Source organism: Anser brachyrhynchus, assembly GCF_964034855.1.
Source record: "Anser brachyrhynchus genome assembly, chromosome: Z".
In the NCBI taxonomy this organism is placed as follows: domain Eukaryota; kingdom Metazoa; phylum Chordata; class Aves; order Anseriformes; family Anatidae; genus Anser; species Anser brachyrhynchus.
In genome coordinates, this window is record NC_137697.1 from 41,039,759 (window position 1) to 41,316,144 (window position 276,386).

General features: G+C 37.8%; 1 protein-coding gene across 2 annotated transcripts; it reads right to left on the reverse strand.

The window, feature by feature from the left end:
* Positions 1–47,278: 47,278 nt before the first annotated feature.
* CNTNAP4 (contactin associated protein family member 4) lies at positions 47,279–242,486 on the reverse strand. Of its 2 annotated transcripts, XM_080573552.1 has the most exons (24): positions 241,569–242,486; positions 240,805–240,915; positions 193,600–193,793; positions 140,207–140,354; positions 121,437–121,640; positions 121,064–121,248; positions 118,908–119,051; positions 116,138–116,399; positions 107,939–108,088; positions 102,344–102,515; positions 97,331–97,437; positions 94,878–94,997; positions 89,600–89,797; positions 84,312–84,468; positions 80,921–81,048; positions 76,183–76,353; positions 70,279–70,497; positions 67,806–68,045; positions 66,074–66,298; positions 64,637–64,770; positions 63,486–63,573; positions 55,618–55,836; positions 55,180–55,251; positions 47,279–51,790 (listed from the first exon to the last, which is right to left on the reverse strand). In XM_080573552.1, exons 1-24 carry the CDS (start codon positions 241,576–241,578, stop codon positions 51,597–51,599), a joined length of 3,852 nt encoding a protein of 1,283 aa, XP_080429678.1. In that variant the 5' UTR covers positions 241,579–242,486; the 3' UTR covers positions 47,279–51,596. The 2 variants fall into 2 exon arrangements, with proteins under 2 accessions (XP_080429678.1, XP_080429679.1); XM_080573553.1 differs by lacking the exons at positions 193,600–193,793; positions 240,805–240,915; positions 241,569–242,486 and having other exon boundaries at positions 121,437–121,507; positions 140,207–141,807.
* Positions 242,487–276,386: the final 33,900 nt, after the last annotated feature.

Genomic DNA, 276,386 nt, shown 5'->3' on the forward strand with positions numbered 1-276,386 from the left:
TTACCAGAACACCAGGAATCGTAGAGCATGGTTTTGTTTTGGTTTTTTTTTTTTTTTTTTTTTTTTTGTTGTTGTTGTTGTTCTCCGGTTAATTATTTGTTCAAGGGTGGTCAAGGTCTTGGGGGGAATACGTGTCTCGCCTTGCCACCAGATGCCTAAAAACTTTACGTTCTGGGATGGGAGCTGAATTTTCTTTGCTGGAGCCTGGAATCCAAGGTGCTGTAAGTGTTTAACTGTTTGGGTCTGGGAGTTTACCACAATATCAGAATTGGACCTTCCTACCAACATAACATCAATATATTTGTAAATTCTAAATTCCTCGTTGGTAGCTATATATACTAATTCCATTACTGCCATGTAGTGGGCTGGAGTTAGAGAGTGCTGATACCCTTGGGGAAGGCAGGTAAAAGTGTACTGTACCACTTCCCAGGTAAAAGCAAAGCAGTCCCGGTCCTCTTCAAGGATAGGAACCATAAAAAAAACCTGTCCTTTACCTCTATAGTGGCGATTTGATGAGCTTGTTCTTGTATAGTGACACTCGGTTTGACTATATTGCGTACAGCTGCCTTTAGTGGACTGGTTTTAGCATTTAGGCACTGCTAATGAACTGTCAGTTGTCACTTTCAATTTAGTTTAGCCATGGGCCAGATAGGCAAATTATATTGTGAATAACTGGGGACAATTGTCCCTTAGTTTATAAGCTCAGCAATAACTGGGGTGATCCCCTGTCGCAGTTCCAAAGGTAATGGGTAAGGTTGTACATTCACCACCTTTGAAGGTGGGAGTCTTGGAGCAGTTTGAAGTAGTCATATCAACCACATAGGGAGACCAATTTTCCATTCTCTTCCTTTAGAGTCATTCCATTACTTCCCTTTTCAGGTCATCTAGTCCTAGGATGTTTATGGGTAGGTCACCCCAAATCACAATGACCCATAAGGGGTTGTCATCTCCTGGCAACAAACATTTGACCCTAAATGTACATCGGGGTTTAGAATTCCCAAAAACATATCTATTGACCCATAGGTATGGGTCAATATGGGTCAATATGGCTCAACCATATTTACCCATATTGACCCATATCTATTTCTCGTCAGCAGCAATGCTGTTTTGAGTTGCAACATCGGCTTATAGGGTCAATGTCTGTGGCCCAGTGTTTACTAAAAAGGTAGCCAGGGCTTTGAGAGAGCCTACTGAAAAAGTGACTGTTGAATCCTGCTTTGATTTTCCATGAGCTTTTTCAAGTATATCCAACTGCTGTCCTCTGGCACACTTATAGAGCGTGGAGAGAGGCTTTCCTGACTGCAGGAGGTCTTCTGTGGGAGCTCTGAGAGTGCATAAGGTTTGAACTGAGGGATCTGAAGGAGTAGTTTCCTTTCAAACCCTCATTTTCTGCCTAGTTCTCCAACACCTCACTAGGAGCTGCAAACTTGGGAGTGGCAGTCATACAATCATGGAATCATAGAATCATTAATGTTGGAAAAGACCTTCAAGATCATCTGGTCCTACTATCACCCTACTAACAATGTCACCCACTAAACCATGTCCCTAAGCACTGTGTCCAACCTTTCCTTGAACAACCCCAGGTATGGTGATGCCACCACTTCCCTGGGCAACCCGTTCCAGTGCCTCACTACTCTTTCTGAGAAGAAATGTCTCCTAATTTCTAACCTAAAACTCCACTGGCACAACTTGAGGCCATTCCCTCTAGTCCTATCACTAGTTACCTGTGAGAAAAGGCCAATCCCCACCTCCCCACAACTTCCTTTCAGGTAGCTGTAGAGAGCAATAAGGTCTCCCCTGAGCCTCCTCTTCCCAAGACTAAATAACCCCAGTTCCCTCATCCGCTTCCCATAGGACTTGTGTTTCAGGCCCTTCACCAGCTTCATAGCCCTTCTCTGGTCACATTCCAGGGCCTTGATGTCCTTCTTGCAGTGAGGGGCCCAAAGCTGAACACAGTACTTGAGGCATGGCCTCAGCAGAGCTGAATAGAGGGGAATGGTCCTGCTTCCTGTTCCTGCTGGGTACACTGTTCCTGATACAAGCCAGGATGCCATTGGCCTTCTTGGCCACCTGGGCACACTGCCAGCTCATGTTCAGGCGAACACTGATTAGCACCCCCAGATCCTTTTCCTCTTCACAGCTTTTGAGCCACTCTGCCCCAAGCCTGTAGCTTTGCATGGGGTTTTTATGGTCAAAGTGCAGGACCCAGCACTTAGCCATGTCAAACCTCTTCTCTTTGGTCCCTGCCCATTGACCCATCCTGTCCAGGTCCATCTTCAGGGCCTTCCTACCATCCAGCAGATCAACACTTCCCTCGAACTTGGTGTCATCTGAAAACTTACTGAGCGTGCGCTCAATTTCCCCATCCAAGTTATCAATAAAGATATTAAAGAGGATAGGCCCCAACACCAACCCCTGGGGAACACTCCTGGTGACCGGTCACCAGCTGGATTTCACTCTTTTCACCACCTCTCTCTGGGACCAGATGTCCGGCCAGTTTTTAACCCAGCAGACTGTACCTGTCCAAGCCATGGGCTGCCAGCTTCTCCAAGAGGATACTATGGGGTACTCTGACCTCCACCAGGAGGGTCACCCGGTCATAGAAGGAGATGAGGTTGCTCAGGCAGGACTTGTCTTTCATGAACCCATGCTGACTGGGCCTCATCCCCTAGTTGTCCTGCATATGCTGCATGATTACATGCCAGATGACCTTTTCTATCACCTTTCCTGGCACTGAGGTCAGGCAGACAGGCTTGTAGTTCCCTAGGTCCTCCTTACAAACTTTCTTATAGATGGGCACCACATTAGTAAGTCTCCAGTCATCCAGGATCTCTCTGGATGACCATTACCGCTGATAGATGGTGGAAAGCAGACCAGCAACCACATCCACCAACTCACTCAGTACCCTTGGGTGGACCCCTTCTGAACCCATGGGTTTGTGACAGTCCAGGTGGAGCAGCAGGTCTCTAACTGTTTCCACCTGAACTGTGGGAGGGTTCTTCTGCTCCGCATCCCAGATTTCCAGGTTCGGGAGGCTGAGTACCCTGAGGATAAGTGGTCTGGCTAGTAAAGACAGATGTAAAGACAGCATTAAGAACTTCAGCCTTTTTCTTATCTTCAGTAGTCATGTTTCCCCCCTGCGTCCAGTAAAGCATGGATATTCTCTTTGGCCCTCTTCTTGCCAAATAATACATTTATAAAAACATTTTTTTGTTATCCTTGACCATAGTGGCCAGGTTGAGCTCGTGCTGGGCTTTGGCCTTCCTGATTTATTCTCTGCGTATGCTGGCAATTTCCTTGTACTCTCCCAGAGCTTCCTCCCCCTTCTTCCACCAGAAATAAGCTCTTTTTCTCTCGAACACACAGCAAAATTTCTCTGTTCAGCCATCCTGGTCTTCTTCCCTGCCAGCCCATCTGCCGGTGTATGGGGACAGCCTGCTCCTGTGCCTTTAAGACGTCCTCCTTGAGAAGCATCCAACCTTCCTGGACTCCTCTGCCACTCAGGACTGACTTCCAAGGGACCCTCCCTACCAGTGTCCTGAACAATTCAAAGTCTGCCCTCCGGAAGTCCAAGGTATCACTTTTACTGATGCCCCTCCTGATTTCAATAAGAATAGAGAACTCTACCATTTCATGGTCACTCTACCCTAGACAACTCCCTACCACCACATCTCCCACCAGTCCTTCTCTATTCATGAACTAGAGGTCTAGAGGTCTATCCCTTCTCGTAGGCTCAATAAACAGCTGAGTCAGGAAGCTGTCTTCCATGTGCTACAGGAACCTTCTAGACTGCTTCCTCAGGGCTGTATTGAATTTCCGGTATATGCCCGGGAAGTTAAAGCCCCCCATAAGGACAAGTGCTGGTGATTGAGTGACTTCCGCCAGCTGCTTATAGAATGCCTCATCCCTCTCTTCATCCTGGCTTGGTGGTCTATAACAGACCACCACCAGGATGTCCGCCCTATTGGCCAACCCCCTGATCATGCATAAGGACTCTAACTTTTCATTCCCAAACCCAATCTCAACAGCATTGAAATACTCTCTAATATAGAGAGCTACGCCACCACCCCTCCTCAGTTGCCTGTCCCTTCTTGTAGCCATCCATTGCAGCACTGCAGTCATGGGAGTGGTCCCACCACGTTACAGTGATGGCAACTAGGTCATAGTTTGCCTGCTGCACAATGGCTTCCAGTTCCTCCTGTTTGTTGAGCATGCTGCATGCATTGGTGTAGATGCACTTGAGTTGCACCATTGCCCTCACCCTCAACCCTGGGACTTCTCCCCCAGGCTCCTCTCTATCAAGCCTCATTTCCCCCCCAATCCCCCTTCACACCTTGTTTAAAGCCCTGTCAATGAACCCTGACATCTCCTGGGCTAGAGTCCGTTTCACCCTTTGGGACTGGTGGGACCCATTGGCAGCCATTAGGCCAGATGCCAAGTAAACCTCCCCATGATCAAAAAACAAAACAACAACAACAACAACAACAAAATCCTGCAATGGCACCAGCCTTTCAGCCATGTATTCATCATCTGGGCCTTTCAGGTCCGCTCAGAATCCCTCCCTACCACTGAAGGCATAGAGAAAAAACACCACCTGTGCACCCACTCCATCCACTAACCACCCCAATCCCCTGAAGTCCCTGTTGATAGCCTTCAGGCTTCTATCATCCATCAGTTCTTTTGGAATACCTTTATCAATCCCTTCTCAGCAAACTTTGTTCCTCAAGAATCCCCCCACATTCACTTTGTCTTTAAATCATCAGAGAGTCTCATCAACTTCTGCTCAGTGGACTTGAGCTTTGACTTCTCCTTTTCCTCTCATGCCTCCCATGCATCACCCATAATTGATTAACTCTTGAGCCAACTCCCCCCATGTAAGCTCTGGTCTTCCCCCAAAGATCAATTCACCCTACCTATTCTTAACCTGTCTTGCAATTGCTCAACAAAAATCTTCAGAGAGTCTGGCAGCCCTCTTGTCAGGGTAGTCACTCTACCTGGGTAAGCAAACAGAAGCACCAGTGAGGGTTGATTTGGGTCCAGCTCTCTAGTGTGCAGTAATGACAGGCAGGCTGCTTTCTGCAGACTCTCAGTTAATTGAGTTATGCCTGAAGTGGGAATGACTAGGGGTCTCCTCAGCTTCTAGGCCTCTGGCCCAACACGCTACCCTCTGGGTTAATGACCATAGTGTCCATTTATCTTCCACTGTTAAGAATACTGGGCCTCAATATCCTTGAGCTTCTTCTTCCGTTAACTTTACTGTGACCACCCTTCTCCCCACTTCCCCCCGCCCCCCCTCATCCCCTCGTTAGAGAAACTTGCCACACATACTACTCAGTTTCAGTTTCGTGTGCTTGGCAGGTATATTTTTTTCATGCAATTTAGCTAATTCTGTGGCAGTTTAAGATATTTGGTTAGTGGTTACTGCTGGTTCTACCTTTGGACCATCAAATGTTTCCTGTTTTAATGAGAGGTCTCATTTGGAGGTTAACATTCTTCCTGTTATCTGTACTCTTCAAATCTTCCCACGGATACAGTGGGACAGTCTTTTGATCAATCATTAACTTCCTTGGCTAGGCTAGAATATCATGGCTTACTTTCCTACCCACTCTCTAATTGTAGCGTCAGAGTTCTTTCCCTTCCAAAAGCCTCATAGAGGCTCTCTTGAAGCCATTTCTTGGTTGCCCTTTAGGCAGCTAAAAGCTTTTCTGTCCCGACCCATCTCTCCCTCTCAGAGGCTAGTTCTTTCTGCAAATCCTGTAATAATTCTTGGAGAGACTCGGCAGCCTATCATTATACTTGTTTCGCTATACTTTTATGCATTTGGGCCGCTATCAAGGCAGCTCCTAAAGCTCCACAAATAAAAGTTTTTCCTTTCCCACTCAACTCTGTTTTCTTTTGCCAAGTCTCTAATTCTGACAACAACAATGACGAGAGATTGCCAACTTCTTTCTGCCCAGTCACACCCTTTAGGGGTATATCAAGCCTTGTATTCTTTCAAGAGACCTATCAATGGGAAGCAATTGAAATCAGGCTTCTCCCAAGTAGCCACGATCCCTTGCTCGAGACATCAGGGTCAACAGAAATCCATTCTCCTCTCTATGCTCTGGATACTTCACAGAATCACAGAATCACTTAGGTTGTACGAGACCTTCAAGATCACCTAGTCCAACCTCTGACCTAACACTAACAAGTCCTCCACTAAACCATATCACTAAGCTCTACATCTAAACGTCTTTTAAAGACCTCCAGGGATGGTGACTCAACCATTTCCCTGGGCCAATTGCCCTATTCCAATGCCTAACAACCCTTTCAGTAAAGAAGTTTTTCCGAATATCCAACCTAAACCTCCCCTGGTGCAACTTTAGCCCATTCCCCCTCATGCTATCACCAGGCACATGGGAGAACAGACCAACCCCCACCTCTCTACAGCCTCCTTTAAGGTACCTATAGAGTGTGATAATGTCGCCCCTGAGCCTCCTCCAGGCTAAAAAACCCCAGCTCCCTCAGCCGCTCCTCGTAAGACTTGTTCTCCAGACCCCTCATCAGCTTCACTGCCCTTCTCTGGACTCGCTCGAGCACCTCCATGTCCTTCTTGTAGTGAGGGGCCCAAAAATGAACACAGTACTCGAGGTGCGGCCTCACCAGAGCCGAGTACAGGGGGACAATCACTTCCCTAGACCTGCTGGCCACACTGTTTCTGATACACACCAGGATGCTGTTAGCCTTCTTGGCCACCTGAGCACACTGCTGGCTCATATTCAGCCGACTATCAACCAATACTCCCAGGTCCTTCTCTGCCAGGCAGCTTTCCAACCACTCATCTCCCAGCTTGTAGCGCTGCTTGGGGTTGTTGTGCCCCAGGTGCAGGACCTGGTAACTCAGTACCAACTGAGATCCATTCTCCTTTCTAAGATCTCTGATTGATCACAGAATCACATAACTGAAGGGAATGACAGCACGGACTCCAAGACAGTCAAGAAATGGAGACCCTTTATTGTTCCAATGCCAGATCCTATATAGTTTTTCTGAGCCCGATACACGCACTGCACGCTGCTGGCAAACATAGTTACAGACTTCTGATTGGTCCATTCCTTTTGATCACACGTAGCCCTCTATAGGCCCGTCTGAGCCTAACAACTCCTTCTTATTGGTTCCCACTTTCTCTTATTCTAGCCTGGTTACCACTCTATGCCTCTGAGTAACCTTCTTCTTAACCCTTAGTGCACCGCCGTATCGATCAGCTCCAGTTTGTCACCGAACGAGTCACCCATACGTAACCACAGAATGGCCAAGGTTGGAAGAGACTTCTGAAGGTCCAACCCCCCTGCCAAGCAGGACCACCTAGAGCACATTCTTCCTATGTCCATCTGTTCTTGCTCCTTCCTTCATTGTTCCTTTATTTCTTTTCATTTTTTTTCCTTTTCTATTTTTCCTTTTCCTTTTCTTTTTCCATTTCCTTTTTTTTGTTTTGTTTTGTTTGTTTTTGTTGTTGTTGTAGTTGTTTTGCTTTTCTGTCCACAAGTCTTTGAGGAAATAACAACCACTTTTTATTAACAGTATAATCGCTTACTTAAACAAAACAAAAGTAAGCTAAAAAAAAAAAAAAAAACAACAGAGAGAGAGAGAGGGAGAAAATTAGATTTATTTGAACTTCACCTGAGCTGTCTCAATGAGAAAAGTTCAAAGTGATAATTTTGATACCTACTTAACTGATGTCCTCTCCCTTTGTTTTTCTCAAACGTGTTTTCTTTGCCTTTTATGTCTTCAGCTAGCCTCTAAAGTGTTCCCAGTTATGACACTTACAGGCCTCAACTTCTTTGCTGTTTTGTCCTTCAGTTATAACAGATGATAAGTGTTTTTGCAAAATTATCAGGTAACTGTTCAAAAAATGCTTTTATATCTTTCTTGGATGTTTGTAAATATGGGTAAATTTTTACACTGGAAGTATGTAGGGAGAATTGAATAATTAAAATCAAAACAAATAGCAACTCAAAGATAATTTTTGCATGTATTCACACAGTGGTTAAAAATGTTACAATTAACTAATTAATTTGCAATAATATTTAAAATACATGCAAAATAAATTACATTTTGTTATGCTATTAACAGAGTAAAGATAAAGACGTATTGGTATTGAAATTAATAGTCTTGAAGCAAAAATCTGTTTAAACTACAAAGACAAGAGAGGATCCTAATTATGTATAATGCTGGTTAGAAAGCAAAGCTATACTGCTTAGAAAGCAAGGTTTTCATTACTGAATTATTATTCTTTTTCTAATTGTACCATCCCAATTGAATTGGGAGACAGCCTGAAAATGAGACTAATTAGGAAACAGTTAATGAACTAATGCTGAGGATGTGTGTACTCCTGAAGAAATTGAAAAGGCTTATCTATAGCTGAATTATTAAACAATAGCAATATGTAGAGTAATGAATCATAGAATCAGAACAGCTTGGGTTGGAACGGACCTCATAGATCATCTAGTTTCAATCTCCCTGCCATAGACAGGGATGCCACCCACTAGATCAGGTTACCCACAGCCTCATCCAATATGCTCTTGAATACCTCCATGGATTGGGAATTCACAACTTCTCTGGGCAACCTGTTCTAGTGCCTCACCACCCTCTAAGTGAAGAATTTCCTCCTAATCTCTAATCTAAATCTCCCCTCTTTGAGTTTAAAACAATTTCCCCTTGTCCTGTCATCCGACAGAGCAAACAGTTCCTCTCCATCTTTTATAGAAGCCCCCTTTAAGTATCGAAAAGCTGCAATAAGGTCACCCCAGAGCCTCATCTTCTCCAGGATGAAGAGCCCCATCTCTCTCAGTCTTTCTTCACAGGAGAGGTGCTCCAGCCCTCTGACCAACTTCATGGCCCTCCACTGGACCCATCCTGACAGATCCACAGTATTCTTGTGCTGGTGGTCCCAGTCCTGGCTGCAGTACTCCAAGGGAGGCATAAGAAAGGCAGAATAGAGGGGGGACAATCACCTCCCTTGACCTGCTTGCCACTTCTTTTTTGATGCAGCCCAGGATGCAGTAGGCCTTCTGGGCTGCAAGTGCAGACTGCTGGCTCATGTCAAGCTTTTTGTGTACTAAAACTCAGAAGTCTCTCTCTGCGGTGATGCTCTTAATGAGTTATTTTCCCAGTCTGTACTCCTGTCTAGAATTGCCCTGATCCAGGTGCAGCACCTTGCACTTAGACTCATGGAACCTCATCAGGTTCACATGAGCCCACTTCTCAACCTTGTGCAGGTCCTTTTGGATGGCTTACCTTTCTTCTCTTGTATCAACTGCATCATTCAGCTTTATTGTCATCAGCAAACTTGCTGAGGGCATACTCAATCTCTTTGTCTATGTTGTAGATAAAGATGTTCAACAATACTGGCCTCAGGACAGACCCCCAAGGGCCACCACTCATCACCAGCTTGCACCTTGCCATAGAGCCATTGACCACCACATGCTGGGTGCAACCTTCAAGCCACTTCCTTATCCACAGAATTGTCAGTCCTCCAAACCCACATTACTCCAATATGGAGATCAGGATGTCATGTGCGGTGGTGTAAAAGGTCTTACAGAATTCCAGGCAGCCTGTAGTAGACCCCAACCACAAGGTGTCCTTGATTGGTCCTGTCCTTAAATTTTGCCCACAAGCTCTGAATCTGTTGTAGCCGTTTCTCAGAGGCATCTCTTAGCAATCAATCCCTTCCCCAACATAGAGAGCAACATCCCCACCCCTCCTTTCCTGCCTATCTCTTCTGAAAAAATGATAGCCCTCTATTCCAGTGTTCCACTTATGTGATCCATCCCAACATGTTTCCATGATAGCAATCAGGTCATGGTTTTTTGTTTTTTGTTTTTTTCCTAATTGCACTGTGGCTTCCAACTGCTCCTGGTTGTTTCCTGTGCTGCTTGTGCTTGTGTAGGGGCACTACAGCTGGGCCATCGGTCGATTAACTTATCCAGAAGAACCCTTCCTGATTGCTTTGGGACAGTTCACACGTATTTCCTGGTGGTTTCTTAAAGTGACAATGTTCTCAGGTTTTCTTCCTTCAGTCGGACGTACATCCCCTTCCTCCACCACATCTAGTTTAAAGCCCTGTTAATAAGCCCAGCCAGCTTACATCTGAGAACACGCTTGCCCCACCTGGTCAGGTGCACCCTGTCCGGTGTCAGCATACCCAGTCTCTCAAAAATGCATTGTAGAAACCAAAACCCTGAGCATGGCACCAGCCACACCGACAATCATTCACTTGGTCTGTTCATCTTCTTGAGCTCCAGTCTCCAACTGGGAGGATGGAGGAGAACACTACTTGCACTCCTGAACCCTTCAACATCTTTCCAAGGGACAAAAGACACAAAAGTCTCTTCTGATTTTCAGAGTCTCCTAGTTGCAGCCTCGTTTGATCCTATGTGAAAAAGTAGGAAGGGATGGTAGTCTTTGAGACCCACCAGGCTTGGCAGCCTTTTTGTAATATAGCGAACGCAGACACCAAGCAGGCTGCAAACCTCTCTGGAGAGATTGTCTTGGTGGCAAATGGGTGCCTCAGTGCCTCTCAGAGACAAGTCTCCAGTTATTAATACCTTTTCTGCCTTTTTTGTGGCACTGGTTCTGATGTAGGTAGTAGACTGAGCCAACTTTGTATGGTTGCCCTTTCTGAGGTCTTTACCATTACTCACACAGTATCCTTTTTCCAGCCCTAGAGCATCATATTGGTTATGTAGGGGCACTTCAGGGGCAAGGGGGAGACTCCTCCTCCTGCTCTGAGCAGAGACTCGGGTTCAGTCTCTCTTGTTCTGTGAGTCATTTAAGTTTGTTGGTTTAGGGCTTGCGGCTTGTTTAGCTTCCCCTTGTCAGGACTTAATCAGGGCTTTTGCTGGCCCATGTAAGTGCATAATACCCGTTTATCAATCTGAAACTTAGATGTTCTCCTTTTTTCCCCTGATGGAGACAATTATTTTTTCCGCTCATTTCTCTGTTAGTTTATTAAGTTCTCCAAAATGTTACTTAGCACTAAACCAACAGTAAAAAGAAGTTAAACTGACAACATTTAGAGCGCTATCATATGCACAAAACTAACACTAAAAGAGTGAAATGATCACCGACATTTTTGTAATTTGAGTAATTTTATGTGAAATATGTAAAATAAGTAGAATATTTGATAATCTTAATTGAAATCACTTGACAGCAGGCAAACAAATATATTAACAAAGTTTCTTTAATTTCAGAAAAAGGGAAATCACACTTTTCATGGAGTAATATATTTACTTTAGAGTACCTACAAATACAATCTTGTTACGTATTATCACAAATATTATCTAGGTATCTAGCTTATCACTGAGACAAGGTGCATTCTGGAGAAGAGCAAGGGATTGAAGTGTACAGGGTTGTTTCCTGCAACAGGGAAGCAACAAGGGAGTGCAGAGACCTGCCAGGAACTGGCATGTCCCATGGGAGCAGTTGACAGGGCTTGGGCCAGGCCAGGAGTCATGTCGATCAGCACTCAGACGTACAAAAGGCAGCCTTAGGAAGCATGTCAGCTAGGTTCTGGGGGGCAAATTGCTTGGGCAGGAGCAAGGGGAGGTCCCCAGTTTTTGAAGGCAAGTGGAAGACTCCATGTACCCAGCAACTGGGCACCATTCTGTGATCATATGCACTTGTCAAGGGCACTCATCCTACCTGACCTTCAAGGCAGAATGGTGGGCACTTTTCTGAGGGCAAAGGCTGCAGCTTCCTCTGGGGGCCTTGCACCATCTACACCAGCAGTGGCCAATGCCTCCACCCAGTTGGAGATGCTGAAGGGTGGGGCTGCAGTGCAGAATTCTGACTGATGGAAGTGCCTAGACCTTTCTCCTGTGGCAGGGACTGGTTGCAGACCTACCTGGAAAAGGTGTGCCCAGGTGAAGGACTTCCTGCGACAGCTGGCTGAGCTACAGAAAGCAGTGAGAAGGCTGTGTGGCATCAGGGAGGCTGAGGAGGAGTTAGATAGCTGGTTACAGGTGCAGTCTTCGATGCGACCACAACCCACAGCCAAAAACTCCACCAGCACACACAGAAGGGAGAAATGCCAATATCACGGAAGAATGGAAGCTTGCAATGGCAAGGAGCAGCAGGAGGAAGAATCTTCCAGCAAAGTCTGAGGTACCATTGCAGAACTGCTTCAGCCCTCTGCAGGCTGAAGAGGAGACACCCATAACATCAAGAGAGATGCTGGAGCTGACTAAGCCAGCACAATACGCACAACCAAGAAAAGGCAATGGGTGGTAGTAATAGGCAACTCTCTTCTAAGAGGTACAGAGGCACCCATCTGCTGACCTGACACGCTATCCAGAGAGGTGTGTTGCTTACCAATGGCTTGTATAAGGGATGTCACCAAGAGACCACCAAGCCCCTCACACAGACCACTAACTTTTATCCACTACAGTTGTTTCGTGTGGGCACCAGTGATGCAGCCAGGAGCAGTCTGAGGAGTATCAAGAAGGACTGCAGAGCCCTGGGAATAGTGGTTAAGGGATTCTGGAACACAGACAGCCTTTTCATCAGTCCTCTCAGTCAAAGAGAAGGGGATTGAAAGGGCCAGTCAAATCTGGCAAATCAAGAAACAGTTGACTCTACGGCTACCACAGCCAGGGGTTTGGCTACTCAGACCGTGGGACTTGCTTTGAGAAACCTGGTCTGCTGAGGCCTGATGGGGTCCATATGTCTGAGAAGGGGAATAGCATATTTGGTCATAGGCTGGCCAAGCTGATGAAGAGGACTTTAAGCTAAAGTTACTGGAGGAGGGGAACCTCAATCCATCCCCCTCCTCGCAGTTTGGTGCCAGTACCAGATGTCAAGACCCTGGAGAAGGATCACAGTTCAGTGGGAGAACACCTGAAGGGCAGCACCACTCTAGCCAGTAAGTCAGCATCATCAGGGCCCAACTTAACTGCATCTATGCAAATCCACATAACATGGAGAATAAACAAGAGGAGTTAGAGATGTGCACAGTCACAGCTGTAAGTCTGCTATCCTATTGGTAACACAGAAGTGTGGTTGAATGGCTCCCATGACTGGATTGTTGAAACTGAAGTATGTAGACTCTTTAGGAAAAACAAGGAATGGATACGAGGATGGGGTGTTGTCCTCTATGTTAGTGCCCATCTGGAGTGCATGGAGCTCTGCCTGGGGATGGATGAGGAGCTGACTGAGCATTTATGGGTTAAGATTAAAGGGAAGACAGGAACAGGTGAAATTATAGAGGGGGTCTGCTACAGGACACCTGATCAGGAAGACCAAGCAGAAGAGGGTCTCTAGACAGATAGGAGCAGCCTCATGTTCACAAGCCCTGGTCTTCTTTAAGCATCCCAATATTTTCAGGAGGGACAGTGCAGCAGGGCATAATCAATCTGGAAGGTTTCCTGGATTGTGGTGATGATAACTTATCTGAGTGATAGAGAAGCCAATGAGGAGAGTTGTTACACTGGACCTCATTTTCCACGAGGAGGGATTGCTGCGGAATGTGAAGCTCAAGGTCAGCCTTGGCAGCAGTGACCATGAAATGCTGAAATTCAAGATCCTTAGGGCAGTGAGGAGGTAGCACAGTAAGCTCACAACTGGACTTGTGACAGACTTTGTGGCAGACTTTGACATCTTCTGAGATCTGCTGGGTAGAGTGTTGTGGGATAAAGCCTTGGAGGGAAGAGGGGCCCAAGAAAGCTGGCTAATATTCAGGGATCACCTCCTTCTAATTCAGAAGAAATGCATCCCAACAAAGAGGAAGTCAGGAAAAAAATGGATGCTGAGAGAGCTCCTAGCTGTTGTGGTTTAACCCAGCAGGCAGCTAAGCAGCACACAGCTGTTCAGTCACTCCCCTACCCCTCCACAGTACGATGGGGGAGCAAATCAGAAAAAAAAAAAAAAAAAGGTAAATCTCATGGGTTGAGATAAAGACGGTGTTGTGTTTTAATCCAGCTGTCAGTTAATTGCCACGTTGCCATTCGCTCACCCTTCCTTCAAGGAAGACCATATGGCAGGTACACACTCCGTGCCACCTTGTGGTTTTACCTACGTGACCATGGAGAGGACTTGAGAAAATGGGATGGAAAATCTACCACGACCCTAGAGGCACGGGTACGTGAGTTGCAAAAGAAAACAGTCGGGAAAGAGGGGTTCTCTGAACAGTTTGCTGCTCCAACTTCCAGCAGGCAGTCCTTTAAACACAGAAACGAAGATTCTGACCAGGACTAGAGGGGCCTTGCCTCCAGCCAGGGGGAGGAAAGGGACAATCGAGTTTATTGGACTGTGTGGATTCGATGGCCTGGCACGTCAGACGCACAGAAGTATAAGGCTTTAGTAGACACCGGTGCACAATGTATTCTAATGCCATCGAGCTATAAAGGGCCAGAGCCCATCTGTATTTATGGTGTGACGGGGGGATCCCAGCAGTTAACTGTATTGAAGGCTGAAGTGAGTCTAACCAGGAATGAGTGGCTAAAGCACCGTATTGTGACTGACCCGGATGCTCCGTGCATCCTTGGCATAGGGAGCCAATGAACCTCATAGGGTGAGTGAACGGCTGTGTGGTGTTTAGCTGCCGGACGGGTTAAACCACAACAATATATACATATATATATATATATTTATTTATTTTCACTCTCTCTTTTTAAAACATACACACACACACATACTTGTACACATTTGGATATATTTACCATAATGATGTCAAAGAAATGGAACAGTTCACTAGATTGGTTGGTTGTTTTTCTTTGTGCGCTTATTAACACCAAATCCTGAAACCTGGTGGCTTCAAATTAGCACCAAATTACAATTTCAGATAAAAGCAAACCAACTTCAGGCATCTAATAGACAATTCAAGAAAGATGAATTATATATTTTTAAAACACATTACGTGCAGACCAGCAATTATTAAAATCTCCAGTATTTATACAGTGTAACCGGTCACATTTTCTGACAAGTTGAAAAAATTCTGTCATGTTCCTTTACATAAATACTCCAGAGCACTGAAATTTATTTCAGAATAACTTGGAAAGTATGAATAATGGATTACAGCAGACAAAATCTGATTTCGCAAATCAATATGTTAAAGTCAAGCCTTTCTTCAGCATTTATAATGGAAATTTTTCAGTTTCAAAATTTGTTGTTGAAATAGGAAAGGTCAGTGAAAATATGTCATGTTTGAAAGCTAGTACCCTAATTTGCATATCTATTCTATGTTCAGAACTGCAGTTTATTATAAAATCATTTAAAAGCAAACAACCAAACCGAACCAAATCAAAACCACTGTGGTTCTCCAAACTCAATATAATCAACCAAATCTCAAATCATGTACCCCATAATGATTGAAAGCATTGTGAGTGGTCTCAAAAAACAGTTCAGATATGAACTGCAGTCATTTATACCTGTTAATGTATTTGTATCTTGTATATTTTTTAGTGCATTGATCATTTTAGGAATATGAGGCTCAACATAAAAGACATTCTCTTATTAAAGCAATGACTCAAAGTTGCTTAACATTCAGACAAGTAAAATAGACAACTCCTCTCTAGTAAGTGTTTGTATACTTAAGAAAATGAAAAGAAAATGAAACAACCCTTATTGAGTTGAGATGTTAAACCAAGACTTTTCTTGGGAAGGAGAGAATTAGAATTGAAGTATGAAACAGTCAAGGAGTGCTTGGACTTATCCAAAGGCACACAATGTAACATGAGCTCTAGGGACAAAGTGACTGCTTGGACAGGGACTGATAGGCTCTTCCTTCCAGTAAGTGGCTCCCTCATGATCAAAGCTTGGTCTGGGAAGTTTTCCCGTTACCCGGGAGGGAAGTTTCTCCATGGAAAACAGAAAGCTCTACTGGAATTTTCTAAGTACATTGTTTATTTATCCCCCCCCCCCTTTTTTTTTTTTGGTAAACTTAACAATATCTTTGTAATTAATAAATCTATTTATAAAGATTAAAGAATACCTAAGTGGCAAAAAGAACTACTTTAAAAACAACAACAATCTAAACAACCAATAATAACATAATTTTATTTGTATTCAAATGTCTTGCCCTAATATCCCAACCTTAAACTTAAATTAGCATTTTAAGTCAATTAAAACACTAGTAAAAAAAAAAAAATCCAAAATTTGGTGTTCACCGGAAATCACTTGAATGCTCAAAAAAAAAAAAAAGTTAACAAAAACATTGGATAATTGCTGGTGTTAAGATGATTCTTACCTTCGCCAACCACAAACAAAGATTTCAGATCTTCCAGTTTAACTACGAGAACAAGTCTAAAGTTATTTTGCACGTGTATTTTTGGAATTAAAAGAGAACCATTTAATATTACTTCAGCTTGTAATGGCTGCACACCTAAGACTCTGTGTGCCTGATGATGTGTAGAATTCTTACTTGAAAATACAGAGACAAAGGTACATAAATTCATCCCTGAGCAAACAAAAGAGGATTCTCTCTCCTAGGCAGATGGACACTGGCAACCTACATATCAGCAAATAAATTAATTTCTCGTTAAATATAATTGTCTCTCTAACTGTTTATCCTTGTCAAAAGCAATGTAGAGAAAAGCAGACCACTGCAGTTGAAGACAGGGTTATAGTATTCCCAGGAGGCCATGGATAGGAAACACCATGCAAACATGGTGACCTATAGTCACCTATGGTATCTCCAAACCTGCCACCCAGTGGCATGAGCAGCAAATCCAGCTCTCAAAGTTTTTTGCTGTGATTTTCTGATAAAGCACCTCCCCTTCTTTATTTTCAAAAGCATAAGTAACCATGCCCTGGTCCTCTGCTAGGAGAGGATGATTTTCCCAGTTTTACTGACCAGCTCTGAGATGGCTATGGCAACTTTGTTTTTTCTACACAAAACATAAGACTTAATCACCTGTCTCCTAGCATGATGAACCCAACAGAACATCTGCCAATACAGAAAGAATTTACATAAGTTATTTCAGACAGTAGGCATTCTTCATTTATTTTTAAATTAATTTTGTATACTGCATATAGACACTAGACAGAAAGAGCTGTCTGTTTCTTCATCAATTTTTCCAATCCTTCCTCCATCTATGACATTTAGCTTTACTGGATTTCCAATATGTTGCTTCTTTCTACCATAAAAAATATAAGTACACACACCCAAATATACATATACACCCTCAAAATGTATACTGGGAGCTGGAATTTTTGAAAGTGTGGAAAAAAAAAATGTATTTTTTCTTTAACAACTGGAGAGACTCAGTACACTGATGTTCAAATATATCATATTATACAAAACAGGTATGGTGAAATTATTCATTAAGAAAATAGCACATGTTAAACTTCATGACAACTTTCTTTCATAGGTCTGAAATAGCAAATGATATGCTAATTGTCCTTGCAAGTTATTTCATTATGTTCTGTGCAGAACAGAAAAATTCTTTTTTCCAACATGCACAGAGGATCTTGATTCATATATTATATTCATTTTGCTGCAGTGTCACAGAGGATCTTGATTCCTATATTATACTCATTAGCTTCAAAGAAAATCTTGTTTAAACTTTGTAGGAAAATTGAAATGCAGTACACATTTCCTTCCAACCATGCCCATCCATTGATAGAAACTGCATCTGAAAGTTAATGGGCTCATCATCTTACCCAAAGTTTCATTTTTTATAAGAAAGATATCATATTGATACCAAATAGTTTTTACTCTTTTTCTAGGACTTAATTCCTTATTAGTAATAGAGCATTTCTTAGCCAGACCTAACCTAAGTACACTGGACAAATTATTACAGCCCTCTGTACAGCATTGACAAATGATTTGTCATTCATATATAAATTGAGAACATAAATAAATGCTTAAATGAAAATATAACATCTCAGATGGATGAAACTGCCACACACACAAAAAAAAAAAAAAAAAAAAAAAAAAAGGTCTTCTCAGAGCCCCATCAGCAGTTTTCTGTGCCACCCTACAGAGGATCTGTCACTGTTAGACTCACGCCATTGGGCCAGACAGGCATAGCATTGACCTGCTCTGGCAAGGCAATTTCTTCATTTCTGTTCCCTCTATTTAAATGTAATAAGGTCTCTGATCCTGTTTGGTAAAATCACTCTCTTGTTAAATTTAAGTAAGTGTTTTTTAAACTGTGCTACAATATCACTCTAATGTTGCCTAAATTTGCTTGTACCCAAATTTACATTTAGACCCTAGAGACACTCTGCTGATTACATATTCTGTTGAGATAAAACCTTTGTCCCCTTTTTTTCCAGCACAACAGTGTTTTAGCATTGCTGACACACCAAAAGCTCAAGACCTTCGATACTCCATTTACTGACAGAAATTACTTGACACCACTTCCAGCTCAGAGCAGGAGACACACTGGGTCATGCTGTTGGGCACCAACACCACTGGGGACAGCTGCACAGGCACCACACAGGCAGCGTCATCCCAGAGACTGTGAAGACCTGAGGGCTTTGTAACCCTGTGAGAGTGGTGCCAGCCCACTGCAGGAATAAGAAGAGGAACAGGGGCTTCAGAAATTATAATGAACCAAATTCTCTGGTACTGTAAATTGATATCTAACTGTATGGTTTAATGCAGATTGGGGGTTGGCTTTCATTCTTCTCTAACACATCTGAGTTTAAATTGTGCATAAACCAAGCTATTGTGCTTACTCTCAGAGAAAGTTCAATTCGTATTATCCAGCTACAGATGTAAACTTTTATTATTTTCTGTTTGTATTGCAATGAAACTTCAGAGCTTCAGTTAGGGATTAGGATTGTAATGTGTTATGTGCTTTGCATGCACACACATAACAAAGTTCTTAAGAATATATACCTCTTCAAATTGCAGAATCACAGAATCACAGAATCGTCTAGGTTGGAAGAGACCTCCAAGATCATCTAGTCCAACCTCTGTCCTAACTCTAACAAGACCTCCACTAAACCATATCACTAAGCACTACTTCTAAACCTCTTTTAAAGACCTCCAGGGATGATGACTCAACCACTTCTCTGGGCAGCCTATTCCAATGCCTAACAACCCTTTTGGTAAAGAAGTTTTTCCGAATATCCAACCTAAACCTCCCCTGGTGCAACTTTAGCCTATTCCCCCTCATCCTGTCACCAGGCACGTGGGAGAACAGACCAACCCCCACCTCTTTACAGCCTCCTTTAAGGTAACTGTAGAGAGCGATAAGGTTGCCCCTGAGCCTCCTCTTCTCCAGGCTGAACAATTCCAGTTCCCTCAGCTGCTCGTCGTAAGACTTGTTCTCCAGACCCCTCACCAGCTTCGTTGCCGTTCTCTGGACTCTCTCGAGCACCTCCATGTCCTTCTTGTAGTGAGTGGCCCAAATCTCACCAGAGCCGAGTACAGGGGGACAATCACTTCCCTAGCCCTGCTGGCCACACTGTTTCTTATGCAAGCCAGGATGCTGTTGGCCTTCTTGGCCACCTGAGCACACTGCTGGCTCACATTCAGCTGCCTATTAACCAGTATTCCCAGGTCCTTCTCAATTAGTACCACACACACACACACACAAGTTAAACTGAATACTCTTTTGTTATATACTTGCAAAAAAGTTATTTCAGGTATTTCTGAAAAATACATACAACCTGATGCAAACAAATATGTCACTACCAAATACTACACCTTAATGTCACATATATAGCCCCGTTTTCTATTTTGCTAACAAAAGTAGACAATGCAGAATGTCCTTTTCACTGGATAAAATCATTAAAAAAATAAAGTTAAATTAAAAAATCCTGCATTTCCTCACAATTTTTAGTACCTTTTAGTAGTCTTAAGGTACTTGAGCAAATATGTAAACATTTCCCTTCCTCCCCTGCAAATTAAAGTGATACTGCTTTATATTTTAATCATATACGTTAAATATTTATTGGGAAAATATTTAAATATTTCCATGCCAAGAAGAGCAACCTGGGAGCATGTTATTTTAATCAGTTATTTCAATCAACTAGAGCATTAAACCAACTTACAATTTTCCACATAAGAGATGACACTGATAGTCTCACATTAGATATTTAGTCTAACAAATTGCCAATGAAACCCTTATCAAAAACAGTTGTCTTAGCCTTCCTTGGCTATGAACTTATCTGCTAATTTTATCTGTCTTGCAAGTAGTGAAACAGTAGTATCAATCTATTTTTAAAATACTGTTCAGTGGGAAGCGGCAAAGAAGAAAACTTAGCTGAGTTAAAAAAAAAATAAAATGAAACAATGTAAGGAAATATTAAAATATATCAAACATAAAATAACTTTATTGGTTTTTATTGTTTAGACTGGGACAATGCTTTTCTTCTTAGAGGCTCACACAACACTGTGATTTGGATTTTTGATAAAAGTAGTGGTGATAACACACTGATGTTTTTAGTTGTTACAGAGAAATACTTGCACAGTGCCAGGACTTTTTCTGCTTCTTGTGCTGCCTTGTCAGCAAGGATGCTCTGGGTGCATGAGAAGTTGGGAGGGAGATATTCCATACTGCATGGCATCATGCTTAGCAATAAAAGCTGGAGCAAAGAAGGAGGAAAGGTTGATGACATTTGTCTTCCCACGAAACTATTACTTGTGATGAGCCTTACATTTCTGGAAGTGAGCAACTGTTTTTTGCACTGTTTGCATACACTTTTATATATATATATATATGTATGCTGGGAGAAATCAAGCTAGTTAGAGGAAGGTTTATTTAGGAATTTTAATTCATGAGCTGTTAATCCTTGACTTCTGACAGTACTGAAAACCATTCTGGCATACAGTCACTAGATTTGGGAGCTCTAGGTTTCAAGGAGTTCTGACTGGGACAGGGTAGAAGATGGGGAAGGCAATGATCCCAGTTCTCCTTTCCTTTTCCCTTCTAGGTGAGGAAGCAACAAGCATTTCTGTATTGTGTAACCAGACTGCTACTCTGGCTGTGGTGACAGTACTGATGGTTGGAGCAACTGCATGTCCATTACTGTTGGATCCTCCTCTGTTCTGGATGCTCCTTTCCCATTTATACTACATCATCATTTGGTCCTGTATTTATCAGTAGACAGGCAAATCAGTGGTTGAATAAATAGTGCAACCGAAAGGACATATAAATGGGAGAAATCCCACATATCTGTGTTTTTATAAAATCGCAAAGATGTGTTTTGAATTTTCTGGGGACATACTATGTAATTAAGGTCCAAGAGATGTGAGCAGATGAGAACTTTGCATTTTTTCTGAAGTTAGCCTTGGACTATAAGAAAAAAGCCATTTTCAAAGCTCAGATCCCTAGAATTAGAACAGTTCTGGATAAATAAATAAATAAATAAATAAATAAATAAATAAATAAATAAATAGTGTTTTCACTATATATGTATTTAGGTCTGTGCTTAAGGTTAGGAAGCTCTTCAAAAGCTCAGTCTCACCTTTATTTCCTGGATGGTAGATAGTAATAAAGGCTTACCAGATGTTTATTTGTAATTTTAGATAGCATCTAAGTAAATCATTGGATTATTATTATTATTATTATTATTATTATTATTATTATTATTATTATTATTATTATTATTACTATTCAAGGTTTAAGTACAGACATGACATTTCAGTCAGTGGAATATTTTCATATTGTATGTGCAGCATTTGAATATGCTATACTGCACAACGCACAAGTTACTTCTTTGAAAAGCTGTCAGTGTTACGGATATGGGTATAAACTATTAGAATTAGATGTCAGAATTATAAAGCAGGAGCAAACTGATAACCAGTAAATCGGCAGGAATGATGAAATAAAGAATTAAGTTCCTAAGGAAATAGAGTAAAAGAAACTGTATCCAAGTGTTTTTGTTTGTTTGTTTGTTTTGCTTGTTTGGTTTTGTTTATTTGTTTCTTTTTTTTTTTTTTTTTTTGGTTTTTAGTATACCTGTAGGGACAAAGTTTCATTATAAATTCAAATAACTTTCATATTTAGCATTGCATTTGCAATTTATGGAGAGTGAAATAGACAGAGATGAACAGTCAATACTTTTCAAAAATTAATTAGATTAACCTAAAATATAACCTCTTTTATAAACAGTTATTTTAGCAGAGCCTAGTCTTTTTTTTTTTTTTAATTTTTATTTATTATAAAGGTAGTGAGAAGATTATTAAATGTTAGAGCAGTATTCTTTTAAAAAAATTCAATATTTTTGTAAATACCTAAGACCATGTTCTATATTTTTCAAGAGAAATCTTAAGCCAGTTCTTGGTACAAAGGAAACATTAAGTATTCAAACACTTTTTTTTTTCTTTTTCTTTTTTTTCCCAGTACTTCTTAGCATTAGATGATTTTAAAACATCTCTGATTTAAGCAAATATTCTAGTGAATCCCAGGTGACATGGCCTTAAAGTATGGATGTCATTTACATACAGGGTTGCAGAAAGCCATTTGACTCCAAATATTTTTATTCAATATGAAATGTTACTTTTTCTTTTGATAATGGCAGTGGAAAAAAAAATGCTTAGTACTTTAAACAAAGTAGTGTAATAATATCTGCTATAATACATTCCTTCATTTATTGTATTTAAAATACTATATGTTATTATGATATAATACTATATTTTTCTATAAATACATAAAATTGTGTTGCATGCTGGAAACTACTGACAAGTATCTGAGGGAGCATAGGAAAGGAAGTGTGATTGTAATCATTCAGCAATGCTGATTACACCATTTTCCTTGGATTAATTTGCGTTGCTGAGTTGATTTATTTCTTTTGTATCTGAATTTATTTACAAGATAATTGAATGAAATAACCTTAGCTGCTAGTATTCTCTTCTTAGTCTATCACAGAGAAAATCTCATCTCAAGGAATGGAACAGGAATTTTCCCAATGAGAGGGGTTGGGGTGCCATGGTGCATTTCATTTTTATTAAGTTTTGTTTACCTCCTCAGACTCACCTTTTCTTCTCCATTTTGGTCCTTCTAAATCCATTCTCCCTGAGAGAGGTGGTTTTGTAAAGGTATAACAAATAATACAAAAAACAGTCTCTTTCCAGTTCACTTTTTAGTCAGTTAAATCCTCACCAGCAAGAAGAAAATCTTTTAGTTCGCATATCTTACTGTACCTCCTCTTCCAACTTAGAAGTCAAAAAGCATATCTATAGACAAATTACTTTTATTTACTTTCAGTTTATTGGCTGTAAAATAAATCTAGGAAATTTTAAATATATGTTCTAGGATGAATTTGAGTCCTTGTTGAAAGTGAATTCTTTCTTTCTTTCTTTCTTTCATTTGTTCATTCTTTTGTTCTTTCATTTGTTCATTCATTCGTTCGTTCTTTCATTCTTTCATTCTTTCATTTGTTCTTTCATTCTTTCGTTTGTTCTTTTGTTCTTTTTTTCTTTTGTTCATTCGTTTTTTTTTTTTTCCCCTTTTTTTCGTTTTTTTTTCCTTTTTTTTTTTTTTTTTCTTTTTTCTTTTTAACCAATGAATTGAAATTAGCCTGGTAGTGTCTCTGGAGCATAGAGTCAAGGAATACAGATATTCCTACTAGCAAGCTCCATTTATTTACTATTAATGTTAGCTGAGAAAAAGATTTTCTATATTTGTATCTCTCCTTAAGGAATAAAAGATCTTTTTTTTTTTCCTTTTTTTTTTTTTTTTTTCCCTTATGATCCATGGTAGCATAGAAGAGTATTTTCTTTTTCCCTTCTGCCTGAGAGCTTCTTACTATGAACTTCGACTCAGTCTTAATATATGATATTCCCACTGCTGGCATTCTTTTATTTATTTAATTATTTATTTTTATTTTATTTATTTTTTCCTAGTAGCTGTAGAAAATCCGAAGAGACACATTACTAAAAAATCTTCTCAGGTGTTTGCATTCTTTGCCTGTTCCCCATCTTTTATTTACTCTGAAGCCTGTAGCACGTAGTCCGTGTGTAGACTATTAGAGTATCACATGATGGACCCATTCTTACTTAGCTAAACCAAAACCTCAGACATTTTCTAAAAAAAAAAAAACAAAACATAGCAAGAATTAAGATTGTAAGTCCTGCTTTAAAAAACAAACAAACAAAACAAAACAAAACAAAAACAAAAAAACCCTAAACATTATCTTTCAAAATAACAGAGGGTGAAATTTCATAATACCCCAGATTTTGCAAGTAAAAAAGTATAAAATTAGTAGAAGAGGATTTTTTTTAGACAGCTATGCTACATGCAAGATTAAATGACAGACCTACACTAGGAAGCAGCAGTCTTTGATAGGCTAGCTTTATTTTTAGATTATTTTTTTCTCCCTGTGTACAGCGTCGTGACCTCTGTTCTTATTTCCAAGGTCTGCTCAGGGGTAGTGAACAATGCTTCTGATAACAGGAAAAGGGCTTGACTGCAAGCAAATGAAGCAGTCAGCTGAACTACTACCTTGATCATCTCCCTCTTTCTTTGTACAGTGACATGCTGCTCTGTCTTTTGCTCTTGTATATTTGAAAAGTGGGAAACAGTACTGAGAAAAACACATTTTTGGTACCTTTATTACAAGAACACCTCCAGCACATGCCTCACTGGTATAAGCAGAATCTCTGCAAGCTACGCTCTCATAGTTTACCACATGCTCTTTCTAGCTTATGCATGACAAGCTAATATTAAACGAAAAACAAATGTTATATTCATGCCACTACAATATTTTTCCTTATATGTTTATATGTTTATATGTTCATGTACTACAAATACATTTGTTGGTCCTACTTCACAAAATAATCAGTCTCTTTTTTTACAAGGAGGCTTTTTCTTACCTAACCTCATATGGTATTTTTCACACTTCCATTCTACATTAGAAATAGTGAATCCACGTGGTATCAAGAAACTTGAAATTCCATGGGAGCTCACATTGAGATTTGCATAGAAAAGAAGTCATTTTTCAAAATAAAACTCTCTTTATTTTAGGGGGTGAGGCAAGTATGGGTTTTTATTTTTATTTTTTTTAGCATAGAAAGTTACAAATTCATCTGCTCTAACCACTAAATACTTTTAAGTGAGGAAATAGAAAATATTTTGCCCTTGTAGTGAAAGTAAGGCAAATGAAAAACACATCAGGGGCAAGAAAATTAGACACCACAGAACTCTCGAACTCTTCTACATAATAAATGCATATACACATACATATATATCGGCATAAATATAAATATTGTATATTTGTAATATGTATGAAATTTATATGACTGTTTATTGCTGAGGTCTTGAAGAAACTTTGGCAATTAAATGCTAAAGAAACAACACGACTTCATGTGTTATGGTGTGTCATCAGCAAGTTTTTTCTAACTTTGTGAGCTTTTAACCCTCTTTATACAGACACAGGAGGCTATAAAATTTTTGTTCCACTCTGTGTGTCTGATGTTCGTACTGCTGTTTCTTACGGTCCTCTACACTAATTCATCCTTAAAAATCCTCAAAATCAATTATTTGTTTGTCCCTCTCCACTTTGCACTTTATCGGTTTTAATGCAAGAATTTAGAAACTTGCTTTAATAATTTCCGGTGGAGCATGGATTGTCCTGTGCATGTGTTTGGATGTCCACTACAATCCCTTTCACTTTTGATTAAATCTCCTTGATCATTGATCAGTCCAGTGCACATTTCATTCTTATTCTGGTGCACTTCCTTTTCTGTGAGTCATTATCATTTCTTAAATGGCTTAATTAGTAAATAAATTCACATTTTAAAATACTGACAAGTCTGCTTTATGAAATGTAATGGTTTAAATTTCATTAAAACATATGATGGTTTGGGTTGGAATGGACATTAAAGATCAGCTAGTTCCAGTCCTCCTACCATGGGAACCTTCTACTAGACCATGCTGCTCAAAGCCCCATCCAAACAGGTCCTGAACAGTTCTGGGGTGGGGCATCTACAATTTCTCTAGGCAACCTCTTCCAGTGCCTCACCACCCTCTGCGTAAAGAATCTCTTCTCGATGTCTAATCTAAATCTACCCTCTTTTAGTTTAAAAAGGATTAGTTTAGTTTTAATTTTAAAAGGACCTTTTGTCCTATCATTACATTCACTGACAAAGAATCCCTCTCCAGCATTCTTGTAGGTCTCCTTTAGGTACTAGGAGGTAGGTATAAGGTCTCTCCAGAGCCTTCTTTTCTCTAAAATGAACAACCTCAACTCCCTCAGCCTGTCTTCATAGAAGAGCTCCAGCCCTCCGATCATCCTCACATCCCTCCTCTGGACTCACTACAAAAGGTCCATGTCCGAATGTTGTGGGCCCCAAAGCTGAACATAATTCTCTAAACTGGGTCTCACAAGAGTGGACAAAAGAGGGACCTCTGTCAAACTGCTGGTCACGCTTCTTTTGATGCATCCTAGGATACAGTTGGCTTTCTGGGCTGCAAGAGCATGCTGCCAAGTCATGTTGAGTTTTTCTTGAATCAACACCCTCAAGTTCTTCTCAGCAGGGCTGCAGGAGAATGATCTCAACCTATTCTCTACCCAACTTATATTTGTGCTTTAGCCCCATAGCTGCCCCATAGCGGCCCCATAGCGCCCCACAGCCCCCCCCCGTTATGGGGCTGAGCCCCCCCCCCTGCCCCACAGCGCTCCATGGCTGCTCGGGGATAGGCTGGGCATCGGTCAGCGGGTGGTGAGCAATTGCATTGTGCGTCACTTGTTTTCTTACACATTATTATTATTAATACTATTATCATTATCAATATTATTATTATTATTGTTATTATTATATTCCTGTCTTAATAAACTGTCTTTATCTCAACTCACAGGCTTCACTTTCCCATTTCTCTCCCCCATCCCAGAGAGGGAGGGGGGAGGGTGAGCGAAAGGCTGTGTGGTGTTTAGCTGCCAGCCGGGTTAAACCACAACAGTCCTTTTGGCCAAAGTGCAGGACCAAGGTGCAGGACCTTGCATTTGGCCTTGTTGAACTTCATGAGGTTCGTACAGGCCCACCTCTCAAGTGTGTCAAAGTCTGTCTGGATAGCATCCCCTCCCTCCAGTGTGCTGACCTCACCATACAGCTTGTTGTCATCCACAGACTTGCGAAGGGCGTATTCAGTCCCCCTGTCCATGTCACCAAGAAATAGTGAAGGTTCTAATACCAGCTGCTGACCTACTTGTCACAGGTCTGCACCTAGACATCAAGCTATTGACTGCAACACTTACGATGAGACCATCCAGCCAATTCCTTATCCTCTGAACAGTCCATCCATCAAATCCACGTCTCTCCAATTTAGAGACAAGGATATCATGTGGGACAGCGTCATATACTCCTTTACCTTCCAATGTCCTTCACCTCCCCCTTCTCCACCAAGCTAGTTACAATAGCCATTAAGAACTTTGAATATCTTCGGGATGTTCAAAGCAGTGTATTATTATTGCTATGTCTCCTGAATATGTTTCTGGTTGGTTTAGGGTTAAATAATTATTTCAGAATACCACCCAGAGGTCTGCCCCAAGGCTGGATAGTTATGAGTGTCAGGGAGTATGGAAGGATATGGAAAAATACCTAAGACAGTAAGTACCTCCAAAGTTTTGGAACTTTACTCCTGAACAACTTCAGAATCCTGATAAACTAGCAAAATATCTGGAAAAAGCATGCTGGCAATTCAAGAGAGACAAAAAATCACTGCAGTGTGCAGAGGCCTGTCCCAGTTCAACCAAGGCACACTCAACACTACTCCTACTCCAATTCCTGTGAGAGGCACTGCTGCCACTCCAACCCGAGACAGGCTCTGCAGCTACTCCAACCCCCTCAACAAGCAATGCAGCTGAACAAGGGAACAAACCAATGCCAATATCTGTCACCTCTATACACAAGACAAAGCAATGGATACAAAAATCAGCTCAGTTAGTAAGGAAAGAAAATCCTACTAAGAAGAGGAAAGAGGAAAAAGAAAATGACGCAGACTACGTCAAAGCAGGGCCATGATGAGAACAGAAGGAGGAAAAGTCAGGACTCATGCAGCAGAAACCACATGGTCCCTATTCATGGGTGAACTACAAGATCATACAATCATAGAATTGTTAAGGTTGGAAAAAAAATCCAAGAACACCTGGTCCAACCATTCCCCTGCCACCAATATTATTCACTGAACAATGTTCCTAAGTACCATGTCCAACCTTCCCTTAAACACCCCCAGGGATGGTGACTCTACCACCTCCCTGGGCAACCCCTTCCAATGCCTAACTACTCCTTGTGAGAAGAAATTTCTCCTAATTTCCAAACTGAACCTCCCCTGGTGCAAATTGAGGGTATTCCCTCTTGTCCTATTGCTAGTTATCTGCGAGGGGAAGCTGATCCCCAGCTCCCCACAACTTCCTTTCAGGTAACTGTAGAGAGCAATAAGGTCTCCCCTGAGCCTCCTCTTCTCCAGACTAAACAATCCCAGTTCCCTCAGCTGGTCCTCCTGAGTCTGGTGTTCTAGACCCTTCAACAGATTCTTAGCCTTTCTCTGGACATTCTCTAGGGCCTAGGGACATGGTTTAGTAGGTGACATTAGTAGTAAGGTGATGGCTGAACCAGATGATCTCGAAGATCTTTGCCAGCTTTAATGATTCTATGATTCTAACTCCCTCAGCTGCCTCAAGGAGCCTCGATGTAGGGGAACACCCTGAATGCCGTGATCCCCTGCTCCACTGCAGAACACATCTGCTTTGGAACCGATCACCTTAGTGACATATAGAAAAATATCTCAGCTGTCATCCAGGTAAGCATATTGTCACCTGGCTGCTCTGATGCTGGGATAATGGCTCTAGCCACAGTTCTCTGTGCGCTGGTCTTCTCTGCTGGCTGGTCTTTCAGCACATGGGGATGGCCTGCTCCTGCACCTGTAAGATTTCTTTCTTGAGGAGTGTCCAGTCTTCCTGCACTCCTTTGCCCATCAGGACTGCCCCTCCAGGGATTCCGCCAACCAGTCTTCGAAACAGGTTAAAGTCTGCCTTCTGTAAGTCCAGGGTAGCAGTTCTGCCAGCTTTTCTGCTTACTTTTCCCCCCAGCTGCTTTTGAAGGTGTTGACATCCATCAGTGCTGTTCAGTCTTTAAGCACTGCCTCCTAATAGCACAGGATCAGGCATTTCCAAAATATTGGAAGTCAAGCAGGTGGGGCAGAAGGCCAGCCTGGCTGACCAGGAATCTTCTTCTGAAGCTTAGGCAGAAAAAGAAATTGTACGGATACTGGAAGAAAGGTCAGGCAACATGGAAGGAATACAGAAACGCTGTTTGCATTTGCAGGGAGAAAATTCGTGTGGCCAAAGCCCAATTAGAGTTGAAGCTGGCCAGGTCTGTGGAAGACAATAAAAAGTGTTTTTTTTTTTTTTTTTTTTTTTTTTTTTATGTGAACAGAAAAAGGAGGACCAAAGAAAACATAGGTCCGCTACTTGATGGGGAAGTTCTCCTCACAGACAAGGACATAGGCAAAGCAGACACGTTTAATGCCTTCTTTGCCTCCATCTTCAACGCTGAGGGTGGGCTTCGGGACCCAGGGTGCCCTGAGCTGGAGGACCATGACAGTGGGAATGATAAACTCTCAACCGACCCTGAACGTGTGCGGGATTTGCTTCTCCACCTAGATCCATACAAGTCCATGGGTCCAGATGAGATTCATCCCAGGGTGCTTAAAGAGCTGGCTGACGTCATTGCGGGACCTCTCTCAATTATTTTTCAGTGATCTTGGGAATCTGGAGAGGTCCCAGTAGACTGGAAGCTGGCAAATGTTGTGCCAGTTTTCAGAAGGACAGGAAAGAAGACCCTAGCAATTACAGGCCTGTCAGTCTCACATCAGTGCCTGGTAAAATTATGGAGAGGCTGATCCTTGAAGTTACTGAAGTGCACCTGGGGAACAATGCAGTCATTGGTCCCAGCCAACATGGGTTCACGAGGGGTAGGTCCTACCTAACAAATTTGATGTCCTTTTATGATAAGATCACCCATCTAGTCGATCAAGGGAAACCAGCTGATGTGATCTTTTTGGACTTGAAGTGATCTTTTTGGAAAAGTAAAGCTCTTGACAGTTTCCCAAAGGATTCGGCTGGACAAAATGTCCAGCATACAGCTAAACAAAAATATCAAAGGGCTCAAAGGGTTGTGGTAAATGGTAAACTAGTGGAATCCCCCAAGGCTCCATTTTAGGGCCAGTCCTCTTCAATGTTTTTATAAATGATTTGGATGTAGGACTGTGGTGTAACGACCACACGGACACCAGGGTTCTTTTAGGATCAGTAACTGCTACTTCTTTATTGATGACATAACTTCATTATATAGTGTTGCCTTCCATATTGAGGACAGGCTCCATTCTTATACCCTTCACCCCACTCAGTCCTTTTCCTCTAACTATTCATTGGCCAAAAACTTTGCCCGGCAACCCGCAAACACCCAGCAACTTCCATGCCTTAACGGCCAGAGAACAAGCAACCCGAGACGGCAAGGCGTCTCCTGAATCACCCCTCTTTTTTCCCTCTAAACTCTTTATATTCCTGGTGGCTTCATCTTTAAGAGTCTGATGTTATCACCAACCATGGGGCTTGTCGACCCCCATGGCCACGCTCCCACATTGGACTATCACAGAATCATCTAGCTTGGAAGACACCTCCCAGATTACCTAGTCCAACCTCTGACCTAACACTAACAAGTCCCCCACTAAACCATATCACTAAGCTCTACATCTAAAGCTGTGACAGGGGAGGTCCAGGCTGGACATCAGGAAGAGGTTCTTCACTGAGAGGATGGTCGCACACTGGAACAGGCTCCCCAGGGAAGTAGTCACTGCACCAAGACAGTTGGAATTTACGAAGCGTTTGGACTGTGCACTTAGTCATATGGTCTGAATTTCTGGGTAGATCTGTGTGGTGCCAGGAGTTGGACTCAATCCTTATGGGTCCCTTCCAACTTGGGATATTCTACAATTCTGTGAGTTTGTTGCCATCCATTGCAGCACTCCAGTTTTGCGAGCCATCCTATCATGTTTCTGCATTAGCAATTATGTCATAGTTTCCCTGCTGTACAATGGTTTCCACCTCCACCTGTTTGTTGCCCATACTGCACGTGTTGATGTAGATGCAATTCAGTTGGGCTAGCTATCCCATCACTTTTTTAGGGGAAGAAGACCTAATTCCTGCCTGACCATTCCCAGGCACTTTTGTGACTTCTGCCTGTCAAAGTCCCTTGTGCCTTTGGTACCACATGGCTCTCCATCACCTACCTCAACTGGGAAGGCAGACTGTAGGACCTTGATAGCACATCATCTCTTAAGCATTGTCATATCACCCCCAGACTTATCTCTGTCCAGCCTAGTTTTATCCGTTTCCCCCCTCAAAACTATTTTAAAGCCCTGTTGATGAGCCCTACTAAATCCTGAGTAAAAATCTTTTCTCCCCTTAGAGACAGGTGACCTCTGTCCATTGCCAGGAGGCCTAGTGTCTTTTAAAATGACCCATTAAAAAAAAAAAAAAAAAAGATGTTCTGCTGGTGACACCAGGCTCAGAGCCAGGTATTGATTTTCTGGCTCTTCCTATTCTTTGCTCCATCATTCCCTGCAAGTAGAGGGACAGAGAAGAACAACTCCCTTAACCAGTTGTACCAAGACTCTGAAGTCTCTTTTGATTGCTGTCAGACTTCTAGGATCTTCAACACTGCCTACTTGAGAAACCAGTAATGGGTAATAATCCAGCAGCTTAAACAAGGCAAGAAGCTTTCTCTTCATGGCCCTAACCTGGGGTTGAAGGAGGCAGCATGCTTCCCTACGAAGAGGATCTGGTCTGTATATTGTGGATATCAAGGGTTTCAAGCTTCTTTGGAAGGGGCATGTGAAGAGGTTTGAGGTGCTTCAAAAGTGGTTGGTACTGAAGCACAGCTCCACTTAGCATCCCAACTGCCAGTGCTGGGATGGCTGTTCAAAGGAATGGTCATAGAATCATAGAATATCCTGAGCAAGAAGGGACCTACAAGAATATAGTCCAATTCCTGGGTCTACACAGGACCACCCAAAAATCAGACAATATATCTGAGAGTATTGTCCAAATGCTTCTTGAACTCCATCAGGCTTGGTTCCATGACTGCTTCTTTGGGGTGCCTGTTCCACTGCCTAGCTACCTTCTCAGTGAAGAACCTTTTCCCGTTATCCAGCCAGAACTTCCACTGTCATAGCTTCATGCCATTCCCTTGAGTCCTTTTGCTAATCACCAGAGAGATCAGTGCCTGCCTCTCCATTCCCATCATGAGGAAGCTATAGGCCTCCATGAGGCCTCTCCTCAGTCTCCTCTTCTCTAGGCTGAACAAACCAAATGACTTCAGCTGCTCCTTATATGTCTTTCCCTCTAGACCCTTCACCATCTTTGTAGCCCTTCTTTGAACACGTAGTTTTATGTCCTTTTCATACTGTGGTACCCCAAACTGCACACGGTACTCAAGGTGATGTTACATCAGTGCATAGTAGAGAGAGACAATCACTTCCCTTGGCCAGCTGGTGATGCCGTGCTTGATGCACTCCAGGATATGGGTCCCCTCTACACATCATGCAACTGATTCTATGTAAAGAAAGTGGGTCACACTGATCACACAACATGCCTGAATGTGAAAGCCTAGTCAGGGATTCCAAGAATCATGGAAGTGAACATGAACTGTCCAGAAAGAGAAGTTTTCAGAATATCACCAGAGAAGGAAGTGACAAGTGCTGAGAGGCCTCAGCGTATAACAAAGTACCAGAAAATGAAAAGAAATATGCCCTGTTCACAATCAAAATGTATTTTCCCGCAATATGATCCTGTCGTATTGTGGGAAACCATCAGAGATGGAAGGCTGCTGTATAGAGTTCTATATTATGAGTTGCAGAAAGTGCTTAAGTAGAAGGTGAATGGAACAATTTGCAGAATTGAGATTATCCATCCAGCTTTATATATTGCTAAATGTCAAATGCCCTGTGGGGTGGTTACAGCAATGGAAGCAGAACAACTGGCAGGGCAGAGGAAAATCCATCAGAGCTCCCTGCTCTGCAGCAAGATATTGCTGCCCAGGTAGAGAACCTGGTTGTAAAAGTACATTCTGTAGATGTTCATGTACCCAAGATTAAGGCCACTGAAGAACATAAAAAAAACAACAAACAGACAAAAACAAACAAAAAAACACAGCAGCTGGATCAGGCTTCTGAGATTGAAGTATCTCAATACTTCAATCATTATTTCAATAATTATTATCATGTTCCCTCCCTTTTTTTATCCTATTAAAATGTCTGTCCTGGTTTCAGCTAGGATAGAGTTAATTTTCCTCCTAGTAGCTGATATGGTGATGTGTTTTAGATTTAGGATGAGAACAATGTTAATAACACATTGATGTTTTAATTGTTGCAGAGCAGTGCTTACACTAAGCCAAGGACTTTTCACCTTCTCACACTGTCCTGACAGTGAGCAGGCTGGGGGTGCACCAGGACCTGTGAGGAGACAGAACCAGGACAGCTGACCCAAAATGGCCAATAGGATATTCCATACCATCTGACGTCATGCTGAACAATTAATATGGGGGGGCTGGCTGGGGAGGAGGGGCCGCTTGCTCAGGGATAGGCTGAACATCAGTCAGTGGGTGGTGAGCAATTGCATTCTGCACCACTTGTTTCATACACATTATCATTAGTAGTACTGTTATCATTATTATTATTTTTCTTTCTTTTCTGTGTTATTAAATTGTCTTTACCTCAACCCACAAGCTTTCACTTTCTTTTCTGATTCTTTCCCCCATCGCACTGCAGGAAGGGTGAGCGAATGGCAACGTGGCAATTAACTGACAGCTGGATTAAAACACAACACCGTCTTTATCTCAACCCATGAGATTTACCTTTTTTTTTTTTTTTTTCTGATTTGCTCCCCCATCGTACTGTGGAGGGGTAGGGGAGTGACTGAACAGCTGTGTGCTGCTTAGCTGCCTGCTGGGTTAAACCACAACAGCTAGGAGCTCTCTCAGCATCCATTTTTTTCCTGACTTCCTCTTTGTTGGGATGCATTTCTTCTGAATTAGAAGGAGGTGATCCCTGAATATTAGCCAGCTTTCTTGGGCCCCTCTTCCCTCCAAGGCTTTATCCCACAACACTCTACCCAGCAGATCTCAGAAGATGTCAAAGTCTGCCACAAAGTCTGTCACAAGTCCAGTTGTGAGCTTACTGTGCTACCTCCTCACTGCCCTAAGGATCTTGAATTTCAGCATTTCATGGTCACTGCTGCCAAGGCTGACCTTGAGCTTCACATTCCGCAGCAATCCCTCCTCGTGGAAAATGAGGTCCAGTGTAACAACTCTCCTCATTGGCTTCTCTATCACTCAGATAAGTTATCATCACCACAATCCAGGAAACCTTCCAGATTGATTATGCCCTGCTGCACTGTCCCTCCTGAAAATATTGGGATGCTTAAAGAAGACCAGGGCTTGTGAACATGAGGCTGCTCCTATCTGTCTAGAGACCCTCATCTGCTTGGTCTTCCTGATCAGGTGTCCTGTAGCAGACCCCCTCTATAATTTCACCTGTTCCTGTCTTCCCTTTAATCTTAACCCATAAATGCTCAGTCAGCTCCTCATCCATCCCCAGGCAGAGCTCCATGCACTCCAGATGGGCACTAACATAGAGGACAACACCCCATCCTCGTATCCATTCCTTGTTTTTCCTAAAGAGTCTACATACTTCAGTTTCAACAATCCAGTCATGGGAGCCATTCAACCACACTTCTGTGTTACCAATAGGATAGCAGACTTACAGCTGTGACTGTGCACATCTCTAACTCCTCTTGTTTATTCTCCATGTTATGTGGATTTGCATAGATGCAGTTAAGTTGGGCCCTGATGATGCTGACTTACTGGCTAGAGTGGTGCTGCCCTTCAGGTGTTCTCCCACTGAACTGTGATCCTTCTCCAGGGTCTTGACATCTGGTACTGGCACCAAACTGCGAGGAGGGGGATGGATTGAGGTTCCCCTCCTCCAGTAACTTTAGCTTAAAGTCCTCTTCATCAGCTTGGCCAGCCTATGACCAAATATGCTATTCCCCTTCTCAGACATATGGACCCCATCAGGCCTCAGCAGACCAGGTTTCTCAAAGCAAGTCCCACGGTCTGAGTAGCCAAACCCCTGGCTGTGGTAGCCGTAGAGTCAACTGTTTCTTGATTTGCCAGATTTGACTGGCCCTTTCAATCCCCTTCTCTTTGACTGAGAGGACTGATGAAAAGGCTGTCTGTGTTCCAGAATCCCTTAACCACTATTCCCAGGGCTCTGCAGTCCTTCTTGATACTCCTCAGACTGCTCCTGGCTGCATCACTGGTGCCCACACGAAACAACTGTAGTGGATAAAAGTTAGTGGTCTGTGTGAGGGGCTTGGTGGTCTCTTGGTGACATCCCTTATACAAGCCATTGGTAAGCAACACACCTCTCTGAATAGCGTGTCAGGTCAGCAGATGGGTGCCTCTGTACCTCTTAGAAGAGAGTTGCCTATTACTACCACCCATTGCCTTTTCTTGGTTGTGCGTATTGTGCTGGCTTAGTCAGCTCCAGCATCTCTCTTGATGTTATGGGTGTCTCCTCTTCAGCCTGCAGAGGGCTGAAGCAGTTCTGCAATGGTACCTCAGACTTTGCTGGAAGATTCTTCCTCCTGCTGCTCCTTGCCATTGCAAGCTTCCATTCTTCTGTGATATTGGCATTTCTCCCTTCTGTGTGTGCTGGTGGAGTTTTTGGCTGTGGGTTGTGGTCGCATCGAAGACTGCACCTGTAACCAGCTATCTAACTCCTCCTCAGCCTCCCTGATGCCACACAGCCTTCTCACTGCTTTCTGTAGCTCAGCCAGCTGTCGCAGGAAGTCCTTCACCTGGGCACACCTTTTCCAGGTAGGTCTGCAACCAGTCCCTGCCACAGGAGAAAGGTCTAGGCACTTCCATCAGTCAGAATTCTGCACTGCAGCCCCACCCTTCAGCATCTCCAACTGGGTGGAGGCATTGGCCACTGCTGGTGTAGATGGTGCAAGGCCCCCAGAGGAAGCTGCAGCCTTTGCCCTCAGAAAAGTGCCCACCATTCTGCCTTGAAGGTCAGGTAGGATGAGTGCCCTTGACAAGTGCATATGATCACAGAATGGTGCCCAGTTGCTGGGTACATGGAGTCTTCCACTTGCCTTCAAAAACTGGGGACCTCCCCTTGCTCCTGCCCAAGCAATTTACCCCCCAGAACCTAGCTGACATGCTTCCTAAGGCTGCCTTTTGTACGTCTGAGTGCTGATCGACATGACTCCTGGCCTGGCCCAAGCCCTGTCAACTGCTCCCATGGGACATGCCAGTTCCTGGCAAGTCTCTGCACTCCCTTGTTGCTTCCCTGTTGCAGGAAACAACCCTGTACACTTCAATCCCTTGCTCTTCTCCAGAATGCACCTTGTCTCAGTGATAAGCTAGATACCTAGATAATATTTGTGATAATACGTAACAAGATTGTATTTGTAGGTACTCTAAAGTAAATATATTACTCCATGAAAAGTGTGATTTCCCTTTTTCTGAAATTAAAGAAACTTTGTTAATATATTTGTTTGCCTGCTGTCAAGTGATTTCAATTAAGATTATCAAATATTCTACTTATTTTACATATTTCACATAAAATTACTCAAATTACAAAAATGTCGGTGATCATTTCACTCTTTTAGTGTTAGTTTTGTGCATATGATAGCGCTCTAAATGTTGTCAGTTTAACTTCTTTTTACTGTTGGTTTAGTGCTAAGTAACATTTTGGAGAACTTAATAAACTAACAGAGAAATGAGCGGAAAAAATAATTGTCTCCATCAGGGGAAAAAAGGAGAACATCTAAGTTTCAGATTGATAAACGGGTATTATGCACTTACATGGGCCAGCAAAAGCCCTGATTAAGTCCTGACAAGGGGAAGCTAAACAAGCCGCAAGCCCTAAACCAACAAACTTAAATGACTCACAGAACAAGAGAGACTGAACCCGAGTCTCTGCTCAGAGCAGGAGGAGGAGTCTCCCCCTTGCCCCTGAAGTGCCCCTACATAACCAATATGATGCTCTAGGGCTGGAAAAAGGATACTGTTTGAGTAATGGTAAAGACCTCAGAAAGGGCAACCATACAAAGTTGGCTCAGTCTACTACCTACATCAGAACCAGTGCCACAAAAAAGGCAGAAAAGGTATTAATAACTGGAGACTTGTCTCTGAGAGGCACTGAGGCACCCATTTGCCACCAAGACAATCTCTCCAGAGAGGTTTGCAGCCTGCTTGGTGTCTGCGTTCGCTATATTACAAAAAGGCTGCCAAGCCTGGTGGGTCTCAAAGACTACCATCCCTTCCTACTTTTTCACATAGGATCAAACGAGGCTGCAACTAGGAGACTCTGAAAATCAGAAGAGACTTTTGTGTCTTTTGTCCCTTGGAAAGATGTTGAAGGGTTCAGGAGTGCAAGTAGTGTTCTCCTCCATCCTCCCAGTTGGAGACTGGAGCTCAAGAAGATGAACAGACCAAGTGAATGATTGTCGGTGTGGCTGGTGCCATGCTCAGGGTTTTGGTTTCTACAATGCATTTTTGAGAGACTGGGTATGCTGACACCGGACAGGGTGCACCTGACCAGGTGGGGCAAGCGTGTTCTCAGATGTAAGCTGGCTGGGCTTATTAACAGGGCTTTAAACTAGATGTGGTGGAGGAAGGGGATGTACGTCCGACTGAAGGAAGAAAACCTGAGAACATTGTCACTTTAAGAAACCACCAGGAAATACGTGTGAACTGTCCCAAAGCAATCAGGAAGGGTTCTTCTGGATAAGTTAATCGACCGATGGCCCAGCTGTAGTGCCCCTACACAAGCGCAAGCAGCACAGGAAACAACCAGGAGCAGTTGGAAGCCACAGTGCAATTAGGAAAAAAACAAAAAACAAAAAACCATGACCTGATTGCTATCATGGAAACATGTTGGGATGGATCACATAAGTGGAACACTGGAATAGAGGGCTATCATTTTTTCAGAAGAGATAGGCAGGAAAGGAGGGGTGGGGATGTTGCTCTCTATGTTGGGGAAGGGATTGATTGCTAAGAGATGCCTCTGAGAAACGGCTACAACAGATTCAGAGCTTGTGGGCAAAATTTAAGGACAGGACCAATCAAGGACACCTTGTGGTTGGGGTCTACTACAGGCTGCCTGGAATTCTGTAAGACCTTTTACACCACCGCACATGACATCCTGATCTCCATATTGGAGTAATGTGGGTTTGGAGGACTGACAATTCTGTGGATAAGGAAGTGGCTTGAAGGTTGCACCCAGCATGTGGTGGTCAATGGCTCTATGGCAAGGTGCAAGCTGGTGATGAGTGGTGGCCCTTGGGGGTCTGTCCTGAGGCCAGTACTATTGAACATCTTTACAACATAGACAAAGAGATTGAGTACGCCCTCAGCAAGTTTGCAGATGACAATAAAGGCAGGGAGGTTGAAAGTAGATGATTTTTAAAGTCACTTCCAATCTAAGCTGTTCTGTGATGATGATGACACTCATAGTGCTCTGTTGGCAAGGAGACTGGAGATACACAAGAGTCTATCAGGGGACAGAGCCAAGACTGTTGACCCAAATTTTGCAAAGCGATTTTCCAAAGCATATGACATCATGAGGGATAAAAATAAACTGGGAATGTTGGCTGGTATCAGGGACCACTGCTTGGGAACTGGTTGGGTGTTGGTTTGCTAGTGGTGAACAGTTGTAATGTACATCCCATATTTTGTGTGTATTTATATATATTTTCTTTCAGTCAACATTATTATCATCATCATTATTTTCCCATTGGTTTCTATTATATTATACACCCTTTATCTGAACCCACAAGTTTTTTTTTTTTTTCCTTTTTTTTTTTTTCCTTTTTTCCTTCTGATTCTATCCTGTATCATATTTGAGAAGGTTTGTGTGTGGGAGGAGTGAGTGAATTGCTGTGTTGTGCTTATTATCTGCCTACCATTTTAAACCACAACAAAGCCACTTTTCCTTTTATTGTAGCCCATATAATTTTCTATTGTGTTGAAACAATGTCATAAAATTTGATACATGCAATGTATTCACAAACTAACTCAATAAAGAATTTACAGCAAGTAGACCATTTTTACAAATTATACTGAAAAACAAATAAGCTAACAACCAAAAAAACAACCTAACCTAACCTAACCTAACCTAACCTAACCTAACCTAACCTAACCTAACCTAACCTAACCTAACCTAACCAAACCAAACCAAACCAAACCCAACCTAACAACAACAACAACAAATGGCCATAAGTCTATTACAATAACTGCTGCTGAAACAGAGTAAGACATCTAGAATTTACATAAAGGAAAAAGTCAGTGGCTATCTGACTAGTGCTCTTCCTTACATTGTTTGCAGTCACATGAATTCTAAAACAGAGAATCTTTCATTTCAAAAAAATAAAAATAAAAGTTAGGGAACTGATCACAGTCAAAGTTAAAAGCAGAACATTGCCTTTCATTCTGCCATTCATTCTTGCATAGATGTATGGCAAATCTAGTAGGAAACAATAACAAAAATATCTCTGAAAGCTAATAATTATTGTATGACTTTTGTTTGCTTTTACTGAAATACTAATTCTTTGTATAGTTCAATTAAATATTTATATAGGTTTTGATTATTTCCTAATAAACTTACTTGTTTCATTTTGAATAATGATAATTTCAAAAAGAGCACTTGATATTGTTTAAATAGCATTAAGGAGGAAAACTAGTGGCAGATGCATTGGTAAAGATTTCTAAATAAATTTGGCTTGTTAATGATCTTTATAACATTAATGGTGTCATCTTCAGAAAATCCACTCAATTTACATGACCAGTTTATGGATACAAGCTCTGCTCATGAGGAAGAACCTGCAGCAGTACATGCTGGAGGCTACCCAGCTGGAAATTTGGTTTTGCAGAAAAGGACCTGGGGCTCCTGGTAGACATCAAGTTGAACATGAGACAGCAATGTGCCCTTGCAGCAAAGAGTGGTGTCCAGGTCTTCATCAGATAAAACACTGGTCAGGGAAGGTGACCCTTCAATTCTCCTCTGCACTGTTGAAGCCAAACCTGGAGAACTGTGTCCTGTTCTGGGCTCCTCAGTACAAGAGAGACATTGACATACCAAAAAGAGTGCAATGAAGGGCCAGGAAATTGACAGAGACTGAAGCATTTCTCATACGAGGAAAAGCTGAGAGAGCTGGGACTGTTTAGCCTGAAGAAAAGAAGGCTCAGAATGGGTCTTATCAGGGTATTCACCTGAAGTGAGGGTGCAAAGATGGGACCAGGTTCTTTTCACAGATGTACAATGACAGGATAAGAGGCAGTGTGCTCAAAAGGAAACAGAGGAGGTTCTGTCTGAACATCAGGAACAAGTTCTTTACTGTGTGGGTGACTGAGCGCTGGCACAGGTTATCCAGAGAGTTTGCAGAGTCTCCAGAATCATTCAGATTGGAAGAGACCTCTAAGATCATATAGTCCAACCTTTAACCTTAAACCAAGTACTCACCAGTACTCCCTCTTTAGAGAACTTTAAAAGTCATCTGGACATGGTCCTGTACAATCTGCTCTAGATGAGCCTACTTGAGCATGGGAGGTAGATAAGCTGATCTCCAGTGGTCCCTATCAACCTCAACAATTCTGTGATTCTGTGATTGTATAAACTGAATATTTATTAATTTTATTCATAATACTGCACAGGTATCTGCTCCCTGGGTCAATGTAAGTACTTCTAACCTTTCTTATCCCGTCTGTCGGAGGATGGCTGTTTTGAAGAAGCACATTCTTAAGGACTATGAGATATTATGTTATTGTCTTATGTGGCTTGTAGTTTGTACTCCCGAGATTTATTTTCTCTGGAAATTCTTTAAAGAATAACCCAAAGGTCACACTGCTGTCTTTCTTCCCACTGCTAGGGACAGAAATCAACAGTTCTTCCTTTTCCATAGCAGGTCACCGTTGATCACAGCCTTGCACTGCAGCATTGCAGCCTCCCTGCTGACACCTTTTCCGGTGTGTTTTCCTTTCCTTCCTTCTGCTTCAGCAGAAGTTACCAGCTTTAGCTTTCATAATCATATATATATCTATATTATTTTTATATTTATTGACCTTGAAATGCAGCCTCCAGCCTCTTTCAGAAATATGTGGCAGCTCCTAGTGTTCCTTTTGGTACAGTGTCCTACAGGAGCGGCAGCATGCAAGCTTTTTTCCCAGCTTCCAGGGTTATAAGTGGATTAAAAGCAAGAGAGTTCTGAATCCTTCCCATGTCATGAAGTTTCGGGAGAACTGCTACATGACAGGTGACAGTTGGTCAGCTAGGACAGGTCATATTGTGCTTGGGAGCATTGTGCACCAAATAGAGATGATAGGATATTTTTGTTGTTATTATTATACTTTTTTCTCAGGAATTCATCTCAGTGACACTGAAATGCACACAGCTCAGCAGGATTGAAAGAGGACAGCCATGCTGTCCAGTGCAGGTGACAACTCACAAACCTGACTTATTGTTGGTTAACTGACTAGGTAATGGGAAAAACAAACAAAAAGCAGCCCCCCCTTTGCAGCAAGCTTACGTGTAATTACAATTACAGAATCTCAACTAGTTATACAGTTAAGAGCATATCCAGCGGTGCAAGCGATGAGAAAATTCCCAAGTGAAGTAAAAAAGGCTAGTGTGAAGCAATAAGATGTGTTTACTGCTAATGTATTTAGCTTTAAGGATATTAAGTATAGTACAGAACCCTAGGATAAATCTGGTAATGAAGAAATAACTGTTAAACAGTACTAAGTACCACACTGGGCAAGCAGGTTCTACGTGAGGGCAGCATTCTTAGCATAATATGCATTATTTAACTTATTTGATTTCTCAGATGTAGAACTTAACCATTCTAGAGTACTGAATAACAAGCATTTACTAATGCTTTCCTAATTTGATTCTAACTAAATAGGTTTATTTGTAATCATAAAAAAGACTGTCAACTATAAGAGCTTACTATTTACTGGTATTGTTAATTATTTCTATTACTTTGTAGAGATAAGATATGTAGTAGATACTTCGTGTTGTGCTTAATTTACAATTTGAAATAGTTTATTGAGGCAAATAGACAGCTAGATAGAAGCTTGAAACTAAAATTAATGTTTGCTTCACAAAAGTAATAATTGAAAAGAGATGTGCTTGACAACATGATCCCAAATAAACACTTCATATGAATTGAAAAATAGTACCATAAAAAGAAATGTTCAGGACTTTTATAAAAATAATGCTATCAACAAAGAAAACTCTTGTTTTATATTCTTTTCTTTTCTTATGAATTTTACACTTTCATTCCTGTTATCTGTTCTGGGAATATGTCATAAATACAGCATAGCATTGTATGTAAAACAAAGTGAACTTTATCAAGATGTGATGTACAGGAATATACTCTAATTTTTATTTTTATTTATTTATTTTTTTATTTTTTTAATCATGATTTGTACTTAACCACTATCAATACTACTTTAAAGTAGAGTTTATCTACTCTGTACAGTTTAGATACAGTTATCTAAAGTAGGTTATCTACATTTCAGACATCTGAAATGTAATACCATAATCTTTATGCTAATTACTGAAAAATCACTTTGATTCAGATGCACATATTATGAACCTGAGCATCAAAGAGACAAAAACATAGCAACAGAAAACCAATAATTTCCAGATCATGATGCTAAACAACTTATATATTAATTTCATGGTGAGCTTTTGTTGTGCGAGAGTAAGGCCTGCATGATTGCTAATTACTAAAGGACTTCCTTTAGTATTAACACCCTATCTGAAAATATCAAATCATTTCATAAATAAGTGTAATTTCCATGGTGAGGGAACCATGATAGAGTACCTATTCTGAGCTCACGTAAACCTCTATTTCTACTGCCACTGAATTTAATGGAAAAAAAATCATAAAATATTAAGAATATTTACTAATACTTTCAAATGGAAAATAAAGAGGCAGTACTGTGGGTCTGAATCTACTGCTAAATTCTCAGTGTTTTCTCTCTGGTGTCTATTTTTTTGTAGATTAAATATTAACGTTTTGTAGAATGCCTTTAAAATAATTTGTTCATAATCAACATTTGACAGAGGTAAAAGTAGTTCCCAAATCCATGCCATTCTATCCCAGCCTTTGCTTTTCTAAAAAAAAAAAAAAAAAAAAAGTAAAAAAAATAAAAGAAGAAAGGAAAAGGAAGGAAAAGGAAGGGAAAGGGAAAGGGAAAGGGAAAGGGAGAGGGAGAGGGAGAGGGAGAGGGAGAGGGAGAGGGAGAGGGAGAGGGAGAGGGAGAGGGAGAGGGAAGGGAAGGGAAGGGAAGGGAAGGGAAGGGAAGGGAAGGGAAGGGAAGGGAAGGGAAGGGAAGGGAAGGGAAGGGAAGGGAAGGGAAGGGAAGGGAAGGGAAGGGAAGGGAAGGGAAGGGAAGGGAAGGGAAGGGAAGGGAAGGGAAGGGAAGGGAAGGGAAGGGAAGGGAAGGGAAGGGAAGGGAAGGGAAGGGAAGGGAAGGGAAGGGAAGGGAAGGGAAGGGAAGGGAAGGGAAGGGAAGGGAAGGGAAGGGAAGGGAAGGGAAGGGAAGGGAAGGGAAGGGAAGGGAAGGGAAGGGAAGGGAAGGGAAGGGAAGGGAAGAAAAAGAAAAGAAAGAAAGGAAGAAGGAAGGAAGGAAGGAAAAGAAAAAGAAAGAAAGAAAAGAAAGACAGAAAGAAAGAAAATTAAAAAAAAAAAAAAGTATAACAAAACCTAAAACCCATATATATTTCTGTTTAGGTAGCAAATTTCCTACATTGCATAAAACATGCATGTGAATAAATAAACTTTTTTCTTTTTTTTTAATGTATATAAGAAGTGTTTACATATGCAATAGATTTAAAGGTTTTAGAATGTAGTATTTTATATTGTATTGTATTGTATTGTATTATATATTATATTATATTATATTATATTATATTATATTATATTATATAATATTATTTTATTTTATTTTATTTTATTTTATTTTATTTTATTTTATTTTATTTTATTTTATTTTTACCCTTCAGTGTAAAAGATAAGACATGGTATACCTAGCAGTTACCAGTGGTTACAAGATTAACACCCTGTTAAATAAATAATTTTTAAAATATGAAAATAATTTTTGAAAAGTTGCAAAAGTAATGAATCAGCCAAAGCTAGTAAGAAGGAGCTAGAAATTCCACTTAAAATGCATATGCATTATGTTAATATTGGGTTAATTCATTGGCAGGAAACATTTTTCAAGAATACAGACATGTTGTTATAATCCGCGTTTTGTATTGTCTATATAACACCTACCTTGTTTACTTCAACTATTACCCATCTAGTTCAATGAAAACGTTCTGGGTTCTAATTTGCTGATGAAAGACATGCAATCAAATCTGTACTACATCAAATAGTCCAGGGTCCTTTTTTCTCCTCTTTATTCATTTGACATTCTATCTTTATGTATAAAAGAACAGGAAAGTTTTATTATTTCTGACCGAAAGAAAAAGGACCATCTCTGGAAATAAATGTATTAAAGTAAATAGAGGTAATTAGTGTTAGTTACCATAACATTTTTTGCCCAATAAAAGATTGAATCTCATTTCTATTATGATGTTATCCATTTATATAAAGGTTTTCACCTTCAAAGGGCTTTACAAATATTAATAAATCAATATCAATATAGTAAAAGCTTCATTATTTTTCTCCTTTTTAAGAACCCGAAATGGAAATGTTAAAGGCTTTTTTTTTTTTTTTTTTTTTTTTAATGCCATACATATAGAGGGTGGGGTAGATATTCTTGGGCTTCTCAGAGATCACTCCACAAATATCTGTTACTGCACAAAGGAGCTGAAAATCTGTTAATTACTTAAATAATTTGTAAACAGTCATCCATCACTGAATTCATATTATGTAGTGATAGCTGGTTTTGCAACCTTTACTTTTTTAACTCAGAAAATTTTATGATGGGACCTTTAAACATTGACTTTATAAATTACTTGCAAGGCACTTCTGCTTTTCAAAACAACAACAACAAAAATTATCAGCTCATAGACTCCAAAAAGATTGCATTGGTTTTAAAATGATAAGTTCTTGCATATATCAGAATAACATAGAGGAACAAAGATCATGTTGTATCAAAATATGTAGCATACAAAGATTACCAAGTCCTATCTGTTAGTTTACTGAGTAATACATGTATTATTTTAATGATTCACTCAATGTTGTTATCACTAGGTTCCTGATGACAAATGAATATTTGTGAAGTCTGATGTAACACCTATTTACAATTCTACTGTAATTTTTCTTGGACTTCAGAACTATTTAAAGTAGCTGTTTTTCCTCCACAGACTTATGAGTCTTTCACCGTTGTCCATTCTCTCACCTGACCGAAAGCAGTGAGTCCGGATACATCCTAAATGCCAGTTAACAGCATGGGAAAAAAAAATATGCTTCTTGTGAATTAATATAAGTTGATTAAAAAGTGTGCTCTGGCAGCCAGGAGGGCCAACCGTATTCTGGGATGCATTAAGCACGGCATTGCTAGTCGGTCGAGGGAAGTGATTGTCCCACTTTACTCTGCGCTGGTGCGGCCTCACCTTGAGTACTGTGTGCAGTTCTGGGCATCACAGTATAAAAAGGACATTAAACTGTTGGAGAATTTCCAAAGAAGAGCTATGAAGATGGTGAAGGGCCTAGAGGGGAAGACATATGAGGAGTGGCTGAGGTCACTGGGCCTGTTCAGCCTGGAGAAGAGGCGGCTGAGGGGGGAACCCATTGCAGTCTACAGCTTCCTCGTGAGAGGGCGTGGAGAGGCAGGTGACCCATTCTCCATAATCACCAGTGACAGGACCCGTGGGAACGGTGTTAAACTGAGGCTGGGGAAGTTTAGGCTGGACATCAGGAAGAGGTTCTTCACCGAGAGGGTGGTTGCACACTGGAACAGGCTCCCCAGTAAAGTAGTCACTGCACCAAGCCTGTCTGAATTTAAGAAGCAATTGAACTGTGCACTTAGTCACATGTTCTAAACTTTTGGGTAGACCTGTGTGGTGCCAGGAGTTGGACTTGATCATCCTTATGGGTCCCTTCCAACTTGAGATATTCTGTGATTCTATGAAAACATTACTAATTGATTAGTATTTTCCCAAGGCACATATTGGACAGTACATGAAATATGCTGTTTAATGCAGGGAGGAATAATATGACTGTAGTTTGTGATCAGTCCAATCAGTCAAATCATTTCTCAAGTCCTAGATGCTGCAGTGGGGTGAATGGGCTAGGGGAGGTAGGGAGGGGAAGAGAGGGAGAGATATACAGTCAGTATTCATGAGAGATACTGTAACCTTTTCTTCTGTCATCAGAGACCACAGAACTCTGTAGTAGAGTTCTGTACCTCTTACTGTTCTGTAAGAAATTACTAGCTCCAGTGTTCTTATTCTGTTGAAAAACAGAACAAAACAAATCCACCGTGAAATGTTAAGTATTTTCTGAAAATGATTGGATATTTTTTCAGCATTGGTGAGGGTAGTGTTTTTCAGCTCTGGCCTACTTTTTAATATTTGACACAATATAAATAGTTAAATGAAGGAATCTTAGCTCTGACTACATAGTTGTTTTACGAGCATGTGTATGTGTGTTTGTCCCCATTTGTTCATGTGTAGAGACTTAGTTATTTATTTTTATTTTTTCCCCTGTGGACACACCACACTATTTAATAAGTACTTATTTATTTAGTGTTATTTATATCTTCTTAGCAATACTAAAATTTCATCAGAGCTGGAAATTAGAAAATTATATGAAATTAAACTTAACTTTATGTCGGTGTTTGTAGGAAAGGCATTCAACTCTCTGCAATGTAGGAATAATATTTCATTCCTTTCTATAACTTTGGTGAGATCAAGGATTAAGAGGTTTGAAGAGTGTATCCAAAGAACAGTGCCAGTCCTTGTCAAAAATTACTTTTCAGACAACCCTTTGAAAACAAGAAAGAAGTGTAGCTTCTTAAAAAATCGTGTTCCATAAGCATTTTTTTTTAATAATTTTTTTTTTTTTTTTTTTTTACTCTCTCTGTAAAGCTTCTGTAAGGGAAGCTTTAGCACTTTTGGTACAGAAAACCAGTACATCTTTCCTTCCTACTACCAACAAAAAGTCCCTAGAAAAGCATAAATTTAAAGGGGAGATCCTTTCATATCATTATTCTTTTAACAATGTTCTTGAGTATACTTAAAACAAAACAAAACAAACAAAAAACCACCACACTGAGATTACTGCGGTGCCTTTGCACCTGTACCTTTTTATTCAGTTCTAATTTCTGTTGTTTTTTTTTTTTTTAATTCTTGTTCTTTATAATAATGTACGATCTCATTAAGTGATCAGAAACACTATGGATTCAGTATACTTTCCAATATAACAATTCTTAAGCTGCAAGGGTCTAATTTGATGAAATATTAAAAGTGTCAATTGTGGCACATTTTCTTCATACTTATCAGAGAATATGCATTTTACTCCCAGAGAATTGGGCACTTTTTTTTCTTTTTTTTTTTTCTCTGACATTTTTTAAACATTTTTCTCTGACTTAAATACTTCTCTGTTGCAAAGATCAGTGTTCCTTTGTGGCATCACATGCCCTATAGAGCTATAACTCAATCTCCTGTGTAAACTTCTACAATTACTTCTCAAGGTAATTAATTTTATTTGAAAACTCTGTTTTCCTATTGGTCCTCTGCAGACCTTCAGTAGTTGAATTTTCTGATTTTATCTCACACTGGCATCTAAATCTAAATCTGCAACTTATTCTTCTCTAGATTTTTTTTTTCCTTCAAACTTTTTTCCTTGTATACCACTGTCATAAATAATGGTGTTGCAAGTTTATATTGACTATTAGTATGTTTCATGTTAAATCCTGCACTTAGTTTGTTACCTATTATTAATCTACAGTAGATATAGTGGAAGATGTTTTTTTACAAAATCTAACTAAATTATATTTATGTGCTAAATGTTAAATATATATTATGACCCCTTTCTAGTTAGTGCCCACAGACATTTTTTTTTAATACACCAACATTTGTGCTTTTTTTTTTTTTGTATGCTTAAGAAAAAATGTTTGCTACAGAAAGTGTGTCAATACATAGCAAGTTCATTACATTAGCACTTTGTTCTATTACATATAAATAACCAGACACCAATATATTATGTGGACTTCTACATATTTTTACTGTTAAAAAAATCAGTATACTGTTGTCAGTTTTAAACTTTTTAATACAAATTTTATAAAAAATATTTTCCTCACCTTATTTTAAAAAGTTTATTTTATTATCAGAGAGGTGAAAGGTCACACATTGGAAGTTTCAGAAAAGGGACAGCACAATGATGTATGATGTCTCAATGCACTTCAGTGCTACCATTTTGTTGTACCCATAGAAATGCAGCAAGTAGTTGCAAATTATATATATTTTCAGTTGAAACCTGTATATTTTGAATCCAGGTGACATATAAATGATCACTCTTTCTACAGATGAAAATGAGCATTTGCATTTTTAGAGAGATATAATTATTGTATGTTACAAACCTGCAGATAGATCTGCATTCAACAAAATTAATTTGTTTATCCCCTTAGAATCCTCCACAAAATAAAATGCTGTAAAAAGGTCTTTGAATGAAATAATGTTCCATTCACACAGGTATTTATACACATTTTTTTTTTTTAATTGTTTAGTGAAATATGGGCTTTACTCTGCTTTTGACTTCCTGTTCCCTTTAAAAATGCTAAAGAATAGTGAAAGAATAGTGAAAGAAAACAATTATCCATTTGGAGGAAAATGAAGTGACAGAAGAAATATTTCTCTCCATCAAGAAATACAATAAAAATAAGCAAGCAAATAGAAGTAAAACCAAATGACTGAAAAGTTAGATTTACATACTTCCAGCCTGTCCTCATGTGGATACATTTTCTTACTCTCTTTCTCTCTGTGTCATAATTCATTCAAAATGTCTATTTTGTTGATCAAATATATTATAATCACCACTGCCATAAAAGTTTTGTCCCCCATGGGTGTTACATCCCACCACATGGGTATTACATCCCACACGAATTAAAATTGTTAACTATGATTTTTATGTCTTTCAATAGTATTGTTGATACGAGTCACATGAAAATGTGTACCCTGGCATATCTTTTTTATGAAGGGAAAGCCCCTTGAGATTTTGAAGGTTGAATTTCAGAGGAGAATATGGAAGGACTCTTCTTCAATTCAGTGCAATTTAGGTCAGATCCTTGAAGAGAAGGGGTCATAATTCGCTCTTCAAAGTATCTAGCTAGACTGACAGGAACTAAAGTAGCAAATTAAGAGTGCATGATCTAAAAAATAAAAAATAAAAAAAATAAAAAATAAAGTATTCTCATCCATTCTCATCATTTGAGAAGTGTCCCGTATTCTTCCCTTACCTTCCTAGCCTATTGCCATGGAACACAGCAACACATACATGATGTATATATACACAGTTCTTGATCCTAGATCCTCAGACTCAGCCTTAGTCTTACACTAGAGATGCATTTAGAACTGCAAAATTGAGAAGAATATGAAACAGTGCATATCAAGCTGAAAAATTTCTGATTTCAGAGCCTTCAAGTACCAAAAAAGGGAAATACTTTTTTTTCCTAAAAATGAAGAAAAAATGAGCAGAATGAAGCAGAAAAGGGAGTGTAAAATTCTGAGAATCGAAAATAAAGATTGATAGAAGAAAACAAGCTTTAAAATATATTATCACACTTTCCTTCACATTTCTATATACAACAATTATATATGGAAATAAATGTAAAGATTAATATTTTCTTAACACCATATCAGGTTTACATGCTTTTATAATGTTTTTGGGCATCTATGAAAAACATTTCCTAAGCCTCAGAGCCTAGGTTTGACTCTGTTTCTTCCCACTGAAAGAGGAGCAAAGCAGTGACCATTATCATTGCTTTCAATGGGAATAGGTATAAATCAGTTTGAAAAAATTTAAATTTTAAACTTTCAGGTCTACAGGGACACAGAAGTCCTGATTCCTTCCTTAGATTCTAGCTCTAGGCACACAGTCTTCTATGGAAAAAAAAAAAAAAATATTACAACAACAACAACAAATCAACAAAGTCTTTTTTGTGAATTAGTTATATAAATATTGGTATATGGTGCTATTGTAGATTCCTTGAGGTATTCTACTTCATTCCCAGATGTCTTTTCCAAAGGACACATACCTTCAGTCAATCTCGTGACATTCTTACAAGGCCACATAGATATTTCAGAGACCCTATGGCGTCAATAGTAGCTTTACATTCTTCTGTTTAAACAACTTAAGCCTATATTTCATATCTAAAAATTTGTTTATACAACATCACAAGCAACTCATTTGTATTCTGTCAGGATAGTAAGCATCTGATTAGTTTTTGGTGCTAGAATCAGACCTTATCTCATCTAGTGTAGGTACTCTTATGGATGAAGAAACAAATATTAAAGTAGCAGCCACTGTGCTAGACTCTAAATTCCCTATTTCATTATCATAACAATCATAAGTAAATTCTATAAGTTTTAACAACTTAATCTTGAGGTCTGGAGTAGATCATACACACACACAATGTTTTCAGGAAATGCATGCCAGATGTACAGACCACTACAACTTCACAGAAGAAACAGTACTAATTCCTAGGGAGAATAATATCGATCATCATTATGTGTTTTCACTCATGGCAGTTTAACCATTGTTAATATTTTAATTGATATTTCCAAATAAAAGTTTTGTCTTTTTAGGTCCTAGTTTTATTAAAATTCTTAATTTTCCTTAATTCTTTTTTTTTAATAATTATATCTTAATTACTATCTTAATTATATTAAGAATTAAAATTCTTAGAATATGTATGAGTCTAACTTGATTCCATCACTTGACAGTGAGTGAACACCAAAAAGAGATTTTACAGCATTTCAACACACTGTACACCCTTTTGTTTTAAGTCCTGCCAGACTTGTCAAACAACAACAGCAAAAAAAGACAATGGTGGCACTAGTCACCTCCCAGGAGAAAGAAGTACAATTTGTTTTGGACAACTAAATCCATGGCTCACAAACAGATTCTGCCACAAGCCAACAGCAGTTCAAAAGGCATTCTCAGGTTGAGGAAGTATGAGGAATCACTATAATGCAACATAAAAAGAATTTCCTTAGTAACACAAACTATTAGAATCTACTTTTCACCTTGACCAAAATTCCAAAATGATATTTCAAACAGAAGGATTAGAACAGCTTTGTAGCAATTTTCTCATTTATAAATAATATTCAAGATGTACATTAAACTTCAGTTTCAGAAGGTCACATCAGAACAGTCGGAAACTACCAACAATGAAATTGGTTACAATATCTAATTCACTGTTACATAAAATGCATTTACAGTATAATAGCTAAGGACAGCATGTAATTTTAAGAAGCCCCTATACCAATCACTGAGACTGAACTTATGCAATATAACAGGTCTCAAATCCATTGTGTTTACTGTAGAGTGCAAGAGCTTTCTTGTCCATTGAGATCCCCTGGCTTATCAAGAAAGTCAGACAGTCACATTATTACATTAATTTAAATCATGAATGTCAGTCAGAAGAAGTATTCCTTTTGATTTTCACTGGCAGTGTTTTGTGTACTAAGCTCACTTTTCAGTGCAGATTCAGCACTGTCTTCATTTTCAGATCCTTTTGTCTCATTTTTTGAGTATATGCTTTTTTTTTTATAAATGTGTATAGCTATGGCAGTGATGCAAAGGATGATGAATATCACAACTGCTATCACACCTAGTGGGAAAAAAAAAAAAAGAAAGAAAAGTCAAGAAATAGCATAGGCAAGTAATAGCATAGGGATCAGGGAGAGACAGAGGAGAACAGGGTTAGGAAAAAAGGAGAAATCTGGAATTCTGAACCAGGTCCTCATATCAGCTCTGTTTATGTAGACCATAAAAGAAAAGCCAGAGACACTTCATGGTAAAAATGATAACACAGAATTAGCCCCATGCATATCCAATACTACACACAAATTAATTCAAACCATAGATGAGTGGTCCAGACTAAACAGTGTAGTTCATGAGAAGAATTTATAAAAGAAAAGTAGAACAGTTCATCACAGGGACTACAGTGGAAACTGATGAGTGTTTATAGCTGCCTATCTTCAGACTAAGTGGGACAGAAATTCTAATGCTTGTTTTGCCTTGTAGAAGAAAATCCCAACTCTCTTTGACTGCCTTTGGCTCATTATAATGGGATGAAGAGTCTTTCATGATCTGCATCAACTAGGGCTCTTATCTCTGTAACTGTTTTATGTAATAAATAGATACAAGTTAAAATAAGAAAATATAAAAAGCAAGGCCAACTTCATGTTTAAGATAAAATAGATTTGGTTCCTTCCTTTTAGGTTTGTGGGATTAGATCTGACATACTAGGTGTGTTTTTCAGTAGCTACGTGCACTGGGGTTCCTAAATAAATAGGGTCCCTGCCTAAACAGATAGCATTGTGTAAGCTTTCTTTTCCAACAACTTTAACAACTCCATCTAATAGGGCAAAATAATTATCAGTACAGCCACCTGCACTATGCTGTTCTAGCTGATGAGATAGAAAACAGATGGGCAGAAGCATAAGCTTTATATAAGAATTTGCCTGTATGTATCACATACCTAACATGACTCTGTGTGGAATAAGCACCAGGGTATGCTGTTCCTAGTCCAGCAGATTAGGAATAGTGAGGAAAGAGATACTTCCCACAGAGCCACGTGTGAGTTTATGTACTTCCAGCACTCTCCTCCCTTCCTCATCCATCCTCTCATAATGGGCTCAGGCCCTCAAGTTCATGTTATCAGAGGCTGAGGAGAGGAATTTGAGGAGAAAAGAAACAGAAGGGAAGTAGAAAGTGCTTGTAAAAGTAGCAGGAAGCAAGACTAGGCTGCAGGAAAAAAAACAAAAACAAAAACAAAAAAAACCACTAAGCATTCTGAGAAAGAGTTGTAATGCAGTGACTCAGATGTACTAGATGAAGTAACAATCCATTGCATAGCCTTGGTACTATTGCAAGAAAAATAAAAATACCTATTCCCTTAGCTCTGTAAATGAGAACAGACCATCCATTTTCAAGGAAAAAATATAGCACTTGTCAATTTTTTTTAATTCTCTCATATGAGCAGCCACCCTTAATGTTAGGAATACAGACTTATGTGTGTGTGTTATCTCTTTCTCTGGAACAGAATCTAAAATCTGAGTAAATATTTCTTGTTTCACAGTCATAGTACTTGTAAAGGCCTGTCTATAAACATGCTTTGACTGAGTTAGCTGAAGTCATACAATTCTGTTATATTGTTCTAAAGGTACTTACATTAGACTTATACTAAGTGTTAAATAGCTTGCTTTATTTTGACTTTTAAACAGTACAAAAACTGTGAGTGCATATTCCCAAATGTCTTTAATAAAAATACAATTGCAAGGTTATTATTATCTTAAAACAACAAAAACAAAAACAACAAAAGATGTAACTATTGTATCTTGAAGTTCAAAAACATCTTTGTTTTTAGTACAATTTAAAATCCTCACCCACACCAAATTGCCTAGTATATAAAGTAATCTTTATCTAAATACATTTATTTACTTATTTTTCCTTGCAACAGCAAAGTACTTTTTGACAGAATTAAGACTCAAAATAGAACTCAGAAACTGTATTTTAAGTTCTGACCTCAGTGAACTCAGTGGTAAAATTCTTAAAGTGTCTGTGTATAAAAATATACAGACATAAGCATCATTCTATGAGCATGGAATCTACAAGGTTTTATTACCTTTTATTTTAGTAGCTTTAGCACCAGTGTGGTCAGCTCTTGTCTGGCCATGCAACATACTGTTAGCAAGTAATGACTAGAACAGGTATAAGTATTTAAATGGCAGAAACACAGGTGAGTGCAGATTGTGATCTAACTTCACTTTCCATAGTCCTAAATACTTTTATACTCTGTGGGAAGCCTTGGCAGCTCTATTCTGCTGAACCCCGCTATGTCATTTGTCTGCTGAGGCTCTGAAAACCCATAAAATGAAACCCATTCAGAACTTAAAGGATCAAGGGGGATGACCTTTCTCTAAACAAACTTTCTTCCTATTGTAGTAACTGATGAAAATTGAACCAATGAATTATAGAGCAAAAATACCTTTTTCATGAGTGGAAAGTAGAGGTGAGGGTTTTCTTCCCTCACTTTCTCACAAAAAAATCAAATACAAACAGAAATACTCACAGGGGAAAAATTCTCACAAGAGACAATGCTATTCCTCAATGGAAAAATAAATAAATAAATAATTTAAAACTGTCAAAGCCATACACTTGCCCCAGGTGCATGTAATATAATATATACAATACAGGTGGCAGAAACTGAAATTCTCCTGAAGACCTGTGATCCCAAATTCTCTCTCTTAAGGTTCTCTCAAGAGCTCTTAGTTTCTTCTAAACAGACAGAACTGGTAGGGTTTTCCATTGTAACAGAGGTGGATCTCTGCTCAAAGATGGTCAGTCAGGAAAACACAGTAATGGAATATGCGTATCCTGATTATCAGTCTACTGAACAAATGCTACTCTTTACAAGAGTACATCCCTTTCCACATGCAGAACCAAAATGAAATGTCTTGAAGTGTCAAAGTATTCATTCAAGCAATGCAAAACCAATTTTCTCAAGAAGAAGCTGTACTGTTCAGATCCATTAAGGAAGATATTCTTCATTTTGAACTTGATTGTGTAGCAAAAACTAATGCTTTGGCATAACCAAGGAGCAATGATTTTTCTTTCTTAAACATAGGCTGTTTGTCACAAGATATCCAAATAATTTAAGTCATAGACACTAACATTAGGCAGTTTGGAAACCTGTTCTTAGTACCTTGCGTTTCAGGTATTTCAATAGAATATTCCAATGTATAGCAACACTTATGGCATAGTTTTATTTAATAACAAAATATGAGAGCCTCTGACTGCTTTTTAAAACACTGTTTGATTTTTGTCTTTCCAATGAAATGTAATAAAATTAAGCCTTTTTCCTAGTTTTCTTATGCACACAAAATTACCACTGACTTCAATTCAGCATTGAAAGACTCACTTTTTTTTTTCTTTTAAAAAAAAAAAAAAGAAGGAAGGAAAAGGTTTCAGTAGAGTTACTGTAGCCTCTATTACCTCCAATAATTGCAGAGTCATTTCTGCTTGCATTATTTAAGGGCTGTCTCTCATCTATTGGTCCAGAATGATCTGCAGCAGGGAAAAAAAAAAATACAGAAAAATAGAAGGTTTTTGAGAAATTCTGAACTGCTTACAGGTCACATACTGTACAATGGCAGTAGTATGCAACTATAAGTATGCAAAGAAGAACAGTGATATAGATAATACTTTATAAAGATAAAAAGAAAAATGTAAACATTCAGAAGAAAAGATAAAGTCTGGAAAGAAGAATGTAAGAATATATAAAAGTGAACTAGTTTTTAAACTGCTTCTAAGATGATAACCCATGGGGTGGGGGAGTAGCAGGTGAGGGCCAGAAAAGTAAAAGAAATTATTCAAGTCATGAATACTCTAGATTTTGCTTCATAGATCATAAAAACTGATAACATTTGCTACCTGCAAACGAATGTGTTGTTTCACTCAGTGTTGAGTCAGCTCCAGTTAAAGTACCACAGCTGGATTCTGTAAAGCGTCCCTTCACAATGATGGGGGCTGAGCTGCTGTGGTGCAATGCAGATTTCAAAGGAGCGATGTGATTGAACTGCACTGAAGAGAGGCATCCAATAAAACCCTGAGAGTTTGCTTTCATTGTCTCCTCGTCTACATCACTGTTTTCTGTTAATGAAATGGAACAGAACACAATCATAATGCAAATGCAGAAAATAAAATAACAGAAGTTATTTCACATAAGTTGACCTTTCTACTGTTATGATGCTGAAGATTTCAATTTTTTTTCAAGTTCTTCCAAACTCTTATTTTGTTTTATATCTCTCGTTGGGCTTTTTTCTTTCTTTTCTTTTTCTTTTTTTCTCCTAATCTGCCAGTTGTCTTTATTTCAATCGTAAGATTTTTAATTTTAATCTTCTTAGTAGAAAAAAACACAATACATGTTTGACTTTCATAGTTAAATTTTCACCTGGTGTTATTAACAATGTGCTTGGAACAGACTGATACAAAATCTTAAAATTATTCAATAGTTTTCTGCTGGTATGAACATTTTATCATGGCCAAAATTTTTGCATTAAAAGTACTTATTAGAGTTAAAAGTAATTATGCATGTATCCACAGATTTCTATTGAATCATACAAGTTTATCCTGTTTTGTTTTGTTTTCTGTGGTAAATGTGTGGTAATATAAATGCCACTATACTGTTACTGTTTTTGGAACATAAAGAAAAGCAAAATTATTTTACTATTGTTTACTTAGATTCAAACTGAAGTGAGCAGGAGGAGATAGTGTTTTGTCAAAGTAACACATATCCATACTGGGATCAAAAAGTTTGTATGTAATACATCATTGATGTTGGTTTTAACTGAGTGTAGTTGATCAGAGGAAAATTTACCCAAAAATATTTCACAAAATAATTATTTATTAAAAAAAAAAAAAAGAATATCCTTTGAAAGCACTTCAGAACACTTCAGAGGTCTTTCCTTTAATTTGCTCTTTATCTCAGCGGTTTACTGATGAAAACGAACAAACAAAAAAACAAACAAGTCAGTAAAGAAATCAAATTGACTAAGAGGGAGCAATAGATATTTCTCTCACTGAGACTTTTTGCTGCTTTTTCAACAGTACAAATCCAGAAATGAGGAGTCGCAAGTGGGAGTTATTTGTGGAACTGTCATTTGTCACACTGATAAGTAGAAATAGATAGAGAGATAGATAGATAGATAGATACATACATACATACATTCAAACCAATAAAAATGATAAAAACAGAAAAAATACACTATTAGAAGGCAAATATTTTGCCAGCCCAATTATTTCATCAAGTAAATTATCACCACTAAATCCCTGAATATTGATAAGATCATAAGACCATGGAATGGTCTTCCCAAATGATTATCCTGAAAAGCATCTTTATTGGAAGTAAGGCTTGACAAGTTTGGCTGGCTAAATTAAAAATTTGATGGGAAAACAAACACAAACAAACAACAACAACAACAACAACAGATTTTGAAATGTTTTGTATAAATTTTCTGGACTGCAATTATATGTACATTAAATTATGGGAGCCGTGTGAAGAATGCATATTTTACTCTAACAGGCATATATTAAAGGCTTTCTAAAACACCTTTAAAAGCTTTATTTGAAATACCAAATTGTAACAAAAGCTTCATACAGAGAAATAATAAGATTTTTTTAAAAGTAACTATTATTTAGCATTTCTGTCACTGCAGCACTGGAAAAAAATATATATATTTATTCCTGCAATAATTGTAAATATTACATGAATTGTCTTAAAAATCACACATTCTTTTAAACCGGTGAAACTTCGTGTATAAATCAGATCCAAGCAAAGCTTACTGGAAGCATACCTTTATTTTAGTTGTCATGGAAAGATTAACAACTGCTCTTGAAGAATATCACCCCCCACAGCAATACACACTCACTGTGGGGATACCTAGGAAACTCTCCTGGGTAACTGTGACTTTACTCAGTGGAAGTAAACAACTTCATCAGCAGGTTACTGTAAGAACTGACATTTCTACATCTTTCCTACAGTGTGGGGTGCTTCCAGATAGAGTATCATCTTAGAAAGTAAATAAACATTAAAAACAACAAAGCAAAACAAAACAAAACAAGAGAAACCCTTTGGCTTCTGTCCTATGAACTCCTCTTTTTTTCCCTCACTACTAAACCACCAGACACTCCATCTCTCTAACAATTTTGTAATAACGTTATGTAAGATATATTCAGAGGTCTTTAAATTGGAATTCTTGGATTCTGGTGAGAAAGATCACATATTATTTTATTTATTTTGTTTTGTTTTGTTTTATTATTTTACTTTATTTTATTTTATTTCATTTCATTTTTTCATTTTATATTTTCTTTCATTTTATGTGAATTAAAAATTAGTTCAGTGGCTAACTCTTAGATTTATTTTTAACAAAAACTCGAGCTATGTGTAACTGTAGAAGAGTTCAGAAAACTGTTTCTCCAACTGAAGATAGTCCTTGGAAAATTCATACCTTTCTGGTTTACATTAAGATTTGAGGGTTTTTCCTAAATGACATCTCAAAGTACAAGAAATACATGTTTGTTTTTTTTTTTTTTTTTTTTTTTGAGGGGGTGTGTGTGTGGGGGGGGGAGGGGAATGCACAAACACCCATTACATTGTTATTACATGCTTTTGCTCTCTTCCATTTATTTATTTTTTTTACATGCAGTTTCTTTGGAACAGACAACATTGGTCTTTACTTTGAAATACCCATCAAAAGAGATTGCTATTTTTCTAAGAATGTACATTCCATTATATTGAATTAAATGTTGAACAGCTAATCCTGGAAAGCATTTTGAAGGACATGAAGGCACACGAAGGACAAGAAAATCATCAGGAGTAGTCAGCATGGATTCACCAAGGGGAAGTCATGCTTGACCAACTTGATAAGCCTCTATGATAAAATGATGGATGAGGGGAGACCAGTGAGTATTGTCTATCTGGAGTCAGTGAGAGTTTTGACACTGTCTTGCACAAAATCCTCATAGACAAGCTGTTGATGTATGAGCTAGATAGGCAGACAGGAAGGTGATTAAAAACTGTCTGAATGGCCAGGCCCAGAGGACAGTGATCAGTGGTGCAAGATTGAGATGGAGGCCGGTAATTGTTGGCTTAACCAAGAGTCAGTACTGGGTCCAGTCCTTTTTAACATCTTCATAAATGATTTGGATGGTGGGGTACGGTATATCCTCAGCAAGTTTGCAGAAAACATAAAACAATTTAATGGACATATTAGAGCAAGTCTGGAAGAGGAAGGTGATCGAAGGACTGGAGCAACTCTCCTATGAATACAGGCTGAGGAAGCAGTGAAGAGAATGCTCTAGGGAGACTTCATTGCAGCCTTCTAGTACCTAAAGGCGGCCGACAGGAGAGCAGCCTTAAAGGAGGTGGAGGTGGAGATCAGGCTCTTCTCCCAAGCATTCAGTGATAAGACAAAAGAAAATGGCCTTAAAATGTGCCATGGGAGGTTTATTTTGCATATTAGGAAAAAAAAAAATCACTGAAAGGGTTGTGAAGTATTGGAACAAGCTGCCCAGGGAAGTAGTTGAGTCATCATCCCTCGAGGTCTTCAAAAACTGTGTAGATGTAGTGCTTAGTGACATCGTTTAATGGTGAACTTCACAGTGCTAGATTAAATGTTGGAGCGGATAAACTTAGAGGACTTTTCCAACCTAATGATTCTATTGATTCTATAATTTTTCAGAAAGTGTAGTGATAGGAGAAGGAGTAATAGTTTTAAATTAAAAATGGAAAGATTTAGATTAGATGTTAGGAGAAAATTCTTCATTCAGAGGGTGGTGAAGCAGTGGAACAGGTTGACCAGAGAAGTTATGGATGCCCCATCACCAGATGTGTTTAAGGTCAAGTTGGATGGGCCTTGGAGCAACCTGGTCTAGTGGAAGGTGTCCCTGCCCATGGTAGGGGATTTGGAATGATCTTTAAGGTTCACCTTCCAACCCAAATTATTCCACAATTCTATGATAAAAATGGGAGGAGTGGCTGATACACTGAAATTTCATTCTGCAATTGAGAGGGACCTTGACAGCCTGAAGAAAGATAGGGAGCATGGGTCTTATCAATGGCAATTGATAATCAAACAGGGAAGGCAAAAAGAGGATGGAACCAGGCTCTTTTCATTGGTGCCCAGTGTCAGGGCAAGAGGTAATTGGCACAAACAGAAACACAGAAGTTTCCTCGGAATATCAGGAACCAGTTCTTTACTGTGTGGGTGACAGCACTGACACAACTTGCCTAGTGAGTTTGTGGAGTCCTGGAGGTATTCAAAAGCCATCTGGACGTTGTCCTGGGCTACTGGCTCTAGGTGGCCTTGCTTGAGCAAGGGTAGTGGACAAGATGACCTAAACCTAAATCATTCCATGATTCTGTGAAATACATTTTAAAGTAAAATAATACAAACTTTTATATGGGTTTTCATAAAAAAGACAACAAATCCTTTACTTCTGTAATAGTCACTGTGGTGTTACTCATATCTGAGAGTGACCACAATAGAACACTACATCAAAATATTATCAGTTCCTTAGTTGGTTTTATCATCAATATGTGAGCTTTTGAAAGATTTTAAACATTTTTAATCTAGTAGTTTATTTTAGGTAATACAGCTTTAAATATATGCTTAAATGTATCATTCTCTTTTCCATTCTTTGTGCCTATCTACATACATTTCTTTTCAGGATTGTATGTTGTATAAAAAACATCTATTTTTCAAAAGTACTACATTTCTATTCATGTTAGAAGTCCTCTAATTATTTTTCTATACAGAAAACAGATCAATACACTGTGACTCTTTCAGGCAATCACAATCAATAATTTGATTTTTCTTTTTTAAGATCTATAAATGTGATCTTTAAATGTAATTATTTAATATGTTTTAAATTATCATTCAGTTACTGGAAATATGAAAACAATTATCACTGTATTCATTTTATTATACACTCAAAATATTTCTTCCAATTCTTCTTGAGTTTGAAACACAACCGTCTTTCTACATTAGCCTATTAAATTACTTACACTTGAGATTTCATGTTCAAATCTCCCTCAGTTAATCCCCATGTTGTACTGGGTCGGGCTGGGATTTTAACTTTCCCTGCAGCAGCCCATACAGTGCTATGCTCTGCACTCGGAGCTAAAACAGCAATGGTATCACACCAGTGTTGTGTCTGCTGCTGAGCAGTGCTGGCACAGCATCAGGACTCTCTCTAACCCCCCTAGGGGTGGGCAAAAATGTGAGAGAAGAAACATCACCAGGGCAGCTGACCTAAACCAACCAAAGGGATATTCCATACCATATGATGTCACACTCAGCAATAAAAGGTGGAAAAATGAGGAAGAGGGGAGGGGTGGGCTCTCGTTGTGAAAACATCTGTCCTCCTCCTGAACACCGGCTACGTGCGTTGAGGCCCTGCTTCAAGGACGTGGTTAAGCATCGCTCATTTGTGGGAAGCAGAGATTAATTTCTTTCCTCTGCACTTCCACATAGCCTTTCCTTGTTTTGTTTAGTTTTCCCTTTCCTCCTCCCTGTTCCCCTTTCTTTTTTTTCCCCTTTAGTTAAATTGTTAATTGTTTAGTTAAATTGTTTAGTTAAATTGTTTAATTAATAATAATCTTTCCTTAATAATAATAATTTTTTTTTCCTTTAATTAAATCATCCTTATCTCAACCCATGAGTTGTTCTTTCCTTTACTTCTTCCCCTCCTCATCTAAGGAGGGGGAGTGAGAGAGCAGTTGTGGTGTTCAGCTGCCTAGCACGGTAAAACCACCACACGTGCATCTAATTTTCTAAACAAGAATAGGTAAGAAATCATTTTAATTTTGCTCCAGAGTTTTGAAACTTAACTGAATGTTTTTTTTTATTATTATTATTTTTTCTTTTCTAGCCACGATTACATGTAGGGGAGGTTACATTTGAAATTGATATCTGTGTGTGCATGCATGTGTCTATGTGTGAGAGTTAATCTCTCATTACTACTCAGAATAAAGCAGAAAACTGTTTTTGTATATGTTTAGTTGTCGATTTACGTTGTTTGAATGTAGATAGAAATCAGAGACAGACAGACTTACTGCCTCCGACCAATAACATGATGGACACTTTTAGATAATGATTTATTTGTCAGTAGGAGACTCTTTGCAAATACATAGCAGTATTTCCTACCTTGGTAGTCAGGAAAATGTTTCTAGACCTGTTACAATGTCAGAAACACTGATTTACCAAACCAGTTATCTTATTCCCAACAGTACTGTACAAAAAAAGTGGTAAATATGTGGATCCTGGAGAGGCACCTGAGTTACAAAGTAATAAAATTCTTCTTCAAATTAAACTACATAAAAATGAATCTGCAGAAACACTTCTTAGAACTTCTTCTTCACAATAGCTTTTATATGAAACACGTAAATAGTTCCTGTAATCCTTGGGGAGCAAGATAAAGTAATATATCATTTATACTAATTTGAGATGAAAACTCAATTTCTTCTATGCCATATATCACAGTTTTCTGAATTTATTACTATTAAAAAAAAAAAAAAGAAGAAAAAAAAAAAGACTTTCTTAAAACTTTAACTTACTTAGTAGGATTTTAAAAGGATGAGAAACCACCGCTGTTTTTCAGGCAGTTTACTGTCTAGATGTTCAAGAGACACCAAGGGAGCCACTTAATTTCCAATTTATTTATTTTTTTCGAATAAAATTTCATAACTTCTTATCAAATGTGTTTTTATGAAAAAATAAAAGATTTGTAGATGATAATGATGACAACATAATGCCTTACAAAATTATAAATACTTAAGAGATATCTAAATTTATATCGTCTTTTCAAATAATCCTTATTTTGGCAAACCTATTTATTCAGCCCTTATTCCAGGGCAACCTGTAGAAGGAGGAGAATAATTAATATAACTGCAGAATAGTGAAAAGGTCATTGTAACCTTAGTACATTGTTGTATCTTGCAAACTATACCAACTCTGTTTACAGATTGCTGAAACAAAACCTGTTATTAGAGGAAGAATGTACGAATGGATCTTTACGTGATACTAGAATATAACAACACATATATACATATATAATAAAATTATTTTACAAGAAAGAAATATAGAATATTGCTTGACTTTTCTCTAATATCACATCTACTATTATTAAGTACTATTATTAAGGTTTACCAATGACAGTTATGAAAATAGTAAGATTTTAGGAATTCTAGTTCAAGCTATATTATTTAGCTATATTATTTTAACCAAATTTACAAGAAAGCAATTGCAGATAGGTAAGTTCCATTTTGATTATTACTACAGAGAAAAAAAATGTTTTTAATGAATCTGAACTGGACAAATGTCATAGATTATCTTTTTCTTAATAAGTAACTGCAATAAAGTTTTTGTATTATCCCTGTTTACATCAAAACTGAATCAGAAAATTTTCAGTGATTAATAGCATTCTATGGTTTTGTGTATGATTTGATGATAAATTATTTTTTCCTGAGAGAAAAAAAAAAAAAGTTGTGTTTCATAATGCTTGATTGCAAAATAGAAGAGATAAATGTGAAATTACTTTTAATGGAATGCACTTGCTCATTTTTCAGGAAGTACTTACACATGATTATATTTGCACTCCAACAGGACTGAAGTTCCTACCTTGATTGTAACTCAGCATCTAATTAATTCCAAGACAACAAATGTCTTTCAATGCTATTAAGGTTTGCAATGGTGACATTTTGATCTAAGTTTTAGAAAACCAGGTGGTGTTCCACTTACCTAAAATCTTGCCAAGTATGAGAGACTTGATTGCATTGAATTCTGTGCCTGAAGACAGAATAAATTTCATTCTTTCATTCTGGTTAACCTGCAAAATGGTGCATTGAAGAGCAAAGTAGGATAATGGAAATGACTTTAGTTAAAGTTTGAAAGAAAACAGATAAGATGTGAGTCAAAATTAAAAAGAAAAAAAAAAAGCTGAGGGAAACCTTTGTTAATTGTATCTTTTTTTTTTTTTTTGTTAAAGATGATTAGCTTTCTCAGCTCACTGATTATAGCTGTGATACTTCCTAAGCATCTCCCTTAATAAATCAATATTTATTTATTTGGATTATTCCTTCTTAGTTATTATTAGAATAAATAAAATTGGTAAACACCCAAAACAATGGAAAAGGTTCTTTTCACTATAAAAGTCACTCAACATTTATTTCATGTTTAAAGATCAAGTATTATACTGTAAATACTATGCCTGCCAGTATACCTCTAGAATAGCTTGACTTCAAGCTTTGTACCAATGCATAATTACAGAATCTTATCTCTAACCCTAAACTGTTAACTTGAAACATCCAGGATTTATAAAAAATAATTTAAAAATTGAGGTTTTATTAATGTTCTAACAATTCTAAAAAATCTAATGATTAATTAGTAAATTATTTCTATTTTATCATCCGCTATTCACAAAAATAAAAATATTTTTCTTAATAATAATATGCCATTGATGTAAAAAGGACTTGTGAGAAATAGAAAGTAGGCTTAAGTTATTTTCTAGATATAAAAATATGAATATGGGTATTGTTTTTTGATTAATTAAAAAAAAAAAAAAACAAGATCCCAAATTAATGACAGCAGTCATCCAATTATGTAAATTTAACCATAAAACAATTCATATAAAATGATGACAAGAAATTGTCTTTTTAAAATAGACAAGAAGAAATCCAAAGAGAATTCCTAAACTAGACTCTTACTGAGTCTGCTAAGCTTTGCTTTATTTACTTATTTACTTGAGATATTAAAACACAGTTCATTTTGGGTTAAGTGTTCTGTTTTAACTATTTATTTAATTTTGTTTTGGATGTTATATTCTTTGGTAATGGTAATACCACCACCACCGCCCCCGCCCCCCTTTTTTTTGTCTTTTTGAATTGAATTACCTCTACAAGGAGCATTTCCTCCTCTCTGTTAATCTTCACATGGTGTAGCTGTCCATCAGCCATGCTTCTGAAATTGATGGTGAAGACATCAGGATCTTGATGGCTATCTAGTTTGTACCTGATCTGTAAACTTCCTGCAGATATAGATAGAGTAAATGGTATAGTATAATGGGTACACAACAGGCACAATAGATCATATACAATACCTCCCGCTTCACATGTGCATTTGAAGAGCAAACCAAATGTTTAATTTATATAAGGAATTAGCTCAAATAAGAGAAACTGACCTAAGTGAGAAATGAAAGAAGACAATAGGAAAGGTAATAACAATTTTGAAAGTAGGATGATGTAGCAAAGATAGCTATAAACTGACAAATCTGTATAATCTGTGAACCTGTCATAATGAGTTAAAGGTTTTGCGGCTTTTTTTTTTTTTTTTTTTTTTACAGCTCAAAAATGCTTGGTCTGGTAGCTTATTTCAACGTGATTTAGCAAATAAAACTCTCTAACTTACCAGTACTATTCTTGAATAATATTTACACTGTCAGACTGTAAATCTCTGACCAATCAACAGTCAAGAAGGATACAATGAATCATTTCTATCTCACTTTCCATTTCTTGTTGTTAACTCTTAGTATAGTCTCTATGCATATCACACAAAGGCTTTTTAACACAAAGGCTCCATGGTTCTCTTGTCAGAGACAAGAGTGATATCAAATGTAGATATACTACAACTTTGTACTAGTCCTTTGAAAAGCAAATCCCTGTCCAGACCCAGGCCAGTCATAGAACATGTTCTACTTCACATGATCAGGACTCTATAGTTATTCTATATCTACTGGATCTGGAAAAGCCAGTCTCTTTGAGCACAGGGCCAGTATGACTGCAAACAGTCTTTGACACACCCAAATATTCAAGTAAGTCTTTTTTTTTCTTTTTTTTTCTTTTTTTTTCTTTTCCGTAGTTAAATTTCTTAATTGAAAAAAAATCTAGAAGTAAAACAAGGTAAATAAGTATTAAGAAGTTAGTAGACAAGATGAAAGAATGAAAAACAAAGCTACAACTAAGATTTCATGCTAAGTTTAAATAGAGAAAGGTAATTTCCTATCTTTTATATAATGTGGATTTTCACCAGATACATTTTGAGTTTCAAGTCAAAAAAAAAAAAAAAGAAAGAAAAAAAGAAAAAAATTACTACTAAAGTATTTCCAGAAATAATTTATTTTGCCAAAACTAATAAAAAGCAGTAAAAGTTGAAATTACAGTAAGAGGAATTATGTTGAGATGGAAAGTATTGCTTGTTACAGCTGAAAAATAAAGATACCATTTAAAGCAACAACAGGACAATGTTTAATTTGTGATTCAGCTCATGGGAATCAGGATGAATTTGAGTTGACAGTTCATTAGTATTTCCACACAGCCTATCTGAACACTCACCGTTTCTGGTTAGAATGACTGAGAGATATTCCTTGTAGAAGGAGCTGACATAAAGCAGTAGGCTTGGTGTCCGTGTTGTTCGGAAGGCAAATGTGATTGTTTCCCTGCTCAGTGTCATGTCAGCATAGAAAGAAGAAGCATGAGAAGTGGAATTTTTAGTGAAGGTGTAGTATTCTTGAAAATTGTATATCACAGAACTTCCAGTTCCAAAATAGGCAGAGATCTCTGAAATAAAGAACAATTCAGTTTTTAAATATGATGCAAAACAGCAGTAAAAACAGGAAAACAAAACAAAACAAAGCAACCAAGAAAAAAAAAAAGAACAAGTATTCTTAATTATTGTGATACAGTTGAAAGAAATATTAACTAATACCTAGAATTATAGAGAATAATAAGACTCATCCTGTGTTAGACCAAAACCACATGACGCATGTGTCTTAAATATCTGTTGCATGAAGATGTGCTTCTTTTTGTCTGGTTTTGAACATGCTTCTGGCTTTCTGGTTTGGTTTTGTTTTGTTTTCTATTTATTTATGTCCTGAAGTCCATATGTTTTCTCTCTTAAGTACATTGCACATACAGAGAAATTGGTGCAGGAGTTTAAATCCTAACACATTGACTAAACTTGTCTATGCCTTCTCCCAGAACATCTTACAGCAGCTTCCTACCAAAAATATCTCTTAGACTATCCCATTATCACGCACAGACTTCAGAAATTAAATAAATAAATGAATAAATAATAATAATTAATGATAATAATAATAATTAATAATAACAATAATAAATTTGTAAAGTACTGTAATATGGCTTGGTATTTTTGAAAGAGAGTGATTAAAATAATTAAAGATCATCCCACGCTTTCAGCAACAGGACCCACTAATCAATCACTTGAAGAATAATAAGCTTGGAGTGTGACCATTCTTTTTCTATTTGCTGGGGAGCAGGAAGACATCATGAGAATGAATGGAAGACATTCAGTAGCATTATTTCCACAAGGGATATGGATATGGAAGGACTTCACAAGAGTCTTTTATTTTTTTCGTGGCAGTAGTAGCTGGGTAGATGTAATGCTCATGAATTTAGAGGAACCTGGAGCGATGGCATCTAAGCCAGCAAGTAGTTTGCAGAATACATGGAGGAAGAAAGCAATTTTTAACAAATTAGAATAATTTGAAAATATTGAATTTCTAAATGAACTTCCATTCTTAAAATTCAAACTCAATGACTGTTTATCATCCACTAGTATAACACCATCAGTGACGAACTCCATGAAAAAGGATGAAAAGATGGGTTCGCTCCTTTTTCCCATAATCTCACTTTCCTCTTGCAGTTAAAAAAAAAAAAAAAAAAGCGTTACTTCTTGGTTTGTTTTCCAAATTTAGTCATAGCTTAGTCCTAGTTAATCCTTAAGACTTGACAGACAGATATCCAAATGTTTATATATACTATTCCTAGCTGTAGTATAATATTAAAATATGAAGGTTGCTACATAACATTAAAAAAAACATAATGACTCTCTCACATAAGGTGTTTTAAACAGTAGATGTTGAGTATATCTCTGGAAGACCATGTTTATAAAACTAGTTACACATACTGAGCAAATTAAAATGAATGTTTCTCTACACTGGGTGAAACAAATGATTTGTAACCATTCAGGCATATCCTTAAGGAACTTATACTGGACTGCATGCTCTTACTTTCAATAACTGAGGAAGCTAAAAGACACGCTTGCCTGTCTTACAGAATGGCCCGGCATAGGCAGAGAAACTGCAGTCACAAGAGAATCCACTGTATTTCTCTCTGCATTTTCCACCATTGTGACACAGGTTACCATAGCTACTACAATGTCCAGGACATCCTGGTTCAACTCCTGGTGTTATCTTCGCTCTCTCTTCCAGGTCAAGGGCCATTCCGTTTAACTGTAATGAACGAATGCATCCCAAAAATCCCTTCTGTCTAGATGCTGTCCCACCTGAAATAAATTCATATGAGCTTTTAAAAATAAAAAAAAGAACTAATGTGTAACAACATCTGTATATTTTACAGCCCCTGAATAGTCTATGATGAATTTCCAATATATATGCTTATGCATGTGGAAATATTTATAAATAGCTTTAAAAGTGTATCTAGTTTCTTTTTTTCTCAAGTAATTACAGTGAACTCCTGAATCTTTTGATCGGAAAAAAAGGATTTTGCACAGTAAGATACCAAGCAATGATGCATACTGTTATTAATTCACAAAGGAGTAACATCCAGAAATTAGGTTTTGTTGTTTGTTTGCTTGTTTTTAAGAGAAGAGAAGGGGAGAGAAAGGGAGAGAAGGGAAGAGAAGCGAAAGGAAAAATGAAGGAATACAGAAAAATGAATAATAATAAAAAAAAAAAGTAAAGGAGAAAAGGTTAAAGGAGGGTGATGAAGAGTAGTTTTACTTTTTCAAGATTCTGCTGACTGCTCAATTGTTCTGCATGTCTGTCTGTCTGTCTCATGGTATGGGTCATGATGTCCCAGAGCTCATGTCTCATATTTTGTCCTGTGGTGGAAGCTGTGTCCAATCTTGAATTTATTCCCTTCTCTACTGAGTGAGGAGGCTGGTCAATCCTGACTATGAAACATATGCCGTAAATGAATAGGACAATCCAGAAGGTAATTGTTGCTTCATTTATTATGACTATTCATTTTAAGACACTTCCTGACAGCCAACATTTTTTTCATTGTTATTGCTTAGCAAGGTGTGCAATATGCACAACATTTTTTCTCCTAACCTATGTTACAAAATTTACTATATCATCTCCTGTTTTGGTTGTTGTTGCTGTATTTTTTTTTCCTCTTTTACAAATTAAAACAGAAAACACTTCACAATATACAAGGTTGCCAACCATAATCCTCATGAACTTCCAGACAACTGTTGACTAAAAGCTTCCACCAAAAAAAATACCAGAAGCAGCAGAATAGAATCACTATTTCAATGCAAACTATTCATCTGAACACTATCTGAAGAAAACAAGCTAGACAAAATTTTAAATTGACACCTCCATATAAGAGATAAATATATATACTTTTATACTAGAAGTATAAACTATTTGACAAAGTCAGCCAATATATAAATATATTTTTAATTATTATTTATTTATTTATTTTTCATTTGTTAAAAAAGATCACCTTATTCAGTAGCCTATTATTTGATAAAATTTTCTGGGAAGTGCTACTCTTAAATCAGGTTAGTACAGTTTCAGAACATTTGGAAGAAGGATTAGATCAACTCACTGTCATTATCACTGGAAAACTGTTTAGACTTGATATTGACATAAACAACTGTGGAATTTCAGTTTTCCTTCACAGATTAGATTGCACAAATTCAAACTGATCTACTTTCAGCTTTTCCTAAAGATACACTTTATTTAGTAACACCAGGCCCCTTAATTTCCCTCCTCCCTAAAATGCAGCAAATGAAAACTAAGTTACTTTAATATAACGTGTCTTACAGCAGATCTAGACAAAAAGCTTTGTAAAGGTAGGACAGGCTTCACATGTTTGTAGAATGTACAGCATAAAAGTACACCAAAACCACAGAAATAATAAATAAAGATTTTTATAATATTATGTTTATAAAGATTAGAGGAAAAACACTACCTTGTACATAACACATAGGTCTAAATAATGCTATATAAGAGCTAAATGGACATGAATTAATTTTTGTTATCTTAATTCTGCTTTTCCTGTAGTTTATCTAAGTACATTAATGCCAAATTTGCTGAAGTATAAAGCCATAAATATTCAGGTAAAATTTCTTCTTTGAAGCTTTCACGGTTTAGACAGAACTGACCATAGATGTGGATTTGTCTTGGTTGTGTGAGGTCAAAGAATAATCCCTTTATCTCATTTACCATACTAAGTAAACACAGTCTGAATATTCCATTAAATGTATTAGAAAAAGGTGGAAGAGTAGATCCTTTAGTTTCTTCAAACAAACCTCAAAAAAAAAAAAAATAGTTGAAAGCTTATCCAATAATAACTATAGGATGAAGCACTGATTTTCTATCTTTAAAATAGAGCTAAATCTCCTTAGATTTTACACCAGGGCTCTTATTTTACCATACAAGCTGTTTTCAAAAGACCCAGTTCCTATCTTCTTTTTTTTTTTTTTTTTCCCCGTTTCTCATTTTCATGATGATAATTAGAAAAGATTCTGTTAAATGAGAGCCTACCTACAAAAAGTTGGCTGTTGAGTTGTAACCGAATATGCCCATCAGGTGGAGCAGCATGAAACTTTTGAGGAAGCTGATCTACTTGTAAGGATGCCTCTTTGATGTTTCGTTCAGCCTTGACATAATGCCATTGGTTGTCATTTAAGGAAGTGAGTGACTGCACTGTAACTTCACGAGGTCCATTTCCAACATCGAATGAAAAAATCACTTCATATGGGGCTAGAAAGAGGACATCAATATTTAAATAATTGCTTAAATCATTCCATAGTTATTTAGGTCATACAGTCACTGAACGGCAGAACAAGCTATTTTCAGGCCTAGTCTGCTATTTCCTCTGGCTGTGACAGGATAAGATAATTTTTTGGGGAGGAAAAGTAGACCTTAGAAGTCCTGTCTACAAAGCTCTTTCTTCACACTCAATGACACTGAGAACAATGGTTTGTCAACAAAGTGAAAGTCAAACTGTTTGCACCCCCCAGAGAGTATAGAAGTCAAGAAACAGTGAAATGTACTAACTTTGTTATTTTTCATTTTGGATAAAAAAGATATATCCTACTTATATGTTAATTGATTACCATTGTTAGCTAAATTTCAACCACCACAACTATAATTCAAACAGGTTCTATTTTTTTTTTCTTATTTATTCACATAACTCATACAATTATCAGAGTACAAATTTTGATCTAGAAAGCAGCACTGGCTAATAGGAAATATCTGTCCTAACAGATGCAAATAATTTTCAAAATCAGTAACACAGCTTTTAGAAAAGAACAAATTGATTCCGATGTATGTACCATGTTTTGATTTCTTGCAAGATTTTCAAACTTCTCTGTCTAAAATGTCCATAGAGGTTGTTATAACATTGCAACTAAAATAAATAAATAAAAGTCAAAACTGATGCCTGTCAAGAATTTTCACTATTCTGCAATACTGCAGAATGAGATATATGATGGCCTTATGTTTGGTTTGGAAGGGACCTTTAAAGACCATCTAGTCCACCCCCTCTGTCCTGGGTAAGGACATCTTTCATTAGGTGAAGGTGCTCAAAGCCCTGTCTTACACAACTTTGAAGTCTTCCATTGTTGAGACATCCACAACTTCTCTGGGGAACCTATTCTGTTGTCTCACTACCATCCTGAAAAAATTTCATCCTGATATCCAATCTAAATCTATCTTCTTCCAGTCTAAAGCCATTGCTCCTTGCCCTACCACTACAGGCTCTGCTAAAAGGCCTTTCTCCATTTTTATTATAAGGTTTTTTTATATATTGAGAGGTGTCAATAAAGTCTCGTGTATATATATATTTTTTTTTAATGTAAACATATTCACACAATATGCTTCAACTTATATGTTGAAGTCAACTGAGTCATTCTCTAAGCAACATTTGCATGATATTTTGCCTAGAAAAGCATAGCTGCATCTTTGTTGTTCGGATGGGGAATATGCCAGAAATCAAAAATCTGAAAGTTATAAACTGTTCAATTAACATACTCAAGGATAAACACATAAGAAGAGTAATTCCTAAACATGAGATTATCAGCATTTTAAATTATTACTTGAATAAAAGACTAGAGGACTGAGAAGTCTCCATGACTTGGAACCATTAAACGTTCCAATTTATGTCACTAAATTTTGAGAGAAAAGCAAAATGGTTAGAAGTGATCAGAGGACATGAAAGATCTTCAAACACGTTATCAAACACGAATTTACAGAATAATACATTTTTTAAAAATCACAGTGAAATAGTGAAATACTTGCATTTTCTTTTCACTTTTGAATGATACATTAGACATTTTAGAACATTTAGATCCACTTTGGCCAATCTTTAGACTGAGTAATGCCATATGCTTGTTATCCCTTAAGCCCCAAATCTGATTATTATAAAGTATTGTTATATAACATTTGAATCTGAGAGAGAAAATACACACAGCATTTGATTTTCGAAGTAAAATAAGACATAATATGCAGATGAGTTTTAAACAGAACTCCTTTTGTAGTGAGTGATCTCTTCTGCTTAAAAATCAACACTGTTCTATACAATAATAAGAAATAATGGTTACCTAAAATCTTGTCATCATTAAAATGAATATTTGGATAAATTTGTTTCATTTGGACAAAGTTGAGAGCTCAGTCTCCCTGTACTGAGGGGTAAAAGAATAAATAAATTAAAAAAAAAAAAAAGAGCAACAGAAAACTCCATGTGACCAGGTAAAGAGAATTTCTGCTGAATGTTACCTTCTGTAGGGAGGTCTTTGTAATCCTCCAGGTACTGTTGGAGTGAAGCCTGAAAACACAAATTCTGCTTTGAACTCACTGAATGTGCCTATTAAATAGCATATCAGAATGACAGATCTGATAAATAATGTGACTGATTAGATTTTAGAGGTAAGAAAACACATAGTATAGCTTTTGAAATAACCAATGAAATAATGAATTATGTTATTAACACTAAAGAGTAATGTAATCTTGAAAAACAGAACCAGTTCCAGAAGTTCCAAAGATGGAGTTTTAAAGAGCTATGATGACCCTACTAGCATCTAGTGGACTGTCTGAAGACTGACCAGAATATGTTAGAAAAAGAGATAAATATAATCAGTTTATATTTCATATTTAAAGCAACTCTGGTTAAAACAACAGTGCTGCAAGTTTGGAAGAAATCTGGCATTTATGAGCCCAGTGGTCAAACTACCTGTGGAAGGTGTGCCACAGGATGTGGAGAGATGCTGACTGAGTTCTGAAATTTGTCCTCTTGTGATGAAAGACCAGGGCAAAGAGCATTTTCATCATTTTCTTAGTAGCATGAGAAAGCTCTGTCCTGGAGCATAGCTCTTTTAATGAAAAAATACTCTGTGGTCCTTACCTACCTTGGTGTTAGACAAAAAAATTCCAGACATTGCAGGGACTCTTGAAGCTAATGAATTCAAACACAGGCAAAGCACAGGTACAGATTGGCAAAGTGGAGTGGAAGATGCAGTTGATAGTGATCATGGAGTGTGATCAGTGGCTAGCTGTAGCTAAAATCACTAACAGAAAGCACAGCCAACAAGAACCATTTAGAGTACCAAGACATATACATTATATGCAGTAACAGAAAGTGATTAACAAGTAATATGCTACAGAATACAATAATTGAGTACTTTCCCTAGAGGAAAAAAAAAAAAAATAGGAATCCACTCATCCTGGACAATAAGTAGTGAATTTGGTCAGAAGGGGGCCTATACAGCTTCATACTCAGAACTCTTCAGCACTATTTCCAATAGTTCCTTCCTCAGAAGACCCTCTAAATTGCTACATAATTGTGCTCCCAATCCTACTTTAAATTTCTGTTTATCGTTTTGTATTTAAATTGGAAATAATCCTTCAGTGAGCACTCAGTATAAAATAGTAACTTAGATTTCTGGCTAGGAGATATAATTTGATGTCATATAACTATTTAATACAGTGTACTATGAAAACTCACAGAGTTGAATTAGCCTTGTGGCTTTCAAACAGTCTGCAGAACATTACAGTAACTCAGACAAAAACTCAAAGCCTCGAGGTTTTATTTTATTTTTATATTTGCTTATAATAAATAAATAAATAATAAAAAATAATCATATCTTGTCTAAGATTATTTAGTTTTCTGTGTTTAAAATATGATTAGGATAAATAACTACATTTTTGCAATAGCTTTTTATGTTGTGTATGCACCACAGTGTTTATAGATGTTCATAAAAGCAAACAGCTCTAAACTTCACCTTTCCTTTAATAGGAAAGGCACACTTCGTCTGGCACTTTTGCTTTGGTAAAGTTAGGCTTAATTGTCTACAGACCATTATATCATAAATAAAAGCATTGGATGTAAAGTTTGAGAACAATCAAAAAATAAAATGCTAAGAAAAATCTTCATGTTAGCAACTATGGTATGCCAAATATTAATCACATAAATAATTGTAAATAATTTCAAACATCTTCATCTTAAACACAGAACCTGACATTTTCATTACTGTTATTTATTATTACATGAATCAAAGACATTGATTTATGTAGAAATATAAATAGCATATGAAGTGTAGGTTGTTGATTTACATTCAAATCTACTGCAAAGGAGTATAAAATGAAATTTAAATGATACTATACAATATGATATGTTCAAGGTGATTAATGTGTTTGTTTTTTTAAGGCAGTTGTGATAAGAGAATGTATTATGAATTACTGAACAATATTACTCTTAGTACAAATACACAATTCTGGCTCCAGAACAAACAATCCTACCTATCAAAAAATAATAGGTATACCTATTCAACAATTCATGACATTTTCTGGAAGTGAAGAAATATCTGAATTTGTCCACTGTAATAATGGTCAAATTCAGCCTTTCACTATCTCTTATGCCTTGTTAGTCACAAGTCATACAGGAAAAAATAAGTATACAAGTATACTTATATACAAATATATAAGATTGTGCAACTGAAGGATGCATATGAATGAATGGGACCAGTGACAGGAGCTTGTCTGCATATTACTATCATGGAGGAATAGTGATGGTCTTCTGCCAACTGCATGGATGAATTTAGTTCTCAGAAATATTCCTGTAATGTTTCTGTAATTTAGCTGTTTATTTTGAGGTAGGAAAACGTTTGCCATGCAAGAATATTATCATTGTTTTAGAGAAGTGGTGACTTAGTGGCTTCAGATTGCTTCACTGAAGTGGTGACCTAACACATTTTCTGTATTCCATGACACCAAGGTTATTATGCTACCGTGTTTTCACCTGTTCACAAAATTTTAACAGAAAGCAACCCACACTCCTGACAAACCTGGTAAAGACACTATTGAAAACAGAGTATCTTTTGAATACAGCCTGAGACAACAAAAAATAAATTGAGAAAGCATTATACACAATATTCCATAGTTTAAGTGTCAACAGAACAACACAGTAGGTGCTTTTCTGTTTGTTTCAATAATGTAAAACATTATAATTGGCAAAAGAAAAAAAACAACAAAATATTTTTTTTAATAAAGATGCAGTAATGTTTCTAAAATTATATTTTGTATGATATAAAATATCATGTATCTATTTGTATATCTGTATCTTCACCAGAAAATTATCAAGGGTGATAACACCTTGGATCTGTAAAAAATGAGGAAATGTCCAATGTCAAGATATAAACTTTTACAAAGAACTCTCAGAAGCACCTGTCAACTATAAAACTTTTAAAATGATTTGTCATTACAAATAAATCCAAAAGATTTTGAAACAATAATTATTCCTTTTAAATATTCTCCCTTTTAATAATGAACAATATAAGAAAACATCGAGCCAACTAAGATAAATTCTACATGAGTCATGTTACTGAATTCAATGATACAATTTAATTTTCTCTTGTAAAAAAAAAACATTTATGTGCTAAAATCTAAGATTTTAGATATGTATGAAGTAAATAATAACAATAAAAAGATTGGTGATATTGAATTTGGGAAAAGACATAACAAAGTTGGGGTACTATGCTATAGATGGTCTGACTCACACATTGTGGCTCTGAATGAATCTCACAACAGCCACACGTAGTGACTGGCCATGAGGGGTGTAGCAGGTGAGCGTAGGAGGAACTGATTGAGCAGTAAGAGGCTGATTGCTGAGATTAAGTATGCTCTGGGGCTGAAATTATCTTTGAATGTGTATTTGTATAATTAAATCTAATTCCAGTGCTGAGATTTTGGGGAGAATGATAAAGCTACCAAAGTAATAACTGTAATAAAAATGGAGAATATATTTTAAAATATTCCTCTTATTAGTTAACTCTAATATAGTCCCACTGAAAGCTAAAATAATAATAGTAATATTTAATTATATTAATGCTAATAATAATAGTAATTATAATAATAATAATAATAATAATACAATGCAGTAGTGCTACTTACAGTATAACTCTATCCTTATGAAGTCTTGAATTCCCAGATTTTCTAAAAACAGTCCTGAGGAAGCAGTAGTTTTAAAGAAAAATGATACATCTGCACTGAATTCTCCATGGAGTGTGGGGAAATGCAGGTAAGATGTCTCTGTGTTGAACGATGCTGAATTCCAAAATGCTCCTGTTTGTCAATACAAGTTTAAATGATAGACACAATGTTGTCTAATACTGCCAGTATAAATTTTGTAACAATTTAAGCAAAGGAAATTGCCTAAGTCTACAAAGGATTTTCAGTGGTAAGAGCACCTGAGTACCAGAGTTCCACAGAGGCTTCCTGTTTAGTTGGTAATAAAAAAAAAAAAAAAAAAGGGGGGGGGGGGTTCCCCACAAAAGACTTATTCAACATGAGAAGTTGTCCTGGTTTCAGTGGGTATATAGCTAATTTTCTTCCCAGTAGCTGGTATAGTGCTATGTTTTAGATTTAAGATGAGAATATGTTTTAGTTGTTGATGAGCAGTGTTATAAACTAAGTTAAGGGCTTTCTAGCTTCTCATACTGTCCTGCCAGCAAGCACACCGATGATACACAAGACGCTGGGACGTGACAGAACAAGGACAGCTGACCCAAACTAGCCAACAGGATATTCTGTACCATATGAATACATGTGGAACAATAAAACTGTATGGGTTGGCAGGGAAGGGAGCAGCTACTTCTTGGGAGTCTGACTGGGCATTGGTCAGATAGTGGTGAACAATGCATTGTACATCACTTGCTTTGTATATTCTTATTGTTCTTCCTCTTATTATTGTCATTCTTCTATATTACTACTAATAATACTATAATAATAATAGTAATAACAATAATTTCTCTTCCTTTTCCATCCTAATAAAATGTCTTTTTCTCAACTAACAAATTTCATGTTTTTTTTCTGATTCTCTCCCCAATCCCACTGGTGTGGGGAGTGAGTGAATGGCTGTGTGCTGCTTAGCTGCCTGCTGGTTTAAACCACAGCAGAGGTTAAAAGTGCTGTGCTTCTACAACCAAAACTCAGTTAATAGGAAATGAAATGCCTGGAATCTCAGCTAGATTGTCCAGATAGGGCCTGATGTATCCTTTTGGGAAACAGATATAGCAACTTTGAACAAAGTACTATACCTTTAATAGTTTGCATAAATTCCAGTACATGGAAAAGCTATGGAGAAGATTTCCCTGGGTACTACTGAAAGGAATTTAAAGAGCAAGGCTATAATAAGGCATAATCAACATGGGGTCATGAAGGGAAAGCCTTTGATCTCCTTCTACGATAAGGTCACCCATTTGGTTGATAGGGGGACAGTGGTGGATGTAATCTTTCTGAATTTTAGTAAGGTCTTTGAATCCATCCCTCACAGTATCTTTCTGGACAAATTATCCCACTGCGAGGTGAACAAGTACATGCTACACTGAGTGATAAAAGGACAAGTGGCTTTGCAGAGGAATCTAGATAGACTGCAGAATTGTGCAGTCACCAATGGCATGAAATTCAGCAAACATAAATGCTGCTGGCTGCACAAGGGACAGAGCAATGCCAGTCAGAAGTACACATTCAGAGAAGTTTGGCTAGGAAACCAGTAAGGGTTCTAGGGGTGCTGGTTGACAGTAAGATCAACATGAGCCAGCAGTGTGCCCTGGACAAATGGTGTTTTGGGACGCATTAGCCACAGCATAGCCATCTGGTCAAAAGAGATTATTCTCCCACTATATTTAAAATTAATGAGGCCTTACCTTAAATATTCTGTGCAGTTCTGGGCTCTAAAATATTAAAAGTATATTGGGGTATGTGAAAACACCAGAGGAAAGCAACAAAGCTGGTAACAGGGCTGGAATGCATGTCCTACAAGGAGAGGCTATGGCCACTTGGGTTACCTAATTTGGAGAAAAAGAGGTTAAGAGGTAACCTCACTGCTTTTTACAGCTTCCTGAGGCGGACAAATAGAGAGGGAGGTGCCATTCTCCTCTCCCTGGTAAATAATGATAGGATGTATAGGAATGGCACAGAGTTGTGTTGTGGGAGGTTCAGGCTGGGTATGAGGAAAAATTTCTTTACCATGAGGGTGGTCAAATGCTGGAACAGGTTTCCTAGCAAGGTTGTTGATGCACCATGCCTCTCAATGTTCAAGAGGCATTTGGATAATGCCCTCAATAATAAGATTTAATTTTTGGTTAGCCCTGGAGTGGTCAGACGATTGGAACAGATGATCTTCGGAGGTCCCTTCCACCTGAACAATTCCAATTCTAATTCTAATTCTAATTCTAATTCTAATAATTCTAATTCTAATTCTAATAATTCTAATTCTAATTCTAATTCTAATTCTAATTCTAATTCCAATTCCAATTCCAATTCTAATTCTAATTCTAATTCTAATTCTAAATTCTAATTCTAAATTCTAATTCTCATTCTAAATTATTACTGTGAGAGCCATTAAGTGTATTTCTCACATAAAGAGGAAAGGAGTTGTCCTATTGTTGCAGTCCAGTCAAGTTTTGCCAGATATCACAAAGAAGATACAGTTCCTAGTAATTCCCATGGCAGGAAATAAATATTTAAATTCTGTTGACATATCTTCTTTAATTGACTATAGTTTAGAAATTCATATTAATTCTTACATGATAAATCTCATATAAACTTTACTCAAAACGAAAGGTTACAAGATATTTACCTGGTTTTACATTTCCTTAAGTTAACATTTAATTATAATTTGTTACATTTTATCTTGATTAATAAAAAGCTTATGTAAAATCTCTAATAGCATTCTCTTATAATGGCAACATAATCTGCATTTATGCTGTTCAACTAGAAGTATCTTGTTATTACTGCTGAATTCTTACAGGTGTATCTGTATTTCTTTACTAAGCTATATCGATTTTTGAATAAAATGAGGTATTCAATGATTTCTTATGTAATTGAACAGGGACTGTACACATTCTCCTGATAATACTGTAATCTGACTCTAAATCTTATGCTAAACTATGTTTTTTGCTTCATGCACTCTCTGTTTTTGGAAAAAAAATAATAAAAATAAAAACAAAAACAAAAACAAAAATAAAAACAAAAAAAAATAAAATAAATAAAAATAAAAAGGGGGGGGGGGGGAGATTTATAAATTTCTCTCACCTGCAAAACCAAACAGAGACCTGAACCACATACCAGTGAAGTAAAATCAAAGTCCATTCCCTCATCCCTCGTGATCTGATAGAAGAATTTTAATCAGAATTCAGATCCCTCACCTAGAAAAGCATCATGGCAGGAGATTTATATATATTCTGGTAATTTCTTGCTTCAACACTTACTACTTGAGACTACTGCCAACCATCAAAAGTTAGCATCAGGACAACTTTTACATGGTAGGCCAGAGCTGTGAACAGATGGCTGAGGTTGGGAGAGAAAAACGTGTCTTTGCTCTCTTGTGCTCTTTGATGGGTTCCTTGGTGTTCCTGCAGAAGGAAGCCTATCATTGTGTGCAAAGTGTCATTAGCTGAAGGAAGCAACTTAACATCTTGGGATCAATTTTAAAACTGTTCTCAACTGTTCCAGGTCACAGCTCCCACAGAGCCAACTTCACCACAGTTATGACTCAAGTATATAACAATTATTTAGAAAACAATGAGCTGCCTGTTACCAGTAATTCAAACACAATAGGAAGTTTAATACTACTAATGTATACAAAACTGGTAAAACATTGCTAGTAATTAGAAGAGAGAGAAGAGCAGCAGAAACAGTGAAGTAATAAAACAATTAGCTTCAATGAAGCATTTGAAATATCTTAGTAAATCAGAAAATCAGAATGGAGTCCTTAGGGGAGTACAGTTTCGCTATCTCAAAAGCATTACAAGTATACAGCAAAGTAAAGAATAAATAGACTATTCGAGTGCTCTTTTTTTTTTTTTTTTTTTTTTTTTGTATAGGCAGAGAAACTCCTTAGGTCTCTTCCCATCAGAATTAGCCATGGTTCTGTATCATAATCCTGTGATTTCACAGTTCTGTGACAGACAAGAGATGTAAACAATTCATAGCTGAGTGACAAGAGACATGAAAATGAAGCACCCAACAGTTTTTTCTTGTTGTTTTTGTTTTGCCTTTTTTTTTTCCAAGTCTAACAAATTTTCATAAGAAAATTAGAAAGCACTGCTGTAGCACACACCTGTTAACAAATCTTCCTAATTACTCTGACAAGTCAGAGGAATGGAATCAAAGACATAAAAATAAATACTTGTTAACCTATTTATTTATTTATGTGGTCTCCTGACTGAGCCTAAAAGTGCAGATTTTTATTGGTGTTCATTTCCTTTTATTCATTTTTCTGGTGTTAGTTTCCTTTTATTAGTAGAAACTAAAAATAAATTAGAAACAAAAAAGATGAAATATGAATATCACACAATAAATAAAAAAATAACATAATAATGTGAAACAACATTGAAGAAGAAACTCACAGGATAACATTTGATGCCAAGAACTATAAAAACTATACTAATTATGCCAGTCTTCATTATTTGTTTTTATCCTCAAAAAAAAATTAAAAATTTCTTTACAATTCTACCCTAGTTTGAAATGGAACATCACACTTTGTCTTTTTCTTTTCTAGTTACTAAAAGATTTGGGTAGAATTTTTACAAAGTTATAGCCTAGGCTGTTTAGCAAATTATATTCAAAACTTTTTTTGTACTCAAAAGCCGTCATTACTTAGCAAAACTCTGTAGCTGTTACTTACGGTCACCATGGCAAAGCAAAGGCCCTAGTCTGTAAGCTGCTTCAGAATTTGGTCTGTCAGTATCTGTAATCACAATTTCTGTTACCGGTAGATGCTCCTTGTGGGAAAGGAACCCAGTATCATTAGTCCTGGAAAGATAACATGAAAGCAACATTTCTGTTATGTGTTTCTGATAAACATTTCATTATCATTGCTGGGGAAAAAGAAATAACTACATTCCGAAAATATCTTCATAAGTATGTAGGTAACAGAAGCAAGTGTGAATACAAACATATGTTTTGGCATTAATCTTGTGATTATTTGACAGGACTGAAAAAAAATTCACAAAAAGTGGGCAGGTTTATGGTTGTGCTTGTGAAAGAGAATGAGGACACTCTTTTTGACACAAATGGGTATGAATGAATCTGAGTGCATAAAACAATGTATTTGCCCATGTCATTAATTTTGTGCTACTTAGGACATACTGTATCTAAAATGGCCTGTCTCTTCATCGTTGAATGATGTAAATAAAGAAAAAGTCACATAGAAAAATACAAAATCATGCTGAGTGTACAGGAAAAGAAGCATCTACTTTAAATAAGTATTTTACAGAAAAGGAAAAATACAGCCTAGTGTTCTGAGCACACACCCAGTACTTCTAATCTTAGAATGTATTGTTTAAAATCTTTATTAATTTAGAGTAAGAACTGAACTACTAAATTTCAGAAAACACCAGTTCTGACCCTATAATTTCTTCATGTGAAATCGTGGAAATATTCAGTCACTTAGGACCATTCTGGAAAATTCATTCAATTCATGTCCATTCAATTAATGTCTAGCTGAATCATCCCTTAAAGCAAGACTAATTCAGAAACAACAGCATGAATTCAGAGAGGGGAGGCCATCTGGAAATCACTCTGCTCAGAGATTAAACACAAGACAAATACCTCAGCAAGCACTGGGTGCCAAGCAAACTTGCAAACATCTCTGGGAACATGGCTAGTCTTTGCAAAACACTCTCTCACAGCACTCTGTGCACTACAGCTGAGAGAATGGGAAGAAATTCCCTCCTCAAGCTGAATGAAATTAGTGTGTGTGTTTGTTTGTTTCCTCTCCCCTTCAATATCATTATCATTTTGCTCCATATACAATTTTTGTTCATCTGTTTTGCAAGACAGTGTACAGATAGCTGCAATTTTTCAAGAAGCATTTTTTATTTTTATTTTTTCTTAAGTGAGGAATGCTAAACATTTGAAAGTAATATTTATGTTAACTTTTGATGAAGTAAGATATTGCCAAAATACCCCAAAAGTTTGCTCCACTAAAACTAAGCTAAAGGAGAACTGAGTAGAAACTAGCCTGCCTGCATTTTTGTAGATTTGCAGAAACATATATGTATATAATATAATAATAATATATAATAATATAATAATAATATAATAATAATAAAATATAATATTATATATATATATACACATATACATATATATATATATAATTTTTGATTTGAGATTTTTTATTTTATTTTTATTTGATTACCCAGACAAGGACTTTCAGATCTAAACGTGTGTCCAATTTATGAAATCATTTAGATTTCACTGTGAGTGATATAAAAACAAAAAATTCAAAACCACAATATGTGTAACTCTGTTTCTGTGTGCTCAGAAAGCATCTCTAACAAACTTTTGCCTACTTTTTCTGATCTATCATCAGAATTGAAGCAACTGATTAAAATCAGTAGTAGTCCCTGGGGAGGCAAATGTAACATTAAGAACAACTACCAAAGTAAGTCTAAATACTGGCTCCATAACATTGGATTTACAGGGATAAGTTACCTCTTAAAGTGAAAATTAAAGTAACAAATGTGGATACATACAGAAAAATAAAACAGGACACATTCTATTTTCAATTTCTATTTTCAACTCACTTATCAACAACTTTTCAATTCACTTATCAACATACACTAATTACCTTGATTTGTACTTATGTTGTCCTTTATCTACTATATTCATAACTATGTTAACATTGTAAATAAATCTCTGTATATGAGTATTTAATAAATGAGTGAAAATAATGAGCAAGAATATATTGCACATGCTAATAAATATTCAAAAGCCTGTCTCAAATATGTATTAGTTTCTTAACACTTATTTTGTTGTTAGGAATCAAAAATCGCTTGTACTTCTGTGCAGCACAGTAATAGGAAAAATTCTAGTGTTCTGGGTTTTTGTTTAAGACCTTTATTAGAAAGGCATAGCAGATATGACTGTGAATTTTACTGTGGATGCTAATTCTTTTCCCATGCTAACCTACAGAAATTTCTGGAGCTTGTAAATTAATCGTTCTTTGACTAATTCTTCATTGTATTTTCATTTTTGTATCTGCTCATGATAAAAGGATCATTTTCCAAACAAATTCACTAGCTGTTCCTTTAAAAGGAAAGCTAGAGGAGAAAATGCACATTGTATACATGAAGATGTGTAAATAAACAGATGAATACATGAAGATGTACCTTCCTAACATTTTCTATCTGCAGATGTTGATACATTTATTAATGTGCACATATTAGCTTACTCATTGAATAGGACTTATAAATGTTAGATATGCTTTAAAAGTTTAAAGACATAAAAGTTTATTCAATGGAAAATATCTTATTTAAAAAGTATCAGCCTGCTTTATACTGTCCTAGAATTGCTATTAAGAAAGCTGGATCTGGTACTCTGATAATCTGAAGTTTAAAGCCAGGTTCAAGTCTGACATCATGATAGGGACTTATCTCTGATGTTACTTATTTTAATAGGATCACAAATAACATTAGATGAATTTTAAATACAAGTGGAAGATCTACATTTTAGAAAAACTTCCATTCACTTACAATAGGTAGTATAATGTATGTTATGCTGATAACAAGGGTGTCCAATTTTAATAATAATAATAAAAAAATTAAAAGCATAAACTTAAATGTAGAGTTAAAAATGATGCTTAAAATTTCCTAGAATTTGTAACACCCCACCCCACCCCGAAAAAAAAAAAAAAAAAAAAACTTTAAGGTGGTCTTTGATTATTTTTCATATTCTAAAATACGTAACTGAAGTTATACTAAAGACAAGAGCCAACATCTTAAAATATAACATTCAATATTTTCTAAAACTAGAAAATCTCTGTATAAAATGAACTCCGCCCCCTACTCCCTGAAATTCAGACTGAAAGAATTAACAATAACACTTAATATATGTAGCAATAATTTTTTAAGACAGTGTTCTGTATCTTAAAAAAAAAAAAAAAGGTTTCACTATACTAATTTAAACTTAGAGCATTTTTGGTGTTCAGAATCCGCTAAGGTTTGTATTTTTTATTTATATTCCAAGACAATATGTTGTGAATAAACAATAATAATAATAAAAATAATCACCATTCATTTCTGTCAGCATTGCAGTTGCAGTAATGCTGGGAGTCAATGCAGCTTCCCTCTATGCCACAAGCACATTTCTGAACAGTAGGCGAGGAACCTCCCCAGTATGTCTGTGTTTCATTGGTCCTTCCAATCCACCAGCTCAATGGCAACCCATCTAAAAGGTAGGTTTGGGAAAATCAGTGCCCAGTCCTGTCTTTGACTCTTCCTATTTTTTTTTTTTAATCCAAACAAGTTTCTAAAATATTAACCATAGATAAATCATCCCTCAAATATAAAAACTTTAAACAAAATTAAAAAAAAAAAGTTATCACCTTAATTAGATAAGTAATTATTCATTCTAATACTTCATTATCAGGTATTAAATGACTGTCACAGGTATTTGCTTACAGTACTGGAAAAAGGAACTAATGGTCCCTAGCTCAGCCAGCCATGATATTAGAATCATTTATCTTAAGCAGTCCATTTATAAAATTCATTTTTAAATGGTACACGAAAAAGGAGATATCATCACCCTAGAAATCAAAGTAGTTTATAATCCCAAGTAAAGATCAATTCCAGATTATGGAAGTACCAGAAATAGAATCAGAAGAGTTACAGAAAAGCTTTGCAGAGATGCATTCATTCCACTGCCAAGAATACTGCATAGTACTACTCGTATCTGTGATGCACATTAAACAGGTGAATAGTACTATGTGTTAATCAGAAATGCCCAAAGACAGACGTTAGTCACATACAGCAGATTCAGAATTTACATATTCAGAGACAGTAGAAATCATGTTAGTGACTAAGCCTCATAAGCAAATTGATGTATCTGGTGAAGATTAGAGAGGTTCCCCAGGTTCCCCATGTGAGTTACATCAAGCAAACACAGTGACAAAAAAAAAAAAAAATATATATATATATATAAAACAGGCAATGCCTAAAAGATATGAAGCAGAAAGACAAAAATATCTCAGATGATAAAGAAGAAGGCTGAAAGATGCCATGTCTTAAAATCAGAGCATGAGAAGAAGTCAAGTACAGTCAAATTGTAGAGTTTCCTACAGAAACTTCCTTTTGCTGTTGTTGCAAACTCCAATAAGCAGTCCCCACAAGCACAAGCAAGCTGGAATTTATCTTACTTTCAACTTTACTTACAACAACCACTGCTTATTAAACTTTACTGTTAGATAAGACCTCTGTTATTTTGACAACCTCTCAACTCGTAAACATATTCACTACATTCATTACCATATAACTCTCAGTCCAGCAGGCCAAAAAAAGAATGCAAACAGTTTCTGGAAAAGTCAAATTTGCATAATGACATCAATGTCCAATATCAGTGTTTGTGTTTGCAAGCGATCAAAAGAGGAAGAAAACCTAGTGACAGGTTATAAATAATTTATCAGACAACAAAATTTCCAATTAGACTTGTAAAAAACAGTACATTTCTGTTGTTTCAACAGGATGCTTTAGCTTTACAATGTAGTTTTGAATTAATATTCCCAGTCTTTGGCTAGGGACATTGAGGTATATTTAAAAGCTGGTCTCAGTTGTTTGCTCTTATGGAAGGGTGAGAAGAGAGTATTTACTGAAATACTGCAAATTCATACAGATTAGTCCAGACTGTGATTCTTGTTCTACCTCTAAACATTGCTTAATCAAAATAAAGCTATTAGTAAAAAGGGTTAGAACTTTCTTCATAACAACCATATAAATGTAATAACATGTAACTTTTGTCATGACATTGTTTACAAATGCTATCTAGGCTGATTTAATATAATTTATTCGTAAAAAACAGTCAGTTAAGAATTACTATCTGAACTGCATGTCCCCGGAATATTTCATGTGATAATCAAAATTTGTATTTGACAGGCACAGATAGCAAAGTTTATAGATCACATAAGTGGAAGGGATTAAACTCAGCAGAAAATTTGTTAATGTATATATTTGCATTTCAAATCCTGATATTTCATTGTGGTCATAATCAATGAGACAGAAGAAACTTATTTGCAGTAAAACGTTATTTAATTTTGTTTCAATATCAGGTTTGCTTCAGTTGTTAGCTATTTGTGATTACTTTTTGTTTTTCTGTTTTTCAATACCGACTTAAAATAATTCAAAGATTTGTGTACAAAAAAGCAACAAATAAATTCAGAAAGGTGATCCTCAGCAGGAAGATTGCCTTGGTTTTGGCTGGGACAGAGTGAATTCTCTTCACAGGCGGAATGCTGTGCTTTGGATTTTCCATTAAAATAGACATGATGAAACAGCAATCTTTTCAGCTGTTGCAGATAATTTCTTGCACAGAACCAAGGGCTTTTCTGCTTCTTGTGCTGCCCTGCCAGTGAGGAGGTTTTGGGTGTACAAGAAGCTGGGAGGACACAGCCAGGCAAACTGGCCCAGACTGGCCAAAGGAATATTCCACACCATATGATATCATACTCAGTAAAAGCTGGGTTAAAAAGGGGGGAGGGGAGGGGCAAGGGGGGGAGGGAAGGGGGGATGAGGTGAAGAACATAAGGCATTTGGAATGATGGCATTTATCTTTCCAAGAAACCATTAATTGTGATGAGCCCTGCTTACTTGGAAGTCACTGAACATCTGCCTGCTGATGGGAAGTAGTGAATGAGTTCTTTGTTTTGTTTTTCTTGCACACATAGCTTTTTGCAATACTTTTTAAACCATTTTTACCTTAACCTATGAATTTTTGCACTTTTTTTTGTTTTGTTTTGTTTTTTTTTGAAGTGCAACATCATTATAAAAATTTCTAATGAAACTTCTAAATGTACGAGTTTATGGTACTGTGTCACACCGAGACCTTAAATGTTTGTTAGAATTCATAACTACTGAAACAAGCTAAAAATGGCATATTTCACATAAAAGTACATGACAAATATATTTCAAAGTTCTCAGAAGTCCAGAACTACATTTTCCAGTAACAGTTTTAAAAAATAAATCACTACAGCAAGAACAAATAATATTTTCTCTCTTCTCTCTCTTTTCAACTGAAATGTAGATTTTGAAGAATAAAATGAAGACAAGGATCCCTAATTACTTTCCCCTCCAAACCCCACAGCTCTCTGAGATTCAGGAGATAAATGAGAGAATTCTTTCTTGTGATGACATGACCATAAAATTTTCAAAAGGTGTTAGAGTTCCAAGTTTCTCTCCTTCCATGAAAGCAAGCTGAAAACTTATATTGCCAGGAAGAAAAGGATGTCAAATTTGAGGATTTGGGAAATTCTTACTCTCACAGCATCTGAGACAAAGTCCAGGGTTTATATTTTGTGGTGTTCAGAGATGAAAAACATTTTTCAGTCTAAAAATAATTTAGGATATATTTACAACACAGTACTTCTAGTTAATCAGGATGCATACAGGTTTTGACTGGTGTTATGTAGACACTGCCCATTTTGCTTAACAACAGATAGCTTAGCTGTTTCTGAGAGCTTACTGAAATCTCTGAGAAAGATAACTCAGCAGTATTCATGCACTTAATTTTGCAGATAGCTCTGCATGACAGTTCTGTGCTAAGCTAGGTATCTAGTCTATGCAGTTTAAAGGTGATTCATCAACCTGAACAGCCACTAATGCTACAACCACTAACATCTGAATTTTATTTTAAAGAAGTGATTTAATTAAGCTTGCCTAAAAAGATGTGCAAAGCTAATACATCCTCAAAAAAGTTATAAAAATGCACCTGTCTGCTTTCAAATAGAAAACATAAACACGAATTCACTCTATCACTCTATCAAAAACACAGTGTTGCCTTTTTTAAACAACCTCAATACCAAATCCAAGACTGACAATCTAGCTTTCTTTTACCACAACACTCTCTTCAGATCTCTCTTTTTTTTTTTCTTCTTTCAGAACAGACTAAAGTCTACTCTTCAGAGGACTAGAAAGTTGCATTTGGCACAATCTGTATTAATGTTTAAAAAAGGTAAAAAAGAATGATTTCAGAAAATCTGCAGAACGTTCAAATAACTTTCTCATGGTTATTTATACCTACCATTCAAACCTCCAAATGTTAGATGGCTTAGCAACTGATTGTGCTCCTTTAACTTTCTAGCAAAAGCTGTATAGCTGTGCAGTCTCAGTGTATCTCTGCTTGTTTTAGTTTTTCCCTGCTTCCTTCTCTGACCTGTTATTTTTTTTTTTCATGATTTACAGCTTGAACACTCCAAGGAAGATGGTGAGTTGAAAAAGATTTATTTTTTTTTTCAAACTTACACTGTGCAACACTTAGTAGCTATAAAATAAATAAATAAATAAATAAAACAAAATACCTAGACCACACAATCTTGAAACCCTCTGCTTGATGTAAGCCAGCCTTTCAAATACCTAACCAAAACTTGAATTTGGAGTCCACAAGTAAAAGGGAAGTTCAATGGAACATATTATTTAGTAGGCTCATCTTTTATGCTGCAGGGTCATTTTGGAATATATATTCTGCTGAGAGTAAATGCTAGTATAAGAAAAAATCCATTGATGTCCATGACAGAGATAAGGATGAAGCATATGTAAAGAACGGGTTTAAGTAAAACAAACAAACAAACAGAGAAAAACCAAAACAAAGACTTTTGAACTCTAAGCCCTACTTTCCGCTTACTAGGAAACAATTCTAATAAATTAACTTGAAATGCTTCAGAGTTTCTAGTAGACAGTTCTGGCTTAGTTTTTCAAAAATCAGCAAACAATGCATTTTTATGTCCATGTTATATGCAGTACTTAAAAAGGATTTTTATAGTACAGTCTATTAATCTCAGCTGTGAGTCAATGAGTGTTAAGACTTAAGAAGACTACATAACTTATTTTTTTTTCTTGAAGTACATCAGAGGATCTCCACTCATATTTCTGTTTTTTGTTTGTATATTTGTTTTTGGCATTCATCCACAATTTATCTATTGTTTCTTTTCCTATGATCGATTATATTGGACTGTGGAAATTTAACGTTGTGTTTTACATAAAGCACCTACTATACAGACAATGACTGTTCAAAAACATTCAGCAATAAACTGCTGATATCTATGCTTTAGTTTGTGTCCTTTGAAGGAGATATATCCTCAGTAATTACCTCAGTAATATTTAAAACCCTTGGAAATCAGACTACCAGAGTAGTAGTGTTTTCCTTGTTCAAATACCTCTTGGTAATTTACAGGATTCTGAGTACTAGCTTTATGAAGTTGTTCATACCCCTGTGTAGCAAAATGCCATAAGCTTGATAGAAATAAATACCTTTACTAGAGACAGTGAAATAAAACATAGTATGCACCATAATAAGATTTGTCTGCTTTACTTACCTGTCTTATCTAAAAGCCTTGATTTTTTGCAGTGGTAAGCAAGCTCCTGTTCACAGTGTTCTGCATGGTTAATTGCAGCTTGAAGCTGGTCTAGGCTGGCAGAGTACTTGAAAAACACAGTGTGTGGGTTCTCTCGATTAGCACTTTTGACTCTGGTTAAGTTGGTGTTGTTGTGCTGTATAATTGTCCATGTTGCATCTTTCAAAACACATGTGAAAAATAATAAAGAATCTGAAGTAGTTGCATAAGTTTGTAATGGAAAGAGAAGTATCATCAAATACACCAAACTTGAAAGAGATTTCTCTGATTACAAAAAAAAAATTAATAAATAAAATGCTTTTGAGCATATGAAACAGAGACATAAGTCATGCAGCAAAAATGAAACCAATTAATCATTGTTTCTATTTATAAGTAGATTACCACACCATGACTGTAACTGGCATTCAGCTTGTTATGTTTATTGAGGAAGAAAACAATAAATGAAGACACACAAAATTTTTTCTCTTTTCTAAGGAAGGAAGGAAGGAAGGAAGGAAGAACAGTTACTATTGCTATTTTTTTTTTCTAGGCTTAAATTGTTTATGAAATAACACTAAATTCCATCCTATATTATACCAATATTAAATTTGACATTAAAATTGAAATTAATTTATTCCACTTGAAATAAATGACATGCTGTCTTGCTGTTACACAGGGAAGCAGAAGGAGCTTGCAGATACTGTGTTTACTATAAAACTCGGGTCATATGAAAGTGTTTATAACCATCTAAAATCAAATGTTAATCTTTATTTGCAATATTATTCAAAATCTGTATTTAGTCAAGAATTAAGAAACCCATCTGAAAGCTTTCATAGTTAATAGAGAGACGCTTCAAAATACCCAAGGTAATATTGATTTTTGGCACCCTTCAAGTTATGCCTGCTTGACTCAGCACTGTAACATCATGAAGTAGTAGTTCGGAACTGAGAGCTGCGTTTTCCTGAAAAACACATAGCTCAGCTGGGTAAGGCAGCTCTCTACTTCATGGCATTGTGTAGAAAGGTTTTAAGATTCATTTAAAGTGGGGACATACAAAATATTAAATATATATATATTTATTCTAGAAGCAATTGAACTGTTTCTATGAGTTTTTGTTTGTTTGTTTTTCACGAACTAGTAGCAAATATTCAATACTCCAGATATTACTTAATATATATGTATATCTTCTAGTGTGATGCTCTTGTAATAAAAGAGCAGAAAATACTTGCATATAAATATAATTCAAATGTTTGAATGATAAACAATACATTGTACACTTATAAAAGATATGTTACGATATGCAGTCTGCTGTGACATCAACTTTCTCTAACTTGCAGCTATCCTACTTCACTGAACAACCAAGCAGTTTAATAGCTTTTCAATTACATTGATACATCACTGATAGTCTTGCATTAGAAGTCTTCTTTTAACTTTCTACAATAATTGTTGAAAGAATTTTAATTGTAAAAACTTACCACTATGCAAAACCAAACAACAAGAACTAAAAATAACATCGCAATTATATGAAGGTTTTACCTTAAAAGCTACTGGAGGCCATATGCTAACTACTATAACCATCAACAAATGGTTATGGGACTGGTGCCATGTCAAAGGATTTGGCTACTTAGACCATGGGATTTGCTTTGAGAAACCTGGTCTACTGAGGTCAGATGGGGTCCATCTATTGGATGAGGGAAAGAACAACTTCAGTTCCAGGCTTTCCAAGCTTATGAAGAAAACTTTAAATTAAATCCACCAGGAGAAAGGAATATCAATCCACCCATTTCTTACCAATTTTAAGCCAATGTCAGCAATGGCTGTCCATAGATAGGAAAAAAGTTTCATCAGGAGCTCAACTTAAATGCCTCTGCAGAAATACTCATAGCATGGTAATAAGCAGGGGTAACTGGAATTTTAAGCCTACTCTCAGGGCCATGAGAGTAAGTTCCAGCACTTGGAGGTTAGTAAGGAAATGCCTAGAAGGAACCATTATGGAGAAATCCCCCAAACACTTTCTAGGAACACTGTTTCCTAGGTGAAGTGCCCCTGCTGAGGTGCCTGCTGCTTCTTAGGTGAGGTGCCCCTGCTGAGGTGCCCCTCTTAAGTACTTGTACACAAATAGACACAGTATGGGGAATAAACAAGAGTACTTATGCCTGCAGGCCTCTGAACTTGTTGGCCTTATGGAGACATAGTGGGATGACTGGAGTGTTGGAACGGAAGGATACAGTTTTTTTTTTGGAAAGATGTTCAGGGGAGACAAGGAGGGGTTTTTGCTCTCTATGTCAGTGGCCAGCTGGAGTCCACGGAACTCTGCCTGGGAATGCTTTGACTTCAGAAGAGCAGACTTTGACCTCTTCAAGGATCTGCTTGGTGGAGTACCATAGGATACAGCCCTGGACTGAGGGGCCCAGAGACACTGTCTGAGCAGCCAAGGATAAAGTTAGTAAACCTAACACCCACGTAGAATTGCATCTGTCCAAGGACATCGAGAACAACAAGAAGGGATTCACAATAGCACAGGAATTCATTGGTCACTCAGCCTCACTTATAGTGTGCATACAAGGAATATCAGACACTCTCCTTGTTTGTACAGGGAAAAAATATCAGACACTTTTCTTGTGTGTACAGAGATTGCTCCCTCAATTTGTTTGCAATATAAGATAACTCAAATATGGGTGGCTGTTAAAGACTAACATGTTACTGCTGTTTTGTACTTTGCACAAATCTGCTTCTCTATGAAAAGAGAAATATTGAGCTTATGCTGTATGAAAAGACACACCGAGTTTGTGCCTGTGAGCATCTAACCCCCATGACTGAAATTCATGTCAAGGTAGGGGTTTGCAAACTCTCAGGTAAAGTCAGGTTGGGGCAGTCAAATCAAATTTAGACTCCTCTTTGTGATAATTTTGTAACTTAATGACCAATGTATTTTAAGAAGGCATGAGAAATATATATATATATATATATTTAAGTATGGTAGTAATAATGTTATCATCAATAGATTCAATTGTTATCAATATTGTTATAATCAATGGCTTCAATTGTAGAAAATTGCTAACATTCTAATATTAGTATGAATATTAGAATGCTAGTTAATATTTCTAACTATTTTACAGGGTTGTACTTTATTTAATATCCTACAGACCACACGTGGTCGACACTGAAAAATACCTATAGTAAGCAAAGAACTGGTGGTCACTTAAAGGACAAGTATTCATCAGAAAACCTTGAGGAAACATCAAAGTGAGACACCTGTTCAAAAATACTATACAAAAAGGAGTCTACTTAAAAAACTTTTTTTGTCCTTACTTATCTAATTTTGGCCACATTACATAATATTATTAAACATATGCTCATGGTATGAAAAAGCAGATTTCTGGAAGGACAGCAAACATTTCTTTTTGTACATGCACATGAACAAAAACATATTTAAAGGCTATGCTGAATATAAAAATTAAGAGACAAACTGATCACCTATCACACTCACACACATTTTCAAATCCCTAAATTTAAAAGAAAAATAAAAGCATATCACTGAAAAGTTTGGTCATCTTAACAATCGCTGTGGGCTGTTGGCTTTTCATTCTGAAATTGACCTCCAAAAATAAAAGTGGGGAAAGGTGCCTACCAGCTGCCCAAATATAGAGCTACATGAATGTTCAGACAGTGCTGCAAGAAATGTGGTCATATGCTTTCCCTGACTCTGCTGGGAAAAGAGGATATGAGTTAAGAGAAAACTGGGAAAGGAACAAACACTGAAGATTCATCCTGTCAGACTGCATCCTGAGATGAAGAACTGATCAATGAGGTTTACTTAATGTGGTGAATAAGAAGTGACTGAGGAAAACTGTAACAGCTGTTCATGGACACACAAAAGAGTAAATCAGATGCTACAGACACACCTGACACACATTAAAAAAAAAAAAAGTGTCTTCTTTCTGCCAGGATTATTTGGTTTTGTTTAGTCTCATAGGACACAAGGATATTTCCTTTTAAGGGTCTGTGCCAATTAGACGTTTGTTTTCTGTGTGCTAACACAGCCTACTGCATAAGTCAAAGTCAGGAGCTGAGATGGTAAGACAAGTTAAATTACACAGATTGATGAAAACTATAAGAATTTCTATTATTTCAATATGTATAAATCTAAAGAATATGTATGATCTAAAGAATTTTATGTTGCTGTTAAATTCAACTAATGCTATTGGCAGACAGAGTCCTGTCAGTCTCTGGAGAAATACATGTGACCGTGATTATTTGATTAAACTACGTATAAATACGTAGTTTAAAAAAATTGTTTAAAGACCCACATCACAAGATTATGATAAGGTTTATAAGTAAAATTTCAGCACTTAGGACATAACTAAGCCAAATTCAATCATAACTTATTCAAGTAATCTTTTATACAGTTAAAAATGTAAAAATTAATTGTCACAAAACATATCTTTTCTTATAAAATAATTGATTTCACCCTTTTTACTGGAAAGAAAAACAAATAAGAAGAAACTAAAGAAAAAAGAAACAACTACAAATAAAGTAATACTAATTTTCAAAAATGCATTTAAATGTAGTTCAATTGGAAGGACATACGTTGATAGGCATGCATAGACAACTTCAACTGGTTTGTTATAAGTCTGACTGACAACAAACTCTGACATCTAAAACTTCTAGTGATGTAAATGGCCACATATTAAGAACTGGGTGTAGAAAAAGAGGTTGTGTGCTTGAAATTGAGGCTGTGAGAATCTAACTGGTTGGATTTTCATTCTCCAAAAGATCTACTAATTGTCTGAAAAATGAATCTTAACGTCTGTATTCCTTACATCAAACAAAGGCCAGTTCTGAATTATATTTTTTTTCAGAAGCCTTCAGGGAAAAGTCAGTAGTTTTCTCATAAAACATAATGTGTTCCTAATTTATTTAAATGTCCTCATAGAGGCTGTAACCGCAATGAAAAAAAAAAAGCTGCTCCCAAAAAATGAACTAGCATGACATTCTCTCCATACGGAACACATGTCCCAGTTATGCAAAGCACAACAAGAACCCAGTGTTAGATTTACAGCATAAATCCAGTTATTATTTTAATTTCTATGCATAACTCTTTGCCTGATATTCTGACCCAAGGAGCCACCTTCATTTTGTTGTGCATCTATATGTTAAAATTGTGAGCTACAGAGGCTTCTTACTTAATAAACTCTGCTTCAATATAATGAGCATGTATACAGACCCAACAGTGAGTTAACACAGTTTATCACCTCACCTGTCATATTACAGTATACAAGAAACGGTCCCAAGGGGCCACTTCCATCTGAATCGATATTGTAAAAGCCTGAAGTGTTCCCTCTGTGCTTATAGGCTTCACATGATTGTTCGTAGATAGCTGTAAAAGAACATCATAAATGCAATAGCATCGTGTTATATTTTATTTTGTGAATAAAAATAAAAATGTTTGGGGCCCTTGTATGGGGAAAAGAAGTTGTGTATGTTTAAAGCTAAAGAATACAGAAGAAATCACATAATCAAAGTTTTACTTTCATTTGAATTTGTGAAGCACATTTAATTATATATACTGGGATGATCACAAGGAACATTTTCAGGTATTTTCTTCTGTATTTCAGGCTGGAAACTTCACAAGGAAACAGTGAAATATAGATTAAAAAAAAAAAAGTTTTTTAGAAACAGTCGTCTAATGTGAAAGCTAAGAGTATTATTTAGACCCTGGGTATCAGATTTTGAGAAGACAAGCTTTAACAGTCTCAGTTAAATCCGATTTATTTTTTATTTACGTGTCTTTACATACAGCAAAAAGTAAGCAGTGTTCCTAGATATTCTAATTGTTTCGTAGTATTTATTGGCTTTCATGGTTCATGTTTTCTTCTCTTTTTCTTTACACAGTAATGTCATGGTAAATGAATTATCTGAGACTGCAGTAAAAGAACAAAATAAGCAGAGACAAAATGACAGCTTCTCAGTCCCCTGTCATGTGTATTTTATATTAGTCAGCTCCTGAAGAAAAGTCTGTGACAACTTCTTTATGATCAAAAACCTGGAGAATTAACTACTGACTTCAAATCTGTCGTTACACATGTAACCAATGATAATTCCACAGCTAGACCACACTAGCCAACCTATCCATAGCAATCAAGCAGTCATAATATTTGGGTGATTCTTTTCTGGACTGTCTGCTATAACAACAAGACGACTTGAAAATACTCTATCAAAAAGAAAGAGTCATTACATTCAGGAAAAAAATAATAATTAATTACAATGTTTAGATAATTTCGATCTAAACTAAAAAAAAAAAGTAAAAAAAAATTGGTGTAGTAATCGAAAAGAGGTGCTGTTTTAAAAAAGAGGCTATTTTTTGGAAGAACGGGATTTATGGTGGTTTTTATTTATAGTATGTGTGTTTGCTTTTTGCTTACGGTTAGTGACATTAGTGACACCTCCCTTAGAATGACAATTAATTCAGATTGCTAACTCAGAGAAATATTCAGAATCCACAAATACATGTCATTTTCAAACAGAAATTTATATTTTTACAGTAAATATTATTACTTAAATATAAACATCACAAAAGAAAAAAAAATTATTTAGTGATTTTTTAAATGAATGTCATAGTTTGTATACGAATATTTCCAAATCAGTAATTTCTAGGCTTATAACAAAAATATTGTTTCTTTAAGAATTAAAAGAGAATTATTTCTTTTGAAATTACCCAGAAGTGTGATAATACGGCCAAAAAATCCCCAAGGGTTCATAGGGCTTAATAACGTTTTGAAATCATTAAAATATTAAATATTTTGGCACTTAAAATGTATTAGTAACATCAGCAGAATCAAGTACTAACCATCTTCTATATTATCTATAGACATAAATACAATATTTTATTCATCACAAACAAATATCCAGAAGGCTTTTACGTGTTCTTTTTTTGTTTGTTTGTTTCCTGTTTGTTTTGACATTGAATAAGAACTCTATAATGCTTATCAGATTATTAGATTTTCCACAGAGTCCAAATAATTAGGAAACAGTGGTCTCCATCTGTCCTCATAGACATCGTCAGTTGATTCAATATATGATTTTTTAAATTATAATAAACCAAACACATTCATCTTCAGTTTAGGCTTCTCATAGGTATAGGTTATGCACTGTGGTATTCAAAAGCATGTGTACTATTTGAAAAGTCATCACAGTTTTTGAGTCTATACAAGCAAGATTTAATAGGTGACCTTTTTGTTTGTTTATTTGTTTTGTTATGCTAGTTTTGCTGAATTCACCCTACTGGAATTTCACCTAACCTACTCACTGATTCAACAAACTATAAAAATATGTGTTCATGTATGTGATGACGTTTACACAAGAGTGTAGTCCTACTGTCTTAATATATATATTTATATATATATTCTTGTCATAAACACAATTATGAATGATTTTCTGATTCATTGGTGGAACTATGGACAAAAGGTATTACCAACCAACTCATGTAACCTACTAAAAATGTGAAAAAGGCACAAATAAACAATTAGTTTATTCTGTTAACAGATTTTGAATTCTCAAGGCCTTTGTTTGAACCAGCTTCTGAATATTTACATGGCAGAAAAATCTAATATAAATGATTAATATAAATGTCACACTTCCAGGAGGAAAGAAAAGGAGGGGAAGAATGAATCTATGACAAATAAAAGCAGTTAGAAAACATCTTATACTTACGATAATGACAAGTAGCTCCCTTGTAACCAGTATTGGTACAGTTACAGTAGAAGCTGTTCCAGGACTGTGAACATTCCCCACCATGTTCACAGTAATTAGGCAAGCATCTAAAATGACAAACAAAGATCATTCTCACTCTCATTTCCCTTCTCTTACTTGGCACTTATATTTATTAGTAGAAGCAAAATCATGAAAAAGAAATATAACAATGTACATGAAGATATTCTTCAGTCTCTTTGAAGAAGATATCTTTAACCCTACTAGAAAAATAAGATATTTTCTCTTCAGCTTTCCCCCTATTCTTATTACCTAGCAGAAAGATACTAATTATGCAATAAACTTGTGAGAATATAACTAATTAAAATATAAGATGCATAGTTATCACTTATTGCCTATCAACTATCTTCAATGCAATATAGATTGATAAATGAATGAAATATTTACATGCTGATAGACCACTAGAAAATTAAAATAAACAAAAGCAAATATTTGAACCAGAATGTGAATATATTTTTAATGAAGAAATAATAATATTAAAATCTTCATATGACAATTATGTTATTTTATTTATTTATTTATTTATTTATTTGCATTGTCTGCTTCTTGCCATGGATACAAACTATAGAAAAATCTATTTTTTCGAAATAACAACTAATTGCTACAAATGTCATTACTGTTGTATATTTATTATTTATTTATTCTAAGAGAAAAAATTGCCAGTGCCACTCTTTTTTATACACACATATATAACTATTTCTTTATAGACACATAGAATGCTTTGGATTGGAAGGGACCTTAAAGATAATCTAATTCCTCCCCCCACCCCCCCTCCACCACGAGAAGGGGCACCTCTCACAATAGAAGGTTGCTCAAAACCCCATCCAACCTCGCCTTAAATACTTCCAGGGGTGGGGCACTCACAACTTCTCTGGGCAACCTGTTCCAGTGCCTCACCACCGCCACAGTAACAAATTTCTTCCGAATATCTAATCTAAATCTACGCACTTTTAGTTTAAAACCGTTACTCCTTGTCTTAACACTACACCCCCTGCTATTCTGGTGTGCATTTGTTTGTTTGTTTATACAACACACTGGTGCCAAGACACCAAAATCAGTAACTCCTGATAGGAAATCATGTTTCTGTGCAAGGCTTAATGTAATTATAACAGATTCATCTGGTACTCCCTCTTCAGAGATTAAATGTGCTAACTTTGTAAGGCATTTAGAATGACATTTTGGCCTATTAATTTAAAGTTATTTTATCATTTGTTTATTCATAATTAGTAGTTATTAAACCAATATATACAAAGGACCTGAGAGAAAGGATATTAAACAGAAATATATTAAGAGAATTATTTGCATGCCCAAGAGGAATATGAACAATGAAGCAATATAAAGATATTAGACAATGAAAAGGCTAAATGAAGAAGGCATGTGAGAGTCATCATGTTAGAAACATACGAGAAGGAATTAGAAAGTTTCTGGAACTAAGTAAAATAAATAAATAAGGAAATGGTTGGGAGTTTTTGCTTGTTTAAAAAATAACAGGATAATATATGAAAATGAATAATTAATCATCTGTCAGTACAGACTAAATGTAAAGAACACTGCTGAATGTTTATATATGAAAGATATAGAATGTAGTCAATATAGTTATTTTCAGTTTATCATTAAATCTAATTTCAGATCACTATTTGAGCAGTAATTTTCATTTGTATTCATGCACTTTATATGTGTAAAACATTTACATTTGTTGTTCCACTTTTTCTACTATAAAAGCCATCAGTAACTCCAGTATTTGGGCAGTGTTTCAATGTTTTGACTTGAAAATGTAAAGACTCTTATAATGAGTCAAGGATAAATAAGCTGTTTGCTTGCCTTCAGCTTTCGGGAAAGTTTCTGCCATTTGGAGCGTAGCGGCAAAAACACTGAGTACATGAAAAACTAAAGACATGGAGAAAGCATTATAGTGAGAGAATATTGTCTCAAAACTATAGGGTGCAAAAAAATGATAAAAGCTATTGAAAACTGTTAATATGTGCAAGAAATTTTAAAGGTGACAGAAGAGAAGGAGAATACATGTTATCAGCTGGGTTTATGGTGAGATGTAGAAATAGTTTGGTAAAGAGAAACATGAATTTTGTTCCAGATAATGAGCTACAGACAGCAAAGGCAATGGGACTTGTGAAGAAACTGGAAAGAAACAATTTCTCCCCAGGACGGCTAGTAGAAGACCAGGAATACTTCAAAAAAATGGTTTATTTTGAAATAATAGATGATGTACATAATGAAATTGATGAAAATAAATTGATTTAACTTCTACTTTGCTAAGGTAGGAAGGCATATGATAATCACTATGAGACTGGAAATTCAAAAATAAAAGGATTAATATTGTGTCAGAAAGCTAATGAAAATTGTGGAAAAGAGTTTGGGAAGTTTAAGTGGTATAAACAAGCCCAAACAACAGCAACAACAAAATATTGCTATGTTTTTGACACACACACACACACACACAAACAAACAAAAACAAAGAAACAAACTAACAAAACCCAACTATCTTATAAGAAAGGCTATATATATGTCTAAAACCATTGGTGCAGTATTTAAAAGCAACAAAAAGTTAAAAGGGTAGGCTAAAATTCTAAATAAACTTGCACTACTGTAGTGGTTTTACTCAGCTGGGCAGCCAAACTCCATCACACCTTCTCACTCCCCTTCCTCAAAGGGAAAATATGAAGGAAAGTGGTCAAGTGTTGAGATAAGAATAGATCACTCAACAGTTATCATCATGGGAAGAAAAAAAAAAAAGGAAAGAAAAAAAATAAAGAGCATTGGGGGATTAATAAAATTTGTTACCTATTACAAGCTAGAGCAGTGAGAAACTCAAAACAAACTAAAAATACCTCCCCGCCCCATCCACCCTCTTCTACCTCCTTCCACCAAGTGTCACAGGGGAATGGGGGCTGTGGTCAGTCCTTAACACTTCATCTCTGATGCTTCTTCACAGTCATTCTATGTCCCTACTCCAGCATGGGGTCCCTCCCACAGGATGCCACCCTTCTTGAACTGAGCCTGAGGGGACTTCCCACAGGCAGCAGCTCTTCAAAAACTGCTCCAAATATGGGTCCGTAACACGGGGTCTATCCGTCAGGAGTAAACTGCTCCAGCATGGGTCCCTCACCAGCGGCAGCTCCCCCCAGAACCCCTGCTCTTGCGTGGGCTCCTCTCCACGGGCTGCATCTCTGGCCCAGGGCCTGCTCCTGCAGGGGCTCTCCATGGGCTGCAGCCTCCTCCAGGCCACATCCACCTGTTCCACCGGGGGCTCCTCCATGGGCTGCAGTATGGAGATTTGCTCCACGTGGGACCCATGGGCTGCAGGGGGACAGCCTGCCCCACCATGGGTCTCTCCACAGGCTGCAGGGGAACTTCTGCTCAAGCACTTGGAGCACCTCCTGCACCCTCTGCTCTTACTTTCTTGTCTGCTGGGCTGCTTCTCACTCCTCACTCTCTCAGCTGCTGTTGGTCAGCATTTTTTTTTCCGTTTCTTAAATCTGCTCTCACAGAGGCACAACCAACATCGCTTATTGGACAGTGGTGGGTCCCTTTGGAGCCAGCTGAAACTGGCCTTTATCTAACATGGGGTAGCTTCTGGACTCTTCTTACACAGGCCACCCCTGCAGCCCCTCACTACTAAAATTTTGCCTTGTAAACACAATACAACTGCTCAGTGAAAATGCCATGCCATCTGGAACACTGTAAATAATTCTGTATTTCTGTGTTCTAGGATCCACTAACTTCATACATATACGTCACAAACTTTTTCTTTTTTTTTTTTTTTTTTTAAACCAACATATGGTACATGCTTTACTATGTACCAGAATATGTAAAGCATACCACGTTCTCTGAATGTGTTTGGTAAGATGTCTCCGTATTTATGGAGGAAGTGATTGTTCACAAATCACAGCTCTGAGTTTAGCATTTTGAGTGTTCCTTAGTTATATACATACAGATTCAAATATCTATGTTAAAAAGAGAGAGTAGTTAGTACCAATTATATTATCAGTCAATTTCTTGATATTTTCCATTCAAAATCTTGTTTAGATCTCCATTTAAGTGTTTGACTAAAGAATATCCATTGCATTCTTTAAACCTGACTCTGCTCCTCATTCTTACTACTAACAACAACAAACAAACAAAACACCGCATAATGAAAGTGAGTAGGAAGTTCAATTCCAGAGTGTTGAAATACAGCAATATGGTGCTTTAGAAGCCAGAAGAAAGTGGGAAGTGTTACAAAGGCTATTAGAAAGGAGAAGGAGAGGGTGAAATAAGTGAAAAATGAGAAAATGAATCAAAAGACTGTAGGGTAAGGGAAAGTTGAGAAGAAACATATGCTATATTCCAAATAGAAGTCTCTAACAGGTTGTATATACTTATCCTCTGCTTCCTCCACACTGAACTCCAGCAAATTCCTTCCACTTGTTCTATTTCGGAGAAGGTGTGTAGACTTTCCTCCTTCCAAAGGGAGCCATTTCAACTGGTCATTCTTAAAAAAAATACCCTCTCACACTAGTTACAATTAGTTCTGACCTGAGCATAAAATAAAGATTGCTCACTCATTGTGAGGGTGTTTCCACTATGTTTCTGGATGGGTAAAATATAGGAAAAGCAATAATTTGTAAAGAACATAGGATTTCAAATGATGAATGGGATTTCAAATGTCACAGAAAGAGATTTGTGTCTACCGTGTTACAAAACAAAAATTTAAAATATTAAAAATTAGCCAGAAATATCAAATACTTTTAACCTCATATATTGTAAAGTTATTTGCAGTGCAGCAAAATATTCTGTTTGCTTTTCTATGTATACTTAAATTCTTCTATACTTTTGAATGTTTGTGAAAGAAGCATGCAATTTTGTAAGCATTTTGTTCCTGGTCATGAGGTCAGTATTTGAAACAATAACAAAAAAATCAAATATATAAATAAATATATATATATATAATTTTCTTACCTGTCTATAATGCCACATAAATCTATCTGAAGGTCGCTGAAATTGCCAAAAATATTTTGCTGAACTGAGTTCATATCCACTGCTTTGTTGCCAATAGAAATGAGTTGCATACATCCTTGAAAGCCACCAAATGAGCTTTTACATTCAGAATTGTTTTCACTGTTCGGGCAGCCTGAAAGAAGCATAAATCCTTGAGCTGAAAAAAATACTTTAGTGAAAATATTATATATATATCAGAATTTGGTATTTTTCAGGTGTAGCAAATTTTGTGGCCATGTTTATCCAGAAACACTTCTGATTTATCATGTCTGTGCAAGAGTAAAGAAATATGGTTGTTCAATCTTACTTTTAATAATATGTGCAAGTCATTGCTACAGGGTACAGGATAACCCAAACAGCAGTTCCAAAATAATTAAGGGAATCAATATGTGAACAGATTCACCAAATGATCTTAGTCACAAAATGTTGGGTTAAAATACAGGCTGACTGTGATCTGGACAAGTTTCGAGTCATAACTGAAGTCAAAGAAAATGAGCTACAAAGTACAAGAGTTTTTCTTTATCAAACTATCCAGAAGATTTCTGAAAAATGAAGACAATTTCTAGATGTTTTTAATCCATGAACCAACTAGGAAAGATGCTTTATTGAAAACTGCTGCTCCTAGACAAGTTAAAAAATGAAGATGTGAACATCAAGGCTAGTCTTTGTTGCATCAAACATGAGACTGTGGAGTTTAAGATCCAGAGACAAGAGAGTGAGAAAGCAAACAAACAAACACAGAAGTACAGCTATGGATTTCAGAAGAGCCCATGTTGGTTTGTTCAGGGACATGTTTTGAGGATCAAATGACAAGGGCCTAGAGCCTCGGGAATTGCAGAATTGCCTGAGATCTTTTTTCTTCAGTCTTGACTGGTAAAGACTAAACCTCAGACTTCCCTTGTCCCAGCAAAGTATGAGGTAGGGAAGTAGTAGCCACAGAACAGGAAAAAAAAGAGTCTAAGAGGTATCTGAGAGCACTGGAAGAGCTGGCCAATATCATTGCAACATCCAATGTTGCCACTGTTAAACTATTATCATTTTAATCCTTAAAATATTTTGGTAATTAGGTGGGCTTCTTGATGACTGGAAAAGGCAGATGTTACACTCACCTTCAAGAAGGCCAAGAAGTAGGGCCCAGAGAGCCAGGGACTAGTCAGCCTTTCCTCAGTACCTGGGAAGTTCATGGAGCAAATCCTCTTATATGCTATGTGACGTACAAAAAGGTAATTAGAGACAGCTGACATGGATTATACCTTGACTTTAGCAAAACCATCGGCAGTTTTCTGCAGTTTCCATATCATTGGATTGATGAGATGTCAGTGGGATAAGTGGACAATCAATGATGAAAGTCTAGCTGATGTTCAGTGGTCTTTCAGGGATCAGTCCTGGGAACTATGCTGTTTAAAGTCTTCATTAACATTAGGGAGACAGGACAGAGTGCACTCTCAGAATGCTTGTGACTGATACTAAGTTGGGGGAAAGGGTCAATATGCTGGAGAGCAAGGCTGCAACTGGGCAAGCAGGAGAAAAGGGGTGACAGGGATACCATGAAGTTTAGCAAGAACAAGTACAAGGTGTTTCTTCTGGGATAAAATAAGCCCATGTAACAGTGCAGGCTACTGCCTAGGAGGCAGATCCACAGAGAAAGTCTTGGTGTCCTGATGGACAACAGATGCACCATGAGACATGAATGTGCATTTATGGCACAGAAGGCTAATGGAATTAACAAAAGTAGTGCCAGCAAGTCTAGACAAGTGGCCTTTCCCTGTCTTTGGCAACTGTGAGACCACATCTGGAGTGCCATGTCCAGTTCTGGACTTCCCAATAAACAAAATATATTGACATCCTTGCGTGAGGTCACAAATATGATCAAGGGAGTTGAATGGACAGGATGTATTTTAAGATGCTGAGAGAGCTGGGTCTGACCAGTCTTAAGGAGGAAAGGTAAAGATATCTGAGAAGGAGATGCAGGGAAGGAGACAGCCTCTTTCCGGAAGTCTACAGTGATTAGAGGAGAGGGAAGAGACAACAATCAGAAATGGCAAATTCAAATCACATATCAGCAAAAATAAATTTATACTTTTTAACCATGAAGGTGTTCAATACAGGAACAAGTTAGGGAGATTTCCATCCTTGGAGGTGTATAATCTGTACATTCTGATCTAATCAGATTGGTTTTGAGCAGGAGACTGGACTAGGCAACCTCTGGAATTCCTGTCTGTGATTGACATTCTGAAAGAATGTAATACAGTAATTTGTATATTATTTTACTGATAATGATCCTGAAATGCAATTTACTTATTACCAGTTAAATAAACAGTATTAATAAAAGCTGATTTGGTTTAAACCATATCAATTGAGAAGTTTTTCCCTATGACAGCTGAACACTGTATGACAAAATATGCCTGAATATTTTTATCTTTGTCTGTCTTCCAAAGGTCAATATTTATTCTGGAGCAAGGGCCGTATTTGATCTTAATCAAACAATGCTACTTTTTGTTTTACAATATTCAAAAAGTTTCTTGTTCCATGATGTTAGGAAGCAGAGACTATTAAGATACTTTTCTGTTTCACAGAGCAAATGGGTATTTTCTGAAGTCCTGCAAATAATGTGCAGAGATTTATTTTTCCAGGAAGCAAAATGATAATGGAAACTGGTATATATATTCAAAGGAATATGCAAAAACAAAAATAAAATTGATATATTTTTAAGAAGTATATAATAGAAAATGAACTAAATGACATAAAATAAGTAAATAAATTCTCAGTGTCTTTTTCTCTGGTGAGGTACCAAATTGTTCAAAACTGTTACTACCTTTCTAAAGGAAAATGTATATTAACTACTTTGCATATTGCTGTAAGAATAACAAATCTGTGGATTTGCTAAAATCTAAACAGGAACAGAGCAACTTTACAGTATCACAAACATTTTGATAAATCAATTAAAGGTCTTAAACAAATTCTCTATAGCACTATATAATAAAATGTTAAAAACAAACAAACAAACAAAAAAATCTGTCATTTGTGCTAAAAAAAATCTGACATTCATTTGAGTGTGAAAGACTTCCAGGGGAATCCATACCAAAAAATAAAATAAAATAAAATAAAATAAAATAAAATAAAATAAAATAAAATAAAATAAAATAAAATAAAATAAAATAAAATAAAATAAATATTAAAAAAGGTGAATGCAGAAAAAGTTTACATCTCTAACTTTTCTGTTCAACAAGATTTTGCCTCAGATTTTCCTTATCATCTGTCTTTTTAAAATGTTGTCTTCTAGTTCTGTTAGAGAAAAGTCAACTCATAATGACTATTACTGAAAGTGAGATTCCTTCTTCTTATTATGGGCCAAATATTAATAACAGAAGGAAATAGTTTAATAATTAAATTTACTCCATGTGCTTATTGCAAATGTAAATAATATCTTTTTTCCCTTATAGTTGCAAAGTTTTTATTCCACGAACTGAGAGCAGTCGTATATTCTTGACTAGGAGTTATGCTGACATAATTCTAAATTACCTTCATGTTTATCACACATTTCCTCAGCTAAACTTCCACATTTTTTTGCATATTCTGTATTCTTTATAACAAGTAAAATGACCATTGTGTCCCCAGGGCATCTATTCTGGAAGACTCTTATTCACATTTAAACAACCAGCATACAGAAAAATGGTAAATATTTGTACAAACTTGGAAATGCACTGTATACATTTTGATGGTAGAATATGGCAATGTTCCATGCAATGTTTACTGGTGTATTCAGAAATGTGGGAACCTGGACCTATGTAGAAATAAAAATCTACAAAATACCTTCTTGCTATTCAACGTCCATATTCTGTATCTTTCTCTGATTATCAACCAGTTCAGGATGTATCTTTACTAGAGAAGGCTAGACACCAGACCTGAAAAATCCACAAATGGTTTTTTTTCCTAGATTTACTTTCTGCTTGTGAGCTTTTTTTTTTTTTTTTTTTTTCTTTCTCCAAGGGAACTAATCTGTGGACAATGACTTGGTCCAGATGCATTTAGTGTTTTATACGCATTCTGACTTTTATTTATTTATTTATTTATTTTTAATAAATTGTTTAGTCATAAGCTAGTAAGAGATGAAGATTTAAGGTAGTGTTAAATAATGTATTCAGATTCTGTCTAATGTTGCTATTATGCACTCCATTCCTAATTTATCTAGGTTTATGACAACCTGCACAATTATATCAATAAATATTAATGACAAAATCATTTGATGACTTTCTGCTTAAAAAGAAGATCACAGAATCATACAGTCATACAATCATTAAGGTTGGAAAAGACCTTCAAGATCATCTGGTCCAACCATCACCCTACTACCGATATCACCCACTAAACCATGTCCCTAAGTGCCACTTCCAAACTTTCCTTAAACACCCTCGGAGATGGTGACTCCACCACCTTCCTGGGCAACCCATTCCAGTGCCTCACTACTCTTTCTGAGAAGAAATGTCTCCTAATTTCTAATCTAAACCTCCCCTGGTGCAACTTGAGGCCATTTCCTCTAGTTCTATCACAAGTTATCTGTGAGAAGAGGCTGACCCCCAGCTCCCCACGACTTTCTTTCAGGAAGTTGTAGAGAGCAATATGGTTTCCCCTAAGCCTCCTCTTCTCCAGACTAAACAACCCCAGTTCCCTCATCCACTCCTCTTAGGACTTGCGTTCCAGGCCCTTCACCAGCTTTGTAGCCCTTCTTTGGAAATCCTCCAGGGCCTCAAGGTCATTCTTGTATTGAGGGGCCCAAAACTGAACACAGTACTTGAGGTGCAGCCTCACCAGAGCAGAGTACAAGGGAACAACCAGCTTCCTGGTCCTGCTGGATACACTAATCCTGGCACAAGCCAGGATGCTGTTGGCCTTCTTGGCCACCTGGGCACACTGCCAGCTCATGTTCAGAGCTCTAGTGAAACTAGGACACCTATAAGCTTTTAGAGAGAAGTTATGTTCTCCAAACATAATATTGTTGTGCTACTGTGGTCAAAAACATTTTTTTTCGATTGTGTATCGTGCAATGAATAAGTATGGATCTAAGGAGGATATTTGCACAAGTAAACATGTACTTCAGGTGAAGTCTTGAAGTCAGCCCAGTGGAAGATTCTCAGAAAATGTATTAATAATCCCTGCCCCACCCCCCATTAAAAAAAAAAAAAAAAAAAAAAAAGAGAGAGAGAGACTTAGCAAAACAATGACTGCATAACAAAAGAGACTTGTGTACCTATTTGATTGATTGTCAGCCATGCTAAGTTTAATTATCAGGACATGATACTAGAAAACTATGTTCTAGAAATTGACAAAGGATTTAGGGTGGTAATTTATTCTACTTAGCATGATAAAATTTTTAAGAAATGTGAACCCAAAAATATCATAGCAGTTACTGAGAAACCAGTACTCTAAGAGATATCTGAGTTAGGCAACAAAGGCTTGAAGCAAGCCAAATCATTGTTGCTGTTTGATTAGCTATGTCTGCAAAAATTTACATTTAACTGTGATATTGCCAGCATAAATAAGCAATAAGCAATATTTCACCTCCAAAGTAGAATGTGTCTGCTGAATAAATTTGCAGAGATATGGAGGAATAAGCAGATGAGGTCATATCGTTGTCCACTATTAAGATGATACGATTTCTTTTGGCAGAGAATAGTACAGAATGCCACTGACCATTATTTAATCCAGCACCTAGGATGGAAACAAAAAGCAAAATGAAGGACAGACACCCATTATTTGTTATATTATCTGGATGTTATAAATTAGAAAGGAGAAGAAACCAGTACAGTAGCAATCATAGCAAAAATATTGCTTGGTTGCAAAAATAAATGTCTGTTCCCTTGCTTCACTTCTGATTTAAAAGAAAAAAAAATGTATTTTAGTGAATAAGCTTTACCATTATAATGCTCCTAATTATCAGTAACATATATATTTAATGTAGGGACTATGAAAAGTATCCTCTCAATCTGAGGAGGTTATCACTAAGGCATTATTGTGATGGTTGATACAGTATTTAACACATAATACACATTTTTATTGCACTGTCACAAGTTATTTCTTCATCTTTTAAAATCAAAGGTAGTCATTACATTAAAATGCAGAAAAATAACTATCCTGTAGACGTAAAAAGCTTCATCAAGCATCATGTCAATGTCAATTTTTTTTATTTTTATTTTTTTTTCAGTTCCTCTTAGAAATATATTGGAAAACATGGAAAATATATTGGAAATAAATGGGTAAATTTTGGGACTACTTTCTCGGTGTCTAGCCTCTAACACCAATTTACATTACCTCTGTCTGTGTAAGTGTAATGAGCAATGAAGCAATATACCCAAAGCAGTTATTCTGGAACATGCCTGCATATATAGATTTAAATACATTTTATTCTAAGCAGCACATAAACACTTACTATCTTTACATAAGTGATATAAATCAATTATGTCCTTGAGTGGTTTTAGAACTATGATACTTCTTTGAGAGAACTACAAAGAATACAGCCTTTGAGTTATTTAAAGTTTTTTCTTGACTGCAATGTCTCAGATTTGTGATGTGATTTCCCTGTTGAAATTTCATGTATTTTTATAGTACTCTCTAGAATTTGCTCTATATTCTAGAAATAAATATTCTGACAGTTAACAGATTTGTTCAAACAGAAGGAAAAGAAAGCAAAATATAAAAGTGACAGGTTTCAAACAACTAAATTGCATTATAACTAGGACTCATATATTTCAAACTAGCACAGTCTAAACACAAAATTTCAGCATACAATTAAGAGATAAATCTTAGAATTACTTCTAAATTCAAATAAAATATCATTTAGAAACTGTCTGTAATATATTAAATACAATATTAGATATACGCACCATTTACATGACTTGTTTCCTTACTTCAACTGATACATTTGTCAGGGACTACACAAGAAGAAATCTTATCCTCTAATGATAGTAACATTTGCTTTATGTCCAGTTTAAGTGGAATTATATAAAAAACTATGGCGCATAGATTACCTCTGTGTTGCACTTCAAGCAACCATTCCCTCTTCTAATATAATCACAGAAAGCACAGGACCATAGTCACAGATTTTCTGATAACATTCTGGCAATTGATTTTGTTTGCAGTCTGTTATGAGAAGTGTCATTTGAGGATACTAGCAGGTGCAGTATATTTACAAACAGGGTAAAAAAAAGGAAGGGAAGGGAAGGGAAGGGAAGGGAAGGGAAGGGAAGGGAAGGGAAGGGAAGGGAAGGGAAGGGAAGGGAAGGGAAGGGAAGGGAAGGGAAGGGAAGGGAAGGGAAGGGAAGGGAAGGGAAGGGAAGGGAAGGGAAGGGAAGGGAAGGGAAGGGAAGGGAAGGGAAGGGAAGGGAAGGGAAGGGAAGGGAAGGGAAGGGAAGGGAAGGGAAGGGAAGGGAAGGGAAGGGAAGGGAAGGGAAGGGAAGGGAAGGGAAGGGAAGGGAAGGGAAGGGAAGGGAAGGGAAGGGAAGGGAAGGGAAGGGAAGGGAAGGGAAGGGAAGGGAAGGGAAGGGAAGGGAAGGGAAGGGAAGGGAAGGGAAGGGAAGGGAAGGGAAGGGAAGGGAAGGGAAGGGAAGGGAAGGGAAGGGAAGGGAAGGGAAGGGAAGGGAAGGGAAGGGAAGGGAAGGGAAGGGAAGGGAAGGGAAGGGAAGGGAAGGGAAGGGAAGGGAAGGGAAGGGAAGGGAAGGGAAGGGAAGGGAAGGGAAGGGAAGGGAAGGGAAGGGAAGGGAAGGGAAGGGAAGGGAAGGGAAGGGAAGGGAAGGAAGGGAAGGGAAGGGAAGGGAAGGGAAGGGAAGGGAAGGGAAGGGAAGGGAAGGGAAGGGAAGGGAAGGGAAAGAGAGCATTAAGTGTACCAAGTGGAGCCTGACTCTTTTCAGTGGGGCCTCATGAAGGCAGAATAAAGGGGAAGAATCACCTCCCTTGCCCTGCTGGTCCTGTTTCTTTTTGTACAGCCCAGGATGCGGTTGGCTTTGTGGGCTGCAAGCACACATTTCTGGCTCATGTGGAGCTTCTCATCAACTAACACCTCCAGTTCCTCTCCTCAGGGCTGTTTTCAGTCTATTCTCCACCCAACCTGTATTTGTTCTTGGGATTGCCCTGGCCCAGATGTACAACCTTGTACTTGGCTTTGTTGAACTTCATGAGGTTCACACACACCTATCTCAAGCCTGGCCAGGTCCCTCTGGATGGCATCCCTTCCTTCCAGTATGTCAGCCTCACCACACAGCTTGGTGTCATCTGCGAAGTTGCTGAGGGTGCACTCAATGTCACTGTCCATGTCACCAACAAAGATGTTAAATAGTACCAATCCCAATACTGACCCCTGAGAAACACCACTCATAAGTGAATTTCTCTTGCATATTGAGCTGTTGATCAGAACTCTTCGAGTGTGATCATCCAGCCAGTTCCTTGCCCACCAAGTGGTCCGTCCATCAAATCCATGTCTCTCCGATTTAGAGACGAGGATATCATGGCAGACAGTTTCAAATGCTTTGCACTGGTCCAGGTAGATAATGTCAGTTGCTCTTCCCCCATCCACCAATGCTGTAACCCCATCATAGAAGGGCACCAGATTTGTCAGGCACGATCTCTCTTTAGTGAAGCCAGGTTGGCTGTCTCCAGTCACCTCCTTATTTTCCATATACCTTAGCCTAGTTTCCATGAGGATCTGCTCCATAGTGTTGGTGGGCACAGAGGTGAGACTGACTGGTCTGCAGTTCCCTTTGTCTTTCTTTTTTCCCTTTTTAAAAATGGGGGCTATATTTCCCCTCTTACAGTGAGTGAGAACTTCACCAGACTTCCACTGCTTCTCAGATATGATGGATAGTGGCATAGCAACTACATCTGCTGGTTCCCTTATCCCGCAGATGTCATCAGGTCCCATGGAGTTTTACACCTTTAGGTTCCTTAGATAGTCTTGAAACCGATCTTCTCCTATACCGTATGTGGTTCATCATTCTTCTAGTCCCTGCCTTTGCCTTCTGGGCTTGGGCTAAGTGGCTAGAGCTCTTGCCAATGAAGACTGAGGCAAAAATTAATTGAGTAACTAAGCCTTCTCCATATTGTGGGTAACCAACTCTCCTGCTTCCCTCCAGAGATGGCCAACAATTTCCCTAGACTTCCTTTTATCACTGATGTACCTATAGAAATCTTTTCCCCTTGATGTCCCTGGAAAAATTTAATTCTAATAGGGCTTTAGCCTATTAGAAGCTCTATTTAGATTTGTTAACCTGAACTCTGTCTGCACAGACAATTTCTCTGTATTTGTCCCAGGGTATTTGTCCTTGCTTCCACCCTCTGTAGACCTCATTTTTCTGCTTCATTTTGGCCAGGAGCTCCTTGTTCATCCATGCATCCTAGCATTTTTGCCTGACTTTGTCCTTTTTGGGATGCATTACTCCTGGTCTTGGAGAATATGACCCTTGTATATTAACTATCTATCCTGGGCCCCTCTTCCCTTCAGGGCTTTGCCCTATGGTGCTCTACCAAGCAGATCCCTGAAGAAGGGAAAGTCTGTTCTTCTGAAGTCCAGGGTAGTGAGCTTGCTGTGCTACCTCCTCACGGCCCTCAGGATCCTAAATTGCACCATTTCATGGTCACTGTAGCCTAGGTTGCCCTTGAGTTTCACATTCCCTACCAATCCCTTCTTGTTGGTGAGAATTAGGTCTGGCATAGCACTTCTCCTCACTGACTTCTCTATCAGTTGGAGAAGGAAGTTATCAACAACGCATTCCAGGAACTTCTGGATTGCCTACGCCCTTCAGTGCTGTCCCTCCAGCAGATATTGGGGTGGTTGAAAGACCAGGGCTTGTGAATTTGAAGCTTCTTCTATCTGTATAGAAGGGCCTCATCTGCTTGGTCTTCCTGATCAATGTTAGAATAGGTAAGAGAATGTCCTACCATAAAGGAGATTGCACTAATACTTAAGTAGAAAAATCACATGGTTGCTGGAAAATCAGTTGTATGACTTGCATTTTTTGTTATGTATTCTGTAGCTCATTATAGGGATATAGTAAATGATTGGGGTACAGCAGAGTAGGGCAGGGAAGCGGGGTGGGTGGATGGGGTGTATTTTATCTCTTTCATCCAGGCTGGTATGAATAAAGATACCAAGATGTCCATTAAGAATACTATATGTCCATCTAGCTCAAAGAAGGGTTAAGAGTCTAAAAGTGCCTTAAGTTAGATCTGGAATTAGAGAACCCTATAATGAGAGCACAAAACACTCCTGAGAAAACTGCTTATCGTAGCCTTGGAATTGAGAACCTTGATTAAGTTCATTTTTGAGTGAAGGTATGGAGTTATATAACATATAAATGGTCCAAACAAGAGACTGCTAACATATCTGTTCCACCTGAAAGTTGTACATCCTGGTGGTTTAGTTTTAAAAAGTTTTTGCAGAACAAAAATAAGGAAAAAATAATAACAATTATACTTTCAATGTGTAATAATGTAACTATTATACAATATATCTATTTATTTACATTAGTAGTACCTCCATCATTTTAATGTATCATTTTAATGTCTGTGAAAGATCTTGCTGAACAGTAACTTCCAAATTTAGGAACGTATATACAAAAAGTTGGTGTATATAGCTTATTGGGAGATCAGGTAGTTTAGAGAAACTCTATTTAGAGTTTAGATTAGTCCGAAGTATAACCTCTAAATGCAATGATTGTTAACATCATTTAATTAAAATCTGTGATGAAATAAAGCTTCACAGAAAGACAGGGTCATGTGGAGAAACTGAGTAATAAATTCTCAAACATTTCCACATATTTTAATTCAAATTGGTCACATTAATGTGTGTTCTTCTTCCTTTTTTTTTTTTTTAACCTATGTTATTTCTTTGTGAATATTTGATGACCAACATGTAAAAAGAGGCTACAAAGATATTAAGCTATGATTCTATAAAATAACTTATAATAGCTTAATCATTCATTAATTAATATGCTGTTCTCCTCTTTTTGATATGGCTGAAGAGATCTTTGAAGAACTGTGCACAAAGAAATGTGCTCTGATTTAATTATCAAATTTTGCATGTGTGTGAAAGACAGGTCATAAGACTGCTTGTAGGAGAAAAAAACTGTCCAGCCATCCATAATTTAATTATTCAGTCTTTAGATGTAGGCTTGATTTGCTTCAGTAGTGTAGCAACAATAAGCACTTCAGAAACTCAAGAAAAAGTCCTATATGTGGTTTTGTTAGATAACTTCTTTCTTAGAACAGAATAAGTTGGTTTTCTTTTTTCTTTTCTTTTTTTTTTTTTTTTAGTGTTTTGCCCTCATAAAGTCAGACACAATTCCTCCTGCTAAATATCATGAAAAGTAAGCTTACTGTAGAATAATAACATTAAATTCTATTTCAGCACAGATTGTCAAGATTTATTGTGGGGTGTTTCAGCTAATACGTTATATATTGTATTGCAACTTTGAATAATTTGCTCTGTGTACAAGTCTATAGATGTTAAAAGTGCCACCACCTTCAACAGGTCTGTTAAAATGATGCTGCATGACCACAGTTTCTTTAACGTATATCATCTAATTGAACTGCAATTGAAATAGCTTCTAAAAGGCAAATTTATCACTGTTAACTTCACACCAGTGACATTCATGCTAAGGAATCGACATTTTAAAATGGTGAGCCTGAGGAAGCTACTTGTCATGAAAATGAAACTCTTTGTGCATCAGTTATTTTTGGTTACAACAAATATCAAGGTTGAACTTAGTGTTACAAACAGAAAAAAAAAAAAAAGAACAAAGTATTTATGTAAATTTTACCATTATTCATGGTCATTACTGGTCTTTTCCTGAATTAAAATAATAAACAGTTTAAAATGTTATGTTTAATCATCACGTGTCTGTAGAGACATAATAAACACTGGAATTGTGTTTTTTTTTTTTTTTTTTTTTTTCCTTCAAAAGAATTATCATTTTGTACCAGGCATTGAAGTAAGGAACCAATCTATAATAATAATAATAATAATAATAATAATAATAATATAATTGCAAGGACCTAAGATTTAGGAAGTCTCAACTTAAAATCCTTTTGTCTCTTTGCTCTGCTTGCCTCTGCATTTTGTTCTTTATCTACTTCATACTGCCAAGGACATTATTCGTGATAAGTTATTTTTCTTGATTGCTGATTATTGATTTTGTGAATACTTTGTTCTCTTTTACATAGATTTTTTTCAGTGTTGTGGGATTCAAAAAGGATCGGGGAAAAATAAATTTTAGTGATAATTATTTTGATTATTTGTTTATCTGTTACTTACTTTAGTAATAGCTTAATTTACATACTGTATTACTGTATTCATTATTGTTCAAGACAAACTAGAACTTTGTTCATGCAAAATCCGTACCAATCCCAGAGACATTTTCCTATCTTTAAATATTCTTTGGAATTCTATGTATCCATCTCAACTCTCTAGTCTTATCTTTCCTGTGTAAGAACTCATTCTGGAACTACTATTTTACCCCTCTATATGAAAGAGGCAAAATTCAGTTTGTTTATACAAAGAATGAGAAACTCCATGCATCACAGCTGGAATTCTGAGCAGAGTATACTGCCGACAAAACAATGTTAGGTGAAGGTATTGATATCATATAGTGATGGTACTGCTTCTCTCCATTTTTTGAAGGAGTCATGGAAGATGAAGACTTTGTCAGCTGACACTGTCCTGCTCTCACATTGCTTGAAACATACTGTGCCAGCAGTCTTCCTGTTCTTACATCAAGCACTTAGCAGCACGTGAAAACTGAGGAGCCTCTTGGTAGAACAGGTGGTCTCCTTGCTCCTAACCTGAGTTGCTGGGAAAACAAACAAAGAAACCTGAAACTGAAAGCTGGGAGCTTCTCAAGATCCCAGATGGACAACTTTCTAACATGACTTAGCATCTTACTATATTTTCCTCATGTCATTATCCTTATACTTTAGTTTTCCAATGGGAAAATATGTCAGAACAAGACTAGAAGGTATTGCTCTCTGGAAATCTCAGCTCCACCCTGAAGGATATTTTGCAAAACACACTATTAAGAACAGATGATCTAATCTCAATTCAGTGATTAACTACAAAAAAATGAACCTTTGGTTCTCAATTATTGAGTCTCCTCAACTTCTTCATTCGTTTTTCTCGTTACTATAGATCTTTTTCTTAATATAGACTCAGGCCTGCCTCAGCTTCCTGGAACACAACCTGGTGTTTGGCAAGTTTTCTATATGTAGGTAATAGAAAGTTCTGTAATTGAGACTTCTAGGTAATAACAAAAAAAAATATGTATTAATATTTAAATTTATACAAAAATGAGTTACTTGATACCTTGTAAATGCACTGACAAATAACTTCATAGAGTAAGAAATTAACTTGATTACATTTCACAACTGGAAAACTTGCATCATACATTTCTTAGATTATACACATGAGCTGTAAATATCATATACCCAAATTAAGGACTCAACTCACAGCCTGTGTTATTGCAAGTAATTTTTACTCAAATAATCACTGAGGAAAAAAAAATCATATAAAAATAAACCAACAACCATATAGGTGTATACAAATTGCTAAGAAAATAAAGAATTCAGAAAAAAATTGGGATTATAAATTTGCAAGCCAAGTCAATGACACAGATGTTAGTTAGTATGGTACTATGGTACTTTTTTTTTTTTTTTTTTTTTCTGCACAGTAATGTTTTGTATTGTTTTGTTTTGTTGTTTTTCCTTCATTTCTATTACCTGCACTAATGCCACTCATGGCTTTGCCTGGCTTATGAAGATTGATTTTAACTTTCCCATCACTCAGATATAACAGGAAACCACCTGAAGACCGATGTAGTTTACTAGATAACAGAAGTCCCTCTTTGTTCCAGGTGCGAAATTGGAAACTGATGGAAACTTCTTCTTGGCCCGAAGTGCCAGGCAGTGCCAGGTAACTCCTGGAGCTCAGAAATGTAATAGGAATCACATGTGGCTCTAAACACAAGAAAGATATGTTGCCCTAGAAATAAATGAAACAAGAATGGAATTAGGAACATTTGGGTAAAACCCATCATGAGAACTTTTGCATGGACACTACATAGTTTCAAAATATTTGGCATAAAATTAACACTCTTGAATGCCTTAGTCTAAAACCAAGTACAAATATGTAAGAAAATCACCAATTTGAGAAATGTTTACCTGATTCTTTGGAAGAACAGACATATCTGCCCAGGCAAAGAGTGGAAAAAACCTTTGAGTGAATGATGTAAGATCCTAAATTAGGTGATTGAACGATACTTCAGTAGTTAAACAGAACCACTTTGAGTTTATTTTAGCTCTGCCACAAGAAGCATTAGGATCTTGACAAATTTCTGAATGTCAGATGAAATCCCACAGAATGCTAGGTTTTCTATAAATATTTATACAATCCTGAATGCTTGTATGCAGAGAAAAATTCTGGGCTGGGCCAGTGTTTATGGCAGTGTAAAATCTGAGAGAGAAAAAAAAATATTCTGGACCACGTAACAGTCATTCCGATTCAATGCAACTGGAGATGTTTACTGAGCTCAGTATTTATTTTCAGAAATAATCAGTGAAAATTACTCATATAAATTCTTACTACTTGTAAATATGAAACACGTACTTTATAAAAAAGAAGATAACTTATTTTATCTATTTATTTATTTATTTTCCAGTGAGCCCACATGGATCAGATTATGATTAATATTTAATTATCTAACCTTTATTTTGTACTTGACTGTTCCTGAAATCACTGGTTCCTAGGTGCTTAAATAAATCTGAAGGAGAGTTCATTGACTCTGAGCTTTAGCTGTATCTGCAGTTGTACTAACTGATAAAAATAAGAAAAGTGATATATTTTTTGAGTCTGATATCAAAGTATGTTAATACTTTATGACTTCTGATAGTGATAAAACATGTACTTTGATCTAATGACTTGCCATCATTTGAAATAAAACTAAGTAGTTCAGTACAGATGATAACTAAAACAAGCTTTTTAGAATTTAAAGCACATTTAACAACTTTTCAACACAAACAGCTTTTAAACTTTTAAAGGCACATAAAACTTTGACCTTATAGGATAAAACTATAAAATCAATCTAAGAAAAAAATCACACTTGCCCCTGGCATGGCAAGGCATTAAAGTTTACCTGTTTTCCTTTCCTTCAAGGAAAATATATAAATGAAAAGGCTCTGTTTTATAAACTCATCTGTAGAGAGATGAATAGTTGACTGAACAGACTCATAGTAAAAAGGAAGTCATCAGATTAAGAAACTTCATCAAATGTTAAAAGATTTCCATCTGCAGATTCCCCCTCCTCATTATTTGGACAGTTGCCTGATAGACCAGCAGAGTGGCTGTTTAATAGGGATTCTGTAGTAACACAGATACTTTCTGGCACATTTAAGTTATAAAACATCTAAATAGATTTGAAAGTAGCACAACAGTTCAGTCATCTGAGATGAAAACAATCAAACTTCTTGCCAACAATTTCATAGTTTCTCATTCTCTAGTCCACGGAGAGCCTCCCCAACATCTATCATCATCATGGACAGGATTCTGTACAGCTGTACAGAGGTATCAATTTAGCTAATTATGGAGTGCTTCAATGAAGTTCAGAAAATAAGAGATTTACATCCCAACATCCTTTTATTTTTTTTTCTGGGACAGAGAAAGATTGGTAACATTTCCTATTTAGTTATTTATTTTGAACTGATACATTCCATCATAACTCTTCTTTTGCTGGTTGTTAAATAAATGAATAAATAAATAGTGAAAACAGAGGTTATCCCTGAATGTTCCAAATAGGGAAAAGAAACAAAGGACAAAATAATTTTTTTGTTTGTTTCTTTCTTTAGTAGAAAACTTTCTGTAGCAGAAGGAATTTTGTTAATTATTGAAACCATTTCTCTAAATGGTAGGGATTTGTCTACTACAGCTGTTGGCTGTGTCACAACAAATGTATTAAACCCAACAACGTAAATTACAGCTCTTCACAGAACAGTATAAATTGTACAAGCAGAACTTATCTATCAAATTACAATGCTCTAAAGAAAACAGAATGGAATGGCATCCTCAGCAATAGAAAGCTTTAAAAATGTACTGGTGCATTTTTACTAGTCAGGTACAGAGGCGAAAGACAGTGTTTAGAAGAGTTTAGGTACATCTTGTATAGCTGACTGTTTCTTGTACATGTAAAACAGAGATATATCATACAACTTTGAGATACCATACACACCTAAATATTAGCTAGAGATCTGAAGAATAAAATGTATCCTGCATTATCTACTGGATGAATATCTACAATAGCAGAGATAAAACATTCCAATTAGGTGATTAATTGATTTTTCTTTAATTGAACAACAAGGATTTTATTAGAACTGTATATCAACATGTTGAATAGGGAAGTGGCTATTTGTTTGTTGTTTTATTTTTTTAATTATTATTATTATTATTTATTTTATTTTATTTTACTTATTTATTCTTTTTGAACTATGAATCTCTTACCACAAAGGAGATCTGAGATCTATGCCTCCTGGCCAGGTCAATAATGCTCACTCCATTATAATAAATATTCTCAAAACACCCATGAAAATTCCTGCGTGACAATGCCCCTGATTTTCCAGGCACTGGGATCCCTCCAAAGCTGAGCTTAGAAAGAGAAGAGAAATCAATAATACTATTAAGTAATTTTCTAATGAAAGAAGTTACTAATAACGTAAGAGAAGAAGTCAAAGATTGTCCAATACTGAATCCACTACTTCATGGCTATTTATTTGTATGACATCTGTGTATTAAAAGAACAAACTAACAAGAATAGGGTTATATCAAGTTTATACATATGCATTATGTGTATATATATATATATATAATCAAGTTTTACATGTGCATTATATATATATATATATCCTTCCTCTTTACCACAGCTTCGTATAGAGAATTATCATTTTTAAGGGTCCATTACAGCTGCAAAATAAAGGAGAAGAAGGACAAGGTCTAGTGTGTACAGACACATCTGGACAATGCTAAAAGGGAGAACAGAATTTTCCAGCTTCTTTAGTAGACTTGAAGCTGACCTCTCCACTATGTGTAAATCATAACTACCATAACACAAAACCAGGGTACATCAATTAAATTAGTCTAGGGTAGATTAAAAACAAAACAAAGGTAATGTTTCCCTCTCAGAATGGTTAGTTAAGCTGTGCAATTCTTTGATGTGATGCTGTAGGTTTAACTAAGTTCAGAAATACATTGCAATATTTGATAAAAAATAAAAATCCATTGCAAGCTATAAGTGCAAAAATTTCAGTATGTCTCAGTAAATCCCAAGACAGAAAGTGTTAGAAAGCAGTATATTATTTTAGAAAAGCACTGCCAGAAAGGTGACATCATCTGTTCTCTGGTCAATGTTTTCACACTTGGGCACTATTAGAAATAGGATACCAGTAAAGTGAACTTTTGAACTCACTCATTTCAAAGCAATTCCATTTGGCATTCAGAATGATTGTAGGGAAGATCAGTTGAAGCTAATTATCTTTTCATTCTGAAATTTCACTTAATGTTTACAATCATTTTATATACAAAGAATGAGATATATCATGGCATAAGCATCATTAAATTATTATATTGAGAAATGTTGATATTAAGAAATGCAATTCTAAATACAGCTTTTCATAGTCTTTTGGAAGTTTTCAGGTTTTTTTCCAGTTTTTGCTTTCCTTTCTACCTTGTACTGGAAGAGAGGAAGAATGAATTTGTAATATTGGTAAAATAGATATATTAGCCACTTAGTTGAAATTAACAAGCTTATTTATTTGTTTAGGTGTGATCCTCAAAGTCTTAGCATTGTGGCTTAGACTCAGAAATTTTAAACAAAATTATGACTTCAGTCTTGTGAATGATATTCTTGAGATAGGATACTGCAGATATGGAACAGCATGAAATCTTTCTCTTAACTGCTTAAGACCTTGAATAGAGAGAAAAAAATAATTAAGATCTGCAGGCTCAAATGATGCTCTGTCATCATATACTCCAGCAAACAGGACAGGGCAAACGTCATGCATCCCATCTTCAAATTACAGACTGAAATAGTGGTTTCCTATGGTTTCCCACAGGTGGGAAACTATCACAGCAAATTACATCTACTCTTTTTCATCATTCTACCATTTGCATAAACTAGATTTCTTTCATAATACTTTTGCTGGATTTAACAGGAATTTAAGTTTTATCCCAAGCATCTGTGATACAGGTTTGTACTGAATTTTTGTAATTTTCATCAAGCCATGAATAATAACTTTGAGCTAGGGCTAATTGCTTTTATTAAAGAGTAATATTTTTAAAGTAAAAATAATAAATACATTTATTTAAATTGTGTTTACAAATTGTTTAACACATTTTCAGTGGTACTGAAATAAAATATTTAAGAAAAAATGAATTCTGAGATGAAAAAGTTGGTGTATTAAAAACTTTCAGTTGCAGGTCCAGCACAATATTAATAATTTAAGAATGCTTCTCTTTGGTTCATTCCAAAGCAGAATATCCCTGAAGTCTCAACCATTAAAACTTCCCTAAGCTCTATCCCCTTTGCTTTTTGTTGTTGTTGTTGTTGTTGCATTTATATAACAAAGTTAATAAATATAATAAAGGAAAGGTACTTTTCACACCTCATAATCAAGATCCAAATAATTGAATTCTCCTTTGGCATGAAAATGATGAGTGTGTTTATCCACTGTAAAGTTTACTTGATTGTTAAAGTGCTCAATGAGAACAGAATGCCAATGTTGATCATCCAAAAGACTGCCCAGGGTAATATTAATTTGGGTATTAGAAGAATGAGTTTTATCATCACCTTGAGAGAAGAAAAACAAGAAACTATTAATTCCATATAAAAATATAAATATTCAAATATATACTGCTAATTTATCATATACTATATATTTAAATCTGCTTAGTGAAATAAAATAAGTTTTAGTCAAATAATATCTAATAACTATATTATATATAGTTATATTAACTTTATGAGACTGTAGCTGTTACCTAAATTAATAAGAAGGGACAGCTTTCCTTTAAGTAATTCCAGGGTGATGTGGTCTCCATTCTGTCCTTCTCTGTGGAGGAGAATTCCATCACTTTGCATTGTCTTAAACTTCAGAGAAATCACATCTTTCAGTGTACTCATGAGTTTTTGATTAAATGTGTAAATTAGACAACTTTTCCCATCAAAACCAACCACCTCGGACCCTAGAAGTAAAGAAATGAAAGATAATGTATAATGCTATGTCTAAAAGGAACAGTTGTGGATTATTTCAATACAATATGAAGTCACACTAATACTGTCAGATTTACCTCTGCCCAGTAGACTGTAGTTTGTTTCTGCTGTTCCTGTTCTTGCCTAAATGTTAAGACTGGCCTGTTCTAATTATGTCATTGTCACTTAATTATAAAGCAAGGTAAACAGAAGAGATTCTGGTTTGTGTTCCAATGTAATACTAACTTCATAGGCTGAAAGGTCTTCTTTTTCTTTGAGCCATGAAGTACTTCGACCATTTTTTTCTCTGACTGTATTCTTAGAGGGAAAATCTCCATTAATTTATCTACAATTAATTCAAATTAATCAAATAATAAATAAAGAAATAAAGGAAAATCCAAAGTCCATTACATTACATTACATTACAGTGATATTCAGGGCCTTCATGGCAGCGTGTAGATTTAAGCTGCTATTAAAATCAGTCTGGATAGCTGTAAAGCAGTTTAAAATACTATGACATACTATTGTAGAAACAGAAATATTTTGATCTGAAGGCTTGTTATTTATGAGTAGGGCCTGGTTCTCTTCATCAAATGGTATTTTACTGACATGTTAAATAAATCATGTTTGATTAAGCTGAATTACGACTTTGAAGCTGGAACACATGTTTACAATTACTTTGTATCACCAATTTTCTAGTATGGGCATAAGATCATAGAATCAAAGAATGGCTGAGGTTGACAGGTACCTCTCGAGATCACCTAATCCAAATTCCTCACTCAGTTACAGGTGTTTTCTCAGGGCCATTTCCAGTCAGGTTTCAAAAATTTCCAAGGATGGCTGCAAGGATGCACAGCCACTCCACATTGGCAACCAATGCCAGCATCCAACCTTTATCAAATTAAAAAAAAAAAAAAAAAAAAATTCTTTTTGTGTCTAAGCAGAACTTGTTGCATTTCACTTTATGCCCATTTGCTTCTAGTGCTGTCACTGGACACCATTGGAAAGATCCTGAATCTGTCCTGTTAGATATTTATGCACAGAGGTAAGACCCCTCTGTGTACCTTCTCATTTCCATTCCCAGCTTCTTCATCCTCTACTCATATCACAGACACTCCAGTACCTTAGTCATACTTGTAGTCTTTTCCTGGATTTTCTCCCATATGTCCATGTCTTTCTTACAGTGGGCATTCCAGAACAGGACCCAGTGCTCCATATGTATCTCATCATCAGGACTGTGTAGAGGGCAAGGATCACCTTCTTTGACCTGTTGTTGACACTCTTCCTAAAACAATCCACAATGGTGTTGTCCTTATGAACTGCAAAGGCATGTTGCTGGCTCATGGTCAACTTTGTGTCTGTCAAGACCCTATGTCTTTTTTTGTAAAGCTACAGTCAGATTCTACTGTGTTCTCATAAACCCTTGCTGTGGTTATTCCTCCAGTGAAAATAATTGCATTTTGCATTGTTAAACTGCATGAGATTCCTGTCAGCCCATCTACAGGCAGAGGCTTGTTCATGTCCCTCTAAATGGCAGCACTACCCATGACATCTCAATCACTTCTCCAAATGTTTATTTGCTGAGGGTACCTTCTGACTCATTATCTACATCAATACTGAAGATGTAAGAGTACTGTAACCAGTATCAACCAGATATACCATAAATGGATACGTGAATGTGAAGAGCTTGACTGTGTGGCACTGAACACAATACCTTCAGTGACAGAATTTGGACAGTTTTCAGTCCACCTCTTTGTCCACTTAAATAGACTATACCTATCAGTTGGCTATTCTTGTAACAATGTCAAAACTCTTGCTAAACTCAATATAAGCAACATCAAATACTCCCCCTAACTCACCAAACTGCTTATTTAACTGGAAAAGGCATGTTTGGTTAGGCGTGATTTCCCCTTTATTTCCTTTCCATGTTGAATACTCCCAGTAATCTTCTTGTCCTTCACATGTTTGGAAATCATTTCATGGAATCATAGAATCATAGAATGACTTGGGACATCATAGATCATATAGTTCTAACCCCACTGCCATGGGCACGGATGCCACCCACTAGATGAGGTTGCCCAGGCCTCATCCAGCCTAGTCTTGAACATCTCCACGGATGGGGCATCCATAACCTGTCTGGGCAACCTGTTCCAATGACACCACCGTCTGAGTGAAGAATTTCCTCCTAATCTTTAATTTAAATCTCTCCTTTTTTAGTTTAAAACCATTCCTCCTTGTCCTATCATTATCTACATGAGTAAAGAGCCCTTCTCCATCTTTGTTATAAGTCCCCTTTAAGTATTGAAAGGTCACAACAAGGTTCCCCCCGGAGCCTTCTCTTCTGCAGGGTGTACAGGCCCAGCTCTCTCGGTGTTTCTACATTGGAGAGGTGCTCCAGCCCCTAGATCATCTTCATGATCGTTTTCTGGACCTGTTCTAACAGACCCACATCCTTCTTGTGTTGGGGGCTCCAGACCTGGACACAGCACTCCAAGTGGGACCTCACAAGGGAAAAGTAGAGGGGGACAATCACCTCCCTTGACCTGCTGGCCACTTCTCTTTTGATGCAGCCCAAGATGCAGTTGGCCTTCTGGTGTGCAAGTACACACTGTTAGCTTATGTCAAGCTTTTTGTCCACTAGAACTCCCAACCTTTTCTCTGCATGTCTGCTCTCAATGAGTTCTTCATGTCCGGGATTACCCCAACCCAGGTGTAGCACCTTGCACTTGGACTTGATGAACCTCATGCCTTTCACATGCACCCACTTCTGCAGCCTGTACAAATCCCTTTGAATGGCATCTCTTCATTCTTTGGTTTCAACCACACTACTCAGCTTGGAGTCATCTGCAAACTTGCTGAAGGGGCACTTAATCCTATTGTCTATGTCACTGATGAAGACAATGAAAAACACCGGTCCCAAGACAGACCCCTGAGAGATAAAATTCATCATCATCCTCCACCTGGACATAGAACCATTGACCACTACTCTCTGGGTGTGGCCATTGAGGCAATTCTTATCCACTGGATTGTCCACCCAACAAATCCATATCTTTCCAATTTAGAGATTAGGATGTTGTGTGGGACCGTGACAGAGGCTTTATAAAAGTCCAAGTAGATGACATCAGTCGGTCTTGCCTTGTCGACTGATGCAGTTACTCTGTCATAGAAGGCCACCAGATTGGTCAGGCATGATTTGCCCTTGGTGAAGTCATGCTGGCTGTCTCGGATCACCTCCTTCTCCTGGATGTGCCTTAACATTGCCTCCAGAAGGATCAGTTCCATGATCTTGCCAAGCACAGAGGTGAGGCTCACTGGTCTGTAGTTTGATGGGTCTTCCTTTCTACCCTTTTTAAAAATGGGAGTGATATTTCTCTTTTCCCATCACCAGGGACTTTTCCTGACTGCTATGATTTTTAAAATATGATGGAGAGTGTCTTGGCAACTAAGTCAGCCAATTCCCTCAGGACCCTGGGATGCATATCATCAGGGCCCATAGACCTGTAGTTAGTAAGTCGCTTCAGGAGGTCCTGAACTTGCTTTTTGCTTACAGTGGGAGGGACTCTGCTCCCCCTGCCCCTGCCTAGAGGTTTGGGGACACATGAGATGGGGGAAGTCTGACCAGTATGAAGACCGAGGCAAGGAAGTTTTTAAGTACCTCTGCCTTCTCCTCATCTGTTGTTACAATTTCTCTGTCTTCATTCGTCAGAGGTGATACGCTCTCTTCAGTCTTTCTTTTGTGGCCAATGTACCTGTAGAACCCCTTCTTGTTATTCTTTGAATCCCTTGCCAAATTTAGTTCTGTCAGTGCCTTGGCTTTCCTGCTCCCATCCCTGCACATATGGACAGCATTTCTGTCTCTTCCCAAGGCATGTGGCCCTGTTTCTACCGTCTGTGCATTTCCGTCTTTTGCCTCAGTCTGACTGGCAGGTCCTTGCTCAGCCATCCCAGTTTTCTGCCCTCCCTGATTGCTTTATAACACAGGGGAATGGAGAGTTACTGTGCTCTAAGGAAAAAAATCCTTGACGGGTTGCCAGCTCTGATGTGATCCTCTGTCCCTAAGGACTGTGTCCCATGAGATTTCATCCACTAATTCTTTGAACAGCTGGAAGCTCGCTCTTCCAAAATTCAAAGTCCTGACTTTGCTCTTAGCCAGGCCTATATCCCTTAAGATCACAAACTCAAATGGGGCATGGTCACTGCAGCCCAGACTACCTCCAGTCTTAACCTCTTTCATAAGCTCTTCTGCATTGGTGAGCACCAGGTCCAGTACCGCTTCTCCTCTGGTTGGTTTGACTAACACCTGAATGAGGAAGTTGTCCTCAGTGGACTCCATGAGTCTCCTGGATTGCTTACTTCCCACCACATGGCTTTCCTGGCAAAAATCTGGGTGGTTGAAATCCCCCAGGAGGATGAGAGTTTCTGAGCATGATGCTTCTTGTAGTTGAAGCAAGAAGGTCTTTTCAACAGGCTCCTCTTGATAAGGTGGCCTGTAGTAGACCCCAACCACAGGATGTCCTTTGTTGGTCTGGTCCTTAATTTTCACCCACAGGCTCTCAACCTGCTCTTGGCTTTCTCTCAGAGGGAACTCTTCACAGTCTATCCATTTCTTAACAGAGGGCAACAAACCCACTCTTACGTCACTGCCTGTCTCACTTGTAAAGTTTTAGCCCTCCGTTTCAATATTCCAGCTGTGTGAATCATCCCACCACATTTCTGTGATAATAATTAGATCATAGTTTTCTAATTGCACTGTCACTTCCAGCTCCTGCTTGCTTCCCATGCTGCATGGATTGGTGTAGAGGCACTTCAGCTGGGCTAAGGGCCATGTTGCCTTTTTAGAGGAGTCCTTCCTAATACCTATGGGATGATTAACAGGTGTTTTCCTACCATTTCTAAAGCACTGGCATTCAGTGTTTCTCTTACACTTACAGGTACATCCCCTCTCCCCCACCAAATGTAGTTTAAAGCCCTGCTAATGAGTCTGGCCAGCTTGCTGCCCAAAACACTCTTGCCCCATTTGATTAGGTGTGCCCCATCCCGTGGCAGCATGTCCAGTCTCTCAAAAGCACACCTGAGATCATAGAACCCAAAATCTTGATCATGGCACCAGCTATGCAGCCACTCATTTAAGTTATCCATATACTGCCTCCCCTGCGGGTCCCAGTCTCTAACTGGGAGGATTGAGGAGAACAGTACTTGTGCTCCTGATCCCTTCAGCATTTTTCCAAGGGACATAAAGTCCCTTTTGATGTTTCATAGCCTCCTTGTTGAGGCCTCAGTTGTCCCTACTTGAAAAAACAGGAATGGGTGATAGTCCTTGATAGGCTTGATCAAGCTTCGTAGCCTCTTTGTGATGTCACAAATAGAGGCCTCAGGCAGGCAGCAAACCTCTCCTGAGATACTGTCTGGCTGGCAAATGGGTGCCTCATGCCTCTCAGAACAGAATCATCATTTACCAACACACTGTGCTTTTTTTTTTTTATAAAACTGGTTCTTAAAGAAATGGTATGTTGGTCTACCTTTTTAAAGTTGCCCTTTCCTGGGTCTTGACCATTACCACTGTTGTTGTTGGCATCCACTCCTTTTTTGAGCCCCAGAGCATGGTATCTGTTGTGTAGGGGCACTTCAGGGGCAAGGGGGAGATTCTTAACTCCGCACAAAACAAAGACAAGGATCCAGCCACTCGTGGCTTGTGAGTACATCAGTTCTGCTGATTTCAGGTTGGAAACCATTTTATCCCTCCCTTGAGTGGATTTAAGACAAGGCTGTTGCTCAGCCCCCACCAGTGTCGATACCATGTGTCGATTTTGGAACTTCTGCTTTCACGATTTTTAGGAATCTCTCCTGACTGCCACTGCCTTTCAAAGATAAATGATACAGACCCCAAATTGACCTTGGCAGTTCCCTCAGGATTCTTAGTCACTCCCCATTAGGTCCATTGGTTTACATATCTCAAATTTGTTTATGTGTTTCCTAACCTAATCCTCCTCCACTGAGGCTCTCCTGTGCTCTGTACTTTTCTCCTGGGCCTTCAAGTACCTGAGATTCCTGAAATCAAGACTTAGCAGCAAATGTTTAAGAGGGCATTGAGTACCTTGGCCTTGTCCATGTCTTTTACTACCAGATCCCATGTCCCCAGTGCTCAGCAGTGGATCCACATTTTTCCTAGTCTTCTTTTTACTGCTGTATACCTGTAGAATCACTTCTTATTGTCTTGCATGTCCTTTAACAGATTCAAATGCAAGTGTGCTTTGGCTTTCCTAACAAAACCCCTGCATGCTTAGACAATGTCTTTGTACTCCTTCTGCATCACCTGACCATGTTTCCACCTCTTGTACACTTGCTTTTAGTGTCTGAGATCATTTAGAAGTTTCTTGCTCATCCATAGTGACCTTTATTTGATTTTCTGTTTGGATGGACGTTTCTTGAGCTTGGAGGAAATGATCCTTTAAAATCAACCAGGATCTCTCTTCTTTCCGTGACCATCTTCTATGTCACTCTTCCAATTATGTCTCCGAGCATGAAAAAAAAAAATTAAAAAATTGCTCTCCTGAAGATCAGGACTGTTATGTTGCTGTCTGTCTTCTTCTCTTCTTTCAGGATCTTGAGCATCACAATCTCATGGTTGTCATAACCAAGGATGTCCTTACTTTTACATCCCCAATTAGTGTTTCTTCGTCTGTAAGTATGAGGCCAGAAGAGAATATCATTTGGTCAGCTGTTTGGTCACTTGCATTGGGGAATTATTATCAAAGAATTCCATAAAAGACTTGCATTGTTTATTCCTTTCTGTGCTTTCCCTCCAAAAGATATCAGTGTGATTAAAGTCCCCAATTAGGATGAGAACCTAAGACTTCTTCCAGTTGTCTGAAGAAGGCCTCATCTATTTCTCCCATATCAGGCAGTCTATACCACACATCCACCACAATGCCAGCATTGTGCTGACATTTGGTCTGCCATCTAATCTCATATTAACACTGATATAGCTCATCAACAGTACCCAGGAAGAGATTCATTTATCCCTGCTGCTCTCATAACATAAATGACAATTGCCCTCCTCACTGCCCTGGGTGATCCTGTTTAAACAGCCTGTATGCATCCATGGCACCACTCCAGTCATGCGAACTATCTCAACGTGTATTTTTGGTCATGATGAGGTTGTAGTACTCAACTACACGAAGACCTCAGTTCTTTCTCTGTGCTCACTATGTTGTGTATGTTAGCATGCAGGTACTTCAGGGAGGTGTCCACTTGTGTTGATTTCACAGGCAAAGTGTTAAAACATTCCCCATCATGCCATCCTCACAGCAGCAATTCCCTGCTTGTGTGCCTGCACTTGAAATGTTCATTCCTGAGCCGTGGTTTGTTGTTTTCAATGTATCTTTTCCACATCACCCTGCAGCCTCTGCTTTTCAAGTCTGTGACTTCTTCACTTGATTTTGGATCATCATCTCGCTCCCTCATCATTTCTAGTTTAGAGCTCTCAAAAGCTTTGCTACTCTGTTGGAAAACATGCTTTTACTCTACATGGTCAAGTGGACCTGTCTCTTCTTCCTAGCAGCCCTTGATCCTCAAAGAGTGTCCTAAAGATGTTAAAGCTGAAACGTTGTTGCTGATACAAACTGCACAAGATTCACAGGATTTGCTTACTCTTCCTCAAGTACTGCTCTCTTAACAGCAGAAGCAAGGAAGTAATATAAAAGAATATCTGTCAAAATCATTACAGATTGAATGAAACACACACAAAGGAAGAGATAACACTATAGAGTATTTGCAGTTCATAAGAAGAAAAATGTAATTGTCCTTGAAATATACATTTGTGAAGTAAATGAAGATGTAAAAGACATTTATTTTTCAACTGACTGCTTTACTTCTTCCAAGACAGTGGAAACCCCCATTATCTATTTACTAATTTTACTAAATTAAAAAAAGTGTATAAATGTATAAATATATATATGCACATATATATATACACACACACACACATATATATAATACATATATTTCTCCAAATTGTCAGCATGGAAATGAACTCCATTCAAATTAACTACAGTATTTAAAGTCAGCTATTTATGTTCCATTTTCAAGAACTCTTGCCAAAAGAATGCAGCTATGTTCTGTAGTATATAGTTCCTTGATTTTCCATATATCTTGATAATGTACATTTTATGAAGAATTAATTTATGAAGTGTACAATGAATAAATATTACATTCTACTTAAAAATAAATTCTAGGTTTAATATTTTACTTCATTATGTAACTAAATGAATATAGATGGTAAAAGCATTTATCAATTTCAAATTTAAATAATGGATGTAAATCTAATAACTTCGATAAAAAGTTCAATAACATAACTTTGTATATTGTCATGTGTATATCAAATCAGCTATATAGGTGTATTCTTATGAGGTACTAATAACAGTAGGGTTTGTTTGTTTGTTTGTTTTGGGAACATACTCTTGCTATAAGTTAATGAGACAAAAGTATAAATGACATTTATCCCTGGTCTCTAAAATCCCCTTCACTGTTCTGCAGCACTAGTTCTGAAGAAGCAAAATCAACTCAGCAAAATTTGGAAAATAACAAAAACAAATCTCCCCACCAACATGCATGAATGAAGATTGTGAAAAGACTACAGAGGCTGAGCAAAATGTTATAAAATTTCTCACACATGCTCTGATTCCACCATCTGTTCATCACCACTAAAAATAAATTGAAAGTTGTGAGAGGTAAAGTTTGGATCTACTGAAGTGTTATCAAGACAGAAAGAATGAGCCCAAATACCCAAGGTGTCATAATGCTTTCCTGCTTCATTTTTGCTAACTACTACCAGCTTTGAATAGTCTCTATATTTGAACATCAATCTCTATGCACTTTCTGTGTTCCACAGAATCACAGAATGGTTAAGGTTGGAAGGAAGCTCTGGAGGTCATCTAGTCTGATGATCTTTCCAAGCAGGGTCACCTTAGAGCACTCTGTACAGGACTGCATCCAGATGAGTTTTGAATATCTCCAGACTAGAAGACTCCACAGCCTCTCTGGGCAACCTGTTCCGGTGTTTGGATATCCTCACAAAAAGGAGTGTTTTCTTACAGGTTATAAATAAGGAAAATATAAAAAGTTGATTCACTTTATGAGTTTTTTTTATTTCCACAGTTTAAAATATCAAAATCCTTAGTAAACTGTGAAAATATCTTTGAAAATTATGAAATGCCTTTGAGAAGCTGGAAATCCTGGAAGCCTACTCATACATCATAGGATCAGATATTTTAGTGGTCTTGAGCAAACGTTTTGGTTGCAATAGCTTTCTTTGGAATATGCTGATTTGTTTGTTTTTGATCTTTTCACTTAGTGCAATAGTTCAGCTAATGCTCCGCGAGGTAAGACTCCAAACAATGCAAACTGTCTGTCATTTTTAACTGTTTCTAGGTATCCTTATTCCTGGCCAATTATATTTTAAAAAAAAAAAAAAAAAGAGAGAGAAATCTGGACCTTGACAGTTTGGGAAAGCAGATGTGAGAAGGTACATGAAGTTCAAAAAAGTCAGGTAAATCAAGACATAATTATTGCTTTAAACAAAGCCTTTAGGAAATAAATAAATAAACAAACATATACATGAATAAATAAATGACGGGTTAAAATTATTCATAATAATTTAAACTATATAATCACAATAATTTATACATTATCTTAAATTAATATATAAATCATATAGAAGCATTCCAGCAGTTGGACTCAATGATCATTGTAATGATCCTTCTAACTTGGAATATTCTATCATCCTAATATTCTATATATAATTATATATAGAATATAGTCTTAAATATTCACAAACATCTAAAATAAACTATTGTGCAAGACATTATCTGGCTCATTTAATACAGTGAGGACTCTGGCAGAGGGTTTGCGTAAAAAACCTTGTGTAAAAAAACTTGTCAAAGTACCTATGACACTTGCTTTGAGTCATTGCATCAGACAACATTTTAATATACACAGCATATTTATTTCCCAAATATCAATTTCCTAAAATTGTTTAAAACATGACATAGACAGTGAGATTGAGTGCACCCTCAGTAAATTTACAGATGACACCAAGCTGAGTGGTGTGGTTGATACTATAGAAGGAAGGGATGGCATCCAAAGGGGCCTGTACAAGCTTGAGAAGTGGGCTCACTTGAACCGCATGAGATTCAACAAGTCCAAGGTGGCACTCCTGGGTTGGGGCAATCCAGGACATGAGTACAGAATGGGAGAAAAATTCATTGACAGCAGCCCTGAAGAGAAGGGCTTGTGGGTTCTGATGTGTCAAAAGCTTGACTCGAGCCAGAAGTGCATACTTGCAACCCAGAAGGCCAACTGAATCCTGGGCTCCATCAAAAGAGGAGTGACCAGCAGGTTGAGGCAGGTGATTGTCCCCCTTAACTCTGACCTTGTGAAGCCCCACTTGGAGTACTGTGTGTAGGTCTGGGGCCCCCAAGCACAAGAAGGATGTGGATCTGTTTGAACAGGTCCACAGCGTGGCCATGAAGATGATCTAGGGGGTAGAGCACCTTTCCTACGTAGAAACTCCGAGAGAGCTGGGCCTGTTCAGCCTACAGAAGAGAAGGCTCCGGGCTGACCTCGTCACAACTTTTCAGTACTCAAATGGGGTTTATAGAAAAAGACGAAGAACAACTTTTTGTTAAGGCAGATAATGACAGAACAAGGTTGAATGGTTAAACTAAAAGAGGGGAGATTTAAATTACAGATTAGGAGGAAATTCTTCACGCAGATGGTGGTGAGTCGCTGGAACAGGTTGCCCAGAGAGGATGTGGAAGCCTCATCCCTGGAGATGTTCAAAACCAGGCTGGATGAGGTCCTGGGCAACCTGATCTAATGGGTGGCATCCCTAGCCATGGCAGGGGGGTTAGAACTATATGATCTATGAGGTCCCTTCCAACCCAAGTCATTCCATGATTCTATGACCTGAGGGTCCTGTTAGACACCAAGCTGAACATGGGTTAGCAGTGTGCCCTTGCAGCAGAATAGGCTCATGGTATACTGGGCTGCATTAGACAAAGCATTGTCAACAGATTGAGGGAGGTAATACTTCCTCTCTCCTCAGGACTGCTGAAACCACACTTGAGTACCGCGTCCAATTCAGAGACCTCCAGTACAAGAGACATGAAATTCCTGAACAGTGACCAGTGAAAGGCCAGGAATATGGTGGGAACTGGAACCTCTTTCCTGTGAGGAAAGGCTGAGAGAGTGGGGAATGCTTAGTCTGGAGAAGAGAAGGCTCAGGGGTATCTTATCAATATATATGTAAATAGTTGAAGGGATGGTGCAAAAGGATGTAGCCAGGCCTTTTTCAGTGGTGGCCAGAGACAGGAGAGGTGTCAGTGTTCACAAACTGAAACACAGGAGGTTCCTTCTGAATATCAGGAAACACTTCTCTGTTCAAGTGACTGAGCACTGTCACAAGTTGCCCAGAGAGGTTGTGGAGTTTGCCTCCTTGGAAATATTCAAAAGCCAACTAGACATGGCCCTGAGCTACTGGCTCTAGGTGGTTATTGGTTTGAGCAGGGGTGTTGGACCAGCTGACCTCCAGAGATTCCTTCCAACCTAAAACATTCTGTGATTTTTTGAAAACATCCTGCCTGCCTGTTCTTAACCCAGGAAGCCACAGGAAGAATTCCAGTCCCAGCAGCTCCACTGCATCCAGTTACCATGGCTACTTATTACTGCTTACACAGAAAACAATGCAGAGAAGAAGAAAGAAAACTAAGGAACATTACTGACAGAGAGAATGAGAAAGACAAGAATTACATGTGGAAAATACAGGGGAGCTCATTTAATGTTGCATGTAACTCCATAACTGACTACCTAATTGACTATTGTTGAGGCAAAAATTGAATGACTTTTTTTTTTTTTTTCTGGATGTAAGCTTAACAAACATATAAAATGTGACAGTTTTTGGCCTTAAAGAGTTTATAGTCAAAAATGGATCCTGTATTAAAAATAAATAAGTAAATAAATACATGGAAATATATTAACCTTGCAATAATGTGTTATATCCAATGAATGTCTATCAAAGATATCACTAACATAAAGTCAGTAGATAAAGATAAAACATTAGTACTGATGATATGAAACTAAGGTATTTAGAGCAGGTATTTGCCTGGCATATTACAGAACAGGGAATTTGAGAGCAGTGCCAACAAATGTCCTGTAAGTATTATTTTACTAAGACAGTAATTACCTCTTTTGAGTATAACAAACACATACTTTTCAGTATCATACTGTGGAGTAGTGAGATTGACCTCACATCATCTTTGTAGTTTTAGTTTTATTTGTACAACTTGCAACGAAGAAGACTGAAGTTGCTACATTTTCACTTCACACACACACACACACACAAATAAATAAAAAAAATAAAAAATAAAAAACCTCACACCATTAATACAGACACAATCTTAACCAGCCTGAAGAAAACTTCCATATTTGTATCACTATCACATTCTTTATGTAGTTTATTAGAGTAGATAACAGATGAAGTAAATATTCTTAATTTAAACTCTTCTTAATAGCTAAATGAATTGTCATTGTTTGTTGTTGTTGTTTTTTTGTTTGTTTGTTTGTTTTCTTACATAATCTACCTATAGGATCAATCCTGTGGCAAACAAGTAACGTACAATAAGATACATAAAACAACAACGAAAACAACAACAAAAAACACATAATTTTCCTCTAAAGCAGTTACTGTCCCCACCAAATGAATTGTGTAAGTTCTCATTGTGCATATATATATATTCATAACATAGACACTGTCTTCTTTTTATCCTAGAGACTTTTAAGTTTTCAGTTTGCACAATGGCAATAAGGACAACAGGGATATCACACAAGAGAGACATAAGATCTATTGCAAGGTGTGATAGAGAAAATTACAGGAGTAAATGAACACAGTGAAACTCTAGATTTTAGGCAGGTGAGAAAGCCAAAGCTTCAGTTTGGAAATGTTTTGTGAACAAGAGACTGAAGAAGGACATAAATGTTGTTGAATGCATAAGGTACAGGACCGGGAAGAAGAAAAGCTGATTATTTGTTACTGATGATCAATGGCAGGAAAGAATGCAGTCCTTATACCAGAGAAGAAACAGAGGGGACTCACATGAATGTTCATCTGAAAATGAAAAAAGTTCAGCCCCATTTTTTTTTATTAAAAAATAAAGAATAATAAATAAATTAACAAACAAACCAACAAATCAATAAATAAAGTTGTCTTGGCACCGAAAACTGTGGAGGAAGTTGAATCTTGAATTTGACAGTTTAAGCAGTGTCATTAGTTTGTGCTAGGAATAAGCAATATTCGCAGGAAAAAAGAAAAAAAGAAAAAAAGAAAAAAAAAACATCGTAGAATCATAGAATCATTCAGGTTGGAAAAGATCTCTAAGATTACCTAGTCCAACCTTTAACCTAGTGCTCAAGTCTAAACTAGTCTTAGACTAAAAGTCTAAGTACTAAACCATGAAAGTAAATTCTAAATCTACATATTTCTTGAAGACCTCCAGGGATGCTGACCCAATCGCTTCCCTGGGCACCCTCTTTTAATGTCACACAACCCTCTGAGTAAAGAAATTTCTCCTAATATCCAACCTAAGCCTTTCCTGATGCAACTTGAGGCCATTTCCCCTATTCCTATCACTTGGAGCTTGGGAGAAACTCCACCTCACTACAACCTCTTTTAAGGTAATTCTAAATTACAACAAGGTCTGCCCTGAGCCTTCTCTTCTCCTAGCTAAAAAAAAACAAACAAACAAACAAACAAAAACAAAAAAAAACCAGCTCCCTCAGCTGCTCCTCTTAAGACTTGTTTTCTAGACCCTTCACCATCTTTGTTGCCCTCTTTTGGACATGTTCCAGCACCTCAGTGTCCTTGTCATAGTGAGGGACACAAAACTGAACACAGTATTCAAGGTCTGGCCTCACCAGCACTGAGTATGGAAGGACAATCACTTTCCTAGTCCTGCTGGCCACACTGTTCCTGATACAAGACATGATGCTCTTGGCCTTCTTGGCCGTCTGAGCACACTCCTGGCTCATATTCAGCCAGCTATCAACCAGCACCCCCAGGTCACTTTCCACCAGGTAGCTTTCCAGCCACGCTTCCGCAAGCCTGTAGCAATGCATGGGGTTGTTTTGTCCCCAGTGCAGAACCTAGCACTTAGACTTGTTGAACTTCATACAGTTGGCCTCAGTCCATCAGTCCAGCCTTTCCAGACCTCTCTGCGGAACCTGCCTTCCCTTGAGCAGATTGATGGTCACATCTAATTTGGTGTCATCATCTGCAAACTTACTGAGGGTGCACTTGATCCCCTCATCCAGATCATTGATAAAAATATTGAAGAGATCTGGCACCAATACTGAGCCCTGGGGACAGCTCTACTGACACTTTTAACTGGATTTAACTCCATTTACCACAATTCCTTGGGCCACCCAGACAGTTTTTAATCCAACAAAGCATACACCCATCCAAGCCTTAGGCAGCCAGCCTCTTCAGAAGAATTCTGTGGAAAGCAATGTCAAAAGCCTTACTGACGTCTAGTTAGACCACATCCACAGCCTTTCCCTCACGCACTCATGATATCCTCAGATGTCACTGAGGTGTTCTGTGCATTTTCAGGAATAGGCTTCTCCTGTCCTTCTCCTGGCATGAACAATCTGCTTTCTGGGATGAGACTGTTTACCTAATTTCTCCAGTGACCTATTCTCCTACAGTCTGAGATTTTCAGTATCCTTAGTTTATGTTCCTTTACTCATTTTACAAAGCTGCATCACAGATGTAATTTACTGAAGTTAAATTTAAAATGATAGATCTGATACTAATGAATAGATGTAAAAGACAGCTAGCTATATGTAGAATGTTCAGAAGAGATCAGCTGAGCAAAGCATAACTTAAATTGAAAAAAAAAAAGTTAAGAGATGAAAATACTTAGGAAGTTAAAGAGACTGCTTAAAAATAAACTCTGATTCCTTTATGGAGAAAATATATGACGAATGAAATGGTAAACAATTTGCTAAGAGAAATACTTTTCGAAAGTCTAGGGATGAAGAAATACAACAGGAATACAACAGGAATCATAGAATATGCCATGCTGAAAGGGATTCACAAGGATCATACTGTCCAACTCCTGGATCTGCAAAGGACCACTCAAGAATATGTCTGAGAGTGTTGTCTAAATGCTTCTTGAACTCTGACAGGCTCGGTGCCATGACCACTTCCCTGGGGAGCCTGTTCCAGTGGCTGACGACCACCTTGGCAATGAAACTTTTCCTAATATTCAGCCTGAAACTCTCTGTTGTAGCTTCATACCATTCCCTCGGGTCCTATTACAATCACCAGACCATAGAGATCAGCACGTGCACCTCTGTTGTGATGGGGTCTCCCCTCAGTCTCCTCTTCTCTAGGCTGAACAAACCAAGTGAATTCAGACAGTTCTCATATACCTTGCCCTCCAGACCCTTTACCATATGTGCTGCCCTCATTTGGATGCTCCCTAACAGTTTTATGTCTTTGTTATAGTGTGGTACCCAAAACTGCACACAAAACTCGAGGTGAGGCCACACCAACATGGAGTAGAGTGGGACAATCACTGGCTAGCCATGATGTGCTTGATGCGCTCCAGGATACAGTTGGCCCTTTTGGCTGTCAGAACACACTTCTGACTCGTATTCAACTTGCTGTTTACCAAAGATTCCTTTCTGTGGGGCTGCTCTCCAGGCTCTCATACCCCAGTTTGCATACATATCTAGAATTGCCCTGTGACAGGTGCAGAACCTAGCATTTACTCTTGTTAAATTTGATACAGTTGGTGATTGCCCAGTCCTCTAATTTTTCAAGATCTCTCTGAAAGGCGTCTCTACCCTTGATGGAATCAACAGCTCCTCCAAATTTAAAGTCATCTGCAAACTTACTCAGTGTAACTTGAAGTTCTACATACAAGTCATTTATGAAATCATTAAAGAGAACTGGCCCTAAAATGGAGCCCTGGAGAACCCACTAGTGACTGGCCACCAGCCTGCTATAACCCCATTTACTTTAATTCATTGAGCCTTACCCATCATCCAATTGTCCACCCATCACATTACGCATTTATCTGGCTGTATGCTGAACATTTTTTTTTTCCCCCAGAATAATACTGAGAGAAACCTTAATGAAAGCTTTACTGAAATCCAAAAAATTACAATCTACTGGCTCCCCTTTGTACAGCTGCATAAGTGAACTTGTCATAAAAGGAAACTAAGTTCCTTGAAAAGGGCCTTCCCCTCATGAACCCATGTTGGCTCTCACCAATGACCACATTGTACTTCGTGTGTTTATTACTAACTCCCAGAATAATTTTCTCCATAATTTTACCAGGCCCTGAAGTGAGACTGACAGGCCGGTATTTGCCATCTCTTCTGTCTTACCCTTCCTGAAAATTGGAACAATGTTTGCCAGATTCCTGTCAAATGAGACCTCTCCAGATTCCCAAGAACATTGGAAAAAGGTCTTGCAATAACAACAGCCAGTTGTCTGAGTACCCTGATATGAATCCAACTGGGCCTCGCAGACTTATATGCATCCAGATGGAGCAGCAAGTCCCACACAAGTTCAGAGTTGGCTGGGAGTTTATCTTTACCACAGTCACAGTCCTCCAACTGAGATTTCCAGGTGTCCCAGGGACCATCACTGGTGTTGAAGACAGGGGCAAAGATGGCATTACACGTCTCTACTTTGTCTATGCTCCTATTTGTGAGGTGACCATCCTCATGAAGTAATGGACCAATGTTACTTGGTCCATTATTTTGTCCCTCCCTTTGCTGTTAACATATTATAAATAAATAAATAAATGAATAAAATTAAAGATTAAAAACTTTAATTGGTCTCTGGCTGCACGAACAGCAGCCAGCTCTCCCTACAAACAGCATCCCTATAGTCCTCCTGTGTCACACAACCTCACTTCCAGTGGCCATACAATTTATTTTTCCAACTAAGCTCTGTAATAAGATCCATGCTCAGCAAAGCCAACCTTCTGCTTCTTCTCCTTGACTTCTGACATTTTGGAATTGTTTGTTATTGTGCTCTTAAGAAGAGGTATTTAAAAAGGGACCAACACTGATCGACACTAATTCCTTCAAATGCAGTTTCTCAGGGAATCTTGCAAACTAGTTCAGCAAGCAGCTTGAACTCTGCTCTCCCCATATCCAGGGTTGAAGTTTTCATGGCAGTTTTCCTCCTGTCACCAAAGATTTTAAACTCAACTACTTCCTGGTCATTATGGCCAAGGTGGCCATCAATTGCCACTTCACCCATGAGACCCTGTCTGTGTACAAGCAGAAGATCTAGGAGGACACCTTCCCTAGTCATCTCCCTTAGTAGCTGTACCAATAAGTTATCACCAAGATGTTTTAGGAATCTCCTCAACCTGCTTATATCAGCCTTGTGGTAGACCTAGTTCATGCCTGGCAAGTTGATTTCCCCCAAAAGGACTGCAGCTGATCTAGAGGTAAAGTTCCCTAAAGAATATTTCATTGATGTCATCATCACGGCTGGGTGGTCTATAGTAGACTCCCACAATGACATCCCCTTTATTTGCTTTATTTGCTTTTCCCTTACCCAGAGGGTCTCATCCATGCCATCACCAACTGCAAGCTCCATACACTCCAGCCCCTCCATTACATATATCGTCACCACCCCACCTTGCCTGCCCTGCCTATCCCTCCTGAAGAACCTATGACTTTGCACGAGGTTTTACTTATACCAATGATGTTGTAGCTCTGGGACTGATCCAAGGCTTCTAGCTACTCTTGCTTGTTTTTCATGATGCATGTATTGATGTAGAAGCATTTCAAATGTGCTTCACTGTACCCAGCACCCCACGGAGTGGACTAAAAGTTTTCACTAGCCTGCAGTCTCTCAGGAAAAGTTATAATGTCCAGCAAATCAATATAAAAGTAACAGTCAAGCCTTTGCCTGTCAAATGCAGAATCAATTATTTTTTTTTTTGTTGTTATTGACATAAAATCTACTGTAAACATACCACTTAAACAAATATCATCTTTGAAGTATCCTTCAACTGTGTAGAATCATCCCTTATTTGTGGTTGTATCTACTTGTACTGTTATTGACTCAAGACCAAGATTAGACATATTTAAAGCTGTAAACATTTTCAACATTTTCTCTTCAAGTAGAAAGCACGCTATGCTAAAACACAATTTTATTTATTTATTTATTTATTTAGGTGGTGGTGGTGGTGTCTCTTTTTTGTTTGTTTACGAATATCAGAAAAAGAATTTTCAGTAAATTAGTTATTGAATTACATTTATGTGCCACTCATTCCAACACAGAAGGAGCTGGAAAATAAGCATTACATATTGCTAGATGATGCAGAAACAGTGAAGTCTGCACATAAACCTATTAAATTGTTTATATGCAATATTAAAACTAAGCTTAGAATTATACTTTCAAGTGTAATTGATGTAGCAAAATACAAAAATTAATGGATGTTTCATTTAGCTGATTCCGCAAAACACTTACTGTACATGCATCCATACACTTCGATGCGCATTCCGATTCTACCATTGGGATTCCAGTCCAAAGGCACAAAGCGGAGAAATCTTGCTTTAATGGAATGCTGAAGTCTGTAATATACAACACTATCTGCATTTGTGTTTCCAGAAAATGCCTAGAAGAAAACAAAATATAGATCAGTCACATCCATATCGAATACAGAAACATATTTTATTATTGCTGATCTTTTCATTTTACACCCTCATCTGGTAAACAGTCAAGAACAAGAAAAAAAAAATTGTCAGTGAATTCAATAGGAATAACCACTCAATCAAATTTGATTCTTCTTCTAGATCAAGTCAGCTGTCTATTTAGTGCCAATACCACACTCATTAAAACGTCAGAACTTCTGAAATTTAAGTGAATGAAATGTCATTTTCCAAACCAAACATTCCTCTCCAAAATGTGTAGAACACCCTGGCATTTCAATATGTTGTACTACCTAATATATATATATATATATATATATATATTTGTCATAAGACAATAGAGCAAGTTCTTTGCTTTGCTTTTGCCTAAAGGTCACCTAAATTTCATTAAAATCTTGTATGACGTGGATCCTGAATATAAAAAAGTTCCACTTATAATTGCAGTGATGTGGAAAGACTCTGGTTTCCAAATAAAGAGGACAGAGTACTGTGAAATAATTTAAATTCAGTGTTCTGTTGAAAAGGAAATATATATGTTTTAACTTTTTTTTTCCCCCCATTGGAGAAAAAAAAAAAAAAGAAAAGAAAAAAAGAAAAAAAATGAAAAAAGAAGAAAGAAAAAAGAAAAATAAAGAAAAAAATGAAAAAAAGAAAAAAGACAAAAGAAAAAAGAAAAAAGGACAAAGGAAAAAGAAAAAGAAAGAAAAAAAATAAAAAAACTATTATCAGAGAAAAGAGAAAGGCAGTATTTAACATACAAGATTAATTTTCTTATTGTTACATAGAGAAAAAATTTAGGAGACATAAGGTGTGAGAATTGGAAAAAAAAAAAGTAAAAGCTTGTGGGTCAAGATAAAGACAGTTTAATAGGACAGAGAAGAAAGAAAAATAATAATTATAATAATTATAATACTAACAATAATGATGTGTCCAAAACAAGTGATGCACAATGCAATTTCATCTCCCACTGAGCAATACCCATCTTAACCCCGAGCAGTGGTCTCCCCCCACCCTGGCCAGTCACCCCATATTAATTTTTCAGCATGATATTATATGGCATGGAATATCCCTTTGGCCAGTCTGGGTCAGCTGTCCTGGTTCTTTCTCTTCCCAGCTCCCTGATGCACCCCCAGCCTCCTCAGTGGCAGGGTGATATGAGCAGCTGAAAAGTCCTTGGCTTAGTGTAAGCATTGCTCTGCAACAATTAAAACATCAGCATGTTATCAACATCATTCTCATCCTAAATCCAACACACCACCATACCAGCTACTAGGAGGAAAATTAAATACATCCTAACTGAAACCAGGACATAAGAAAATATAAAATGAACATAAAAACAAGGAACTGTAATCATAAAAATTAGCAGCAACTTAAAAACTGTAGAATATCTTCTGATTTTGTTGGTTACATTAAGATCTGTCTCCCTCCCACCCCCCCCACCCCCCCCCTTTTTTTTTTCCTCATTGCCTGTTTGTGTTATATGAGCAGTTTGTGTTATACGAAATAATTTGTTCACACAATTGGGGTTTAAATATCTGATACATAAAACAGAAATAGCTCTCTGAAATGTTTTGATTAGCAGAAATAAAAAGATTATACATTTCTGGATAAATGGACAATGCTGTTGCTAGAGTTATAAGCAACAGAGGTAGTGGCTGCAAAAGTATATAGAAACCAAAAAGTCCACACTTTTAAAGTTCTCTTTAAATAGCTTCTTGAAGCATAGATGAGCTTAATTCTATTCATTATGTACCCTCCTATACATGAAACTTTTTACCTTTCTTCCTTTGCACTAGTCAAATTTCCATATAAATTCTAATCTCTGAAAATTCAATAGAAAAAAAAAAAAAGGAAAAAAAAAAAGAAAACAGAAAGCAACTAGTGAATGTGCTCATTACAGCTAACCTATTAAGCTAGTAATAAGCAATGAGAGTTAGCGACTGAATATCTACACCACTTTCAGCTTCATGCTTCGTGATTTAACTATCATAGCGGGTGAAGCTGGAAAGACTGTAAAATAAACACCAGAGAACTACTATTTGGAGGGTGAGAGTACTCCAGACCTCTTGTTCCTTCAAATCCGTATTTGCAGCCTGTAACAAATGTAGTTGCTAGAGAAAGTGTCAATTAATTTGTTGACTGAATCAGAACCCAGACCCCAGAAGATTACATACTGGAAGTAAATGAAGTGTTCAGTTAAGATTATATATATATATATTTTTTCCAAGATCATTTTAAGAGAGCAGACGAGCAGCCACCTCATTAAAATTAGTTCTTAAATTTTAGAAATGGAATGCATATTGCCTGTTGGTTTTTTTGTTTGTTTGTTTGTTTGTTTTTATGCAGCATATACTTAACCCATGTGTTGTTAATTTTAAAAATATATTTTTACTTCAATAGTAGCCTAAAATTAATTCACACTACTCCTTAAATTATTCGAACTGTCCAGTTTATAAATCGATACTTTTAGCTTCCATTTTATAAAGATTTTATCTGAAAAGAACTAATTCTTAATGTGTATCAATCGAGTATTATTGCTTGATTTTAAACCATTTAAAGCTTAAAATACAGTTTGAGTTTTTTTTTTATTATTATTATTTTAATACTTTTTACAAGAAAATGAAAGATGAAGCAATCAGACAGTTTCTCCTTAAGAACTGAAGGCATGCCTGTAGCCTAACAAATAAACTGAAGACTTTTTAGAGGAGATGTATACAAAATATGACAGATACATTCCTGTCTATACAGTACATCAAAATTATAGATTGGTTGGGCTTGAAGGGACCTTAAAGATCATATAATTTCATATAATTAGCCCCCACCCCCTCCCCCCAATAGGGAAACCTCCCCCTACATCAAGCTGATCCCACCAGGCCTTAACATTTCCAGGGATGGGGCATCCACAACTTCTCTGGGCAACCTGTTCCATTACCTCACCACTGTGAGGAACTAGAAAAATTACTGTTTAACAGTCTGATCCAGTAATCATTTAAATACACAAAAATTGGAGCTATGTAATATGCTACCATCCTCTCATCCCTGCCATCTTTAGACTATTCAGATCACTTAATTCTTGTGTCAAATCACTCAAAGGGAACATACCATTAGTTTTAGATTATGTAGGAAGCAGAGTCTTCACAACCCACACAGGTATCTGATGAGTAAAAAAATTTAATGTGACCCTTGTTTAACATGAATGTTACACATAATAAGCATTGTGTTTGCATAAATTTTAATAGGGTTGTAAAGCTAACCCCTCTAATACAACTGCTTACTGATTCTTATTTCACGCTCTCAGATACACTATATTTTACTGCTATTGGCATTACATTGGCATGAAAATGTGTCATGTTTCTCAGATAATGTTGGTTTTTAAAACGTGAAAGTACAATACTACAGAGTAACCTTAAATGGTAACAGGACCACTCAGCAGTACAGATAGATATGTAAGCAGACAGCTCTTCATGGCCTATTTTATTTCAGGAAGGGAGAACACTAGGCTGCAATAGCCTTAAATGGGGACCTACTCTCTAACCTGTTTTAACCCTCACACTCAGTATCTAACCTGCACTTTTTTTTTTGTTTTGTTTTAATTATTATTAATAATTGTTTTTATTATTATTATTATTTTTAACCTCAAGCTATTTTAACCCTGCTTTGAAGGTAGAATTATCTCTTTTATTATGCCATCAGAGATCACTTGTGTGCTCCAGTATGTATTAGTAAAGTGAAATCCTTTGTGGATTTATAGCTTAAAAAGGTTGTGAAGCCAAGTTTATGCCAAGACAAGTTAAAAGATAAATTATTTGTTTCCATCTCCATTCTCTATGCAGAAAGAAAGGAAACGTGTTTTTAGACACAAGTGCCATGTCCTAAAGTCCCTCATCTAGCAAAAAAAAGCCCTCCATTTTTAAAACTGTTTGTGAGACATGTGCTGTGTATTCTAAGACGTACTTTAGGTCATCCATAACAGATGATACTTATTAATGAATGTGATTATAGATAAACTGTAAAACACGGTATAGGACTGAATAATATGCATAGTTTTAACATATTTTGTGTACATATTGTAATAAATACTGTAATGTTTATCTAAATACTACTTCATATTACATACAAATTAAAATTTAATTTTAATTTCATATGGTTACCCTCATTTAATGTTTAATGACAAGAATTAGAACAGGACCCCAACATAGATAATTTTATCACAATAAGAAGCTCAGTAAATGAAGTACTAAAGCTCCTAGAGAAAGGTCTGCAGTTCTCACTGTTGTTTCTGAATTCTATAAAGAACACCAGTAAAAGCAGTCAACAAAATCAGTGTGAAGTAGATAAAGAGCTGTTCCTATAACACATTTGCTGTTTTTGCATGATGTTGCTTATGGTTTGCAAATGCTAACAAGCCACATTACCTGTAAAAGTTTTTCTTCTTCTGGGAGATGCCAAAGCTACAGTTGGCATTAGTGCCAGGGGGAGTCATGAAAGGAATAAAAATCCCAGTAAGTTACTGACAATTTGTTTGGCTTAGAGCGTCATCCAAACTTCAGTAGGACTGTTGTAATATTAATTCATTCTGTGATCTTCTCAGAGTTCAAAACAGGGAGCTCAAAATAAAATATTTTCTTACCTAATTCCAGAGCTATATTTAGTTTCTTATATTAGGTTAACTATTTAGATCTCTATAACAAATAGGATGTTTATTCAAGTTAACATAGTGCACAATACAATTAACATCAATGTCAATGAAATACTCAGTTCACAAGAATCCAGTCATTTCATGACCTGTGATCCTTGTGAGTCCCTTCCAACTCAGGATATTTTTTTTTAGGATTTTTTATTTTATTTATTTATTTATTTATTTTCATTCAGACTCTTCCTTCCTATCCCATTAACTGTATGAAGTTATTGTCAATCTTTTGAAGTTGGTCTTGAAATTCAAAAGGTGTGAACTGTTTGGTTAAAGTGGAAATATGAATGTGAAAGTCCTTCTTTCTGACCAGAAAACAATGTACCAGATGACAACCTCCTTTACTTGATTACCAGACTGGAATTATGGCTAGGACAAAATATGGCTGGAGGGGGTGATTCTATCTCTCTACTCCACTCTTCTGAGACCCCATCTGGAGTGCTGCATTTAGTTCTGGGGCCCTCAGCACAAGAAGGACATGGGCGTGTTGGACTGAGTCAAGAGGAGGGCTGTGAAGATGATCATGGCTAGAACACCTGTGCTATGAAGACAGACTGAGGGACTTGGGTTTGTTTAGCCTGGAGAAGAGAATGCTCTGGGGAGAGTTTATAGTGGCCTTTCCAGTACCTAAAGACCTTCAGGTCCCTTCCAACCATTAAACCATTCTATAATTATATGACTCTATAAAATGACCAAAGGTTTATGCAAAAACTGACAAATGTATTAGCTATAAAATACTCAGTGATGCATTAAGTACATGTACTTTATAATAAGCCTTGTCTATGAACTGTTTGTAGATATAGCTGAACTAGACTAATCTTCAATTGACAAAAGCATAGGGCTGTTGTACGTACTCATAAATCCAGATGAACATAAAGTACATAACATTAACATAAAAGAAGAACATAAAATAAGGATGTATAAATCACAATATGGTTAATATATACGAGGTTAATAAATAATAAATAAATAAAATAAAATAAATAAAATAAAATAAAATAAAATAAAATAAAATAAAATAAAATAAAATAAAATAAAATAAAATAAAATAAAATAAAATAAAATAAAATAAAATAAAATAAAATAAAATAAATAAAATAAATAAAATAAAGCTAGAAAATGTCATAAATTCCTGTTCTAGTAAATGTCCACTGTTTGTAACATCTTCTGCTACCCCTGTAAGATCATACTCCAGTTATCAAGCTCTAATGCATTTACATGTTGTGCACATTAAATTCACAATGCTATGTTTGAAAGAAAAATAGCTGACTATATACAACAATAACATGATTGCCAAGTAAAACTGTCTAGGCCTTAAAATCACTGTCATATTGCAAACGCATCACAGAATTTCAGGATGGATGAGGTTGGAAGAGACCTCTGAAGATCATCTAGTCCAACCCTTCTGCTGAGCAGGATCACCTTGAGCACATTGCACAAAATGGCATCCAGGTGGGTTTTGAATATCTCCAGATAAGGAGACTCCACAATCTCTCTGGGAAACCTGTTCCAGTGCTCTGTCACCCTAACAGTAAAAAAGTGCCCTCTCATATTCAGACGGAACCTCCTGTGTTTCATTTTGTGCCTGTTGTCTCTTGTCCTGTCGCTGGGCACAACTGAAAATAGACCGGCTCCATCATCTCAACACCCTCCCTTCAGATATTTATATACATTAATGAGGTCTCCCCTCAGTCTTCTCTCTTCCAGGCTAAACAGGCCTAGATCTCTCAGTCTGTCCTCATATGACATGTGCTCCAGTCCTCTAACCATCTTCATAGCCCTCCTCTGGACTCATTCCAGTGGTTCTATGTCCCTCTTGTACTGGGAAGCCCAGAACTGGACACAATACTCCAGGTATGGCCTCACCAGGGCTGGGTAGAGGGGGAGGATCACCTCCCTTGACCTACTGCCAACACTCTTCTGAATGCACCCCAGGATACCATTGGCCTTCTTGGCCAAAAGGGCACATTGCTGATTCATGGTCAACCTGCTGTCCACCAGGACTCCCAGGTTCCTCTCTGCAGAGCTGAACTCCAGCAGGTCTGTCCCCAGTCTGTATTGCTGCTTGGGGTTATTCCTCCCTAGGTGCAGGACTCTGCATTTGCCCTTGTTGAACTTCATGAGGTTCATTTCAGCCCAACAGTCCAGTCTGTTGTAGTCCCTCTAAATGGCAGCACAGCCCTCTGGGGTATCAGCCACTCCTCCCAGCTTTGTGTCATCAGCAGACTTGCTGAGGGTGCACTCTGTTCCATCGTCAAGGTCATTGATGAATAAGTTGAACAACACTGGACCCAGTACTGACCTCTGGGGGACACTGGTAGCTACAGGCCTCCAATTAGATTCCACACCACTAGGCACAGCCCTCTGAGTTCTGCCATCCAGCCAATTATCAATCCACCTGTGGTGGTTTTACTCAGGTGGGCAGCCGAGCTCCACCACAACTGTTCTCTCACTCCCCACCCCTCCTCAAAGAGGAAGGGGGAGAAAATACTACACAAAGAGCTCGAGGTTTGAGATGAGAATTATTTAATTAAAGGGAAAGGGAATACGAAAAAAAAAAAAAAAAAAAAAAAAAAAACAAACAAGGCCACGCGGAAGCACAGAGAGAAAGGGGGAAAAAAAAAAAAAAGTTATTCTCTACCTCGCATCAATGAGCGATGTTCGGCCACGTCCTGGGAAGCAGGGCCTCAATGCATAGCGTTGTTTGGGAGGACAGCCCCCCCCCCCCCCCCACGAGAGCCCCCCTTTTTATTGCTGAGTGTGACATCATGTGGTATGGAATATCCCTCTGGTTGGTTTAGGTCAGCTGCCCTGGCGATGTCCCCTCCCCATCACTTGCCCACCCCCAGCCTGCTGGCTCTTGGGGGCTCGAAGGGAGTCCTGGTGCTGTGCCAGTACTATGCAGCAATAGACACAACACTGGAGTGATACCAGTGGTGTTCCAGCTATGAGTGCAGAGCACAGCACTGTATGGGCTGCTGCAGGGAAAGGTGACTCCATCCCAGACAGACCCAGCACACCATCTCACTGTCCACTCATCTAGGCCATACTTCCTGAGCTTGTCTATGAGGATGTTATGGGAGAGAGTGTCAAAAGCCTTGCTGAAGTCAAGGTAGACCACATCCACCACTCCACTCATCTACCCAGCCAGTCATCTCAGTGTAGAAGGATATCAGATTAGTCAAAAATGACATCCCTTTGGCGAATCCATGCTGGCTATTCCTGATCATGTTCTTATCCTCCACATGCTTGGAGATGACCTCCAAGATGAGCTGTTCCTTTTCCAGTTCCAGGGATGGAGGTGAGGCTGAATGGTCTGTAGTTGCCTGGGTCTTCCTTCTTACCCTTTTTGAATGCTGATGGGATATTTGCTTTCTTATAGACCTCAGGCACCCCTCCTGTTCTCCAGGACCTTTCAAAGATGATGGAGAGTTGCCTAGTAATAACATTGGCCTGCTCCCTCAGCACCTGTGGGTGCATTCCATTGGGACCCATGGATTTGTGGATGTCAGATTTGCTTAGATGATCTTTGACTAAGGAAAAGTCCTCCTGTCTCCAGGCTTCCTCTCTTGTCTCCAGGGTCTGAGATTCCTGAGGGCTAATTTTAACAGTAAAGACTGAAGCAAAAAAGGCACTCATCAACTCTGCCTTCTCTGTTCCTTTGTCACCACAGCACCCTCCCCATTCTGCAGCAGCCCGACATTTTCCCCAGTCTTCTTTTTCCTACTGATGTATATGAAGAAGCCCTTCTTGTTGTCCTTGACATACCTTGCCAGATTTAACTCCAAATGGGCCCTGACCTTCCTTGTCACATCCCTGCATACTCTGACAGCTTCCCTATAATCCTCCTAAGTACCCTGTTCCTTTTTTTACGTGCTGTAAACGTCCTTCTTCTGTCAGCTTCTCCAGGAGCTCCCTGCTCATCCATGCAGGTCTCCTGCCCCCTTTGCTTTGCTTGTTGTTCATAGGGATCCACCAATGTAGATCTTGGAGGAAGTGATGCTTGAATATTGACCAGCCGTCTTGGGCCCCCCTTCCTTCCAGGGCCCTAAGCCATGGGATTCTTCCAAGTAGATCCCTGGAGGGGCCAAAATTTGCTCTCCTGAACTCCAGGGTTGCAATCCTACTTTTCGCCCTGCTTCCTCCTCACAAGATCCTGAACTCCACCATATGGCTCCGACTCAATGCAGCCAAGGCTGCCCCTGACCCTCATATCTCCAACTAGTCCTTCCTCATTCGTTAGTAAAAGGTCCAGCAGTACACCTCTCCTTATTGGCTTCTCCACCACCTCTGTCAAAAAGTTGTCATCAATGCACTACAGGAACCTCCTGGACTGTCTGTGCCTAGCTGTGTGGTCTTCCCAGCAGATGTCAGGGTGGTTGAAGTCCCCCATGAGAACCAGGGCTTGTGACTGAGAGGCTGCTTGAAGCTGTCTGAAGAAGGCTTCATCTATATCCTCTTCTTGATCAGGTGGCCTGTAGCAAACACCCACGACAATGTAAGCCATGGTAGCCTGCCCTTTAATCCTTTCCCATAAAATCTCATCTAGCCGTTCATCTGCCCCTGGGCAGAACTCCACGCATTCCGGTTGCTCTCTCATTGCATTCTCAGTTGCTCTCAAGAGCACCTCCACCATCTCATCTTCCTGGTCAGTCTTTTCTAAAAAGCACGTAGCCTTCCATGACAGAATTCCAGTCGTATGAGTTGTCCCACTGCGTCTCTGTGATTGCAGAGAGATTATAGCATTGTGACCGCATGCAGATCTCCAGTTCTTCCTGTTTGTTTCCCATACTATGTGCGTTAGTATATAAGCATTTCAGGGAGATGAAATGTTTATCTCTCATGCTGTGTATTCATGTATAAAAACACTTCAGATGTCTTTTATTCAAGTCAGCCCCTCATGGGGCAAGTTAGGCCTCGCCAGCATGTACTGCCTCAAATACTGTCATGCAGTCCCACAGTTTATCCCTGGTGGGCCTGTTTATGTCCCCTTCCCCCTTCCAATCTAGTTTAAAGCCCTGCCAATTAGACCTGCTAACTCCTGGGCAAAAGCCCTTTTCCCCCTCAGAGAAAGGTGCTCCCCATCTGGAGTCATCAGGCTTGGTGTCATATAGACCTTCCCATGATCAAGAAACCCAAGACTATGTCAGTGGCACCAGCCTTGGGGCCACGTATTGATCAGCTGGATCTGCCTGTTCCTTTCAGTATTGATCCCTGCTACTGGAAGAATGGAGGAAAACACTGCTGTTCACCTGATCCTTCAACTAACCACCCCAAGACTCTAAAGTCTCTTTTGATTGCTCTTGGGCTTCTCTTTGCCACCCCATCACTGCCAACTTGAAAAAACAATAAAGGGTTATAATCAGAGGAATGTACCAGACAAGTGACTTTCCGAGAAATGTCTCTTATTTGTGCCCCAGGGAGACAGCAGACTTCCCTATGGATCAGCTCTGGATGACAAACTGGGCCCTCCGTTCCCTTCAGAAGGGAGTCCACTATGACTATAACCCTTCTTTTTTCTCTTAGTGGAGCTTGTTGTGATGCGGGGTATAGGTTGACTTACCCTGGGTGACTCCCCCAGTGTGGATGGACCATGATCTATATTGTTGTTTGCTTACCCATCAAGTTCTGGAGCCTCATACCTGTTGTGCAGGGACACTTGGAAAGGTGAGGTATACAGCAGGGGGTTCACCTGCTGTGCTGAATGGGAACCTGCTTCTACTCCCCCCTGTCTCTTAAATCCCTTCCCTCTGCCTGGCAGCAAGGGTTTAGGGGATCCTTCATTTCTTGCACAGTGACTGTGGCTGGCTGAGAAGCCTGCCTCAGGGATGGCAGAACTCCAACCCACCAGTCAATCTCATTCTCTGACTCCCTGATGCTCCTGAGCCTTCCCACCTCCTCCTGAAGCTCTGCCACCATGTGAAGCAGTTCTTCAAACTGGGCACACCTCCCACAGCTGTCCTCTCTACTACGTACTGCCATCCTGTACAGGTGTAAGCGTAGGGCACACACAGCAGCCTGACCCCTGGTATGTTCCACCCGGAGCTCTGTCAGGGAGGCTGCATCGACTGTGGTGGGTGCCGAGCTCCTGGAAGCCACGGCCTTCTGCTGGGTGGTCACCATTGCTCCCAGGACAAGCTGGCCAACATTCAGGGCCCTTCCTGCCCTACAAATTGCCGTGCTATGCCCTGGTTGATACGCCATGCCCTGTTCACCATTCTCCTGGTTGCTTGCACTCCCTAGTGGCTACCTTTGTACTACAGTGGGGGCACTCCTGGCTCCGCCCACAGCTAGTCAGCCACCCTCGTGTGGGCTGCTGGGTGCCAGTGGTTCCGTCGGCTGTTTTGAGTGGCCTAAATGCAGTAAACCATCTGCCCCACTTCTGCTCCACTTCAGTAAGTGTCTGCCCCAGAGCTGATCACCTTGCAAAAGGATATTATGTTTGACCTTAAATTCAGTGGGTCCCTCAGTCTATCATCTTCCATACTTACGGTGGAGGTTTTAATGTTTTTGTGTTGTTTGTTTTTAATTATATAGATATAGATATAGATATAGATTCAATATGTCTATTTCCAATATGCTTGTTTAAAATATATCAAATATTAGTGGCACGCTGATTTCACCACCTAGTGTTATAAACTTAAACAATGCCATTTACAATGTACAATTCCAGTTAAAAATTATGTTGTTTGAAAAATTATCAATGTTTTAATTATTAATTAAACAAAGAAATAGCATTAAAACAACTCTCTGAAAGAAGAGATTTGAAATGCTATTTCATATACAGTTATGTTTTTTTTTGTTGTTTTTTTTTGTGTGTGTGTTTTTCTAGTCCATTAGGAAAGTCTTAAGGAGAACCTTTCAGCATTTTATTTTAAATATCTTTTAATTCACTGTGTTGTAAAATTTGCCTTTAAAGTATAATTTATTCCACTTTCAGAACAGGACATCAGAATTTGATTATAGCTTTTCGCACTGAAAATGATAGTTTTTGTTTGTTTTTTGTTTTCTTTACTTACAGAAAATAATGTCATTTACCAAGTGAAATACAAATCTCTCATTTAATCACTAGCAAACTCTGAGTGCTGTTAAAATTACAGATGGTAAAAATGGACTACTGAGTACCATTTGGAATGTTTCAAAATACTATTTATGTTGCAACTACAATGCTAGTAGTTTTATACATGATGAGCAAGGAATGTTGAAAGGGAATTTACTTAATTAAAGATTACATTGTGCATAGTTATCTCCCCTTCATAAGAAGTTACTAGACTGTGTCTCTGTTCGTTAGAGACTAGTAAAAGTGTATTGTTCTCATGTAATATAATGAAAAACAAGAAGACAGTGGATACCTTTTGAAGAAATAAAACTACAGCTACTATATATTGCTATCTTTTTCAAATTATTCAGAATCCAAAAGAATTATCTGAAACACTTCGAAACAGTGTATTAATTCCTTATCATCTTTTACGGTAGACCAGGGGGAACACTTTGTCACATAAAATTTGTTGACCAGTATGACTGCAACCTAACCCTTTTTTTTTTTTCTTAGATATAAAATTCAAGCGTGCATTATCTATTTCACAACTGTATAGTGTTGGACCTGTCATATAGGACCTGTCATTTACCTATTTATGCTTCTTAAAGCTTTCTTTATCCTAATACTCATGAATTGTAGCAGAGTAGAAGTGTTCTGTCTGCTTTCTAGATTTTAAAGAGAAAATCATCTTAAAATTCACTGCATGAAAGACAATGGATGATGAAGGATGCAACAAATACATCATACAATTAAAATGATTAGAAAGATGATTGATAGCAGCAGTGAAAATCTACTGTTGTATAGATCAAGTACATTTGATTCCTCTTCAAGCTTGTAGATACACTGTTCCTTTTGCAGTTCTCTTTCTTGGGTGTTATTTAAAATTAAATCCCCAAAGATTACAAAATGTAGGTCTTTATTCCACTTGTAAGTGCTGAAAAACAGCTAAACATTAATACCAGAATAAGTCAAATTAGGTACATGATCTTAAACTCTTTCTAAAATCCTAAACCAAAAGTATTTGCACACGTAATTTACTGAACAGAAAGAAGAAAGGAAAATAATAATAATAATAATAATAAAGTAATATAATTAATGAGATCTCTGTAAACATCAAAACACTTGGAAAAAAAAAAAGTCATTATTGTCATTTCTCAGACAGGAATATTCAGAAGAAGGCAGGCTAAATGTTCAGCACACTGTCAAGCAACATGTCAAACTCCTATATAAAATCACTTCTCCTACCTCCTACATTTAAATCACTGAACTTTTCTCTTTGTCATCAGCAATATTTAAACAGGTAGATTGCTGTCACTGTAACTTTCATTAAAAGGTGAATACTAGGTGCTTCAAAATAAGCAAAAAGTGAATTTCAGAATCTATTTTGCTTAACGGAAAACAACTTTGTAGACTCTCCCTGTTAGGTCTTCTGTCAATAATCTCATTTCATTACTCTATGTACTGTAAATTAATCTAGGGATTCCAATGTTAAGGAATGTATTGATATGTCAAAATATTGACATTATGTATTCAAAAAAAAATTGAATATATTATTGCTCCGTAGCATAATGACCCTTCAATAGATGGACAGGATGCATACTTATGCTTTCTTATGTAAAGTTCCTCATCTGTAACTTCTTGACAGACTTTTTTCACTCCATCACTTTTCCTGATATTGATGTGTCTAACTTGGAAACATAAGTGAAGGCTGAATAGAAAACATGAGAGAAGAAATATAATGATGTAAGACAGAATCTTCTAATACTTGTGGCTGTAAAAGATAACATCTGATCAAACTCAAAAAGAACACTTGGTTATTGGACTCAAGCGTATTAAAATTGTAGGTTCATTGGTGGGTTTAATTCTGTCATACATAAAAACTGGATGAACCTCTGGGCCCAGAGGGTGGTGATCAGAGAAACAAAAGTCTAGGTTGAGGCTACTAATTACTGAGTACTCCAGGAAACAATACTAGGTCCAGTAATGTTTTACATTTTCATTAATAATTATTATATGCATTAAATGGATGATAGGGCAGACCAAGTCGGTAGATGACACAAAACTGAGAGGAGTGTCTTAATACACCAGAGGATTGTTCTGCCATTGATAGGGACCTCGATCTGTGGGAGAAATGAGCCAACAGGAACTTCTTGATGTTCATCTCAGAGAAGTGTAAAGTCCTACACCTGAGGAAGAACAACCCCATACATCAATGCACCATGCTGGAGGACACTCAGCTGCAAAGCAGGTTGGCAGAAAAGGACCTGGGCATCCTGTCAGACACCAAGTTGAACATGGGTTAGCAGTGTGGTGTGCCCTTGCAGCAGAGAAGGCTCATGGTATACTGGGCTGCATTAGACAAAGCATTGTCAACAGATTGAGGGAGGCAATACTTCCTCTGTCCTCAGGACTGCTGAAACCACACTTGAGTACTGTGTCCAGTTCAGAGACCTCCAGTACAAGAGACATGAAATTCCTGAACAGTGACCAGTGAAAGGCCAGGAATATGGTGGGAACTGGAACCTCTTTCCTGTGAGGAAAGGCTGAGAGAGTGGGGACTGCTTAGTCTGGAGAAGAGAAGACTCAGGGGTATCTTATCAATATATATGTAAATACTTGAAGGGATGAAGGAAGGAATCAGGAAACACTTCACTGTTCAAGTGACTGAGCACTGTCACAGGTTGCTCAGAGAGGTTTTGGAGTCTGCCTCCTTGGAGATACTCAAAAGCCATCTGGACATGGCCCTGAGCTACTGGCTCTATGTGGCTACTGGCTTGAGCAGGGGTGTTGGACCAGTTGAGTTTCAGAGGTCCCTTCCAACCTAAAATTAAATCCTGGGCCTGCCTGTCCTTTTAAAATTTTGTGTTTCAGTCTGGATCTTAAATACTTTGAATTTTCTGTTGTGAAATTGTTTTCTGGTTGTTTCTCTTCCTTGGAAATAGTGAGCTGTGAATTACAGATGGCTTGGATATTATATTTGGTAAGCGTTCATTAAATGATCACCCTGTTATTACCATTTTATATCAGTATCAGTCAGAAGTAGGACGTTAGTCCTAGCTATGGCTGTACTAATTTTCTTTCAGTCACTGTCTTTCATATCAAGTGAATGTTTTATTCACTGGATTATTATGTCATTTTTTTGTTTGTTTTTGCCTTTCATTGTGTGTTTGCAAATATTGGCATTATCTTTACACAGGATAGCAACTCCACAAAAATTAGACTGCACTTACTGGGTAATTTATCAAAGGTGACAGATGACATTTGTGAAAGTTCTTAGCACTAGGGAGAGAGAAAATTTTACAGTCTTTCTGTTTTTGTTCATTTTTTTTTTTCTTTTCTAGAAACAAACTTTGAAATAATTTACTTTCGTATTAATATATAAAAGGAAGACTTTACATATAAAAAATAACAGCATATATATATATGTATATATATATGTGTGTGTATATATATGTATTTTTTTTTCCAGGCCTTGAATATTCCATTCACTGTTTATTTATTTATTTATTCATTTATTTTTTTTCCCAGGGTGCGTATGTAGGGTATGAACCTAGGGCTCTTGAACATCTATTGTTCTAATGGCAGTATAGACCTCTATCCAGCAGAGGCCTCTCAGGAGTTAGCTGTGTTCTTTAGAAGTTTAACCAATAATCAGTGTTTTTGTTGCCTTCCTTCCTTCCTTCCTTCCTTCCTTCCTTCCTTCCTTCCTTCCTTCCTTCCTTCCTTCCTTCCTTCCTTCCTTCCTTCCTTCCTTCCTTCCTTCCTTCCTTCCTTCCTTCCTTCCTTCCTTCCCTCCCTCCCTCCCTCCCTCCCTCCCTCCTTCCCTCCTTCCCTCCTTCCTCCCTTCCTCCCTTCCTCCCTTGTTTTCTTCCTTCCTCCCTTGTTTTCTTCCTTTCTTTCCTTTCTTTCCTTTCTTTCCTTTCACTACTTTTACTATTGTGTATGTTTTGTAGTATGAAATTAAAAGAAACAAACAAACAAAGTTCATTGTCTAAATGTCATGGTGTAGGGACTAATGTATTCATTTAAGATACCTTAATGCAAACAACAAGAGACAACTGCGTTTTTGCATCTTTTCAGCATCTACCTTATTTCCTGTTTCATTCATCCTTATGTAGCAATAAATTGTGAAATAGTTTGTTGCCATCGGAGGGAGCCCTTGTATTAATACAACTGAGCACAACATTGACATTTGCTAATCCTCCCTTAAAACAAAACAAAACAAAACAAAACAAAACAAAAACAACAAAAAACTCTTCTTTATTAGTTTCTAATATTTAATATTTCCAGTATTTGATCACACAATTATGAAACATTTAAGCTTTATTTATTAATGTGTAAGCATACATGCCTCACACATACTCCTTAGAAATCAAAATGTGAATGTTTCATAATAGCATAACTGGAATTCTAAAGAAACTTTATCACTGAAGACGTTCAGTGATTATCTAATTTTTTGCCTGAAATAGATATACATAAGTATATATATATATTTTTTAAATATGGAACTGGAATTAGTGAGTTTGTATTTTGATGTTATAACAGTGACTCTGATGATCTCCAAAGCTAACAACCAAAGTAGTGTGTAATGGAAGTGCTGTGACAATTTATTCTCACTTTTTTTTTTTTTTTTTAATTAATTGAAACAGTCTTTCAGGTGTGCAAAGATTGAATTTTGAATCTTGATTACGATGTAACTAACTACCCTTTCTACTTTCAAATCAGTATAAAATTATTTCTCATGATATGAAATTTAGGTAGGGATCAGGATTCATGTCTGTACTCCAACAGCACATAGCATAGTGCAGATATTTGAAGAAAGAAATAATAAATAAAGACAATTCAGCTGCCATAAGACTAAAATAGCTGTGATACATAGCAATATGTCTACTGAAAAGTCACAAAGGCTTGTGGGAATCCTGTTTGCTGAAAGCAACACACAAAAAAAGTCTTAATATTCCTTTGTATACAATTTCACACTTCGCTCTAAAATGAAATTAAATGACCAGAAAAAAAAAAAAAAAAAAAAAAAAAAAAACTCGTTACCTATGCAACATAGAATTCAAATGCTGCAGAAAACAAATGCTGTGTAGTTCTTATGTCCTGGGGGCCATAAGCAATAAAACTGTTCAATAATAAGGCATCTTATTAAATTTATTTCTCTGGCTTTTTATATATGAAACCTGCCTGTCCCTAACTTTAGAGAAATACCTAAGCAGATGCTTATGTTCCTATGACTTCCAAATTAGACAGTTATTTCACACATCTCACTAAAAACCTCAGTGGCAAATTATAATTTTTCTTTTTAAACATTGCTTATCATTCTGGTCACAAAGAAAACCCTTCTAAAGCAAACAGCTGACATGTTGTTTACTTTACTCTGTTGGAAGATACCATCTAATGAAATCCCAAATGAAACTCACTGAGGAGCTAAAGCTCATCAGATAGACTGGAAACAGTGAGTCTCAAAGACCCTTAAAAATGTATATGTTTTAACTAATTCTGTAGTTTTAGCAGAAATATTGAGCAAATGTTTATGAAGGTTTATAAAGAGCAGTAAGAATGGGTTAGTAGGAAAAAATAAATCCAATGTGGAAAATACTCCCTGTTAATATCATCTGTAGTACAAAAGCAGAGGTTCAGTTATTCAGAAATGTCAGCATACATTGAAGCCACAATGAAAACAAAAGGAACAGAGCAGTTCCTAAAATTTGAGTACCCTGATGACATTCTCTAACTATTCTAAAGGCTGAGAGAGCTGGGGCTGTTCAGGCTGGAGAAGAGAAGGCTCAGGGGTGAAGTCATTGCAGCTTTTCAGTACTTAAAGGGAGCTTATAAAAAGGATGGAGAACAAATTCTTGCTCAATCGGATAATGACAGGACAAGGAGGAATAGTTTTAAGCTTAAAGAGGGGAAATGTAGACTAGAGGTTAGGAGGAAATTCTTCAGTTAGAGGGTGGTGACACACTGGAACAGGTTGACCAGAGACATTGTGGATGCCGCATTCCTGGAGGTGTTCAAGACCAGGCTGGACATGGCCCTGGGCAACCTTATCTAGTAGGTGGCACTGAAGGTGGTAACAGCATGAGATGGTTTTGTAGTGATTCTGTTTGGAACCCAGACAGAAATGCAGAGCAGCAGAGAAGTGTTGTAGAAACTTGAATTATACAAAACAATAAAAGATTTTCTAAAGAAAGCTGTCTGTACCTGTAGAATAAAATGGTTTAAACTTTAACAACAAGTCACTTGGCCTCACAGGAGTTTTTTGCTGTAGCCTATTTAGATCAGATCAGTCTAATCAGATCTAGATCATCTGTAATATCTGGACAGAAGTCCATAATTAAACCAAAGGATGTGAGTCCCCGGGAGTTTTAATGTTTGGTCTCATTCATGCAGAAAAGTTTCTTCACTGAGAGGGTGGTCATAAACTGGCACAGGCTCCCTGGGGAAGTGGTCCCGCCACCAATCCTGCTGAAGTCAGGAAGGACTGGTTTAGACATATGGTTTAAATTTTATGTAGTCATGTGTGGAGCCAAGAGTTAGACTTTATGATCCTTGTGGATCCCTTTCAACTCAGTATATTTTATGACTCTATAATATAGACTGATCACACCAATTTTATCAGGTGTGCCTTGGTTTCTTTGCCTACAATGGAGCTTCCTTATACTTACAAATTTGATGAACTCAACTGACAACAGGGAAAATAAATAACTAATGACATGCTTCATGGCCTGAAGACACATCAGTGATGGTTACAAACTGTCTTCATAGTAGTCTATTTGGTAGAAAGTAGAAGGAATGTTAAAGTACTAGCAGGTTATTAACAATAATCCTGGTAGATTACTTTCTATAGAAAAGGTAAAATAGATTAACCTCAGTGAAGACTAATCCTGTCTCCTCTACGGAACATGCTACTTTATCTTCTCTGCTATGAGAAAAACAAATAAGTAAATTGCATCAACAACTGATAATGCTTTGAATTCAGCTGGCCTGGCTGTTGCAAGTTTTAAAATAAAAAATGAAGCCATCTCAAATGACATACTGTTTGATTACAATTTACACTCATGTTGATTTATGTCAAAGGCAATACTATTTTCTTTATAGTACTTCTACAAATATTACTCAAATTTTGTTAATGGTGTTACTGTAAGTCAGAAATGCATCACGAGAAGCCCAGGATAGGAACATGCAAGCATATGAATCTCTCACATGGGATATGTGAAGATGAGGGGGAATGGGCTAAAGTTGCACCAGGGGAGGTTTAGGTTGGATAGTAGGAAAAAATTCTTTACTGAAAGGGTTGTTCGGCATTGGAATAGGCTGCCCAGAGAAGTGGTGGAGTCAAAATCCATGGAGGTATTTAAAAGACGTTTAGATGTAGAACTTAGTGATATGGTTTAGTGGAGGATTTGTTAGTATTAGGTCAGAGGTTGGACAAGGTGATCTTGGAGGTCTCTTCCAACATAAGTGATTCTGTTATTCTGTGATTCTGTGATATATCCATGTAGGTTCTCCACAACAGGATAGACATAACACCCAATTTAATATTTCAAGTTTTTTTCAAGGGCTTTGCACTCTACTGGCTCCGGATAAGACCTTATATGGGGTATACGGGATCAGATTCCATTTATTCCATGTGACATGAATAACCATGACTCTGCTTCTTCAGCAGAGGTCAGTACTATTAATATTTGAGAATAGGGCTGAAAGTTTGTCATGCTAATCAGTTTATATCATCATGTCAAGCATTTGATTGCATCGCTATCATAGAATCATAGAATCATTAAGATTGGAAAAGACCTCCAAGATCATCTGGTCCAACCATCATCCTACCACCAATATCACCCCCTAAACCATGTCCCCAAGTAACACATCCAACATTTCCTTTAACACCCCCAGGGACGGTGACTCCACCACCTTCCTGGGCAATGCCTGACTACTCTTTCTGAGAATAAATGGCTCCTAATTTCTAACCTAAACCTCCCCTGGTGCAACTTGAGGCTACTCCCTCTAGTCCTGTTGCTGGTTATCTGTGAGAAGAGGATGACCCCCAGCCCCCCACACTTTCCTTTCAGGTAGTTGTAAACAGCAATAAGGTCAACACTGAACCTCCTCTTTTCCATACTAAACAACCCCAGTTCCCTCATCCACTAGTCAGAAGATTTGTGTTGCAGGCCCTTCACCAGCTTCGGACACACTTATCTGGACACTCTCGAGTGCCTCGATGTCTTTCTTTTACTGAGGGACCCAAAACTGAACACAGTACTTGAGGTGTGGCCTCACCAGAGCAGAATACAGGAGGATGATTACCTCCCTGGTCATGCTAGCTACGCTATTCCTGATACAATCTAGGATGTCTTTGGCCTTCTTGGCCACCTGCGCATACTGCCAGCTCATGTTCAGGTGAGCATAGACAAATACCCCCAGATCCTTTTCCTCTGCACAGCTTTCCAGCCACACTTCCTCAAGCTTGTAGCATTGCATGGGGTTGTTGTGGCCAAAGTGCAGAACCCAGCACTTAGCCATGTTGAACCTCATCCCATTGGCCTGTGACCATTGACCCATCCTGTCCAGGTCCCTCTGCAATGCATTCGTACCCTCCGACAGATTGCCACCTTCCCCCAGCTTGGTGTTGTCTGCAAATTTATTGAGGGTGCATTCAATCCCTCATTGAAATCATCAATAAATATGTTTAAAAGGATGGGTACCAACCCCCCCCCCCGCCCCCCCCGGGGGAACACCCCTGGGAGACCGTGTCAAAGGCCTTTCTGAAGTCCAGGTAGACTACGTCAACAGCCTTTCCGTCATCCACCAGGAGGGTCACCCTGTCATAAAAGGAGATGAGGTTGGTGAGGCAGAATTTGCCTTTCATGATCCAGTGCTGACTGTGCCTGATCCCCTTGTTGTCCCACATATGCTGTGTGATTGCTTTCAAGATGACCTGTTCCATCACCTTTCCTGGCATTGGGGTCAGGTTGATAGGCCTGTAGTTCCCCAGGTCCTCCTTCTAACCCTTCTTATAGATGGGCATCACATTAGCAAGTCTCCAATCATTCAGGACCTCTCCGGATGACCATGACCTCAGATAGATAATGGAAATCAACCCAGCAATCACATCCACCAACTCCCTCCACACCCTCAGGTGCATCCCACTGGGGCCCATAGATTTCTGGGTGTCTAGCTTGCCTAAGTAACCTCTAACCCAATCCTCTTCAGCCAGGGGAAGTTTTCCATTCTCCAGGTTTTCTCTCTTGTTTCTGGGCTCGGTAGTGCATGGAGGTAACCTTAGCAGTGAAGACTAAAGCAAAGAAGGCATTCGGTAACTCCACCTTCTCTGTATCTGCCGTCACCAAGGCATCTATTGCATTTAGCAGCACAGCCATGTTTCCCTTAGTCTTCCTTTTGTTGTTGATGTATTTAAAGAAGCCCTTCTTGTTATCCTTGACATCTCTTGCTAAATTTAATTCTAACTGGGCCTTGGCCTTCCTCATTGCATCCTTGCATTGTCTGACAGTGTTCATATTCCACCCAAGTAGTCTGTCCCTTCTTCCACATCATGTGCTCTTCCTTCTTCTGTTTAAGTTTTCCCAAGAGCTCCTTGCCCATCCATGCAGGTCTCCCACCTCCCTTGCTTCACTTCTTTCTTGTAGGGATGCACCAATCCTGAGCTTGGACGAAGTGGTGCTTGAATATTAGCCCACTCTCCTGGGACCCTTTTCCCTCTAGAGCCCTGGCCCAGGGAATTCTTCCAATTAGGTCCCTGAAGAGGTCAAATCTCTCTTGAAATCCAGGGATGTGGTCTCACTTTTTGCCCTGTTTGCTCCTCACAGGATCTTGAACTCCAACATCTTGTGATCACTGCAGCTGAGACTACCCTCAACCTTCACATTTTCAGCTAGACCATCTCTGTTAGTACCAGGTCTAGCAGTGCCCCTCTCCTTGTTGGCTCACTTACCACCTGTGTCAAGAAGTTATCCACAATGTTCTGTAGTAACGTTCTGGACTGTTAGGTCTGAGCTATGTTATCTTCCCAGCAAATATCGGGATGATTAAAGTCCCCCCTAAGTATCAGGGCCTGCTGTCAGTAAGGGTTAAGGCTAACACACAGACCAGTGAGAAAAAATGTCTTTAATAGGTGAGAGTTTGTGCAGATTGCGAAATGCACACTACAAAGCACTTAATACTAAACATTCAACAATTTTCTTACAATAATTGCTTGTCTACTGGATAAAGTGTCACTGAAAAGAGATGATCGAGATGACATACATTTCTTTATGTTAAAAATGATCCTTCTTAAATGAAAGAACCAACAAATTCTCTTTTTACTTGCTCATCGTGATGCTCCTGGAGGGAGGCTTTCATGCCAGCAACATGTTTGTGAGACAAAATCAAAGCCACACAGCTCTACTGAAGTACAAATATTGCCAGCTTCTATTATAAAAATTTCCAGCATATTTAATGTCTTTTATGTCTAATAGTTATGACAGAACTTGGAGGATAAAAAGCAGCCAGAGTCATTTGTGTGCTGCAAAACTGGAAATTCTGATCAAATGACTACAGGTACATGGGTGGTCATAACTGTCCAGCTAAATATTCCTGTGCTCAATCATAATGTGTATAATCATGATATTCATTTTTCTTTCATTAAAGTAGATATTCTAAATGGAGTATATGAGAATGGCTTTCCTAGATCCTAGAAAAACAATCTCATTCCATGGTGCACTGAAATTCATCTTAAGCCATTATTTAAACCAGAGCTGGGGATAGGTGGCCTCTCATGTCTTTCGTTAGGGAAGGAAAACAAAGTAATAAAGAGAGAAAAAAAAAATAACTTTTTTTTTTTTTTCACCTACAAGAATTTTGCTAATAAGAATGACAGTTTTATCACTACATTTTTCGTGACACAAGAGATTTAAATTTGAGTGAATTTTATTAGCAATTTTAGAGATTTTTAGATGTATAGAAAGCTGAATTGGTCTGTAGGAAAGTGTGTGACGTATTAGTTTTTACTGCTTTAGGGTTTCTGTAATATTTCAACCTAATGGATCTTGCTTACGTTGTAACATCTTTAAATTGGCTTTGGCACACACTGGTGCCATAGAGCGAGTATAAATAAAGCTGTCTCAAGTGGATAATTCAGGTTTGCTAGTTTGCTACCTACTCTGTGCAGCTGGAAAAAAAAATCAACTAAGTGCAAGGCACAAGGGAATGGAGAATCAGCTTCATATACCTAGAAAAAAAGTGTATGTAAATAGATAAACTCATCCTGAAATGCTTTTGAAATGCATTAAAACTGACATCTAACTATTTGAGAACTCAGAGGAATTCAGATGCAAATCTAAATTTGAATTCTGGTAGCAGGCTCTTTTCTGTTTTGTTGTTGTTATTGTTGTTTTCCATATCTCCTCTACAGGTTATTGAAAACACACACACAGACACACACACACACACATGCACACCACAAATTATCTAAAAAAATGTTTCTCAGTTTCAAGGGAAACACAATTGTAGAGTTGTGTATTAGCATAAGCAGTCTTCATCCACTTCATAAATACTGCATCAGAGAAAACTGATTCTGCTGATGACTGTATTCTCTTTTGTTTTCAATTGACACTAAGCACATACAGTTTAATTCACTGGTAGGAACAGCAAGTACAGAATTTATTTATTTTATTTTATTTTATTTTATTATTTTATTTTATTTTATTTTATTTTATTTTATTTTATTTTATTTTATTTTATTTTATTGGTTTGGTTTGGTTTGGTTTGGTTTGGTTTGGTTTTGCTTTGCTTTGCTGTACTTTGTTTTGTTTTGTTCATATGAGCAAAAAGAAACAAGAATAAAATTACTGTCATGTAACCACAAGGATGCTATAACGAACACAGTCTGAAGAATTTTTTATTACTACAGTTGAGGACAGCTTACTCCTTGCCTTTGATGGGTGAATTTTGGTATATATGTGCTACAGTAGACATTCCATTTTACTTCCCAAGGAAGATCCTGTACTGGTTTTGGCTGGGATAGAGTGAATTCTCTTCATAGTTGCTGCGGGAGTGTGGCCATGGGGGTCGACAAGCCCCATGTCTGGTGATAACATCGGAGTCTTAATGATGAAGCCATCACGAATGTAAAGAGTTTAGAGGGAACAAAGAAGGGTGATTCAGGAGACCCCTTGCCTGCTCGGGTTGCTTGTTCTCTTGCCCTTTAAGGCATGGAAGTTGATGGGTGTTTGAGGTGGCCTGGCAAAATTGTTGTCCAATGAATAGTTAGTGGAAAACTATATGCTGTGGGGCAAATGGTATAAGACGGGAGCCTGTCCTAAAGATGAGAAGGCAACAAGGATAATGAAGTTATGCCCTCAATATGAGAGATGAAGTTACGCCCTCAGTAAGATATATAACGAAGTTATGTCATTAATAAAGTAGCAGCAGTTACTGATCCTAAAAGAACCCTGGTGTCCATGTGGTCTTTACGCCACAGTTGCTGTGTGATTTAAGAGGAAAATAATGTTAATAACACACTGATGTTTTAGTTGCTTAGCGCAGTTGCACTAAGTCAAGGACTTTTGGATTTTCATACTACCCTGCCAGTAAGGAGGTTGGGGGTACACAAGATGTTTAGAAGAAACACAGTCAGGACAGCTAATCCAAACTGTCCAAAAGAATATTCCATACTACATGATGTCATGCTTAGCAATACAACTTGGGGATAGTTGACTGCCATTGCTCACTGACTGGCTAAGCATCAGTCAGCTGATGGTGAGCAACTGTATTGTGCATCACTCATTTTATGTATTCTTTTATTTAGTTAGTTTTATTTTCCTTCCTCTTTTCTTTCCTATTAAAGTGTCTTTACCTCAACCCACAAGTTTTAGTTCTTTCTTCATGGATCTCTCCCCCATCCCATGGGAGACAGCGAACATCTGATTAGTGCTTAGCCGCCTGCTAGGCTAAACCGGAACAGGTCCAAATCTGGAAATAAATAAATCAAGATAAAGATAAAAAAAAAAAAAAAAAAAAGGTGCCTGACCACTATTCAGAATAGTGAATTCATTATAAAGAAGAATAATTGTCCATGAGTACCATGAGTCCAAAGGTCAAATACAACTTTCTAGATAATAATACAATATATTTCAGGGCCTGGAGCCTCTTCCCTATGAGGAAAGACTGAGAGACCTGGGTCTGTTCAGCCTTGAGAAGAGAAGACTGAGAAAGGGCCTTATCAATGTTTATAAATATCTTAAGTGTGGTAGACAGTGGGATTTGGCCAACCTCTGTTCAATGGTTTGTGGGGATAGGACAAGGGGCAATGGCCAAAAAATAGAGCACAGGAAGTTCCGCACCAACATGTGAAAGAACTTCTTCACAATGAGGGTGACGGTGCACTGGAACAGGCTGCCCAAGGAGGTTGTTGTCGTCTTCTCTGGAGATATTCAAGGCCCGTCCAGATGCCTACGTGGGCAACCTGCTGTAGGGAACCTGCTTTGGCAGGGGGGTTGGGGTCCCTTCCAACCCCTACAATTCTGCGATTATGTGATTCTATGATATCACAGAACCACAGAATCATCTAGGTTGGAAGAGACCTCCAAGATCACCTAGTCCAACCTATGACCTAACACTAACAAGTCCTTCACTAAACCATATCACTAAGCTCTATATCTAAATGTTTTCTAAAGACCTCCATGGATTTTGACTCCACCACTTCCCTGGGCAGCCTATTCCAATGCCTAACAACCCTTTCAGTAAAGAAGTTCTTCTTAATATCCAACCTAAGCCTCCCCTGGTGCAACTTTAACCCATTCCCCCTCGTCCTATCACCAGGCACATGGGAGAATAGACCAACCCCCACCTTGCTACAGCCTCCTTTAAGGTACCTATAGAGAGCGATAAGGTCGCTCTCGAGCCTCCTCTTCTCCAGCCTAAACAACCCCAGCTCCCTCAGCCGCTCCTCGTAAGACTTGTTCTCCAGACACCTCACCAGCTTCGTTGCCCTTCTCTGGATATGCTGGAGAACCTCCATGTCCTTCCTGTTGTGAGGGGCCCAAAACTGAACACAGTACTCGAAGTGCGGCCTCACCAGAGCCAAGTACAGGGGGACTATCACTTCCCTAGTCCTGCTGGCCACACTGTTTCTTATGCAAGCCAGGATGCTGTTGGCCTTGGCCACCTGAGCACACTGCTGGCTCTTATTCAGCCAACTATCAACCAATACTCCCAGGTCCTTCTCTGCCAGGCAGCTTTCCAACCACTCATCTCCCAGCCTGTAGCGCTGCTTGGGGTTGTTGCGCCCCAGGTGCAGGACCCGGCACTTGGCCTTGTTGAACTTCATACAGTTGACCTCAGCCCATTGGTCCAGACTATCCAGATCCTCCTGCAGAGCCTTCCTACCCTCGAGCAGACCGACACGTGCACCTACCTTGGTGTCGTCTGCAAACTTACTGAGGGTGCACTTGATCCCCTCATCCACATCATCGATAAAGATATTAAAGAGAACTGGCCCTAGTACTGAGCCCTGGGAGACTCCACTAGTGACCGGCCTCCAACTGGATTTAACTCCATTCACCACAACTCTTTAGGCCCGGCTATCCAGCCAGTTTTTAACCCAAAGAAATGTACACCAGTCCAAGCCATGAGCAGCCAGTTTCTTGAGGAGAAAGCTGTGGGAAACAGTGTCAAAAGCTTTACTGAAATCTAGGTAGACCACATACACAGCCTTTCCCTCATCCACTAAGCATGTCACTTTGTCATAGAAGGAGATCAGGTTCGTGAAGCAGAACCTGCCTTTCATAAACCCATGCTGACTGGGCCTGATCGCCTGGTTGCCCTGCAAGTGCCATGTGATGACACTCAAGATAATCTGTTCCATGAGCTTCCCTGGTACTGAAGTCAAACTAACAGGCCTATAGTTTCTGAGGTCTACCCTCCGGCCCTTCTTGCAAGATGGGTGTCACGTTTGCTAGCCGCCAGTCGACTAGGACCTCCCCTGATAGCCAGGACTGCCGATAAATTATGGAAAGTGGCTTGGTCAGTTCTTCCGCCAGTTCTCTCAGTACCCTTGGGTGGATCCCATCTGGCCCCATCGACTTGAGTACATCAAGTGCTGTAGCAGGTCGCCAACTATTTCCTCGTGAATTATGAGGTCCACGTTTTGCTCCTCCTCCCCTTCCACCAGCTCAGGGTACTGGGTATCCAGAGAACAAAATATGATAACAAAATATGAACAAAATATAATAAAATATGTATAATATAAATATATATATATAATAACAAAATAAGAACAAAATAAGAAAATATAATAAAAATATAATAACCTGAAGAATTAAAGAAAATGGTCTGAGATTCTAATGTATTAAATACAATGCTGTAAAAGTTAAAATCTTATAAAAATGTGAATAATTTGTCAGTGTGTCTTATAAATGCTAGGAATGGGTTGACAAGCTAGGAAAAAAAAAACCAGATGGAAATAAGCAGTCAGTCTGATAGCTATTGACCCATTTAAAGCAGCTGTAAGTGTTAGAGCAGTCAATTCAGACATTCTCAATACCTATGTTTCCAACACTTGGTATTTAATTCATTTTAAGAAATGAATTTAAGAATTCATTTTCTAGGACAGCTACAATATGTACCTCTTCCTACCTTCTACCTTTCCACCATTTTTTTTTTTTTGATTTATTTTTTAACTTAGAACCACTGAGTTTTGGATTAAGCTGTACAGTTACTGAATTAATCTTTGAAGTCAGATCTTTATAATAGGCATCTCTCTCTCTGAACTAAGAAATTGTTAGGTCCACAAAGCCTTTGTCATTACTGAATAAGTCAATGATCAAACTGATTATAAAAGGAGACTGCTTTTGCTTGGCAAATTAACATCTCAGCAATCAGAAGTGATGTTAAAATAAATACAGGAAAAGGACATGACAATTTAATAGGATATCAATTGTATATTTTTAGATCTGTCAGAATATGGAAATAGTTCTTCAGCTATCAAACAACATTTCAAATGTTCTTCGTATAACACAGAGTAATTAAAAGATTTCTAGTACTTTTAAAATGAAAATGTAATTTATATTTTATTTACAGCATTAAAAATGACATATTTTTAAAGTTATTTTTTTCTTGCCTTGTGGTATGAATTAATTTTTTCATACCAGAAGGTAGGAAGCCACTGAAAGACAAATGTATTTATAAAAAAATACCATAGTTTGCTAAATGTCTTTAACTATATAAACATAAAAACATAACAATAAAAAATACCACGATAAGAAACAGTATAAATACAAGTCTTTTCACATTAAAAAGTAGAAGGATATGACTCTTTTCAAATACGAATTTTGTCAGCGTTAAGCCATTTCTTCACGTAACAGTTAAAGTAATACACCACCTTTACAATACTTCTGTAATATAAAGCTGCACAACTTAAAAGGGTTTTTCTGTGTGTGTATACTAATTTATTTATTCCAAAATATTATTGACAGAAAATCAGAAATGAATATCCAGAAAGAAATAAAAAATGAACTTTGGATTTTCATATATTCACTCAGTTTGTTACTAAGTTTCTCACAGGTTATATCTGTCATTAAATCTGTGTGAAGTATTATCATAAGGGGAATCTTACCACAGGAATAAGTGGTAGGAATACCCAAGACCTTCAGACCCCTGTCATATGTAAAAAACTTATGTGATCATGCTGCCTGTCTGCCTGTCTGCCTGTTTTCCTCTCCTCTCCTCTCCTCTCCTCTCCTCTCCTCTCCTCTCCTCTCCTCTCCTCTCCTCTCCTCTCCTCTCCTCTCCTCTCCTCTCCTCTCCTCTCCTCTCCTCTCCTCTCCTCTCCTCTCCTCTCCTCTCCTCTCCTCTCCTCTCCTCTCCTCTCCTCTCCTCTCCTCTCCTCTCCTCTCCTCTCCTCTCCTCTCCTCTCCTCTCCTCTCCTCTCCTCTCCCCTCCTCTCCCCTCCCCTCCCCTCCCCTCCCCTCCCCTCCCCTCCCCTCCCCTCCCCTCCCCTCCCCTCCCCTCCCCTCCCCTCCCCTCCCCTCCCCTCCCCTCCCCTCCCCTCCCCTCCCCTCCCCTCCCCTCCCCTCCCCTCCCCTCCCCTCCCCTCCCCTCCCCTCTCCTCGAGTCTCCTCTCCTCGAGTCTCCTCTCCTCGAGTCTCCTCTCCTCGAGTCTCCTCTCCTCGAGTCTCCTCGAGTCTCCTCGAGTCTCCTCGAGTCTCCTCGAGTCTCCTCGAGTCTCCTCGAGTCTCCTCGAGTCTCCTCTCCTCGAGTCTCCTCTCCTCGAGTCTCCTCTCCTCGAGTCTCCTCGAGTCTCCTCTCCTCGAGTCTCCTCTCCTCGAGTCTCCTCGAGTCTCCTCTCTCATCTCCCTTGGTAAATACAGAGGTTTAAATTAATATCTCTCCTAGGAGAAGGACCATTCACAAATCTGGCCTTGTAATAAGTAAGTGAAAGAAAAAAAGAAAAAAAAAAAAAGTAATTCAATATGATCACCATTTATCCACCTTGCCAAGACTCTCTCTTTTTGTTTGTTTGTTTGATTTTCTTTCAGTTGTGACTTTTCTAATCACTTAGGCAAACCTACAACTACTACTCTAAATTTATAGCTTACTTAATTGTAGAGATTTCTGTCATTTTCTCTAACTATGACCCAAGACACTGAAATCGAGATCCAGCTCAGCAACGTTAAATTATGTGAGAGGTCATCACAGCTGTGCAAGCACAAGAACAAATCTCAAAGTTTGTGAGATGTTAATGGAGAGATCCCTGTTTGTTGCCCGAGGTCATATGAACACATCTTCAACTTGGATGTTACTCAGTACCTCACCATGAGTGAAAACCGTAGTTATAATAGCCCCCTGTTCTCTTGAAGGCCTCTTCAGGGTGCTGTTTTGCATGTTTCTTTTTGAAGTCCTTATAATGTCTCCATTCTTGTGCTGACAGAGATGTGCGTTATGCTATTATGTGAACTTTCTTTCTACACTGTTCCTCTTATGCCAGGTAAATATGTGGCCTACAAGGTACAAAAAATATGCAGAAATAAACCGTCCTTCAAAAATGATCCCCAGATCTTACTATGGCAAATAGAGAGCTTGAGTAAAAATACAGTCAGTTATACAATTGCAGACCATATAGCCAAATTCTGGTAGAACTCAGGCATTCCCTCAGACTGTCTGAAATAGACCTATTAAAAACTCCTCTGCCATGTTAAAAAAAGATAAAGACAAGTCTGAAAATTAATGTCATGAACACTCAGTGACAGAAAAAAAGGACAAACTGAAACTTTATTTGAAAGTACTTTGAGGAGGAGAGAGAAAAATAGTGAAATCCAACCTTGCACCTTGTAAGTCCAGAATGTTTCATAGCATTTTCCAGTGATTTTTGTTTGTTTGTTTTTTTTTTTTAATGACAAAATGAATATCTCACCCCACGTGAAGGAAAGAGTAAGAAAATATTTTGAAATCGTTATTTTGATGAGCATATTTTCAATTGAAATTTTAAAGCATACATTTTTTGTTACAGAAAATAAAAATAAAAAACAGAAAGGAAAATATGCTGGATGAAATAAAAATATATGTGGAAAATTTGCCTTAATAAGCAAATAATGCAAGTTAGAACAATTGCAATGTGCTTTATCCAAGCTGAGGAAAACATATAAGGTTAAACAGCCATTTAATCCTTCCTTAAATGAAGTTTGGTTTTGAGGAAATTAGATATGGATACTTAATCCAATTAAGGATATAGCTGTTTCTTACTGTTTCCCTGTAGTAAACTAGAATTTGTTCTTCCTAATACTTCATCTTCATATTTTCATACTGTTTTTTGGAGCTTTAGGATTTTGTTTTGTTTTGTTTTCTCTTTCTCTTTTCAATTTCCTTTATTACATTTTTAGTTGATTTATAATCTTTAAAATCAATTTCTTAACAGTTTTTTTTTTTCTTAAAAAAATTTAAACACATTGGTTGACTCTTGAACTTCTTATCAACAAGAATATTATGGGTAAAACTGAAGTATGGCCATTCTGTGCTTTACTGATATTATCCCAACTTCAAGAAGAAAAACATTATTGTGTTGCATATTTTTTATTATTTACACTATTTTTCTATCTATCTATTTATCTATTGCTGCTTTGCAAATGTCAATCACCATACAAATTTTTCTAATCTTACAAATACTGCCAGTACTAGCTCTAATTTCTGCTGGTATTCTTGAAGGCATTTTTAACGCTTTTAGCTTCCCTTATCTACAACACCAGGGGCAATGTGCTGTGTTCCTAAGGCTCACCATCACAAACAGGATTGGAAGGTTCAGAGTAATTCAAAAGATTAGATATTTTTCTAATATCAAATATCTAATTGGATGATTGAAAATGCACTCAAGTGACCTTGCAGAGGGGAATACATAAAGCCTGGAGAGTAGTCATGTAGGAAAACACATATATCATACTTATTACTATTTTTCTTTTGTGTGTTTAACAAGTAGAAAATCTGTGCATAGATAACATGGGTATTTGGTAGACTTAGAGACATCCTACTGGATATGTTTGAGGTCCTTGCATTAGCATAGAGATCAAAGCACAGTGAAGATCAATGCTTAGTGGTAAACTATGCCTGTGTGAACCCTTGATTAACAGGTATAAACAGACAGGTTAATGATCCTCTATCATGGACCAAGCTCAGTGGCGCCTTGTGTCCTGCTTGTGTGCTTCTGCCCAGGTGTGAAAGAAAATAAATGTACTCTGCATTTCAGCAAAAATTTCACCTCTGGTTGTTCCTGCTGCCTCACAAAGCAAAAGCTACTACGATAAGAAGCTTTTTTCCAGTGTTAGACTACCCTCTCAGTAACTAAATTTTTCTTAATATGCAGTCTGAACCTTCCTTCTTTTTCTGCCCTTCACAACAAATTAGAAAAGAAGTGAGAAAAACAGAATGCATAATTAGATGTTTCTTCATATTATGCCATTTTATTAATGGTTTGGTTTTTTCCAAGATGCAAAGTACTTCAGCTGTTGATGAAGTCATTTACATGAGGCACTACCTTAAGTGCTCATGTTCAAGTTACCAGATTACGTAGAATGGAGGTTTAGAGAGTAATTTAGCTTTATATTGCAGCAAATCTATTTGAAGATAGATAAACTATAGATGTCACAGTATCTGAATAATCATATGCAGGTTTTAAAAAAGAAATATATATTATCATGCTATATGTCTGTTACAAGTTAAAAAACCTGGGCAGTACTGTGAGGATCTTGTTTTTAATGTCAGCCTCCTGGAAATAACTATGAGTTAGTCACCCAATTATTTTGAATTTATGGCCTCCAATTCCCAAATACCATGTACAAGAAGAGGAGGAAAAAATAAAAATAAAAAAATGTATATATATATATATATAAAATTATAATTATAATTAGGAGATTAGAGTCCAGAAGCTGCCCCATGTTAGATAAGGGCCAGTTTCATCTGGCTCCAAAAGTGACCCGACACTGGCTAGAACGGAGCCAATAAGAGATGTTGTTTGCTCCTCTGTGAGAACATATTTAAGAGAGGGGGAAAAAAAAAAAAAAGGTGCTGTGCAACAGCACCTGGGAGAAAGAGGAGTGAGAACCAGCCCTGCAGACCTCAAGGTCAATGCAGAAAGAGGGCACTGGGTGCTCCAGGCACTGAAGCAGAAGTTCCCCTGAAGCTTGTGAAAATGCCCATGCTGGAGCAGATGGATCTGGCCTGAAGGAGGCTGCGGCCTACGAAGAGTCTCTGCCAGAGCAGGCCCCAGGTCAGAGTTTCAGCATGCGGAGAGGAGCCCACAGCGTAGCAAGTGATCTACCAGGAGCTGCCACCCATGTGTGACCCATGCCGGAGCAGTGTGCTCCTGACAGATGGACCACCTGGTACGGATCCCTATTTGGAGCAGTTCTTGAAGAGCTGCTGCCTGTGGGAAGCCCACTCAAGATCAGTTCAGGAAGGATGGCATCCTGTGGGAGTGGCCCCACACTGCAGCAGAGGCAGAGAATGACCATGAAGAAAAGGCTGAGATGAAGTGTTATGGACTGACCGCAGCCCCCATTCCCCTGTGCCATTCATGAGAAGGAGGTAGAGGAGCATGGATGGGGGGAAGGTGTTCTTAGTTTGCTCTTAGTTTCTCATCATTCTAGTCTGCTAGTGTTAGGCAATAAATTATTTTAAGCTCCCTATTCTGATCCTGTTTTGCCTGTGACGATAATTGTTGAGTGATCTTCCTGTCCATATCTCAACCTGTGAGCCCTTTTCATCATATTTTTTCCCCCTTTCCCATTGAGGAGGGGTAGTGAGGGAGTGGTTGTGGTGGATCTCCAGCTGGGTAAAACCAGCACAGGGCAAAAAATGATTGAGGATAATGCATATCCATGTTATTACTATGAAGTCAATTTCTTAAGTGTCAACACCAAAACAAGAATAATTACCCATTCTTTGCACTTGCAATGCAAATGTTTGTGCTGGCTTAGCTGAAGACACACAAACAACAATAGCTAACTGCTATCCATTTTGTTTAATTGTTCCTTATAGTATTACTATATATTTCATAAATATAATATATATATATTGCATATATACTTGTACATATGCATATATGGTTTTGTTGTTTCGTTTTGTTGTTTGTTGGATTCAAATAAAATACAGATACAAGAAGACTGAAAGATTACCTAGAAATACTGGGATTCAAAGAGGCTGTGAAAGAATATCAAAATTCACCATTCTAAAAAAAAAAAAAAAAAAAAAAAAAAAAAAAGCATCTTAGAGGCAATTTGCTTTAATTTTATTTTTGTAATAAAACTTGATACCTGGTTAATTTAATGATTACAGAAATTGTTGCAAATTTTTATTTTCTTAGTTTTAAGAGAGAAATCTATCAGGAGAATAAAGAGAAAAAATACTGTTTTTTTCACCAGATGCTGCTGCAAATCTAAGGAAATTCTCTAGGGAAAGTTCAGATACAATACTATCAGAGCAAAATAAAAAGGTGTGTTTACTAGGTTCCTTTGGGAAATTTTTGAAGAGACTCTGTCAAGGTATTTTGACATAATGAAAGACCAACAGATTGTATAGGTAATCTGAAGAGTTTTAATCCCCCAATTGTGGTGCTGTATCTTCCATTATTTGTGGAGGAGGGCTTTTTTGTGAGAGGTGGGAGGAAGACAAATGAGAAGAGTTAAGGAGAAAAGTCAGATATCTAAGTAGAGAAAGATACATGAACTACACCCATCATGATACAGGAGGAATGGTAGGATTATTAGGGTAAAAGATGATTTTTCAAACTATTTCAAATTTTAAAAACAAAGAAAAATTACAGTCACTAGTAATAAAAAAATAGGCATTTCTAATATTCAGATTAATTCTTTACTAAACACTGAAAAAATACATCACAATAATCTTTTTATTAAAGATGTGGACCTAATTATACTTGTTAGCACTGTTAACAAGTGTTAACAATTGCATTTACAACATTTATTTATTTCGTTATGGATCTAAGGGCTTTCCCACTATGGCACCTACAGTTTAACATCTCTCAGAATTGTTCGGCTGATCAACTACCTTGACCATGGAAAGATGACTAAATGAATGACTGGAAGTTAAATATACATATATATTTTATATATATATATACATATACATATTCTATCTATCTATCTATCTATCTTTCTATAAGATTAGAAAACTGGAATATAGCAGCAGAACCAATAGTGTAAACTATGCAAGGTAGTGCAAGATATGTAATAAAATGCAGGCAAAAATAGTACATCACAAAAGGCAACTCTAATGAAAAAAAAAAAGTAGTTTAGCTTTTTAAATATCACAATATGTCTAAGAAAGAATTTCAGGAATATAGCAACACAATTAGCTCTAATACTGAAGAGAAATAGATTGGTTTTTCTTTTCAGTTAAAAAAAGTCAAAGCTGGGATTTTTTTTACGTCCAGATTTTTTTTTTTTAATGTAGAAACAGAAAATTGATGAATTGATGTGTTTGTAATGATAACATACAAACTGATAGATGTTACTCTGAAAATACGAGTGTACTTACTGTAGTTAGATCTCTTTATGAGTTTGATATCTCAGTCTTTCATGAACAGTACATGGATTAAAGCAATCTAAACTGTGAATATAAGCACAACCAAACATACAAAACATTCACGATGCCTATTCCCCCTCGTCCTGTCACCAGGCACGTGGCAGAATAGACCAACCCCCACCTCTCTACAGCCTCCTTTAAGGTACCTATAGAGAGCGATGAGGTCTCCCCTGAGCCTCCTCTTCTCCAGGCTAAACAATCCCAGCTCCCTCAGCCGCTCCTCATAAGACTTTTTCTCCAGAAACCTCACCAGCTTCGTTGTCCTTCTCTGGACTCTCTTGAGCACCTCGATGTCGTTCTTGTAGTGAGGGGCCTCTGCAAGGCCTTTCCACCCTCATCCAAGTCCACAACTCCTCCAAGTTTGGTGTCGTTGGCAAATTTGCTCAAAACACCAAGTCCTACATCCAAATCATTTATAAAAACATTGAAGAGGACTGGCCCTAAAATGAAGCCTTGGGAGACCCCACTAGTGACCATCTGCCAGCCTGATGTCGCCCCATTAACCACAACCCTTTGAGCCCTGCCCGTCAACCAATTGCTCACCCATCGTATGATGTTTCTGTTTAGCTGTATGCTGGACATTTTGTCCAGTAGGATCCTGTGGGAAACCGTGTCAAAAGCTTTTGATGAAGTCCAAAAAGATCACATCAGCTGCTTTCCCTTGATCAACTAGATGGGTGATCTTATCATAAAAGGAAATCAGTTTTGTTAGGTAGGACTTACCCCTCGTGAACCCTTGTTGGCTGGGACCAATGACTGCATTGTCCCCCAGGTGCACTTCAGTAACTTCAAGGATTATCTTTACCAGGCACTGACATGAGACTGTCAGGCCTGTAATTGCTAGGGTCTTCTTTCTTACCCTTCTTGAAAATCGGTTCAACATTTGCCAGCTTCCAGTCTACTGGGACCTCTCCAGATTCCCAAGATCGTTGAAAAGTAATTGAGAGAGGTCCCGTGATGATGTCAGCCAGCTCTTTAAGCACCCTGGGATGAATCCCATCCGGACTCATGGACTAGTATGGATCCAGGTGGAGCAGAAAATCCCGCACATGTTCAGGGTTGGTTGGGATTTTGTCATTCCCACCGTCATGGTCATCTGGCTCAGGGCACCCTGGGTCCCAAAGCCCATCATCAGTGTTGAAGACCAAGGCGAAGAAGGCATTAAACGTCTCTGCTTGCCTATGTCCTTGTCTGTGAGGAGACCCTCCCCACCTAGGAGCCGACCTATGTTTTCTTTGGATCTCCTTTTTCTGTTCACATATCTAAAAAAAACCTTTTTTATTGTCTCCCACAGTTCTGTCCAGCTTCAACTCTAATTGGGCTTTGGCCTCACAAATTTTCTCCCTACAAACACGAATAGCATCCCTGTATTCCTTCCATGTTGTCTGACCCTCCTTCCAGCAGCCGTCCATTTTCTTTTTTCACCTAGGCTCCACTAGAAGATCCCTGGTCAACCAGACTGGCCTTCTGCCCCACTTGCCTGACTTCTGATATTTTGGAATAGCCTGATCCTGTGCTTTTAGGAGGCAGTGCTTAAAGACTGACCAGCACTGATGGACGCCAATGCCTTCAAAAGCAGTTTCCCAGGGGACCTTGCTGACTAGTTCCCTGAGCAGCCTGAAGTCTGCTTTCCCCATATCAAGGGCTGAAGTTTTGGTGGCAGTTTTCCTTCTGTCACCAGAAATTCTAAACTCAACCACTTCATGGTCACTACGACCGAGACAGCTGCCAATTGCCATGCCTCCCACAAGACCCTCTCTGTTCTCCAGCAACAGATCTAAAAGGGCACTTGTGATTCTGTGATTCTGATAAGGGTAGATGGGAAGGGGAGGTGGGCAAGGGCTCGCCTACCACTCTGAACAAGAACCTGCCTCCATTCCCCCCCTTGGCCTAGGTCCTCTCCTACTGCCTCGTGGGATGAGAGAATTTTTGTCTTCTGCGTAGCAGGAGACATTTGTGCTATGGCAGGCTTGTGAGTCTGTCTGAGAGAGGGTAGAGTACACCTGCACCAGTCAATTTCTCTCTCTGACTCCCTGATGCTCTTGAGCCTGCTCACCTCCTCCCAAAACTCCGCTACCTGGCTGAGCAGTTCTTCAACCTAGGCACACCTCCCACAGACATACCTCTCACTGCTGCTGTCAGATACTGACAGAAGACTTGGGCACACCCTGCAGCCCAAGACCTGGATGGCTGTGTGTTTCCCCAAGCCCTCTGTCTGAGTAGCCACATCGGTGACTGCGGCTGGAGAGGCCGCAAGAGATGCAGAGGCCATGGTTTTCTGCCTGGTGGATACCATGACCAGGTTCCTCGCAGGCAGGTTACAAGTACCGAAGGGAAAGACCGCAACAAAAGAGCAGCGAAGGGCCCTCCCTGCTTGCCCTGCCTGCGCAAACTGTCGCGCCCCACCCTTCTGACGCACCACACCCTGTTTGCCCGTCCTGGTCACTTGCGCTCCCTAGAGGCTGCTTTTGAACGGCCAAGGAGGGGGCGCTGCTGGCTCCGCCTACTCCTCGTCAGCCTCCCTTGCAAGGGCTGCCGGGTCCTGGTGGCTCCCTCGGCTGCTTCGAGTGGCCTCGATGCCGAAAAAAAAAGCCCTGCCTCTCTTGATCCCCTGCTCCACTGCAGAATGCGTCTGCCCCAGAGCCAATCGCCTCGGCAAGTGGCTGCGAAATGGCGGTGGCACCCGATTTAAATGGCCCACCGCTGACGCTGCTGGCTCCACCTACTCCTCGTCAGTCTCCCTCGCGATGGCTGCCGGGTCCTGGCGGCTCCCTCGGCTGCTTCGAGTGGCCTCGATGCCGACAATCCTTTTCTGCTAGATGTACACAGTCCCTCATGAACTAATTCTCTTATAAGGTTTGTGTCATTTCAGAAAGAACTAAATGGAAGTGGTAAGAAACATCTTAGCTCTTTGTATATGGTAACTGGGGGGGGGGGGGGGGGGGGGGAGGGGTGGAGTTATCACTATCAGTAAAAAAGAAAATTCCAAAATTTCTACTCATGATTGTGAGATAACAGGTTTACATGGGTCTGTAAAATTTGTCCCAGTACTGAACTTTGCAAAACCTGAAGCAGCAAATCAGATGTGTGACTTGAATTTTCTGTGATTTTTTTTTTTCTCTGAGAAGAACAATCTTGATGTCACTTCTTAATCCTGGCAACACTTCTTGGAAATACCGCTGTGTCCGCATGAGTCCACACTGTTGGAAGAGTTCATTAAGAATAATGTACTTTCAGAAAATAGTCTGTCTTTTAGGAAGGATAGACTGCTTTTATGCACCAACACTGAAGAAACCTACAAAAATGAGAAACTTGTAGTCTGTAGTTAAGCGTCTCTAATTAGGTGGTATTAAACCCTGTCAGGAACCAAAGAAAAGCATGTCTGCTTCTGGATTTTTTTTACCTGGAGCATGGAGACACCATGCCATCAGAAATTCATGCTCAGATTTATTTGAAAACATCCTTAAAATTGTCTGAGGCAGTTGTCTGGCATTGAAAATTGTAGATAAAATGACTCAAATTTGTCACAGGTAGTCTCAGAATAGATAAGAATTTTATAAGGGAACATTAAGTACAGCAGGGATTGGAAGAACAATCTGTATTTTAAAATACAAACAAAAGTCTAAATAATTTGGCCTAAAATACACAATATGCTGTGATCTGGGAAAATAAGCAAGAGGTATCACAGGTTTCCCTGTAGAATTATAGGGACAAACTGATCTAATGATATAAGGTGCAAACAAAATCAAAGGCAGGCCACAAAGAGAAAACAGGATATAAAATAATTGCAGAACAGTTTCCATCTTGACTGCAAGTAAAGAATAGCTGTTGTTTCACGGTATATCACTTTTATTGTAGAAGTCTCTCAGCTTCTAGCATATCCCTAAGAAATATCTTGAAAAAGTACTCAAGTAAATCAACAAAAATGAACCATAACTCGATAAAAGTGCCTTTTACAGATTTACAATTATTTCCATAACATTTAAATCATTGCCCTCAGTGCAATTGTATTTGTCGAGTCCAACTAATCCATATATTGTAATCATTACTCTTCAATACACCTTACCCAGGATAGTGACAAAAAAAACTATGTCTGAATTGAGATAATTGGGAGAGCAAGAAATGGAAAAGGTATCTTTTCATTTCTAGGTGATGAGTTAGAATTCAGTCTAGCTCAGCAATGACTAAGTATCACTATCTAAATAAAGACTGACTGATAACCTGTGTAAAAGGTTTTGTTGATCTTATTTGAGTAAGTCCCTAATGGACTGGTCCAGCATTCAGTACACCAGAAAGCAGTTTGGCCACTTTAGTGTCTCACCAGCTTTTAACTTGGACTGGAAACTTCAATAAAAGGTCCTTTAATGGAACTGATTCTAGGTTAGGATTGATGAACACTACTGAAGTGCAAGTAGCTTCTCCACTTTGTCTGTGCTGTGTTGCATCAAAGTCAATCAAAAACGAATTGGTCCTTTTGCCAAATACACAGTATATTACAAATATATACAATGATGTTATATAAAAATTTTGGTGATAATACTTCTAAAAATATTATTTTTCAACTAAAAAGGTGAACTTAAAAAACAAGATCTCTTGTAGATCCTAATTTCTATTTTTATCCAAATTATGTACAATGGGAATACATTTTTTTTCAAAGAAAAAGATTTGATATGAAGAAGAATTTCAAGATTTAATAAAACTGATCTTGATTTATAAGAGCTAATAGATAGAAATATATGGTACCCCACAGTATCAGTTATCCCGTACTGTTATAAAAATACTATAATATGTACAGCTTAAATGCTAACATTATCAGAAGATATTTAAGTGGCTCATAAAGCTTTTGAACAGTGGAATGTTGCTTATAGCAAAACTTTTCATATGCCCTTCTCATCTATACTACCTTTCTCTTCTTCTGAATGCGTTCTGAGAATTAAAATGGTTTTACTAAAGAGAACTTTATTGAGGTTCCTTTTTAAATAGCACTCTGTAGGATGGTGTACTTATGCAGTAATTTGGTACTCCTGATATTTTATTATCAGGAATTAAGTCAAATCATTTACAACACCTTCCAAGAAAATAATTGTAACATAAATGTAATTTTTTCCCTCCCCCCTCTTGAATTCTACCTTGCAAGGCATTAAATCTGTTAAAGATGCAGTGAATGGATTTGTAGAAAGTGTTCAGAAGACAAGGTTTGTATCTTCAAGTGCATGAATGTAACCCAGATTAAAATCTATTCTAGTAGTAGATTTCTCTCTCTCTCTCTCTCTCTTAATGGGACAAGACTAAGTCTTTTGATTTCCCTACCAAAGCTAAAATGGTTCTGTAGGAAATGAGAATAAATAATGGCTTTTTAATGAAATAACATTATACACTCAATTTCTGTACACTAATTAATTGAATATGTTTAAAAGAAATAGCAAGATTCAAGAAGTGACCCTAAAAGGCATACACATTCATCTCACAATCAGAAGTCATACTGGAGCTGATCAGGGCTGACCATGATTAATTCACATAATAACAGATAAATTTCAGTGTTGTTGAAACGGTAGTAATGCATGCAAACCTACTTTTATTTCAATAAAAAAGCCTCTCTATCCACTGTTTTATTGTTTTTGTTATTGTTTGTTTGTTTGCTTGTTTACTTTATGGCATCATTCATAAAAATGAAAAATGTATTCAAGTGATTTGGAAGGCTACTAGGCTTCCCAGCATGACAGCAATTTCTGTGCAGGAATGACTCCCCAGAAATCCATATCTGACAGTCAAGCACATGTGGACACTGCAGTGGCAGGCAGAACAGAAACAGGTGCTTGCTATTGGGTGTAAGAGCCAAAATAAAGTTTTTGTTAATTATATGCACTTATAGCTTAATGGAACATTAACTATGATATATTCACAATGTATGAACAAAGGTCAGAATTTCTCAATGTGGCTGAAATTCTCTTTTTTTCTTCTACATCTTCTACTTCTCAACTGGTTGAGAAAATTCCTCTCTGGTTAAGGTTACTTGTTCTTTGTTGATTTGACTTTACATTAAATGTAAATAATGTATAAAGTTATTTTTTGTAAATTTGACTTTTTTTTTTTTTTCAAATACATCACATATGGTCAACAGCAAGTTAGCCGTGTGCTTTGGCAGACAAATGAGTCAACCATATCCTGGGGTGCTTTAAGCATGACATTGCTAGTCAGTTGAGGGTAGTGATTGTCCCGCTCTGCTCTGTGCTGTTTTGGCTCCACAAAACTGTGTGCACTTTTGGGCACTGCAATATCAGAAGGACATACAACTATTAGAGAGCATCCAAAGGAGGGCTTCAAAATGGTGAAGGGTCTGGAGGGCAAGACGAATGCGGAGCAGCTGAGGTCGCTGCATTGGTTCAGCCTGCAGGAGACTGAGAGGCCTTGTGGCGGCCTACAGCTTCTTCATGAGGGGAGCAGAGGGGGTGGTGCTGAGCTCTGCTCTCTGGAGACTGCAACAAAACCCAAGGGAATGGCATGAGCCTGTGACAGGGTAGGGTCTGTCTGGAGGTGAGGAAAAAATTCTTCAATGACAGGGGGCTTGGGCACTGAAACAGGTCTCCCAGTGAAGTGGTCAGGGCAGCAAGCCTGCTGAAGTTCACAAAAAGTCTCGGCAATGTTCTCACACATGTGCTTTTGATTTTGGGGGCTCCTGAGTGGAGCCAGAAGCTGGACTCAAGGATTCGTGGGGGTCCCTTCCAGCTGGGGACATTCTAGCATTCGATGAAAACTCCCAGTCACAGACATCCATTGCGTGTCCATGCAGTGGGACAAGCTGGAACACACTGCGACCATTTCTGGCTGTCCTGCATCTGCCAGACCAAGAGGCCATTTTGGAGGGAATGGCCTGGGCACCAACCTCTTCAAAAAGCCCAACAGGCACAAAGCCTGTGACTGACCAGGCCCTGGCCACCCCAGCGCCATGAAGACACCGGGCAGGAGACGCAGGGCCCCAGTGAACCCTGTATTGGAGCTGTGACCCCAGGCAGCTGCCGGGGCAGACAGGACTGTGACATCACCCAGCAATGGGATGTGACCTCATGGCCCTCGCTGCTCATATTGGGGTGCCAGCAGAGTCTGTCCCAAGCCTGGCTCGTGCCTGGAGTCCTGCTGAAAGTGTGTGCGAGGCTTGGAGTGTTGAGCAAGGATTTGGTGGGGCTGTGCTGTGGGGTCGCTGGCAGCTGCTCTCTGTGCCTGTCCCCACAGCCAGTGCCTGTGTTTCCCTGGCCCTGCCTGGCTCAGGCAGTCGGGGCCCCGTGGGGCACGCTTGAAGCAGCACAGGTGAGCTGTGTGGGGAAACGTGCCCCAGGGCAGCCCACAGGGGGCATGGTATGGCCCAGCCATGGGACTGGGGCCAGAGGGTTTCCTACTGAGGGGCCAGGGCACTGCCACTGCTCATCCTGGCACAGCCAATGATCCTGGCCTCTCTCCTTCTTGCAGCATGCACCTGTCACAGCGTCACCTGTTTGCACCTGTCACAGCGGCGCCAGTGAGGGGAAGCAGCTTCCCAGCCTGCTGCAGCAAGACAACTCCATGGCCAGTGAGGCTGATATGACCTGCCCTGTGTGCCAGGGGACCCCAAAGGATCCCAGCTATATCAGCCCCTGTCTGCACCAGTTCTGCTTTGGCTGCATCATGCGCTCGGCCAAGAGAAGTGCCAACTGCCACCTCTGCAGGCAGGACATCACCTCCATCTGCTACTCCATCTGGTCAGAAGATGACTTTCTGGAGGTCCAAGTTATCTGCTGAGCAGAGCCCCAAGATGATAGCCACCAAGATGAGCAGGAGGCTGCTGAGCTGGTGCCCCAGACTGCAGTGAGTGGCCTCATGCCCAAGGAATGGGCAGCCCTCTTCAGGGACTACCCAGATGTCCTCGGTCCGCTACAGCCCTGGGTGCACCAGCAAGCTAGGGAGTTGTTCGTGGCTGCCTGTTGGGACCAGGATGTACTGGAGGCCAACATCATTGCTTGCTTGTGCCACTGTGGGCTGGCTGAGGAGGCCTTGGTCCAGGGGCTGCAACCATTCCTGCAGGGCGAGACAGTGAGCTTTGTGCACCAGCTCATTGATGGAACCGTGGAGATGTGTAGTGACGAGTTCCTTGAAGAGCTTGGGCTCCTGGAACCCCCTTCTGCCAGCCAGCACCAGAACGGCCCTGAGGTGGACTTTGAGGGCTCTCACAATGCCAGGGAGCCAGAAGAAATCCCTGCAACCACCCTCAGCCCTGCTGCCTCCCCCCGGGAGACTCCTTTCCCCAGCCTGCTCTCCTCCAGCAGCCCAGAGACTTCTGATATTGAGGAGCTCCCCAGCATCTCCAGTGCTGCCCTGCGTGGGGGTGCTGGCCACCTGCCCACCGCACCCATCCCCAGGGAGCAGGAGAAGTCCTTCACAGAGCCTGGACAAGCAGCTGCAGAAGATGCTGTGGTGCAGGGCTTGCAGCCGCAGGCCCTCTCCTGGCCAGGGCAGGGACAGCTCACATGGGGGGCCCCGGTGCGTCCCAAAGAGAAGGGCTGACAGGAACCCAGGCTCTCTCCAGCCCTGCAAGAGACAGCCCCCCCCATCCCTGCCCCCCCCCCCCCCCCCCCCCAGCACCTTTAGCAGGACATGTTTCTTTTCCAGTAAACAAAATATAAGTGGTGCCACTCCACAGACAGTGTCTTAGTATTCTTCATAGAGTCACAGAATCATAGACTCATACAACCATAGAATCATACAATCATAGAATCATATAATCATACAACTGTAGAGTGGCTCCTGTTGGAAGGGACGTTAAAGGTCATCTAGTTCCAATCTCCCTACCATGGCCAGGGATGCCACCCACTAGATCTGGTTGCCCATGGCCTCACCAAACAATGTCTTGAGCACCTGCAGGAATGGGGCATCCACAGTCTTTTGGGCAACCTCTTCCAGTGCCTCACCACCCCCTGAGTGAAGAATTTCCTCCTAACCTCTACTGTAAATCTCCTCTCATTTAGTTTAAAACAATCCCCTGTTTTCATGTCATTAACAACAGTTTAGCCCTCCTCTGGACCCGTTCTTACAGACCCGCATCCTTCTTGTGCTGGGGAAACCAGGCCTCTTGGACACAGTACTCCAAATGAGGCCTCCAAGAGCAGAGTAGAGGGGTGCAATCACCTCCTTCACCCTGCTGCCCATGCACCTCAGTCTGACCAGCGGGTGCTTGCTCAGCCATGCAGTTGTCTGCCCTCCCTACTTGCTTTCTTATATATGGAGATGTAGAGTTCTTGTGCTCTAAGGAAAACATCTTTAAAGAGTTGCCAAATCTGCTCAGCTCCTTTGTCCATAAGGACAGTGTTCCAGGGGATATCATCCACTAGGTCTTTAAATAGCTTGAAGTTCACTCTTTGGAAGTTCAGGGTCCTGACTTTGCTCTTCATCAGGCCCTGTAGTGGGCTTACATGGCAAAGTTTGGGTAGTGGGGGGCCGTAGGGATGGCTTCTGTGAGAAGAATCCAGAAGCTGCCTTATGTTAGATGGGGCCTGCTGCTGGCCAGAGCCAAGCCAGTAAGTGATGTTGTTTGTGCCTCTGTGAGAGCATATCTAAGAAACAAAACAAACAAAAAAACACACTGGTGGGTAGCAGCAGCTGGGAGAGAGAGGAGTGAAAAACAGCCTTGCAGATACCAAGGTCAGTGAAGAAGGAGGGGTAGGAGGTGCTCCAGGCATGGAGCAGAAGTTCCCCTGTGACATGTGTAGAGGACCATGGTGACTCAGGTTGTCCCCCTGCAGGCTGTGGTGTACCATGGTGGAGCAGATTTCCGTGCTGCAAACCATGGAGGAGCCCATGGTGAAGCAGGTCCATCTGCCCTGAAGGAGGCTGCGGCCAGTGGAGAACCCCTGCTGGAGCAGATTCCAGGCCAGACCTGTAGCCTGCAGAGAGAAGACCATGCAGGAGCAGCTGATCTGGCGGATCTGGCAGGAGCTGCTGGCAGATCTGGCAGGAGCTGCTGCTGTCTGGGGGGGATCCAGGCTGGAGCAGTTTGCTCCTGGTGGATGGACCCCGTGGTAAGAATCCATAAATAAATAAATAATATAAATAAATAAATAATATAAATAAATAAATAAGTAGCTTCAATAGCATACACATAAAGATACACATTCGTAGGTCAAACACATTTATATTTACAATAAAATTAAAGAAAATCTAAAATTGATTTGCATTAATCCCTTTTCAAGATTAAACTAATCCGTCTCAAAGGGAGAGATTTTTAGGCATTTTATAATTAAGAACAACTATTTCACTTGGAAATTATATGCAGAACAGAATTGTACCAACTTTTAAAAAACTGTTAATATTGATCCTACTAATTGCAGCCTGAGAACTCAAACCTTAACATAAGTTTCAAGAACAACGCAGAAAATACTGAGAGAATTAAAAAAAAAAGAAAAAAAGAAAAAAAAAAGGAGAGAGAGAAGAAGAAGAAGAAGAAGAAAAAGGCTGATAATTATGTCAGAGCAGAAAGAAATAAAAATCACAGAATCATAGAGTTGAATCATAGAATCCCCGAGTTGGAAGGGACCCATAAGGGTCATCGAGTCCAACTCCTGGCTCCACACAGGTCTAACCAAAAATTCAGACCACATGACTAATTGCACAGCCCAAACACTTCTTAAGCTCTGACAGATTTGGTGCAGTGACTACTTCCCTGGGGAGCCTGTTCCAGTGTGCGACAAGCCTCTCAGTGAAGAACCTCTCACTAATGTCTAGCCTGAACCTCCCCTGTGGCAGGTTGACACCATTCCTGTGGGTCCTACCACTGGTCACTAAAGAGAATAGATAGGTGCCTGCCCCTCCACTCCCCCTCATGAGTAAGCTGTAGACCACAAGGAGGTCTCCCCTCAGCCTCCTCTTTTCCAGGCTGAACAGGCCAAGTGATCTCAACTGCTGCTCATACGTCTTCCCCTCCAGGCCCTTCACCATCTTAGTAGCCCTCCTCTGGACACTCTCCAACACTTTCATGTCCTTTTTGTACTGTGTTGCCCAGGACTGCACACAGTACTGGAAGTGAGGCCGCACCAGTGCAGAGTAGAGCGGGACAATCTTCCCTTGACCGACTAGCAATGTCATGCTTGATGCACCCCAGGATACAGTTGGCCCTCCTGGATGCGAGGGCACACTGCTGGCTCATATTCAACTTGCTATCAGCCACAACCCCCAGATCCCTGTCTGTGGGGCTGCTCTCCAGCATCTCATCCCCCAGTCTGTACGTATAGTTAGGGTTGCCCCGTCCCAGGTGCAGGACCCGGCACTTGCTCTTGTTAAACTTCATGCAGTTGGTGATCGCCCAGGTCTCCAATCTGTCCAGATCTCTCTGCAAGGCCTTTCCACCCTCATCCGAGTCCACAACTCCTCCAAGTTTGGTGTCGTTGGCAAATTTTCTCAAAACACCTTCGAGTCCTACATCTAAATCGTTTACAAAAACATTGAAGAGGACTGGCCCTAAAATGAAGCCTTTGGAGACCCCACTAGTGACCATCTGCCAGCCTGATGTGGCCCAATTTACCACAACCCTTTGAGCCCTGCCTGTCAACCAATTGCTCACCCATCGTATGATGTTTCTGTTTAGCTGTATGCTGGATATTTTGTCCAGTAGGATCCTGTGGGAAACTGTGTCAAAAGTTTTACTGAAATCCAAAAAGATCACATCAGCTGCTTTCCCTTGATCAACTAGATGGGTGATCTTATCATAAAAGGAAATCAAGTTAGTCAAACAGGACCTACCCCTCGTGAACCCATGTTGGCTGGGACCAATGACTGCATTGTCCCCCAGGTGCACTTCAGTAACTTCAAGGATTATCTTTACCAGGCACTGACATGAGACTGACAGGCCTGTAATTGCTAGGGTCTTCTTTCTTACCCTTCTTGAAAATCGGTTCAACATTTGCCAGCTTCCAGTCTACTGGGACCTCTCCAGATTCCCAAGATCGTTGAAAAGTAATTGAGAGAGGTCCCGTGATGATGTCAGCCAGCTTTCTAAGCACCCTGGGATGAATCCCATCCGGACTCATGGACTAGTATGGATCCAGGTGGAGCAGAAAATCCCGCACATGTTCAGGGTTGGTTGGAAGTTTATCATTCCCACCGTCACAGTCGTCCAGCTCAGGGCACCCTGGGTCCCGAAGCCCATCATCAGTGTTGAAGACGGAGTCAAAGAGGGCATTAAATGTCTCTGCTTTGCCTATGTCCTTGTCTGTGAGGTGACCTTCCCCAACAAGTAGCGGACCTATATTTTCTTTGGTTCTCCTTTTTCTGTTCACGTATTAAAAAACAAAAACAAACAAACAAAACAACTTTTTATTGTCTCCCACAGTTCAGTCCAGCTTCAACTCTAATTGGGCTTTGGCCTCACAAATTTTCTCCCTACAAACACGAATAGCATCCCTGTATTCCTTCCATGTTGTCTGACCCTCCTTCCAGCAGCTGTACATTTTCTTTTTCTGCCTAAGCTTCAGAAGAAGATCCCTGGTCATCCAGGCTGGCCTTTTGCCCTGCCTGCTTGGCTTCTGATGTTTTGGAATTGCCTGATCCTGTGCTTTTGGAGGCAGTGCTTAAAGACTGACCAGCACAGTGCTTAAGGACTGACCAGCTTAAAGACTGACCAGCACAAGAAGCAGTTTCCCAGGGGACCTTGCTAACTAGTTCCCTGAGCAGCCTGAAGTCTGCTCTCCCCATATCCAGGGCTGAAGTTTTGGTGGCAGTTTTCCTTCTGTCACCAAAAATTTTAAACTCAACCGCTTCATGGTCACTATGACCAAGACGGCCACCGATTGACATGTCTCCCACAAGACCCTCTCTATTCTCCAGCAACAGGTCTAGGAGGGCACCTTTCCTAGTTGGCTCCCTTAGCACCTGCACCAAGAAGTTATCATTGAGGTGTTTTAGGAACCTCCTGGACCTGCTCTTGTTGGCCATGTGGTAATCCCAGTTGACATCTAGCAAGTTGAAGTCCCCCGTAAGGAGAAGGGCAGTTGATCTTGAGGTATCTCTTAGTTCCTCAGAGAATAATTCATTGGTGTCATCATCCTGGCCGGGTGGTCTGTAATGGACTCCCACAATGACATCCCCTTTATTTGTTCATCCCCTAATCCTTACCCAGAGTCTCTCAACTTTGCCATCGCCAACTTGAAGTACCACATAGTCTAGCCCCTCCTTCACGTACATCACCACCCCCCCACCTCACCTGCCCTGCCTGTCCCTCCTGAGGAGCCTGTAACCATCTTTTGTGACACACCATTCACAGGACTCATCCCACCACGTTTCGCATATGCTGATGATATCATAGCTGTGGGACTGGGCCAAGACTTCTAGCTCATCCATTTTATTCCTCATACTGCTTGCATTTGTGTAGAAGCACTTCAAATGCACCTTATTGTATGCAGCACCTTGTGGAGCAGACCAAAGGACCTCACTAGCACACAGTCCCTCTGATTCTAGAGTGCCATCCCTTAGTTTATCACCATCAGGCCTGGTTTTATCCCTTTCCCCCTTCGACTCTAGTTTTAAGCCCTATCTATCAGCCCCACTAACGCCTAGGCAAAAATCCTTTCACCCCTCTGAGAGAGGTGCATCCCATCTGGTGCCAGCAACCCCGGTGTCATGTAGACCTTCCCGTGATTAACAAACTTAAAGTTCTGCTGGTGGCACCAGTCTCGAAGCCATGTTTTGATGAGTTGAGTCTGCCTGTCAGCATTGATCCCTCCTATCAGAAAGACAGAGGCAAACACAGCCTGTGCCTCTGATCCTTTAACTAGTTGCCCCAAAGCCCTAAAGTCCCTTTTGATCACTCTGGGACTTCTCCTTGTTACTTTATCATTACCAGTCTGAAAAAAACAGTAGTGGGTAGTACTCCGTGAGCCATACCAGGCAAGTGACTTTCCTGGCAATGTCTCTTACGCATCCCACAGGGAGGCAGCAGACTTCCCTGTGGGTTGGGTCCGGATGACATTCCAGGGCCCTCTGTCCCTTTCAGAAGGGAGTCCCCCATGAGGATAACCCTTCTTTCTTTCTTGATAGAAGATGTAGTGATGCAGCGGGTAGATTGCCTTGCCTTAGACACCCCTTCCAACTGGGATGGGCTTTCATCTACGTCGTTGTTTTGACTGTCATGTTCTAGAGTCTCATACCTGTTATATAAGGGTAGATGGGAAGGTGAGGTGGGCAGGGACAGGGCTCGCCTACCACCCGGAGCAGAAACCTGCTTCCATTCCCCCCTTGGCCTAAGTCCTCTCCTACTGCCTGGTGGGATGGGAGGACTTTTAACTTCTGTGTAGCGTCTGCCTGGTGGGATAGAAGAACCTTTATTAATTGTGTTGTGGCAGGCTTATGAGTCTGTCTCAGGGAGGGTAGAGTATGCTTCCACCAGTCAATTTCCCTCTCCGACTCCCTGATGCTCCTTAACCTACTCACTTCCTCCTGAAGCTCCACCACCAGGCTGAGCAATTCTTCAACCTGGGCACACCTCTCACAGGCATATCTCTCGCTGCTGCTGTCAGACACCAACAGAAGAGTCAGGCACACCCTGCAGCCCAAGACCTGGATGGCTGCGTGTTTCCCCGAGATCTCTGTCTGGGTAGCCACAACAGTGACTGTGGCTGGAGAGGCCACAAGAGATGCAGAGGCCATGTTTTTCTGCCTGGTGGATACCATGGCTGGGCTCTTCACGAGCAGATTACAACCACTGTTGGGAAAGACCATTGGAAAACAGTGGTGAGGTCTCCCTCTCCACTTAACCAGCCTGTGTGAATTGCTACTCACACTGCCACGCCATGCCCTGACTGACGCACCATGCCCTGTTTGCCCATCCTGATCACTTGCACTCCCTAGGGACCGCCTTTGTATGGCCAGAGAGGGAACACTGCTGGCTCTGCCCACACCTCATCAGCCTTCCTCGTGAGGGCTGCCAGAATGGGTATGCAGAGATTTTTGTCAAAGAAAACTACTGTTACAATAGTTAATCTATAATGAGAAGATACCTAGTAACTGTAATGGTGTTTGAGAGAGGGAGTTAGGAGAATATAAGAATTTACTAACTTTTAGAGAATTTACTAACTTTTTAGAAAAGGGGGGACTGAGAGAGGGAGTTAGGGGAATCTTATCAAGTAGAGATAGAGTGCTGACGGCATGAAACTAGGATCCTACTTAGTGTCTTTACTAACTATGGTGCTTGTGCAAATTAATTAAAGCAAGAAGCCTTGGGCCCCTTTACCAAAGTCAGTCTCTTAATAAGAGTGTGAGCCTATCTTAAGAAACTGGTAGAAACTGGTCCTGCGGATGGACAAGATCCAAGAAGCAACTGAATCTGCGCAGAGACAAGAGGTCATCTAGCAGTGACAAGGAAGAGTCATCAATCTTCATCCCCACGACCCCCGAAGACCACCACCAGAATACACTGCGCAAGTGCAGATGGGAGAAGTTTATGGAAATGACTCCTTGGAACTAATTTTAGTATGAAGCGGGGACAGGTTATGAATATGTATAGGTGTATTGTGGCATATGCAACTCTTTGCTGCATATAACCATGGCAAGTTGCCGCGTCAGGTGCGCACGACTTTGGCGGGACTACCCTCTGTGCTGCCCAGCGCTGAATAAACATACCTACTTTACAATCTTACTGATTGTGGAGTCCGTTTTCCGCAAGTCAGTGTTAGTCTTTCAAAAGTATCTTTAGTACTTAACACTGAAGGCCAAATGGCTTCTATATCATGAAAGACAAACTCCTTACAGGTGTAAGATAGCAAGTAAGGCATACATCAGTAAACTGTAAATGAGGAGACTGAGACCAAGATACATTACATGGGTAAAGAACAGGGTTGCCACAACTCATTTAAAATAATTTCCTATTAAGCAAAGAATTAAAGACACCATATTTAGCAGCCAAAGAGGTGAGAGGGGTTCATCTCACTCAGCTTCAGAATATTTAAATTTAAATGAGAACAAACTGATAATGAATCATTTTGTAGTCGGTGGGAGGAAAAACAAAATACTTATATTGGACATGATTCAATTCAAACATTTTTAGGGTGACCATTCTTTCAACTGAACACTCTAAAAAGGTTTAGACTACTAGATCATTTGCAGATGTTTTGATAGTCTTTTTTGCTTCTCAGTTATAAAAATCTTACAGTGAGTGAAAAATTGCAAGAGAAAGGTTTATGAAATAACCACATGGCAGAATAAGACAATAGAGGACTTTCATCCACAAGTACCATTACAGTTACATGTCTCAGTGATGACAGGAGCTCCAGAACCACAAAGATAAGCCAAAAAAATGACAAAGAAAGTTTAAAATTAACTTTTGGAAAGAAAAAAGTAGGGAGCTATGAAATTGTACAAAAAAATTTGTAACATTTCTACTCAGTTTTAGAAAGATTGGGTACAAAATATAAATCTTTGTAGGCATTGAAGGATTCTGAAGTATTTATAGCATCATGGAACCCTCAAAGCTGGACATCTCCTGTATTTCTAATGCACAATATCAGTCAAAAAAGGGGAAAAAAATACCTCTAGTAAGAAATCTTGCAATAGGCCAATGGCTCAATTAATAATAATAATAATAATAATAATAATAATAATAATAATAATAATAATAATAAAACATAATATGTATTATAAAATGTGGGATGCTCTTGTCTGAAATGAACTTGGACACTTCATTTAAGAAGAGTTAATGTAAACAGATAATAGTCAAAGAAAATCTATAAAGGAAATAGAGATTTAAGAGTTTAATTCCATAGACAATTGTCTATGTTTTGGTTTAGAAAGGAGGAAATGTATTCCCTAAAAGCAGATTTCCTAAATAAAGATACATAAAATAAAATAAATAAAATAAAATAAAATAAAATAAAATAAATAAATAAAATAAAATAAAATAAAATAAAATAAAATAAAATAAAATAAAATAAAATAAAATAAAATAAATAAAAAATCAATAGAGTATCCCTGAAATTGATGGTTTACATCCTTAAATTATGCATCACTGCCTGCCAGCCGTATCTCCAATCTGCATTGCAAACATAAACACAATATATTTTTTATTAAGTTTCAGAGCATGGAATGGCCTTACTTTTCCCCTCCTGCAGATTTAAAAAAGTCCTGACATAATCAGGATAAATACTGCATCAGTATTTAACAATTCAGGGAATTTTTTTACTGGTGGCAATATACAAGAAATAACTATCTGCATCAGTAGATATGTTCAGTAACAATAAGGGATTTCAAAAATGCCCTCACTGAAGAGATCAAACATTTCCACCTCTCAGATTTGTTTTATCAGCCTGTCTGAAGATGGGCAAGGACAATGTTGTAGCAGCGTATGCTCATTTAACATTTGGAAGATTGTTTTTCTTTTCTCACTCCCCACAGCCATATGGATTAGAAACTCATTTATTTCTCTTTGTTATGAAAACACAAGCCGAAGCAGAAGTATGAAGCAAATTCAAAAGGAAGTATAATTATGCAGCAAGTAAGCAACTGCATAATCTCATTATACCATAGATGGGGTTTAACAATAAAAGTGTTAAGAACATTTAGAATTGAAAGTCAACAAAATTAAAATTCATAAAATGAAATACATTTTAACATAAAGTTTAACTGCAGCAAGAAACAGCTGAAGCCTAAAGCCTAGTACAATTCAAAAATGAATCAGATCTCTTCTGTATGGTTAGAAGAATAGAAGTAACTTGACAGGTTAAAATCAGAGAACAGAGATACAAAGATTATTTCTGTAGTCCAGACTGATAATCACTGAGGATCAAGGAAAGAGATAACTGTGGTCTAAATTATCATTTAATCTGGTTTGGACATTATCTGTCTGGCATTGAGAATCCTCCAGTCTCAGTAAGTTTCACGTGAATAGAACATGACGAGAATAGCAAGATATATTATTAACTACAAAGCTAAATGGGCTGCAATTTCAAATCAAGATCAGAATCCAGACTTTATATTAGAGGACCAAAATTGAATCTACATGAAATGGTTCTTGCTGTATCTCTTAATATTTTTTTTTCAATTTAAAAAATAAATAAATAAATAAAAAGTTTGATACCGTGGGATTAATACTTTGGGAAAATAAATTTATCATGCATAGCAAGACAAAAGAGATTTTGCAGTCTTCAGAATACATCCCCAAGATGTTAATAGAGTAATGGTAAATCTAGCTTTTTGACGTTTGTTTGCTTTTCAATGCCCCTTATCTTGTCAAAAGCTAGAATAATTTGGATATCTAATTATTTAACCATTTTAATTGTGGTTCTTTATATTCCACTGCTTTGCTTGATATACATCTGCAATAAGGTATAGCATGAGTACTTTTAGTCTTCCTGAGAAATGTAGTTCTTATTATTAAGGAACATACCCAAGTGCTTTCTTCTTGACGATACTGCTTCCAGTTTCGTCCACTGTCACTGAACATCAGAAGGTAACTTGTTACCCAGTCGGAGCTCCCATAACCACCTTGAGTAGCAACAGCAGTTATCTCAGCTCTTTCACCAAGATCAATCTGAAGCCATTGATATTTATTGGACACAAGTGGAGACCAACCACCAGCACCTTAAAACGAATGAAAAAGAACAGAAGGAAGTTAACACACTGATATATATTTATATAAATGAATTCAAGATATACCATCACCCAAATTGTTCAGATACTGTGTAGCACCTATTAAAAAAATTGTTGTATAGACTAAGGTTACGATACAATGTAACCATCATGAACTTTTTTACTTTTTTTTGGTCTAAAATTAATTTTGTAATAAATCATCAAACTAATTCTTATTCTATTAAACCAAGCTCTTAAAATAATAATAAAAAAACTCTGAATTTTATTTATTATTTTTATTTATTTTTATTTTATTAGACACCACAATTTTATTTTCCATGGACTGTCTGAGCTCCTAAAGTCCCTTCTAACCTGAATGATTCTGTGCGATAGTTCCACAAGACTTGGATATACAGATTTGTGTATGAAGAAATAAAGCACAGTTAGATGATGAATTTACATTTGCCTCTTAAAGTGACTAGCAAATTTGTATGAAAAACAGTAAGACCGTATGAGGTCTACACATGCAGTTCTAACCAAGAGACAAACTGGCTTGTGAAGATAAAATGTAACCTAAAATACACAGCTACATAAAATTCCTAAACCATTCTAAATAATCAGAAAGACATATAGAAAATAATAATAATACAGGACATCAGTTCAGTTTTCTCTTGTCTTCCTTAGTTTGCCTTTATTTAATCAAATAAGGCTACTAAGTCCTCTGTAAAGTCAGCCAAAAAAAAAAAAAAAAAAGGACCGATCACAAAAAATGTTATAAGAGTAAATGTTTTTAAATGAATATACTTTGCATTTTTTTCCAAGCACATATATGTTTAGCATCTTGTGGGTTTTATTAGAGGATAAGGTGACAAAAAATGCTAAAAGATTCATTTTGTACACACACTCTTGGATCTAATGCAGACTCACCCTCAGATATTCTTGAAATATACAGAAAATACAGAAGAAGCAATACAACTGGTTTCCACAACAATCAATAAACACTATATTATTCGGAACATTTTTATGCTTGTATGGAGTTTGTTATGCTTAACATTTTGTAAATAAAACATCACATATGGCTTAATTTTCCTCAAAGGTATTGAGTCAAGTTTTCAATATTACTTCCGTAAGGAAAAAGAAATAAAAGTATACTCAGGCATTGACAATATTTAACAATAAAATGGTTGGAATTCACAAGCCACAAAAAGTGAGGTTCATTCTTCAGATAAAGGAAAATGGAAATAGTTTTAAAAATACATAAACCTCCATATATGTAAAAATCCTTTTTTTTCTTTTTTTTCCAGATATTTCTGCACTAAAAACAAACAAACAAACAAAAAAACCACACACCCCCAAAAAAATTACCAACCAACCAAAAAAAAATAAAAAAATAAACCACCCGTAACAGATACCCATAAGTGAAGTTTACAGGCTTTTGAGCTTTTTTCACTTTTTTTTTTTTTTATTGTTTCTGCTCTTAATCTAAATTCAGATTTTGAACTTCATGCAAATAGTGTGAGATATTTTGCATTAAGTCCTTTGCCTGTTATTCATTCCTCCCTAAGACTAAGCATCAGATGCAGTATATACCTATGTCCTCTATAGTATACACACAATTTTTCTGTGATTATTTCATGAACCAGCTGTTTTTCATGGAAACCATAGCTAAGTGGAGATTCAAGTTTTGATTTCAATATAATTAGTGATATATTTATTTAGCAAACTAAGTGAAAAACACCTACAGTTAGTCTCACTAGTGACTTGAAGACCACCATTGTATCTCACCAATGTCCTTTCCCCAATACATTTAAAATACTTTTTGAAATGATGATAGGAAAACAATTTTGAAGGAATATGAGTGTAACTCAAATAACAATGTTCGTATGTGTAAATTGAAGAAATGGGCAGGAATTGAAAGTTTCTGAAAGATTCTGAAGATTCTGTAAAAACTCAGACACCTCTAATAGTGAGTTCTGACACAAGTTACATTTTCCCTTAAGTGAACATATAACTGATGGCATCAAACCGTTGAAATACAGTCACATGTCTGATGATGGCGATCAAGAAGCAAAGAGAGAAATTACATAAGACCAGTATTCAGTGAAAATGAGAACAATATAAAGGTAGTATTCCGCACCTGAAGCACAGACAAATGCATAGATTTTGTCACATTAGTCTGTTTTCAATTAGAATGTGTGTGTGGTAGCATGTGGAAGGTGATAAGTAATTTAAATTGAATTTCCTCCTTTGCATACTTTATTTCCCAAAATCTGCAAATGAGGAAAAATTATATAAAAACAGATTTAGAAGAGTCTGCTGTTAACTATTTTTATGGGAATTAACCAAATAATTATTTATTACATTAACAACAGTGTATAACTCAGAAAACCCAGTGAAAACAAACACACTTCCTAATGCAGGCAAAGACAAGATCATTTATATTCACCTATATTTTCTGTAATGTAAAGGGCATCACTAGGTAGAAAAGTATTTATTTCTTTAAAATAAAATATTTGACATTTGTTCCATGTTTATTTTCAATCTTCTGTGCTGTAATAATCCATTCCTCTCTGAGAAGGATCTATTCTGTCAGTACTTTAAGGTCTGTCTGGAAATTCTTCACAGTCAACAGCAACATAAGTTTATAGGGGCATTTACAGATGGCAGTAAAACAATTTGCCACTTCCAATTTCAAAGAAATAAAAAATAAAGATTTCAGATGTACTATATTTTGCACAGAGAGCTAATTAATATTTTTGATTTTCTCACAAAAGTAGAGATAGCCTCCCATAACAAATAGCTCTGAAAAATATATTTTAAAATATTTTAGTATTCTTCAATGACACCATGTAAATCCCCTGTTTACAAGGCTAGCTGTTGGTCACCCATTCAGTAGCTCTTGATTTCTGTGTTTTCCATGGTTTTGTTCTTAGTGATCTTTCTAGAACAGTATCTGGGCTCTGAAAGTACTAATAAGCATCAATGGCCCTGCTCAGCCTTGCCCTTTGCCTTGCCCATGGCATAGGACCACATCTGAGATCAAACAGCCCTCCTTAACACTGTCAGACTCCTCCAATGTTTTTTGCTTAATTTCTGGCGTGAAAGAACCTCATAAAATTACTCATCACCAAATTACTTACATTATACCTTATATCACTAAAATTACTAATATATTTGTTACAGCAAAACCAAGGCTGCAAAACAGAGCCTGCCAGAAGTTTGATCTCTGCAAGAAGTACCACTGAGGTCATCAATATTTCTGAAGCAGTGCCCTCTGAGAAATCTGTCCCATTTAGCTTCTCCCCTGAATGCAGGCTCATGCAAAACTGTCATATTAAACTACTCTGAAAGATTATACTGAATTTAGGACAATCTCTAAACTATCTAGAAAAATCCCTCATCTTCCTTTCAGGTAAATTCAGTTCTTCATGAAAATGTCTTCTTTCCTACTTAGAAGTTTCCAACTCATATTGGTACCTTGAAGATTCCATTTGCACCATACCCATCTTTGCACAACCCTCCCCCGCTACCCCTCCCCACCCTCCCATGTCCTGTCTCCTTCCACTTTCAGTGGTAGGGCTTTCTCATTGTTTAGACGAATATAGCATACAACTGAACTGGGAAGGTTTCTGCCTTGCAAGGAGAATATCAGGGCAGCATGTGGGGCCAAGCTGCTTGGTCTCTCGGTTGGAGAGGGCACCTTGATAATATTTCTCCCCCCCTGACAATGACAGCCAAGTCCATGCCGTCTTGCACTGTGGAAATCAAACAAGTGATAAAGCAATTCACATTTTCTGTAGCTTGTTCTAAGTTACATATGAGGGCAAGGAGCTGCAGTGAGGTTGGGCTGAAGTGCCAAAATATATGTATCTTCAGAGCCATTAAACCAGACAGAAAATTAGTTGTATTATGAAAGATATATAAAATGGCACATAAATGTGAATACAAAGGGAACTATGTTAAATTTATTTGGCCCATAATAATTTTTATATGCTAACATGTCTCATCAATCCATAAAAAATTCATAAAACTTAGAAAAAAATATATATACATATAGTATTTTTAATAGAAAACTGGAATTGATTGAAATAATTCCGTTTAAAAAAAATCCATTAGAGCCACTAAAAGACATTTTTCTTCAAACAAACAAACAAACAAACAAACAAACAAACAAAACAACAATAACAAAACAACCCTTTAGTTTTCTATCAAATAAAGAAGAAATCTTTTTGTTCGGGTTGGTTTATCTACTGATTTACAACAAGGTCTTGTAGATAATACTGATTAAATCAGTCACTTTATGAAAACATCTGCTCTTTCCTTTAATTCAAGAAGGGTTCTGAGAATTTAGCAGATTCATCCTTTTACACCTTCCCAATTTAACCAAGTCAAAATTAAACCACTGGTAAATCTCACATGCTCACAATTACTTTCTGGGAAGGCTCCACTAATATTTTAAGATATGTTCTACCTTTAAGGTATGTTCTACCTTAAAACAGAAGAAGTCAAACAAGACTTTCCTTAAAATTACATCTTCAGGAAGAGAAAATGGTAATATCTCCTTTGTAGTTTCATTTGCTGAATCTAAACAGTTGTGTTGCAACATCCACAACCTCGTCTTTATATCCACACTTTTTCATCCTTTAATGACTTGCAGAGTAATCTGGCAGCATCCAGTAAGCAAGAAACATTTTTGAACATTTGAACATTTTTGAACAGCCAGCTCTGGAGGCTAAACAGGGACTTCATGCCCACAAGTCAGGCAGTCCACATCCATAACGTATACCAAATCTGTTGGACACCACACTCAAGACAAGTCAGCCTTACTTTCACTATAAAATTATGCAGTAGCACTTCCAGGCAGAGCATTATCCTCAGTGCAGAGGTATCCAAAGCCTCCTCATTTCTAACACTATGTCACTATGTGTCCTAGTCTGTCTGGGATGGAGCTAAATTTTCCTGTGGTGGCCATGTAGTGTTGCGCTCTACACTTGTAGCTAGAACAGCATTGATATCACACCAGTGTTTTGTCTATTGCTGAACAGTGCTGGCACAGCATCAAGATTCCCTCCAAACCTGTAGACCCAGTTGCCTGGGGGTGGGCAAGAAGTGGGCAGCTGACATCACCAGTACAGCTGACCTAAACTGACCAAAGGGATATTTCATACTGTATGATGTCACACAGCAATAAAAGTTGGAGAAAGGGAAGGAGAAGGTGGGCTCTCATTTTGAAGATGTCTGTCCTCCCGAACTGCCAAGTGTATTGAGGCCTTGCTTCCCAGAAAGTGGCTGAACATTGCTCATTGATGGGAAGTAGAGATTTTTATTTTTTTTCCCTTTCTCTGGTGCTTCCACATATCCTTTGCCTGTTTTTTCTCTCTCCCTTTTCCCTTTAATTAAATTATTTTAATCTCAACCTATGAGCTTTTTTTTTTTTTTCTTTTTTCTTTTTTTTTCTTTCCAGCACACTTCTCCCCCTCTTCTTCTGAGGAGGGGGGTTGAGAGAGTGGTTGCGGTGGAGGTTAGCTGTCCAGCAGGACACCACAGTTTGGTGATAATTTTGAACTTTTTAACTGGAAGGTGGCAAGAGGTAATGATATAGTTTGTAGGAGTCCTCAGACAGACTGTGCTGAGAATGTGATTTCTAAAGACCGTTTGCAAGACACATTTTTGCTTGGAGACTATAAAACATTTTTCAGAATTAAGTGGTGCAGCAAGTTAGAAAGAAATAAACACATAAACAAAATTGCAAGAAAGTCCATGTTTCTGTGGGGGGGTACTTTTTTTTTTTTTTTTTTTTTTTTTTAATGCAAGTCACCAAGTAGCTTATTTCTCCTCATCATATTTCATGACATCCCCTGCAAAGAAGAAAAGAAGGCACAGATACAAAGGCTGATGTCTGGGATAGACAGTCTGGGCTATTATAATAAAGATGTGGAAGCCTTCTGTTAGCCCTGCCCAATGCTACATAAGACCCATACTGAATAACCATGGAGAAGAAGCACTAAGATATCTCCAATGGCCTGTATAAAGCCATAGCCTGGCCTGTATTCAGCAGTTGCAACATGACTTCTACAGCACTGCATTGCTCCTGTTCACATTTTGCCTTCGTCTGTCAAGTGTTCTTCAGCATCTTTCCTGCTTTCCTGTTCAGCAGCCAAGACCCCTGCCTGGAGGAGCCTGCAGGCTTATGGAGAAAAAAACAGTTGCCAAGTCCTGCAGGAAGCATCATTACAGCAGGTTAGCTCTTCAGCTACCACTTTCTAGTCTCCTTTTCAGTGCCGTATATTTGCATCAAAAGTTCACTATACTAATATTAATATTAATGTTTGTACCATACTGTACTGGTTGGCATGATATTTTTTGTTATAGCATATGTTTATACATGGTTGTTGCATAGAAGTTGGGGGCTTAATGGGTATTAGAATGATAAAGGCTTGTCAGATGTTCATTCCAAGTGTTGTGGATGTTTCTGGTGAGATCTGGGGAGTTCCTGAGGAATCTCCATGGGGATGCTGATATACCAGTGTGCCAGTCAAGGGTGTGCTAAAAGGTATGAATACAAAGGGCTAAAGGAAGATTTATAGGAAGACCTAACTTTGTCATCCCTAAACTTTCTAATTGATTGACTTTGTAATCTTCTGGTTAATTCTCTCTCTTCTTTTTACCAGAGTTACAGTTACCTCTCACTATATTTGCTAATAACCACTGATAAATTATCTTTCACTCTTGTGAACTAATAGCAAAACAGAAAAATCATTTTCATGAGGGAGAAAAACTATATCTAGAGATACTCTTTTATTTATTTATTTATTTATTTTGGAACTTTGTCTTAGGACGTGTTTAACATTCTTTATTTTCCAAGTTCCCTTACCAATGCTGATATTATTTGCATGTGCTGGATTATTTGCCTGCACTGTACTAAAAATCTATACTAAAGCCACAGAAGCATGCAATTTTCATGCTTGACTTCTATTCAGAAACAAGAATTACACAGTTATTTTTTGGAAGAACACGCTGACTTGAACTTGCACACACTGATGGTGAATAACATATTTTGTTTCTACTTAGCATGTCAGGTTTTTTTATTATTATTATTGTTAAAGTTATTTTTATTTTGATTCTTTTTAGACAATTGTAAAAATGTTTATATATATATACTGTAATTCTTTTTGAAAAATATTAATTCACTGAACACACCTAGCAGTCACACACACACACACACATATATATAATATATATATATTTTTTTTCCTGAGGTAGTGATTGTTTCTCCTAATTCAGAAATCTCTGTTTTTCAGACTGACTTTGCTAGCAACTTGCCAGTTTGCCTTGACGGTTGACAAGTTAATGGAGTATCTTTGGTTACCTGGAGATTTCATCCAGACTGTAAGAAATGAAATAGAAGTTTAAAGCTTCTATTAGTCACTTGTACATATTAAATGAAAAACAGACTCCTTCATGAATAAATATATAATATTCACATATATAATATTCATATATAAATATAATATTCATAAATAAACAGTATTAAATTATGGGAATACTTTCTAAGCTTTTGAATTTTTGTATACATTAAAGTTGATTGATTTGTGCTAGATTTAAAACTTAGTAAATCCTGCATCTTTCACATAATATTGAAAAAAATTTTGCCATTTGAACCTTTGTTATTTTTTGTTTCTGTTACAACACTCATTTTCAAGTCAGCTAAATGGCAAAATAATAGTATTTCCTTGCATCCTTCCCCCAAGTAATGCACAATGCTGTTCTGCAGAAGTCACACTGGGAGGCGTTATTTATTACAGCTATTGATTTACAATTTAGCCATTTTTTGTTTATTATTATTATTCACTTCTCTTAGGCACCATTTAGCTACAAATCAAAATATAATCCTCTTATCTGAGTCCTGGATGGACACTATATTCACAGGAAAGACTTTCTTCCCTTCAGATTGCCTACATTTCTAGATTTTCATTCTTGTGCATTCCACACATATTTTAAGTAGTAAAGTAGTAAGTAAAGTAAGTACTCTTAAGTAGTAAGATTTTCTTTACTTCTGGAGGTGAAATATATTCTGCCTTCCCCATTGAGCACTGATATAAGAATGTCAGACAAGCATTAGCTCCTCATTCTGGTTCCTGTCTATTAGGGCATGTAAACAAAAGAAAAGAAAAGAAAACAAAACAAAAGGCATACATTTTCATAACTCCTTAGCTTCACAAAGATAACAATACCATTATAATTTATACACTGAAAATGTATATTTTATATAATATATAGCAAAAATTAGCAAAGTTAATAAACAGCTACTGAAGAAATAGATAAATATGTAAATAAAAATAAAACCACCTAGAATTGGCTGAGAAAATAGCACAGAATTTCAAATCCACGGAAGAAAATAGCTGAGTATTTTACAGTGGATTTACAGGGTCATATCAAGTTTAAAATTTAACCTTGCTGTCAGAGAATTTATTGACAGATACTTAAACATTTCAACCTGGTACTCGGCAGCTATCAGGCTGTCAAGCCTCCTTCCCTGTAGGAACAGCATCTCCCTACGTTTTTTTATCTTTCCCTATGACTACCTTTAATTATATTGTAATGTAAACAAAAACAAATACACTAATATGTGCATTCACACCAGCTTCTTCACATGCAGTTCATTTTACCATTAAGCTAACATCACCATTTATGCCACTTTTAAATTCAGTCTATTTTTGCATGTTTTATCATAATGACTACAAGCAACATGTAGAAATATTAAAACTAGTAGATTAAAACTAGCAGATTTACTTTAGATCATAAAGTATGCTTTCCTTTGATTAACCAAGCTGTGTATTTCCCATATGGATCATTTAACAGAAGCTAATTTTAATTTGAAGTCAATAAAGTTTCACCAGGGATAAATTTAGCTGCACATATTACAAAACAGATATTCTACAGTCAAATAATTAACAGCTGAGACTTCTTACACTTAGAAAAGTCAAATGAAGTGGGTTACAGCATTCAAAAAGACTAAAATATAAAAATGTGACATCATTTCTCAAGCTGGAAAGAAAGGTATCCTCTTTGACAAAAGAAGAGTTAAAAGCTTGAATGCTTACCCTTAAGTAAATAATAGAAGGTTTTATTCTCTGAAAGTTTTTTGGTCTGATTGAAGACAGGGACTGGGGTCAGAGAGAATTATCTGATAAGGGGTGTTGATGTATTAGTCCCAGGTGAGATCCTTCTTTGCACCTTTGAAGAATCACCTGAGTATCAAAAGCAGGGAAGAGGATGAATGATGGAATAGAACTTTTTCTTTGAGATTTTCAGAAAAGAGTTATCCTACACTTGAATAAGGCTGGCCAAGAAATAGAGCTTATACAATCAGAAACTTCCATTTATTCCACAATACCAAAGTGCAAGAAAAGTAACTAAGGAAGAACCTAAATAGCCAAAGAGCATAAATCACATCAGCAAATTGGCAAGAAACAATGTGCAAAAGCTGTTGCATCAGTGTTGTTCTTTGTCATGTCTCAGTGGCAGAAAATGTGAACCTAAGCATCAAAATTTTATGCCATGGACAAACTGCAGCAAGTGAAACAAAGAAGAGGATGAGGAATTTCTGCTTATTAAGTAAGAAACATCGGACACAGAATCCTGTTTGAAGGTAAAAAGGAGGCAGAGGCTGACTGGTAGATTCGAAGCCACCTCTGCAGAGAGTGCCCCACATTTAAAATTGCAGCGTAGTGTCTTTCAACCACATTTGATAGTTACATCATCTTCTGTCTTTGATCTAAGCAAAATACTATTGCTTCCCACCAGACTATTTTCAGGACAGGAAAGTATTTCTTGTACTCATGTTACTTATATTTAAAACTATCCTACTAAACTGGACCAATCCTAAGACCTAAATATCAAAAGGGCATTTGAAGCAATAAAGCTCAGTTTTCAAAAACGGTCATAACTGCCTGAAGAAAGGCCCATATCTAGCTGGTACTAAATGGAACAACCTTTGTACTTCTGAAGTTTCATACCCTTCTTATATTAAGCTGGTGAGTTTACCAGGTACATTGTGTTCAGCTAAGTTATAAAAAGGAAGAGATGCTATTTTATTTAGAGATCACTAAAACAGAAAGTTTTGAAAAAATAGGAAATGAAGACTTCTAGAAAGTAATTTGTTTCTACATGAGAGAGACACATTACTCATTTGCAGTATGCTAAAAGCAGTTGTGATCTGCCACTTCACAGCTCATAAGGACTTCGTGGCTTTTCTGAATTCAGGATCATGGTTCAGCAATCTTGCACAACAGAAACCTATAGAAACAAAATTTCATAACTTCCTATAAATAATTTATTCTCATAGTGTTTATATAAAATAAGTTGAATTTAGGAAACAAAGTATAAATTTATAGAATCATAGAATGGCTTAGGTTGGAAAGGACCTTAAAGATCATCTAGTTTGAATGCCCCTATCTTGGGCAAGGATACCACCCATTAGATCAGGTTGCTCAGGGCCTCATCCAGACTGGTGTTCAATACCTCCAGAGATGGGACATCCACAGCTTCTCTGGGCAAACTTTTCCAATGCCTCAACTACCCTCTGAGTGAAGAATTTTCTCCTAGCCTCTACCATAAATCTCCCCTCTTTTAGTTTAAAATCATTCCCCCTTGTCTTGTTATCTGACCGAGTAAAATGTTGCTCTCCACCTTTTATTTAGAAGCCCACTTGAAGTATTGAAAAGCTGCAATAGGCCACCCCAGAGCCTTCTTTTCTTTAAGTCGAACAGCACCAGCTCTCTCAGACTTTTTTATTTATTTATTTATTTTATTTTATTTATTTATTTATTTATTTATTTTTGTAGGATAGGTGCTCCAGCCCTCTGACCAACTTTGTGGCCCTCCTCTGGACCAGTTCTAACAGATCCATATCCTTCTTGTGCTGGAGACCTCCAACCTGGATGCAATAATCCAAGTGAGGCCTCAAAAAGGCAGAATAGAGGGGGACACAATCACCTCTCTTGTCCTGCTGGCCACTCCTCTGTTGATGCAGCCCAGGACTCAGCTGGCCTTCTGGGCTGCAAGTGCACACTGCTGGCTCATTTTGAGCTTTTGTCCACTAGAACTCATAAATCTTTATCTGAATAGCTAATCTTAGTTCTTCTCACAGTCTGCACTCATGTCTGGGATTGCCCCGACTCGGGAGCAGCACCTAACACTTAGTCTTGTTGAACCTCATGCAGTTCATGTGGGCCCACTTCTCAAGCTTGTGTGGGTCTCTTTGGATGGCTTCCCTTCCTTCTCTTGTATCAGCTGCACCACTCAGCTTGGTGTCATCTTCAAACTTGCTGAGGATGCATGCGACCCCACTGTCTACATCATTGATAAAGATATTAAATAGTACCTGTCCCAGTACAGACCCCTGAGGAACACCTCTCATCACCCGCCTCCACTTGGACATATAGCCCTTGACTACCACTCTCTGGGTGCGAGCTTTAAGCCAATTCCTTGTCTACTGAATGGTCCACCCATCAATCCATTTCTCTCCAATTTGGAAGTAATGTGTGACAGGATCAAGGGCCTTACAGAACTCCATGTAGATAACATCAGTTGGTCTTCCCTTGTCATCTGATGCAGTCACTCCATCATACAAGGCCACCAGATTGGTCAGGTAGAATTTACCCTTGGTGAAGACTTTAAGAATGAATTGAGAATGTCCTAGTTATTAAGAAGAACTTGCAATAAAAAGAGCACTCTTATAGTTACACAGTAAGTATTCTTACTTACATTCTTATTCTTAACAGTTTCCAGGTCTTATTTTCATATGTTACACACAGACAAAGACAAGTTAAACCCAATATAACTACTAAGAACTCAATAACTGAAACACAGAATGAAATCTTGAATAGATTTCAAGGAATCAGTACAGGATTTCCCCTCCAAAGAAGTCTTCAGAATTGTGGCTTCTTTTAGGAAGACAGTACTGAAGATATTTTCATATAGAAGATATCTTCTATATATATCATATTACATTATCTATATCATTGTATTATATGTAGTGCATATTATATTATCTTCTGTAACTACTATATTACAATAAAAGCAGATGGGGGGAGAGGGGGTATATGTATTCTGAGGGACTTGAGCACAACCAATTATTTCCTAACAGATAAGCCAACACTGAATTGTTAGGTGGGGTTCTTGTTTCAGAAAATATTGTGTGTAATAATAATAATGATAATAATAATCCTAAAACCTAACCAAGACAGAACTTCTCACTCATGAGAATACTTCGTGAAATGTTTGCTTTGAGCAAAGATTGGAAAGTCCCACAAGACTGGCATCTGATTCTGAAAGCTGTAATAAGCTCCCTTTGCTATCAAGAAACTACTGAAATAGTCTTTCTTCCTAAAAGTTGAGGAGTGAGAATGAACTTTCTCTGATGAGGGATTTCTAGAAACAAGCATAGAGAGAACATCTATTTATTACTTATCCAACATAAGAAAGCTGTATTTTCCCAGTACTACTTCATAGACAGCATTCAGCTATTTCTCAATGGAAATCAAAACTAGGAAATTTCAGGAACTTTTGAGCTAGGCAGAACAAGAGAAAACCTATATGCATGCTTCAGTCAGACAGACTCTCTTCTAAGAGATGTGGGCTGATCAACTACTTTAGGGGCCTCAAAGGCAGAACAAACATAATTTTGTAGGAAAATCTACCATGTTTTAAGGTACTCTGAACCTGCATATCAGTGAGGAAAACAGTTACAGCCTTTGAAGACAAAAAGCAATTGCATTTATTTTTTTTTTTCAAATTTCAGAGTATTTAATATGCAAGAATCTTAAATTTCAAAACTGTGGTGGGTATATAAAATTAATATTAGGTGTTAATAATCATTTGTGACAAGTAGCAGTTACTATGTTGTCCTGGTTCCAGTTAGGACAGAGTTAATTTTCCCTCATAGTAGCTGGTAGGGTGCTATGTTTTGGATTAGGATGAGAAGAGCGCTGATAACATGCTGATGTTTTAATTGTTGCAGAGCAGTGTTTACACCAGGCCAAGGACTTTTCGGCTTCTCGCTCTGTCCTGCCAGTGAGCAGGCTGGGGGTGCAGCAGGAGCTGGGAGGGGACAGACCCAGGACAGCTGACCCAAACTGGCCAAAGGGGTATTCCATACCATCTGATGTCATGCTAAACAATATATAGGGGTGGCTGGCCGGGGTGGGGGGCCGGCTGCTCGGGGATAGGCTGGGCATCGGTCAGCGGGTGGTGAGCAATTGCATTGTGCATCACTTGTTTTCTTACACATTATTATTATTAATACTATTATCATTATCACTATTATTATTATTATTGTTATTATTATATTCCTGTCTTAATAAACTGTCTTTATCTCAACTCACCGGCTTCACTTTCCCGTTTCTCTCCCCCATCCCAGAGAGGGAGGGGGGAGGGTGAGCGAACGGCTGTGTGGTGTTTAGCTGCCAGCCGGGTTAAACCACAACGTATGTAAAGAGAAGTTTCAGAGGTATTTTGTATCTGATTCAGTGTGACAGAAAAGTGATGGGAAATGGTATTATAATTCCAAAGTTTTGTTTACCTCCATGGAGCCAGTTAGAAGAACGTAGCTAACATTTTTTTTTGCCCCTTTACCTTCTGTGTTGACAATAATTTCAGTGAGTGAGTGAGTCCCATTTTGCATCTCATTTTGAGAAGGCTTTGAAGACATTTCTCCTCAATCAGTCATTATTTAAGTATATCCAGGGAGACATTTCTCAAAGGATACACTCTGAGACTGAGTCATTTCTGCTGCATGTTAAAACAGAATTCATTTATTTATCTATTTGTTTATTCCTGGAAGAAGACAGGTATTACAATAAATGCCCTTCAAACAGATTTCTGCTGGGAAAGCAGTTCTTGTTTTTCACAATGACTCTTATGAAAAAGTATTTTGGAAGGGTGAACTTTCAGTGCAAGATTTGTATCATTCTTAACTATACTCACTCCCAGAGGTGATGGGCTCTGGAGCAGATATGTTCTGCAGTGGAGTGGGGGATCACAGTATGCAGGTGTTTCGTGTATCATGACCACTCAAGACAACCTAGGGAGCCACCAGTACCTGGAAGTCCTTGAAAAAGGAGCTGACAAGGCTTGGGCAGAGCCAAGAGCTCCCCTCCTCTGTCACATAGACAGGCAAACAGGGCATGGTGCAGCAGTCAGGGCATGGCGCAGCAGTTTGCACAGCAGTTCATGCAGGGAGTGTGAGCAGAGAGGGCAGGAGACGGACTGATCTCTACCCTTTATTGTGGGAGCACCACAAAGTGGCTTTCCAGTGAGGCAACAATGGTGTCTACCTGCCGCACCTGCTGGGCAGAGACTGAAACCCAGATGAAGGGGCCACAACCATCCATGGCAGACGCCTCTACCCAGAGAGACCTCCCAAGGACTGCAATAGTGGCCCAGACCCTCAGTTGCAGGGAATTGCAATATCTGGTGATCCTCCTAGGGCCTGAAGGCAGAGCTGGGGGTCATGGGTGCAAGTGTGACCAGATAGACACACTCTCTGAGCAAGTTGACAGGTTGCAAGAGGAGCTTGGCAGGCTGCAATACATCCAGGAATCTGAGCAAGAGATCAACATGTGGTATAATATGCTGGTGCAGGCTGAGCAACAGCCCTGCCTTAAATCCTCACAAGGAGGTGGTAAGGTGGCTTCCAACCTGAAACCAGCAGAATTGATAAGACTCTTAAGACAGGGGAGGCTGGACGCTCTTTTCTGCTTGGAGCAGAGTGAGGAATCCCCCCCTTGCCCCTGAAGAGCCCCTAAACAACAGATATGATGCTCTGTGTCTAAAAACAAAACAAAAAAAAAAAAAAAGAGTGTGTCAACGGCAACAATAGTATTGGAAAAGAGTCTGTCAATGGCAACAATAGTATTGGTCAAGACGCAGGAATGGGCACCTGTAAAAACATAGACCAGCATACCTCTTGTTTAAGAACCAGTTTCACAAAAAAAGCAGAGTGTGTTGGTAAATAGAGACTCCTCTCTGAGAGGCACTTAGGTACCCATTTTTCTCCCAGACAGTATCTTGAGAGAAGTTTGCTGCCTGCCTGGGGCTTGTATTCGTGACTTCACAAAGAGGCTACCAAGCTTGGTCAAGCCAGAGGACTTGAAATCATCACAGAGATCATCACAGGGACGTGGTGGGGTAGCTCACATGACTGGAATCCTGTCATGGAAGGCTATGTGATTTTTAGAAAAGACCGGCCAGGAAAATGAGGTGGTGGAGTTCCTCTTTATGTGAGAGAGCAATTGGAATGCAACTGGAATTTGACACTGTCTCCCATAACAACCTCATAGACAAGCTCAGGAAGTATGGCCTAGATGAGTGGACAGTGAGATGGTGTGCTGGGTCTGTCTGGGATGTTGTCACCTTTCCCTGAAGCAGCCCACACAGTGCTGTGCTCTGCACTCATAGCTAGAACACCACTGGTATCACTCCAGTGTTGTGTCTATTGCTGCATAGTACTGGCACAGCATCAGGACTCCCTTCGAGCCCCCAAGAGCCAGCAGGCTGGGGGTGGGCAAGTGATGGGGAGGGGACATCGCCAGGGCAGTTGACCTAAACCAACCAGAGGGATATTCCATACCACATGATGTCACACTCAGCAATAAAAAGGGGGGCTCTCGTGGGAGGGGGGGGGGGCTGTCCTCCCAAACAACGCTATGCATTGAGGCCCTGCTTCCCAGGACGTGGCCGAACATCGCTCATTGATGGGAAGTAGAGAATAACTTTTTTTTTTCCTATTCTCTTTTGCTTTAATTAAATCATTCTCATCTCAAACCTCGAGCTCTTTGTGTAGTATTTTCTCCCCCTTCCTCTTTGAGGAGGGGAGGGGGGTGTGAGAGAGCAGTTGTGGTGGAGCTCGGCTGCCCACCTGAGTAAAACCACCACAGGTGGATTGATAATTGGCTGGATGGCAGAACTCAGAGGGCTGTGCCTAGTGGTGTGGAATCTAATTGGAGGCCTGTAGCTACCAGTGTCCCCCAGAGGTCAGTACTGGGTCCAGTGTTGTTCAACTTATTCATCAATGACCTTGACGATGGAACAGAGTGCACCCTCAGCAAGTCTGCTGATGACACAAAGCTGGGAGGAGTGGCTGATACCCTAGAGGGCTGTGCTGCCATTTAGAGGGATTACAACAGACTGGACTGTTGGGCTGAAAGGAACCTCATGAAGTTCAACAAGGGCAAATGCAGAGTCCTGCACCTGGGGAGGAATAACCCCAAGCAGCAGTACAGACTGGGGACAGACCTGCTGGAGTTCAGCTCTGCAGAGAGGAACCTGGGAGTCCTGGTGGACAGCAGGCTGACCATGAGTCAGCAATGTGCCCTTGTGGCCAAGAAGGCCAATGGTATCCTGGGGTGCATTGAGAAGAGTGTTGGCAGTAGGTCAAGGGAGGTGATCTTCCCCCTCTACCCAGCCCTGGTTAGGCCATACCTGGAGTATTGTGTCCAGTTCTGGGCTTCCCAGTACAAGAGGGACATAGAACCACTGGAATGAGTCCAGAGGAGGGCTATGAAGATGGTTAGAGGACTGGAGCACGTGTCAGATGAGGACAGACTGAGAGATCTAGGCCTGTTTAGCCTGGAAGAGAGAAGACTGAGGGGAGACCTCATTAACGTATATAAATATCTGAGGCAAGGTTGTCAAGAAGTTGGAGCTGGTCTCCTTTCAGTTGTGCCCAGAGACAGGATGAGAGGCAATGGGAACAAACTGAATCACAGGAAGTTCCAGCTGAATATGACAGGGCATTTCTTTACCAGAATAGAGCCATGCTAATTTTACTGGTGTCCAGTGCTAGAATAAGAAGCATATACCACAAGATGCTCTGAATAAACATTGGAAAGCACTTTACTCTGAGAGTGACAGAGCACTCGAACAGGTTTCCCAGAGAGGTTGTGAAGTCTCCTTCTCTGAAGATATTCAAAACCCGCCTGGATGCCATCCTGTGCAGTGTTCAATGTGATCCTGCTCGGCAGGGGGATTGGACTAGATGATGTTTAGAGGTCCCTTTCAACCTTGGCCATTCTGTAATTCTGTGATTCTGTGAAATTCTTCATTGTAAGTGTAGTGAAGCACTGGATGAGGCTGCCAAGAGAAGTTGTGGATGCTCCATCCCTGGAGGTGTTCAAAGCCAGGCTGTTTGGAGCCTTGGCCAATCTGATCTATAGGGTGGCATCCCTGCCTATGGCAGTGGGGTTGGAGTTAGATGATCTCTAAGGCCCCTTCCAACGTAAGCCATTCTATGATTCTAAGATTCTATTGCCATACACTTTTACAGATTATCATCAGCAAACTATATCACTTACTACAAACTATGAATTTATCTTAGCTTGCAGATACACCCCTTTTTGACAGACATTATGACAATAATCCCAGGCTGAGAATAAGCCACAACTTAATTTGGGAGGTGGTTTCATTCCTAGGCAAATTCAATCTTACAGTAATGTTGTTCTCTTCTTTCTCTAGCCTCTAGGTATAGAGGGATGCTCTATTAGTAAATGCTGTAGTATGTGAAGCTTGGATCATTACATTTCATCATCAGTCTTCTGTGTCTTTTATTTCAATCAGCAAAATTAATATTATTTTCATCTCATCATTCTGTTTTATTGTCTGAGGAGATCATTTTGTTTATAGGTAGATGATGCCTAGAACTCTTGGTGGTCATGGTTGTGTGGGTATTGGGGAAGAAGAGGAAAAATCTTATTACCACCGTCTCTTATTAAGCTGCTGAGTTTAAGCAGAATTCTGATCTAGATCTCAATACTAGCATCTTTTCTAATTGCATATACAATGTTGCAGTAGCAAATACAAACCAAATAGAGTGGAAATAGAAGATACTAATACGTGCTACAACAACAACAACAACAACAACAACAACAAAAAGAATAGCATAACTAAATCTAATACACTGTTCTGCACACTTTGATAGAGTTACACAACTTACTTCAGCATGATGTATTACTACATGTTCTTTACCTAGCATCTGCTTTCAAGTGAATTTAAATATTTGGTTTCCTTGCTGAGTGACCCAACAAGCTACTCTGCCTTCATAACATTTAAAGCTAGGACCAAGAATTAGCCAGAGTTTTCAAAAATGCCTTTGCATTGACAAAAATCTATATCTCTATATCTATATCTATCTATATCTATCTATATCTATCTATATCATCTGTATCTATCTATATATCTAATCTATCTATCTATATATCCATCTATCTATAAACCATTTTTCTTCCTTCCTGTTGCATTTCTGTCATTCCCTCACATTTGAAGCATCCAGATGAATACTGTCAAAGCAAATCAAACCTGGTCTATTCTATTGCTCACTCTTCACCTCAATGTAGTGTGTTATCCCAATATTTTACTGACTACGGTCATAGAATTAAAAGAGAAAGAAATAAAAATTAAAACCTTCTGCACTGAGCACAGCTGGCCTCAGTGCATTCAACACTAGAAGCCTGTAAATATTTTGTGACACTTTGTATATGACACTTTGACAATATTCTTATGTTGTTTGGCAGGGAAATTAATTTAATTTTCCTAACTCAGGTTACAGTCTTCAGTAAAGTGAATTACATTAAGAAATGAAAATACATATACCCAGATCATATTTCTCTGACCCAGACATTCTTTTATGATTGGTATACCTGTCTCCTGAAACATAAATCCATCACTAGCATTTTAATAGGAAATATTGACATTCGTTAAGAGCAGACTGACACAGATATAGATAAAGAATTGTTTTTAATCATACTGAAAAAAAAAAAAAGATATTTCAGATATTCTTGTAGTATTTTCCATGATTAACACTGCACTACTTTGGAAAACATTAAAAAATATTAGTAAACTGTAAAAAGAAAGGCAACAAATTTTAAAATAATATCAAACTAAATGTTACCCCCTCCCTCCCTCGCCCTCAATATTGATCACTCAATTCTAATTTAAGGCTAGATAGATCATCACCAGTTATACTTAGGAGTGATATATTTGTAGACTCTTCTAGAGAATGAGCAGGGCAGTATCTCTGAGTTTGTGTATGAACATGCTTGCATCTGTCATTTTTATCACTACTTTAATCTCAACTCTTGATGAATGACCTTCTGATGGTAGTACTTGTGGAAACTCTATTTCAGCCCTGGAAATGATGATTTACTGACACTGTCACCTGTCTTAGTACATACAACATGGTGCATTTAGTACAGTAATACAAACAAAGTGTTGGCACCTGCAGTTTGCAAGCAAAAATATTCTAAGTGTATATATTTTAAACAGGAAAGCTCTATTTTATTCCCATTATTGTGGGTACAAATGACTACAGCAAGCAACTGGGAACAGCAGCCAACTCCGTCTGGCTGTTGTCCTGCATGCAGATCTGACATACACAAAAGGAACATGATTCTTTAAGTAAGAAAAAAAAGTGCAGTGTCACCTCTCTGGTGCTTAATGTGTATTTGTGCTTTTGTGCACAAGAATGTGAATATTCCACAGTGGACTAATAGATATTCTGTAAATTAAATATTTAATCTGATCCCCACTTTGGCTCTATGCAAACTATTCTTTTTCAAATATTGCAATGTGCATGTGCATGTGCAGTTCAATTTGTGTACGTGTACATTTTGGGGAAACTTGATCTGACAAAATCATAACAGGATATGGTGAAACCATTAGGTGTTCTGTCCCCTGCATAAATAATGTTTCCCTAACTTGGCATTCCATTTATGACTCCCAACCTTATAGTCACTTATGAAATTATATGTCCTGTGATACTGGTCTTATAAAATAAGTAGATTAATAATTAAAATATTTATTCTCTTCTGTACACTGGACTTTATTTTTCTGTAATTCCAAGGGTATTTAACAATTTATCTGTCTATATCTATATTTATATCTATCTACACATTATACCAGATTCTCAGCCAGGAAATTGGCATAACTCTCCTTAGGACACTGAGGTTAGTCTTCCATCATCTTTTCCATATTAACTTCAATACTGAAATGTAGATAAGAAATTATGGAGTCTTCAGAAAACCACAACTTAACCAGTCCATCAGCCCATCTAACACCCCCACGACCATATCCTGTTTTAATACTCTTATTCCTACAAAATGGATAATAATAACAAAAGTTTACTATTTCTCTTCAAACCTAAGAGAATTTCTGATTTTGTGACACCTGTGTATTTCCGAATTCATAGATTCTAATGTCAGTACTTCACCATAGAAATAATAAATAAGCCCTTGAACACTTTAAATTAAAAGAGGACAACAAGTGCACTTCTGGCTCTGTTTTGTGAACATAGGACTGAGAGTATAACTGCAATGGCTAGAAAAATAACATGGGAAAAATGCATTTGAGCTAGACTAATTGAATTTCATGATATAGTCACATGTGGCTTGATTATCAGAAATAGAGTACAACATCTTTGTTGGCTAAATATTTAAATTATAGATAGTACAGCTATAAATATTACCAGACTAACAAATCTATTATCATTTTATGCAACTCTGGAGTACAAAATTTATTAATAGAATTCCTAACAATGAAGAAAAAATGCAGTTATTATTCTTTATCATTTATTTATTTATTTATTTGTTTGTTTGTTTCCCTTGGAATAAAGCTTCACTTTTCAACAATCTAGATCTTTTTCTTTCTTTCTTTCTTTCTTTCTTTCTTTCTTTCTTTCTTTCTTTCTTTCTTTCTTTCTTTCTTTCTTTCTTTCTTTCTTTCTTTCTTTCTTTCTGTCTCTTTCTTTCTTTCTTTCTTTCTTTCTTTCTTTCTTTCTTTCTTTCTTTCTTTCTTTCTTTCTTTCTTTCTTTCTCTTTCTTTCTTTCTCTCTTTCTTTCTCTCTTTCTTTCTTTCTTTTTCTCTTTCTTTCTTTCTTTCTTTCTTTCTTTCTTTCTTTCTTTCTTTCTTTCTTTCTCTCTTTCTTTCTTTCTTTTTCTCTTTCTTTCTTTCTTTCTTTCTTTCTTTCTTTCTTTCTTTCTTTCTTTCTTTCTTTCTCTTTCTTTCTTTCTTTCTTTTTCTTTCTTTCTTCCTTTCTTTCTTTCTTTCTTTCTTTCTTTCTTTCTTTCTTTCTTTCTTTCTTTCTTTCTTTCTTTCTTTCTTTCTTTCTTTCTTTCTTTCTTTCTTTTTCTTTTTTTTTTTCCTTTTTCTTTCTTTCTTTTTTTTTTCCAAACAGTATTATAATGACATTAATCCTCATTTGTGATTTTCAAAAATGTCATTACAATGTTTATGCAACTAAATCAGCCAACCAAAACACTCAAATGAGAAATTCAGGGACTTCATATTTGCATCAGTTTTATGGCAACTGGTGTATAACAAATACACAGCTAAGCTGTGTTATTTATAAAGCTATGTTTAACTTAAAAGCTTCTCTCATGCTGAAAATTATGCATTTATGCATATTCAGATCCCATCTTTTCAGAGCATCACAGATTCTTACTTTTAATGACAGCCATTATGGAGAGCATAACTACTGGAATCAGGCTATACAATATATGTAAAAATAAATAAATTACGGTAGTCGTTGTGTAGAAAAATTTCCATGGACTTCAGAAAAGTAATATTCTTGTTTTAAGCCTTGATGTATTGAACCATGCAGTTTTTGTGACCTACTATGGTTACAACTTTATCTTTTCTTTAGAAATGCTACATTACCTAAAATACTTCAGAGAATTTTTAGAGGAATACGTTTAAAATGTTGTGATTTAAAAATACTTATACAATCTTTTCTTGCTTGGAATAATTAATTTTCTAAACTGACATTTCTTTAGCATAAGTCTGGTGAAATAGAGTTTCATCTGGTATCAGCATGAACCCAAATCAACAATTATCTGCTAGTAATTGTATTTTTAGGAATAAATCCATTGTAACATACTCTAACTCAGTCATGTAACTCAGGGGTAAATAAAATGTTAATTAATAAACTATTTTTAGAGTAAAATAAAAATCAAACAATAGATATACCCACAAATAGAAACTGAACAGATGTCTGTACATCATTTATGTCTATATTTATGCAGTTACTAATTGCCAACCACAAACTGATAACTGACATCACTGTTTCTGCTGTCTATATGCAAATGTACATATGAGAGCTCTACTAACACAATATCATCAAATATTATCCTAGATTACAGGGTATCAGGGATACCAGAGATGGTTATTGTATAAGAAATGGGACTGCTCTTTTATTTTGCTTTTCTGAGAGGTTTGATTGCTGTCTTGTTTTCTCAAATGTGTTATGGAAATAAAGGAAAAATCCCTTATTGGATAGGTTATCTATCTAGATGAACATGCATATATATATATATATATAATGACAAAAACATTTCTTATTAAAATCTACTTCAAGAAGTCTTCAAAATATATTGTACCAAAATTTTAAATCAGTGTATTTGAAATTATCAATCAATATAATTTGAATTATATATACAAAATTATATAATTGTAATAATTACCTCAAATAATATTGTAATTTATAAAATGGGAAACTGACAGTAACTGTCAGAAAAGCGTATGTACATATATATATATAAATATGTGTATATATATGTGTATATATATATATGTATATGTATATATATACATTTCTTAAATGTCTTAAATTTTATCAGCATATTATTTATTTAATTTAGGAATGACATTAGAAACAATTCCAAATGGATTTATGAATTCTAATTTCTACTAATTTCAAAAACTAATTTCTACCTACTCCTAGGTAGTTGGAAATTCTTTTGTCAAGGAACAAGTCAAACTTGGATAAAATCTGCCCCAAAGCACAAAAAAAACTTATTCTCTGCCTCGAAGAGAAGTGTATTCAGAGCTTGAAATGTTATGTTTTGATTAACATATTTGCCCATATGAATGTATTATATCTTTTGGCTTTGCTTGTTTATTTCCTTCAGAAGTAGTCTTGTTAACTCAGGCAGGTAAATGAAAATACAGTAGGGTAAATATTTATTCACAGTAATAACGTTGATCCATGTATTAAATAACTGGATGATAGTGAAACTGTTAATTAAAGAAAAATAGCTTACAAATTATTCATTAATATTAGCATGATTTTTTCTTTGCCAATTGTAAAAGAAATATCGTCTATTGTCTGATCAGTCTTCTCTTAAAGGGGTATAATGAAATCACAGATAAATAGGAAGATCTCTTCCAATTGCTATGATTTAAACTTTTGCCAGAGTCTTAAAGTTATGCAAAACTAACAAGTTGCTTGAGCTTGGAAACTGTTAATTTTTTTGTTTGAAATGTTACATTCTACCTCTTAAGGCAAACCCACAGTTTCCTATCCTAAGAGAAAAACAACCCTGAAACTTCACTAAAATAAATGACAGAGTTCAACAATGATGGTAGTATGCCAAAAGGAATGAAGATGTAGCACATAAAATTTCAGTAAAAAGATCATCATGGTCTTAAGCATTGATAATTTGATATAACTGAAATTCTCAGCAAAAAGATAATCTCTGGTAAAATTTGAAAAGTGTATTCTAGTCAGAAAATAGTTTATAGCAATGCAGATATAATGGTTAAAAAATGTTTTAAAAGTTGGTTTTTGTTTTTTTTTTTTTTTTCTTTTTATGAAGGTGTTTGTTGGAAAGCAGTGCAATAAGAATTTCCAGATTTGTCACTAGAACTACTCTGTCCCACATCGTTCATCTCCCACTGCTGCAAGCAGTCACAAAAGAAAAAAAAATCAAAACAGCAAGTTACCTGAGTTTTTCCAGCTCTAAAATTTTCATTCTTTTTTTTATATTCAGACCTCATGCAGAGGCTTCCCTTCTGGAAGATAACTAAGATTTTTGGATAGTTATTAAATGTAGCTACCACACAAATATAAAAAATGTGTTCTATTTTCCAGAACAAAGAATATCCATAGTATCATAGCCATTCATGGCAAGGGAAAAAAAAAAAAAAAATATATATATATATATATATAATAAAATAAAATAATAAAATAAATAAAATAAAAAATAAAATAATAAAATAAAAAATACAATAAAATACAATAAAATAAAATAAAATAAATAATGAGTTAAACTGGATGCTTTTGTAAACTGTACTAATATAGAACAAACTTGTGTCATTCTAAAATGACTAAATCAAACATAAAAATATGTTTCTGTTACTGTGTCTCTCTAAAATAAATAAAACAAGTATAAAAATGTATGATTCGGCTATTTAGTCTCACTAAAAATATTTATATATATATTAGGTATTATGCATATAAAAAGAGTTAGGTATTCTTATCTCTAGATGTCCAAGTTTAGTCTGTAGGAAACAAACAAAAAGATAAACAAAAAACACCTGCTTTTTCTATCTTTATTCAATGGTTGACAGTCTATGAGCCATCATAAAAACTAGAGACCTGGTACCTAAAATTCCCATTCATAATAGAGATTCCCTGAATAATTCAATACTAATATGTTCATTTTTTTTCACTAGACAGGATGACATACATATGGTCTTGGAGTGGGCCACAAATCAACCACAAGCCCACCTTCAGCCAATCATATTAATGGAGCCTTTTATAGCCAGATGTCTGCCCATCCAATGCCTGCCAAGAGCTGATATGTTCTTCCTCTTTTATTAAGTTACATGGAATGGAAAAGATATAGATTTGCATTTCAAATCCACTGATCTGTAAAAAATGCAGGAAGAATTACTTTACAAGAAATCTTGGAAGCATTGTTTATTATTAAGGTTATCAATTACTTCCAATTACAGTTCTCTGTTTCCAAGTATTTCAAGTTCTGACAGATATACAAGACTGAAATATTCCTTAGTTGTTTTAGGCTTATTTTTCTTTCTTCTTCTATCTTCTCCTTGTTCTTCTTCTCCTTGTTATTGTTGTTGTTGTTGTTCTGCTTCTTCATCTAGCAAAATCCTGTAGCAATTCTAAGATTTAGACCAGGATTTTCTAATTATTAGATGATTAATATGTGTCAAGAATATATACACATATATATATGTATATATCTCCTTATCAACCACAACATTTAGACGTCTTATAAATCTTTGCAAGCAAGATTTACTGCAAGATTACTGAAGAGTCTAGCTACATTGCTCCACTGAAGCAGTGGTGCTACTGAGATCTATGGGCTAACACTATGTACAGGAACTGGACTGAGGAAATCTGTTTTGCAGCTCATTTTCATTCTCAACAGCTTTATTTAGCAAATGCAAAAGCTGAAATTCAGTACAGAAAGGCAAGAGTTGGATCAAAGATGAGAAGTTTGTATTGGGACAAAGAGCTCCACTGTGATTTGAAATGGACTTCAGTCAAAGACATTTAACACAACTACATCAGATCAGACATATATCACAGAATCATTAAGGTTGGAAAAGACCTTCAAGGACTTGTGTTCTAGGCCCTTCACCAGCTTTGTAGCCCTTCTCTGGATATCTTCCAGGGCCTTGATGTCTTTATTGAAGTGAGGGGCCCAAAGCTGAACACAGTACTCGAGGTGCAGTCTCACCAGAGCAGAATGTATATGATTGCTGGGCTGCTTTTCAGCATCTATCAGCAGTCATGTTCATCTGGAGAGTTCCCAGATAACTGGAGACTTACTAATGTGATGCCCATCTATAAGAAGGGGAACTACAGGCCTGTCAGCCTGACCTTGGTGCCAAGAAAGGTGATGGAACAAGTCATCTTGAAGGCAATCACGCAGTGTATGCAGGACCACTGGAAGATCTGGCCCAGTCAACATGGGTGCATGAAAGGCAAATCCTGCCTGACCAACCTCATCTCCGTCTATGACCAGGTGACCCTCCTGGTGGATGAGGGAAAGGCTGTTGACATAGACTACCTAGACTTCAGCAAGACTTTGACATGATCTCCCATAGTGTCCTCCTGAAGAAGCTGGCAGCCCTTGGGTAGGACAGGTATGCTCTCTGCTGGGTGAAAAACTAGCTGGACAGCTGGGCCCAGAGAGTGGTGGTGAATGGAGTGAAATCCAGCTGGTGTCCAGTCACCAGTGGTGTTCCCCAGGGGTTGGTATTGGGGCCCATATTTTTAATATTTTTATTCATGATTTTGGTGAGGGAATTAAGTCCACCCTCAGTAAGTTTGCAGATGACACCAAGTTGGAGGGAAGTGTTGATTGACCGGAGGGTAGAAAGGCCCTGCAGAGGGACCTGGACAGGATGGGTTGATGGACAGAGGCCAATGGAATGAGGTTCAACATGGCTAAGTGCAGGGTCCTGCACTTTGGTCACAACAACCTCATGTAATGCTCCAGGCTTGGGGAAGAGTGTCTGGAAAGCTGTGCAGAGGAAAAGGATCAGGGGATGCTGATTGATGCTTGCCTGAACATGAGCCAGCAGTGTGCCCAGTTGGCCAAGAAGGCCAGTGGCATCCTGGCTTGTATCAGGAATAGTGTAGTCAGCAGGACCAAGGAAGTGATAGTTCCCCTCTACTCAGCTCTGTTGAGGCCACACCTTGAGTACTGTGTTCAGTTTTGGGCCCCTCACTGCAAGAAGGACACTGAGGCCCTGGAGTGTGTCCAGAGAAGGGCTCTAAAGCTGGTGAAGGGCCTGGAACAAAAGTCCTACAAGGATCACCTGAGGGAGCTAGGGTTGTTTAATCTGGAGAAGAGGAGGCTCAGGGGAGACCATATAGCTCTCTACAACTACCCAAAAGAAAGGTGTGGGGTGCTGGAGATCAGCCTTTTCTCACAGGTAACTAGTGATAGCACTAGAGGCAATGTCCTCAAGTTGCACCAGGGGAAGTTCAGGTTGGATATTAGGACAAATCTCTTCTCAGAAAAGGTGGTTAGGCATTGGAACGCGTTGTCCAGGGAAGCCGTGGCATCACTGTACCTGGGAGTGTTTAAGGAAAGTTTGGAAGTGGCACTTAGGGATATGGTTTAGTGGGCAATATTGGTGGTATTTGGATAGTTGGACTAGATGATCTTAGAGGTCCTTTTGAAATTTAATGATCCTGTGATTCTATGAAATCTACCTTAGGAGAAGTTATATATTACATTCAAACCTATTTAGTCATCCTCTGAATAAGATAATGATCTTGAAAAAATCAATAGGAGTTCTCAAGAGCTTTTAGGGTTTGAAATTCAAATCAGAATTCTGAGTCTATTACCAAAATAATTTTGTGGAAAAAAAAAATGTTAAAGAGAAAGATAATTTTTACTACTGCCAAAGTCTCCACTAGGGATGAGAAGGACATAGTTTATTTACACCCTTGCCAGACAAGGCATCTTATTGCAATATTTAATCTTTGTAAAAGGACTCCAAAGACTGAAATAATAAATATTTTACCTAATAATGACCAAGAATTTTGGATAAATGAACTATCTTTATCCACTTTATCAACATTTCATCTTTGCTGATAAATTGAAGTGATCTCTGTTTTTTAAACATCCCAAATTTAACAAAATATTTGGAATGTTTAATACTAATGGGAACAGTATGCTACTATACAAATATAGCTAATAAAATTTTGAAATGTAAGCCAAATTTAAAATACATAATTAATATCATTGGTCAGGTTGGATTTTAATTCATGCATAGGTTTAAAAATATCCACACCTGTGATATCCAGTGCTGCCAGATGCGTGAAGAGAGGCACAAGTCTCCTTCTCTGGAGATATTCAAAACCCACCTGGATGCTACCGTGTGCAATGTGCTTTAGGTAATCCTGCTTGTCAGGGGGGCTGGACTAGATGCTTTTAAGAGGTCCCTTCCAACCTCAACTATTCTGTGATTCTGTGATCGTGTGTTTTTAAGATATGCACAAACCAGAACACGTTGACATTAATAGAACTTTAAGCAATGCTCACTTCTGATGACAGTTGTTAAATTTCATTAATTCTGTGAAGGTAATGTTAAAGAGTAACTGTAATAATTTAATAAAAAAAATATAAATAATTGTGTAAATATACTTCATCTAAATATTTTCATTGTTACAGTTCAATTTTATTTGCATTGCTTTGTGAACAAGTAAAAGTTGTGTTAATTATTTTTAGAAATAGAGCAGCTAAAGTGTGTCTTTGATAATAAATTTAAAGCAAAAACAACAACAACAAAAAACTCTTTTTGTGGTTGAGAGGAATAAACAAATTTACATCTGACAAGAAAAATCCTTTGTTTGAGGTTACTGTATGTTTGTACTTCTGTAGGATGTTTGAAGTTTAGAGTAATTTATAAAATTTGTAGAGTTTTGAATACAGTACAAAGTCATAAAGGTGCAAAAAGTGACCTAGAGTCATGTATTATATGTAATTTATTACATTAACCACTACCCTAAATATAGGTGCTTAAAGATTGTAACAGTATCTTAAATCAAACCAAATTCAGGACCGAGCAGGGAAGTGACAGAAACGGAAAATATATCTTATTATTAGAAATGTATTTTTTCTTGTTCTGCTTCAGCTGTTTTTCTACAACTTATGTTTGTTTCTTTTCATAAGATATGCAGTGGAACATTTGCATTTCTTTTAATGTATCTTTGCAGTATTTTACATCAAAAAACTTCAAGACATCCTAAAACATGTTTTGCTTAATGAGCCATGAGAATTTAAATTGACATTTTAGCTTCATTAATCATAATACTTCTGGGCAATGTATACAGTGTTGTTTTGCTTAATCCTTTCTTAAGACTTTTTTTTTTTTTAAGATTCTAGACCTTCAATGACTTCTCACAAATACCTTGTTAATTTCAGATCTTTTTTTAATTTTTATTTTTTTACTAATAAATGTGGGACACATTATGCTACTAGGAAGAGTACTGCATTCTCTTTTTAAAATGACCACTAGTTGGCAAAATACACATCTTTAGAGGTCTTAAGAAAATTACCATTCCTGTAAGAAACTGATAGTGGAATACATCTTCCTTTCCTTAAAACTTTATGGCTTTACAGTTTGAAAACAAACAAACAAACAAACAAAAAACTAAAAATAAAATAACGATAATGATACTAATAAATATAATGATGATAAAAAAAAAATCCACCTCATGCCTGTCACTAACAGATTGCAACATTGAGAAACTAAAAGCGAATTAAAACCACCTTCTCCCCCATCCACCCTCTTCTACCTCCTCTCTCCAAGAGGCACAGGGGAACAGGGAATGAGGTCTGCGTTTGGTCCATAAAACTGTCTCCACCACTCTTTTGTGGTCACTCTCTTCCTTTGCTCCTATGTGGGGTCCCACCCACAGGATTACGTTCTTCCCAAACTGAATTTGTGTGGGTTTTCCACAGGCAGCAACTTCCAAGAACTGCTCCAATATGGGTCTGTACTTCATACTTCATACTTCAAAAGCAAACTGGTCCAGCATGGGTGACAGGTCCCACCAGATCACATGCTCCTGCATGTACTCCTCTCCAAAGGCTGCAGCACTGCCCCACAGCCTGCTCCAGCTCTCCATGACCTACAGTGTCCTTCAGGCCAGATACCCCTGCTCCACCATGGGCTCCACCATGGACTGTAGCGCGATCTCCTCTGCCATGGGACCCATGGGCTGCAGGGGGACAGCCTACTTCACCACGGGCATCTTCATAGGCCACAGGGGAACTTCTGTTCCATGCCTGGAGCACCTCCTGTCCTCCTTTTGCACTGACCTGGGTGCCTGCAGGGATGGTTCTCACTCCTCTCCCACTGCTATTGTGTAACATTTTATTTTTCCCTTTCTTAAATCTGCTCTCACAGAGACACAAACGACATAGCTCATTCGTTTGTCTCTGGCCAGCAGCAGGTCCCTTTTGGAGCCAACTGAAACTGTCTCTTATCTAAAATGGGGCGGCTTCTGGACTCCTCTCACAGTGCCTATTCCTGAAGCCTCCTGCTTCCAAGTCCTTGCCATGTAAACCCAATATAGCACATAGGAACTTAGGAGTAATGTATGAGTATGCAAGATATTTTTCATGTCACAAATCAAAAAAAAAAAAAAAAAAAAAAAAAGTTTTCTTTGTCCATCTCTCCCAGGACTCCTAGAAGCTTATTTCCAGATTCATATTTGGAAACACTCTGACACGTGTTTTATTTTCAAAAACTGTGTTTTCAATAGAAGCGAGACTTTGTGAGTTACTGTTAAGCAGTTCTCCCTCTGGTATTCATGATATTGTAGAGCTGAGAACTGAAAAATAAGCAGGAGGAAATTGGCAAAGTTAGGACTGAACTGTGATTTCTGGCACATAAAATCATAACACCAAGAATTTCAGTGTGAATACTTGTAGGTTTGACCTAGTGTTAGGGTTGCAAGCAGCTGGGGCTGCCTTTTTCATGAGGACTTACACAGTGACTGACAAGAAGAATTTTCTAAATGTCAGAATTTTTCTTTACAGATGAGATTCCCAGTGCTGTTTCTGGCAGTAGCTCTCAAATCCTTTTATATGTCTTTTCTACTAAATTGTCTAATCTTTTCAAAAGTTATAAGACTAGAAGAGACACAGTTATCTCCATAACTTCCTACTTGCTGACACAGTTTTTCTTATATGGTTACAGAGGTACTTCTGGCCTTTAATCCAGCTTTCAGACTGCCTAGATTCAATACCACAGTTGAACTACCAGATACTCAAACCAGATCTGAAGTCACTGCACCTTGTAAGAATAGACCCTGCAGGTACAGAATATTGCATCATGAAAACAATTATCAGAACAAAGATCCTTACCCCAGAGTCTTTCTAAAAAAATTGAATCTTACCTGGAGCTTATTCAGGTTTTGGTGCTGCTGAGCTTTTGAATCCTCATTGAATCAAAAGAGACAGTATTTTCATCCATGTCATAAATGTTGCCTAGTGTCAATAGCTGTCTGTCCCCCATTTTTGTTATTATTATTTTTTTTCCCAACATGCTTAATCTTTATTTATTTATTTACCTATTTATTTCTTTATTCCCTCACAGCATTGGTAATTGTAACAACCAGTCAAACAGTCAGACAACACACATTATAGAATCACAGAATCATTAAGGTTGGAAGAGACCTTCAAGATCATCTGATCCAACCATCACCCTACTACCAATGTCACCCACTAAAAAAATGTCCCTAAGCATTGGGTCCAATCTTTCCTTGAACACCCCCAGGGATGGTGACACCACCACTTCTCTGAGCAACCCGTTCCAATGTCTGAGTACTCTTTCTGAGAAGAAATGTCTCCTAATTTCTAACCTAAACCTCCCCTATCTGCAAGAAGAGGTTGACCCCCAAACCCCCACACCTTCCTTTCAGATAGTTCTAGAGTGCAATATGGTCTCCCCTGAGCTTCCTCTTCTCCAGACTAAACAACCCCAGTTCCCTCAGTTGCTCCTTGTAGGACTTTTGTTCCAGGCCCTTCACCAGCTTTGTGGCCCTTCTCTGGACATGTTCCATGGCCTCAGTGTCTTTCTGAGGGGCCTAAAACTGAACACAGTACTCGAGGTGAGTGAGGCTTCACCAGAGCTGAGTAGAGGGGAACTATCACTTCCTTGGTCCTGCTGACTACACTATTCCTGGTACAAGCCAGGATGCCATTGGTCTTCTTGGCCACCTGGGCACACTGCTTGCTCATGTTCGGCTGAGCATCAGCCAACACCCCCAGATCCTTTTCATCTGCACAGCTTTCCAGTCACTCTTCCCAAAGTCTGGAGCATTGCATAGGGTTGTTGTGACCAAAGTGCAGGATCCAGCATTTAATTTGTTGAACTTAATTCCAGTGAACTCTGCCCATTGATCCGGCCTATCTAGGTTAATCAGTAGGGCCTTCTGACCCTCTGAAATTTTTAAAAGTAAATAACAATTATTATAGTTTGGATTTTTATTTCAGATTTTTGTTTAGATCTAGTTTTTCAGACAGGATTATTTAGGGTAACGGTTCTTTGTGCTTATTTTTTATACCAAAACAATTTATTTTAAATTATCATTTTTAGCTATGTTTTTGTGAAATTTGGTCAGAACAATGTAAAATTACCACAAATCCCCATATAGATATATATCTACTGTTCCTTTGTATCAGAACAATTGTACATTGAAAGAGACAGAAATTAGAAATCAGAAAACTCTCTGCTGCCTACCTATCTCAGCAGTGGCTAAGCCAGTGGCATTCTACCAGACTGAATGTCAAACTATTTAGCACAACCTCTTTATGTCATCATGAAAATGGTACAGGGGACTATCAATGAGGGAGACATCTTACCATTATTTCATGCTTCAGGGAGATGGCAACCTCAGTGTGCAGTGACATATTCGCTTGGGTATCTTGGGTACCCACATCACCTCTATTCCGGACAATCTTTTACTAAAAGATTAGGTCTGTATTAGCTAAAAGAGATTATAAATATACTATAACCACTCAGTTTCTGACCTCAAAGTACGTGTGCACAGTTGGCTTTTGCAGTAGGTGTCACTCCATTCTGGCAATGGCCACACAACTTAAACACTTTAAGGAAAGTAAAAAATCAAATAAAATCATATCATATCAAATCAAGTCACATCAAATCAAACAAACAAAAAAAAAACTGACAAAAAAGAACAAACAAAACAAACTTACAAAAAGGCTAAACTGAGACCTGTGCATAAATAAATAATAAATGTGTAAATAGTGCATCCTTTATGTGCTTTCTAGACATGGCCATGTTGAGTTCCATACACAACTTCTTTTGGCTATTCCAAAGCAGAGGGGAATAAATAAATAAATAAATAAATAAATAAATGTTAACATAGGAATATTATTAGTTTATTTTTCTTTTAAGTCTCAGCTACTAAATATTGAGCTGCATACTGATGAACTTCTATCTTCATTTAACATGGTTCATGAGGTAATGTACAATATATAAGGCACAGACCAAAGTTATATTTTATACTAACCATTATCAAGTACCAATGTGACATTATGAAGACAAAATTTCCTTTGTTACAGACCACAACAAAAGACAACATATAAATATATATTATTTAAGTTTTACGATCTTCCTGATGCCCTGTTTTATTAATTAGAGAGCCCCTAATTTTTAAATTCAAGACTGTCTGTAAAAGCTGCAAAATTTCATGAAGTACTTGACTTGTCATGCTGTTTATGGAAATTTCAGGTTCTTTTTCTTCATTTTTGTTTCAAAGGTGAGAGGCAATAAAAAGAACACTCAGGCTAAGGCTTTCTGGAATATCTGCATGCCCATAAATTATTTAGTTGTAGAAAATAAATAAAGGCCATTACTTTAATCTTCCAAATGACTCAAATATGAATTTTAAGATTTATTACAACAGATTCCTAAATGATGTTGATATTTAAAAATGCAAAATATTGAACTTTATATTACTCTATACCATATATTTTGTACTACTGAATTTTGTATAACATAATTTTTACTTATATTAAATAATAACGAGAAAAAAAAAAAAAGAAGTATCAGCAAAGTCTCTAAAATGGCTACTATTTCAAACAACTGGAAAAAGTTCAGTAAAGTTCTACTCATTCCTTCCAAATAAATTCTAAATGAACCATAGCAGTTTTGTGTGATACTTGGCAATACAGTGGCAGTTAATGAAATTAATTACAACAGGGAAGAGGAGAGCAACATGCTGTTGTATGCTACATTGTAAAGTAGCATACTTTACACCAATTTTTTGGTTACACCCGTTCCCTTCCATCCTTTCCATTCACTACATTCAAATAATTTATTACAAACTATATGGCTATGAATCCCTCCCCCCCTCCAAAAATAAAAATAAAAATAAAAGATTGAGGAACTGAGAATACATTTTATTGTTCTCTGAAAATCTAAAGGAGACATAGTAGGGAATATACGTAGCTATAACGTAAGGTTATTTTACAACAATTTTCATGATCTAACACCATTTGCTATGCCTAACTCTTCTTACACAATAACATGAAACTTAGCTGAAAATTATTAATTGAGAATATAAATTATTTCAGTTTTAGAAGAAAAAACAAAATGATATGAGTGATAGAAAAAAAATGTTTTTTATCTTGCCTGGAGACAAATGGAATTTAATCGAAACTGCTAAGTAATAAAATTTAATTGGAAGTCTAATTTCAAAAAATGGCTGAAACAGGATTAGGTTGTGTGAGAAAGTTTAAAAAATGACTGAAAATATAAATATGCATTTTACATACCTAATGCCACTATATGGTGTATCTATGTATTGAAGGTATTACATCTAATATTGCATATATCTTTATTATTATATTTTTTTAATATATATTGAATAAAATTATATTACCTGAAGAATTCAGGATACTTTACTTCTATTTACTTGCACAGCAAAAAGATGAGACATAGTCAAGTCAATGTAACCTTCCAGAAGTTAGTCATACTTTAGGTATTAGTCAATTTTACATAATGACTCCTTTACTTCCCAAAGTTATACTTTTTATAAATGTCTAATTTAATTTCATCTCGTCTGGATTCTTTTCTGAAATGGTTCAGCACAGGATTTTCTGCATCTTTAAGATATTTAAAGATGTAGATAAGAATGCAATATAATATGTATAATATAAGATTATGAACATAATAGGGTTTATTTGAATTGTCTGTATTTTTGACCCTTCCTGTGGGATATAGTGACTATAGAGATATTCATAAAAATGTCACCATTTTGCACAGTTTTGGGACAAATTCTGACTAGGAATTCTGAGTTCTCTGACCAGAAATAATTGGTATGGCAGTACTGTCCCTCTGTTATGGCAGTAAGAAGAGGAGGATCACTGTAGAATGTTGTATGCCAGTAAAATGAGAGCTAATTGAAGCTAAAGAAAAACATTTTAAAGGAGTTGGAAGATACTTTAAGTTTTCATGCCACATTTTCACATTAAAGTCTCTGGATCTTTTGTACAGTGTTACAGGAAGAATGTTTTATATTTTTATATTAATTTCCTTTCCACTGAATAATTAAGGAATCCTTAGGGGACTGGAATTTAAGAAATTAAAATTGTTTTGGCAGTACAATTAAAATTAGTCAAGTGTACATGGGTAATTTCCTAAACTTTTAATTTAGAAGATTAACCAAAATCTCTAATTTTGGCCTGTTTAACAATAAGCAGATGCTTCTGAAGTTTGTTTCATTTATTAGCAACAGAATGTCACTCCCTCTGACCTTGAATGAATTGTAATAAATTCACCTTTTTCATTTATGTTTGGTCTTTTTTTCAGCACATTCAAGTTCATTTCTAGAAGTATTTGAATATGATATCTCAATGCATTTTTAATATATATATTATTTTATATATTATTTATATATTATTTTATATATTATATTATTATTATTTTAATATATATATTTTATACATATATATATATATATTTAATTCCCATAGCTATATTTCAGGTAGAAATAGAATCCCAAACAACTACAGGATTTTTCCTGCTTTTTATGTGCTTTTCATTATCATTTTGATTTCCTATTCTTCCGGTGTTCTCACAGATGAAATAGCTCTGGTTGAAACCTTTTGTTATGCTTTGTTATGCTTGAATGGATTTTGATTACAAAGCTGGAATTCAGCTTCTGAAAATAACTGTATGAATATTCCTAACTCCTCATAAATGTTCATGAAAGGACAATGCTTTGTACATACCTGTAAATATTTTATACTATTTGCTTACTCCACTTGCGAATAATTTACTACTCTCTTACTACACATTTTTGAAGTATCAGAATTACAATAAAAAAAAGTCAATTTTACTTTATACAATAATGAAATGTTGTTGTTTCAGATCTTGTCTTCACTGAAGCTGAAGTCAATCTGATCATTTCTTAAAACTCTTCCAGTACAACTACATAGTGCAGTAAATAGCACAGCATACATAATTTTGTTTATGCCCATAAGTTATCCTTTAAGAGTTTAAAACAGGTATTAAGGACAGTTTCTATAGCAAAAGTAAAGTTGTTCAATGATATTAAAAAATATTTAATAATTAATATTCTGGGCTGTTAAAAAATAAAAATCAATGATTTCTCCCTCAGAAACTGACAATACTTCGAATGGACTTTCACTGACAATACAGCAGTATGCATCATCTGGTCTTTTACGTGTTAGTCAATGTAGCCATTGATTATCTTATTCAGTTTAAGAACAAAAGATTCAGAATGCTACTTTTGTCCTTTTCTCTACAGACCTGTTGAAATCAAGTAAATCGTAAAAATCTAAGCTATGATGTTAGCTGGATCAACTTAGATTTGCACAATGTTTACCATCAGATTAGATCTTTTTCATTCTCTTTTCTTACTACCAGATTTAATTATTTTTATTTGCATATTAATGAAATTGAGAGAGTAATCTCTTTTCAATTACCTTTTGGTGACTAAAAACACTCGATGCTACTAAGGTTTTGATTTTGCTTTTTATTTTAAATTTCAGTATTTATTCAGTTTGTGCATGTCAAACAATTTCTAAAAAAAAAAAAAAAGTATTTGTCACTAATCAATCTTTTTTTTCTTATTCCATGAGAAATGTTCTTTTTTCCATTTCAACCTACATAATGCAAGTTCTTAAAAAGTGGTTAAACTACAAGGATTGTCTCTGTACTAAGAATACCCTATTCAGTGAAATGGTAAGATGTGATAGGGTGAACATTAATGTGAGGGGGGGAGGGGGGGAATGCAGTTCCATATGCACACCGGAGAAAAAAGTTACTCTTTTTTTCTCTTTTTTTTTTTTTTTTTTGGTAAATCTTAATGTATTCAAGTTTCTAGGCCACTTTTGAATATCTGGCTACATAAGTTGACAGCATAATTAAAATATATGGGCTACTTCCCACTTCAGGGAAAAAGAAAGCTGTAAACTAGATTTTTTGGCTACTTAATTTGTATTTAATTTTCTTCTGTCATATTCTAAACCGAAGTATTAGTGTATGAATGGCAATCACAGCCAAATCCCTGTCCAGCTCATTTAGCTGCACAGATATAAGGTCTGCTTGTCAGGCAATTGTTTTCTGAATTTTTACCTGATTTTACAAAAGATCATTAATTCAAAGGCAGCCCAATGTTCTTGGGTGAAGGGTTCACAGCCCCATGAATAACTATTTTCCACTGGGATTGGAATGGTGAATGAAAGGATTTTATGTATGTACAAAGCACAATACTGATCAGACTGCAGTCAAAAACAGAAGAACCCCTGCCTTTAACAATGACACAATCTTCTCCTGTTTGACAGAGAGCTCTTCCACAGGTCATTGTTGGAAAATAATATTTCAATAAACATTCTGTATTTCCAGATGAAGCAATGTAATGCCAAACTTCAGGTGAATATTCATCATAAAGGTTATTGACAATGATTGGAGAGAAACACAATGGAGCAAGTTAGATGTTGGTACTCGCGGTTTCTAACACTAGTCATAATAGGTGTGCTCTCAGTGCTGGTCACTTTTTTCCTTGTTTTGGGATGCTTAATAGCTACCTGTATAGAAGTATGTGTTGCCTATCTAATTTATGAGGAAAAAAAAAAGAAAATAAAAAATCCTTAAATGCTTCTATCTCTGCCTTTTTCAAGTCTTTTGAAGATCTGACAGCATAACCACTTAAAAATTATGTTCTCTATTTTCTCTTTGTTGTTGTAGGTTTTTTTTTTTTTCATTTTGCATCAAAAGATGAAAAACAATCAAACAAACAAACAAACAAACATCTCCCCACTATATTTTTTTTTCTTCCTTATGTTCACAGTGGTGGAATTGGCATTAAAAAAAAAATAAAAATCTTAATGAGTAAAAACTCCTTTTATCTGTTTGTACATACAAAAGATTCCTTGCCTCTTTTTGCCAAACAACATGCTAAAGAAATAATAGTATATTGCTGGTTTAGCGCAGATCACAGATTCATTCATAATCATAACTTCGTAGGATACAGTTCCTATCTGAGAAGTAATGACTGAGGTCATACACCATAATTTCTTCTAAGCATTTAATTTTATAACCCACTTTGTTAAAATGATTATTTCAATAGCGCAATTGATTACCATATCTACATCCTTTTGCCTTATTGGCAGGATTATTTTCTATTTCACCAATCCTTATGTTATTTATGCATTTCATCATAAATGATTTGTATTTACTTGTAATAATTAACACAAGTAATGAATAAAGATGGGCTTAAAGTTTCTCCAGAATTTCTGTGGAAACACCTTTATATAGTAACAATAAATATTTTTGAGATCAGCCAGCTAGATCTTAATCCATATAATTGGACTGTATTGATATTTTGCTGTTATTTAAAGTTAGAATGTCATGCAAAATTTAGCCAAAATTCTATAGAAGCCCACATATCCCTGCATTTCTGAGTTATGTATCAATAATCAAAGTTACATATAAATCGGGGTGTTTTGTTATTTGTTGTTGTTAAGGTCTACTTTTCCATTAAAAATATTTAACTTTCATTAGCTATTTTCCTTTTATTTAATTCTTTTTACTTGCATCTTGTATTTTCTATTATTTCAAGCCTTCCATTATTTCAGGCAGAACTGATGTCATGGCAACTACTTTAGCACTTACCAGGAGTATTTTATTGTCTGTACTTATGTATTGAATATTTGTAAATCTTCAGGAAACTAATACACCAATATTAATGCAAAGTTTTCAGAACATTTAACAATTTATTCTTAGATGTTTTCACTTTCTTTGGCAGTCAATGAACCGAAAATCCCTTTTTCTGTCCTCATATAATTCAAGCACATTACATTTTTCCTTTATAAACAAAGACATGAAACTTACAGGTATTCTGTGCTTATAACATCATAGTTAGCTGTTCTACTAATATGTCTGTGTTGTACCTTTTATTCAGTCTTTATTTGAAATCCATACTTTATTATTTTTTTTCTTCAAAAAATGTAGCTTTCTTTCCCCAGTTCCTTTATAATTTCCTATCAATTTATTAAATTCAAAACTATATGGTTAAAGACCTATTCTGTTCTTCAGTGTAACCTCAAATATTCCTTTTCTGGTTAGATTCTTGGTAATTTCTACCCTGTATTTGGTGACTGAAACAGTGTATGGTTATTTACAGATTTATTTTATTTCTCTACTGATGAATTATGACAGTTTGACTTCTAAACAATTTGTGTAAAAGCACTCTACTTTTTCTGTTTAAACTGTGTTCAAATTTCCCTAATTTTGATAGTTTAAAAAACAAGTGCACTATTGAACTGGGATAATCTACTTTTCTAAATTGAATTTGCTAGAAGGTCAAAATCACTCCCCTCCAAACACTAATAACATATCAATCTAATTCACATTCTTCTTGAACAGAATGCTTAATATCAAGTAATAATTCTCTAAGTGCAAAAATTAAAAAAAATAAGAGTAATTTATTTAAGAATAATTTATTGAAGTCCAAATATATTTTTCGTCTCGTCCCATCAACACAATTCTACAGAATCATTTCTAATTGAACCAAAAAGAACCTAACCAAACAGTCTGATTACTAAGCCAAATAAAATGTTTTGAACATGCAATATGAATAAGACATTCTGATCTTTACTCTGTTGAGTACTGTGACCCTGAGATAGACAAAAAGAGAAAACAGCGAACTAGCAGTCTTATAATTGGGCATCCTACTGCTTTGTATCTACATGAGGTAGATAGATGCCAGAGGTAAAGCCATGATCATTTATAATGTACATATTCCTTAGAGGACAATGTGACGGAAAAGATAATTCTAAAAAATGCATGGTACAAACAATTTCATAGTACACAAAAAGAGCCAAATGGCTGGGTAGATGAGGGGAGAGCAGTGAATGTGGTCTACCTTGACTTCAGCAAGGCTTTCGACACTGTCTCCCATAACATCCTCATAGACAAGCTCAGTAAGTCTGGGATAGATGTGTGGACAGTGTGGTGGATTGAGAACTAACTGAACGGCAGAGCTCAGAGGGCTATAATCAGAGGCACAGTCTAATTGGAGGTCTGCAGGTAGCAGCGTCCCACAGGGGTTGGTACTGGGTCCAGTTTTGTTCAACGTATTCATCAATGACCTGGATTACGGAAAAGAGTGCACCCTCATCAAGTTTGCTGATAACTCAAAACCTGATGAATGTCTGATACCCCAGTTGGCTGTGCTGCTATTCAGAGGGACATGTACAGGCTGAAGAGTTGGGTGGAGAGGAACCTCATGAAATTTAACAGAGACACGTGCAGGGTCCTTCACCTAGGGAAGAATAACCCCGTGTACCAGTCAGTACAGGTTGGGGGCTTACCTGCTAGAAAGCAGCTCTGTGGAGAAGGACCTAGGAGTCCTGGTGGACAGTAGGTTAACTATGAGAGCAATGTGCCCTTGTGGCCAAGAAAGCTAATGGTTTCCTGGGGTGCATTGGGAAAAGTGCTGCCAGCAGGTAAAGGGAGGTGATCCTTCCCCTCTACTCAGTCTTGGTGGGTCCTCACCTGGAATATTGTGTCCAATTCTGGGCTCCACACTACCACAAGATCAAAGAACTATTAGAATGAGTCCAGAGGAGGACCATGAAAATGATTAGGGGGCTGGAGCACCTGTCACATGAGGAGATGCTGAGAGAGCTGGGGCTGTTTAGCTTAAGGAAGAGAAGACTGGGAGGGGATCTTACCAATATGTATAAATATCTGAAGGGGGTGTGTTGGCCCTCTTCAGATAGGGCCAAACTCTATTCATTGGTGCCCAGAAACAGGACAAAAGGTAATGGGCATAAATTGAAACATGGTAAGTTCCATTTGACTATGAGAAAATACTTTACTATAAGGGTAATGGAGAACTTGAATAGGCTGCCCAGAAAGGTTGTGGAGTGTCCTAGTCTGGAGATATTCAAAACGCACCTGGATGTGATCCTGTGCAATGTGCTCTAGTTCACCTTGCTTGGCAATGGGGTTGGAATAAATGTCCTCTAGAGGTCCCTTCCAACTTCAACCATACAGTGATTCTGTGAAATGTAAATAAGTTTTTACATGTACATTTTAGGAAGATTAATATTTTTTAGGAAGATACAGTTTAGTGAGAACTCAGATGTTAGGTAAGATTTTTAGAGCACATATTACTCCAAATTAAGCTAATTCCTTTCACAATATACAATTTTCATTAATACAACAACTTCATTCAAAACAGGTTGCACATCAAATTTGTACACTGGGATAATCCAGTTAAGTTAGGATATTCCTTCTTTGCTACACAGTTTCTGTCTGTGAGTACATAGCAGATCATCACCATTACCCACTCTAATTGAAGAGCAAGTTCAAGATCACCTGATGAAAATAAACACATACAAGTCTATGGGGCCTGATGACATGCATCCCAGGGTCCTGAAGGAATTGGCTGACGTAGTTGCCAAGCCTCTCTCAATCATATTTGAAAAGTCCTGGCAGTGAGGTGAAGTCCCTGGTGACTGGAAAAAGGGAAATGTCAGTCCCGTTTTAAAAAAGGGCAGAAAGTGGATCTCGGGAACTACAGACTGGTGAACCTCACCTCTGTGCCTGGCAAGATCATTCAACAGATCCTCCTGGAAGCAATATCAAGGCACATGCAGGACAGAGGTGATCCAGGACAACCAGCACAACTTCACCAAGGCTAAATCATGCCTGACTAATCTGGTGGCTTTCAACAATGGAGAGACTGCGTCAGTTGACAAAGGAAGACCGAATGATGTCATCTACCTGGACTTCTGAAAGGCCTTTGACATGGTCTCACATGACATCGTGGACACCAAATTGGAGAGATACAGATTTGATGGGTGGACTATTCAGTGGATAAGGAATTGGTTTGAAGGTTGCACCTAGAAAGTGGTAGTCAATGGCTCTATATCTAAGTGGAGGCTGGTGACAAGCAGTGTCCTTCAGGGGTCTGTCCTGGGAGCAGTACTGTTTAATAGCTTTATCAATGACATAGACAGTGGGATTGAGTGCACCCTCAGCATGTTAGCAGATGACACCAAGCTGAGTGGTGCGGTTGTTATGACAGAAGGAAAGGATGGCATCCAAAGGGGCCTGGAGAACCATAAGTGGTCCCATGTGAACCACATGAGGTTCAACAAGTCTAAATGCATCTGCACCTGGGCCAGAGCAGTCCTGGACATGAGCACAGACTGGGAGAAGAACTCATTGACACCAGCCCTGCAGAGAAGGATTTGGGAGTTCTGATGGATCAAAAGCTCAAAATAGTGTACTTGCAGCCCAGAAGGCCAGTTGTATCCTGGGCTGCACCAAAAGAGGAGTGGCCAGTATGAAAACGGAGGTGATTGTGTCCCCCTCTATTCTGCCCTACTGATGCCCCGCTTGGAGTACTGTGTTCAGGTCTGGTGCCCCCAGCACAAGAAGGATGTGGATCTGTTAGAATGGGTCCAGAGGAGGACCATGAAGATGATCAAGGGGCTGGAGCACCTCTCTCGTGAAGAAAGGCTGCAAGTTGGTGCTGTTCAACCTAAAGAAGAGAAGGCTCTGGGGTGACCTCACTTTTCAATACTTCAAGTGGGTTTCTGAAAAAAGTGGAGAGCAACTATTTGCTCAGTCAGATAATGACAAGACAAGAGGGGATGGTTTTAAACAAAAAGAAAGGGAATTTATATTAGAGGTTAGGAGGAAATTCTTTACTCAAGGTGGTGAAGCACTGAAACAGATTGCCCTGAGAGGTTGTGGATACCCCATCCCTGGAGGTGTTCAAGACCAGGTTGGACAAGATCCTGGGCAAGGTGATCTTGTGGTTGGCATTCCTGCCCATGTCAGGGGGGGTGGAACTAGATGATCTTTAAGGTCTCTTCCAACCCAAGCCATTCTATGATGATTTTATGATCATAGAATGGCTTCTGTTGGAAGGGACCTTAAAGATCACCTAGTTCCACACCCCCGCCATAGTCAGGGATGCCACCCACTAGATCAGGTTGTTCAGGGCCTCATCTAACCTGGTCTTGAACACCTCCAGGGATGGGGCATCCACTACTTCTCTGGGCAACCTGTTCCAGTGCCTCACCACCATCTGAGTGAAGAATTTCCTCCTAACATCTAATCTGAATCTCCCCTCAACCATTGTTCTGTCATTCTCTGTCCAAGAAAAAGTTGCTCTCCATCATTTTTATAAACCCCCTTTAAATATTGAAAACTGCAATGAGGTCCCCCTGGAGCCTTCTCTTCTTTAGACTGAACAGCTCTCTCAGCCTTTCTTCATAGGAACTTTGTGCCTTTCCTCTGGACTTGTTCTAACAGGTCGACATCCTTCTTGTTCTGGGGGCCCCAGAGCTGGATGCAGTACTCCAAGTGGGGCCTCACAAGGGCAGAGTAGAGCAGGATAATCAATTCCCTGACCTGCTGGCCAGTCCTCTGTTGATGCAGCCCAGGATGCAGTTGGCCTTCTGGGTTGGAGGTGCACACTGCTGGTTCATGTCAAGCTTTTTGTCCACTAGTCTTTTCCCCCAGGTCTTTCCCTTCAAGGCTGCTCTTGATGAGTTCTGCTCCCAGGCTGTACTCACGCTTGGGATTGCCCCAACCCAGGCGCAGCACCTTGCACTTGGACTTGTTGAATCTCATTAGGTTCATGTGGGCCCATTTCTCAAGCTTGTGTAGGTCCCTTTGGATGGCTTCCCTTCCTTCTTTTGTATCACTGCACCACTCAGCTCAGTGTCATCTGCAAACTTTTTGAGGGTGCACTCGATCCAACTGTCTATGTCATTGATAAAGGTATTAAACAGTACCGGTCCCAGGACTGACCCCTGAAGGACACCACTCATCACTGGCCTCCACCTGGATAAAAAGCCATTGATCACCACCCTCTGGATGTGACCTTCAAACCAATTCCTTATCCACTGAATGGCCCACCCATCAAATCTGTATCTCTCCAATTTGGAGATGAGGATGTCACACAGAATCACAGAGATACAAGAATGGACATATTTTTGTTATTGCAAAGTATTGCTATAAGTTGATTTTGTTACATACTTATCAACTATATATATTGATGTAAAATATAGTATTTAAATTTAATAGGGTAAACAAGTGTGGTGGTTATACCCAGCTGAGCAGCCGAGCTTCACCACAACCACTCTCTCGCTCCTCCTCTTCAAAGGGAAAGGGGGAGAAAATACGACGAAAATAGCTCAAGGGTTGAGATAAGAACAGGGAGATTACAATTATCGTCATGGGCAAAACAGACTCAGCATGAGGAGGTTGATGAAATTTTTTAGCTATTACTAGCAGACTGGAACAATGAGAAACAGAAAAACAAACTAAAAACACGTTCTTTCCCATCCACCCTCTTCCACCTCCTCCCCTGAGTGGCTCAGGGGAACGGGGAATGGTGGCTGCAGTCTGTGGTATTTTGTCTCCACTGCTCCTACACAGCCACTCTCTCCCCCTGCTCCAACATGAGGTCCCTCCCATGGGATACAACCCTTCCTGAACTGATCCTGCATGGGCTTCCCACAGGCAGCAGCTCTTCAAGAATTGTTCCAGATACGGGTCTGTATCACAGGATCCATTCATCAGGAACAAACTGCTCCAGCACGGGTCCCCCACAGGCAGCAGCTCCTGCCAGATCACCAGCTCCTACGTGGTCTACTCTCCATGGGCTACAGGTCTGACCTGGAGTCTCCTCCGGCAGGGGTTCTCCACTGGCCACAGCCTCCTTCAGGTCAGATCCGCATGCTCCACCATGGGTTCCTCCACAGGCTGCAGCCTGGAGATCTGCTCTGCTGTGGTACACCATGGGCAGCAAGGGGACAGCCTGGTCCACCAGGGGCCTCTCTACAGGTGGCAGCAGAACTTCTGCTATGGCGCCTGGAACACCTCCTGCCCTCCTTCTGCACTGACCTGGGTGTCTGCAAAGCTGTTTCTCACTCCTCACTCTTCCAGCTGCTGTGGTGCAGCAGTTTTTTCCCTTTCTTGAATCTGATCTCAGAGATGTGAAAACAACACCATCTATTGGTTCAGCTCTGGGCAGCAGCGGGTCCCATATTGGAGCTGGCTGAAACTGGTGCTTACCTAACATGGGGCGGCTTCTGTACTATTCTCTCAGAGGCCTCCCCAGCAGTCCCTGCTACCAAAGCCTTGCCACGTAAACCAAATACAACAGGTTTATTTGAATGGCTCTAAATAACCAGTACAGTTCTTATTGTCTGTATTAATGCTGAGTTATTAAGGTTAGATTGTGATCTAAGACATCGCATGTTAAGCGTGTTTTCTTTACCTCTGAACTAATTTCTTCATTTCCTCATGGGTAATAATTAAACAGAAGTCAGTGTCCCCAGCAACTCATTCTTAGAAAAGCCAGTATAGTAGTTTCAGCCAATTTTTGCTCTTGTTCTCAGTTTACTAATTATCAGAAAGTTGAGCTTTAAAATGTCCTTGAACATAGTCTACACTTGGGTCATAGCTTACAAACAACAGACATGATTCATAACAGTAACATATGTTCTTGGATATCTAAACTAAATTCATTTCAACCTGAAGTTTAGCTGTTGTGCTATAACTTTAAAACAGAATATTATTTTTAGGTATGTCATCAGAGGGATTTTATTTACCAATAATATATATTACCAGATTTTAATAAGATCCTTCCTAAAGATATTTATTCATCCTTAGCATTAGCACTTTGATGTTAAGACCAAGAACCTCATTGGTATGGTGAGAAAAAAAAAAAAAAAAAAAAGGAAATCTTATGTTATTGACAGGAATAACTGAGCTCCTGGACACTTGGTTAATGAAGCTGACTATTGAGATTTCTCAGTATTTCAAAGTTAATTCAAACTTAATTTAATCTTTTTAATGTTCAGTGTAGTTACATTTGTCTTTAATGTGACTTTTTAACTCATTATAAAATAGACCACCAACACAGCACAAAGTTTAACGTGATGCATCTTGACAGTTTAAATTCCTTTTTTTTCTTTTTTTTTTCTTTTTTTTTTCTTTTTTTTTCTTGTCGGAATTTATATCAGCAAACAGATACTGTATGAACCTTCAGAAGAGATGTCTTTCACAGAGAAAATATAATAAGACTTTTGTCATTAGGAACAGAAAACATATCTACACTACTTAGAAGAAATTCTTCTTCATATAGTAAACTTAACGTTAAATATAAGATACTAGTTCCTTCAGCTAAAATGAACAGTCTCTGGAACTGCTGTGAAAAATGATCAAGTATAATAGAAAACATCTAACAAACTTTAAGGGCATTTAACAAAAGAAAAAATATCTTATAATTGTTCTGAAATTTTTAGTCTAAAGTGACTGAAACTCTACGTTTAATTAGTAAATCAGAAAAAATTTGGAGGTGATATTGTGCTGTCAGCACATTAATGTAATATAACTAATAACTTAATAGCAAGGTTTCTTTTCCTTTACTAAAAAATTGGGCCATATGATAGTTAAATATTTTCCCACAGTCTCAGTGAATAATAAAATAATAGATTCATTGAAAAAATAAAATTACAATAATTAGGATCTTAAATTTCCAAGAAAAATATAAAACATTTTCTAAAACCTATTTTCTAAATATCTAATCCTAACTTTCCAACTGGAATATGCATTTATCTCTAATTCCTTACACAAAGACATGAAATTACACTCATATCTTTGCATTTCCTCTATTTCTCCTCTATGAGAAAAGAGATTATTTGCATTATTTTATTCTATTTTATTTTGCTTAGAAACAAAATTGTTTTAAAAAGATGTTTTTGGAATAAGCACAAATATATGTCCAAAACTGTCTACATTTAATGCTGGAAAATCACATGAAGATTTCAGATTCATTCAGGAAGAATCCCTTACGTGAAAATTAGTAAAATCTTCACAAAATTTTGCCACAAAGAAAACTAAATGTAGTGAGTTATTTCAGATTAACTGTTTTACCTTTCCACTCTCGTTAAAATAATAAATGTTAGTCTCTACTGCCTCAGTATCCCCAAACACGCTCACTATGCATCATTTCCACTTTGTACACAGGTAAGAAAATGCTGTAATTTTATTTTATTTTATTTTATTTTATTTTATTTTATTTTATTTTATTTTATTTTATTTTATTTTTTTATTTTATTTATAAAAAGCAAACATCAATCAACCAATACTGTGCACTCACCCTCTCTTCGATTGAGCCTTGCAAATCCAGGGCTGTGACTGCTAGACAGCTCTGATGAACTACTGAATGATGACTGAGGCAAACCAGACACCAACTGATCATCACAATTATCTGTCAGTGAAAAATATCAAGTTTAGGTTAGTGAAGTGAACACCCACTTACTGGAACTGTAACTGATAGAACAACAGTAAAATATTTGAATTAAACCTGTATCTGATAGAAGCACATCTCAAAACATTTTTCATTTCTCTAAGTAAAATATAAGTATCTGTACTTAAGCAGCAATTCCCATTCCCTCCCCGCCCCCTCCCCCCCACCTTTTTTTTTTTTTTTTTTCCATGAGGATGTAAGGATATAATTTGCTGTGTTCTTCAACTGGCTGTAGTTACCCAATTCTAACCTAAATTCTGAGATTATTATAATCAATTGTCCACAGCTCACTCGCTTATATGGATAGGATCTAACACCTTGTAGCCTTGATTTGAATAGCATGAAACCATAACCTTATCACAATACCTTTATTTCCATTAAATAAAATAGTAATAATAAAATTAAATTAAAAAAAAAATCATCACACCCATTTTAAGACTTGTTAGAATGACAAATTGGAAAATCTTTTGCTTTGTTAACACTATGAGCTTGATAAAGATGCAGCACAAAATCATTAGCACACAGTTATCAACATGAAAGTCCTAACACCAGACAGAATGAAACCTGAGTTATTTGGAAAAACAAACAAACAAACAAACAAACAAAAACTTAACTGTAGTTCATAATCAATGGTGCACAAACAAGCAAATGTTAATCAATACTTTGGATGTTAAATGCTTCTCCGGCTCAATTACTATCCAGGGCATGCATTCATTCTCCATTTAAATTTGCAAAATGTAAATTGAGAATCAATATATTTTATAATCTTATCTGAAAGAAGATGAACTTTAAAACACTAGATATGTGAGGAACCCTTTCTATTTCTATACTGTGCTGGCATCTGTTAATTAGATAATGTGGGGAAATTATGTAAATTATTAGTCTTTATGAAATGGTTGTTTTCAGGACAAACATTCTCTGAATGTAAATGCTAAGTGAAAACTCATAGGTGAGCTCTTTTTCTACAAAGCCTTCTTTTTGTCTACCAGGTTCCCACTGTCAAAATCATGAATGAGAATTAATACATCTTTTCCTGACTCAGATAATTGTTTCTGCTGATTCATTATGAATATTTCTAATTAGCAGCAATCCTTTTAAATAAATGGCTCCAGGGGCTGTTTCTTTTTTTTTTTTTTTTTTTTTTTTTTATCACTTTCAAATACCTATTATTTTTCGGGTTGGTTCATTTGGTTCTCTAAGAAAAACTCTTTCTAAGGAGAAGATCAGATTCTTTCCACGACTGCTTCAGTTAGAAATCTTAAATCACACACATAACGTCCAGTCTCCACAAACAAGAGGCTACATTACTTGGTCTTGATAAGCATACATATACCACCCTTTTACCAAATTCAGTGTAACTGAATTGAATGTGAAAGGAACAAGAAAAATACGAATTTGTATTCATGAGTGTGTTTCCTCCTCTATTCTTCCATAATACAAACTGCAGCATTTTATAACTACTCTTTAATGTCTATCCACAAACTCATTTTTAACCTCATTATCCACAGATTAGATTTATAGTAATGGAAGGCTAGATTTATAGTAGTGAAAGGCTATGATGTTAGGGAGAAATTCTCCAGCTGGAAACACAGAAGAGGGAAAGAGAGGGAAGGGGAAAGGGAAAGGGAAAGGGAAAGGGAAAGGGAAAGGGAAAGGGAAAGGGAAAGGGAAAGGGAAAGGGAAAGGGAAAGGGAAAGGGAAAGGGAAAGGGCAAGGGAAAGGGAAAGGGAAAGGGAAAGGGAAAGGGCAAGGGAAAGGGAAAGGGAAAGGGAAAGGGAAAGGGAAAGAGCTAGTAGTTTCCTTTCAAAGAGAAGAGTCATTGTGAAATAGGCTTTGCTAGGGTTGTGGGAAGGGAAGGAAGATATTGCATAGCTTCTTTTCAAAGAGAAGAATCACTGTGAAATAGGCGCTGTTATGGTTGGTTAATGCAGTGGTTAATGCAGTATATTGACACAAGTTGTAACAGCTGTTATTAAAAAATATATATTTAGTTAAATAGAACGGGACAGAGGATTTTTTTTTTCTGGGAACAAGATATGAAAAGATGAAGTAAAACTGGTTTAAATATATAAAGAAATGAAGAATGTGAAAATATAGGGAGAGGGATATATAAACAAAATAATGTCTGTTTCATCAACAAATAGTAAAAGTTGCAAAAGTAACATAAGCCTTTCATTCCACCATAATCATAGTGCAGATTAATCAAATTTATAAAGAACCTGAGGTATTTTACAGGTGTAAAACAATATATGTTGCATGTACAAAGTATGCCTATCGTTTCTGCTCCAGCTACCAAAGCTATCTCATTAACCAAATTCAAACTAAACCAAGAAATTTTACGTACAAAATATTTATGTAAGAAAACTTACATAGACCATCGTACCATATGATCTAAAACAGATGTTGCTTAGAAATATTATCATATAGTTAAGCAATTATTTCATTCATGTTTATAACACTAGGGCCGGTAAAATAAATATTGGAAGCAACTTCTTAAATAGTAGTAGTAGTAAGAATACAGGGACAAGCTGAGATTTAATTTTTCAGCTTGCATAAATGTATATTATCATTTCCATGCAGTGAAAAAAAAATAATAATAATGTTACAGGCACACACACACAAAAAGAGGCTTCTGCATGTTAACAAAATCTTCAGCTTAGTACATAGTATAGATTCACAGGTATTCAAGTTTTTCAATTTGAGTGCAAATTTATATTGAATAAACAAATGATAAAGTCCAGCACTTAGTTACTTCAAGTAAACTTGTAGTAAGAATGTTATTCTGTTGTGGTTTAACCCTGCCGGCAGCTAAACACTATACAGCCATTCGCTTACCCTCCCCCCTCCCTCTCTGGGATGGGGGAGAGAAACGGGAAAGTGAAGCCTGTGAGTTGAGATAAAGACAGTTTATTAAGATAGGAAAATACTACTACTACTACTACTACTACTACTACTATTACTACTAGTAGTAGTAGTAGTAATAATAATAATGTGTACAAAACAAGTGATGCACAATGCAATTGCTCACCACCCGCTGACCAATGCCCAGCCTATCCCCGAGCAGCCGGCCTCCCCACCCTGGCTAGCCAGCCCTATATATTGTTTAGCATGACGTCAGATGGTATGGAATACCCCTTTGGCCAGTTTGGGTCAGCTGTCCTGGGTCTGTCCCCTCCCAGCTCCTGCTGCACCCCTAGCCTGCCTGCTGGCAGAATCACAGAATCACAGAATCGTCTAGGTTGGAAGAGACCTCCAAGACCATCTAGTCCAACCTCTGTCCTAACACTAACAAGACCTCCACTAAACCATATCACTAAGGGCTACATTTAAACGTCTCTTAAAGACCTCCAGGGATGGCGACTCCACCACCTCCCTGGGCAGCCCATTCCAATGTCTAACAACTCTTTCAGTAAAGAAGTTCTTCCTAACATCCAACCTAAACCTCCCCTGGCGCAACTTTAGCCCATTCCCCCTCGTCCTGTCACCAGGCATGTGGGAGAATAGACCAACCCCCCACCTCTCTACAGCCTCCTTTAAAGTACCTATAGAGAGCGATAAGGTCTCCCCTGGGCCTCCTCTTCTCCAGGCTAAACAACCCCAGCTCCCTCAGCCGCTCCTCGTAAGACTTGTTCTCCAGACCCCTCACCAGCTTCGTTGCCCTTCTCTGGACTCTCTCGAGCACCTCCATGTCCTTCTTGTAGTGAGGGGCCCAAAACTGAACACAGTACTTGAGGTGCGGCCTCACCAGAGTACAGGAGGACAATCACTTCCCTAGACCTGCTGGCCACACTGCTTCTTATACAAGACAGGATGCTGTTGGCCTTCTTGGCCACCTGAGCATACTGCTGGCTCATATTCAGCTGCCTATCAACCAGTACTCCCAGGTCCTTCTCAGCCAGACAGCTTTCCAACCACTCATCTCCCAGCCTGTAGCACTGCTTAGGGTTGTTACGCCCCAGAAGGACAGAGTGAGAAGCTGAAAAGTCCTTGGCTTAGTGTAAGCACTGCTCTGCAACAATTAAAACATCAGCATGTTATCAGCACTCTTCTCATCCTAATCCAAAACATAGCACCTTACCAGCTACTAGGAGGAAAATGAACTTTGTCCTAACTGAAACTAGAACATATTCATAATTGTCTAGGAAATGAATGTATTAAATTGAGGTATTCACTTTATTCAAAATCTTGTTTAATTCAAATTAAAGCATCCCAATGCCACAGCATGCACAAATTAACATTATAATTTCATTTATTTAACTTTTTAATGAGATTAATTCCAGCAATTATATATATATAGATATTTAAATATTTGATTTTCTTAAAATTTAGTTTACTCCAAACTTTTTCAATACTACGAAAAACTACCGATTTCTCAATAACCTACTGAACTTCTGGTAAAGCATGACATAGGAAAGAAGGAAAAAGATTGTAGTGCTTGACCTCCTTAAAACACTATTTATTTCTTTGGCATTTTCAGTGACCTAAACAAAATATAGAATCATAAAATAGAGTCACAGAATCTTTAAGGTTGGAAAAGACCTCCAAGATAAGCTGGTCTAACCATCGAGCTGCCACCAATATGGCCCACTAAACCATTTCCCTAAGTACCACATCTACCCTTTCGTTAAACACCCCCAGGTACAGTGACTCCACCATCTTCATAGGCAACCCGTTCCAAAACCTAACCACTCTTTCTGAGAAGAAATGTCTCCTAATATCCAATCTGAATCTTCCCTGGCACAACTTGAGGGCCATTTGCTCTAGTCTTATCTCTCATTATCTGCAATAAGAGGACAACCTTTAGCTCCCCACACCTTACTTTCAGGTAGTTGTAGAGAGCAATAAGGTCTTCCCTGAGCTTCTTCTCCAGACTAAACAATCGCAGTTCCCTCAGCCTCTCCTCATAAAACTCTTGTTCCAGACCCTTAACCAGCTTCATAGCCCTTCTCTGGACATGCTCCAGGGCCTCAATATCTTGCAGTGAGGGTCCCAAAACTGAACACACTACTCTGTCGCCTCAACAGAGTCGAGTACCGCGGGATGACCTTCCTGGTTCTGCCGGCTACATTATTCCTGATACAAGCCAGGATGCTATTGACATTCTTTGCCACCTGGGCACACTGTTGAAAGCAGAATATTAGAAGTTTTAATATTAACAACAAACACATCAGCTGACACAGTGAGACACATGAAAATCAAAACAACAACAAAACAGCAAAAACAAATTAATGAAAGAATGTTTTCTCAATTTTGGAAAACTAAACACATAATCTTCAGGTAGTAGACTAACGAGGCACAAGTGGAAATGCAGCCTTACTGGAATAGATAGGAAGAAATAATAACTCTGGAATCTCTAGGAAATTGATTAATATTCATATTTCTTGTGTAAGTGAAGCTGCAGTGCTAAGGAAGGTTAAATTTGATGCTATCAATACATTTCAATTTGTATAAAAGAGTATCTGTGATCAAAAAAATAGTAATTTAAAGGAGGGAGGCACTTAAAAATGGAAGGCATGTCATGTTCTATCAATAGGACTAGTACTTGCTAAAACCTTAGGGGAAGAAAAAAAAAAAAGTGCCACAAAAAACACCCTTCAATAAACCAGCCTCCATAGTTTACAACTATGATTCAGTAATAGACTCTAAAGGGTTCCTGTTTCTATTACTATGAAGTTCAAATTGCCTTGAGACTCTCTATTGTTTTCAACAGAAAAAAATAGTTAATTTTGCCTAAGAGTGAGCATGTATTTCATGTTACTTAACAGAATCTTTAACTGTGGTAATTTAGTCTAAGGTACATGTGCAAGCCTTAGTTCCAAAAGATTCATTGAATTTAACGGGATTCATATGACACAAGTCAAAAGAGATGTGCCCCTCTCCCTCTGTTTGCTGAGAGGTATTGACTGTAAAGCTGGTCCTGGTTATGGTGAGCTTTTCCTCAGTAAGGATAATAATGAGGAGAAGTCAGGTTGATAGATTTACAGACAATTAGATCAGGTTAGCTGCAGGTCTTCTACCTATACAATATATAAAGTCACTTAGCATGAAACTGGCCTATGGCAGCTGTTACTATTATATATGCCTTCCCTTGCATTTGTTTCATGACCAGGGATAAACTATTTTTGCCCAGAGGGCACTTCATCTTCAGTCTTCTACTGTCTGTAGCTAAAAGTGGCTAGAAAAAGAAGTGACTAGAATACAAGTGACCAGAAAAGTTGCACTGCTTAGTGTATACTTTTATGAAGTTCTTGAAGCTGTTCATAGCCACTAGTCTTTCCCTTTTTCACTCCTCATTTCATTTTGTGGAAGATTTTTAGTCATTTTCATATATCTCATTTGAACTGCATACAAGAGCTATCAGAGCTTATTTATTTTGCTGATTTCTAAACATTTTCAGCTACCTACTACTTTGAAAAATATTAAGCCTTCAAGAAAAATCACTTCTGGTGACCAGCTCAGGCTATTTATTTATTTATTTATTTATTTATTATTTTTATATGACTTTTTATCAGTAGATTTCAGCTATTTCTTGTAGTGTGGTAGAAAGAGAAGGAGTGGAGCTGAATGCCCATGATTATTAAAAATAAATAAATAAATAAATAAATAAACCAGAAGAAAAAAGGGGGTTGTAACTGTTTGGTTTTGGAGCTTTTATGACAGGTAAAAAATTACCTCTAAATGAAAAGAATGATTTAGCAAGGAGATAATCTTCAAGGTAACACTGATTTTTTTCTTGTGTTTGATACAAAATCTTGTAGTTTCAATCTTGTATAGCCTGACAAAATTTTTAGCCTTTACAGACTGTAGTTCACACAAATTTAGCACAGAATTCTGAGACTTAGCAATTAATTATGCTTAATATGCTATTTGCATCAGACATACGATGTTTACTGTAATGCTACATTTCCTTCAAGGAGACATCCAGACTTAACTGCATATATTTCAAGATAAGGAAGAATCTGGAATGGGAAGTGAGCACAAGAAACCAATTTTCCTCTGCTAGATACTTCTTATTCACTTTAAAGACATACAGAAAAATACATTAATTAACCAAGTATTCTGCAGTAGCATTTTTATATCATCTTGTTTGAGATGCAAATGCAAGAAAGTAGAAGGGCTTACCTTTTACTAAATAGACAAGTATCTTCTCTATTTTATCTTAAAGACACAGTTCTTATCAAATTAGTCAAAACTAGACAGATTAAGTAGAAAACGTTATAAAACATCAGCAGTCTATGAAAGTGGGGATCTTATGGATATTTGCCTTTTTTTTTTTAACTCAGTTTTATATTTTATAATTAATATTTCTACTATTAGAATCATAGAATCATTAAGGTTGGAAAAAACCTTCAAGAATATCTGGTCACCCTCTAAATACTACCATACTACCAATATCACCCACTAAACCATGTTCCTAAGCACCACGTCCAACCTTTCCCTGAACACCCCCAGGGACGGTGATGTCACCAGTTCCCTGGGCAACTCATTCTAATGTTTGACTACTCTTTCTGAGAAGAAATGTCTCTTAATTTCTAGACTAAGCCTCCCCTGGCACAACTTATGATCTTTCACCATTGTTTGTTTGTTTGTTTGTTTGTTTTGCTTTTGTATTTTATTATTATTATTTTTGTTTGTTTGTTTATTGCTAACAAATTTTGTCAGGGATCCTGGCAACACAGAGTAGTAAAGCTTTTTAATATTAAAAACAAGTAATATAATATTTATCTTAACTATTCATCAGTATGTTTCAAAAGTGTTAATAAGTATGTGCGTACAAGTAAAAAATGTAATTCAGTGTAACATAGGTAACAACATAAGTTATAAAACATAATAGTATACACTATAAATTACATACATATACATATTTATACATATACATATAAGTATATAACATACACATTATATATATATTCATTATAGAATACAATACATAATATGAAGTGTTTTTTTTTTTTTAATGTGTGGCAATAAAATAGACGATTTGTAGGGAGAATAAAGCAAAACATATATAATAAAGGATCTAAAAAAAATGCTTATAATTTCAAATTCAAATACTCAGTACTGTGGAGAGTAAACAATTTTTATTATCAGTATTGATTTTTTTTTTTTTTCCCCAGGTAGGTGTGCTGTTTCTGAAAATTAATTTTATAACAACATGAAATGTCATTTTCCATGAATTACGTGAATTCCATGTATTACATACTTTCATTGGATTATTGAATAGTAAAATCATAGAATATCCAAGTTGGAAATCTTCCTTGATTTTGAGTTACTCACATCCACCTCCACACACAAATTTTCCTATTTTAAATTCAGAATAGTTTATTAATTATATTTTTTTTCAGCTTTCATTTGTTGTCTTGATATCTTGTAAAAGTTTTGTAAAAGTATCTTTACCAAACATAACAGTAGTTCAAATGCCTCATTAGCAGAAAAAATAAATAAATAAAAAAGTCCTTTTACTTTCTTCTAAGCTAACAGACATAGACAGAATGCAAACACAAGGGGGGAGGGCTCTTTTTTGTTGTTGTTGTTTTGTTTTTTAATAATAGTTTTAACTTTGATTTTATTAAATCAAACTTTGTCACAGGTAGAGAATTTCCATTAGATTACATTTAACCCAGTGAGTAAGCTTCCTGTACTTAGAAAAGGAAAGAAGAGAACTTTTTATTCAAGGCAAAATATGTACTGGTTCAGAGTTTCAAACATGTTCAGAGTTTCAAACAGTGGTGCAATTGCCTAAAGTAACTAAGAAAATAAAACTAATATTCACATTTTAAATAAAATGTACAGCATTGAAGAGGCTTTCAGGGTAGGGAGTGGCTGCATTACCTGAGCGTTCCCTAGGCTTCTAACCTTAGATACTATTGCACTGGGGGAACCTGGTGTGCTGACTCTAAGAAACAGTACGGAGCATAGAGTGGAGTGGAGACACCAAGGCTAGGCTCTGTGACCAGTTGGGGACTCGACTGTTCTTGTGCACACCGAGACCGATAAGCCGCACTTTTTGCTACCCTGAGCCAACGACCTGTCATGTTTTGACAAATGCTGTACTCTAGTGTACTTTTGCTCATTATAATATCATTATAATACTAAAACACACCTCGATCACAAAAGCTACCTGCCTCCAAGGTGTGACAACCCCTCACTGAGCATGCGCTCTGAATTTCTCGGAGCCTATTCCTTTAAATGGAGACAGGAAAACTTTTCACCAATTGTAACTAAGATATGCTTGACTAGAGTCACTTAAGCTCCACCTAAAAGACAGAAAATAATATAAATTGGCCTAAGAGAGAGGGGATGTTAGGGAAGATACCATTGTCAGGGGAGATACCATTATGAGTGAATATACCATCACGATTGGACCTCCTGACTCCTGGGATCATTCGACAGGCTGAGCCTCTCTTCCCACCCCACTGGGATGCCTTTGGGTGAGATTTGAACACTTGGTTATACTGTGTGTCTCCGCAGAAACTTTGAAATCTCTAGAGTCTTTGTGCCTTTTAACGCATTAATTTCCAGGCTGCTCACCTGTCTATTTCATGCATGCTTCCATGCTTTTGCAGACAGTAAATTACCGCCAGCAATCCAAAGAACCTGTGTACCTGTTGCTGTAATAAATTGCACTTAACTGTATTGTTCCTAGCTGTGATAGTTCTCATTGAACGTGACTAGAGTAAGGGTGTTTATACGTTTTTGGTGAATCCGTGACCGTGGTAGTTCAGTGACCTGAATCTGACCAGACCCATATCAGGTAATGCGTTATTGGTGAATTTGTGATTGTGATAGTTCAGTACCCTGAATTTGACCGGACCCATAACGGTTTATCGGCTACACCCCTTAATGCAACACAAACAATATTCAAATGTTTCTGTTTCAGACAATAAAAATCAATGTCTTGAAAAATCATACAATCCACATATCTGTAAATGAAATTAACAGAAATGAAGGAAATTCATATCCAAGCAAATTCTATCATCTGTCTGTGAGACAGCCATCTTTTTAATAATGCTACACACATAAGTTCCTCATGTTTGGAAAGAGAATATGTGCTCTAATAATAATATAATACATATATATATATTACGTTACATTATGTTACGTTACATTACGCTCTTATGTTATAACATTCATATCATATCATATCATCATATATCTTTTATATTATATTGTATTATATCATATTATGTTATTATATTATATTATATTATATCATGTTATATTATATCATATCGTATCACATATTATATCATATTATATTATATCATATCATCTATCACGTCATATTCTATCATATTATGTATTATTATGTTATGTTATATGTTATATTGTAATTATTATGCGTATATTAGCAATAATAATATACAGAGAAACTCACGGGATACTGTCTTTTCCCATCTGTTAATCACTGTACATTCTCTTGAATTAGACCTTTACAAAAAGGTTGCTCTTGTCTGAAGTCTGTCAGATGCAACCCACACCTTATTGCAAAACGATGCAACAAGGAATCCCCTCAATTTCACTTTCTGTTACAGTTCTACAGGTGTGTATCCCTACAGTTTCACAGTCGGCTTCTTACCAAGACAAACCAAGTGTTATATATTAAGGCATTCGCTGTAAAACTAAAGTAAAAGACCATTGAGTGGAAATGTTATTGATGATCTTTCTCATCTACAGATCTGATTATATTTTAACAGATATATTTTAACAGATATTTGATTATATTTTAACAGATATTTTAACATGTTTGCAGGACAAAATTCAGACAAGGTGGGGTTAAGGAGAGGGAACAATGTTTAGGGAAAGATGATTATTAATAAGAATGTCTAAGCTGTAAAATTTACTACTTATAAATGTTTACTTTTGCATTATTATCACTACATTATAACAAAATGTATCCTTGCAAGACAATAGTAAATGTTTTTTTTATTTTATTTCTCTTACACAGGTACCGGAAGTGTACTTATTGTTCAGGAGAGAAGTATAGCTACGTCATTCGGCATCACACTGGATTCAAGACAATTCTTGTCGGTGATTGCATCTCAGTTAAAGGTAAGGTAATTTTAAAAATATCTCTGACAATATCAATTACAACTGTTTAATAGGGTTATGAGATTGTTTTAACAATGCTAATATCTTTACAACTACAAAAGCACTTGCCTTCCATTCCCAAACTGTAGGCTTCAAAGGAAGCAACAATAACATCAAAGCCCTTCTGGCAGGTATTACAGAGATACAATATAAGAACAATTAATTTGGATGGAAATAAATAAATAAATAAATAAATAAATAAATAAATAAATAAATAAATAAATAAATAAATAGGAGAGAGAGAGAATCTCCAAGGTGGAGATTAAAAACAAAGCATGACACTAGTGACTTCCATTGAAGTGAAAGACAGGGAAGTAACTAGTGCTCTGGCCTTGACCATCACCTCCATAGGTTCTGCTCTGCCTGAAAGCACCTAGTACAAGCAATGAAACTCAAGTTCTATAAACGTGCTGACAGCAATACATATAAAATCCTTATTATGGTCCTGTATATAAGTAAATAAATTAATTAATTAAAAATAAACTAATAATAAGTAGGAGATAAAATGAGAGAGTGCATACACATTAATTTCAGGATTAAAAGGATCAACATCAAGTTAATTCTTTATAAAAGTATACTATAAAATTTGTCACAGAAACAGAATGGGAAGGTTATCATTCATATATACACCCAGACTAGACATATTTTGTAAGTTTTTTAATTCATTTTTTTCCTAATTTTATAAATTTAGGTATCATTACTGTTAGGAAATAACATCTTATTTCAAAGATTAGATTTTAAAGATAAGATCTTAAGCCTAACTTCAGATGTAAGCCTTTGGATCTTGTTATCTTTTCTCCACATGAAAGAAAAGTCTGTCATCACTATCAGTTTTTCAAGTGCGTGTTTATACAGATAGTGATCAGGTCACCTCTTCAATTCTTTCATAAGTCAGATTCTTTTGGTCTTATTCTCTGAGACTCATTTTCCAACCATTGCACCACTTTGCAGGCTTACTTTGAACTCTGCAAAGATCTGAATATTTTTCTTGAAGATAAGCTACTGGAAGAGAAACCAGTAGTAGAGGTCAGTGTTGGGCATAGAAAGCAAATTTATTCCCAGTTTCTACTTGCTATTTCATTTGTTCTGTTATTTTCATGTACTGAGATGTATTTGGGTTTAGTATGGGTTTATGAAAGGCAGTCCTACTTGGCTATAACAAGGTGACATGTTTAGTGGATGAGGGAAAGGCTGTGGATGTTGTGTTGCTAGAATTAGAAAAGCTTTTGACACCATTTCCCACAGCATTCTTCTGGAGAAACTGGCTGCTCATGGTGTGCTTGAGTATGCTTTGCCAGGTAAAACTGGCTGGCTGGCTAGGCCAAAGAGTTGTGGTGAATGAAGTTGAATCCACTTGGAGGCCAGTCACAAGTCCCTGTTGGAGGCCCAGTCACAAGGCTCTGGTGAGGCCCCACCTTAAATACTGTGTTCAGTTTTGTGCCTCTCACTACGAGAAGGACATCAAGGTGCTAGAGTGTGTCCAAAGAAGGGCAGTGAAGTTGGTGAAGTGTCTAAAGAGGAAGTCTTATGAGGAGAGATTGAGGGAACTGGGCTTATTTAGCCTAGAGAAAAGAAGTCTCAGGGGATACCCTATCACTCTCTACAACTACTTCGAAGGAGGCTGTAGCTGGGTGTGGGTTTGTCTCTTCTTCCAAGCACCAAGTGATAAGACAAGAGGAAATGTCCTCAAGTTGTGCCAGGGGAGGTTTAGATTGGCTATTAGGAAAAAAAGAAAAAAAAAAATCACTGAAAAGGCTGTGAAGTGTTGGAACAGGCTGCCCAAGGAAGTGGTTGAGTCACCATCTCTGGAGGTATTTAAAAGACATGTAGATGTGGTGCTGACACACATGGTTTTGTGGTTGACTTTGCACTACTAGGTTAACAGTTAAACTTGATGATCTTACAATTCCTTTCCAACTTTTCTATGATTCTATCATTCGGTGATTCTATGATAGATTTGATAGATTTCAAATTAATGCATCATTTACTCTTTGAGTATCAATGAAAACGTTAAGCTCAGTCGATCTGAACACTGATGTGAAACCTGAAGTTCTGTAGTATACTTAAACCCATTTACTATTAGACTAGTATTTCTTTATATATCATGTTCAAATCTTTATTAGTTATGTTTATGTTATTAAATACTATCACTCTCAATTACAGTCTAAACATTTCTATTCTGTGACAAGTTTATTAAGCACTTTATAATTTGTGAATGCCAGCAATGAATAAACTGATACTCTGAGTGGTTTGAAATACATGAACATACATGGACTAAGCCTTACTTTTATTATTATTATTATTAATAATAATTATTAATTATTATTATCTTGCAAATTAAGGAGATACTGAGATGTGATTTCATCATGTATAGTAAACTGTCTATTAAACTTTTTCACTGACATGTATGATGAAATCTGACCTCATTAAATAAATACACTGACCTACAAATAAATTTTAGGAACAACAACTAGAAAATAGTCACATACAGAAATACCAAATGAAAAGTATTTTCAGCATGGTAAATTTAATAAAGAGACAATATCTTCATAGGATATTGGTATTTATCTATAATAAGTTCTACAAGGGTAAAAATGAAATAAAAAAAAAATTATGTACAAGCAGGAATGTTTCACACTCCTTAAAATTTGAAGCTTAGACTTGCAACCCTCATTGTATGTTACTGCATGCTACAATGCCATCTCAATTACTATGTGTTGCTGGAACATACTTTTTACTTTTTCTTTCCATTTCTCCACCAGCCCATTCAGCTGGTTTGGAGTCACACAATATTACCTTTTGCATGCTTTAGAAGAAATATTTTGGAAGTTAACATACCTATTAGAATATTCAAAACTACTCCATAGATTAAGAATATCTTGTTCTTATCCAGATACTTTAAATCATTTTTAATTCCCTTTCAGTTCAGATAAAAGATTAAAAAAAAAGGGGGGGGGGGGGGGGGGGAATATATCCACACAAAAAAGTGAAAACTCATGCAGTCAATCAATCTACTGTTACAGATATGCATCAGAAAGATATCTCTTTGTCACTCATATTTTTACTCAACTACCTTGCTGTTGGCTCCTCATAAAATGTGGTTACTGTTCAGTTTTTGTACATGGCTTCAAAGCTTGCCTATTTGGGACTGTTTGTCACAGAAAGCACCAGCTGGAAAGAATTCCTCTGTCAATGAGCTGACAATGCTGCCCTAAAGTGCTTCATTAGCTCTTGCAGCCAATTTCCAAGTCTCTTCAAATTTCTTCCCACAATGCATTCTGTTCCCGCCTGAAGTTGATCACTCTTCATAAGTAAAATAATCTCTTCTTCCACTTTCTTGAACAGGAGGTGTGATTGAAGTATTTTGCTAGGCTTGCTACAGTCTCCTCAACTTTACTATCTACTAAAAAACTTCCAAAGAGATTAAAAACAATAACAATCTCTTTGTTCCACAAAAGAGTGTGCTAGCACAAATGTTTTTCACAGTAATTATATTCACTCTTTATCAGTTCACTAAGGAACATAAAACAATAACTATATAAATTTTATTATCCAATTAATCACTTTGGGGTGTGAGTGAATTTGAGGTGACTCACAGAGTGCTCTCACAGCACACTCTAAAATATCCTGCCTGTTTTGGCCATCCAATAAATAGGGAAAACAATGCTCGCTGATGAAATTAACTATGCGTAGCCCTTGTGAGCCAGCAAGGTCTTTTCCATGTATGCCAAGAGAAAATGTTCTATGATATGACTAATGATAAAATACCACGGTGAATTTCATATACAAAAATCTTTATAGCACAAGATTCACAGGGACAAAACCTAGCAATTTCACCTCTGCACAGAGACTCAGAATGAATAATTTTTTATGCATGATATGTATCATTTAATTCCCTATTAACAACTTAAGTGTTGTACAGCACTTCACACAGGAATAAATTTCTCTAGGAATTATTCAGAATTTATTCTTAAATAATTTTCTTTCTTTCTTTCTTTCTTTTTTTTTTTCTACACATGCCTCAACAATTGCTTACTCTCTAAGATAAAACAAATCAATGTTCTGTATGAAGTCCAAAAGGTAGTAATAAAATACAAAAAGGGTAAAAAGTAAAAGCAATAGGAAAATTACCATCTGGCAAATTCCTGTGCCTGGTTCCAAACATTACCGTGTCCCAGGAAGAAGGCCAAAGGAAGATATGTTCCCTTTCATAATCCACTAAGCTTAAAAATTCACTAAAACCATCTCAGTGCCAAGCAGTGAAAGTTTCACTGCGTGCTATATTTCCTTGGCATGTTTCTTGGAAAATTAATTGCAAATCCTCCTAAAATCCCCCAAATAATTTTCTCTGTTAAACTGAAATTCAGCACAGACCTACCTGAATAACCTAATAATAATAACTGAAACAGACATGACAAAATTATTTGCAAGACTTTTAGATAAATCTCTATAAAGCAATCATAACTCTAAAGTCTCTTATGAAACTGGTATTATTTCACAAATAAAACACAACACAGAGAAGAAAACAGTGGCTTTTTTCATAGTCCGTATTTGTCATGATGTCTTTGTGTTGCAGCTTTCACAGGAATTAGGATTAAAAAAATCCTTAAAATAAAAGTGTCCTTTTTTTTTTTTTTTTTTTTTTGGCACAGTTTCAACTGAAGCTGGCTGTATGTCAGGCACTGTATTCAAACTATAGCCTAATAAACACAGTGGCTTTATGCTATGTCAAGTAAGTCCAGCATGGAGAAAGGACTTTTAAACGGTGCTTGAAGTTAAATTTATCTTTAATCGATCTTAATCTTTAATGGATTAAGTGGCATGGAATAAGAAAGCTGTTGAATATATGTGCAAAAGACTGAATTACTTCTTATACAAATGTCTATAGATCTAAATCATGAATCATCTCAAAATAATCTACAAATTTGTTTTACGATATGTAAACATATATTCAATGTATTAGGTTATGAGGATGGTGTGAAAAAAAAAAAAAAAGACATCCTAAAAGGGAGAAAGATGGGTGTTGCCATTCTAAATATTTAATTTACATTTTCCTAAATTACCCGTAAAAAGTATGGAAATCCTTTCTTTTTTTTTCCTTCTCCCTCTTCCCCTGCCCCTGCCCCTTCCTCTTCCCCTCCCCCTGCCCCTTCATTTTCCCCTTCCTGCATGTCTTACACTGCATGTGAACTCTATCCTAAGAAGCACAATGGCGTAATGCTATGCCAGGTCAATCTAGTCAGCATGAAAAATTGAACTGGAACCAGAAAAAGTTTATATGATCGTATTCTGAACATTTTACCTAATTTAAACTAAAAAAAATACATCACAGACACTAAATTTTGGTAAGTAAGTAATTTATTTTGTTTTCTTGTTCACAATATGGCATTGGCAGACTGGAACCTACCATTTTCAGCAATGTTGCTTTTTACCGAATCTTGTTAGAACAATGAAATAACCAGAAACAGCTTCCTCAGGATGTAAAATTGCATAGTTCCATCCACACTGCTTAAAGATAAGAGGAGTAATCCAATAGTAATGCATTTTCTTATTTTATTTTATATTATTTATTTTATTTTATATTATTATTTTATTTTTTATATTTTATTTTATTTTATTTTATTTTATTTTATTTTATTTTATTTTATTTTATTTTATTTTATTTTATTTTATTTTATTTTATTTTATTTTATTTTATTTTATTTTATTTTATTTTATTTTTTAATTTCCTGTTTTTCAGTGCCTGCAAGGACTTTTGCTGTCAAAAATCACGAGCTTTAACATAAACACCAGATATGTAAGGTTAGAATTGACACAGTTTGGGACTATTTACAACTCAAAATTGTGCAATGTCCCCTAAAGCAGGATGAATCTTCAAATGATTAAACCTCTGGCTTCCTGACTGCTTTAAATTATGAGAGCAAGAACAGTCATCTGCTATAAGGAATCACAGTGTTTCCTATTTCCCTCAGTAGAAATGATAATTTGGAATAAAACAAAACAAAACATAATAAACAAACAGAACCCAGCAACAACAACAACAAAACAACAGTCATTAGAACACTCTGGACTCCTTTCAGGAATAAATCAGATCTCTGTTTCAATTATTATCTGTTCTTTTACAGACATATTTCTGAATATGTTTTTCATTTGATATGTCCTGCATTCAATTAGTGTAGTTCTAGTTTATCCCTAGCATTAATATATTTAATCACCCTTTGAAAATATTCAACAAAGTAACTAAAATAAAGTAGTAGAAAAATTCTTTATTTCATAAAATTAAGCTGAGATCTTATAATGGTCAGTTAATAAGCATTCAAGGATAATTATATTAACATAGAAAACTCTCAAGAATTTTGGAAACATTAGGTAGAACTACGTAGAGGAAAGTTGATTTTATTGATTGCTTCATAACTCTTCTTTAAGGTAAAGATCGCATTTTAAAAACAACTGTGATCCAATTGTATTTACAAAACATACAAGCATTTTAATTTAGATATCAAAACATAATATGTGATGATAAAGTCCCTCTGAAGATGGCAACATTATTTCTCTAAATAATTGGAGCTGCTTCTTAGATGAAGAGTAAGCTTGGCTTGTGTTAATATGTCTAAGTAAATACAGGACATAGCATGGTTGCTTGTTACTTGTACCTGATGCAGTTTACCACAGGCTAAATGGATACAATAGAATCAAAAACAACTTTAGTAAAACATCTAGCAGAAAGATAATGTAGATACTAGGCTACTTAGAAAACTTGCTTTCATTTCTTGCTATTCATTTTCATCTAAATTCATCTGAAAATACATGTTTTTTAATATTTCTATGTGAACATTGTAAGTAATTTCCCCTTCTTATAAGGATTAAAATTTAAGTTTTTTTATTACAAAGATCAGTGGTTACTTGTGAGGAAGAAAACCATGACTGATTTAGAATGATTTCAATTTTCAGACACAAAACAGATTTAATGTTGGCATATAATTTATCTGGCCTTCTTATGTTGAATTACAGTTTTTATATTTCGTTGTTGTTTTTGTTGTTTCCTTAGTATATAAAAAGGTTTATTTTCAAAAGATGTAAGGTTCTGGCAGTTCTAAGTTATTGATAAGACTATAAAATAACAAACATTTGAATAAAGAAGCATTATAGTTCTGGACGAGAAACTATCCAAAGCAGAATCACTACTGCAATTAAAAAACATACAGAAAATGTGAAAGTATCTAAGTGTGGCAGTGGCAAGAAGAAGGTGAAAGTGAACTTCTATAGTATTTTAAATGAACTGGAAGCAATGTTTTCATATATCAATTAATCAGATCCACAGTAATGTACACTGAAAAATATTTAATTTTATAATCAATTCCAATAATGACAATGACAAAACATACAGGCAAACCTTTATCTCATACACTTTGCATCAAAATGTAGATAAAGCTGAGATAAAAAGTTAAGTCCATAGATAAAAATCAAGTCCAATAAATGTTAGAGAAACACTAGTAGAGTATGTGCTCTATTTTATTTATATATAAACAAGCATTTATCTATTTATTTCCTGTCAGGTAGATTTTCTTATTAGACTACATTTCTTGTGAAGTTTAGTTAGAATAAAAAATATCATACCTTATAGGAAATGTGCTTTTGCTACAAAATGAGACTATAGAATAGGTAAGAGCACTCAGAAACACAGCTTAAAATAATAAAAATTATATCTGACATGTCATTAAAATATTTTTGTCCAGCAGTAAGTGGGAATTTTAATTTAAGTTGAAGAATATTTAATTTAAATGTTACTAATAATTTTTTTTCAAAAAAAGAAAAATTAAAATTAAAAATGTAATTTACATAATTTTATCCTTAAACATAATTAAAAATAAATAAATAAATAAATAAAGTCATGATTGGAGAGAAGAAAAAAAAAAAAGAAGAAAAGAAAAAAAACACACAACCCTATAAATCAGTTTAAAAATTGAAAAAAAATAAGCAAATATTTTATGATTGAAGGAAATTACCTGAACTGTCACATCAACAAACACAGTATTTGTAATTTAATTTTATTTCAGGTAACCCTTATATATATAATAAAATAAAATATATAATATAATATAATAATGTAATATACACACACACTATATATAATATATATTACATTATTATAATATAATATAATATTTATAAAATTACATTATAAATATATAATATAAATTATAAAATTATTTTATATATTATGTATTATTTTATTATATATTATATACATCATATTATATTATATTATATATTGATATATATTATATAATTATGTAATATTTATATAATATAAAATTATATACAATATAATATAAAATATAATACGAATTATATTATATAATAACAATATAATATAATTAATATAATATAATATATACATATTATATTACAGAGTCAGTCTGTAAATTCTTTTTTTTTTTTTTTTGTGGCTGAAGCTTCCTACTCAGTTCAATTAGAAAGAAATTCTATAAGTGAGAAAAGTATTTCAAAAAAAAAAAAAAACAAACAAATGAAGTAACAGAGATATGTACCTGAAAAAGAGGGAAAGGGGCGAGGGGGAGGGGGAGAGTGTCATGCGCTCATTACTGTTTCATTAATAACCCTCATAACCTCAGATGGAGATTGTGTGTACAGCTGTATTCATAAAGAATTGGGAATTTCAAACTACAGGCAGTCTTGTTCAATTTTTGTTCATTTACAATTATTATCATTGAAGCTCTAAATGTCTTGTATTAGTGTATATACATTTAGTCTTACACAGCAAGAATTAAATCCATAGAGATGTGGCTTCATAAATGTTTGTACTTTTTACTTCTTGTTCCTCTTCAGACAGAAATTAAATCAGTTAATTAATATAACATTTTTCATGTTGTGGAAGCTGGCAGTTCAGTTCAACCAAATAGCTCCTATTTTAGCTCCATTAAACAAATCCAAGCATAATTGACATCTGTATGCACAGATTCTCAGTTTTCAGAAGAGTTAAAGGATTCAGTCAGCCTTTCCCAAGCCATTCCTATTACAGAAAAAATTTGAGTGTAATCATTTACATATGATCATGTCAGACCTATCAGTAGTTTTGTTTTTATTTGTTTTCTTCCATGTTTTGCTGCTGTTGTTGTTATTATTATGAGAGAAATAAATAAATTAATTTAAAAAAAAAAGGGCAATAAAAGAGGCGAGGCAAGGCAAGGCAAGAGGGAAAAAGAAGAGAAAAAGAAGAGAAAAAGAAGAGAAAAAGAAGAGAAAATGAGAAAAGAAAAGAAAAGAAAGGAACATGAGAAAGAAAATAGATTTTTTTTCCACTGTAAAAGAAGGTGTATGCATATGCAGACACGTAAAAAGTCAGTGTGTGCGGCAACTGAAGGGATGTGGTGACAGTTTCTTACATACTAATAGAAAGGAACAAGGTTGGGGAAGGGCTACAAGACAGAGCTTTCCAAAATGCTGAAGTTTAGACTGACTATAAATGAGGTTTATGCTCTTCATTTCAAAGACACTTAAGAATTTCTTGTCTTTTAGCAGTAGAGTTCATGGTGAGTCTGCCGAAAAAGTGAAAAATGGGCTTCTAAGGGATATATGCAAGGTAGATAACTTTTTTCTCTCTCAGTATGTTTTTTTTTTTTTTTTTTTTTTTTAATATATACATTTATAATAGTTAGTACTTAGTGCCCTCTGTTGAAACTGAACATACAGCAGGTCATAATTATTTTTAAGAGTTTTAGCATTTTAAGATAAAAGTAAAAATATAAGATTATCTTTTCTCCTCACATAGACCTCAAAAATGTATAGCCTGAAAATTGGTAAAAGCCCACTTAAATTATATAGTAGTATTCTGTATTTCCTTGGCATTTTCAGGGATGGGAAGACATTGGGTAATTACGGAACATTAATCTTGTTCTTTATGTAAACAAACAAACAAACAAAAACAAAAGTCAGCCAGAGAAAACAGCCAGAGAATATCCTCTGTATGCTCAGAGGACTATAATACGAAATGATAAAACATTATCTCAGGGTAACCTTATGAGACTGAGTGTCAGATAAGACACATATTACTATAATCTACTAGGAATTCTTTTGTTTGTTTGTTTGTTTTGTTTTGTTTTTATTTGTTTAATTCAAAGAGATGCTGCTCATATTGTTGTTACATGTAATTGTTTGCTCAAAGTTATTTAAATTTACATCATAAAAGTGTCCTAAAATTTGGGAAAGATGATATATTGGTGTTATAATATAGCACAATTTAATCATTTTCTTTTAAGTTTATACAAGAAGAGATTCAAAACTGAATTGGTCCAAACAAACAGTATTTTAGAAATACTGGATTCATGGAAAGAAATATCTACATACTGTTATTGTAGTTATTTATATTTATTAATGTGCATGTTATATATTCCAGAATAAACTCTACTCAGGTTTTCAGAAGGGGAATATATTTTGTTACTAAAAATAAAGTAAAATAAAATAAATAAAATAAAATAAATATAATATACAATAGAATAATATACAATAAAATAAATAATATAATATAATATAAATATTTTAAAAATATACTATACAGCTGAAGCATTTATAACAGGCACAACTCATTTACGATTAGACCAAACTCACTGGTGTGTTACATTTATTATTGTTTGTCGAGGGTCTTCGCTTTCACTTGGTATTTTTCATTATATTCAAACATTTTATTGCCTTGCAGAAGTTCAGGAATATCCCTTTATTTAACCAACTTAAGAAAAAAGGTAAAAGAAAAAAAAAAAAGGTAATTGCAGATTAGAATGGCATTATTCTGTCATAATACACATATTAAAACAAACAAACAAACAAACAAAAATGTACAATGTTTTTAGAAGCAGTAATCCCAGAACATTTCCAAAGTTTATGTTACTTAAGCATTTATGAGCATGTACCACTTATATTTTATGATGCAATTTAAGAATGAATTTTGAGTACGTTTTTGTCTTTTAATATCCATGAGTCTGCAGATCAGTGTGTTTAACAGGTATTTAACAGGTAACACTGTGTTTAGCAAGTATGTTAAACATTCTGTTTGGTATAAATACACAATGGAGAAGGCAAGGAAGTTAGAAGGGGTGCAAACCAGGCAGTAAAATATCTGTAAATTTGACTTCAATAATATGCAAGATTTTTAGAACAGTTTTGAAAGGAAAGAATATTTAAGGAAATGGAGGTAAACGGAAAACTAGATAAAATGAAACAAAGGTTATCTAATGTAGATCGTGTTGAAGAAGTCTAAGTTTATTTATGACAGGCAATTTTTAGATTGAACATCAGAAGATAATTTTATCTATTGTTGCGTAGGAAATTGCTAGCCATTCTGGAGTAGCTGCGGAAAGGAGTTACATAGGACATAAGGAAACCAGCTATCAGGAAAATGGTAACGGGAGATACCAAGGAAGCAGGAATCAAAACGCAAGGGAATTAAGATAGGAATTCTTCAAATATTAAGAATTACAAATCTAAGCCACGAAGATATGGATATAAACCATTCATTGTAGGCCAGCAGTAGAAGATACCATCTTGTCCACAGGCCTCAGGCATTTGGACAGAGAAGAAAGAGACAGAGAGACAGAGTAGAAAATAAATTATGATTTTTTACCCCGAGGATCAGGAGAAAGGAAAAAAAAAAAAAAAGGAATTTATTTGATAAAGAAACAAAAAAAGGTTTTTTTTTTTTTTTTTTTAAGTTTATATTACACATCCACAAGGAAAAACACAGTAACTGGACAGAAGGCAAAATTAAACATTGCTGATTACCTGTTCTCAGATGGATATTGTAAGTCTATTGAACTAATAACACTATAAAGCAATTAAATGTACTGATAAAGTACTAAATGTACTATCTCATCATGTAAAACAGAAAATCTACAATATATTAAAAAAAATAGTTATTTTAATGTAAATTAACAGCTTACATCTACAATTATTTAAACATTGAAAATGCATTTGAATTATTGTCCATTGTAGGATATTAGATGGACATATGTATAAACAGCCTGAACAATTCCTGCTGTATACAGATGGTTTTACCATATTTATTTGTATATAACACAAATAAAGAATGAACTAATCAGGCTACCTATGTAGAACAATGAAAAACCCAGGTAATACACAAGGATCATTCTTTTCCACTTATTTCTGGAGAACAATATGACAAAACTATGATGATATCTATCAAAGAAAGACAGAAAAAATAAGAAAGGTAAAATGACTATATTACGGTCCCTATATGTTGTAATAGAGATAAAATAACATATAAAAATAATACTCCAAATGAATCTTCATACAGAACCACATCTTTAAATTCATTTAAAAAATAATAAGACCTTTGAGACATAACTTATTTTTCAATGTACTTACAAAATTAACATTGTAGTCTCACAACTCTTTCTTAAGGAGAAAATTTGGAGTTTGGGAGAAATTTGCTTTCATATTTATGAGACCACCCTACTGAGTTCTGACTTTGTTAACTAAATTACCAACTCTTTTATGCATGAGTCAATGTTTAGTAGAACAAAAAATTTGTATGAGCTTCTACTCTTTTGTTTACTCAAGGATAGAAAATAGGAAGACAATTTTAGGTTGAGTATGACAAAATCTTAATCTCTGAGCAAACAGTGCAACCTCAATGGTACAGCAGGTAACATAACTATGCATTCCTTTTCCTTAAAGTATATACTGGTTGGCACAATTAATTTATTTTTGTCTTGTCCCTAGCTCCTTCAGTCTTTCTTCCCTCTAAGTATGAGCAGTCTTTCTGTGCTGATGGAGAGGAAATCTCTTGCTGGGCACTCTTCTGTTTAACACAGTCTTCTCATATTTCCAAACATAGTTGCATGTATCATTTCAAAATAAAGAATTGTACTCTGATCTATACCATACTTTGCTGGTCTACTTAAAGATATGTGATTCATTTTTAAAGAAAACAAAATGAATGATCTCTTAACATAACATGGTGCCTAGAAAAACACTTATTTTCATTATTTCTAAATCAATTTATCCCGTATTAAAATAAAGTTGATCATGTCATTCCAGTGAATGCTCCTGCCCTATTCATTTTCTCTTCAAGTGAGTGCCTAGCTTTAATAATAGACTATGTATTTCTTGCTATTATGTCAATAACTTAAACTGATGGCAGGGGGTGACAGTGAGAAAAGGATTATTATTATTAATTTTTTTTTCCTGACTATATCACTATCAAGTACAGAGATATTCAGATGAGGTTCTGAAACAAATGGATTAGTAAGGTTGCACCACATGGTCAAAAAACAATTGCTGCAAAGTGCAATTACACTTGCTGTTGTCATACGTATCATAAAATATTAACCTACATAAGCCAACTTTACAAGAAACACTGCTGAGTCAAGGACATTGGAGATGTCCTTGGTGAACTCAACTGGTGAATGAGGTGAAATCCATCTGGAGACTGGTCATGAGTGGTGTGCCCCAGGGGTTGGTGCTGGGGGGCCATCCTTTTTAATATCTTTATTGATGATTTAGATGATGGAATTGAGTGCACCCTTAGTAAGTTTGCAGATGACACCAAGCTGGGGGAAGTGTTGATCTGCTGGAGGGTAGGAAGGTCCTGCAGAGGGTCCTGGACAGGATGGATCGATGGGCAGAGGCCAATGGGATGATGTTCAACAAAACCAAGTGCCAGGTCCTGCACTTTGGTCACAACACCCCATACAAGGTTTGGGGCAGAGTGGCTTGGAATCTGTGAAGAAGAAAAAGATCTGGAGGGCTGGCTGATGCTTGCCTAAACATGAGCCAGCAGTGTGCCCAGGTGGCCAAGAAGGCCAAAGGCATCCTGGATAGCATCAGGAATAGTGTAGCCAGCAGGACCAGGGAGTTGATCGTCCCCGGGAGGTGATCGTCCCCTTGTATTCTCCTCTGTTGAAGCCACACCTTGAGTACTGTGTTCGGTTTTGGGCCCTTCACTTCAAGAAGGACATCAAGGGCCTGATGCATGTCCAGAGAAGGGCTATGAAGCTGGTGAAGGGTCTGAAATGCAAGTCCCATGGGGATCGGCTGAGAGAACTGGGATTATTTACTCTGGAGAAGAGAAGGCTCAGGGGAGACCTTACTGTTCTCCATAACTACCTGAAAGGAAGTTGTGGAAAGCTGGATGTCAGCCTCTTCTCACAGATAACCAGTAACAGGACTAGAGAGAATGGCCTCAAGTTGCGCCAGGGGAGGTTTAGTTTGGAAATTATGAGAAATTTCTTTTACAAAAGAGTAGTCAGGCATTGGAACGGGTTGCCCAGGGAGGTGGTGGCGTTACCATCCCTAGGGTTGTTTAAGGAAAGGTCGGACGTGGTGCTTAGTGACATTTTTTAGTGGATGACATTGGTAGATGGGTGATGGTTGGACCAGATGATCTTGAAGGTCTTTTTTAACCTTAATGGTTCTATTCTCTGAAGTGGACAGAGGACAGGACCCAGATAATGTTACCTGTACCACATACCGCTTGCATAATCAGAAACCTGAGATGAGATCTATAAAAAAAAAAAAGAGCTGCTCAGAGGTTTTTTGATAACTCATTATCAATGCAAAAAAAATTAAGTCAATAAACTGTCCAAAGTTCATGACTCCATAGTATCTGCTTCTATGGGTGACCCATTCGGTGACAAACTGGAGCTGATTGATACGGCAGTGCACTAAGGGTTAAGAAGAAGGTTACTCCGAAGCATAGAGTGGTAACCAGGCTAGAATAAGAGAAAATGGGAACCAATAAGGAGGAGTTGTTAGGCTTGGACAGGCCTATAGAGGGCTACGTGTGATCAAAAGGAATGCACCAATCAGAAGACTGTAACTATGTTTGCCAGCCATGTGCAGTGCGTGTAGGGGCTCAGAAAAATTATATAAGATCTGGCATTGGGACAATAAAGGGTCTCCATTTCTCGACTATCTTGGAGTCCATGTTGTCATTCCCTTCAAATGGTGACCCCAACGTGGTAAGGGGTAGAGCAATGCTGCACGAGCGTCCGGAGGGAACCCAGCCAAACGAATCAAGCTCGCAGCTGGACTGCAGCTTCAACCCCAGGACATTGCCTGAAGGACAGGCGAGCGGCTCGGCATTCACAATGGGAGCCAATCTCTCAGGAGAAGAAGAAGCAATAGTAACATTATTAACGCAATTATTAACAAAAAGGGGTGTAAAAAAAATAAGCCCCTAAAATAAGGGGCCCCCTCGACGCCCTCAGCTATATTCGATGTAGAGACTTGGGAACAAGCAGGGGAGATGTGGGAGGCAGCATCAAGCGGGGATGCGACCGCCGATGAGGTTATGATCACGTGGCGCCTGGTAATGGAGACTTTAAGAGCGTGGCAGGCGGAAAAGAAGGTACAGAGCGCCACCGCCCGGGCGATCCTGATAGCAGCTCCGGGATCGGAGTCTGATGAGCCACCAGACCAGGACAATTTAATAGACCTGGGGGATGATCAGGAAGAGGGTCACGGACCCGCACTACTAAGCCCTACTCCGCGAGCCCCCTCGGCTCCCACATTGCCCCCCCTTAGCAATGCCTCCCTGGGAATTCGAGTTTTTGATCCACGGGAGCAATGGGAGCAGGTACGCTGGGAAGCATTAAAGGACGGGGACCCAATAGGAATGGCTTTCCCGGTAGAAGTGCGTGCCAATGGTCCAAATGAGTACCACGCTTTTCAATGGGATTTAATTAAAGAATCATGAAAGACGGTGACTACGTACAGGTTGCACGCACCGTTTACTCAGTCGTTGTTAGAGAACGTCATGACTGGTCAATTGTTAGTGCCCTAAGACTCTCGCCAGATTGCCGCTATGATTTTAACCCCAACGCAAAAGTTGCTGTGGGAACAAAAGTGGAAAGAAGGCTGCGAAACGGCCGCCTTACAAAATCTGGAGAGACAGCTTGGCGATCCTCTTATGGGAGCCAGGATCCCACAACTTATGGGGACTGAGCCATTGCTGGACCCGAGATTGCAGGCTAGGCTCAATGATACCATCTTGCGGCAGTCTGCGTCTCTGGCTCTCCAGGCAATGTTGAAATTACCGAAAGTAGGAAAAGTTGAACCCTAATTTACGAGTATTAAACAACAAGTAAGCGAACCGGACATGCAATTTATTGATAGATTGCGGGATGCTGTAGATAACCAGGTCAACAATTGAGAGGCAAAAGAGGCATTGATGTTAAAATTGGCTGTAGAAAACGCAAACATGGACTGTAAAAAGATGCTCCAAGCGTTACCAGTTAATACTGCATTAGTGCAGATGATACAGGCATGTAACTGAGTTGGATCGGTGGAGCACCACACTGCCGCCTTAGCTGGAGCCTTTGCGGCAGCACTTCAAATCGTGGGCAGGCCGCCCTCATGGGACCCGCCTCGAGTAATGATGACAGCCGGATCACAACAACAGCAGAACACCGCTCCAGTGGCCTTGCCAAATATATCACCGTGGATTCCCTCACTGCCAAAAACCAAGGAAGCGCCGGTTTGGATGTCTCCACAGTAGAGGACTGCACCCTTTGGGACACTCGGGTGCGCAAAATAATGCTGAACATTAAGGGACCAATAGGTAAAGGATGTAGCGCGCTCCTGTTGGGGCGCTCAAGCATCACCTTGACAGGACTTTTTGTTCTGCCTGGAGTTATTGATCCTGATTATGAAGGGGTCATACAAGCCATGGCATGGCATACAAGCCTCGCCACCGGTGCTCGTGCCACAGGGTACCAGAATTGCCCAGTTAATATTATTTAAAGCAACGGTTCCCCAAGCAGAACAGTGCGAGTGACGTGACAGGGGTTTTGGGTCAACAGGATCCCCGTCAGTCTTCTGGGCCTCAACCATTGCCACCAAAAGACCTATTATTGACCCTGACACTACATCAACCGACCGCTGACCCCCCGAATGCCCCAGTCACGGTGTTAATGGATACAGGGGCAGATGTAACAGTAATAGCCCTAAAGGACTGGCCCAGCGGATGGCCGTTGGATTCAACTGCAAAAGGCCTCATGGGGGTGGGTGGTGTTTCCAATACTTGCCAAAGTAAATATATGCTTACCATTAAAACTCATGAAGGTTTGGCATACCATGTTCAGCCCTGTGCTGCCCCAATACGTGTCAGCCTCCTGGGGAGAGATGTGATGGGGCAGGGCAATTTCACCCTGAGCTCTCTGGAAAATTTTCGATAGTGGCCATTGACGAGCGACCACTCATGAAACTCACCTGGAAAACTGAGAAGCCAGTGTGGGAGTATCAATGGCCGCTTCCTGTGGAAAAGGTCGCTGTGCTCCAAGAACTTACTAAAGAGCAATTGAAATTAGGACATATCACCCCCACAACTAGTCCTTGGAACTCATCAATATTTGTGATCAAAAAGAAAAATGGGAAATGACGACTGCTCCATGACCTGCGCCAGATAAACAACGTCATGGAAGACATGGGAGCTCTCCAGCCTGGATTGCCTTCCCCTACTATGCTCCCTCGAAATTGGAATATACTAATTATTGACTTGAAGGATTGTTTTTTTACTATACCACTTCACTCTGAAGATGCTCCCCGATTTGCCTTTTCAGTCCCAAAAATCAACAGGAGTGAACCCATAGACAGATATCACTGGACTGTACTACTCCAAGGGATGAAAAATTCCCCAACTATATGCCAGACATACGTTGCAGAAGCTTTGTGCCCTGTGCGAAGGCAATTCCCTCACGTGTACATTTATCACTATATGGACAATATATTGCTCTCCAGCCTATCTGAGAGCTTAGTGCAAGAAGTGCTGCCTGTTCTACAGCAGGAGTTGCAAAAAAGAGGGTTAAAAATTGCGCCAGAAAAAATCCAAACGGAAGCACCTTGGAAATATTTAGGCTGGAAGATATTACAACAGAGTATTCAACCCCAAAATGTAGCCATCACAACGGAAATCCGCACGCTGAATGATGTCCAGAAGCTTATAGGAAATATAAATTGGATACGAACACTCTGCGGCATTGATAATCAAACCTTAGCACCATTCTTTGAACTTTTGAAGGGGGGCACGGACATTAATGCACCCCGAAACATGACTAATGTGGCCAGAATAGCTTTAAGCAATGTTGAGGAAAAAAATTCAGCCCAACAATGCCAACGACATGCAGAAAACTTACCCATTCAGCTCTACATATGCAACCGGAATCCGCAACCTTTAGATATCATCACACAATGGGATCCCGCCGCAGCGAATCCACTATTGTTACTGGAATGGGTATTCTTACCTCATCAGCCTACTAAGACATTCGTGACTCGCATTGAAATGTTTGCAGCCTTAATTAAGAAGGGCAGAGAACGTATTGTAGAGATAGCTGGAGAGGAACCAAAAAGCATTGTTATCCCGATAGTTAAGGACTACCTCGACTGGTGCCTCCAGAATAGCATTGAGCTGCAAGCAGCCCTTTCGGGCTTTGATGGTCAATTAGATATACACCTCCCTTCTCACAAAATGTTCACCTTTTGTAATAATGTACAACTCGAGGTTAAACCCCTATATAGATGGCACCCTGTCCAAGGACAAACTGTATTCACTGATGGATCAGGGCAAACGGGAAAAGCAGTAGTTACATGGGAACAAGGAGGCCAGTGGAATCACATAATGGAAAACATTCAAGGCTCCCCACAAATAGTAGAATTACATGCAATAATATTGGCATTTAAACAATGGCATCAGGTCCCAGTGAATATTGTGTCAGATTCACAATATGCAGTGGGAGTGGTACAACGAATTGAACGATCTCAAATCAGGCACATTCAGAATGAAGCACTATTTGCAAAATTCAAGGAATTGCTATTCCATGTTGAGCAACGTACCCATCTATACTGCATAATTCATATTAGGAGTCACACCACCTTACCAGGTTTCCTTACAGAGGGGAATGCCTGAGCCGACCACCTAGCTAACGTAACGTTGCAAGTCCCGGTACCAAATACACTATCTCAGGCTCGTTTGTCACACCAATTCTTTCACCAGGCAGCAAAAGTATTGTCCAGACAATTTGCTATCCCTATAGGAGAGGCAAAACTCATAGTCCAAACCTGCCCAGATTGTCAACAGCAGACAGGCCCACTGACTACTGTCAGTCCTAGGGGCCTCTCCTCCCTCCAGATTTGGCAAACCAACGTTACTCACATTCCCGAATTCGGAAGGTTAAAAATATGTTCACGTATCCATAGACACCTTTTCACATGCAATCTGGGCCACGGCTATGGCAGGCAAGACTAGCCACCATGTCCAAGCACATTTTCGTGCAGCCTTTGCTGGCCTTGGCATCCCAAAAGAAATAAAAACAGATAATGGCCCTGCATATGTCAGCCACTCTACAACGGCATTTTTCCACACTTGGGGTATCACGCACAAGACAGGCATCCCACACTCACCCACAGGACAAGCCATAGCAGAACGACTACACCACACAATAAAGGACCTGCTAGCAAAACAAAAACAGGGGGAGACCCAAGAGACACCACAGAATAGGTTAGCTAAAGTAATTTATGTTATGAATCATTTAACACTACCTTTTCAACACGAAGATGTACCACCCCTTATTAAGCATTATAAAATAATGGAATCAGGACTAACATCAGTTAAAACTGGGAAAGCGATGGTTATGATGCGAAACTTGGATACTGGGGGGTGGGAAGGACCATACCAGCTAATAACGTGGGGGCGAGGGTACGCTTGTGTCTCCACAGGACAAGGACCACGATAGGTGCCAGCCCGTGGTGTGCGGCCTTGGTTGGGACCACCGCCCTCCTCCACCTCTGCAGTTTCGGCGCCGCATAGGTCTCAATCCAGCCCAGACGATATTTCAACAGCTTAAAAATCTGAATGAGTTGTCTCGTAAGCTAACAACAAGCTTACTGGGATTGGAGTCTTGGCTAAAGGGATTAGGAATAACCGGGTGGCTAATGGAGTTGGTAAAAGATAAAGATTATTTTGTTTATCGCATTTGTTGCAATGATAATAGTTATACCATACCTGTTGCAATGTTTGCAAAAAATGATTAATTGTTCATTGCGCACGATTTGGCTTGTAGAAACAAAAAAAGGGGGAATTATGGGTGACCCGTTTGGTGACAAACTGGAGCTGATTGATACGGCAGTGCACTAAGGGTTAAGAAGAAGGTTACTCAGAGGCATAGAGTGGTAACCAGGCTAGAATAAGAGAAAGTGGGAACCAATAAGAAGGAGTTTTTAGGCTCGGACGGGCCTGTAGAGGGCTGCGCGTGATCAAAAGGAATGCACCAATCAGAAGACTGTAACTATGTTTGCCAGCCACGTGCAGTGCATGTAGGGGCTCAGAAAAACTATATAAGATCTGGCATTGGGACAATAAAGGGTCTCCATTTCTCGACTATCTTGGAGTCCGTGTCATCATTCCCTTCATGCTTCTAATTATTGTAAAATATAATTAAGCTAGAAAGAATAGAGAGAATCATAGAATCATGGAATCACAGAGTGATTTGGGTTGGTGGGGACCTTTAAGTTCTATTTAGCCCAACCTTCCTACCAGGGACAGTGACATCTTGTAAATCTGTTACTCCACCTTAGTGAGGATTAAAATTGAAATATTCTTCTTAAACAACAGAAATATTATATGTTTTGTCAAGAACACACTCACTAGCACAAACAATGAAACTTCAATATTTCATTGTTGGCACAGCTTTTCTAGCATGATGTTACAGGTCCAGAAGGTGAGAAATGGTAGCATACTCTATAACCTTCTTGTTCAGTAAATTTTGTAGAGAGAGTAATCGGGAATGCTGTCTATCTGGGTTCCTGCTGGACAGTGTAAATGGAATCCATCAGTCTAATAAAGAAATCTCCAGTTGCCACCAGAAGTCTTTAAAAAACAAACAAACAAACGAACAAAAACTTTCCTAACTTTCTTAATTGTCTTGACTGTCAATATCATTTATTGTAACCAATCTGCTTACTAAAAAATGTCCGCGAAGAATGTGTCTAAAGTGCTACTGATGTGTTTGGTGGTTTTACCCTGATGGGCAGCTGAACTACACCACAACAACTTTCTCACTCCCTCAAAGAAAAAAGGGGGAGAAAATATGATGGGAAGGGCTCAAGGGTTGACATAACGACAGAGAAATCATTTAATAATTATCATCATGGGCAAAATAGACTCAACATAGGGAGAGTAATATAGTTTATTGCCTACCACTAGCAGACTGGAAAAGTGAGAAGTAAAAACAAACTAAAAACATGTTCTCCCCCATCCACAATATTCTGCCTACTCTCCCCAGGTGTCATAGGGGAATGGGGAATAGGTGCTGTGGTCAGTCCCTAATGCTTCATCTCTAACGCTCCTTTACGGTCACTCTCTGCCCTTGCTCCAACGTGTGGTCCCTCCCATGATATGCTGTCCTTCCCAAACAGACAACAGTTCTTCAAGAACTGCTTTCTTCATCATTTATCAGCTCACTTCTGACCATCAGTGGGTCCTTTTGGAGCCAGCTGGAACTGGCTCTTATCTAACATGGGGCAGCTTATGGACTTTTCTCTCAGAAGACAACTCTGCAGCTCCACTGCTATCAAACCCTTGCCATGTAAACACAATACAATGAGAGAAACAGGGTTATTACAAAGAAGCTTTCTATCATTTGGGAATGCATTGCTTGTAAGAGATATGAACTCAACACATAGTACCTGAAGATACAGTATCTAACACCCTCTCCCAAAATGTTTGTGCAGGATGTTCTGTATTTCTATTTTTTTCTTTTTTTTTTCTATTAATATGTATAAAAAGTAATTATGAACTGACTCAGAACAACAACAGATCATTTTCCTTATCACCTTTAGGCAGATGCTGCATTCATATCTGCAACTAAACATACTTGAGTCCTGTATAAATTCACATCTGTAATTACCCATGAACATCAATAGTAAAACCATGTAAAAATTGAGCATGAAATAGAGGTCAAAGAGAACACTTCAGTGTGAAGAACATTAATAAGATGTAAGCATGTGCTAGGCATTTCTTATAGAATAAATTTTAAAAATCATGTTTTATTATAAAGAGATAGCCAAAAAAAAAAAAAAGTATTGAAGTATATATATATATATTTAATATTATTTTTATTTTTTATTTATTTATTTAGATATGCAAGTGCAAATTTAGGTGTGCAATCTCACCAGCCAAAAGAATTCTCTGTCATTACATAACAAAATATCATAAGGTTTAACTTCTTAAATGATAAAGTTCTTTCTTCGTTTTTTCTTTTATTTTCCTTTTTTTTCCCCTTTTTCTTTTTTTTCTTCTCTCCCCCCCTCCCCTTTTTTTTGTTGATAGGCTTACTGTTGTTGTTGTTGTTGTTTTGTTGTTGTAGTTTTGTTTAAGATTTTGAACAATAGGGGCAGAATTTCTCAGACACTATAGTCAATTCCTAAACACTTTGAGATTCAAATCCACAAGCACTTTGAGACTCAAAGCAAAGGAAAAATCAAGTAATACATTTAAAGGCCTTTCTGTTTTATGGAGGCTGAGCTAAGTTATGTCCCTTCTGACTTTCTTCCTTCAATGGCCAGGACTGCAAGCCCAAAACTGGATCCACACTTAAAATCCTTGAAAGCTATATGCAGACTATTTATGACTTCAATAAGTTAACTCATTAAATGTTTTTTATTCTGTTCAACAGCCACAAAGATAAAATCTTTAAAAAAGTCCTTGCAAAGCTTTCATTTTCATGAATGATCACTAAAATTATACAGAAACTGCACAATACGATAAAACAGCATTAAAAAAGAAAAAAATTTAAAAAGAGTTGGCAATGCTGTACATGCAGCATGCAGACAGCATTGACATGAACAACCAAAGTGACCACTGGAATCTTCCATTTTGATGAGTCATTGCTTCAAATATTCAAGTACGTGAAAGAATTCTGAACTGGAAGGATCTCCACCTACTCATATTAATGCAAAGCATCCAAATTTCTCAGTAACAATAAGAAATATTAAAGAACACAGTAGTCAAGGCCAACCTTTGCAGATAAATTATTTATTAGACATGGAGGTAATTCCATGGAGAATTATCCAAGGGAAAAAATAATAAAAAAAGAGGCATCACTAAAAAATAATAATCTGACATCTGGATTTCTGATCTTTGTAGAAGGAAATGAGAGGATTTCCCAGAATACTGTATCAGTGACAGAGTGCTGGTTCTGCAAACCTTTCTTTTGATTCATTATGCAACATTAGTTCACACTATGGGAAACTTCACCTTTGAAACAAACAAACAAACAAAACAGAAAAATGAAAATGTTTGTTATAACCTAGCTACATATTAAGAAAGCACAAAAATTTCTAAGTAAACAAATGTTGTCTTTCTTTTCTTCAAATATTGGGCCAGACAGTGTTCTTTACTTTTAAATTTCTTTATAAAACCTAGAAAAACAAACTATGGAAATCTTTGTTTTGTCCACATTCTAGATTTTGAACAGCAGTATTATATGTCAGTATGCTGGAAATTTAATTTTACTGTAACAGGGAGAAAGTCAGAAAGCCAGACATCTCAAGTACAATTAAAAAAGAAAAAATAATATTAAAAAAAGATCCCCAAAGCTACACAAATACAGAATGAGTTTAACTACTGAGAAAAAGAATCACTTACTATTTTAAAGAAAGTTTCTTTTTATTCTAAATCTTGTAGTTAGGTTTTAAAAATAAAATCTTTAGTCTGAAGGAATAACCCTTTCCCTCCTTCATGTCAAAGTCCACTTTCTAATGCAGATGATCTAATAGTCTATGATCTGGTATATAGTTTCTTCTTTTAGTGATAACTAAGTTGTGGGAAAAAAATACAATGAATTTTGAGAAGAAATTTCATAGAGTCATAGTATTATAGTGTGGTTTATGTTGGAACAGATCTTTAAGATTATCTAGTCCCCCCCCCTCCCCCCCCAACGCCCATCCGCTGCACACCACCACCATGGGCAGGGACACCTTCCACTAGACCATGTTGCTCAAAGACCCATCCAACCTGGCCTTGAACATTTCCAGGGATGGGGCATCCAAAAATTCTTTGGGCAACCTGTTCCAGTATCTCACCACCCTCTGAGTAAAGAATTTCTTCCTTATATCTAATCTAAATCTACCTTTTTTTAGTTTAAAGTCACCTCCCCCACACCCCCCAACCCCACCCCCACCCCCTTTCCTGTTACTGCAAACCATGATAAAAAGTCCCTCTTCATATTTCCTGTAGGCTTTCTTTATGTACTGGAAGGCTGCTAAAAGGTCTCCCCAGAGCCTTCTCTTCTCTAGGTTGAACAACCCCA

What these genes read in the sequence shown, in the direction of transcription:
- CNTNAP4 (XM_080573552.1), bottom strand. An exon ending in CATGAGTGGCATTAGTGCAG is followed by an intron (nt 108,089 to 116,137) that starts GTAATAGAAATG and finishes TTTCCATCCTAG; the next exon opens with GTGCTGGATTAAATAATGGT. An exon ending in TGACTCTGCAATTATTGGAG is followed by an intron (nt 51,791 to 55,179) that starts GTAATAGAGGCT and finishes TTTTCCCACTAG; the next exon opens with GTGTGATAGCAGTTGTGATA.